General features: G+C 40.3%; 4 protein-coding genes across 5 annotated transcripts; 1 reads left to right on the top strand and 3 right to left on the bottom strand.

Moving 5' to 3' along the window:
- The first annotated feature begins 44,819 nt into the window (after positions 1-44,819).
- Positions 44,820-175,604, top strand: fbn2b (fibrillin 2b). The gene is made up of 65 exons (XM_036586043.1): positions 44,820-44,932; positions 49,321-49,593; positions 61,106-61,188; positions 62,278-62,382; positions 72,623-72,718; positions 74,296-74,391; positions 87,329-87,526; positions 93,557-93,682; positions 102,154-102,279; positions 111,689-111,841; positions 116,265-116,453; positions 117,850-117,996; positions 119,338-119,457; positions 121,010-121,135; positions 121,735-121,857; positions 123,870-124,145; positions 125,330-125,383; positions 125,570-125,695; positions 125,975-126,100; positions 127,015-127,134; positions 128,433-128,570; positions 128,747-128,797; positions 130,265-130,390; positions 130,866-131,093; positions 131,454-131,579; positions 132,560-132,688; positions 133,683-133,808; positions 134,097-134,222; positions 135,601-135,723; positions 136,668-136,793; positions 136,910-137,035; positions 138,140-138,262; positions 138,451-138,573; positions 138,854-138,979; positions 140,013-140,135; positions 141,340-141,462; positions 142,336-142,497; positions 143,060-143,128; positions 144,027-144,152; positions 144,813-144,938; positions 145,195-145,344; positions 146,343-146,414; positions 146,512-146,637; positions 148,911-149,036; positions 149,987-150,112; positions 150,268-150,384; positions 151,624-151,752; positions 151,975-152,094; positions 153,184-153,309; positions 154,618-154,770; positions 155,749-155,814; positions 155,992-156,117; positions 157,045-157,164; positions 157,919-158,041; positions 159,071-159,202; positions 160,369-160,494; positions 161,936-162,142; positions 163,876-164,001; positions 165,450-165,572; positions 167,010-167,126; positions 167,782-167,910; positions 169,516-169,635; positions 170,707-170,938; positions 171,824-171,980; positions 172,730-175,604. Exons 2-65 carry the CDS (start codon positions 49,418-49,420, stop codon positions 173,102-173,104), a joined length of 8,616 nt encoding a protein of 2,871 aa, XP_036441936.1. The 5' UTR covers positions 44,820-44,932; positions 49,321-49,417; the 3' UTR covers positions 173,105-175,604.
- Positions 175,605-181,905: 6,301 nt separating this feature from the next.
- On the bottom strand, positions 181,906-222,391 carry LOC118819527 (cortexin-1-like). Of its 2 annotated transcripts, XM_036587362.1 has the most exons (5): positions 222,292-222,391; positions 220,236-220,314; positions 188,978-189,080; positions 186,003-186,292; positions 181,906-183,272 (listed from the first exon to the last, which is right to left on the bottom strand). In XM_036587362.1, exon 5 carries the CDS (start codon positions 183,156-183,158, stop codon positions 182,895-182,897), a length of 264 nt encoding a protein of 87 aa, XP_036443255.1. In that variant the 5' UTR covers positions 183,159-183,272; positions 186,003-186,292; positions 188,978-189,080; positions 220,236-220,314; positions 222,292-222,391; the 3' UTR covers positions 181,906-182,894. The 2 variants fall into 2 exon arrangements, with proteins under 2 accessions (XP_036443255.1, XP_036443254.1); XM_036587361.1 differs by lacking the exon at positions 220,236-220,314 and having other exon boundaries at positions 222,292-222,387.
- A 33,105-nt stretch (positions 222,392-255,496) lies between these two features.
- On the bottom strand, positions 255,497-274,466 carry timm44 (translocase of inner mitochondrial membrane 44 homolog (yeast)). Its single transcript, XM_036586915.1, has 13 exons — positions 274,409-274,466; positions 273,456-273,563; positions 272,695-272,871; positions 271,155-271,235; positions 270,820-270,969; positions 269,402-269,538; positions 268,231-268,316; positions 262,309-262,401; positions 261,961-262,085; positions 261,552-261,602; positions 261,346-261,435; positions 260,003-260,113; positions 255,497-257,028 (listed from the first exon to the last, which is right to left on the bottom strand). The coding sequence occupies exons 1-13, from the start codon at positions 274,436-274,438 to the stop codon at positions 256,909-256,911; spliced, it is 1,359 nt and encodes a 452-aa protein (XP_036442808.1). The 5' UTR covers positions 274,439-274,466; the 3' UTR covers positions 255,497-256,908.
- A 2,324-nt stretch (positions 274,467-276,790) lies between these two features.
- Positions 276,791-286,259, bottom strand: ticam1 (toll-like receptor adaptor molecule 1). Its single transcript, XM_036586787.1, has 2 exons — positions 286,155-286,259; positions 276,791-282,689 (listed from the first exon to the last, which is right to left on the bottom strand). The coding sequence occupies exon 2, from the start codon at positions 282,582-282,584 to the stop codon at positions 280,740-280,742; it is 1,845 nt and encodes a 614-aa protein (XP_036442680.1). The 5' UTR covers positions 282,585-282,689; positions 286,155-286,259; the 3' UTR covers positions 276,791-280,739.
- Between the last annotated feature and the right edge of the window lie 2,099 nt (positions 286,260-288,358).

A 288,358-nucleotide genomic window follows, 5' to 3' on the forward strand; every position in this document is an offset into this window, starting at 1 on the left:
GCAAAACTTTTTTGCCTGTTTTGCATCGATTTTCCTCTATCTTTTGAAACCAGATGTAAATTTGCATTAGTGTCTCAAAAAATGTGATGTTGAGAGACTTCCTTAACACTGACAACAGACACAGCGGCTAGACAGAGGCACGAGAATCCAACATGTGAATGTTTACTATCACAATAACACTGTTTAACCCCTTAAAATCCCAGGCTTATTACATACTAAGGCTTATTATTCAGTAATTACATGGACTTCAGTGCAAACTGCTTGAGCTATTCTTAGGTTAAAGAAGTGTGTAATAAAACTTTGGGCCTGCCAGCCGGACATGGCCATTTAAGGGGCTGAACTCTAAAGTCCAAATGAGCATATGTGAGACGAAAAATGCGTCATGTTGCGACTTCAATATGCATGCGCAGTCCATGTTATCGTTTCACAAACTCTATTTTCTTAGTCGGAGTAAAAAAACACTCATGTCATGTTTTGGTGGGATATTTATTACCCCTGCTGTCTTTTCATCATTGAACTTTCATTATCTGTTTTGTTCTTGACCTTGTTGACAGCCACATAATTTCACTGCCTCTTTGAAAGTTAGCAGGCGAGTGATAAGCTGCAGTCTAAGTAAATCAAACATTAAAACTCCTTGAGACCACCGGTGGTTCCAAAACGCACTTCATCATGTTCTTCATAACTTTCATATTTCATAAGCTACATTCAAAAGCTGGGTGTCGTATGAGAGCTGTAACTACCTTCTTTCCAGTCAAATAGATGGGGAAAGTAATTTTAAACCCTTATAATAAAAGACGCTGAGCTCACAATTTTTTATGTCTACTGAAAGTCGACCCATTTTTCCACAAATCTGAGCTATAAACTATAAACAGATGGCGTCTCTTCAGTGATCTGCTCTGTACAAACTATTTTTATAAAATAATACAAAGAGCGTCTAAGATTTATGGCTTTCAGCAGTAAATTGTAAGCATATAGCAATATGTGTGATCATAAAACACATTTTCTGTTAATTAAAAAAATAAACAAATAAATAAAATAAAAAATGTACATTTATTTCATGCAGTTACTGAAAAATATGCCTTACGATTTGGTCATGTAAATTCAGATGGAAAAACCAAAATATACCCTGATGAGTAAGAGGTTAAAATCATTGTGGCCAATATTGCAGTCACATCAAGGCACATTTTGGGCTGTTCCAGAGGTACATACATTGGGCCCCCAGAGTTTCAAAGTGTACCTTTTACTCCATACAGTCACTATATGGACACTAAATTGTGAAAGCACCCGATCTTTAATTCATCATGGTTGTGATGTCACAACTACAAACAAATTTGCATATTTGTGTCCATTCAGGCTCTAGCAGAGTAGCCCTGCCTGCTCCAGCTGATGGGGAGTGTTGTTTCCTGCAGACAGTCTGTAGCATTAGAGTGTAAGATGTGGGAAAGCATTTAAACGTTGTGCGGTTCCTGGCTGTGAGTAAGCAAATGGATCACTGCAGCATTCCAAAGTACCATGGAGTGACTGAAGTCTATTTTTTCCACATCCTTAAGGATCTCAGACTAAATTAACAGTTTGTTCTGTACATTTCAGGCTGGACTGAACTTGTTCCTCATTTTACTAGTGAAGGGGCCAGCCAATCAGAACCGAGGACATTTACATATTAATCGTAAAGGTGCAATAACAAATACAAACTTTTTATGGGATAGAGAAGTTGAAAATTACAATGTAAATATGAATCTTGATTAAATTTGGTATGTAAAATAACATAAGTGGAGAAATATAAGAAACATGCAGAATTCTTAAAGAGAAGTGCATCATAACGAGAGGAAAACTATTCAGTGATGTGTCCACCCACAGTAATAGTAACGTCACTAAACACAGGAGAAAGCAGCCAAGCTTGCCTAGATGTTCACACGTTTGACCGAAGTCAGTTTCTGGTGCCAAATGAGACACGGTGAGTCAGTCTATGGCTCCCTGAAGGAAACGGCTCATCCCAGAACCAATCACTATCTGCCATATAAATCTGAAGGGTTGGAAAGTGCTGTACTGTAGAAAAAGCCTTTGACTTGGCCGTCGCCCGCTCCTTAGGGACCCCCTAGCTTTAGAATTGAGGTCATCTTGAATGATCTTTCCTTGGCCGAAGAGTCCCTGTTGAGATGAAACATTTCTGGGGGAAAGAGAAATGCTACTTTATTAGCATCAACAAATTGAGTGGTAATGGTGACAAATGCAATACTGCAAATAAGTGAGACTAATAGTGTGCAGGGAGGATTTTTTTTTTCATGCTTTTCCTCCATCCTGTGGTCAGTTCAACTGATTATACCTGGGTGTCCAGTCCAGGTCCTGGAGGGACCTTAATTCAGCATAGTTGAATCTTTATCCTGCTCAAACAAACCCAATTCATCTCAGCAGGGCTGCAGGCCATCAGTGTGCACTCTCTGGTTTCTGGGCTCAATTAGATGATCTGATCTCTAAGCTATTGTTCAGGCCATAAGTTTTCAGTATCAGCACTTGAGAAATAAAGGAAAATGATTTGTTTTCCTGTGGGCTTTCATGTTTTCTTGTGATAAATAGGTGTGCCTTGAGTTGTAAAAGGTGAAGCACCTGAACTAGAGCAGGGACATCAATAAACCATCCCGTCCTGGACTCTGAACCCACCTGTACCAAACATGTACTGTAGTTTGGTTAGAGTGACTGTACACTCGTCCTCTTGTAAAGTGTACACTTCCAGGCTGGACTATGCTGTTGTAGGTAACTCAGTGGTCAGCAACCCAAATATTAAGAAGAGCCATTTTGTCCTTTCAGAAAAAATCAGACCACCTTGGGAGCCACAACATTTTATATCCATTTTACCATCTTGGCTGTGTGCTTACGTGCTAGTATAGGCTAAAAATTATAATATTAATGGAAACGTAGACTTACTTCACTCTGCTTTAAGCTTTAGCTCAGCTCTAGCTACTTTTCTCCAGCAGGAAACTTTTCCTCAAAAGCAGAATAGTTTCTTGTAAAATGTCTCTCAACATTCATCTGTTCATAAAGCTGAAGTCAGATCCCATTTGCCAGCTTCTTGTTTGAATTTTCCCGTTCCACCTTAAATGCCGCCTGAGGTGCAAGAATGTCACTGCTGCACCAATTGAGGTGGAACTGGAAAAATCAAACAAGAAGCTGACGAATGACAAGTTGACATCAGCATTGCAATGTTTTAGTGTTTGACAGTTTCTCATTGCAGATTAAACGTATCAGGAAATCAGCTGGAGTGATTATAAATGCAAATAGGTCAGTTCATCCCCAAATCATCAATGTCCATCTTAAAACTCTCTCTTTGCTGTTTCATTAGCTGCTAGCTAGGCAAGATTGTTGTCTGCGTTGCAATGTGACCGCCAGTCTGCGTGCCAACCTTCAGGGTTAATTAGCAGTTCTACATTAACTCCAGTGTTTAAGTCCAGTGTTTATTGTTAAAACTGTGTTGAACGATCAGCAGAGCTTTATTTTACTGTAAAGGAGGATTATTTTATTTTTACATACAAATCTAATTCAGCTGTGGAGCCACAACAGGGCAGTATAGGAGCCACATGTTGCTGACCCCTGAGCTACTGAAAATAGGCAGTTGGGAACTACAACAACCAATTCTGGTAAACTACAAAATTTAAATTAATTTTAATAAACACTGAGCTGTGAAGAACAATTTGTATAGTTTTTTGCCAGCTTTCTGTGTAAAATCTAAAACAGTGGCCTTGATAGAACACATGTATAAGCAGAACATGGAGAAGTCAATTAGAGACCCCTGAATTAGAGCTACTTATTGAGACACCAAGAGCCTGAAAAAAAAAAAAAAACTTGGTGAAGTACAGCGAAGGCTGGATAAGTGCCAGCCTGTCTTTGGTGTATAGAAAACAGCCCAGGAAGCTGTATTTCAGCTGCTGAGGGACTGGACCATGCACCCATCCTGTCACAGTCCAGCCTGGCCTGGGGGATTAGCCTTTCCCATGGAATGTTCCTTGAAAGTCTCAAAACAACCCAGCTGCTTGACATTTGTGACAACTGGCAGTCTCTGTAATAGTTTGGCCAAAAATGTACACAATCCTCCCTTTACCTCAAATGTAGGCAATGAGCCAAGACCTGTTTGTCCCAACTTTACCTACTTAGCAGCTGGTTCAGCGCAGTGGGTAATACCAGGGCCCTCTACGCAGCAAACTGGGGTCGATTCTCTTCCTGACAAGGACACCACACTACACCAATACAAGTCCTTGGGCAAGACTCCTAATGCTGCATTTGCCTACATGTGTAATGTGATTAAATTGTAAGTAAGCTTTCTAGCCATCAGGTTAGCGTGGTGCTAATTGCGTGCCTAAATCATCACACACTCACCTCAAACCATGTGGAGGTGTTCAGTAATCGCTAATAGACGTTCTCTGTGGTTTCTGACGCACTTTAAACATGACAAAAGTACTTTAGCGTAGCTAAAAACAGTTGCAGCCTCCTTGAATCCTGAATTTTACTAACTGTACTTCTGCATATTTCTATAGATTTTTAGCACGTAATATAGTCACAGAAACCACATAAGCAAGTCTGTTTGAAGATATTTGATGTAGTTTGAAAGAAGCGCTTGCAGTTTTCACAGAGCTAAACTGCTAAATGCATATCGCTGCTGTCAGAACAAAACCTTGTACCTCCATTTTTGTCGGTTTTCGGTTTTTGACATAATCTGAAAATGCCTGTTGCTCTTTACATTGTGTGTTAATTTCAAGATGAATGGACCAAAAGAAACAGCACAAAATTACTTGGAAAAAAGTCTGGTTCCATTGACTTACATTAAAGTAAGGTATGTTTTTTCCTTCTCCTGTAAAGTTACCATTTTGGAGATACAAGGTTTTGTTCTGACAACAGCGATGTGTTGTGTTTTGGATGCTGTTATGCTGGTCGGCAGCTCAACCAACATATTACGCTGTCATGCAAAAATTCTTTATCTCCTTTTTTTTGCCATTTTGCATAATTTGAAAACTGCGTTTGCCCTTTGAATTGTGTTAAACTTTTATGATGAATGGATAAACAGAAGTGTTCAAAATTAGCTTGTTACATCAGTTTCCATTCAAATTTAATAGTGTCTTTTTCATTTTGGAGAAATGGAAGCTTTAGCGAAGGTTCTGCCAGGAAGTCTCTAATTCTACGTCATTCATTCAGTACTCCTGACCAATCACAGCCTACACCTGTCTTTAAAATGACTTGACTTAGGTACCTATTCTGCTGCTTTCAGGTGCCCACGTTTTGACGTTCTCCTCCTTTTTCCCCACCTCCACCAGTTGGGTCCCTGTCTGGTTGTCCAGGGGGGGTAGGCTCCAGCAGGATCAGTGAGGGTCTCGATGTTCCAAGACCTGGATGGGACCTATGCCAAGGATTTAATTTCTACTGAATTTTTTTCTTTCAACTTGTAAGGTTCCACTGAGGATATAAAATATTGTCCTCCTTCACTTTTGCCTCCTGAGTCTTTCTGGCAGAAATGAGATTTTGTTCTGGTGTGTTGTGTTTTGAAAGCTGGAATGCTGGTCCAGCTAAACCAGCAACAGACCAGCATAAATCAGCTCAGACTGGCATGGAGTTCATACTGGTCTGTGCTGTTTTAGAAAAGCTAGCTTAAATGAACCAGCTAAATTAGCCTCGTAGCACCAGTGCTAAACTAAATAGCCAAACTGCAGACAGTAGGCATATCATGGCTATGTTTATGGTTAGGGGAAAACTGTATAAAATTGATTTGGCCAAAGTGAAGCTTTAGGCACTGATCTGCTATGCAAATTGTTCCTAAAATGGCCCGGGACCAGCACGTGCAGCCGCCCACTCGTGCATGTGCACCATTACACTAAAGCAGGCCTGGTCCCGCTTCTCTCTGCCAGACAGCTGGCCTCTCTGTCGGACTCCCTGCACAATGGCTCCACTATTCCATGCTGGAAATAAAGCATTTCTGGGGAGCTCTTGAGCTCACCGAGGGAGAGAAATCTTGTTCGTTTTACCCACTGCTGCTGTCACCGCCAAACGCCCCTCCACCCACTGTTATTTCTCTTCCTGTTCTTTTTGGCAGGAGTTGGTTAAGCCCGACGGCAGAAAAAACCCTCCCCCCAAAACACCACCCGCACCCCACTTTAGCCAGTCTGAGTCGTGCAAAAATACATTGCTCTGGTTGTGGTTGTTGTTTTTAGTAGCGGATCGTAAGCTCCAGGCTGTCCACCCAGAAATTTCCCCGGGAACAACACTCTGGTGCTGATAAACTGTGTTAATAACATTTTGTTAATGAAAGGGGAAATCCACCAATTTTTCAAATTTAAAAAGTTAAAGTCATTCAGAGTGGTTTGGTGTGAAATGCTCCAGTCTAGGGAAACTTGAGAGTATAAGTTTTTCGCAGTGGAGGTGATAGGAACCAGACGTCCACCTCTAAAAGCTCCCTTACAGAATGTTAGTACATTAAATGGTTATGAATTCACTGCCTGATGCCTGAGACACTTTTACCACGGTTTTGAGAAGGTTTTGGCCTAAAACGTCTTTTTTAAAATTCATTCATGGTGGAGGGGCACATGTAGGGTGTTGTGAGGCAAAATAGTCCCCAAAGAAAACTTATTTTGCAGTCTTATACTGACAATTGTGCAACTGTGCCTATTTTATAATGAAAGTGTTAGTAGTGCAAAAGATCTATTTGCCACAACTTAATTCTCAAAGGTCCAGAAGATCTTCCAACAGCGGATGTCTCTGAATATAAGCCTGTGTTAAAAATACGGATATGTCATATCATTCCAGCTAAACTCTAAACTAGGGGTCCCCAATCGGTCATCAGATGGTATACATGAGACTGGAGCCAAACTGTGGACCATGTGGGGCTCCGTGAGAACCAGTTTGAGAAACTAGGTTGTGATCCTAATGAATTAAGCCCGCCATTCCAGATTACTACCACTAGAGGGTGCAGTGCTGCTTTCATTTGAGTCCAACTTCCCTTTTGGGGTCCAATGAAATGTACTTTCCCATAAATAACTAGTTTATGAATGCGCTTTGTTGCACATATCTCTCCATCTAACAGATCCAATCATCACTCATTTGTTGGAGCAACATGTTCCAGACTTATCCGAAGAAAACAATGTTTTCAATTGTTGGGGCTGTGAGTTTTATTGTGCCGTTAAAATTTAGGACAGTTTTATTGTGAAAGGACAGGAGGCCATGACTCGTTTTATAGCAAGTTGTTTTCTGCCTCCTCTTCCTTATTTTGGATTAGAGTCCTCACTCGACTGCATGGATGAATCACTGTGGAGCTTTGTGCAGCCTGCAAAACCACATTGCAAAGGTATCAATTACTCGGCGGAGCTGGGAGTTAACATTCAGTTTGATGTCGGTCGTATTAATCTCTGCTTTCTCAGACTATCTTGGCTCGGTTTTTACTTTCGAAGCATTGTACAGGCTGTGAGGGCTTAAAATCAGAGCACAATGCATCAGCGTGTAAAAATGAGCGTTTAAAGGCACACCTCCCTCATATCTCAGACTTTCACAGACACCATGTGCATGTAATTGGTGGCGACCAAGTTTACTAATGTGATTTCCTGTCAGGGTTTAATCATGCTGAATGATTTGTCTCTCAATGGAAGTGAACTGGGCCAAGACTTAGGCAGCGGTTTGGCTTGACGCACCACCATTATGTTACAGTACTGAAACTCATTCGGATCAAGGAACACAACGTTTCCACATTCTCCCACTGATTAGTCATAGAGCACAACAGCATATGTCGAAATTGCTGGACCATTTTAAGTTGAGCCAACGTTAGAAACTGAAACAAACAGAAACAAGGTTGGATTCAGATCAGCCTCGGACCTTGATCTCATTCATTATCTTAAAGGGCCCGTCCAAATCTTTCCTCACCCCCAGTCCATACAGGCCATGGATGGAAACTAAGCTGCAAATACAGCCCACCTTGAATTCATCATGGTTGTGAGGTCACAACCACAAACACATTTACATAGGACTGCCTATTCGGCCTCATTTTAGCCTCACCCATATCCCCACTGAAGCCCACACTGAGTTTGTATTGTCACAAAAATCAATGCATTTAAATATGTTTACAGCAGTTTAGCCTGTTCATATCAAAGTTACAAGGAGGGTTTTAGCCCAAACTGCTTTTGAATGAAGTGCAAATCAGAACAGATGTCATTTTTATACGTCAGTCCTTAAAGGCACACAAAGTCTTTTAAATACTGACTGTATTTTTAGAGATAAAAAAGAGGTTGGAAAATGAATTATGACTGTTTTTAGTACATAAGACAGCATAAAACATGACTTAAAAAGTATAAACTGGTGCTGTATTGTTTTTGGTTTAGTAAAATGACATTTTTCTGGTCTTTTATTTTTTTCCTTGAGGTGGTTTTATGTACAAAAATGGCTATAATTCATTTTTAAATGATCATTTTCCAACCTCTCTATCAAACAGACTGGTGTAGACTTTTTTCAGACTGGTGTATGTAAATGAGCTCTGTTCTGATTGGCTGCCCTCATTCAAAAAGCATTTAGAGCTGAAACACTCCTTACGGTGCATTTACTGTGCTCCGCCACATTGATGATATCCAATTCAGATGTAGTCTTGAAGTCGATTTTTTGTGTAAATAACGTTTTGGTTGTTCTTGAATAATCAGGAAGTCAATGTAGTACTAATAATTTCCCACAGCGTTAAAGGCTAAACTCAGAAAAACAAGAATTTTGATTACCACTTGCAGTCAGCGTCAGTCATTTTAGTTGATCATCATCCGACCAATCGTTTTCCCGCTTGGATTTAAAATTTTGGGGGTTAACAGTTGTCATTAAGCATATTAACATTCACCGCTGGTCTTCTGTGCCATGTGGGAGCATTTAAAAAGCGGAACCCATGTTTCATAACTTGAGCTACATACATGAATCACGCAAACACCAGCAGCCTCCTGACTGGGTAGTCGTATTTGGCTGGATTTATTTGCGTAAAGTTCGGCTCTGCTCAACTTTTTGCCAGAGCCAGTTTATGAGGAGCCTGGCCACTTCCTATTTCCCCCATTATATCAAAAACATGACTGCAAAACAGCAGAGGGAGCCTGCGAGTGAGTCCTCAACGAACGAGGGTGAATAAAGCTAAATGGCTAAAAACAAAAAGTTAAAATAGTTTCCAATCACTCGCCCAGAGCTTGTATTTCACCCAGAGATGTATTTCACTAAAAAAGCAAAGAAATCTCACCTGTATGTTTCCTTTTTTCTACATCAAATGGGTTTTGGGCAGCAGAACATTACTGCTGTTGATTGGTTGGCGAGCGGAGCAGCTTACATGAACGTACATGAGGTGCTGTTTTAAACTCCTATAACTCGAGTTTAAAAGCTCTTAAAAATATAACAGCAGTGTTAAAATGTTTTATGCTGCTCTGTGTTCAGGAAATGAATGAATTCTTTTATATTAAACATTTTTAAGCATTTATAAACTATGATTTTGCTCAAATGCTCCATCTTAACCCATTCATTTTGGACTCGCTCAGGAGCGCCCTCTAGTGTCTAAGAAACCTGGAAGACATTACAGAGTGGTAATTCTCCTCTCTACAAGTTCTCTGTTTTTGCCCAAACCCGACGCGCCGAACCCATCATGCACTGCGTGGCCACACCTGACGGAACCGGCACTTCCCGTTGAAAATGAATTAATATGCTGGAGCAGTATAAAGCATTAAAACTTCAGTGTGAATAGGCGGGGCTAAACTGCTATAGGCTGAATAGGTGGAAATATGTAAACTGTTCTTGTGACATCACAGAACACAGATCCTTTCATTTCATTTCAAAAAAGCAAAGAAAATGTTTGGTGTGGTGTGGGCCCTTTAAAAGTACATATCAGAGGGAGATGTGTAGGATATGGGCCCTTTAAGTCATACAGAGTTGGTTCTCAAACATGTCAGTAGGAGACTCTCATTTCCTATAGTTCAGTAGACGCCTCATAAAGGCTCACACTTCAAAAAGTGTCTAAGCTGATGGATTTTGAACGATATTTATTAGTTCTGAGGACCAACATTCCTCCGAGATGCCGTAGATTAAAAACGCTCATGTTTGTCCGACTAGAGAACCTGATGAACCTCTGCTAAATCATCTTCTGCATTACCCTCGAACCTCTTCGACCTGTGGTTCTAATTTATATCAGTTCACACTTCATTTTCATGACACTTTTTATCTCTTAACTTTCTTCCGCTGTCTCATCTGATCTCTTTCAGCAGTGTTGCCAAATCTCCACTAAATCCCCCCCAAATGCTCCATCATGTGGACACACCTAGCCCCGAATTCCAGGAGATACGGTTATTGCCTGGATCCACAGACCCACCGCTGTGGAAACGTCACTCCTGCTTCCACTTATTTTTCTTAAAGAATGGAGCAAGGATGCTAAACGGCTCCCACAGCTGACAGATCGAGCGTTTACTATAAATGTGTCGAGTGCACTTCACTTAGAAATCACCAAACCTTAAAAAAGGACACCTCAGAAAGGACAGACTCAAATTCATTCTTTAATATCCTTTGTTATTAGAAAATGGATTAATATATGCTGTGTCTCCTAAAGGTGTTGCTAGCTAGTTAATATCACTTGCTACACTGTGAGAAATGAAGGTTCTGTTCAGGTACATTTTTCATTCATCAAGGAACAAACAATGTAAATGTGCCCTCAAAGGTACAACAGTGGTTTTAAGGTCTGATTGTGAACCTTAAATAAGTTTTTCCAGGTGAAAAGTTCGTATTTGTACCTTTTCATAACCGAATGTTTTAAAACAGAACAGTAAAATAAAAGCCTGGAGACGAGACGGGGTGTGTGGAGTCAGTACAGCTTAGAACATATCATTTCAGTGGATTATGGTTCAGTTATGTTCCCTGACTAAAGGTACTGAGATGGACCCTTGAGGGTCCCACCCCAGTGACAAGAGGGGGACTGCCCCAGTGACAGTTCAGTATCTTTATTTCTGAGAGTGTACAGGGACTTATTTTAAGGAAACGGATTGACAAAACAAAGGTTTGGGGGTTTTTGCTGATAGATTATTGCAACCAATCAGCATCTTTTTCGTTGTTATTATACTCAGACAGTACAACAAAAACCTTTTTCTTCACATATCCCAGCTTGTAACAAAGTGTAAAGTGTAACAGCACACAGTGTTACAACAAAAACTCCTTAAGTAAACAATAAGAGAAGTCCATATTCAAGAATTCTGAAATTTTGAAAAATAGTGGAATTTCACTTTATGTTTACACTTACACAAAACTTTTTTTGCCCAGATTTAGGTGTTTAAGAGTGTGTCGTACGCAAAAGTTAGAACAGTCCTGGTCAAATGACCACTTACATCTCGCTACATAAACTTACATTAAAAGTTAAGAATATTTATCTTCTTCTGTCAAGTTACCATTTTGGAGATGCATGTTTTTTTATGAGACATATCATGATCACTTATAGCTAAATATCACCTATAGGTTGTTATTATTACTTATAGATACTTACATGTGTATCTATAATACATATGAGATATCTGAATGACCCCACGTCCTGACTCTGTATGAAAACAAAGCTGTGTGTGTGAATAGAGTGTGAACGTGAAGGAGGTCATGATGTGACTCTTTTTAAACTTGGCCTTTACTGAGGAGCCCCTCTCAGCCCTGTGTTTATGGCATTAATTAACAGGCAAACATTAGTTCATATGATGTTTACGTCATCCTCAAGGCCAGGACATTGTAAAGTAATGGAGAATCACTGTCATTGCTGTTATACTCGCACATTACAACAAAAATCTTTTCTTCACATATTTCAGCTTAGAAAGCATTACAACACACAGTGTTACAACAAAAACTCCTAACATAAACAATAAGAGAAGTCCATTTCACTGCCATCGGAAGAAAAACTCGTATCATTTTTTTCCGTTTTTCAGTTTTTGACATAATTTGAAACTGCCTGTTGCCCTTTATATTCAGTGTAAATTTCATGATGAATGGACCAAAAGAAACGGCTCAAAATGACTTGGAAAGATGTCTGGTTCCATTGACTTACATTATAAGTAAAGTAGGTTTTTTCCTTCTCCTGTAAAGTTACCATTTTGGAGATATGAGGTTTTCTTCTGACAGCAGCGATATTCTCCTGCCACTTCAAACCACTCTGAATTACTTTGCTTACATTTTAATGAACGAATTATGAAATTTCGAAAAATAGTGGAATTTCACTTTTTACAATTTTTTTGCCCTGATTTAGGTGTTTAAGAGTCGTACGCAAAAGTTAGAACAGTCCTGGTCAAATGACACGTTCTGTTTTCGAAGTTAAAATAAGTTCTCATCCTCTACAGAAAACACACTTAAATATGACTTTTTTCTGCTAAATTTTAGAGCACAATTTCTATTAATTTGCCGAGTTTAACATTAAAAAAATACCAACATATAAAATGCACTATAATTTTTGCCCAGGCCCCATTTTATGTTTAATACTTTTTCCCCAACATGTTAAATTCAGTACATAAACAGTAATTGTGCATTAAAATATGCCGAAGTGTCTCTACAGAGGATGTGTTCACTTATTATTTACTTAGAAAATCAACAAAACAGCTATGCAATTTGACCGGTGTGCCCAAACTTTCACGTATGACTGTATATGGGGAAATGGTGTGCGTGTGCACAGTGTGGGGACTGATGTACACATGTTGGGTGGGGGTCAGTATACCCACCTATCTGCACACCACTGCACCAGTGAGTGAAGTATTTTGGCATTTTTGCTGTGTGAACATTCGAAAGAAGCTGAATTTAGCATGAAATCATTCCAGGGCTTCCTGTCAGCCTCGTAAAGTGTCTGATCCGTTTTATAACATTCTCTAAAGTGCGCACAATTTACAAGAGAATGATTTCCATAACTCTGGAGGCTAATGTTTCCCAGCTGGGTTGGGTTTTGTGTGTTTCTGCTCTAACACACCTGATTCAGATCGAGAAAATCTTGAGCGCTAGCTAATGATGTGACTCTGGAGCTGGGATCCAGGTTAGCCCAGCACTGTAATAAATGGCATCTTGCCAAGTAAAATGATCTTAAATCTAGTCAAAATGTCTAATATTTCCCATTCATTTCTTAAAACAAGCTAAATTATCTGCCAACATAGTGAGATAATTTTACTTAATAAAATCACTTAAAACAAGTAGAAATGTTTAGAAATGAGGTAAATAATCTTAAATTAAGTTTACACCAATCCCAACAGGAGAAATATTAGATTTAATGACTATATTTAAGATAATTTTACTTGACAAGACACCATTTATGCAGTGAAAGCACCTTTGTTGATTAAAAATATGAGGTTTGATTGCAAACTGATCATACTGTGATATGTATGTTACACTATACACCGATCAGGCATAACACAAAGTGGATCAGACACAGCAGTGCTGCTGGAGTTTATAAACACCTCAGTGTCACTGCTGGACTGAGAATTGTCCACCAACCAAAAACATCCAGCCAGCAGCGTCCTGTGGGCAGCGTCCTGTGACCACTGATGAAGGACTAGAGGATGACCGACACAAACTGTGCAGCAGCAGATGAGCTATCGTCTCTGACTTTACATCTACAAGGTGGACTGACAAGGTAGGAGTGTCTAATAGAGTGGACAGTGAGTGGACACTGTGTTTAAAAACTCCAGCAGCACTGCTGTGTCTGATCCACTTGTACCAGCGCAACACACACTAACACACCACCACCACGTCAGTGTTACTGCAGTGCTGAGAATGATCCACCACCTGCTCTGTGAGGGTCCATGGGGGCCCTGACCACTGAAGAGCAGGGTAAAAGGGGGCTAACAAAGTATGCAGAGAAACAGATGGACTACAGTCTGTAACTGTAGAACTACAAAGTGCACCTATACAGTAAGTGGAGCTGATAAAATGGACAATGAGCGTAGAAACAAGGAGGTGGTCATAATGTTATGCCTGACCGGTGCATGTGATAATATTTAAATATACACCTTTATTTTTGGGTCTCGTCAGTACAGAAGTTTGTTCGCATTCTTTTCCTAATGGACAGTGAAATGAGATGCAGTGGCTAAAGGCAGCCAAGAGAGGGCGCCGATGGTGTGAGAGTTTCAGTGAGTTTTGTGAGGAGTACTGTTCCTAATAAACAGAAGTAAGCTAAGCAGGGACAGTCCAAGGCTTTGCAGAGTTCATTTCTATAAAATGCCAATTGGTGTCTACATTTGTGTTCCAGTGTATGAAAAACTAAAAACTAAAAAGACTTCTCATCTGTTTCTCCACTATCGAGAGTAAACAATGTATCAAAATGGCTTTGTTTTGTGTATTAATTATGCTCTCGTTAGTGGTTTGCACAACTTTTATTACTTCTACTTCAGATTTTTCACATGGAGAAAAATGCATTTTGCAAACAGGGCTGTAAATCAATAGAGAGGACCATTAAAATTTGACGAATTTGCGATTGAATGGCTGTGTTGTGTGTATATGTTAGAAATTTAGAGTTATTGCACTTTAATTCTCCAAATCTTGGCATAGAAAGTAACTGGCCTGAGGAAAAAGTGATGGACGCCCCCCTCCCCACCAACCCCCCCACAGCTCTTCTCCCTCTAGCTGTCTGGCTCAGGATGTGGGGGTGCAGCCTGTGTGTGTGTGTGTGTGTGTGTGTGTTTTCATACATGTTCAGGACATTTTTGACTAACCCACAGGACTAAATGAATGCTGACTTTATGATGTGCTTTTTACAAAAACTGTTCATTTCATTTGTTTAAAACTGAAAGAACAAAAACACAACCTATAGATTAAAATAACTTTTACCTATAGGTGTGTAGCTGGGTCATTCTACAGGAACGTCCACTTTTCTATCTCTCCATAGATTTTACTTTTAACCAGTGTCACTACAGAAAACAGCTGAATGTAGTGAACTCAAAGGGTTTCCATAGCAACCACATGCAGAATCAGCCTGTTTGAGTGTGGGAATTCTGCTTCTGTATCAGCTTTAATGTGCATCTCCTTTACATTATGTGGAGATTCCCTAAACTGTAAAAGGGTCATTCTACAGAAACTGGTGTCACTGGTGTTACTGATCCTCATTGGTGTTACACATAAGAAAGGGAACACCAGAGACATTTTAATGAACAATGCATTTTACAAAATGGCTGCTACAGAGCATCAAACCACATGTTGTCAATCATGGAACATCCACTAAAATATGAAATTTAATCCATTTGGATTCTATTTTCTCACATTGACCTCAGAATAAAGTCGGTCACACCAGTGACTTCAGCTAAAAGCTTCATATGAAATCATGAGCTAAATGAGAAAATCTCTGATAACTGAAAGACACAGTGGACTCACCATGTGCTTTTCTTCATAGATCCTCAGAAAACAGGTAAAAGGAAGTCAGGTGATGTCATCAGTGTGACTTTTATTTCAAAATAAGAGATTTTTTGTTACGCACCAGTGACGCGACTCCTGGGGAACTTTCATTATATATTTTATAATATTTATTTGGCATTTATTTCCTTTATGTCATTTAATTTATATTCCATAGTCATGTATAGATTATTGTAGTTAAAACTGCAGAAAAACATGTTTTTTTTCTTCAAAATATGGCCTCAGCCTTTACACATGACTGTGAGGACGAGCTCTTTTGTGGTGCTTAGATAATTGATTTAAAAACCAATATTGCTAAACTGAGGCTCAAGAAGGTGTAATTGTTAAAATAACTTATTTTATTTTAAAATATAAATAAATTGTAACCCTAATGTGTTTTTTTAAGTGTAATATATTTGTAAATGCTAGGGACACAAAAAAGGACATTTCTGTAAAATGACCCATATATAACACATATGAGATATGCTACTATTACCTATGGGTAATATATCTACAGAACATTAACTGTGAATTCATCACCATACCTGCGTGCAATATAATCAATACTCCATGTAATACTCCGTGTAAAATATCTTTATAGTTTAAGGAGTTTTTTAGCTTTTTCTATTTATAATGTTTATATTGTTCATTCATCTCTTTTCCCAAGTGCAATATAATCAGTACTTCATGTGCCAAACCTCATGTGCAATATTCCTTGTGCAATTCAGGGAAAATATCCTTACAATGTAAATATTTTTTTGCTTTTTTTTATTTATAATTGTTTATATTGTTAATGTGAAGGATATAGTTTATATGTTATATAGATTTTTTTTATCTTTTGTATTGTATCGATTTTCTATACAGCAGTAAGTAGTAATAAGAAAATACTAATAAAGGATTATTTTATCTTATCTTACATATTGTAGCTGTCATGTTAAAAAGATCAACTTTTCTGCATCATTTAAGCACAGCCACTGTCCTTTATATAGAAAAATACAGAGAAATCTATAGAGAAATGATCCAAAATTAAATTAAATTACATTAAAATTTAAATGTTGTTTGTGTTCTGTCAAGTTACCATTTTGGAGATGCATGTTTTTTTATGAGACATATCATTATCACTTATAGCTAAATATTACCTATAGGTTGTTATTATTACTTATAGATACTTACATGTGTATCTATAATACATATGAGATATCTGAAAGCTGTGTGTGTGAATGGAGCGTGAACGTGAAGGAGGTCATGATGTGACTCTTTAAACTCGGCCTTTACTGAGGAGCTCCTCTCAGCCCTGTGTTTATGGCATTAATTAACAGGCAAACATTAGTTCATATGATGTTTACGTCATCCTCAAGGCCAGGCCATTGTAAAGTAACGGAGGATCACCCACTTAAAAGCAGAGCTCACTTACCAGGCATTTAAAAGACTTCCCTTCTAAACGAGCGACTGCACACAACAGACGTTCGTTAATTACAAAGTGAGCAGCACAAAAGCAGAAGTGCTAAAGCTCTCAACTCCGGCCGTGAAGAGTTTGTTGAATCTACGTCTGGGACGTTCTTTATTGAAGACCCCCTCAAGCATTTAAAGTATGTTTCTAATGGGAAGAGAATGAAATGCAGCCATAAAGCTGAGATTAGTATTGATTGTTCTTCCTCAGGTCAGCTGAAAGGCTTGTTAGACAGATTTGTGCACATTAGAATCTTGTTTTCTTCTTTTGTTTAATCTTACTGGCCAGTTGGCTGTTTGTCTTTTAATTAATGAGTCAGTTTTGCTGTGTTGTTTCCTGAATGCTTCACTTGTAAGGCCTTTAATATGTGCATTTTTTTACTAACCTTGACCCTTATAGCTGTATATCATTGCTGGTGGAAGAAAACCTTGTGTCTCCGTTTTTGTCGTTTTTCAGTTTTTGACATAATTTGAAAATGCCTGTTGTTGTTTATATTGTGTGTAAATTTTATGAAGTATGGACCAAAAGAAACGGCCCAGATTGACTTGGTAAAAAGTCTGGTTCCATTGACTTACATTGAAAGTAAAGTATGTTTTTTCCTTCTCCTGTAAAGTTACCATTTTGGAGATACAACGTTTTCTTCCGACAACAGCGATATGCTTTTTAATCTTATATGTTTGTCAATTCCATGCTGGTCTAAGCTGGTTTATTTTGATCTAGCGCTGTCGTGGGCTGGAGGTTAGGGAATGAGCCTTGTGACCGGAAGGTCACCGGTTCAATCCCCTGAGCTGACATTATGTGACTGAAGTGCCTTTGAGCAAGGCACCTAACCCTAACTGCTCCCTGGGCACTGTGGGTAGGGCTGCCCACCTCTCTGGGCAAATGTGCTCACTGCCCCCTAGTGTGCGTGTTCACTAGTGTGTATGCGGGTGTTTCACTGCACAGATGGGTTAAATGCGGAGGTGAATTAATAAAGGATAACCTAACTCAGCATACCAGCATCCAAAACACGACGTGCTGGGGACCAGCCGTGTTGCTCTGTGCTGGTTTTCCTAGCAGGGGTTATTATGTGTGCTAAGTAATCTTCAGCATGTTTTATGACACCATTTAATATACTTTTAAAGGTGCATTTTAGCCCAATTTTGAGTTCATATGTTGTCATCCCTGCTTAAAACGACCATCACAAACCATTAAGACTGCTTTCTAATGGGAATTGCCTTAATGGTTTCCAAATAGAGACCGCTAGTTTCCTGTAGAGCAGCTTTAGATCCCATTAGGAAGCCATCAAATGCATTTAGAAGCAGCCATTGGTTACCTGTTAAATCATTAGGGTCCTTTATATTGTAATATCATCCCATTAAAAAAGCCAAAACACATTGCTAAACCATCAGCAACCATAAAAACACTTAATGGTTTCTATGGGTTTTTTAGCAGGGAGGTTATGCAGTATCCTGCAGCTCAGTATTGAATCCTTATTCACATCAGTTTGACCGAAATTTATGTTTTTATATTGTTTTTGTGTTCATCAATATTCTCTCACGTCAATACATCACACAAATACATCATACAGCAACTGGGAATCTCTGTGGTGTCAACCAATACTGTCAGCTAGCCTAGCCACTGAGCTATAGGCTAATAAATACGATGAAGCTAGTATCAGTGTAACCCTTATCTCGAACAAAAGCGTAAAGAAAACAACAATTCTATCTCTATTTACCGGGGAATGGACACTTTAGAAGTCTTTATGCTTTCAGACAGAGATAAGAAGCCATACTGAAGTATGATATCTAGATAGCCAGCTACACTGCTAACATTAGCATCTTTTAGCTTGGTTTTTCTCCTCGTCTGATGCATCGTTTCTGTCGTTTGGGTGATCCATTCTCTCCACTGTCATGAGGATTGCAAGACAACTAATAGAGTTAAACCGCTGCAATGAGATTTAGCTTCCTAGCAGTAATGCTAGCTATCCTTCTTCTTTCTGCACCCAGCTAAGAAAAAAAGGAGTCTGCTTCCAAAAAATTCACCCAAAAGCAGCTGTAGTTTTTCAAAGGTTTCCACCTTCAAGATACATCACCAGAAGGGCTTTTCCTACACTCCTAGAAAACCTGGTTCTTCAATTGTTCTATAGCATGGAAAATGATTCTATATAGAACTATAAACACTCAAAGAACCCTTTTCATGATTAAAGGGTTCTTTGCATCATGAAAGTGTTCTCCAGATTGATGGAGAATGTGTTGTCTATGGTTCTATAAAGAACCTTTTTTGAAAATGGTTATAAACAGCACCAAAAAGGGTTATTCTGTTGTTACGATGTCATGTTTACAATAGAAGAACACTTTTTGGTGCTTTATAGAACCCTTTTCAAAAGAGGTTCTATGTGGAACCATAGACAACACATTCTCCATCAATCTGAAGAACTCACTTGGGTTTTTTCAGTGTTGAGTGTTTTTTCTGTACAAAAAAACCCTTGAAGAACCATCTTTTTTAGGTGTTTAGGCTTTAAACCAAAAACAGCGCCACTGTAGGATGTGAATAAGCACATTTAAAGATATAGTGATGCTTAAATTTTTGATTTTGGCCAGAGTGTTCCTTTAAAAGCCATTTGCAGGCCAGTTTAGGGTGCCTTTTAACATCTGGCCAAGGACAAAGGCAAAAAATTAGCCTTTTGGGCTAAATTTGGTTCGTTTACGAGTAAATAAATAGGCCAACTTGTCCCTTAAACATGCCCTGTGATGGACTGGTGACATGTCCAGGGTGTATCCTGCCTTCCGCCCAATGACAGCTGGGATAGGCTCCAGCACCCCACCACGACCCAGAAGGATAAGCGGTTTAGATGCTCATTTCTTTAATCCTTAGGAGAAACGTATGGGCTTGGCATTATGGCTTTAAAAAGCTTTTTATCTGAAACAGTCTAACAACACAGAAGGAAAGACAGCTTTGAAGGCTAATTGAGCAATCTGCCAATAAGCCGGAGGCAATCCGCAGAAACAAGGGGGAAAAACTCCTCCAACAGTGGCTTTCATACATGTCTTACTTATCTTCTGCGGAGAAAAACCAGGTGAGCCTTGCAACCAAACGCTAATTAAGCTGTCATGTCGTCGTCCACACTGTTATCCACCTGGCTAATTGCTCCCAGAGGTAAATCAACACGTTTACAGAAGAGCATAAGCATTTTTTGCATGTTAATGTCTGCTGGCATGCTTGATTCATTTTCAATGGGATGTGCTTTAAAAGCATTCCAGAGGATGAGAACATCTCTACGTCTTCCTTTGGACACAAGATGTAAAAACATTCTAGAAAACAAGTCTTATTTTAGTGAAAGTGCTAGTCGCCTTGTTTTTTGCGCTGTAATATTGCAAAATGCCGTGAAATGTGACCCCTTAACCTCATAAATGGCCAATAGTCCGGGCTTCCATTCCTCACTCATATAACTTAACAAAACGGGGACAGTTTGCATCATTTTGCATGTAATACCAAATAATAATCCTTATAATATAACAGGATGTAATAAGGCTGATATTTTATGGGGTGTGCAGTGGTGGTCATTATGAAAAGTAATGAGATTAAGCTGTTCAGAAAGGAGAAGTTGTTCACTGATGTATGTGTTCCTCGAACAAGCTGTGGAAGCTGACCACCAGGGCTCTGTTTGGCATTAAGCTCCTCGCTGTTCTTTTTCAGAAACAGGCCCAAACGTGCCTTGCTTTGCTCTATAATTGTCCTTAGATGATCTCACTGTGTTGCTCTATGAGCTCATTTCTCTTTCATTGTCATTTGTTTAATTGTTACCATTATCAAGCTCTATTAAATATGCTTCCAGCTGCATCCGCTTGACCTAGACAGTGTACACGTGAGTACAAGTGCACAATATCTTGTACGGTTTAGTGGAATGTAGTTCAAGTCAACTGATTCGTCTAGTCCTGGGTGATATCTAAAATAATTACCATGATATTTTCTTGTTAGAAATCGGAATTATTGATTATATTGTGCCACCCCCCCAAAACAATACAGATTTTTACGGCAAATAATGCATTTGTGAGATTCTTTCTGGTGTGGGTTCATTGCAATTTGCATGCTGCTGGAGAAACCTCAGCCTGCTACACATGTGAGTAAATGAGTGAGTTCCACTAACGTCACACTGTGGCGATGCCTGAGCAGAGAGTTGTTTTAACAGTAAAAGAGAATACACTTAGCTTAGTTAGTGCCACATCCTGTATATGTCAGGGCTAACAAGGCCTTGAATGTCCAAAACGGAAATTTTAAAAAATCCTTTTCAACTTAAAAATGTCATTTTTTTGTTTCAATTAAAAAAAAAAAAACAGTTACAAAACCCATGTTACAAAATGTTCTGCATATTATGTGCACTCACACATTTCCAATAGAAAGGTCTCCAAATCCTTGAATCTTACATGGTGTAGCAAAACAAGTGTTGATATAAAAAGATTACCATCCAAGTAATTTTGTACTGTTTCTATTGGCTTATTTATCATGACATGCTCAAACCGTGTAAGGGCCAGCTGGTGTTTTCAAAAGCTGTATTTATTACATGTTATATGTAAGTATGTAAGTAATAAAAAGCCTATACATATATTGTTTAAGTCTATGGTCATGTACACAGCACACTCCGATCTAAAAATCCGATTAAGAAATCTGATAAAAAGCTCAGTAATCAGATTTCTCAGTGCATGTGAACTCTTACTCTGATTTCTTTCAGATTTCTCAGTCTGAGCATGTGCGAAACAGACGGCAGTACCGGAAATAAGCAAGCAGCGTCGTCGCGAGACGCAGCAGCGGAAACCAAACATGAAATAAAGGATTTAAATATTCTTCATCCTCTAGATGATGTATGTTCATATTTTCAAATAAAGTCACGCGATGTTTAAAAAAAAAAGTTACGGCATGAAGTTCAACTTTTGTGTTATGTTTATGTCACGTCGTCTTCTGTGAGCCTATTGGCTGTTGCAAAGCAAAAAACTGATTACTGTCTGACTCATATAGACCTGGAGTTTTCCCATTATCTGATTACTCAAGTGCCTGTAAATGTGTTGATCGGATTACTGACAAAATCTGATTTTCTGCAGTTATCAGATTATTTAGTGGATGTAAACACACTCAATGAAGCTAACAGGGATTAAAAGATTGTCCCTGAAGTCTGTACTGAGCTTCTCACACTCGAAGGTTGCCTTTTCATGTCGGTGTGACCACCATTACTTATCAGGTTATCATGATGAGTTAGCCACCCTGTAATGAGAGGCGTTAACCAATTTCTCATTAGCACTTAAATAAAACACTGGAGCACCTGGGGGTCCCAGGCTGCAGGACGCTTCACAACAAAAGGCCACTTTGTTAACTCCCTGGCTTGGAGGCAAACTTTTAGTTTGTTGATGTAACAGATGTAGACTAGATATGTATCCCATTCTATCCCACCCATCTCCCCTCTCCACTGACTGTGGAAATGGGGGAGGGGGTCACTAGGGCCTTGGCCTCTTTTTTGAAACATGGTCCACAAAACGTTTACTGGCCTCTGTCACTGTATAAAATTGTATCCAGATTTACCCACACATATAGTCATTTATTATTCTACCTCTTCTGTGGTATGAAGGTAGAGACACAGTGCTACTGGGTTTACCTTACAAGTCATTTCTTCAAAGTGACAGCTGTGACAACCAGCAATGAGGGACAAATAACTGTATATTTTATAGAAATTAAAGTAAGCAGTGTGTGTTTTAGGGCCGATCTCTGGTTCCACCTATCAAGAATGCCTCTAGGGTCCTTTAGGGCTGTGTAATACAGAGATGGGGACTGACTCATGATTTGACTCAGACTTAAGATTTAACTTGGAATTTCAGCCCAAGAAAAAAAAAACATAAACAAAACTGATTAAATTAATTAAATTAATACCATCAACCTTAATGCATTAAACAACAGTAAGAAAACATTTTGTTTTATGACTGTTTTTTTTTTTTTACTTTTCCTGTGCATTTTGCTACAGTCATGCGCAGTTATTACTGCAATGTTTATCTTCTGCAGCTTACAGCCAGTGTTGTGCCAGTTCACACCGAAAATGAACTAGTTCACATTCATAATTCATTTAAAAAAAAGTTCACAGTTTCAAAAATGAACGAGTTCATGTTAATTTATTTATTTTCTCAGTAAATAGGCCACTATTTCAGTAGAGCCTCTTTATACCCATCCATCTCCAGCCCAAATTCATTGCTACTCATTACCTAAATGAATTATTCTGTACCACTAAACAATCACATACATGAGTTACATTTAAAACATTGTTACCTTGGTTTTTAATGTTGAGATTGAGAACATCACTGGTGTCAGAACAAAACCTCGTATCTCCAAAATGGTAACTTTACATGAGAAGGAAAAAACCAACTTTACTTTTAATGTAAGTCAATGGAACCAGACGGTTTTCTAAGTCATTTTGGGTCATTTCTTTTAATCCATTCATCATGAAATTTACGTACAATGTAAAGGGCAATAGGTATTTTCAAATGATGTCAGAAACTGAAAATGTCAAAAATTGAGATGCGAGGTTTTCCTCCGACATCAGCGATATATTTTAACGCTTAAACAATGTGTCATATTATTCTGACAATGAAAAAGTATACAAAAGTATATAAAAATTTTATGTAGACAATATTAACTTATGCAGCAGTTCAAAACCACTAAATGGATTCATTCTGATTAATACATTCTGATAAAACAGGCTCTGCATTGGAATAAAAAACCTCCAGAATAACCTGTATGGCTGTTACCGTGACAACACCATACAAAAACTGCAATGTAAACAAAGGTACCGGCTCAAAGTGCAAAATTCAGCCAACATCATTTAATGACCTCTAAAAAAACCATAAAACTATTTTTAACAAACCGACTTTCGCAGTTACGTCTCTACTGCTAGCACCAGACATGCTTGGCTGTGTTTATGGAAGCATAATGTGGCATAAAACGCTCGCGTTCACGTTCATTATTCGTAAAATGATTCGTTCAGTTCAGCGTTCACAAAAAATATGAACACGTTCATGTGCAACACTGCTTACAGCACCATAAGGGCCAATGCAGCTTCAAATAACAAGCCTTTCATTGCAGAAATGCCTTCAGTCTGAAGGACAGAATGAAGTGCTACACACAGAGAATGAAGTGTTTAAAGAGGCAAAACAACTTGAAGCGGTTTGGATAGCAAGAATGCTAGCAAGCATGATAGCTAATTTAGCTGAGGTTGTCAGCTAACCTAGCTGTAGTTTTAGTAAGTTACAGATTACATTCCTTTAAAATCTACTAAAACTTTAGATGGATTAACTACCCAGAATGAGATCTCCTCTTGATCTCAGGTATTTCTCCTAGACACAGTGAAGTCCAGTTTGAAATCAGACTGAGACCATTTTCTCCAGTTTCTGAAATTTGGCTCCTGAGAAATAAAAACTCAGATTTTCTCACTTTGATCAAAATATTGTCACACATGTGGTTTAACTCTTTAGTGTCTGACTCGTCTCACCTCAGTCTCAGCTGAATAAGATTTCCATAAGAAAAGTGTGAGATCTCATCGTCATCGTCAGTGCGAAAGGAGAACTCATGCTCTTCTCCTTCCTCACCAGAGCTTCTCACAGTGAAATGCTGATGTTAATCTCCTCTTTTCTCCTACGGGGGTTTTAGGAGAAACAGTTCAGAAATCAGTGATCCTTCATTGATATAATATTGAGATCTGCTTTATTTCTCTGAGACAGTCTTAAGAAAGATTTTTTTCTTATGGGTATTATGCTAGCTAGCTAGCACACTTGCTACACAAACTACAGACTAGCCTACCATTTCAAGTTGCCACTTTCTTTTAAACACTGCATTTACTGTGTGTAGTGCTTCAGTTTTGGCCGTTGCACTGAAGACTTTTCTGTAATGAAAGGCTTCAAGCTGTGTAGAACCTGGCAGGTTTCTTGCAGGGGTTTGCTTTTCTACGATGTAATGCTTGCAGCTAATATTAAACCTAAACTAAACTTCTCTACTAAAGACTTGAGACCCACTCACTCGTCTCACATTATACAGCAAATTCGCAATTCATGAAAATCTTGCTGTACACGTGCATTTGTTGATGAGCTGAAGGATACAGAATCAGACTTGCCTTCGTGTGCCTGGACATCATGCAGGCATATTTACACTACACTCTCAATTTTTTTTTCTATGTGTAATGAACCAAAATCATGAGTGTAATCTGCAGCGTCCATATACCTGCGTGATGCACGTGCATGCAAAGAGGAGTCGGATTCTGTCGGGGAGTCGGAATTTGACACAACACCGGCAAAGACGACATCAGAAGAGAAGCATTATGTCAATTTACAAGGTAGAGTAATATTACAGGAATTTATTACAGGAGGTTGCAAACTTTCAAGGCTTATTTGGAGTGAGATTGACATAGACTGGGCAAACATTTTGGCGTGAGATTAATTTTTTTTTTTGCCTGTTAGCCTGAAACGGGACTGAGGTTAGATGACTTTTGGCAACCGGAAACACTACAAAAACTACAAAACTCTGTGAGACAGTGATGACACAGATAAGGCTACAGTCTACATCTCAATCTTTCATGAATAACATTGAGAGGGATGCACACTGCTGTCATATTTTTGTTATTAGCCATGAGACCATCTTGCAATTATCTCTTTCAGCTCTCGGCAATGATTAAAAGCCAGTCCGGGATTTACTCTTGTCCGGTTTCTTGCTCAGTCGTTATCTCCTTTTGTCTTCCTCGCTTCCTCCATCGATGTCTTACTCTTCGGCCTATTCGCAGCCTCTGCCATGATGTCCACACTGGGAATACCAAGCTAGCTTCTTATAGCTAGCTGAAGAACCATAGTTGTTTTTGTGTGACGTAGTGCCATAAAGCATTACACAGTTCTCGGGAGAGGTGTAGCACCCGCTCCTACAAAGTTACATAGGGCTATAGCAGGCGTTCCGGACCTGGATTGGCAATGACAGAGATTCCATTCTCCCCATTATAAGTCAGTGTACCATCCAAATGATTTTCAAGCTGTTATTTTAGGGTAAAATATCAACATATTTACCTCATCAGCTTCTCAATCAAGGCTTTCATGTGATCCAACGATGTTAAGTCATTTTGTTTAAAATAATGCAGACCAATGTTTGACCCTGTTAAAGCAAAGACTTTTATAATACATAGCAGGGCACATCACAATGTTATTTAGTGTTTATCATGTAGCCTTATGGGTCATGATCCTGTCTACAGGGCTTCCTCTGTTGCTGGAACTCTGGCCGATCCTAGTCAGGAATTTGCCCTATGTTGCTGGTAGAGCACATGACCGCCATGAGGGCCATAACTAAGACGAGCGGTCGGAGACGGAGTGGTGGCGGTGAGAACCACATTCCTCTGCAGCTGTGATACGAAGGTCCTGATCTAACCACCCTCACTGCTGGATTCCTGAAGGAGAAGGAGGAGGAGGGGCCGCTTTCAGAATGACTCCCTTTGAGCTGCTAGCGCTAGTTTTCCCACTGCACTCTCAGGACACAAATGAGGGCGTCAAAGGAAACACCCAGAGAGAGAAAAACCCTTAAGAGGTAAACACTGCATAGCCAGCACTGACCTCCAATCCTTTCTCAGCTAAGCTTACAGCCTGGCTCTGTATTTCACAGATATAACTCTCAGAAGTGTTGGTCGTTTGAGCGCAGGCCACACGCAAATGCGGTGGTCCCAGACGAGTATGTTTAGGCATGTGTTTGAAAAATGACCTCTTCTTACAGGCCACAGACTGCTTTCTCTGAGGAGAGTCACATTCCACTCTTGTCTGAAGTGGCCATGCCCTGCGCTGAGCTAGCTAGCCGTGGCTAAGTCAACTTGCGAAGCACGTTCGATAGCCAAGCCTTAACAGCTACCAGATGCCTGAGAACACATTTGAGAGAGATTCAGTGCAAAGCACTCAGGGACCCCACGCCTCCAACAAGAACACACTGTAACTCTCTATAAGGCACTACTGGGAACGCACACCTCAGTGAAGAATGATTCCTACCATGTCATATGAAGTCATTCCTATGCATGGTCATTAGGCTCTATAATGAGTCAAGCTATGGCCAAGACTGAATGGTTTTGAGTTATAATACGTAAATATTCACTTTCATTCACGCATTAATAACCCTGTGTGTTAAGTCTCTTGTCTCCAGCATCATTTGAAACTTATCAACAACAAATATCTATCTATTTGTCTGTCTGTTTGTCTGTCTATCTGTCTGTCTGTCTGTCTATCTATTTAGCCAGCTAGCTCTGAAATTATAAATACCCCACCATTCTAATTCATTTTAATGCTATCTATCTAACTATCTATCTATCTATCTATCTATCTATCTATCTATCTATCTATCTATCTATCTATCTATCTATCTATCTATCTGTCTGTCTGTCTGTATGTCTGTCTGTCAGTCTATCTATCTATTTAGCCAGCTAGCTCTGAAATTATAAATACTACATCATTCTAATTAATTTTAATGCAATCTATCTATCTATCTATCTATCTATCTATCTATCTATCTATCTATCTATCTGTCTGTCTGTCTGTCTGTCTGTCTGTCTATCTATCTATCTAGCTCTGAAGTTTTAAATACTGCACCATTTTAATTAATTTTAATGCTATCTATCTATCTATCTATCTATCTATCTATCTATCTATCTATCTATCTATCTATCTATCCATCTATTTGTCTGTCTGTTTGTCTGTCTATCTGTCTGTCTGTCTGTCTATCTATCTAGCTATCTAGCTCTGAAATTTTAAATACTGCACCATTTTAATTAATTTTAATGCTATCTATCTATCTATCTATCTATCTATCTATCTATCTAACTAGCTAGCTAGCTAGCTAGATACCTAACTAGCTAGCGAGCTCTGAAAATAAAAAATAACACAATGTTTTTAAAAGCTACATTTTTGATGTAATTCTGGTCATCCTCAGTGTGGGGTATCCCACAGCTGGTTAGCTTCACCCGTCAGTATTGTGCCCCACCCATCCCCCCATGCTGGGTCTGACCCCAGGCCTCACTTCAAAGCTTCCTGCTCCTGGGAGATCTGCAGAGGTGCCACTGCTCCACAGCCCTGCGGACAGGATCCCCCTTGCTAATGCTGTGTGAACAGATGCTTGGCTTTCAATGCGAAGAACCTCCTCTCGCTTTCAGCCTGCACTAATACCTGCCTACTTACCTGCACACGCAGCCAAGAACAAGTCTCCTGTGCACAGCGACTCTTTAGCGTGTGTAGTATTTGCTATAAGGGCGCTAACGTTAAAAGCCATTCCCAGACTTTTTGTGTTTTGCTATTGCAGTAGAACAGACTTTGTCTCAGTTGTGAAGCCTAAATGGCTGTATTCCTTGCTTGATGAGTGTTTGAGCAGCTATTTGTACATTTACAAGATGGTTTGTGCTGCTTTCTGCAGGCCAGAGTTTTTCATTCTGTGGAGTCAGCATTGCATATGGCAAAATGTGGGACTCCACAAGATGTTGCTTTTTTTTTTGATGGAAGATTTCCCAGTGAAACCAATAATCATTTAAAAGTCAGAGGTTTTGAGTTTGGACCTTTTTGGATCATCTTTATATATTAAGATCACATGCACAGGCTCAAAAAGAAGGTCTGTCTCAATGCTAAGGTCTCAAATTCAAAATCAACATTACTCTGATGAAGATATGATGACAAAATGTTGCAAATGCTCTTCAGCACTTTGTGAAATTACAGATTTCCACCATCGAGGTTCCCAGAACTTACATAATGTGGCTTTAAGATTTTACTTTTAACCAGTGTCACTACAGAAAACAGCTGAATGTAGTGAACTCAAAGGGTTTCCATAGCAACCACATGCAGAATCAGCCTGTTTGAGTGTGGGAATTCTGCTCCTGTATCAGCTTTAATGTGCATCTCCTTTACATTATGTGGAGATTCCCTAAACTGTAAAAGGGTCATTCTACAGAAACTGGTGTCACTGGTGTTACTGATCCTCATTGGTGTTACACATAAGAAAGGTAACACCGGAGACATTTTAATGAAAAATGCATTTTACAAATTTGCTGCTACAGAGCATCAAACCACATGTTGTCAATCATGGAACATCCACTAAAATACGTAATTTAATCCATTTGTATCCCATTTTCTCACAGTTACCTCAGAATAAGGTCGGTCACACCAGTGACTTCAGCTAAAAGCTTCATGTGAAATCATGAGCTAAATGAGAAAATCTCTGATAACTGAAAGACACAGTGGACTCACCATGTGCTTTTCTTCATAGATCCTCAGAAAATAGGTTAAAAAAAGTCAAGTGATGTCATCAGTGTGATTTTTATTCAAAATAAGAGATTTTTTGTTACGCAGTGACACGACTCCTGGGGACAAAAACTTTCATTATATATTTTATAATATTTATTTGCCATTTGTTTTCTTTATGTCACTTAATTCTTATATTCCATAGTCATGTATAGATTATTGTAGTTAAAATGGCAGAAAAACATGGTTTTTACCTCAAAATATGGCATCAGCCTTCACACATGACTGTGGGGACGAGCTCTTCTGTGGTGCTTGGAATTCTATATGACTGATTTAAAAACCAATATTGCTAAATTGAGGCTCAAGAAGGTGTAATTGTTAAAATAACTTATTGTTTTATTTTAAAATATAAATAAATTGTAACCCTAACATGTTTTTCCAAGTGTAATGTATCTGTAAACGCTAGGGACACAAAAATGGACGTTTCCATGGAATGACCCATAAAGGTTTGTCACTCTCACACATCTCATTCCTTAAAGAACCATCCATTGAAAAGTTCTTTGTTCCAAAGAACCTTTAATTTTAAGCTACTTTTGCTCCTCTGACCTTGATGGAGCTCATTACAGGCCTGTTTGTGGAAATGTGCTCTGCTGTCGCAGGACAAGACAAACACAGCTGGTCACCTAGTGCATTCGTTCCAAACTGATACTGCCACAAAACGATGTCAAACGCGACTACGCAAATGTAAGACGCAAGATAAGACTTACGTGGCTTCACTTACGTGGTAAAACACACGGGTGTGAGAGTGAGGCTGTGAAAACGTGGCTGTTTGGGTCGTCTAGATCTGAAGCCTTTCGTGTGATTTCGTCTGTTTGGTTACATTAAGGGCTTTGCTTGTACACTAGTTCAAAGACCACTGTCACGCATGGAACTTCTGGGTGGTCTGCTGATGCAATTAAACGTTGTTGAAGCATCTCCATATGTTGGAGGAACACAACTTCAAACAGATGCAGCCAAGACTGCATGGGGGGTGAGACAGGCCGCAGATAAGCTAATGAAGCTGTTTCACAAGAAAGGTGTAAATGTCTGACATCGCAATGAATCAGTCGGATTCTTTAGGAAACGATTCAGTGAATCATGTAATCTGAATAGATAGATGGATAGACACACACATGAGTGGAGGAACTATTTAAGATAATAAAAGATATTTAGATAATAAAACAATATGTGATCCATTTATTAATGACAAATTTAATTTTATGCATTATCATCCAAAAAAGAGTACATACTTTATTGAATATTTTATAATCAATTATAACAGATTCTATCATTCCAAAATTAATGCAGTCCAACTGGCATCTTCAGATCAGTGCATCATGATGCCTCAGTGCATGTTTACAGTAATAAACCCATTTCACATGCACTTTTTGCGCATTAATATCTGTGTTAGACTCCACAGTGTTTAAAACTCTAATCCACTCATACCAGTGCAACACACACTAACACACCACCCAAATAATACCTGCTCTGTGGTGGTCCTGACCATTGAAGGACAGGGTGAAAGGGGGCTCCACAGGCCTTCAAAACTTATAGCATGATGTCACACTGATGTTAGAACTCAATTATCAAGTGCCCATTTTGTTAGCTATGTAGGTATACACACACACACACACACGCACACACACACACACACACACACACACACACACACAGAAGATCCTCAGCTCCTCTGCTTCGAGGTGCTGTGTGAAACAGCTGCAGGGTGGTAGACAGGGGATGCAGGTACGCTGTGCTGGTTCTGAAGCCCAGCATCTGTTGCTGTAAGCTCTAATGAATGACCGTCCCACCATTTGGCCGAGGTACATCTGCTTCACCTGAGTTTCACACCCATAAAGAGCCTGTCTGAGGCCTGTAGCTGCAGTGGGGGGCTGTCATTACAGAGCAGTTAAGCATTTGTTATGAAGGGTGCCATTACAAATGAAAAACCATCCTGGACCTTCGCCTTATCCACTATGCTGTACACTCATTGTACACGCTACGCTCATTGCCCGTTTTATCAGCTCCACTGACCATATAGGTGCACTTTGTAGTTCTACAGTTACAGACTGTAGTCCATCTGTTTCTCTGCATACTTTGTAACCCTGTTCTTCAATGGTCAGGACCCCCATGGACCCTCACAGAGCTGGTACTATTTGGGTGGTGGATCATTCTCAGCACTGCAGTAACACTGACGTGGTGGTGGTGTGTTAGTGTGTGTTGTGCTGGTACGAGTGGATCAGACACAGCAGTGCTGCTGGAGTTTTGAAACACCTCAGTGTCACTGCTGGACTGAGAACCAAAAATATCCAGCCAACAGTGTCCTGTGGGCAGCGTCCTGTGACTACAGGTGAAGACTAGTGAATGACCAACACAAACTGTGCAGCAGCAGATGAGCTATCGTCTCTGACTTTACATCTACAAGGTGGATTGACAAGGTAGGAGTGTCTAATAGAGTGGACAGTGAGTGGACACAGTGTTTCAAAACTCCAGCAGCACTGCTGTGTCTGATCCACTCGTACCAGCACAACACACACTAACACACCACCACCACGTCAGTGTTACTGCAGTGCTGAGAATGATCCACCACACTAATAATACCTGTTCTGTGGGGGTTCTGAACATTGAAGAACAGATGGACTACAGTCTGTAACTACAGAACTACAAAGTGAACCTATATGGTAAGTGGGCCTGAAAAAATGAACAGTGAGTGTTTATATACATATATACTTGCTTTGCTGATGTTTTCTGTGGACTGTGGAGCCGTTCACACTTTGGCAGAGAGGGAGTCTCTCTTATCTGGGTCAGTTTCAGTATAAATAATTAGGCCTAGAGTGGGTGAGATTAGAGCCCATTGTGCAAATAATCAGGGCACTGGACAGAGACCAGGTTTATTATTACTGAGCAGGACATGTTCTCACTGAGCCATAGCTTTCTCTCTCTCTCACACACACACACTCTCTCTCTCTCTCAAAGGGGACAAAGAGCGAGAGAAAGAGATGCACAGAAAAAGAACAGATATTTGACCTTCACTTATCATCACTTTCACATCAAAACTGAGCTTTGTTCTCTTTTTATTTCACACTATTTGAAATGCTTTTTACACTGTGTGAACATTTCACGTTAAATGGTCCAACAGAAGTGCTCCAAAATAACTTGGAATAAAATGTTGCCTCATGATTGTACATAAATGTTAAAAACGTGTTTTCCTTCTCATGTGAAGTTACCTTTTGTTATTTTAACAGTTTTCAAAAAAATGTAACATCAGTCCTAACCCTGGCGTCAGTCTGAGAAAACCCAGTTACTCACTCACACACACACACACACACACACACACACACACACACGCACACACAGACACACACACACACAAACAGCGATGACTATGAGTTAGCGGTTGCTGAGCTCTGAATTAGTCTGAATTAAGGCCAGAGTGCATGGTCAGTATTACTGTCACCAAAAACCCAAAGCCAACACAAAAGCTCACATGCACCAACCCCCACCCAGCAGCTTACTGCTACAAAATGGCCATTAGGTACAAGTTACATATCAATGCTGTCAGAAGAAAACCTTGTACGTCCATTTTTGTCGTTTTCTAGTTTTTGACGTAATTTAAAAGTACCCGCTGCCCTTTACGGTGTGCGGAAATTTCATGATGAATGAACTAAAAGAAACGCGTCAAAATGACTTGGTCTGGTTACACTGACTTAAAACTGATCTCTGTTTTTTCCTTCTCCTGTAAAGTGTCTGTTTGGAGATATGAGGTCTTGTTCTGACAGCAGCGATATGCTTAACAGAAAATAACACAGAATATACTGTAAGGTCCATAAATATTTAATTTGAGGGCATTTGCAATCAAATTGGGTGAACTCCATAGGAATTACAATCATTTTCATATAAAGCCAACCCAGTTTTAGGGGCTTAAAAGTAATTCACCAGACAACTGGCTGCTCATCGGTTCCATGTGTGGTGTTCCCTCATTATTTCACGTACAAGCATGACTAAACACAACTAGACCCAATAGTTCTAGAATTCCTTCCCTGGTGAAGAACACCCCCTTCACAACAGATGGCCAGATCAAGAACACCCCTCAGGAGATTGACGTATTTGTGGCAAAGTCAACAATCAAGAGAAGTCCTCACCAGAGTAAACACAGAGTTTACCAGAAGACGTAAAGCATTGTTAAGCTTCAAAAAACAGGAAGACCAAAGCAGAGTTTACAAAAACCTTCTAACAGGCCTGTACAGTTCTGGAACAACATCTTATAGACACGTGAGGCAAAGATCAGTGTGTACCAGTATCATGGGAAGAGAAGAGTATGGAGAAGGGAAGGAACTGCTCATGATCCAAAGCATACCAGCTTATCTGAGAAGCATGGTGGAGGTAGTGTCATGGCGTGGGCATGTATGGCTGCCAATGGAACTAGTTCCCTCGTGTTTATTGGTGATTTGACTGAAGTGTATAGGGCCGATCATCTGCCCAGATTCAGGAAAATGCTTCAAAACTCATTGGAATGGCGTTTCACAGTGCAAAAGCATGCTGGGAAAGCAAATTAAGACTTTTTTACAGCATCTAGTAATGAGGGTTGCAGTCTTTAGCCAGTCATTGACTGTAAAGGATTTTCGAGCCAGTAAAAAGGGGATATAAAAATAGTTGTCATCATTCATCATTCATCCAAAAATCTGTACTTTGAGCTCCTATTCATTATTTCACCATAGCAATACTGTATTCTAAGACTGTGATTCTACTAACCGACATATTAATGCAGTATTTATGTTTATATGTACTTATTATAAAGTTATATAGTGTTTTTACTGTCACTTATTACTGAAATAGATAGCTTTTTCATAGTACTGTACATATATTTTCATAGGTTGCTGAGTGCTGACAGTGGGAAAATGCTATTAGCGTTTTCCTTAGCTCTCCACATTCCTCGTGCTATCGTAATTCCATGTTAGGGGTGGGGCTGAGGTTGTCAACCAATAAAGGGCACATACGGACAAAGTCTGCTTCATTGGAACCATGTGGTGCGGTAATGTATTTCAGCAACATGACAAAAAGAGAGTGAAGGAGGGGAAAAAATCCCGAGTATAAATTACATACTTTTCTGAATTAGTACTCAAACAAATGTACATGACAAGTTTACAGTCGAGCTAAAGTCAAAACATTTGCTGTGTATGAAGACAGGCTGTTACACTCACATGCTCCGAGCTGCAAATCATTCTTTTAGCGCGGCCTTCGTCCACTCGCACCGGGACAGAGGATTAGCTTTATCAAGATGAAGCATGAGCCTGAGCGGTAGGAGTGGAGATGAACTGCTTAAAATGAAGCACAGGTGCTGTAGGACAGAAGACATACAGCTCCATCAGACACATCCGATATGTTCAACAGGCCTGCATGATGTTATATGTAATATATAATATGTTATATACACCGATCAGGCATAACATTATGACCACCTCCTTGTTTCTACACTCATTGTCCATTTTATCAGCTCCACTTACTATATAGGTGCACTTTGTAGTTCTACAGTTACAGACTGTAGTCCGTCTGTTTCTCTGCATACTTTGTTAGCCCCCTTTTACCCTGTTCTTCAGTGGTAAGGACCCCCATGGACCCTCACAGAGCAGGTACTATTTGGGTGGTGGATCATACTCAGCACTGCAGTAACACTGACGTGGTGGTGGTGTGTTAGTGTGTGTTGTGCTGGTCTGAGTGGATCAGACACAGCAGTGCTGCTGGAGTTTTTAAACACTGTGTCCACTCACTGTCCACTCTATTAGACACTCCTACCTTGTCAGTCCACCTTGTAGATGTAAAGTCAGAGACGATAGCTCATCTGCTGCTGCACAGTTTGTGTTGGTCATCCTCCAGTCCTTCATCAGTGGTCACAGGACGCTGCCCACAGGACGCTGTTGGCGGGATATTTTTGGTTGGTGGACTATTCTCAGTCCAGCAGTGACACTGAGGTGTTTAAAAACTCCAGCAGCACTGCTGTGTCTGATCCACTCAGACCAGCACAACACACACTAACACACCACCACCACGTCAGTGTTACTGCAGTGCTGAGTATGATCCACCACCCAAATAGTACCTGCTCTGGGAGGGTCCATGGGGGTCCTGACCACTGAAGAACAGGGTAAAAGGGGGCTAACAAAGTATGCAGAGAAACAGATGGACTACAGTCTGTAACTGTAGAACTACAAAGTGCACCTATATAGTAAGTGGAGCTGATAAAATGGACAATGAGTGTAGAAACAAGGAGGTGGTCAGAATGTTATGCCTGATCGGTGTATATTGTTTGTTAATTGTTATCACAATGTTGACCTTTGTGATGCTGATATCACAGAAGGCTGCAATATGCAAAGAAGCTCCTTAATCAATCACAATGTTTTTACTCTTTGATTTGATTAAATAAGGAGTGAAAGGGGAAGTCCATCAATTTTTTAAAATTTCTGCTTAATTCAATGAGATGTAAACAGAGTCATTCAGAGTGGTTTGGTGTGAAATGGTTGATTGTAGAGACTCTGATTTCTTTACAGTGGTGGTGATAGGAACCAGGGGTCACCATGACTACAACACAAATATAGCCATTTATTTACTATCCAAAACCTCCAGTGAACCTAAAGGTGAGTTTATTATAGGTTTTATTTAATGTTGATGATGATAAAATAGTGGTTAATCTGAAAAAATAAGCTTTCTCTGGGACTATTTTGCCTCACCATGCACTGCATGTATCCCTCTACCTTGAACAGGTTTAAGAAAAATCTATTTTAGACCATCGCCTGATGTCAAAACTATCAAAAAACAGTGTCTCAGACACGAGGCAGTGCATTCATAAGCATTTCATGTAATAACTTTCTGTGAGGGAGCTTTTAGAGGTGGACGTCTGGTTCCTATCACCACCACTGTGAACAATGCTGACCATTTGACATCAAACCACTCTCAATGACTCAGTTTACATCTTAACCATTTAATTCTCCAGAACTTTTGAAGAAATCAGTGGAATTCACCTTCAATACGTTTCCCTCCTCATTCGTCTTTTATTCTGAATGAAACTGTAGCTTACATTTTTAAGTGGGCTGGAATTTTTACTATGAGTGAAAATAAGGGAAGAATGCATGTAGTCCACAGTCTGCAGCTGCTTATGGAGAGCAGTTAAGGTTGGGAGGATTGCTAATCAGGAGAGAATACTCAGTGACCTCACTCTCTCCATTCTATATCTTTCCCTCTCTATGTAAACAGAGCAAAGAGGAAAGAAAACAGGAAAAGAAGTAAGTGGGCTGACAGCTTTTAAGGAAATGAAAAGAAATCTTAGAAGAGCATTCACCAAAGCTGCACTGTGTTAGATTTTTTTTTTTTTAATTAAAACTGAAATAGGTATAATTATTATAATTACTGAATCAGGAGAATAAAAACAGGCTAAAATATGGTGAGTGTGCGCTGCTGCGAGTCGCCCTGTACAGCCTAAAATAATCATTTAAAACTCAGAGGTGCCAGGTCAGGAGTTTTTCACACCATGTCATATGTCTTTTCGTATTAATGTCACACTCACACACTCAAAAAGAAGAACCAGCTTGATATTTACGTCTGAAATGATCTCAAAATCAACATTTTGCTGATGAAGATATGACAATAGTAGATAATTCACTAATTCTCTTTCAATGCGCTCATAATCATCAGGTTCATCCACTTGGGGAAGGGGCCGGAAGCACAACCCACGTTACAGTGTTCTTCAGTACCTTGTGTTCAATTACACAACAAAAACATCTTGATTTCCACTTGCTTTTTCTTGTTTACTCAACAGACCGACATTCTGTTGTCAGCACTGAATATTTAGTTAGCTAACGTAAGAATGTTTGCTGTACAACTAGTAACAAATCTCTCCAGGGGGTTGTTGGACTAACTTTTCTTCTTTTACATTTGCATTGCACTTGCATTTATGCATTTGGCAGATGATCTTATCCAGAGCGGCGTGAAGTTTGATGATGTTACAGAGGTAGGTGAATGTCGTGTTACCCAAAGACTCGTTTTAATGTAGCGTGGTGTGATTACCTGGGCAGGGAATCGAACCCCAATCACTGTGGGTAAAATTTAATGTCCAATTTAATCTCATCTAAGCATGATGTTATTACCAACAGTTCATACAACTGACCCAACTCAGGATGATACATTTGGCAGAGGGATTTAAAATAATCTCATTAGATATTATTCACCAAATAAAAAAAAAATGCTCTGATTTTTTTAAAGACTTTCTTCTTAAATAAAAATATTTGTTTTTGTTAACTTTTGTTAAAGTTACAATATGTACGATTTGGGGATTTGGAGACCTCTCTGGTGAAAATGTGTAATTGCACGCAATGTGTGGAAGCACATTTTGTAAAGTGGACTGTGCTTCGGACCCCTTTCCTGAGTGGATGAATCTGATGATTGTAAGAGTATTCAAAGAGAACTCAGTGAAAACCTGGTGAAGGACGCATCTTCTGAGGATGTGAACGAATTATCTGCTATTATTGTTATTACTTCATTAATGCAACGTTGATTTTTACCGTGTTTTAGAAAAAAAGTTACCAGAACATTTACATTGTACGGAAGATTCTTCAAACTTTAAAAAGATTCAGACACTCCATTTACAAAAATAGTTCTATGCACTGAAAGGTTCTTTTGGGAGGTTTTTCTAAGAGATGTTCTTTAATTTTTAGAGCGAACATTTGGAGTGAATCCATCCATAGTTGGAGTAAATTCCAGTAAACTGTTTGGATTACTCATGGGATGTGGTGTAGGTTTGAAAACGATGTCATCCAACCAAAAAGCATTAGTCGTTGGTGGAGTCTGTGTGCAAAACCTTTCTTTCAGTTGCGGAATCCCATTTCATTGCTCCTTTTCCTCTTCGCCCCCTCTCTCTTTTCATTATCCCCTCTCTATTTTGTGTTTTTTTGCCTTTTAGCCATTATAAGGATCATGGAATTTCTGATTCCCCTTCCAGGAAGTCTTATTGCATGACCCAGTGATTCCGAAACTCCACAAACATCGGCTTGGGGACTCGCTCTCTCCTTCTCTCTCCCTCCCCTCTTCTGTCCTCATCTGGCTGTTTTTAGGAGGCTGTAAAGCATGCCCCAGAGATGACATACAATGCATTCAATCAACTCAGGAGCCTCTCGTACACACATGGGACAGTTCCCCCTGTATTCTGACACGCAAGGCCGCTGGGAATAAACGGACCGATGAGGTCTGCTGGACTGGGCTTTATGGGATAACTCTCAGAGCCTCAACACAACTCACTTTTGTCCCCCCCGCTCACGTTTGAAGTCCTGCATTCTTCCTGGGCTGCGTCACCAGCTGTGTACAGCTGCTGCTGGAGGGTAGGTGAGGTTAGAGTTACTGAGGGGTCATAAAAAAAAGAACAAGGTGTTTGAGATTTGAATTAACGGGCTGCGAAGGAATCAAAGTGTCATAAGATTAGTGTGATGCAAGAAGCTTCCTCAACAATAACCTCTGGAATGCCTTGATGTTTCTGAGAATGTGACTGAAATAAAGTTGAGCAAGTAAATTGTACTTTAAATCTATAAGTTTATATTAGCATTTTAAAGCAACATAATAATTTTGGTTGTGGCGTAACCGTCTAAGCATTAGCCCTATTTTCAGGAGATCGTAGGTCCAATTCCAGGTGATGTCACAGCCATTCAAGGCCACAGCTAACCTTCACCTTCCCACCTTGGTGCTGTGTGATGGGGTGAATTAGCTAAGGGGTGAATTTGGCCAAAAAACTGGGTACAAAACTAAAAAATGAAAATAAATAATGCAGGCCAGTCTTTAACCATAATATCAAAGGTTCATTAATGTGGTTTTAATATAGTACAAGACATACCAGCATTGCAATATGTAGCAATATAATCACGATAGCGTATTTTCTCCATATCGTACATACGTAAAGTAATGGTTCAGTGGGAAAATCTCATTTACACAACTTATCTCAGATGCCGTCGATCAGCCAAGACAAGTTTTGTGTCCAAATTTTACTTGGTGCTGGAGATACAAGGCTAATGTTGCTAACACTAGAAGTCAATAGTCACCCAAATCTATTCCAAAAATTCATACCTAAAATCTCAACCTGCTCAGATTATGTTTGCGATTTCTGTTGGTACTATTCATAAATAACTCTGAATCATTAAATTGAAGATGCATGTTTATAAATAAATAGAAATCGAGAATGTAATCTGTGGCGTCTACATGCCTGCGTGACGTGCATGCATGTGAAGAGGAATCAGACTGCGTTCAGCTATACAGTGAAGTTTTATTTATGTTTATATCTCAGATTACAGAAAGTTATATTGTCTCCTTAACCACATTGACATGTCTGCGTAACCTTAATGAAGACCAAGACCAGTGAAGACCAAGTTTTGCGAGATGTATTAACAGAAAAGATTTGGGTGACTATTGACTTCTAGTGTTTGTTAGCCTTGTAGCTCCAGAGCTAAACTAAAGAAGCAAAATTTGAACACCAAACATGTCTCGGCTGATTGACTACATCTAGGGTAAGTGGAAAACTGCGTATATCTGATTTTTTGCCAAATCGTTCCTCTAAGGCGATGCGGACGATAAAAGTGCTCTAAGATTAGCATGAAGCAAGAAGAGCCTCCTCAAAAATAACTTTACGCAGTTCTGAGCTGCCTCACTGTTTTTAAGGAAGCGATCAAAATAAAGTGTGGCAAGTAAATGCAGCCTCTTCAAAGCAAGATTGATGGTGAAGTCAGCCGTCGTTCTTTCTACCCGCCAACCACAAAGTGCACCCTTTCTGACCACAGCGGCATTTGACAGGCCTCAATTGATCCTGGCTTGGTCTAATGAGCTCCGACTGACCCCATGACGATATCTACTAAAAACACCACATCTCACACACGTCCTTCCCTCAGAGCGGAAGACGTTTTGCCATTTTTTTTCTCTTCCCTTATGCCAGGAGGATCCTTGTTGAGCATTTCTCTTCCTCAGGCCTAACCACAAGGCTGCAGGGTGTCCAGCTGGAAGCTTCTCCATGCTGGGTTAAGCTCCACCCAGACCTCATGGCCTCCACCGCAAACCCAACCCAGAGTCACATCCAAAACCTCCATTCAGCTTCATCTCACCACCCCCCTGACCGTGCGACTCGCCTTCTCTCCAAACAAGGCGGTTTGTTTATCCTCAGTGTATGTCAAGGCCGCAACGTCACGGTTAAAAGATATACATAACGCGAAAACCAGGCGCGCTTGGAACCTTAATGCATTTTAAACTTGATCGCTTTCCAGCCTAAACTCCTTCTGTAAACATGACCCTTTTACTCCAGAATCTACACACGTGCACGTGCAACTGCTCTCTTCAACTGCACCACCCGCCAAGGTTCTCCACATTCATGTAAATACAATATCCGAAGTCTTTCCTTGGCTCCATTACAGTGAAAGTCACTGATGGAGACTTATGGAGGCTTTCTAGACCTTCGCAATCTCTATAGAAGTTTCTCATTTCAAAGGACCTACAGCTTTTCTGAGATTCATATGATGAAGTCTAGGAACTATCTTGTATTTGGGCTATGAAGCCATGCCAGAAAATATATCAAACCACAAGACAAGCTCTCTCACCTGTCAGAAAACCTTCAAACTTTTCAGGCCCCTGATTCTGAAGTGAAAAAAAAGCTTGGAGCATGGGCTGTATCACGTTTGGACAGCGGAGACGTTCTGTTCCTGCTGTGTCCTGTCAGCAAGGTGGGTCATCTCTGTCAGCCACCTAATGAAAACAGTTTGCTTGGTGTGCTGGGGGGCCAGAAGTGGTCCAAATCGGTTTTGGCAAAGACACTGGGCTCGCATTCAGGAATCTACCCCCACTACACCACACAGAGCATCGAAAGTGACATTTGCCAAGCTCCTCACATGACGGAATTGAATCAGTGGTCTCGGAGGGACTGGGCCCATATGGGAACCAACTGCGTCCTCATCTGGTTGCTCTAGGATGTGTTATCCATGATCTACAAAACATTGCAGGCAGGGAAACTTCAGAAACGGCTGTTTTTCTGCTTTTTGAGGGCAGGCACGTATGGTCTTGGGTTTTGAGCTCTGGAGAACGGACAACAAACAGCAGATCTAATCAGTGTTGAAGTTCCTGCACTCTTAAAATGTTAAAGAAAGATGCCAAACAGGGTTTTTTGGAGCGATGCTATAGAAGAACTACTGTTGGTTTCCTATAAGACCTTTTCAATGGATCATTCTTTAATGAGCTTTTTGTAAAGAACATTGTTAAAGTTTTTAAAAAAACCTTTCTTGGGAGGAACTTGTGAAAAACTGCTTTGGGTTGGATTTTTGTGGATTGGCCGGTTTTGAAATGTTAGCTGGTGAATGCAGATGGAAAGCGGATCGCTAACGTTACTGCTAGCCCACTACTTCAGCTGTAAATCTGTGGTAACTCTCTTCAAGTCATCATTACAATGAAGAGAGTCAATTACTTGACCAAAATGACTCGTCAGATGAGGAGGACAACAAGCTAAAAGCTGAAGTTAGCTAGGTAGCTGGCTGTTTTCTTCAACAGGCAGCTGGAAATGCCTAGCCCAGCGCTAACCCCAAAACGAACCCAGGGAGGGGGTAATGTGGAAGGACATGACATATGAGGAAGGTAGACACCTTATCACTAGTTACACTACAAAGCCCGCAATCCTCAGACACAATTTCAACAAGTAACACAACTACGCTACAAAAAACCCAGCAACAACAACAACGACACACTGTCCGGGACCTGTAGCGGACGCCACCCTACTTCACCTCAGTTTGGCTTCTTTTTTTAATTCAAAGGATTAAAACTAGTCTATTTTGTGCTAAATAAAGATAGAATTGCTGTTTTCTTCACAATTTTGTTCAACGACCGAGGTAAAGGCTACACTAATGCTAGTTAGATTGTGTTTATTAGCCGGTAGCTCAGTAGCTAGTCTAGCAGTCAAGATTGGTTGACACCACAGGGATTCCCAGTGATTCTATGATGTATTTGGATCATTCATGTTGGGAATTGTATCGAGAAAGAAAGGTTTTTCCATGTCCAGGCCAAGGAACCTTTATTTCTAACAATGTGGAACCAGTTTGAGGGTAAATATTGAGTAATAGCAATAAGTACTGTGTGCAAACGAATGACATGTCAATGACCTAACATATGTCCAGTTCTGTAGACCTCGTCTGGAGATACAAACAGGTTAAAATAGACTCAAAATGGTTGTCTGATACTCCATCATGCCTTCATGAACCAGTCTAAGTGTGGAGAGTTAGTGAGAATAGGGAAAAAGGAAACCATTTTCTTGGGCTCCGCAGAAAATGTGGTTCTGTTTAGGAAGGAGGGGGGTGAACAGCATTGGCCTTGGGGGAAGGGGAGTTGAGCCAAAAATGTTGTTCCTATCCCATGTTCTGCAGCAGACACAGTATGGCCCAATGGGGGTTGGGAAACAGACTGCAAATCACTCTGCAACTCCACAGCACGTTGGACACAGTGATTAAACACTGGTACAGTATGTGACAGTGCAGCCGTGCTTAAAAGTGTAATAAAAACACAATTTTATACTAATTATACCCATCAGTTTGACAACGGACCAATCAGAACTTTAGTTTTGCCTTTCATTCGATTTACTTCTACCCCAAAAAAACTATTCAGTTATAAATTCCCTAAGAAATAAAAGAAATAAAAGAATTTTTGTTCGGATGAAAGTCCCAAAAGAGGCCCCGGTAACCTGAGAACAAAGATGGGAGCTATACTTGGAGCAGTTTAGGTAATAGAGCTTTCAGTGTTTTCCAAACCTGCTGTTTCACCTCATCAGTGCCTTCGGTGGTGCTGTGAGCATTTGGGCTGCTTTCAGCTGCTCGGCCACCCAGCCGGTCAGAGGTAGGAAGACGAGGTGCCCTGGGTGTTACAGAGGAAGTCAGACAGCAGTAAAGATTCAGGCAAACAAGCCTGAGACATGTCTCTGTTTTGTTTTCCTGACATTGTGAGATGTTCCCAGTGCTTTCTGTGTGAGCGTATCTCTCCAAACCAAACCCTAACATCACCCTCAGGAAGCAAAGCTAATCTCTAGCCTCTTTTGCTTCTTCTATAAAAGCTGAACTTGTTTTTCTTCCTTGTGGGGACCGGCCAAATCAAGCGGGTCACGTTTTTCTGTCATACTGAGGCCATCCGGTCCCCACAAAGAGCTCGAAACGAACATGCACACACAAACACGTAATTTACACACGCCCACACTTCTGCTCTTACAGTAACTATACCGTTTTTACTACTGAATTTCATCAAGGCTAAGATTTGAAGGTCTCAAATAGGACTAGATAATAATAGTAAATTTAGAGCCAAAAATAAATAAAGGCATGCAATTACAGTGTGGCATCCAAGCCTTAAAGGGCCCATATCCTGCTTTTTTCTTTTCTTATCTTTTTTCCTTTAAGGTCCACTGATAATGTTTGTGTGGGTTTTATGTACCAAAAACAACCATAATTAATTTTTCCAAGACTTTATTTTCCAACCTCGCTTTATCACTATGTAGATAATGGTAAACTAGTGGTAAAATACGTTTACTTTGGGGACCTCACAACACCCTGCATGCACATCTCAGGCATGAATGCATCTTTAAAAATATATTTTAGGCCAAAACTAACAAAAACTATGTCTAAAGCATCAGGCAGTTCCTCTATTCTGATTGGCTACTCTGTATTTAAAGGGGCTGAAACACCTCTTATAACTTTTGTGTAAATGGCTGGGGCTAAACTGCTGTATATATTAGTGAGTCGTTTTTTTTGTGACATCACAAAAACAGTGAACAATTTGGCAGCAGTTTCCATAAAGGAACTGTATGGTCTGAAAAGTTAAATATGTAATACATCAATCTGTTTCATTTACAAAAAAAAACTGAGTTCCATGAATATTTTAAATATTGGACCCAATTAAAATGTAAATAAAGTCATTCAGAGTGGTTTGATGTTTCTAGAGTAACTTATCGAGTCAGAATTGTTCACAGTGGTGGTGATAGGAACCAGACATCCACCTCTAAAAGCTCCCTCACAGAAGCTGCCTGATGCCTAAGACATAGTTTTTTTGGTGATTTTGGCCTAAAAGACACTTTTTAAGATGCATTCATGCCAAAGATGACCATCCAGGGTGTTGTGAAGTCCCCAAAGTAAACTTATTTTACCACTAGTTCACCATTATCAACATTACACAAGCCTATAAAAGCGCAAAAGATGTGTAGGTTCACTGGTGGTTTTGGATAGTAAACATATTTGCATTGTAGACTTCGTGACCCCTGGTTCCTATCACCACCACTGTAAAGAAAACTGATACTGCCAGATTCTCTACAGTGCACCATCTCACGTTAAACTGCTCTGAATGACCTCGTTCACATCTCAACCACTGAATTTTGTAGAATTGTGTTAAATTTGGTGGAAATTCCCTTTAACCTCCTTGTGTTCTACTCACTGATCATGCACAAAGGTAAAAAACAGAGACAAAGCAGCTCAGCATCCAATTGAAGACAATTAAGCGAACATGTAATGTGAGCCAGTGTTTGGAAGTGTTCTGATCTCCTGGCTGTTGGGGTATGTGGGTTTGGCCCACAGGTCGTCAGACACCCCCCCATCCCCCGCTCCTGCCCCTGCCTCCGCCCCTGCCCCTGCCCCCCTCCTCCAAGTCTCAGTCTTCAGAAAGCACCTCCCCTTCCTCAGCAGAGTAATTCAGCAACTTTTTCTTTTCTCACAAGGCTGCAGTGCAGTTTCCCATTCAGGGGGACGGATAACGGATCCCGGTGCAGGAGCAGAGTGGACAGGCTGGCTGGACAGACCACAACAGTTTGAAGGTAGAGCTATTTTCTTTTTGTATGTTATTTAAAATGCATTAGCCTGTTTTGTGCAAAACTTGGTAGATTTACAACAATGCAGAAAGTGAATCTAGCTCAGTGCCAGCATTTCATTCAAGAATTTTATGATTTTTTTTTTTTTTGCTTATTTTCCAGCTTCTAGACAAATGCAGTCGAAATTTTCTTATATTTAATGCATGTTTTCCTGCATCATTTTCAAAAGTTCCAGTCAAAAAAAAAGGACTAGATAATGTTTAATTAAGCAACTTTTACAAGTTATTTAGGAAAATCTGTTGTGCAAAAAGTTCATCAGTGTGAACCAAAATAATTAAACTATTATTATCTTTCCTAAAAGTTGTGCTTCTAAACTAGTTGTGTTTGTCAATGACAAAAGGAAAACACTCCACTGCCTTCATTTGCTAATGAAATGAGCACTTTGGGCTGATTAACTTCTCACCTGAGATTTGCAGAAACCATCCGCTACCTGCCTGTTACCTCTTTGATAGCATTAGTTGGTGTGGCTGGGGCTTCTTTCTTTGTCCGTGTTGATTTTCCACCCATACAAACCCTCCGGCTGCTCATCATGACTGGATTTATGAATTTCAGCTACTGTGTCTGTCAGCCAGCCCTAATTCACTTCACCTAATTTAATCACTGACTTGTCTAGCCATTGCAAACAGTCTTCTGAGGCTTGGCTTTGTGTGGAGAGGTTCATCAGGGCCATTACAGCTGAAATTATCATCCCACCAAGCTTCGAGGAGACTTTTGGCTGGTTTTTGCTCTCATACAAATGCATAGTGCTGAAAGGAAAATGATCAGTCTTTTGGCAGCCTGTTGTTTCGCAGCCCACTTGAAGTTGAGACTAAATTTCTACCAGTTATAAATCTTTGGGGGCCCATTATTTAGCTGCAACCCTGGCTTTAATGAGAGGACTGAGGAGTTGGCCATTTTTCAAGATCATGCAGCACTAATGCCGTCGACGTGGACTTGTAAAAGTGTACATGCTGGTGTTCAAGATTGCTTTGCTCAGGAAAGCTGCATGACTGGGCAGACATAATAGGCTATTGAACTATAGAAAGAAATGGCAACAGCTATGCCATAGATTACAGTGGGGCTGAGGCAGAGATTAAAGGGGAATTCCACCGAATTTTCAAAGTTTGTGCACAGTTCAGCAGTTCAGAAGTCAACAATGTTGTTGAGAGTGTTTAGTGTAAAGTGGTTCTTTGTAGAAAAGTACATCCACTTGTATTTTCTTTACAATGGTGGTGATAGGAACCAGGGGTCACAGTGCAAATATAGCCATTTTATTAACTATCCAAAATGACCAGTGAACTTCCGAGCTTTTATATATGGTAAAATGATGGTAAAAGTAGGTTTGCATGCACCTCTGTACCACGAATGCATTTTAAAAATGTGTTTTATGACAAATCTGTGTCTCAAAACTACTGTAAAACAGTGTCTCAGGCGTTAGGCAGTATATTCATAATCATTGCACGTAATAAGTTTCTGCGAGGGAGCTTTTAGAGGCATTAAACTCTTCAGACGTCTGGTTCCTATCACCACCACTGTGAATGATCCTGACTTGGTTTCTCTAGAACTGAGCATTTCACACCAAACTGCTGTGAATGATCTACATCTTCACCCTTTAATGATGCAAAACGCTTGAAAAATCTGTGGATTTCCATATTAAAGGCTCATGGAAAGCTGCATTCCTCTCACTTTTTAAAAAAATAAGACTGATGTGGTATATAAGTGTTCAGGTTTTCGCTCCCCAGTCTGTGTTATTTGTTATCCAAGATGACCAGTGAACCTACACCTATCTTCTGAGTATTTATATATAAGGTTTATAACAGAAAAATCATGGTAAATGTGAAAAAATACATTTTCTCTGGGGGCTATTTTGCCTTGCACTTACCTCTCAGCCATAAATGGATTTTAAAAGATAAGTTTGCAGCTAAAACCTTCTCAAAACTATTATAAAACAGTGTCTCAGGCATCAGGCAGCATGTGTTCTTGCCAAATAAATGCTTTGGCTGTCTGGTTCCAGTCAGCACTGTTGAACAGTTTTGACTTGTAAGTGTATCTAGAACATTGTATTTCATGTCAAACCACTCTGAAGCACTTTGTTTACATTTTAACTGAATTACACTACATTTACATTTACGGCATTTGGCAGAGGTGTTACCCACTATATACCAACCACTCTATTATTATCTATTATACACATTTTAAAAATTATGTGGAATTCCCCTTTAAGGATGAGAACTACCAGCTGATTGAACTTTGACCAAAGCTTTGGTCTTTGAAATAGGAAATGCAGAGGTGCAGAGGTGCTATCACAGCATTCTTGTGAGGTGATGTGTTGCTTCTGCGATTGAATAGACTGTGTGCTACAGATTTAAGTGGGTGTAGCTTTGAGGATTGCTGAGTGCCATCACGCCTGGAGCATTACCGATGCCTCTCTCAGACAGCACACCTGTGTCCAGTATAAACACATATCTTCTCACTTAGCCAGGAGTCAGAGTTCCCTCTCATCAGAGCAAGATTTGGAAAACAGCAGGCGGGCGTCACATCAGGGTTACATTGTAAATGCCACGTGATGTTGGATACTTGAGAGCAGATTGTTTGTTTTAGTGAGCTGGTGCTTCTAAGGCTATTTTTGCCTTTTATTATGAAAAACACAGCTCGTTCCATTCAAAGCGCTTCACATTCACGCAGGAACAGCTGCTACAGTATGACTTGCATGCTGTTGAATTGGCATGAGCTTTACACACAATTGGTGCTTTGATCCAATACGAAAAACATATCTTAAGTGACTGTTGTAGTTATGAAAAGTATGAGAAGTTAGCAAGGGAAATCAAAATCAGTCACGACACAGTTGCTGTGTCCAAAACCTGCCATGTTCACTACATAGGGCACTATGCAATTTTGTGGCAGTGTCCAAAACCGTGTGCTCTTTTAATCCAGCAATGCTCCTCAATCGGTACTGTTAAAACCAGGCGCCCTAAGAGACACAGAATATCCATAACGCAAAAAATGACTGTTTCCATCACAAATTCCGTTGTCTGTGATGGTGTTCAATTTAGTGCATCAATGTAGAGAATAGTGTTTAGAGACCGCTTGTGTATATATGATAGTGTTCTAGTGCTCCAATGTTGGGAATACTGATTAGGGGACCATTTCTGTTCCCTATTATAGTGTTCTATATAGTGGTCTAGTAGAAGGAATAGTAATTAGGAGGCCATTTCTGTTCCCCATAATAGTGTTCTAGTGCTCCAATGTTGGGAACAGTAATTAGGGGACCATTTCTGTTCCGTATAATAGTGTTTTAGTGCTCCAATGTTGGAAATACTGATTAGGAGAGCATTTCTGTTACCTATAGTAGTATTTTAGTGCTCCAATACAGGAAAGTGTTTGGGGAGCCACTTCTGTTCCTGATAATAGTGTTCTGGTGCTCCAATATTGAGAACAGTGATTAGGGGACCAATTCTGTTCCCTATAATAGTATTCTTGTGCACCAATGTTGGGAACAGTGATTAGGGGACGATTTCTGTTGCTTATAATAATGTTCTATATAGTGGTTTAGTATAGGGAATAGTGATTAGGGAACCATTTGTGTTCCCTATAATAGTGTTCTTGTGGACTAATGTTGGGAATAGTGATTAGTGGACCATTTGTGTTGCCTATAATAGTGTTCTTGTGGACTAATGTTGGGAATAGTGATTAGTGGACCATTTGTGTTCCCTATAATAGTGTGTTCTGGTGGACTAATGTTGGGAATAGTGATTAGTGGACCATTTGTGTTCCCTATAATAGTGTTCTTGTGGACTAATGTTGGGAATAGTGATTAGTGGACCATTTGTGTTCCCTATAATAGTGTTCTTGTGGACTAATGTTGGGAATAGTGATTAGTGGACCATTTGTGTTCCCTATAATAGTGTTCTTGTGGGCTAATGTTGGGAATAGTAATAAGGAGGCCATTTCTTTTTCCTATTATAGTGTTCTATATAGTGCTCCAATGTAGGGAACAGAGATTAGGGACCATTTCTGTTCCCATAATAGTGTTCTACCTAGAGCACAAATGTAGGGAGTAGTGATTAGGGGACCACTGGTGTTCCCTATAATAATGTTGTATATAGAGCTTCTATGTAGGGAGTAGTGATTAGTGGCCATATTTGTTTTCCATAGTAGTGTTCTATGGAGTGCTCCAACATACGGAATAGTGCTTAGGGGCCATTTCTGTTCCCTATAATAGTGTTCTATATAGTGCTCCAGCATAGAGAATAGTAATTAAGGGACCACAGCAAATGTCAAGTCAAAACTGCATAGTAAGCACTTAATGACCCACATTCTAATCATGGTCTTCCTCTTCCCTCTCTCACCCCCAGCCGTCACCCTGTAGTGGAACTGGACAGGACGTGTGGTGCTCGGGGCCGTCCAGGAGATCAGTGAGAGTGACTGTACGAGTGAGGACTGTACGGGCCAATGGGGGCTTGGACGCTGGCCAGGGTGGTGCTAGGATGGGCCGCCGTCTGCTGGGCGGCACTCCAGACGGTGCAGGGCCAGGGAGACGGAGGCCTGCAGGCCAGCCGCTTCAGTGGAAAACCGGAGGGGGAGGTCCAGCAGAGGGTCCGCAGGAGAGGACAGGAGACCCTGAGGGGGTAAGAAGCTTCCTGACTGAGATTGAACAGAACCATGTACAAAGTTCTCACAGAACTATGTGCATAACTTATTGCTATAAGCTATGAAGCTGGCTAGTGAGGAAATGCACTGAATGCCCTGATTGTACAAAACTCCAGTTAGGAATTGCTCAAAGTTCAGTTTTGTGTTGAGGCTTTTGAACAACATCATTTTATCATCATCCTTGTTATAACATTTTACAGCAGGGTAGATTAATCAGGAATGAGAAGGACAAGAGAAAAGAAACATTATAAAGTGATCTTGGTACAACAACAAAGCAATAATGGTGGCAAGCATTCACAAAAACATGAGGTTTAAGCATTTCACGTTTCTATTGTGTACTGAATTAGATTTTTATTTGCACTAGATAAGGATAGTATTCCTTCAAAGAGTTAAAACAGTATTTTCAGACACTTGTTGATATTGTTATTTTTATTACAGTTTTCCATTTTTCTGAAGATATGTCCCCAGAGGGACATTTTATTGCTCAAACATTGCTCTAAAAACCATAATAGTTACTCAGAGCCACTAAACTGAGAGGGCTCTTAGTGTTGATTGAGAAATAATTGAGTTCCTGTCTTTAGTTCAGCTGCAGATAAACATGAGGGTCATTATCTCCACAAATCAGAGCACATTGTGAGACCTCTGCTAAACCTAAAGAGAAACACATGTGAAATTACTGGGTGTTTCGAAGCAGAAATATGTGAGGAGCAGGAGAGACTTAAGTAAAAGTTTCCTTTGTCTTTCCATCTGATCTCATTAGCTACGTTTCCATCCAAAGAATTTTTTGCCAAATATGTTTTAATGCTTCAAAAGTTTGTCGATGTAGGCCAGGGGTGCCCAATCCTGGGGGTGGAGATCTACCACCCTGGAGAGTTCAGATCCAACTCACATGGCTCTATTGTTCAGATGTCCCTGAAGGTGGATGAGGTGTGTTAGACTGTAGTTGGAGCTAAACTCTGCAGGGTGGTAGATTTCCAGGAACAGGTTTGGGCACCTCTGTTGTAAGCCATAGAAACAGAAATTGACTGTAATAGTTTATGAATGGGGTGGTATGGTGGCGCAGTGGGTAGCACCAGGCCTGGGTTTGATTCCCCAGCCGGGTGACCAGGGTTCTTTCTGGGTGGAGTTTACATGTTCTGGTTCGGTTTCCTCTTACAGTCCAAAGACATGCAGTCAATTGGAGATACTAAATTGCCCCTGGGTGTAAGTGTGTGTGAGAATGTGTGTGTCTGCCCTGTGATAGACTGGCGATAGGCTCCAGCACCCCCTGCGACCCAGGAGGATAAGCGGGTTAGATGATGAATGTTAACAAAACTTTGGTGGACAAATTGTTTATCGATACCTAAAATGTTGTGAAAACTCCACTGGAATCATTTTAACAACACATTAATGCATAAATTTAGAGTCAAGTTAGGGAGCAACAGTTTTTTTGCAGAAAATGATGTCATTATATAACAAAAGCTTTTTATCGTTAAAAGACAGTCTGATAGAAACAAGCTGCTTCCACGCATTTTCATTTTGCAGAAAGCCGTAAATCATAGCCACTGCTTGTCCGGGGGACACAACAGAGATATTAAGATCTTAAGATTGATTGTTCTTTCCTTTGGGTCATCAGGTTAGACCAGAGGTCGGCAACCCAAATGTTAAGAGGAGCCATTTTGTCCTTTCAACAAAAATCAAACCATCTTGGGAGCCACAAAATTTAATGTCTTGGCTGTAAATATGTCTCAGTGTGTGCTAATGTACCGGTGTAGGCTAAAAAATATAATATAAGCGAAAACGCAGACTTACTTTGCTCTGCTTTAAGCTTTAGCTGAGCTATAATCACTTTTCTCGCATCTCCGGCAGGAAACTTTTCCGCAAAAGTAGAATAGTTTCTTGTAAAACGTCTCTCAGTGTTCGACTTCTTACGAGGCAGAATTCAGCTTCTCATTCGCCAGCTTCATGTTTGAATTTTCCTGTTCTACCTTAAATGGTGCCTGAGGCGGCAGAATGTAACTGCTGCACCATTTAAGGTGGAACGGAAAATTCGAACGAGAAGCGACTTCAGCTTCACAACTTTATAGTGTTTGACAGTCTCTCCTTGCAGATTAAACGTATCAGGAAACCAGCTGGAGTGATTATAAACGCAAATAAGTCAGTTCATCTCCAAATTACCGATATTCATCTTAAATCTTTCTCTTCGCTACTAGCTAGGTGAGGCTGTCTGCATTGCTAGGGTGACTAGCAGTCGGCGCACCAACCTTCAGGGCTACATTAACTCCAGCGTTTAGAACCAGTTATTGTTAAAACTGTGTTGAACGATCAGCAGAACTTTATTTTACTGTAAAGGAGGATTATTTTATTTTTACCTACAAATCTAATTCTGCTGTGGAGACACAACAGGGCAGTAAAAGAGGCATATGCGGTTCTGGAGCTGCATGTTGCCGACCCCTGGGTTGGTTCTACCATTATGTTATAGTTGCTACTTATTCACTGGTTTTGATGGCTATGGCAGATGTGTTTTCCAGTCGCCATAGACTTCCCTCCAGCCCTCAATACTTAAAGTCCCTAATACTGCACTGGTACAGCAATGTACAATACCATGTGGCTATAAGCAGGAAGCTTTAATGAGAGAATACTTCAAATTGTGCATGCGTTACAGTGCGCTGGTGACGGTGTGCTTCAAGTTTTCCATTACCTACTGCGACATACCTTTCAGACTTTTTGGAAAACTGCCAAACCAATGTGTAGGGTGACTGCATTTATTATAAATGCATTAAGGAGCCACGTATAGGTCTGTCTGTACCAAGGTTGTAGATCACAATATCTGAGTGCACGAGCATGGTGTTGACACAAGTGTTTACATTCTTACTTGGCTACCTTGAATGAATTCTACGCACGTTGCAGCGGAATGGTAAATACACCGTAGACTAACGTGAGGCGATAGACGATGATGGTGGTTTTCCAGACGTTCATGCAGTGCCCGTCTAGCTGTGGGGCTGCAGGGAGGGGACACGTGAGTCCATAAAGCTGCGCTTTGGCTGTATATTTTTCTAATTTTTGGAACAACAAGGGATGTTTTGTTCTCGCCGGTCTCATATGTCAGCATCGGTTATTGCAATCAGGCTCTCATCTGTCCCTGCTTACGTCCCCCCCCCACATACGGCCAGGAAATGAGGTATCCCCATCACTCGGGGGGCTTCTACAAAGGGCATTTGTTTTAAAGCCGCAGGTGAGAAAGAGTCTGAAAGCACGGCAAACAAAAATACACCTCCATTACGCAGAATCATCGATAATTACATCAAGCAGGGCCTTGCAGTTTATACAAAGCTCTGTTTTTTGTTCAAATAGTGTCTGAAAAGAGTCAGGCAGGTCCAAAGAAATAGTGGTGGCGGGGGTCCACTTTCTGAACATGGAATGATAGAGAGGTCTAAGGAAGAACATGTGCAGTGGAACCTTTTTGTCTGCAAATCCAAGAGGCAAGGCAAACCAAGCTTAACCTGCAGCCTTTTGAAACGATTAGATCTTTTGGCCAATTTTCCGTCTGTGAATATCTAATCTTGACAGTAATGCGGAACTGTGCTAATTTGTGCGGCACGGTTTAGAAATATGCAGCAGTTGTGCTGCAAACACTCGAACCATGGCCCAAAGGGACTTGCACAACTTCCACATTGTTCTTATCTTCACTATTCCCTTGTCATTGGCAAAAAAATGGGGGTATTTTTGCTTGTCATTAGCAAAATGACCCCCATTTTCATATGTTGTTGCTGTTGGCCCACCATCAAGCTCTTGTCTGGTTGAGACGATGTCTCGATTGCAAACACTCCTCTAAACACCATCTGTATTCCTTGCCGTGTGTGGACTAAACTAACAGGACGTACGTAAGACTTTTGAGAGGGAATTTATTCATCAGATTTGCGCTGGCCTTGGTGAAGGCTTCCTGTTGAAGGCCGCCCATACAGCATCCCCCCGTGTCAGACTGTTTAAGTAGGCTGCTGTAGGTGATTTGAAGTTTGCCTGATTTATTGGCTCTCTTGGTGAAGTGTGATTTGGCCCACACACTGGAGGAATCTGATCATGGTGTGGCCTCTGGACCTCCTAAATTAGGAGAAAGTCTGGGGAGGCTGTTGTAAAATGTCTTGGCTCATGGTGAGAAGAAAAAAATTGTGGTGTTGGTCCACCAATGCCAGGCTGGGTTTTTTTCTGACATCCCTAACAGCAAGAACTCAAAGACCTCTAAAGCAATGCTGAACGTTGGCCCTCAGAGGCCTCCGGGGAGATGTTTTTGAACATTTGCCGGCGTTCCTAAAAGTAGAGGATCATATTCAGCCGCTCGGGCTGCAGGCCAAGGGATTGTCAGTTTCCCCTCATCCAGTCAGGACGGCCTCCAGCTCTCCTCAAACGCCCGATGCTCATTTTCCCTGGAAGAGGGAGTTTGAATGTATACCTAAAACGCCCCTCAGACGGAAATTCCACTGCGGATTCCGAAGGTTCTGTGAATCACAGACAAAAGCTTTTATTTATGTAAACGTTTAAAATACATTCTTTCAAGAAAGATATGGCCACCATTTACATAAAATGGACAGGCCATCTGGCGATACAGTCTTCTGTTTTTAATCTGGATTTGTCACATTCTTTATCTTCTCTTTAAGTGAAAATGGAAAGTGTTGTTCAATATTGGCCATTTAGACCATTATCCCAGACAGCGAGCATATATCGGCCTGCTGGTTTGATAAGGTCGGCACCCCGCTGACTGTTTGCCACTTCTGGTCCACCCTCGGACCACCCAGATAATGGTCCTGCATACAAGCTCTAACTAGTTTTTAACCTAAACAGATTTTAAATGCACAGAATCTATTATTTTGGAAAATAAACTAAGACAAATATTACAAACAACTGAGAGATAAAAAAATAATGACTAGGCCTAAAATAAAATGTTGTTGCTGACACTGTGCTAAATTAAAATGATTTACTAAACTAATTTACAAAGTATAATTAAAGAAAGGAAGGATGGAAAAATAAGTAAATTGGACTGTGAGTGAAAAATGAGCAATGATAAGTGAAATTATGTCTATTACTCTGCCTTAACAGTGGTGGGCTGCCCAGAAAACGCAGAGCAAAATGCCAGTGAACCACCAGCTTTGCCATCAGTGAGCCAACAGTGGCTCACTATTCTCTTGCTATCAGGGATAATAATTGTATGTAATAATAAAAAAGCTTGATTTTGTTTTTGTAGCATAGTTTGTATTTATTAGGCGTTTGCACGGGTGCTCAAGCACTGCATTAACTGTTTGAGATGCTAGTATTCAATGTTAAGGATGTGACTGAGATGGTGCAGCAGGCTCGGGCATAGCTTTTCCGCTAACTAGGCTATCTACTCTAGCTTATTTGAGCTAGATCCAGAAACAATGAACAAAGATATTTCTCTGACGAACTAAGATGCTGGCACTTTGTCCACTAAGGAGAAAATGGCTTGTGTGCGTCAACATCCAGTGCTGTACTGGTTAGCTCTAGTGTTAGCTCATTAGCTCATCTGAAGAGGCAGCCTCTGTTGCTTATCAAATAGGAGAACCTACTGACTCCCTTAGCTATTTGTGCAATAACACATGCTTTATTCCTCTGTGTGCTGTTAATTTAGTTATGCTTATTATTTTTTAGCCTCCTATGTTAAGTTAGATTTTTTTGAAGTTTGATTTTTTTTATTAACATTTTTTCCTTTCCCTGTGATTGAGCAAATATCTGTTCATTAACTCTTATTTGAATATCAAAATTAGTCAGAATGCACATTCCTAGTATGTAGTTACATCATTATAAACATATTTTGGATGGAAACATAAGCATTCCCAAACTTCGTTGAGCCATAGTTAGAGGTAGTTTGTGCAATAACTTGAGGCACCTTGTTCAACCGCTTGAAGTAGTTTGTTTAATATCTTTAGGCAGCTTGTAAAATAGCTTAAAAACAGTTGGTGTACTCATTTGAGATGGTTTGTGTTGTATCTTGAAACAGATGACATCCATGCGATGCATGGATCTTGTCTAGACTTTAGGGTCACAAGAGGTCATCCATGTTAAGGGCATGGGAAAGACCAAGCAGGGCCTGAAAAGGCCTTAGAGAGATTTAAAGGGCTTGCAAATTGTTTACCATTAATGTCTGACATGACCATGCGGTACGCTCACTGGCTGTAAGCTACAGAAGACAATAAAGGGGCCTTAAGGCAGATACCAGCAACTCAACCTCTGACCTCTACAGGAACAGTAGCCCCTGGGTCAGCATTGCCCTGCATTTGCCTGTGGAACTCTGCCAAACACAGGTTCTCTGTGATCCCTGGTTTGTTATTCTTGTGACTTTAAAATCTAAGCTGGAGGCTTTTAAAGAAAGATCCTTATTTCCTGCCTTGGAGGTTCACAGAGAAAGTGTCTGGTTGTGAACTTATGAATTAACAATGCTGAGCATGTCTATTTAAGCTGGCCTACTAATGCAGCCTGTGGGGAAAATGGGCTGCTAGCTAGCTAATGTTAGAAATGTCATTCTTGGATGTGATCCATCTGTAGTGGGAGAGCAGTGGTTTCACTTCATGGCAACAAAAGATTATTTGGTGCTGAAGTATTCGTCCACTTTGTCCCGTGTGATAGTTGTAGCCATAGTAAACAAAGATTTACCTAATTGACCATTCTCAGGCATTGTCTTACAGATATTGGCTGTTCCTGGACATCAGCTTAAACTGGCCGCATACTTCAAATGCAAGTCATTTTAAAGCAACTTGATGTCTTTTGGACAAAATGATGCAGTGCTTTGGGTTTGTATGGTGTGATGTGCCAGCTGCTAAACAGACTGACCACTCTCAGGCACTGACTTATTGACATTGCCTATTCTCAGGCATTGGCTTAAGGGCATTGGTTATTCTTGGGCATTGGCTTATAGACGTTGACTGTTCTCTGACATTGACTCAAGGACATTGCCTATTTTCAGGCATTGGTCTAAGGATGATAAAGGGGCCTATTCACAGGAACTGACTTAAGGACATTGACTATTCTTAGGCATTGACTTAAGGACATTGACTCTTCTTAGGCACTGACTTAAGGACATTGACTGTTCTTGGGCATTGACTTAGGGACACTGACTCTTCTTGGGCATTGACTTAGGGACACTGACTCTTCTTGGGCATTGACTTAGGGACACTGACTCTTCTTGGGCATTGACTTAAGGACAATGACTCTTCTTGGGCATTGACTTAAGGACACTGACTTTTCTTGGGCATTGACTTAGGGACACTGACTCTTCTTGGGCATTGACTTAAGGACACTGACTCTTCTTGGGCACTGACTTAAGGACACTGACTCTTCTTGGACATTGACTTAAGGACACTGACTCTTCTTGGGCATTGACCTAGGGACACTGAGTCTTCTTGGGCATTGACTTAAGGGCACTGACTTTTCTTGGGCATTGTCTTAAGGACACTGACTCTTCTTGGGCATTGACTTAAGGACACTGACTCTTCTTGGGCATTGACTTAAGGACAATGACTCTTCTTGGGCACTGACCTAAGGACACTGACTCTTCTTGGGCACTGACTTAAGGACACTGACTTTTCTTGGGCAATGACTTAAGGACATCGACTGTTCTTGGACATTGAATTAAGGACACTGACTTTTCTTGGACATTGACTTAAGGACACTGACTCTTCTTGGACATTGACTTAAGGACACTGGCTCTTCTTGGGCATTGACTTAAGGGCACTGACTCTTCTTGGGCATTGACTTAAGGGCACTGACTCTTCTTAGGCATTGACTCTTCTTAGTACACTGACTCTTTTTGGGTCAGTCTCCAGAAAGTTTCATAGTCTTACAAATCCTGGGATCCTAGCAACTGTAAGGGTTAGAGGAAAAACAACAAACCCAGGAAGTAGAACAATTCAAACTCACAGACCCATCAGCCATGAGCACGGCGTCTCTGGATGTCTGTGAACTGCGGACAGAGGGGGTTGGAGAGAGGGTCTCCGGGGGGATCCGTCTTGGCAAGTTCTTCTCATTCTGTATGTGTGTGAGAGCTCATTTTTCAGGCTGAGCGTGTTGGGTTGAGAAATGTGACCCTCAGGTTTTTTGCCCCCGGTTGCTGGTGCTCCTTCACGGCCTGGCCTAATTTCCACGGCTTTGTTTTCCGCTCTCCCTCCCCTCCACTTAACTCGACTTGTTTTCTTTCTCTCCTGCCGATTCGTACCCCTTTCCCACCATTTCTCTTCCCACCCTCTAGCCTCTGCTCCTTTACCTCCTTCACTCTTTCACCTTCTTTTAATTGCTTTCTCACTTCTCTCTCTCTTCTCTCTACTTGTCTCTTTCTTTCTCTCCTTTCTGCTTCTCACTGTCTCTCTTTCTCCTCTTTCTCTGTTTCTCTCTCTTTCACGCATACTCACTGTCCTCTCTCTGTCTGCTTGTCTTTGTCTCTCTTCTTTATCTCTCTCTCTACCACTTTCTTTTCTTTCTTTTGCCATTCTCTCTCTCCTCACTCTCTCTGCTCCGCTCTCTCTCACTCACTCGCGTTCTCTCAGTCTGCTTTTCTTTGTCTCTGTTCACCTCTAGCTCTCTTTTTCTTTGATCATCCCTCTCTTTCCTCTCTCTGCTTATCTCGATCCCCCACTTTCTCTCTGCTTCTCTCACACTCTCTTTTTCTTTCTTTCCAAAGGGGGAGGAACAAAGAGGAACAGCTCTTTGTTCCTCTCCCTTTCTATCTCACTGCCTCTCTTTTCCCCTTGCTTCTCCCTCTATCTCACTTTCTCTTCTCATTCTCCCTGCTTCTCTCTCTTTTTTCTCTCTCTCTTTTCTGTCTGCTTTTCTTTGTCTCTCTTCACCTCTCTTACAACTTTTCTCTTGTCTCTACTTGTCTCTTTCTCTGTTCTCTCTACCTATCTCTTTTCCACCTCTCTCTCCCCTTTCTCTCTGCTTTTCTCTCTTTCACACACTGTCCTCTCTCTATCTGCTTGTCTCTTCTTCATCTTTCTTTGACCACTTTCTCTCCATTCCTTGCCATTCTCTCTCTCCTCACTCTCTCTGCTCCTCTCTCTCACTCACTCTTTGTGTCTCTTCGTCGCTAGCTCTCTTTCTCTTTGTTCTTCCCTCTCTTTCCTCTCTCTGCTCATCTTGTTCCTCCACTTTCTCTCTGCGTCTCTCTCTATATCTCGCTCTCTCTCGCTTTCTCTCTCTCTCACTCACTGCCGTCTGTCTATTTGCTTTCTTTGTTTCCCTTCATCTCTTTAGCTCTTTTACCTTTCTCTTTGATCATCCCTCACTCTCTCTCTCTCTCTCTGTCTCTCTCTCTCACTCTCTGCCCTCTGTCTGTTTGCTTTTCTATGTTTCTTTTACCTCTTTCTCTGTGATCCTCTCTCCCTCCCCCCTCTCTCTCTTCCTCTTTCTGTCTTTCTCTTTGTTCATTCCTCTTTTTCCTCTCTCTACTTATCTCAGTTCAGTCCCTTATTTTCTCTCTGCATCTCTCTCTCTCTCTCTCGCTCTCTCACTGCCCTCTCTCTGTTTGCTTTTCTTTGTTTCTCTTCACCTCTTTAGCTCTTTTACCTCTCTCTCTTTGATCCTCTCTCCCTCCCTCCCCCTCTCTCACTCTTTCTCTCTCTCGCTCTCTCTCACACTCTCTCACTCTCCGAGTGTCCGTTTCTCTGTTTTTCGTCTTGCAGCCTCTCTCTACATCCATCAGCTCCCCATTTACTGCTGGTGTTTCAATTTGGAACCCATTAAAAGGTCTAAACTATAAACCTACTTTCCCAGGCAGGGCTAAACATCCCGAATCGCGGAGGAAAAGAAAACGGGTTTGTGTGTTTGTTTATGGACACACAGATGTACCTTGTGGCTTATTTGGGGTCCAATCACAGCAGACGTAACCTGGTGCTGATAGAAATAAAGGTACATGGCAGCGAAAGGTCAGATTCACACGGACCTCGAGCTGTTTTTCTGTCATTCATCAAGCGTGAATTTCGCCGTAATAAAGGCAGAGCAGAGAAACAGCAGCTCTGCCACATCTGTAGGTGACTGGGTCCAAGCTGTCAGCGAGCAGTAGGAAACTATCACAGCCTGGAAATCCATCACAAAGCATTTGATCCTTCCAGTTGGGTCGGTTTGCAGTTTGTACTAAAACAGAACTGCTTCTAAAGATGGTGCTCTCCTTCCTCTCTGGAGAAATAAGGAGGCGTTACACAGCCAAAAATCTAATCTAAACAATTTTCCCCAATAACAAATAGTAGCTGATCAGCCACATATAAAAATGGACAAAGGTAGAGATGCCTGCTTCTACTGTCTTAGCTGTGAGATGTACTTCTGTCCATGTTTACAGATAACAGTGTGTCATACAGTGTCAGAAACCACATAAGAAAGCCTATTAGAGATAACTTAAAGGAATAGTTTGGCAAAAAATCAGATTAACACAACTTTCCACTTACCTCAGACGTAGATTAACCACAATGTGTTTATGTCCAAATTCTTTAGCTTTGCAGTGGAGCTACAAGGCTATCATTGCTAACAAACAGTAGAGGTCAATAGTCACCCAAATTGTTTTCATAAATACATCGGCAAGACTTCTCAAGCCACTTAAACTGCAAACAACTCTTTATTAATGTCACACAGACTTGTGCTTGTGGTTTGGGACACAGGATGTGCTATAAAAATGAACAGAATGCTAAATGCTAAATGTGAAGCTAAATGCTTCGGACGGCCATTTTATAAAACACGTGTTGTACCTTTCACGTCATGCAGGCATAAACACTAGACTATGTACACAATTTCTGTGGTTTGTGTTTCTAAATAACTGTTACCCCGTATTTCTAAATAACTGTGAGTCAGATTCTGTGGGGGAGGCACAATTTGGCACATCATCCTTTTTTTAAACACTAACACTTTTTTTATAATTCCCAGTAAGTCATACTGTGTCCTAAACCACTTCAAGAAGTCAGTGTGACCTTAGTGAAGACCTGCATGTGGTTTGAGTGGGTTTAGAGGAGTTTTGGGGATGTATTTACAGAAAAGATTTGGGTGACTATTGACTTATATTGTTTGTTAGCTTCATTAGCTTCAGCGCTTAACTAAATAAGCAAAATTTAGACCCCAAACATTTCTTGGCTGATCGACTACAAGGTGGGAAATGGTGTACATCAGATTTGTAGCTGAATGCTATTAGTGGTCAGACTATATCCATCCACATAGGCAGCTCTTTAAGTGGGCAGTAGAGCTGGAGCTGGGCCAAAAAAAGCTTTTGGATGAGTCGCTGAGGGAGCATGGTAAACATTTCTGTCTCCCGAAGTTTAGATATCCAGAACAAACTGCACCCTTTCTGTGCAGCCCCCTCCAAGTATGTGTCCTTTTAAGGAGCTTCATGTATCATACAGTCAGATTTGACCCAAAAGGCCAGAAAGGGCTTTAAGCCTGTATTTGGTTCACATCGTTGTATATTTTGTGGGGATTTTCATATATGACATGAGGCATGTTATGTTTGTGTGTGGTTTTCTGTTTTAGGCCTAATGTGTGTGGCTCCCGATTCCACTCGTATTGCTGTCCGGGATGGAAAACTTTGCCCGGGGGCAACCAGTGCATAGTCCGTAAGTATCACCACTGTATCTCATGATTTTTGTTTTGAAGACAGAGCGCTTACCAAGATGCCTAATTAAGGTTGTAAGACATTTTTAGCATAGTGTAGAGGCATTTAAATAGCATTAGCAATATCAAATATCATCTCATGCTGAGATATGATGATATATTTGGAAAATATCATGGTATTTAATTATATTAGTCACCTAGCACTAATTTTTAACACGCTGTTTGGTTTAAGAATGCTCTCTATAAAGCCCTGTAATGTTCATATGATCCACACAGTCATTCTGACAGACTGTAATACACTACAGGAAGTGTAGGGGGCGATATGGCTTCTACTGTTTCATTTAAAAAGTCTCTATAATGTTCATATGATCCACACAGTCACTCTGACAGACTGTAATACACTACAGGAAGCGTAGGGGGCGATATGGCTTCTACTGTTTCATTTAAAAAGCCTCTATAATGTTCATATGATCCACACAGTCATTCTGACAGACTGTAATACACTACAGGAAGGGTAGGGGGCGATATGACTTCTACTGTTTCATTTAAAAAGCGCTCTATAATGTTCATATGATCCACACAGTCATTCTGACAGACTGTAATACACTACAGGAAGGGTAGGGGGCGATATGACTTCTACTGTTTCATTTAAAAAGCGCTCTATAATGTTCATATGATCCACACAGTCATTCTGACAGACTGTAATACACTACAGGAAGGGTAGGGGGCGATATGACTTCTACTGTTTCATTTAAAAAGCGCTCTATAATGTTCATATGATCCACACAGTCATTCTGAAGCATGTAATGCTCTACAGGAAGTGTAGGGGGCGATATGGCTTCTATTGCTTTGTTTATCATAGAAGGGGACAAATGTTTGAATCTTTGATTGAGTGGAACTGAAGAAGGCACAACAGGCCAATCGATTAATCAAATAATAATTGGTTAATTAATTATAGACAGTCATTAGTTCAGCTCTAAATACAGAGCCCTACACACTCCACTGCATTTACAATTGCTTTTATTTTATATAATAATTGAGCTGTTTTTGATTATTCTCCTTTCTTTCTCGTTTCCTGTTTTTCCTCACAGCCATCTGCAGGAACTCCTGTGGAGATGGTTTCTGCTCCAGGCCCAACATGTGTACCTGCTCCAGTGGTCACCTCGCTCCCAGCTGTGGGGCAGCAGCTGCTGCAGGTACGGCCAGTGTACCTGTGCTAACCCACCACACTTAAACCCCCCTTACACTTTAGGGAAGTAACTGAAGTGTCTAAAGAGTCTCTCATTCACCGTTCAGTCGAGTGGGCAGGGAGGGGGCGGGGCTTACGCTACACATGCATACACTCAAATGACTGGACTTTTTTTCTGAAATCTCTTATAAATTCTGGAGCAGGCATTGAAAAAGTTATACTTCAGACATATTAAATCTAGAATCAAGTCTAGGACATACCTTTTTTTTTTTAATTAAATAAAAAAGCCACATAAAAAAATTGAAAATATAACCCAATTTTGATCTCACAAAGTTCTTCTAAAAGTTTTGATCTGTTGGAAACAACTTGTCCTCATGACACGGCACTCATTCTTGTTAATCTCCAAAGTAAACCCATAATTCTATACAAACTGGACCAAATTTCACAAACTCTACAGCAAAATAGCAGCTCTCACATTATCTGGAGGTAAACCTACTTCTGCTTCAATCCTGAGTACAGTGTCACTCCCCTATTACACACCAACCAAATAATCACCAACACACTGACATGTTGGGTGGGTGTGAACATCCTGCGTATGATTGCTGCGTTTGTGTCCCTAGAGTAAGTGTGATTTGAGCAGGGAAGTCAACAACGTGTGTTGGATTAAGAATTGCACACCACTGCTTTTTCTAGTTCTTTTGCATTTGCACTGGTTCATTCGGCTTTGTGGTTTTCTGGACATTAAAAAGAGCCATTGGCATTGCAGTGTTCGTATCTATCTCTGTTTGTTTGACAGATGTGGAAAGGCCTTCACTCAGTACACGTTCCCACTCAAATAGGCTGTTCCTTAATTGTGCTCATCAAGCTTTACTTGCCTATAAATATGGGGAGTAAATGCTCTAAATACACTACACCATGTGACAGAGACAGAAGGGGGTTGTGGCAGCAATTTGTCATTGGTTTCATCCAGGTGTGCGCTCATGTGTATGGGCAAAGGAAAGTTGCCTTTCCCTCGTAGTTTGCAGAACTCAAACGGCTCCCTAATCCCTATGTAGTGTGCTGCAAGCTATGGCTTCTACACCCAAATAGTGCACAATTTTACTGAAATAGTTAGACAGGGAGTCATACAGCTTATGACTGAATATAAATGGCTTTCTTTTTCAACATATAGTGCACTATTTGGGTGTAGAACACTGTTAAAAATGATCGTCAGCTCAACTTAAAATAAAAAGTAACTGAGTACACAGCTTTTCTTGAGTTAACTCAAACTTGAGTTGACCCAACTCAAACTACTTAGTTTAGTCAAAAGTTCTCGAGGCTTTGCATCTAAGTAAGGTAAACAATAGAGAGTTTGCTTTTTACTCAGTTTTCCCATCTGCCACTCTTTCCATCAGACATTTCTCCTTTAAGTGATCACTTATGAATGGCTGTAGCATTGCTGGGGTTCAAACTTACAGTCTCCTGTTGGGCTAATGGATTAGTCCAGGGGTCGCAACCCAAATGTTAAAAAGAGCCATTTTGCCCATTTAACAAAAATCAAACTAGCTTGGGAGCCTCAACATTTAATGTCCATTTTAACATATTGGCTATGAATATGTCTCAGTATGTGCTGATGTCCTAGTAAAGGCCAAAAATATAATATAAACGAAATGCAGACTCACTTTGTTCTGCTTTAAGCTTTAGCTCAGCTATAGCCGCTTTTCTCGCATCTCCGGCAGGAAACTTTACCACAGAAGTAGAAGTTTCTTGTAAAATGTCTCTCAACATTCGACTTTTTACGAGGCAGAAGTCAGCTTCTCATTCGCCAGCTTGTTGTACGAATTTTCCTGTTCTTTTCCCGTTCCTGTTTGTCAAGTTGAGTTAGCTTCAGAATAGCTGTGTAATCAGTTACTTTATCAATTTTTGGGGCAGGCGTGGGCTGGACGTTAGGGAACCAGCCTTGTGACCGGAAGGTTGCCAGCTCGATCCCCTGAGCTTACAGTGCATGACTGAAGTGCCCTTGAGCAACCCATCTGCTCTCCAGGAGCTGCAGATAGGGCTGCCCACCACTACGGTCAAGTGTGCTCACTGCCCCTAGTGTGTGTGTGTTCACTAGTGTATATGTGGTGTTTCTCTGCACGGATGGGTTAAAATGCAGTGGTGAAATTTCCCTGTTGTGGGACTAATAAGGGTCACTTAAGTTGAACTGACGCCTCGTTTTTACAGAGAAGCCATTATTTCATGGCCCACATAATGCACTTCATTGGAAATGGGGAGCCGTTTGAGATTAGATAAGTTCCCACCAAGTTTGTTTGCATTTGTTTTCTCTGCTCCACGTTAATAAATGAACGGGAGCAATAGCTGATGAATTAGTTAACTCTGAGGAAAATAACAGATTACTGTCATAATAACCGATTCTGAACTGACTTGATCGACACAGATACAGATGTACACTGTACGGTGGCTGACAAGACCCTAAACACAGTACAATTAAAACGCATTGCAAACTCAGAAATGTGCTGCAAACACAGAAAACACTTTTATCAAAATGACTAAACTTGAACTACATTTCACAAACGCGCTGCAGAAAACACTTCGGACTACATCGGAAGTACGTTTTACAAAAGCACTGGATAAAAAAAAGAAAACACAGTCAACTTCAGAAACGCTGCAAAGCCAGTCACAACACAGCGGAAATGTTTCTGGAAGACTCAAAGGGGATGGAATATCTATGTTGGAAAATCACTGACAGAAGCAGATAAGACCGCAGACACTCAGACACTCATATCCCAGCTTCATAACCTGGCTGGCTAGTTTGCTATCTGACATGTGGTAGCTGTGCTGTGGTAGTTAATCTGGACTACTAGTTTAACTTTTACAGTTAGACTCTACAGCTAATCCCCATTGCGATACAGTGATAGTCGTAATCTGCTCAAATAAAAGTTAACTTACTTTTACCGGTGAATGTTTGTGCTGCATATAATTAAAGGTCTGAATGGCTCCATCTTCTTTGAGTCCAGAAATATTTCCGTAGTGACTGGTTTATCAGCGTTTCTGAAGCTGCACGTGTTTCTGTCTTGGCAGCGTGTTCGTGAAATGTAGCGCCGTGTTGTAATTTTGATGAAAGTGCTTTCTGGGTTTTTTATTTGTAGTTTGTTGGGTCTTCTCAGCCACCGTAGTGCTATGTAAAAATCCTCTATTTGAGTTGTTGTGCTAAAGATAAAAGAAATCTCTGGCCAAATGCTAATGTGGCAAGGATTGAATGGTTATAGCACTGCCTTCAGGCCTTCTCATAAGCAAGGCATTCATTATTAGCCATAGTTTTTTACTAAACTATCCATTTAAAAAAAGGAGGATGTTTTGTGTTTTTCACTTCAAGGGAGTCACATCCTGTATTTCAGAGCAGTCCTGACCTCGTTTATGAGCTCCGATACACTGAAGGACGTCTCTGGAGTGAAAGGTTCAGCGCTGGGAGGTGAAATGTTGCACAAGTATCACAATCCAGCACCAGCATGAAATTGCTCTGACAGCCTATGGGCTTGGAGTTGAGATCAGATGTCGAACTGTGAGGATTTTTCTGTCGAGGCTTGGTGAATTTGAGACCACATGCTCCGCAGTAAACGCTGGCATTGGCCGTGTTTTATGAGCAGGCTTGAAAAAAGAGGGTTTGATTGATTTTGTTTATGCAGGACAGTTGAGTAAGAGACAGTTGAAGGTAATTAAAGGCTGGCATGTTTTAGCGCTGGCTATGTTTCCTCTGCTACTCATTTCCAGCGTAGTTTTGAAACTTGTGCCCGGAATATGTGGTCATAGACCAAGAAAAGTGTCATACGAAAAAGTCAAACACACCTACCTGAGGCCTATTCAGTCTCAGAAGTTGTAAAAAAAGTATGGTCGACTTACTTCATGCTGGGAAATTGGCCGTGTAATTTCTTTGGAATCTCGGTGTGCTGAGACATTATGAAAGTGCATGTGAAACAGCTCTTTTACCTTCACGAAACACATACGCGCGCTCCCGCTCTCTGGAGCGGCTGTGGAGATTTGAGAGATTAGTAATAGCGTCGTAAGGCCTAAGCGCCCGCACGTTGACTGCAGCGGTCGTGGAGGGAGCGGCCATGTTTATGACCCAACGATGAATCTGTAATTACTCCATAAATAACAAACCACAGCCGCGGCTGTTGGCTGCAGTAAATTTGTGTCCAAAGAATCACAGCTGCTCTCGCGGATAAAAAACCAATCCTCCCTCAACCTTCTCCTTCGCTGTAATTACAGGCTAATTGCCACAATCATACACTTTCCGTCACAGAATCAGCTGTCAGCCAACGGCTCTCAGAAAGGCCATGGCAGAGCTGCTGTTCACAGGCGGAGTTTCCGCTTGGGACTTTTTACAATCCAACTTTTAGCTCCTCTGCTTAACTAGAATTGGGGGAATTTGCTAAATAGTGCTGACCTACTCTTATTGTCCAGCTGTCATAATGCAGGTAATAGAAATAGAATTTTAACATGGGCTGATTGATAAAAATCAATCTACAACTACCTCTTTTATGTATTGATCAGTGGATTTCAACAATTTCCATGGTTACACTGGGTCTACATTCATTTGCATGGTCACACACAGCCCATTTCAGTGATTAGACTGCACCCGTTTCTATGGGCACGCTATGTCTACACTCATTTTAATGTTTACGATAGAACCATTTCCATGGTTACACTAGATCTACATCAGCTCCATGGTCACGCTGCATCCGTTTTCATGGTTGCTCTACATGCATCTCCATGGTAACACTAGGTCTAGGCTCATTTGCATGGTTACGCTGTACCCATTTCCATGCTTACACTAAGTTTACACCCATGATTATGCTGCACCCATTTCTATGGTTACACTAGATCTACATCTCTATGGTTAAGCTACACCAATTTCCATGGTTACACTGGATTCTTTACATAGTTACGCTAGGTCTACACATGTTTCCATGGTTATACTGCTGTCATCTCCATGTTACGCTAGGTCTACACCTGTTTCCGTGGTTACTCTGCACTCATTTCCATGGTTACACTAGGTCTACACCCATTTTCATGGTTAACACTGCAGTCATTTCCATAGATATGCTAGGTCTACACCCATTTCCATGATTACACTGCACTCATTTCCATGGTTACACTAGGTCTACACCCATTTCCATGGTTACACTAGGTCTACACCCATTTCCATGGTTACACTGCACTCATTTCCATGGTTACACTAGGTCTACACCCATTTCCATGATTACACTGCACCCAGTTCTATGGTTATGCTACAACCACATCCATGGTTATACTAGATCTACATCATCTCTATGGTTATTCTGCATCCATTTCCATGGTTACCCTACACCCATTTCCATGGTTACACTGTACTTATTTCCATAGTTACGCTAGGTCTACACTTATCTCCATGGTTACACTGCAGTCATTTCCATAGTTACGCTAAGTCTACACCCATTTCCATGGTTACACTGCACTCATTTCCATAGTTACATTAAGTCTACAATCATTCCCATGGTTACCCTGCACCCGTTTCCATGCTGACAGTAGGTTGATACTCATTTCCATTGGTAGACTAGTTGTGAGAAGACATAACCCATTACAGGCTGAGTGTTATCAGGGTGAAGATGAAGAGGTATAGAAATGTATTTGAAATATTCAAAAACACAGTTGAATATTTCATCCTGTCATTCAGTGACAGTTTGACTTCACTAACTTAAATAAGGTTGGTTTCCTAGCTATTTCCTAACAGATAAATAGTGGGGTGACGTAACGTTCACAGTAACGTTAGCTCACCCCAGTGGTAAGCCAGGGCCAATGGCTGGAGTAGTATGTACAAATATATAAAAAGCTTTCAGGGGAGTTTCGTTGGAGGGGCTGCTGCCTCTAACTTCACAGTGTTCCCCCACTTCTAAAACCAAAACTACGCCCTTGGCTAGGTTTGAGTGTTTGACTGAGATGAATGTAGAACAGTGGGAACTGTATAGAGCATGTAAGTCTCTTTTTCCTCATTGCCTTGTGAAAAAAAATGTGACAGACTGAGTGATGGCTGCACACAGAGGCACACTGTGGAGCTGGGGCTCTGTGTTAGCCCACATGTGTGTGTGTGTGTGTGTGTGTGTGTGTGTGTGTGTGTGTGTGCGCACGTGAGGCGTTCCCAGTGTGGGTCAGCTGAAACACTGACGTGTAGGGGGCTTTCAGCAGGTCTAGCCAGTGAGATCATTCTTGTCCTTGTCTGTTGAACTAGGGCTGGACACAAGAAAAATACACACAGACATGCACACTTTTTGGTTTTTGTACAGTATCGAGATATGCAGTCATACATGTGTCTCATTCGTATTAAATAAAATGCTGTGCAAAAGTCATTTATTTAATTTCCAGCCATTATTTGCAAGTTCTTCAGTTTTCTGCAACAAGGAAAAAGCAGAAAATATATATTTAACAGAAAATTATACAGAAGCCTCAACAACTAAATATAATACAACAGCTTCCATTCTTTTCAGGAGCCCCACTTTCAGTTCCTCAAAGAATCTGCAGACACACCTCCAAAGTTCAGTCATAGAAGCTGGTTGATCATTTTCTGAAGTAATCAAACACATTCAGTGATGCTGAGGTCTGGACTCTGGGGTGGTCAGTCCATTGTTCAGCTTCTTTGTTTGATGTGTCCGTCTCCTTTTCTCAGTGAGGTTCTTCTTGAACAGCTACACATCCTTTCAGATCCATAGCGCTGAGTCGTCTTCTCACAGTGGAAGGATGGACAGAAACACCTGTGGATGTTTTCAGATCTGAAGCAGCTTGATTTTCTCCTCTCTCTCAGAGATGAAAGCTTTAAGTGCTGTTTATCTGATGGGGGCAGTTTTGGTCTTTTGACTGGAAATCGAATAAATGAAGGGATGAAGGGTGGGCTTTAAGTACCTATATATAATTATCTGTCCCATATGCCCTAATTGTCTCTGGTTTTCCTACAAAATCAGGTCAAATTTTTGACCTGAAAGTGTGTAAAAACAAGTACATACACACTCACTATGGCCCCTTCATCCAAAGTCGAGCCTCACCAGACTCTAAACAGCAAAGCGTGAGAATAAGTCACGACTGATCTCCTTCCAGCTCCATGTAAGTTTCTCCATGTGATCTAAGTTCTAAGCAAAAGTGTTTTTCCCCTCTTTGGAAAGATAGATGACCGTAAACCTCCTGTCTTCTTGATGGAGATGAGGTCATGGCAGGCAAATCAGTCAATAAAACACACTTACATGTTTCTGTGTTTGACGTGAGAAAGCCTTGTTCCGAATTAGCTCTGGATCTGATGCTGTTATGGCTCGCTGCCTCTGTTTGGACAGAAAAAAGGCAGTCTGGCAGGAACAGCGCTGTTTTCACTACGGCACACAATGCACAGAGAATGAGGATAAATCTGTGTGCACACGCCATATGCCTCCCACTGTGGTCATTCACGTCACCTCACATTCACTCAATAACCCGAAAATGTCTCTGAAGAGCCATTGGTCTCAAGACATTTGGGATGCAAAAAGTCTTCCAAGTGTTCTTTTGAGGAGTTCTGCAATCCCCCGCAAGACGCTGTTGCAACACATTTGTTGTCTTTTAGCTGGCCTTGTTAAATAAAGTTTTAAGATGGAAATAAAATGCACTATTTAATAGATATTAGGAGCAAAGTCTCGTTGGTCTAGACCAGAGGTCGCAAACCAGATGTTAAGAAGAGCCATTTTGTCCTTTCAACAAAAATCAAACCACCTTGGGGGCCACAACATTTTATGTCCATTTTACCATCTTGGCTGTAAATATGTCTCAGTGTGTACTAATGAACTAGTATAGACTAAAAAATATTATGTAAATGAAAACTCAGACTTACTTGGCTTCGCCATAAGCTTTAGCTCAGCTATAGCCGCTTTTCTCGCATCTCCGGCAGGAAACTTTTCCACAAAAGTAGAAAAGTTTCTTGTAAAATGCCTCTCAGTGTTTTTGACTTTTTATGAGGCTGAAGTCGCTTCTTATTCGACAGCTTCTTATTCGACAGCTTCTTATTCGACAGCTTCTTTTTCGAATTTTCCTGTTCCACCTTAAATGGTGCCTGAGGTGCCAAAATGAAACTGCTGCACCATTTAAGGTGAAACGAGAAAATTTGTGTTTTTCAGTTTCTTTACCTTTTTGTTAGCTACTAGCTAGGCCAGATTGTTGTCTGCGTTGCTATGGTGACCAGCAGTCTGCGCTGATCTTCAGGGTTAAAGGGTGAATTAGCAGTTCTACATTAATTCCAGAGTTTAAGACCATTTATTGTTAAACTGTGTTGAACGATCAGCAGAGCTTTATTTTACTGTAAAGAAGGATTATTTTATTTTTATCTACAAATCTAATTCTGCTGTGGAGTCGCAACAGGGCAGTAAAAGAGCCGCATTTTCCTGACCCCTGGTCTAGAAGACTCCTACACTGGCTTCAATGCATGTGCGCCGAGGGGAGGGGTGGTTCTGTACTCCTTTATGCTGCGTAATGAATTCCGAGAAGCAGTGACCCTGAAAATTTGTCTTTTACAGGATGTTTCTAAGAAAACAGTGATGTGGCTATTCCAAATACACCCGTAATGCAATTTTAGTTTATATAAACACTCAGTGGTTTGGTACTTCATGAAAACTCACCCTCGTTTGCATTGAATGAATGTTCTGGACTTACCAGTGTCCAACGAACTAGATAGCTGATTATAAAATGGATAGAGCTGGTTCTAAAATCTAAGGCCTTGATTCTACTGCACAATAAGAACTGACCCACATGGGAACCACAAGATTTGGTTCATTTTATAATGTCATTTTATAATATAGTTCATAATAATGACCGCTGAATGCTAATAACATAAGCAGTAGCTACAAAAGTAGCTAGCATCACATTAGCTGATTCTTCTGAAAGTGATCACTCTCGAAATTTGAACTGCTCAAGCTCAGACAAATAAAGCTAAACTCAAATCTGCCCTCTAAACAGGTCATTGCATTCTTCGTTAAGTCTTATGATGTGTCTTATGGAGTATTTCCTGCTTTCTTTTATTATTTAATGCGTTATGTATTTACTTCAGTCTGAGTGCTGAACAAATTTTGTTTGTTGCAAAGTAAACACATGCTAAAAAGCAGTGGCGGCCATGGCTATTAGAGCTGGGCCTTCAAATCGAGCCATAAACATCAAACCTCTGTCAACAATATGAGGACAGCTAGCGCATCTATGGGTCTCCAGTGGTTTGTTAATGTTAAACTAACAGCAATGTAGGTCAACCTTTTTGGCTGTTTCAGATTAAACACAGACGTTGGAAGCTTCAAAAAGACATTCCATTTTTTACTTGAAGCTTGTGCACATGATTTTAGGCTTCGTTCACACAGCAGGTGAAAGTGACCCAAATCCGGCCTTTTCTTCATATGGGACACAGATGTATAATCTGTGTGGCGGTGTGAACAGCGAGAAACACCCTGAAACTGATATTTTCAATTCTGATTTGGGTCACTGTGTTGAGACTGCAGGCAAATCAGATTTGTTTCTCAAATCAGATCTTTTGAGACGACTGTCCGTGCCGTTATTTGCAAGTGATCAGATCAGATTTGCAGCCTATCTGCATGGATTGCTGTGGTAACGATGTAGGCGTCAGTAACAACTTAACTGTAGTAGATGGAGGAGCATCATCTCGCCCTCCAAACTCTCCAAAGTTCTCTGGCATAAGCAGAAATTTTTGGCACTCTATAAAAAACATAATAATAGAAAGGTATATATAATATATAATATACAATATATAATAGTGAAGGTATGAAATAAAACATAAAACTGCAACATCCTGCACTGAACTGGTGTACAATTGAATCTGGTGCCAGAGGTTCTGGATCATTGTAAAATGCTCAGTATGCACACACATCAGTTGAATTCTACATGTGCTCAATTCTCAGCCCAATGTTAACATACTACGTCATGCCTGTTATTGTGCTAACAACACTGCCTCCTGTCTTAAAATCACTGTAATGTAGTGACTTTTTGCTTGGCTAGTGCTCACGTCTCCTGTACTGGCTGTGGTTTTTCTCTCGATCGCTACAGGGACCATTTTAAAGGACAAGTCAAGCCAAAAACGCACCAGTTTCATGCCCTGCTGGCTTTTATTCCTTGTTATTTATGTTAGCATTGTGCTTTAGTCCCTTTAGGAGAAATAAATGTACTGTTACTGACCTTTTCTATCTCTCTCACCCCCCCCCGCCCTTTCTCTCTTGTAGTCCAGTCCTGTAGTGTCCGCTGTTTGAACGGAGGAGCCTGTAATGAGGAGTCTTGTGTATGTCAGAAGGGATACACAGGGAAACACTGCGGCCAGCGTAAGTAAACCTGTTTCTACCACTGTTCTCCCCACACAGACTCTCGTGCATTTTAGAGCTGTCATGATTACTCGATTAAGAAATCATCGATTAAAATATTTGCGCTCAAGGAATTGGCAATGATTAGTGTGATGATAATGCATGTTTTCAGTAAGAAACATGGACATTTATATGCATTTTTTACCATGTAATGTGTTTATTAGGACTCTCAAACTGTTAACATGTTATCCCGATAAATTATTAACAGCACTATTTATTTTAATGCATTTTACTAGTTTGACCCATTAAATCGGCCATAGCAGTTCAGGCTAAAGCTCAGCTGTTGTGTTATATATGTTGCTCTGATAGAACCCGTGATTGTAGCCCTCTTGTTCAAATACAGCTTTTAAATGGCTTTTAAAGCTATACCTTCAGCAGACCTATGGATAAAAACAATGAGCAGCAAACTAACAAAAGCAGCAGCAGAGTGGAGCTCTGGTTCCCCTCGAGAGCTTCCACTGTGTCAAGAACCTACAAGCTGTATGAGTGAGAATGAGAGGCTACAATCACAGAAAACCATCGACTCACTGCAAAAAATGGTACCTTGTTAAGTAAAACTATCTTAATTATGGTCAATAAATCTAATATTTCTCCTGTTGGGATTGTTGTAGGCTTAATTTAAGATTATTTACCTTATTACTAGACATTTTATACTTGTTTTAAGTGATTTTATTGAGTAAGATGATCTCACTACTATACTGGCAGATCATTTTGCTTGTTTTCAGAAATGTGCTTGAAACCAGCAAAATTATCTGCCAGTATAATAAGATAATTTCACTTGCCAAGATACCATTTTTGCAGTGCTGTATAAATGACATATATGATATTCACACTCATTGGTTGGAACGTGCAGCCACTGTTGCTCTCACTGGATGTCGGTTATTTCAATTGGAAACTCGCTTTATGAAAATCACATGATTTTCATGTACAGGTATTATGTTCATGCGATGAAAATACAGTTACTGAATTATGGAAAGTGCTTAACACGTTCTTGTCCACTCATATAGCTTATATAGCATTTTATTATATAGCTATAACAAAATGCACTGCTTTTCAAATAGAAAAAACCTCTCGTAAGCATCCAATCTGAGCAAATGAAACACGTGATTAATCGTGATTAACTGTACATAATGATGTGATTAATCGTGCTTAAATATTTTAAACATTTTATCCTTGTTTATCTTTTTCTTTTAAGTATTTTGGAATGTTTGAATGAATGTGCATGGTTTGTTATCGTTTAATTAAGTCTACCTTTACTGCTTGGCCATTTTTAAAACCCTGACTACTCGACCAATTGTCAAAATAATCAATATATTACCCGGTTATGATCATAACTGACAGAGAAAGCATTACACGCATGTACGCACTCAAAAACACAGCAGAATTTATAGATTATAAGTCATCTCTGTATGTAAGGGCTTGGTCCTGACCTTCAGCCTCTCTCAGACGTTCATGTAGAGTGTGTTATTAAGCATGTCATGCAGTGAGATATACAGTTTGCGTCGACTCTAAACTCTACTGCACTCTGTCGTCTCCAGCTGTGTGTGAGAGCGGCTGTCAGAACGGCGGCCGCTGCATCGGCCCCAACAGATGTGCGTGTGTGTACGGATTCACCGGGCCGCAGTGTGAGAGAGGTGAGCTGACGTTAGCACTAATGTTAGTGCATTTCATTGTGAAATGAACATTTTTTTGCTGTTTTTTGTCATCAGTGTCTCTCAGTGTTGGTTTGAGCTGGTTCCCACCCTGCTGTAGGTCTCCAATAACAGACAGTCACTCCCAGCCTGGGAATGAATGGGCTAATGTCACACAACAGTCATACGACAGCTTGCACTCCTCAACGCCCTTTGTTTTCTCAAGCCTCGTTTTCCTTTCTGACTTTTGCAACACTAAGTTTTTGAGCGTGTGAAAATCACCTCCCACCTTGGTCTCAGTCCAAGGCTGAAGCCTATATACAATCAAAGTTCAGGATTATTCTTCTGAAGTGTTCGGGACCATTTTACAAAGATTACATTGATTTTGGGGTGAATGATTATAACTGACTACATTCTTAAATATAATGGTTACCAAATCATTTTGACTTGGGTGTTTGGTTCCGGGGGTGGGGCTCGGTGAGCGCTGTCGCCTCACAGCAAGAAGGGCCTGGGTTCGATTCCCAGGCTGGGTGACCGGGGTCCTTTCTGTGTGGAGTTTGTATGTTCTCCCTGTGTCTGCGTGGGTTTCCTCCGGGTACTCTGGTTACTCCAGACAGGCTAATTGGACATGCTAAAATGCCCCTAGGTGTGTGTGTGTGTGTGTGTGTGTGTGTGTGTGTGTGTGTATGTATATGCCTGTCTGTCTGCCTACCCTGTGATGGACTGGTGACCTGTCCAGGGTGTATCCTGCCTTCCACCCAATAAACTGCTGGGATAGGCTCCAGCTCCCCCTGTGACCCAAAAGGATAAGCGGCTTAGAAGATGTGTGTGTGATTGGTTCCCGGAAAAAGCTTTTAATTGGTTTAGACCTTTTACATTATATGGAGGCTCTTTAAACTCTTAAATAGCCATTAGTGTCGGTCGTTCCAAATTTAAAGATAACTTAAAATAAGCCATGTTGTCTCTGAATAATAAGCCTTAAGTTGTAATAAACCTGAATTTGTAAGGGTTTAAACTTTAAAAAGGTTCTTTACACAAAATGGTTCTTTGATGTTCCACCCATTCAAAGGTTCTTTAGGACTCTGAATGTGGTTCTTCTATGACATCGCTCCAAAGAGCCCTTTCTGGCACCTTTAATTTTAACCGTACATAATAATGTTTTATATAAATGTATGATATAATAAAGTATGCGCTCCTTTTTGTGATTATTTGAGATTTCATGATGCGCTTAATTAGACTTTGTTAGTATGATGATATTTTATCATTATTGGAATAAATGTTATTATGATAAACAACACTTTCTGTACATACCATTGATATTTTTGCTACATCACCCAGGCCTACACTGAATGATTGCCTCTACAATCACATTCGAATAGAACAGTGATGCACCAAAATGAAAAGTCTTGGCCGAAACTGAAAACCAACAAAAGACAATAAGTAAAAATCTAAAATATGTAATGTAAGGTACTAAAGTTATTACAGTATGGCTGCAGATGTGCCATAGAATCCAACATACTCGACAACTGAGAATAGTCATCCACAGCAATGAAATGCAGTTTTTTTTCCATTCCTTAAATGGTGCAGCAGTTACATTCTGGTATGAAGAGAAAGTTTAAAGTAGAAGGTGGTGAATATTTATTATTATTTTTAGTTATACTTTGCACTTTGGCTGTCACTTGTAAATTGTAAAGGGTACAGATGGTGTCGGTGTGCTTGCAGGGACTTTCCTTTCTGCTTCTGTTGTTTTGCTGTGTTCTGCATGTCGTTATGTTTTCAAGTGGAATCAGACCTCTAGTGGAGAAGTTCTTGGTTGTTGTATCTTCTCTTGACATTTGTCAAAAGAGAAAAACGGGTGAAAATTTTGACCAATTTCCGCTGGGCAAAATTTTAGTGCACCCCCAGAATAGACTTATTGGGAGGCCTCAGATTTATATCTTTTACTGTAATTCAGATTTGAAGTGCTTTTGAGAAATGGGCCCACTCTTCTCACTGTTACGGGGTGCAGTGTACAGTGCGTCCATGTCTTTCAGCGCAGGGGTGGTGAGGTAATGCGAGCTAGAACACAGAATAACTTCCTGTGTGGGCGCTGGGCCGCTCCGTTAGGGGTGAAGTCCCGGGCTTGGCCTCAGTCGTGAGAAGACGACAAGCTTTGGAGGTCCCTGGGCCGAATCGAATTGTGGGAGAAGGCCTGAGGGCTTTCTGTATGCTGGGGAGAGGAGGACTGACCATATGACCCCCGCTTATACACCTCACCCTCCTCTTTCCTCCTCTCCCTCTCTCTCTCTCTCTCTCTCTCTCTCTCTCTGCTGTCCCTTCCCCCAGCTGCCTCTGCAACCATAGGCTTGTTTTTCTGGAAAACACAAAGGGGGGGAGGGGGGCTGCATCTGGCAATAAATAAGGCCAGGTTGGAATGAGAGGGGCGCCCGTTTCTTCATGGACATTTCCTGACGAGGAGTGGAGTAAAGAGGAGAGAGAGGGAGGGAATGAAGAAATGAAGTCCCCAGCTGTGTACACAAAGCCAGGCCTGGGCAGGCCAGCACAAACAGTCTGCTCTCTAGACTGCCATTGGTGGCCGCTGGTCCCCTGCAGGCCCCCCCCGAGTAGACTCTCTCTGAGTCGTAGGACCACGCAGGTACTCAGTGACCCTGCCATTAGAGCTGGGTTTACTCTGGGGTCTGGAGAGAGCTGTTAATGCTCAGTCATCAGCACTCACATGCGCAGTGTTTACACAACGAGCAGAACATTTCAATCTCACTCTCATAAAAAGTGTTGCTCATTTAATAAGAGTTTTCATAAATGTGTGCACCGCAGTAATATGGCTGTATGTGTGATTTGAGGCTGTATTTGTGTTTCCAGCTCTACCCATACATATGATTATATATTTAGCAGATGGTCTTTTCTACAGTAGGCCTGTGTTTCTGTAGTAACAGCCCCTGGTGACAGTAAAAACTACCACCAGTTTAAAAACTTTCAATTTCATTCAATCATTGATTGTTTCATACAAATCATAGTGAGATACTACTTTTAAACATGTTGGGTGATGTGATATCCTTCATTAACACTACATTTACTGTACATTGCATGGATGAGGTTGTTCCAGAAATGCAGCTGTTGAGCTGAGCTGGTTGAACACACTCGGGGGAGGTAGATATTGTGCCCACAAGCTGCCTACGTTACTGTACATTTTAGGACATGCTCAGATCACAGCGACAAGTTTCAGACATCAGACAAAACAGCTTCAGGTCTCAGGAAAGTAAAATCACGACATTAGGTTAGGTGCTAGCTACAGGGTATTCCCTTAGATTTCTGACAGCTCAAGAGCAAAAAAGTCATCAAAATTCAATGAAAATATTATAAAATTTGTCTAGCGGCTTTATAATACAAGATGAACCCAAAGATGCTGAGTTCTTGTTTGCTAGTGCCTTTATTTTCAACTTAAATTAAAGAGACAAAGCTCTTCAGATGTGACTTGCCAAAGCAGAACCCCCTGGGCCCGGCTTCACTAATTACCATAGTTATTTTCCACATGAATAAGAGGATTCTGTTACCAGCACAGGCCTAATCTAGAGCAACTGGAATGGCAAATGTAACGTCTGCCTGGATGCGGAATCCAACCTTTAACCCCTTAATCCCTTAACATTCCAGGCTTATTACATACTAAGGCTTATTATTCAGTAACTACAGGGACTCCAGTGCAAACTAATGGAGGTTTTCTTAGGTTATAAGAAGTGTGTAATAAAACTTGGCTTGGTAAGGAGTTAAATGGTGATGGTGTTATCCACTATGCTATCCAACCACTGATTAAAATGCTATTGTGATTCCCTGGAATTTCATTTGTTCATGTAGAGAGAGTGTACAAAAAATGGAAAAACAAGAAATACTCATTGGCCGTTCTATCAGAAACATCTACCACATTGGTGCATTTTGTGGGTTTACAGTTACTGACTGTGGCCCACGCAGTTTATCAGCCCCCCTCTAAACCACCCCTTAATGGAAAGAGGCCACCAAAAGACCACTGAACAGATATCGTTTTGGTGGTGGATCATTCTCTGCACAGTGCGTTACGCTGATTTCTGTGTATCAGGCACAGCAACATTGCCACCACCAAAACAGTATCTGCTCAGTGGTGGTCCTATGGAGGCCCCTTTACTTTGATAGATGGGGTTAAGTACAGCTGATAAGTTGCACAGCTACAGACTGTACCTATATCGGAGGTGTTTCTGATATAATGGCCAATAGGTATGAGTGTTTTATGTGGTGCTTTGATTATTTTGCACACTCTCTGTATGTGTCTCACCATGCCTCCCTGCCTCAGTGTGGATAACAAAGACCTACTGCTCACTTTGATCTTCACCACTTCACAAAGGTAAACCCCATTCAACTTGAAGCTTTCTCACCACTAATGAGTCATGAGAAAAGCTTAGAAGGCCTGTCCCCGTGTCCACCGTCTCGGTCCATTAACTCGGCTGTGGTCCAGCTATGTACGGCGTGGGCCAGGCACACATTTGTGGGTTAGCAGGAACAAACTCGTGCAGGAGAGTCTTGGCACTCGCGTCGGTGTTGAGGTGATGGAAAGCGAGGCGCGCCTGCTATTTCAGTCCCACACTCTGGAGCAGGGGTCTCTAGTGAAAGAAGGGAGTTGGAAAAAAACAAAACACTTTTTTCTTGTTTGGTGCCGTGCACTGAATTCAGTATCCTGTCTTCAGTTTAGCACTTTGTCTTTGCCTGTTTGTAAATCCTTTCATTATTGGGTTTTATTTCAAAGCTTAGTATATATACACACATCTCAGAAAGGTTTCTAGTGACGTTGTGGGCGATTAGTTTCAGAGAATCGTCTGCTTTGTCCTCAGTTCTTTGTTTATGCAGTGATTTGTCTAGCAAGAAACTTTTCAAGGATGAGCGCCGTTAGTAATAAGATTCTGAAGAGCAATAGAAAAGCTCATGCATGCAGTTCAATAGGTGGAATGTATTTGGGGCATCTGCTGAAGAGGTTCTTGGGGAGGATATCTTGCTCCTCTGTGCGTTGGGTTCAGTTTTATAAGAAGAGTTCAACAGGCTGGGATTAAGGCTGGTATAAGGAGCTCTGATCTAATTGATTTTCCTCACAGACATGTGTGAGCTCTGCATTACTACTTACAGTGGCCTCTGCTGAAGAATGCTGCCTGCTCATTTGCTGCAGGGAAACGTGATTGCACACTGCTCGAGACAGTTATCTGAAACGGAGGGCAATTTCATGGCCATCTGCAAGACTCCTAATAGTCCACTCTCATTGCAGTGGAATTGCAGAGCCATTGGGCGAGTCACTGGGCCAAAAAGATGCTATCATGTCGATATCTGCTGTTCTACATGTAGGCCTGAAAGAAGAAATCATAGCTTTCCAAGTCTGAGGATGTCGATAAGGATCGCAAAACCACAAGCGTGTACACGAGTGTGCTGAAGTTGAAACAGAAGCTTGTGGGCATAAAACTGCCATTGGTCAGAAAACCCCACGAAACATCTGGAGCTCTGGAAGTGTGAAAGAGAGATATAATCAGTGAGAAGATGGAGCCGACTGTCCTGTGTAGACATCCTCTAAATCACGGGGCCATAAAAGCTGTAGGCTGGTCCGTCCAGGAAACATTAAAGTCTTGACGGGAAGGACCGAGCCTCTAATATTTCCCTTCTTCTCACGAGAGGCCTCCCTCCTCAAGCCTGTGTGAATGGCTCCATTCTTCTCCCATGCACGATGCCTTACACATTATAGTCGCCAAGTGATCTAGAACTAGTATTCTGCAATTGTAGTGTTCTAGCGCACTAGCATGCTTCTATAATGGTACAAAGATTCTAGAGCTCTGGCATGGTAGTATTTTAGCATTCTAGAAGTCATCAAAGTTTATTTATGTAGCGCTTTTTACAACAGGTGTTGTCACGAAGCAGCTTTACAGAAAAATCTGGATCCAAGGCCCCATGAGCGCCGCCAATGGCGCCAGTAGCAAGAAAAACTCCCTAAGAGCAAGAGGAAGAAACCTTGAGAGGAACCAAGGCTCAAAAGGGGAAACAATCCTTCTCTGGTCAGCACCAGATAGCAAAACAGTAACGCAAGAACTATGTTATTCTAGTAATCTACACTTCTGGAACTCTGACGTTGTGTTACTTTAACATACTCAAACTCTGATGTTCTAGTAATCAATCGTTCTTGAATTTTAGTTTTCCAGAACTCTGATATTCTAGCGCTCGAACACCTCTGTTTACCTATTAAACACCTCTATTATTTACCTCTATTTGCATTTTAGTAATCTAGAACTCTGGAGCTCTCGTTTTGTACTTCTTAAGAATTGTAAAACTCCAGCATTTTTCTACTTTAGCATTCAAGAACTCTGAAATTCTAGTGCTTTAACTCCTCTATCTATTAAATTATGTATTAAACACCTCTATTGTTTACCTCTGATTATTTGTATTCTAGTAATATAGCATTCTAGAACGCTGGCTTTCTAGTAATCTAGCATTCTGGAGCTCTGATTTTGGACTACTTATGAATTCTACAACTCCAGCATTGGACTACTTTAGCATTCTAGAACTCTAACACTCAAGTGCTCTAACACTCTAGAATTATTGCAGCCTAGTAATTTAGCATTCCAGAACTTTGAAAATATAGCACTCCAACACATCTATTTATCTACTAAACACCTCTATCATTTACCAAATTACAATAATTATCGTTTTTTTGCATTCTATTAATTTAGCATTCTGGAGCTGTGAGTTTGTACTACTTTAGCATTCTAGAACTCTGACATTCTCATATTCTAACACTCTAGAATTATGGCATGCTAGTAATCTAGCATTTTGAATGCTGGCATTCCAGAAGTCTGATATTCTAGCGCTCTGACCGCTCTATCCATGAAGTGATCTGTTAAACACCTCTATTATTTACCTCTATTTATTTGGATTCTAGTAATATAGCATTCTAGAACTCTGGCATTCCAGTAATCAAGCAATATAGCGAATCTAGTCTGGACCGCTGTGCCTTGGGGCCTAGTTATGCTTTACTGAATTTTGACATTCTGGAGTTTATACTCCAGTACTAGAGCCATTCTAGAAGCTAGCAGCTCTAGTGTCCTTCCTTGACTGTTGACTCAATGTCTATCAGCAAGGCACTTAACTCTGAGCTGCTCTGGGTTTGTTTCTCCATGGATCCCCTTCCCCCAGACCAGCACTGCACCTCTACAAAAGAGCATGAAATGCGGAGCGGCCCCAAAGTGGATAAATAAAAAAAACGTTCATGTGTTAACACAGATTTTGAATCTTGTCTCATCAAAGCAGAGACGATTTCCCAGTCGTTCACTGTGAAGCACGTTTTTGGCAGCAGTTCAGCCTTTGCCTGAGTATTAATTGCAGAGCTAGCCTGGGCCCCAAGGCTCAGCGTTCCAGACTAGATTAGCCACCCATTCTTTCACTAGGCCGATTTTTCATTTCTCTGCAGTCTTTCATGACAGCTTATCATGTTCGGCCCATTAGCGCTGTGTATGATAAAGACGGTCTGAGTCACCGGAGCATGTAGTGAACTGGATTTCCCACCATTAGATCACACCGTACGCTGATAGCCTTATCTCGGCCTCATTACCAGCATGAATTCCATACATTAGGTGCCTTCAGAAGTTTTTTTTTTGCTGTTTTAAGCTATGCCTTGTGATCGTGAGAAGACCCAACAAGGACACTTCTGGCGAAGAATCTTTTCAGACTGGGAAAAGTTTGCAGCAGGGGCTGTAGGTGAATGGTTTTGATCAGTTGAGCACCTTGAACTGTAATCACTCGAAATTGCTTCCGAATGTCGTCGGCAGCACCCCCATGTACGCCCCCTTTCCTAAACTGTCTAGATTTTAGGTGGTGGGCTTATTATTTCTGGGAACGTGGTCTATACATTCCTTTTGCCAGCACAATTCGGCTGGGCCGGTCTGTTTTTGGCCAGACCCAAGGCCTGGTCTAGTCTGTTAAAATGAGGTCCAGTCTTTAGTTTGGCCTCACGATGCTTCTTGTGTTATTCTTCAGCTGTAAGCACACACAGACGGAACCGTGCTGAACTTGGCCTGGTGCGTTCTGAGCAGTTCTAACGGCTTCTGAGCGGTTTTTGGCCGCGGCCCTCAGTCCCTGGAGCTTTGCTTCTCCAGCAGATCAAAAGAAAAGATGGTGGGTAGGCTGGAGCGGGTCCCACCAACGCTCTTCAGCTGCCCAGATTCCTTCAGCGTGAACAAGGCCCACCACTGGATCTTCCTCGCTCCAAAAACGCCCGTCGAATCCAGCAAGATCTCCAAGTCTCCCAACATCTTCTGTTTTTGTTTATGGAGGATTTTTACACCAAAGTAATTGGTATCCATTTTCTTCGCTCCTCTATTTTTTCCTTTAGACGCACTCAGGCTCAGATGATTCAGTCTTGCTGGCCCAAATGCTTCTATCATGATGTGATGTTTACATTTGCTCTGAAGGTGATCGATCAAAGACATTGCCAATAGCGCAGCCAATAAGACGGCGGTGCAGAGAGACTGAGCCTGATATATTGAGACGAATTGGAGAGCGGGATATTGGGATATGAATGGATGCATCTGGGCTGGAGCTTGTTCCTCCATAGTCACAGGCAGGCATTATTAATCGAATCCAGATGTGAACAGGATGAGACCGGCAGGTCGCCCCAGCTAGAGGACGACTCACATTCCTGCACTCAAATCATCCAGGAAAGATTGTCAGGTCAAGGGTGCACACGAGAGTGGAGAGAAGAAGAGAAGAAGGGAGTGGAGAGGAGAGAGAAGGGACAGGAAAGAGAATGAAGACAGGGGAGGGGGGTTTTCTCCTGTTTCACTCTTGCTTTCTGTCTTCTTGACCTAGTTTCTTGTGAGCCATTTTTCCCCTCTGTGGAATGAATGTGATTTACCTTTCGTTTCACTCTAGAAGGCAATCATGCGCTCTTAAGGTCTGTTCACATCAAGTCTGAAAAGAAGTGCAGGTTAAGTTTGAAAACGAACGCACAAACATTAATGCAGTTTTTTGCATCAAGTGCAATACGCTGCGTAAAGATTTTCTGCGATTAAAATCAGACTGACCAATCAGAGCTCCACTGTTAAACAAATGACAGTGGGACAGCTTGTCTTAACCTATTCAACAAACAGTACAGGTTAAATAAAAAATAGAATGGAACATAGTTGAAAGGCTCGAGACTGATGGAGAGGACCTTAGTACAACACAGCGACTGTTTATAGCCCATTTTCTTGTTTATATAGGTCAAGGGTCGACTCTGGAGCCGCATGCGGCTCTTTTACTGCCCTGTTGTGGCTCCACAGCAGAATCAGATTAGTAGGTAAAAATAAAATAATCCTCCTTTACAGTAAAATAAAGCTCTGCTGATCGTTCAACACAGTTTAACAATAAATGGTCTTAAACGCTGGAGTTAATGTAGAACTGCTCATTCACCCTTTAACCCTGAAGGTTGGCACACAGACTGCTGGTTGCCATGGCAACACAGACAACACTCTCACCTAGCTAGTAGCTAACGAAAAGAAAAAGATTTAAGACGAACGTAGATAATTTGGAGATGAATGGACTTATTTGCATTTATAATCACTCCAGCTGGTTTCCTGATACGTTTAATCTGCAGTGAGAAACTGAAAACACTAAAAAGTCGCGAAGCTTCAAATTCTCGTTCGCCAGCGAAAAAGTTTCCTGCCGGAGATGCGAGAAAAGTGGCTACAGCTGAGCTAAAGCTTAAAGCAGAGCAAAGTAAGTCCGTGCTTTCGTTTATATTATATTTTAAGCCTATACTAGGACATCAGCACATAGGTCAGCCTTTAGGTGTATCTAAAGAAATATACCCAGTGCCTGCAGGTGACTTCCATAGAAAATTACAGAATGGCTGTATATAGAACGATAATGCGAAAGTAAGAAATCACCTGGTTTCGCAAGCCAGACTTCTGCCTATCATTCGAAAGCCTGGTGCATTTCATTGATTAACATGCCCAGCAACTATCTACTTTGACAGGAAGGGGCCATTTAAGAACGTTACCAACCACAGATCATTGTTTCTGCATGGCGTTTAAATGTAAATATATATGTGTCAGCAAACCTGCAAGCATGCCTCACTTAATATCTACAAAATGCTTCAACTAAACTCTCTAATAACTTTTAAAGATGTGCTGATGTGGCTTTTTCGGTCTGTAGGCTATATCTCGCTCTGGAAAGCTTGTTGTTGTCATGATAAGTCAGAGCATTTTAGGGAGGGTGCCTGGATTCAACTTTTTAACTTTACGTTGCTGGGTTAGCAATGGTCCACACTAAGAGCTATGTTTCCACAGTCTTCAGGAACAGCTGAGCAGGGTAATGCCATATTTACATACTTTACATCATTGCCTTATTACACACTTTTATTGGTTTAAAACTGTGGCCAGTGGTGGCATGCAGCCATGTAAACGTTGCCAGGGTGATTGCGGATTCTGAAAGACGTGCTGATGATCAAAAGAAAGCTTTGCCGGTCACTTTTATTTATTTAGGCTGGAACTAAAAAGCATGAGAATGCTGGAACTCAGCTTCTTTCGGGTTCATGCTGTATTATAAGACAAATTATATTTTGTGAAATTATCACTGGTATCCATCAGAGGACTTGCACGACGTATGTGTGGGCGGAGCGGCTAAGGCTGACACTAGGAACATATTAGCCCAATGCGTAACATATGTCATGTACACCCATTGATGTAATACATAACTGTAGGACTGCTGTCATTGTAGCATTAAATGCTTACAGATATTTGGGTGGACGCTGCTTTTGGACTCCTCAAATCACATTTTAGTTTTGTGACCTCACTCTTTTTTGTCATGTGTTCATTTGAATGTCAACAAATGGAAAAAAGTGAAGTTTGTACGTTCTGAGTTTGCTTCCTCAAGACTGGCCGGACGTCTCAGCACTCGAGTGATGCTTAATTCGGCAGTTTGTTTGATATGTGAAGCTTCGTTAATGAGATTAAACTCTTTCAGCTGCGGCCGGCGCGGGAACGAGGCTACTGAGCGAACCTCTACCTCGGACTTCACGCTCCATTTGTTCATTTCCTCACATCACATTCCTCCACGTCAAAATAGTCATGATACCTCCGCAGCTCCCAGTCTGTGTTTAAACCTCGGCCGTCACTGAGCATGTTTGTCATGGGTTATTGACAGTACCCAGCCACTTCTTAGCCATTATATAGTTATCCTATTATAGGAGCATCAAGGAGGCCCAGTGAGGGACTCATTCCAGGTTGAGGTCTAGAGTGGGAATCCACACATGCACAGAAAACACACAAAGAGGCAGTGTGGTAAAGAAGGCAATAAATCGCAGTCATTCACTTCTCCTTGTCACTTCATCTGGATCTCAGTGCTCGTCTGACATATATCACTGATGTATGATTGTGAATCATGGTATTCAATCACTGCGTCTTTTGTCAGTTGTGGATTTTGGTATGCAGTGGGAAAATGACGCTGGATCCTGGGCCAGTTTCTCTGGCTGATTCAAAGTTTCAAAGTCTTGTACTTATCCTGCGTTCACACCGGCAGCGACACGACAAAATGGCCAGAGGTCATTCGTTTTCAATGAGAGCTGGAGATTTCCGGCGTCAGGAGGCGGTGTGAACGTTGGCGATGCAAAGTGGGTGGAGTCGGTGCCGCGCCAAAGTTAAGTAGAGTTTAACTTCATGCAAATAAGGAGCGAAGTGACGTGGCGATTACCTATGGGAATTGAGCATTGAGCAGCGTAGTACGCGCTTTATCTCCGCCACTGAGAAACGGTTCACTCCTTTTTTTTGGATCCTAGATAATTGTTCCTACCACAGGTGGAATAATGGCGCTGGTGCTTTCGCCGGAAATAGACAGTAATCGCAAAGACCAGATATTGGGTGCTCGTCTAAGTGGTGGGCCTGTTGTTGGGAGGTCGCAAGTTTGATCAACAGTGATGCCACAGCCATCCGTCACCAGGTGTCCAAGAAAGCATAATTGAAATTCCATCCATTTTTCAAAATTATGGCATGATTCCATTGCTGAGGTGTAAACAAAGTCATTCAGAGCAGTTTGATATGTAACGGTTAATTGTAGAGAAACTTACTGAATCGGATTTCTTTATAGTGGTGGTGATAGGAACCAGGGGTCATGGTCTCTACAGTGCAGATACAGATGTTTTTTTTATCTACTTTCCCAAACGGCCAGTGAACCTACACACAGTTATTATATGTAATGCATATAATGGTAAAATAGTGATAAATCTGGAAAAAAGTTTTGCTTTGGGGACTATTTAGCCGTGCAACACCCAATATGTATCTCTATCCCATAGATATATTAAAAAATTAAGCCGAATCCTTATCTCGAAACCATCATAAGACATTGTACCGGGCATCGGTCAGGGTATTCATAAACATTTCTTGTAATATCTTTCTGTGAGGGAGCTTTTAGAGGTGGACGTCTGGTTCCTATCACCACCACTGTGAACATTTTTGTCTGTGTAAGCTTCTCTAGAACAGAGCGTTTCACATCAGACCTCTCTGAATGACTTTGTTTTCATTTTAAAGATTTAATTAGGAAAAATTTGGAAATCAATGGAATTCCCCTTCAACTGTGCTCACTCTCTCTGGGTAGGTAGGACGGTCCTCACTCTCCCCTCATTGTTTTTATGTGTTTCGGCATCTTCTCGCCTTCTAGCTTGGTAGTTTTATGTGATGGGGAAAACAAGCTGGCAGGTGGAACCAGCTATGACTAAATTGAAGGGAAAAACCGGGGTGAAAATTAAAAAATTCCCTTCATTATAAGACACATTAGCATTAGCATATTTCATAGAAGCTAATGAATATTCCTTAATAGTTAAGTTAGAATAAGCTTTAATATTAAGCCTGCAGTTTGAGTCGCTAACATGCACCCATTCCTGTCCTGATTTCCTCTTCCCTTCTCTCTGTCACAGACTATCGCACTGGACCGTGCTTCACTCAGGTCAATAACCAGATGTGCCAGGGCCAGCTGAGCGGCATCGTGTGCACCAAGACGCTGTGTTGTGCCACTATTGGCCGAGCCTGGGGTCACCCGTGTGAGATGTGTCCTGCCCAGCCGCATCCCTGCCGCCGAGGATTCATCCCCAACATCCGCAGCGGAGCCTGCCAAGGTCAGAGTCCTTAAAGCATGCAGGCCATCTGTCTGAAACCATTTTTGTTATTTTGAACATCCACATTGGTTGATTTAGTGATATATTTTATTTTTACTTGTTTAAAGTAATTTTATTGAGTAAAATTCTCTCACTATGGTGATAATTTGGCTTGTTTCAAGCACATTTCTTAAAATAAGCAAAATTGCCTAGAAATAAATTCCATAATCTTATAATAATCTCACAGCAGTCTCAGCATGAAGAATATTAGATAGATCCACTAGATTTGAGATCATTTCTCTTGCCAAGATATCACTCTTTGCAGTGTGTACCTCTTGCAGGATTTGCAGTCAGCGTAGTTATTTAAGTCGTGCATTAAATTGTAGCAGAATGCACAGTTTTCGACATGCCAGGCGAATGTGATGCACAGTTTTATCCATTCTGTTGTTGCATTTTGCAGCAACAGAACATTCTTCCACTGTCAGCCCATGTGAGCATCTACACATGAGTGTCACGCAGCGGAAAGTTGCTACAACAAACAACAGCAGTAGTCGATGTAGCGGCCAACAACACCTCATAAGGCGCACTATAAACAGCCTTAAAACCTCCAAATGAAAACTCTACGAAGCAGAAGAGGGTGTGAGATAAAGACACACAGACAGACAGAGAGAAAAAGATGTGAACTGAGTTTCACCTCGGCCACATCAACATTCCAGGCTGCGTCTGAGCAAATAGCTGTCTCTCTTCCTCGTCGTCTGGCCACATGACCAGCTAGACTAAGCAGTGCAGCAGTATCAATATATGACTCTCCACATTGCTGCGACCTCTCTAAGGTAAACAGCCACTCCTTGCCTGGCCTTATTCACACATACTGCTTCTGCGTGGCGTGAGTGACGCGGCAGTCTGAGCGCTACAGCTCGAACGCGCTGGCCTTTCACACGTGCTGCGTTTGTGCCGCGGAGTGGAGCAGCGAGAAAGATGGTCACATCAGTCACTCTGCTCAATAAAAATATCATTTATAAAAATGCACGGTATGTTTGTTTGTCCTCGACAGCATTCTGACTTGTGACCAGGCGAAAGTTTCAAGCCTGGTGGCCCAGCCGGGAAATCGTTTATGGTTTTATAGCATTTCATGATTTAAATATAGCATTTTGAGGTGTTTATACAGTTTTCTATTTAATTTTCACTCATTTTCATGGTTTATTTTAGTGAATTTCGCATGGCATGCGGAAAAATTCAGTGCCGGGTCTATTCACCAAACACTGCGAGACTTCAGCGCGGCCTCTGGGACGTTCTGCCGCTTCGCACGCCCAGCCTGTGTAAAAGCGCTGACCAGTTAACATGGGCGCCAAAATGAAAAGCAAGACTTCTCGCGTCGCTCACACCACACAGACGCAGTGTGAATCGGGCTTTATTTTCCCCTTGCTGAAGGTCTCTGATGCCGTGTCTTTAGTAGCAGTTGGCATGGTTATTTAAATACACCGGAATCTTTACTTAAAGGAATATGCCAACATTTTCCACCTGACCTCCATCTGCTGCATCTGTTACATGCTGATGCCCATAGACTTCTGTTATAAGTCAGTTTCAAGTCAGCAGTTTTTTTCTTTGTGCGAAGAAACTTGTCAAGAATACAAAAGTTGTAAAATCTTAAATTTTAAAACATCTAAAATTTTGTCAATACACCTAATATTTTCCACTATGATAATATAAGAATTATAAGATTTTACTTTACTACTTTACTTTACTTACTTTCTAGATGTTTTTTGCTTGTTTTGAGTCATTTTATCGAGTGAAAGTCTCATTCTCTTGGCAGATATAATAATATTTCTTGAAATATCCAAAGTTATATGCATTATATCTGGAAACGAGCCAGACAAAATGACTTAAAACATTGAGTAATAGGTTGAAGAATCTTATAATATTCTTGTTTTGAGTAATTTCATCGAGTGTCATTCTTCTTTTGGCAGATGTTATATTAGATTTTTTTTTAAATATCTAAAATTCTATGCATTATATCTTGAAACAAGCTAGACAAAATCACTTAAACATCTAGAAATAGGTTAAAAAATCTTATAATATTTGTAATGACTTTCTTAGAATCTTGTGATGATGTGCATATTGATTAGATTTAAGATGTATTGACTTAAATATATCATTTTCAGAGCTGTATACAGAAACAGATGATAAATTTTAGTGTAAGCTTTGTAGCTCCAAGTTGTCGTTCTGTAGGTCAGTAGGAATTGTATTCACTCACTTACACATAAAACACTAAATCAACCAGACAATCAGATACAGACCATCTCTTATGCAGCTGCACACAGTAAACAAATGTTAAACCTTCTAATCTTTCGTTTATTGCAATGTGAAATTTGTTCTCACTGGGAAAATCAAACGCTGTTTGTTTAAGACAGTGTGGATATTCGACATTCGACAGAAATGGCTGAACTGCCCATCTCCAGTGCTTAGATAACCTCTTTGAGGTGTCCAGCCTGAGGCTGGGAGATGTTAAGCTTTGTAACGTGCTGATCGGAACTGATAGGGAAGTGTTTGTATGGGCATGTTGGACTTGTGCCCTGAAGGCTAGCGTTTGGGCATAAATGACGCAGCACAAATGACAAAAGCCTCCATCACTTTGGGCTAATTTGGGGGATTTGGATGGAGATAAATGATCAAACGAGGAGATAACCTGCCATTCCTTTAGCTTCAGCTCCGAGAAAGCATCGCCCTGCCCTCAGAGCTTTTCTTCCACGTCACTGCTTTGGGCAGGCTTGGCCGATTTCCCAGCAGAGTTCATAAAAAACACGGCAAGGCTCCATGAGGTCCCCCTGCTCAGTGACGAGAAAAAATGCCTTTAAAGTCAGTCAGTTTCCACTGGCTTCGTTTTAACTCAAACCTGACCGCTCAATATCTGAGTTTAGAGAGGGATCTTAAAGGGATACTGCAGACTTTTTATCTGCTGTATCAGCTGATGGATGGGACAGATGGAGTAGAGTTAGCAAATGAGAAACTGACCTCAGCTTCATGACGTTTGTCAGTTTCTCGTTGCAGAGTAAACGTATCAGGAAACCAGCTGAGTGATTAAAAATGCAAATAAGTCTATTCGTCTCCAAATTATCGATTTACGTCTTAAATCTTTCTATTTACCGACTGTTGTCTGCGTTGCTATGGTGACCAGCAGTCTGCGCTGATCTTCAGGGTTAAAGGATGAATTAGCAGTTCTACATTAACTCCAGAGTTTAAGACCATTTATTGTTAAACTGTGTTGAACGATCAGCAGAGCTTTATTTTACTGTAAAGGAGGATTATTTTATTTTTACCTACTAATCTAATCCTGCTGTGGAGCCACAACAGGGCAGTAAAAGAGCCACATGCAGCTCCGGAGCCTCATGTTGCCGTCCCCTGGTGTAGGTAAACCCATTGAAATTGCTGTGTGTGGTAACTGACATTATGCTACAGATGTGGCAGATAGAGATTACACTGAAAAACACTGGAGTGCTCCTTTAAAGTCAGTCAGATTCCAGTGGCTTCTTTTTAACCCAAACACCCCGACCGCTCGGTATCAGACTTTAGAGACAGCGCTTAAAGTCTGGCCCGAAACCCAGGAGGAGTCTGTCTGGCCCGAGTACAAAGCACACAGACACGCACATGTGCTCTCGGAGCTGGAGGAGCGCTCAGTCAGGATCTGCCCAGTTGCTCTGTGTTGGGCACCGAGTTTAATGACTGCAGCTATTTTAGTAGATCTGTGTTAGAAAGAGAGAGAGAGAGAGAGAGGGAGAGAGACAGAGAGAGAGAGAGAGAGAGAGACAGAGAGACAGAGAGAGAGAGAGAGAGAGAGAGAGAGAGAGAGAGAGAGAGACAGAGAGAGAGAGAGAGAGAGACAGAGAGACAGAGAGAGAGAGAGAGAGAGAGAGAGAGAGAGAGAAAGAGAGGTTTGATTGGAAACAGCCTGAAAGACTGCAATCCTGGAGTTTACAGGAGAACAGAAAGCCAGCAATAAAAGAGTGAGTGAGAGAGGGACATAAAACAAGAATGAGAGAGGGAGACAGAAAAGATAAGAAAGAAAAAGATGAGTGAGAGAAAAATAAAATGATTGAGAGAGGGAAATTGAGTGAGAGAGAGAAGAGAGCGAGCGAGAGAGAGAGAGGAAATGAAAGAATGACAGAGGCAGTGAGAGAAGGAAAAAGAATTTGATAAAAGAGAGAGAAGGAGGAGATAAAGAGAATGCAGGTGTGTAAAAGGGAGGAAAGAGAGGGAGTCGAGAGACAGAGGAAGAGATGGAGGAAGGAGGGAGAGATACAGTATGAAGATGAAAGTAAGAGAGAGAAAGAGAAGCAAAGAAAGAAATATAGAGAGAGGCAGGGAGAAGATGAGCAAAAGACAGAGAGATATAATAAGAGGGAACGTGAGAGACAGAAAGGAGAATGAGTGAGACAGGAAGTGAGAAAAAAGAGATAGAATGAGAGCAAAAGAGTGAAAGTAAACTGAGGAAGCGAGAGATGGTTAGGACAAGAAGGTGAGAAAGTAAGTCAGAAAAAGAGTGAGGAAGAGAGAGAGCAAAAGAGAGAGAGAGAGACAAAGAAAGAGAACGGGAGGGAGAGAGAGAGACAGAGAGAGAGAAAGAGAGAGATGGAGGGTCACTGCTCCTCTCGGCTGGGCAGGCCGCTTCCCCCTGAGGGTAAATGGACGCCGCAGCAGCGGTGAGAGCATTTCCTCTCTGAACAAGCGCTCCACTCTTGTGAGAGTGAACCGGTGCCAGGATTTCCAGGCTTTTTTCCGTACTCGAGTCTTCGGATTTAAAAACGAAATCCAGGGAATTACAATTTAACATCTAATTCAAAACAAGGAAATCTTGTTTTGGCCGCAGCTGTTTTCTTTAGCTGACGGAAGATAAATGATAAACGCAGTTTATGAATGGAAACCTGTTTGTGAATTCTCTGTTCCACAGTGTAGAGCGCTGAGCTGACGTTTATCTCGAGATAAGATCTGCTCAGCCGACTAAGCACTTAACATTATGACACGCTGTACAATTATTTTTGCCTCACAACACCCTGCATGTACCCCTCCACTCAGAATGGCTTTTAGAAAATATGATTCAAGCTAAAATCTTCACTTAAAGTGATTCTAAAACAGTGTCTGAGGCATCAGGCAGCGCATTCGTAACCATTTTCTGTGATACGTTCATGTGAGGGAGCTTTTACACTGCAAAAAGTGGTATCTTATCAAGTGGAATGATCTTAAATCTAGTCGATATATCTAACAATTCCCATTTTGAGATGGTTGTGCACTTATTATGAGATTATCTAGTTTATTTCTAGATTTTTTGTACTTGTTTTAGTTAATTTAATCAAGTAAAACTATCTCGCTATACCGGCAGATAATTTTGCTGGCTTCAAGCTCGTTTCTGAAAACAAGCAAAATTATCTGCCAATATTGTAGTGAGATACATTTACTTAATAAAATCACTTAAAACAAGTAAAAATTGTCTAGAAATGAGTTAAATAATCTTAAATTAATCTTCAACAATCTCAGCAGGAGAAATATTAGATTTATTGACTATATTTGAGATAATTTTACTTGACAAGACACTGTTTTTTGCAGTGTAGAGGCATTAAACTCTTTTGAACGTGTCTGATTTCTGGTCCTGTCATCACTGCTGTGAATTAATCTGACTCGGTAAATCTAGAACATTTCACATTACATCAAAGTCAGCTAGAGGGGTATAAACGCCCCAGCATTGGGCTGTGGAGCAGTGCAACTGGGTTCTCTGGAGTGATGGAGCTCCATCCAATACCTTTATGATGAGTTTATGATCTAGAACTGACCATCCAACATCAGTACCTGACCTCACTAATGCTCAATCAAATCCTCACAGCAATGTTCCAACATCCAGTGTAAAGCCTTCCCAGAAGAGTAGAGGCTGTTACTGCAGCAAAGAAGGACAAACTCACTATTAATACCTTTCATTTCAGAAGAAACGCTGGATAAGCAGTTGTTGTGTACATACTCAGTGTATATACTCATGCTAAGCCTGTTTCTCTCTCTCTCTGTTAGATGTGGACGAGTGCCAGGCGATCCCCGGGCTGTGTGCTGGTGGGAATTGTATTAACACTGTGGGGTCGTATGAATGTAAGTGTCCTGCAGGCCATCGGCAGAGTGAGACCAACCAGAAATGTGAAGGTGAGCCACACATATGCACTCTTTCTCACACTAGGGCCTGACCGATATTTCATTTGGCTGACAAAATAAGTCGATATTAAGGTTTTATGATGGGTTTATCAGCACTAATGAAAATCCTGCCAATAGTGTATCAGCAATGTGAATTAAACTTGAGAATGAGCATTGTTTCTCATGTAGTTAGAGAATTATAAGGGGGTTTGAAGGGGTTAAAGTCTAACATTAAATACAATAAAATAACAAATAAAACAGTTTTTCAGAAAAGGATTTAAGTTACTATTATTAATAATCAACATAAGCAAGTATTCTGCCGAGAAATATAGTTTCTTTTGAGTATGGTATCGTTGCCAAGCAACCATGGACTGAATGAGGAGAACGTTCGGTCACCCATCGCTGTATGTTGCAGTCATTTCATGAATTCTTTCACTTTTTGTTGTCTAACAATGAACATATGATAACACAGCACTGTTTAATGCAGAAACTTCACTTTATTAGTACTTTTTAGTCACCAAATCACCACCGCGAGTCTTATTTAGCACCAATTCAGCGGCGCCCCACTTCTCATGCTGAGTGCTGAATCTTTAACGGCTCCCTGCTCCCTACATAGTGCACTACATAGGAATCTAAACTGGATCCTGCAGCCCAACAGTGAATAATATAGCTAAAAATAGCCATTTGGGACTCAGACACATCCACACTCGATAAATGATGCACTGTTTGGCTGTGGAGGCTAGAATTTCTGAATCTTACAGCTATCACACTGTTTAGGGAGTACAGGGCCGTTTGGGTTTCAGTCTGGGTTTGACGTGACGTCTGACTGAAACACGAATATTTGAAGTGTGTAAAACATTCATGTGACTTTTTTAGACTTTTATACTGCAGTTTTACAGTTAATCACACTGTAAGTGCTTTAATTCAAGCCTGTGATGATAATAATGATGGAGCTGTTTAGGCTGTTATCTCTCTTTTAGCCTGTTAGCTAGCTGACCAGCCTAGTTCTAGTTAAGAACATCAGTCGCCAGTCCCTTAAAAACGGGTTCTTACTTCATCAGTACACTCGGTGGTCCATGCAAGCAACGTGAGAGTCAAAGATTATTCCATTAAGGGGTTTTCGTGCTGTGGCGCAGTGATACACAATTCAGTTGTTGTGAAGCGGTCATAGTTGTGCGTATATCGTAGACAATGGCTTCAAACACGGCTCAGCCAATCAGATTTTAGGACCGGAACTAGCCGTTTTGTAACGTCAATTATTTCACACTGTGAGTTTTGATATAAATAACATTATTTATTCATTAATGCACAAAACTGGCATTTTAAACTCTTAAATGAAAAAATGAGGTTAAATAAAGTGCAAGATCAAAAGTAAGAGGCAACTGACTGTTCAGCAAAAGGAGTCTTGTATAATGATGCTAAACTGGCTGATTCTGATCCTGCACCCCTGTCTTTGACCATATATTGGTTTATATAACTGGTCATCAGACCAATAACATCTCCTTTTAAGATCTCCTTTAAACCAGTATCAGTAAAACCTTTTGAGATTGATCAGGTCCTACACAGCACAAACCAGCCAACAGACATCAGTGTGACTGTTAAAACTCCACCAGACACTCAACAGCATTCACACAAAAGCCTGAAGCAAATATCTGATTATTTTAGTGATAAAGTGTGCGTTCCGCTGATCTGGTCAGTGTATATACGCCAGAGAGAGTTTACATTTAGCAGAAAGGAGAAAGGCGTTTTTGCTGACGTGTTTAAGTTGCCACGGATTTTCTCCCAAGATTAAATTCAGTATTTACGAAATTGCGCACATGAAAAACAATGTGACACTGATTGTCTTTGATGCATAATGGGAAAAACGGAGTCATCTGCTTATCTTCAGCCTTTTCCAGAGCACCTTTGCCTTCCTGCTGATATGCACGAGTTTATCACATCTGGACATCTAGCAAAAAATGGTTTGTTTCTCTGGCCCTTGTGTGGCTGTGTGGTGCGGTCAGTCATTAGGCCTGGGGCTTTAGGATTTTTCCTCACTCTGGGTCTGATTGTGTTCTGTGATTTGGTGGAATTTAAACAATGAGGAGTGAAAACAAACAGGCAGGTTAATTTGCAGGAGAGCAAAGGATCATAACGTGGCCTTTTGGGAGAACCTGGCAGTCAGAAAGACATAAATAAAGACATATTAAGAAGCAGATGCACAATAGTGTGAAATATCTGTATATATGTCAGTGCAACTGTTTAATCACATGATTTTAAAGTTAGAATAACCTGCTGATAAAGGATTATTAGAAGCCATTAGGATTAAAACCTAATGATTTTGCTTTCAAATGGGAATTGGTCTTATGATTTCCAAATGAACACTACTGGTTTCCTAGAGAACACCTTTAGAACCCATTAGAAAACCATCACATGCATTTAGAACCAGCCATTGGTCATCTGTTATTCAATTAGTATCCTTTACATTGTAATATAAACGCTTTAAAAACCCTAAACACATTACAGAACCATGAGGAACCGACAGAAACATGTAAGGGTTTCCATGTGTTTTTTCAGTAGGGTATTAAGAATAAGTTTGATAATAAATCAAAATTTACCTCCTTCACTCAAATGTGTCAGCTAAGACATGTTTTGTGTCTAAAGTTTGCATCTTTAATTGTAGCTAAAGGAGCTACGAGGCTAATGTAGCTAACAAGGAATGGACATCCATCCATCATCTAAACCGCTTATCCTTCTGGGTCGCGGTGGGAATGGACATCCATTCATTAAATATTATATATATTAAATATTTTCTGGACTTTTTTTTTTATAGGTAACAGTATGTCATTCAGTATTAGACACCACTCTTTGGTTTTACACTACAAGGCTAATGTAGCTAACAATGTACAAAAATTATTTTCCATAGCTTAAAACAGCAGGAATTATCTCTTGTGTCATAAACCACGTAAGCAAATTATTTTATATTGAAATTATTTAATAACATGACAACAGTTTACAATGCTAATATAACTAACAATGCTAATGTAGCTAACAATGTGCCACAGTGTACAAAAATGATTTTCATTGGCTAAAAACAGCAGTAACTATCTTAAGGCCTGAATTTTGCTCCTACTTGTATCCATTTTATAGAGAACAGTATATTAAACAGTGTCACAAACCATGTAAGCAAGTCTATTTGTAATTATTTATTAACATGACAGCAGTTTGAGGCAAGTGTGTGATGAATTAGGCTTGCACTTAGCACTATGCTAGCCTAGTGGCTATAAGCAGAGATGTTATAAAGGAGGAAATGGTCAGTGGTTGTGAGTTCATAATGCTCAAAATGGCTTCTGTTTATGGGGAAAGCCCCGCCTTTCAAGAAAAAGAGCCAATCAGCTCTGGCTGATTATCCCACGTGCGAGGAATTTTTCCCTCTTTGAGATCTGTGCCAGTACAGTGGCCAGAACAACCCCAAAGAGTGTTATTGAGACAAACGCTACAAACTATTAATGTGTTTTTTGTCAGATTTCACCAGTGACGTTAAATATGTTTTTAAAATGGTAATTTGACCTTCATTTTTCAAGTATTTTGGTCTCTCTCCATTCAAAGGCAGGAGTCTGGTCTTGTATGGCTAGAAACAACTGCCTGGTGGCGTTGCAAAGCTGGCCGCCTTGTTAGCTGCATTAGCCTCGTAGCTCCAAATATGTTCCTGGCTAAACCTACACTATTCCAGTCAACAAGCTGCGGGAATCCCTCTGTCGTCAGTATCATTAGGTTAACCCTTATCAGCCCTAATCACTGTCCTGATTCCTGATGATTTGCTGCTGACTGACCGGAGGCTGCAGAAGAATCCAGCTCTTTGTCTTTTGACTTGGTAGAGTCAGCCATTTTATCAAGGTCAGGAGGAGGTTAAAGCCTGAGGGGTAAAGAGAGAGAGGAGAGAATGAAATAGAAGCCAAACAAACTGCTGCTTGCTTTAACCCCCTAAAATATATCGCTGTTGTCGGGACAAAACCTCATATCTCCATTTTTGTTGTTTTTCAGATTTTGACATAATTTGAAAATGCCTGTTATTCTTTACATTGTGTGTAAATTTCATCAAGAATGGTCCAAAAGAAACGGCCCAAAATCACTTGGTAAAAAGTCTGGTTCCATTGACTTACATTAAAAGTAAAGAATGTTTTTTCCTTCTCCTGTAAAGTTACCATTTTGGAGATACAAGGTTTTGTTCCGACAACAGTGATATGCTTATTATTCAGCGATTAGTCCTATGGTTTAATATAAATAACTATTATGAAACAAATATGTAAGTTATGCAGTTATGAGAGTGAGCTGAACTGAAGTGTGGATGCATATATCTCACTATTTTCAGTCATATTCTTTTTTCACAATGTATGTTAGGAGTGAGTTTTATACATGTAAGAAATATCAGGGCTATATAATAATTAATACCACCGTCATTAGAGAAATTAATGTGTTCTCTATTGTACGTCAGTTGTATTCTTTTCAAAATGACGTTATATCCAGAATAGTCACAAACGGATCGACAGCGCTTTGGAATGAAAATCTTGAAATATATTTATATATTTTTCAAAATAAGAGTCACATTTGTAATACGTTTGTGACATATATATGTAAATATTTATAATACAAAAAATGCTTTAATATTAACTAAAGTATTATCTGTCACTATCTATCACATATATTTAAAGTATACATTTACATATATGTGCATACATTGACTTTTAATTAAATATTTTAAAAATTTTATTTTGAAAATATACTTTGTAGGGTTAAAAGAAAGTTGGGCTGCATTTTGTCGAAAACCAGAAGGCCTTTTGGTTTGGGGTGAGAAAGCCCAGGTGGTTGTGCGGAGGTGGGGGGCCGTGCTTACGTGGAACAGCTGAGCTAATTACAAGACAATGGTGAACTGCTTGTGGCTTCAGGTTATGCCTCTTACCCCTTTTACTGCTTACAAGGGCACATTTTAGAGAGGAAACGCTGCTTTACTGCCAGTAGCAGCTAAAAAAAGCTGTATTTCACAGCCATTAATGAGCGTACTGCTTCAAGCCGCTCCGTAACAGAGCGTGTTGCATGCTAAACAAAATATATAGCAAGGAGTGCTGAAAGTTTAATGTGAGGACTGTTTAAGAGGAATTAGAAATAATTTAGAATGCATGAGCAGGGAGTCAGTTTATATCAGCCATATTTCACTAATATGGCACGAAAAGAAACACAGAAGTTGGCCTTGTGCACTTTAGTATTTTTTCTGTTTTTACTCTCATTCTCCTCACACAAATACAGGGTGCTGGCAACAAGCTAGCTGTTAGCATTTGAACAAAGAAGCAGTTACATACTTGCAGGGTTGACAACTTAAATGACAGTGTCAGCTGTGAAGTGAGGTGGACACATCGCAACACCTTGACAAAGCAACATGAGACAGCACGTTTACTCTGGAGCTACAAGGCTAATGTAGCTAACCCATAGGCAAAGAAAATATATTTCCATATATTTTTCAAAATACATATATGTCAAATTTGCAATATATTTCCATATATGGTTGACATATATGTAAATATTAAAAATTGCCAGTACTACATTTATTCATACTATATTTGTACAAATCACTGTCATCGGAAGAAACCTTGTATCTCCAAAATGGTAACTTTACAGGAGAAGGAAAAAACATACTTTACTTTTAATGTAAGTCAATGGAACCAGACCTTTTTCCAAGTCATTTTGGGTCGTTTCTTTTGGTCCATTCATCATGAAGTTTACACACAATGTAAAAGCCAACAGGCATTTTCAAAATATGTCAAAAACTACAAAACAACAAAAATGGAGATACAAGGTTTTCTTCAGACAGCAGTGATATACTTCAATATGTTGACTTATTAATTAGTAATTGACTTATTAATATATTTGCCTATATTTAAATAGTCAAAAATGGCACGGACAAATATATTTAGCACATATATTTTGAAACATCACATATATTGCACATATATTTTTAATATTTATATAATATATAATAGTGTTACTACAAAGAAGCTTATATTCTATTATTTAGCATCATGCTACGCACTGATCTATAATAGCCTTAAGTGGTTTCAGACACTGTATAACACACTGGGGGAGATGTGGTACAAGGTAATGCATTACTGTTGTAATTACTTTCCGCCTTCAGCAAAGTAGAATAACGCATCACAATGTGAGACACTAGAAATGCATTACAGTTACAGACTTAATAAGAATGTTATTTGTGTTCCTCCCAAGAAAATATTCATTGCGTGTGATGCATTTAAAACACACATTTCCTGTATGTAGATTATCAGCACTGGCTCTTGTATGTAATTTGTGAGTGAATGTGTGCAGCCTGCGATTGTGTATATGAGCAGCGCGAGTGCGTCAGCTCGGCAAGCGATCTGTGGCAGCATCTATTCACGCTAATATATAATTGAATAATGATCCCTGTGCTGAAGAAGAGTGGCCTAATCTAGCCAAGACTGGCCAGTGCAGATTTTCATTCAGAAGCAGCTCTGTAAACTTTACTTTGAATTCATAAAGTCTTTATTTTTGAGGCTGACATGTTTACTGTGGTTGGTTGTTTCTTTCTAATCCGTACAAAAAAGCAGTTCATTCAAGTGTGCTATTAGTATACTTCTTTTAAACTAAAAATAAATGTGTATGCTATCAGTATACTTTTATGTACTTATCAGAGATATACTAAACAAAATGATACTTAAGTATACTTACAAGTATACAGAAATGTTCAAGTATATTCAACCTATAACTTGTACTTAATTTTTGCTTATACTTTAACTTAAGTTTACTCAATAAACAAACTTTAAGTATACTTTTTTAATAAGGGAAGTCTGATTAGACTATTAAGTTTTCCATTGTACTTTCCAGTTGCTACAGATTGGTATGTATTTCAGAGAGTAACATACAAGTGAAGTAATGAGTAATGAGATTATTTTTTCCACGAAGTAATCCGTAATTTGTAATGCATTACTTCTTTTTGTGCCACTGCCTCAACACTGTTACCTATAAAGGTGGACAAAATTATGTAGAAAATTCAGGCATCCAGATGGCTGCTAGTACTGTCTTTCGCTAAGCAGTGTACTTTTGACATATTTTATATGTAACAGAAAGTCATACAGTATCACAAACAACATAAATAAGTTCATTGTAGATTACAACTCCTCACAGTTTGAGGCGGGTTTATCATAATTTATGTATGCAGATTGTGCAGCGTCAGTTAGTGCTACGTTAATCAGCTTCTGTTACTCCATTTGGCGTTCCATAAGATCTTGTTTGGCAGGGGCGTCTTTCCATACGTGTGGTGTCGAGGGTTCAAACTGAAAGAAAAGCACAGACACTCTTGTTACTTAGCACTAGCTGTTTGTCCAGCTGGCGGTCATTTCCTTTAGCATACACCGTCTTCTCTGGCTAGTTTAAAGTCTGGGCTAGTTCGCGGGAACGTGTTCCTACTGCGTTTGTTTAGCTGGACTTTTATCACTCCAGAACAGCCTTTTTAACCATCATTGTTTGACAATAGTCAGCGTGAGATGGAGTGATTCTGGGTTGGCTCACTTCTCACACAGGCATCAGCCAAAGGAGTACGTCAGCAACAGTTACACACAGTGCGGAGAATTTTTACAGCAGTTTTACGAAGTTTGGTTCTTTATTTTTGCCATGAAGACACCAGGCTAATGTATAAAGTAGTGGAAGCAAACTTTCTGCACGCAGTAGCAGTAATGCTAACCAATCAGCACTCAGTAGCAGTAATGCTAACCAATCAGCACTCAGTAGCAGTAATGCTAACCAATCAGCACTCAGTAGCAGTAATGCTAACCAATCAGCATTCAGTAGCAGTAATGCTAATTTGTCAGCACTCAGTAGCAGTAATGCTAATCAATCAGCATTCAGTAGCAGTAATGCTAACCAATCAGCATTCAGTAGCAGTTATGCTAACCAATCAGCACTCAGTAGCTGTAATGCTAACCTGTCAGCACTCAGTAACAGTTATGCTAACCAGTCAGCACTCAGTAGTAGTAATGCTAGAGTCCTACTGCCTGAAACCTGTTTCCTGGAGTAAAATGAGATACTGGTAAGTTTTCCTTTTTATTTTTTTATAGAATAAGCTCTTCTCCTTTCCAAAAATAACAGAAGTTCCCATTTAAATGGTTAGAAACATGTTTAATTTTAGCCGTTTAGCTTCATTCACTCCCATTCACTAAGGACACGCAGGCGCCCTTTGGCATTTTGGAGTACTGTTTTTGATGTAATGAGAGAAATAGGAAGGGGCCAGGCTCCCCTTAAACTGACTCTGATGGAAGACTGTGTCAACAAACATGGTCATAGCTCCAGTACAAATCTAAATAAGCAAACATCAGACACCAAATGTGTCCTGGCTGATGTACTACATTCGGGGTGAACTGTGTAAATTTGGCTTTTTATCCAACCTTCACTTTAAACCCTGTTTGCTTTGTGTGTTTCAGATATTGATGAGTGCTACACTATTCCTGGAGTGTGTAACGGTGGAGAATGCACTAACACTGCAGGCAGCTTCGTCTGCACGTGTCCCCGCGGCTACATCACCAGCGCAGATGGGTCCAGATGTGTAGGTAAGGCTCCAAACTCACACTCAGTCTCTCCCCGTGACCAGACACACCTGCTCTCGGGGCTACGTCAGCACAAAAGAGTCCAGATGTGTCATCTACATGTGTGAGACACAGTTTACACCTGGCTGTTCCCTGTGATTTGTATCTGGATTGTAAACTATATTTAACCACATGCATTTAGACTTCTCCGGTTAGGCCAGGCCCACACTACAGGATAACTGGGGCTATTTTGAGGCAGATTTGCCCCTCACGACAGTCGCAAAATGCGTCCCGATTTTAGGAGGGCCTTATTATCTTCCCAGATGATCCTGTGACTTACATATATCAGTCTTAAAGGCACAACAGCCTTTTTTATTCTAAGTAAAAAAGAGAGATTGGAAAATAGTCACGTAATAATCAGAGAGCACTTTTAGTACATAAAGCCGCTCAAATGTTAAGTTCACCTCAAGGAAACAAAAATAATTCTAATAAAAAGTAGGATTTGGGCCCTGCAGTATGGACCAGGCATTCATCAGATTAAAATGTGATTGCTCAATGGTGAATAATATGCAAATCAGCTCATATACAACAAACCAATCGCTTTGGTTCCTCCTTGTTTTTCTTGTCTTACTCAAAAGATTTTCGCAGCCTCAAAAATCACATTTCTATTAATTCATTATTAATTTCCTTATGACAACTGTGTTTACAAGAAAACGCACATTCTTTTAAACCATTTTTCCTGGCAATAAGTGTGTTATTGCCTATTAAAAAACATATTTCATTAGAATAAATGCAACATAAATACAGTGCAAAAACAATATTAAAAAAGAAGTTGATATCTTGTGAGCTAGTCTGAAGGACAAAGTTTAGTTCCAAATGTCTCCTGGACACCTCCAGCCTTCACATAGCTTTGTTAAAATCTGTCTCCTGAATTTACTGAAGAATTGATTAGCTAAACCAGCTAAACCACTGGATGATAACTACAAACGATGCTAAGCTTCCTTGAGGAGAAGTCTGGAAATGGTTAAACTCATTAACATACAGTCTTTACTTACTGCATTAATGTTATTTGTATTTATGCTAATGTTATTGTTTTTTTGGGGCAAAGAAGATAAATACCTTTCTTAAATATAATAATTTCTCATTATGGTTTGCCTAGTTCTGTATATTCACACACACTAACACACTCTACACGTGACCAAACACATCTGTAATGGAGCTACATCACCAGCACAGATGAGTTCAGATATGTAAGGTAAGCCTCTGTGTAAACACACACCTGTCTGACATCTGGGCATTTCTCTTTCTCTGCCCGGATGAGTCATTTGGCCTTTCGGCTTGTGGTCACCCTCAACCAGCTCAGGCACGTGTGTGAGTGTGTATGACTCAGCTCCACATCTGCTGTGAAACACTAACAGGTGTTATTGAACACCGGTGGCTCCTAAAAGATCCAAAAACATACGTTCATTGTTGGACCTGGCTCATTCATTTAAAGCAATAGTTTGGAAAAAATTACATTTACATTATCCCAAATGTGGCTAGTGGTTAGTTGGTGTTAGCTGATTGACTCCAGTTGGGAAAGGGTGAAAACTGTGTAAACATTATTTTTCAACAAATCTTTCCTGTGGCCTCTTTTTGCAGGCCCACTAGTGGCTGTTCTGCTCATGGAATGGAAATCAAATCAGTTTTAATGTAATCAAATAGTATTTTTCCCGTAATTCTGTTCAGATGAACTAGGACTCTGTTGTCTCTCTGTGTGTGAAATGTTGTGACTCTGTTGAGCTGTGAGCGAGCAATGAGATGTGAAAGGGGAGGGGTGAGACCCCCCTGCTGTGAAAACAATCCACGCCTCTCCAAAAAGACAGCCATGCTGAAATAATAAGGACAACTGCAGCTTTCTCAGTATCAGAAAATAAAGAATAGTTACGAAGATGAAAACCTAGTTCACTTCTGGTTTTGTAAGTGGTTCACATTTCCGTCAAAGTATATTCCATCAGCATTACTGAAGGAAAGAAATGCGTAGCTCAACTGATGTCTAAGCAGAAACTGCATTAGTGACCCTCATTTGGGGGGATATTTTTTCTAAAAAAAATTTTCCATTGTTTACTTTTAGCAACAGACAAACAGAATGTTCTGAAGTTGTAGGACGTTTTGGTGGAGCTGTAAAGTATTTTGTTGGCTCTGTAGAGTGTTCTGCTAAGGCTGTATAGTGGTTCTGGTGGAGCTGCAGAGTGTTCTGGTGGGATTGTGTTCTGGTGGGGCTGTAGAGTGTTCTGGTGGGGCTGTGGAGAGTTCAGATGGAGCTGTGGAGAGTTCTGCTGGGGCTGTAGAGTGTTCTGGTGGGGCTGTATAGTGTTCTGGTGGGGCTGCAGAGTGTTCTGGTGGGGCTGCAGAGTGTTCTGGTGGGGTTGTGTTCTGGTTGAGCTGTGGAGTGTTCTGGTGGGGCTGTGGAGAGCTCTGGTGGAGCTGTGGAGAGTTCGGATGGAGTTGTGGAGAGTTCTGGTAGGGCTGTAGAGTGTTCTGGTGGGGCTGTAGAGTGTTCTGCTAAGGCAGTAGAGTGTTCTGGTGGGGTTGTAGAGTGTTCTGGTGGGGTTGTAGAGTGTTCTGCTAAGGCAGTAGAGTGTTCTGGTGGGGTTGTAGAGAGTTCTGGTGGGGCTGTAGAGTGTTCTGGTGGGGTTGTAGAGTGTTCTGCTAAGGCAGTAGAGTGTTCTGGTGGGGTTGTAGAGAGTTCTGGTGGGGCTGTAGGGAGTTCTTGTGGGGCTGTACAGAGTTCTGGTGGGGCTGTAGGGAGTTCTGGTGGGGCTGTACAGAGTTCTGGTGGGGCTGTAGAGTGAAATCTCAGTGCGTTCCATCACTAAAAATAAAAAAGTCAAATATCTGTTCTATCATTACATTTACATTTACATTTACAGCATTTAGCAGACGCTCTTATCCAGAGCGACTTACAAAAAGTGCTTTGTCTATCCAGAGAAAGTATCTTTGCTAGTTACCAATAGGTTAGAGAGAAAGTCAGTCCTGAGCTCAGATACTGCTAGAATCAGAAAGTCATTATTGACACCTAAAAGGAACAGAGTTAAACACAGAGCAGTGCAGTACAATACAATACATAAGTGCTGTACAATACTTTACAATCAATACTGAATTCAGTGCTCATTTAAGTGCTGTATAAAGATAATTCTATCATAATTCTAACATCACCATTGTTAGAATTATGATGGAACGCACACATGAATTCAGCATTATGGCAAACACAGCCTTCACCAGGACTCCAAAAATGAGTGTCCAGCGGAATGAGGCCCAGCCGAGTCCTGCTTCTGGCAGCAGAAATGAATAAAGGCTTTTTGCCTGCTCCCAAATCCGGATCGAGGGATTACTGCGCTGGGAGAGGGAATTATTGTCCTCTGTATATCTTCATGCAGACGATGTAGATGAAATGGATGGATGAAATGGACTGATATGAGGACAGTGAGTGGATGACAAATGGCTGAGTTTGTTCACAGATTAGTCAGAGGACAGTGTGTGTGTGTGTGTGTGTGTGTGTGTGTGTGTGTGTGTATGCGTGTGTGTGTGTGTGTGTGTGTGTGTGTGTGTGTGTGTGTGTATGTGTGTCTTCTGCTCAACTCACACACAGCCAGAGTTGCTGTTTCCTCCTCAATAACATTCCAGCACAGACAGACTGCACACTGATCATGGCCTGGAGTTCTCACTGTCTCTCTCTTTATATTTCTCTCTTTCTTCTTCTCTTCCTCTCTCTCTTTATCTCTCTCTCTATCTCTCTCTTTTCCTCTCCCCCTCTCTCTCTCTCTTTCTCTTTCTCTCTGTCTCTCTTTTCCTCTCTCCTTCCCTCTCTTTCCCTTTCTCTCTCTCTCTCTCCCTCTCTCTCTCTCGCTTTCTCTTTCTCTCTTTTTTTTCCTCTCTCTCTCTTTCCCTTTCTCTCTCTCTTTCTCTTTATCTTTCTCTCATTCTCTCTCTCTCTCTCATTTCACTCTCTCGCTCTGTCTGTGCTGCTTGTGTCCTGCAGGTTCTCTGTTAGTGAATGTAGTCTGAGGTCCTGCGCTGCTGCTGCTGCCGTACCCTCTGTAATACATTCACAGTAACTCAGACTGATTACTGTACAGTGACGTCTCTTTTGGCAGAGACACTCTGAGCCCCTTTCTAACCCTCCTCTAACAGACCTGACCCACTTTTTGGATTAACCCCCTAAACTGCTGCCTTTTGTTCAGTTTTCAATCATAAGGCATATTACTTAGCATTACTTATCCAATAACTACATCTAACGTCTTCAATAACTGCTATGAAACTCATATAGACCCAAAGGTGCAAATGATCGGAGTGGATATTGGGCTGTAGAATGGGGTTATAGAATGTTCTGGTTGGACTGTACAGTGTTTCTTTAGCTTCTCGTTTGAATTATCCCGTTCCACCTCAAATGGAGCAGCAGTTCTGATGCCTAAGGTGCCAGAATGTAACCGCTGCACCATTTAAGGGGGAACGGGATATTTAACTAGCTAGTTACTAAGACATTAGCATACTATTAGAGCTATGTAGTGGGATGTAGAGCATTCTGGGGTTGTAGAATGTTCTGGTATGGTTGTAGAGTGTTTCTGGGTTGTAGAGTGTTCTGGTATGGCTGTAGAGTGTGTCTGGGTTGTAGAGTGTTCTGGTATGGCTGTAGAGTGTGTCTGGGTTGTAGAGTGTTCTGGTAGGGCTGTAGAGTGTTTCTGGGTTGTAGAGTGTTCTGGTATGGTTGTAGAGTGTTTCTGGGTTGTAGAGTGTTCTGGTATGGTTGTAGAGTGTTTCTGGGTTGTAGAATGTTCTGGTATGGCTGTAGAGTGTTTCTGGGTTGTAGAATGTTCTGGTAGGGCTGTAGAGTGTGTCTGGGTTGTAGAATGTTCTGGTATGGCTGTAGAGTGTGTCTGGGTTGTAGAGTGTTCTGGTATGGTTGTAGAGTGTTTCTGGGTTGTAGAATGTTCTGGTATGGCTGTAGAGTGTTTCTGGGTTGTAGAATGTTCTGGTATGGCTGTAGAGTGTTTCTGGGTTGTAGAATGTTCTGGTATGGTTGTAGAGTGTTTCTGGGTTGTAGAGTGTTCTGGTATGGCTGTAGAGTGTGTCTGGGTTGTAGAGTGTTCTGGTATGGCTGTAGACTGTTTCTGGGTTGTAGAATGTTCTGGTATGGTTGTAGAGTGTTTCTGGGTTGTAGAGTGTTCTGGTATGGCTGTAGACTGTTTCTGGGTTGTAGAATGTTCTGGTAGGGCTGTAGAGTGTTTCTGGGTTGTAGAGTGTTCTGGTATGGTTGTAGAGTGTTTCTGGGTTGTAGAGTGTTCTGGTATGGCTGTAGAGTGTTTCTGGGTTGTAGAATGTTCTGGTATGGCTGTAGACTGTTTCTGGGTTGTAGAATGTTCTGGTAGGGCTGTAGAGTGTTTCTGGGTTGTAGAGTGTTCTGGTATGGCTGTAGAGTGTGTCTGGGTTGTAGAGTGTTCTGGTATGGTTGTAGAGTGTTTCTGGGTTGTAGAATGTTCTGGTAGGGCTGTAGAGTGTGTCTGGGTTGTAGAATGTTCTGGTATGGCTGTAGAGTGTGTCTGGGTTGTAGAATGTTCTGGTAGGGCTGTAGAGTGTTTCTGGGTTGTAGAATGTTCTGGTATGGCTGTAGAGTGTGTCTGGGTTGTAGAGTGTTCTGGTATGGCTGTAGAGTGTTTCTGGGTTGTAGAATGTTCTGGTATGGCTGTAGAGTGTTTCTGGGTTGTAGAATGTTCTGGTATGGTTGTAGAGTGTTTCTGGGTTGTAGAGTGTTCTGGTATGGCTGTAGAGTGTTTCTGGGTTGTAGAATGTTCTGGTATGGCTGTAGAGTGTGTCTGGGTTGTAGAATGTTCTGGTATGGCTGTAGAGTGTTTCTGGGTTGTAGAATGTTCTGGTATGGCTGTAGAGTGTTTCTGGGTTGTAGAATGTTCTGGTAGGGCTGTAGAGTGTTTCTGGGTTGTAGAATGTTCTGGTAGGGCTGTAGAGTGTTTCTGGGTTGTAGATGTTCCGGTAGGGCTGTAGAGTGTTTCTGGGTTGTAGAGTGTTCTGGTGTGGCTGTAGAGTGTTTCTGGGTTGTAGATGTTCCGGTAGGGCTGTAGAGTGTTTCTGGGTTGTAGAGTGTTCTGGTATGGCTGTAGAGTGTTTCTGGGTTGTAGATGTTCCGGTAGGGCTGTAGAGTGTTTCTGGGTTGTAGAGTGTTCTGGTGTGGCTGTAGAGTGTTTCTGGGTTGTAGATGTTCCGGTAGGGCTGTAGAGTGTGTCTGGGTTGTAGAATGTTCTGATAGGGCTTTAGATTGATCTGGTGGGGCTGTAGAACATTCTGAGGCTGCAGAATATTTCGGTTGGTGCTCCGCTCAGAATGAAGAATCACACTGAAGCTGTTGAGGTCGACAGTAATAATGCTTAACGCCCCGTCACACCGTGAAAACCCAGTCTGGAGAAGGAAAAAAAAAAAGAAAGCCAGCATTTGTGTGCGAAGAAAAGTAAAGGTCTGGTTTCAATTATAGCCATCATCTCCTGCAGAAAAAATGCCCCACTCCTCCTGCGCTCCATTTTCCCCTTGTCTCTCTCTCTCCTTCTCTCCCCCAGTGTGTCCCCCTGTGGGCCGGCCGGTGGGGTTTAAAATGCGTAGTTTCAGCCTCCAGACGGGCGACTGCTTATGTCGAACGTAATTGGCCGGGATTGCTCCACATGGAACTGATTAATTCCAGAACGCTGCCTCATTAGCCAGGCTAATCGACACGCACCACCCCTCTGCTTTCACAGAGTTCTCTCTCTTTCTTTCTGTCTGTCCTTTTTGACCTTGAACAGGAGAAACTTTGTCACCGAGCCACTTTCAAACGTCTAATTAAATTCAGTTTCACTTTATTGTCATTATACCAGAACAGCAAAAGCTAATGCTTTCTTGCTGTTATCAACATGCACAGTGCACAATAACACAAACTCTAGATGGCTTGTAGAGTTAGCTTCTTTACTTTGCACTGGAGCTAAAAGGCTAATATTAGGGATTTTAGGTAACAAGGACTTCTGTTAGCTACATTAGCCTCTTCACTCCACAGCAAAAACTGTAACAAATCAAACCAGATGTGTCTTGGCTGATCAGGTATGTTCAGATTAAGGGGTAAAATGGGGGTGAATTTTATTTGTTGGTGAACTTTAAGGTTAGCTAGCTACCTAGCTGTTTTTAGTTATAGTAGCAAACATGTAGAGGTGAGAATTACCACTCTGTAATATCTTCTGGGTTTTTCAGACACTAGAGGGCGCTCCCGAGTGAGTCCAAAAATGAATGGGTTAATATGGAGCATTTGAGCAAAATCATAGTTTAGAAATAATTAAAACCTTTGTAATATAAAAGGATACAATCATTTCCTGAACAATGAACAGCATAAAACATTTTAACCCTGCTGGTATATTTTTAAGAGCTTTTAAACTCGAGTTATAGTAGTTTAAAACGGCGCCTCATATACGTTCATGACGTCAGTGAGCGCAAACAGCCAATGAGCTGCTCCGCTCACCAACCAATCAGCACGCAGTAGCAGTAATGCTAATGTCTACACCTGTTTGCTGTAGAAAAAAAGAAGCATACAGGTGAATTTTCTTTGCTTTTTTAGTGAAATCCATCCTCCTACTTTCAAAAGTTAAAGGAATTTTCTGAGCATGTGATTAGAAACTATTTTAGCTTTTCATTTTTAGCCGTTGAGCTCCATTTACTCCCTTTCATTGAGGACTCGCTCGTGTTTTGCAGTCATGTTTTTGATATAACGGGGGAAATAGGAAGTGGCCAGGCTCCTTATAAACCAGCTCTGGTTATAGTTAGATAACTACCTGTTTACTGAAATGTTTGGTCACTCTTTGTCATCTATTTCGGCCTATTTCACTACGTCTGACCAGTGGCTTAAATAAGGAGCTCTACAAATAAGCATGACTAGCGTTAGCTGTTCTAGCTAGCAGACTGCATACCATTAATGTGAGCTCTCTCTCTAACTGGGTTCCAGTCTTTAGCTAGCCAATTACCAAAATCATGAAATCATAAGACTGCCCATGTGAAGCTGTGTGGTTAATTACAGACATAAAGTGTTGAGGTATGAGAATGAAACACACTGACCTCACTACCTGCCGGTACCTTCAGGAGAAAAACAGTGCTTGGAAATCTGTTACCTGTAAACACATGAGCTCAGCATCCCGAAGCCGAACATGACTCATCACGCTTAGGGGAAATGTGAAAATGAGTCAGTCTGGCAGTGAATGAGTCACGTTACTGACTTACTGACTGCCTCTTTAGATCTGTGTATTTCACTTTTTGTTTCTGTCTGATTATTCACTATTTGGCTCCGTCTCTTTATTTCTCTTTCTGTCAGTTTACTTCAGTTTAGTTCAGTTCAGCTCAGTTTGATTCAGTTCTGTTTAGTTAAACCTCAGGGCCTAAAACGTCTATAACAGTTCAGTTCATATTAGTTCAATTAAGTTCTATTCAGCTCAATTCAGTTTTATTCGGTCCAGTTCGATTCTGTTCTGTTCGAATCAGTTGAGTTCTGTTCAGTTCATTTCAGTTCACTTGAGTTCAGTCCATTTTAGTTTAACTCAGTTCAGTTTAACTCAACACAATTCAATCCATTTTGTTTCAAATCAGTTCAGTTTTGTTCATTTCAGTTAAATTCAGTTCAGTTCTATTCGATTCAGTTCAATTCAGTTCAATAAAATTTATTTCAGATCAATTAAGTTATATTCTATTCAGTTCATTTCTATTCAGTTCAGCTCGATTCAGTTCCATTCAGATCAGTTGAGTTCTGTTCAATTCAGTTCAATTCACTCGAGTTCAGTCTATTTTAGTTTAATTCAGTTCAGTTTGACACAATTCAATTCATTTTGTTTCAAAATCTGTTCATTTCAGTTAAATGAAGTTAAATTCAGTTTAGTTCTTTTCAGTTCACTTCAGTTCACTTCAGTTCAGTTCAGTTCAATTTAGTTCAGTTTGATTCAGTTCGATTCAGTTAAGTTCAGTTAAGTTCAGGTTCATTCAATTTTATATTTTACATTTTGCAAATTTTTATTTGTATTGAAGCATATATACACATATAAAACAGTTAGGAGACATATATAAATATTAGAAATACATCTTTCTCTGATTCACTTAGTAACACGCTCACTCACTCACTCACACTCACACACACACACACACGCATACACACACACACACACACACACACACGCACACACATATACACACATATACACACATATGGCAGCACTAAATCAGCCCCGGAAGTGTGTTTTCCTCGCCACATTGTCCAGTGCCCAACTCTTGTGGGAAAATCCCCTCCATTAAGCTCTAGCTTTCTGAAAAGTTGCTGTTTGTGAAATTTATGACATCTCCCATTCCTCATTCCTCTCTCCGTTTCTCTCTCTCTCTCTCTTAGACCAGCGTGTTGGGACGTGTTTCTCCGCTCTGGCTAATGGCCGCTGTGCTGCGGAGCTGAGCGGTCAGTTCACTAAGATGCAGTGCTGCTGTGAAATGGGACGCTGCTGGGCTCTCGGCCACATTCCGGAGATGTGTCCCGTGCGCGGATCCGGTGAGTGTGATTAACATACACGAAAAGTCAAACTGCTGTGGACACTGCATCCAAGCAGTGACACGACATGTCCAAAAGTATCCAGACAGCCCTTCTAATGAGTGAGTTCAGCTACTTTAAGGTGTCCCCACTGCTGAGACAGGCATTTAACAGGCACACAGCTATAATCTCCATAGAGGAGCACTGAGTGATAGAATGGAGCAGCTGCACATGAGCCTAAGGTCACCATGCTCAATGCCAAGTGTGGGCTAGAGGGGTGTAAACCCCCCCAGCGTTGGGCTGTGGAGCAGTGGAACTGCGTTCTCTGGAGTGACGTAGCTCCATCCAATACCTTTGGGATGAGTTGGAGTGATCCAGAACTGACCATCAGTACCTGACCTCACTAAAGCTCAATCAAATCCTCACAGCAGTGTTCCAACATCTAGACACCTTTCTAGAAGAGTACTACTGCAGCAAAGGGGGACAAACTCCCTATTAACACCCTTCATTTCAAAAGAAACGCTACCTGTGATACAGTTTGGAATCGCTTATTGTAATAATTATTAATGTTGAACAGTGACTAATACAATATTGACATATTATAAATGTCTAGGTATAGTTATTTTTTATGAAGTCATTCGCCTCAAGAGTCAATCTTCAATTTTCCTATTCAAGTTATTCTGCATAATAATTTTATTATAACTTAATTCTTGATGCCATAAAGCCTTCTTAGTAATTTTAGAATCATCTACAGCATCTAAAGAGGAATTCTGATTCAAAAAGTCTCCATAATTCAGTCATTGAGATGTAAACAGAGTCATTCAGAGTGGTTTGACGTGAAATGGTTCAGATGTCTTTACAGTGGTGGTGATAGGAACCAGGGGTCACCATGACTACAACACAGATATAACCATTTTATTTACTATCCAAAACCACCAGTGAACCTACAGATGTTTTTAGATGTAGTGTTGATGATGGTAAAATAGTGATAAATCCGAAAAAGTATGTTTTCTTCTGGGACTATTATATCATATAACACACTGTATGTACCTTTTTTACCCTGTATCTGCTTAAAAATATGTTTTAGGCCAAAACCTTAGATCTTAAACCAACGTCTCAGATATCAGGCAGTGTATTCATAACCATTTCATGTAATAACTTTCTTTGAGGGAGCTTTTAGAGGCATTAAACTCTTCAGACGTCTGGTTCCTATCACCACTACTGTGAACAATGTGGAAAAGAGTGGAACATTTCACACCAAACCACTCTGAATGACCATTTAATTATGCAGATTTTGACATTTTGCTTTTAATAATATGATCTCTTAATGCTGTTATTGCATTTATTTTGATATGCAAGGAACATGATCTGAATTTCAGTTCACAAACTACCTACTAAGCAAGAAAAGGCATGAATAGGAAAAGGCAAGCAAATCAAAATGTCCAGTTCCACATGCTGATCCATTTTACTATGACCAGTGTGGACGTGCACGCTCACCAGCTACTCTTGGGGGAAGTTTTTAGTCAGTTAAAAAGTGGAGGAGACTTTGACTGGATCACAGATGAAACATTAGGTTTGCTAATGGAGAAATATAGAGTTATAAAGCCAGAGGTTTCCTGTCTTCTCAAAGCTCAGTGTCCTCAATCAGACTGAGATCCTCTCTCCTGCTCTCAGCACCTCCTCTCACTCACGTGCTAGCCATCTCTTTGGCCCTGAGTGTGAGAGAGTGTGTGTGTATGATCCACAGGAATGCAGGGTCTGAGTGTTTGCCAAAGCCTGTGATAGCCCTCAGTCTTCTGCTTCATCTCCATCTCCGCCAGAGCACTGCTGCTTTCCTATAGAGCTGAAAACACACACGCGGCCAGGCGGTCTGTGCTGCTGCTAATGGGCTTCTGCTTATACACACACATACTCTACTCTTCTAAACTATCATACACATATGTGAAGCCTCTGCCCACATGGTTTTAACCCTATCTTACCTAATAATACAGTCTTTTGCAGAGGTTTGGGCGCCCCTGGTAAAATGACATGGTTTGTTGATTTTCTAAGTGTAAAGAAGTGAACACATCCTCTACAGAGAACACACGTCTGCACATTTTAATGCACAGTTATGGATTATTTGCTGAATTTAATATATTGGGGAAAAAATTAGCCTCTGCACATTTTATATTTTGTTTTTTTCAACATGTTAAGTCCAGCAAATACATAGAAATTGTGCAGTTTACAGAAAAATGGAATGTTTAAATTCCCTGTAGAGGATGTGTTAACTAAAAATCAACAAAACATATCCGTATATGCATATTCAAACATTTGCATACAACTGTATGGCCAGTATGTATCCCCATTAAAGAGTTCAGCTCTTAAAGAGTTTCAGTTACTGTACTGTGCAAAAGTCAGAAACCACCCTCAAGTTATTTTATTTCTAGGCCATAAGTTATTCATTTTTCAGAGTCAGAAAAAAGTAGAACACATATATTTAACAGAAAATTACACAGCAGCCTCAACAACTAAATATAATATCAAATGTTTTCAGTATTTAGTTTGTCACTCTTTACCTTTATTCCAGCTTCCATTCTCTTCAGGAGACTCACTTTCAGTTCCTCAAAGAATCTGCAGACACACCTCCAAAGTTCAGTCTTAGAAGCTGGTTGATCATTTTCTGAAGTAATCAAACACATTCAGTGGTGTTGAAGTCTGGACTCTGGGGTGGTCAGTCCATTGTTCAGCTTCTTTGTTTGATGTGTCCGTCTCCTTTTCTCAGTGAGGTTCTTCTTGATCAGCTACACATCCTTTCAGACCCACAGCGCTGAGTCGTCTTCTCACAGTGGAAGGATGGACAGAAACACCTGTGGATGTTTTCAGATCTGAAGCAGCTTGATTTTCTCCTCTCTCTCAGAGATGAAAGCTTTAAGTGCTGTTTATCTGAAGGGGGCAGTTTTGGGGTCTACCATGTCTTCCAGGTGGTTGTTAGGAGTCACAGTTTCTTTTTAGCTTTTAGTCATTTTTTGAACTCCAGTTTTGGAAACTTTTTTTTCACTTATTTTCTTTGACCTTCTCCTTCCTTATACCAGTGTATTATCTTATATCCAGTCACCTCAGAAATATCTCCTAAATGAATAACTAGTACTTAAAGGCTGTTTTTACTGTAAATTAAACAAATTAAGGCTGCTTTCTGACCTTTGCACAGTGCGGTATGTGGGAAGGAGCACACATACAGACATACTTCCAAAGGGGAAGCAGATGTAAATCAGTTTAAAGCTAAAGATGGGACAGAAAATTTACTGTCCACTGTGCCTCTTAAATAAAAGTATAAGTAAATATTATGAACTTTATAGGTTGCCATATATAGTCCTTTTGAGTCTCTCTGCAGGGCAAGACCATTTCAGCTTGAGGGCTTTTATTTTAAATGTTTTGATTGGCTCTGGCTGCTGCTTTAATATCATTTCAGTCTGATGTGCTGCCCAAAGCAGCTTGAAATGTAGAACTAGGCCTTAAGTGCCAAAGAAATCTTGGGCACTGCAAAAGTCTGAACTCAAGTTTTTATTTTTTTTAAGAGCACTTGTGGAAGTGGTAGCATTTAGCCGTGAAAAATTGTTCATGTTTATAGATATCAGTGTGTCTAAAATAACACAAGTAAGTTTATTGGATTTTACTGAACAACTCCACACGCTTTGAAGCGAGTGTTTCTTGTGTGATGCTACTTGGTGCTAGGCTAAGCTACATACAGTAGGATGCAAATGTTTAAACACTCCCGGTCAAATGACATCTTTTGTTGATTAAATAATGTGAAAATATGTTAACACGTCCTCTACAGGGAAAACGTTAGTGCACAATTTCTGTTTATTTGCTGACATATTGGAAAAAAAACATACAGGATAAAGTGTGCCATAACTTTTGCACAGGGTACATTTATGTTCATTTTTCCCCTCAGTGTGTTAAATTCAGCAAATATACAGTCATTGTGCTTTGAAATGTGAATTGAAGTATGTTCTCTGTAGAGGATGTGAACTTATTTTCACATATTTTTTATTTCAAACCAACAAAATGCAATTTAACCGGTTTGACGTAATTGGGGTGCCTGCACTTTTGCCCAAGCTTCCTTTAGTTGTTAGCTATGTTAGCCTTGTAGCTTCAGTATAAAACTAAAAAAGGAGACTTTAGACACCAAACACATTGTGACAGGGTGCCTGCATTTGGAATAAGGGGAGAAACTGGAGTAAAAGTTCCCAAAAGAATCGCTTTAACCTTCAACATTCCAGGCTTATTACATATTAAGGCTTTTTATTCATTTATTACAGGGATTTCAATGCAAACTAATGGAGCTTTTTTTGTTATAGAAGTGTGTATACTTTGGGCCCATGGCTTGGTAAGAGGTCAAACCCAAAGCACACTGACCCGTCCGGCATTCTGCACAGGTGTAATGTTGTCCTCTGTCCGTGTACAGATGAATATCGGAGGCTGTGCATCGAGGGCATTCCGTTTGGAACTGGCAACGGAGGTGGTGGTAACGGTGACCGCTTCGGCTTCACAAAATGGCCCGGACAAAATGGGAACACCGACTACATCACTGGCATCGGCGGGGTCAGGCTTGATAGTGGGAATGGCGGCGGCGGTGGCGGCACCTCTCCCGTCGGTGAGTTTATGCCAAAGGGGTTAGACCTGAGCACTTCATTACACAGTTCTAGACGAATATTAAACAGAAACACGCTGGATGAAATACTGACCCTCCCTATTACACTTAAAAAAGATGATTCTTCGAGGGTTCTTTAGTAAAGAAAACTGTTCTATATAGAACCATGAACACTCAAAGAACCATTTGCAAGATTAAATGGTTCTTCTATCGTTATGATGTCAAGCTGTAACAATAGAAGAACCCTTTTGGTGCAATATAGAACCATTTTCAAAAAGGTTCTATATAGAACCATAAAAAACACTTTCTCCATCAATCTGAAGAACGCTTTTATGATGCTAAGAACCATTTAATCATGCTAAGGGTTCTTTGAGTATTCATGGTTCTATATAGAACCATTTTCTTTACTAAAGAACCCCCTTTTTTAAGTGTGCACAATGAAATAACAGAGCTATTTAAAACAGTATTCAGATTCAAAGTTGTTGTGGCAGAATAAGTGTATAGATAATCAGCTTCAAAATATGAACATGCATGGACTAAAACCTTTTATCTCCATTTTTGATGTTTTTCAGTTTTTTACATAATTTGAAAATGCCTGTTGCTCTTTACATTGTGTGTAAATTTCCAAAAGAAACGGCCCAAAATGACTTGGGAAAAAGTCTGGTTCCATTGACTTACATTAAAAGTAAATTAGGTTTTTTCCTTCTCCTGTAAAGTTACCATTTTGGAGATACAAGGTTTTCTTCCAAAAGCAGCGATATGCTGAAGTGTTAAAAGAAAAATATTCCTGTCTGAATATACATAAATATACATGCTGCAGACATTTGAACCATTGTTGGTCACTTATATGTTTACCTGCTGACCTACCAACAGTTATATGCAAAAGTTTGGGCGCCCCTGGTCACATTTTTGCTGATTTTCTAAGTGAAAATAAGTTAACAACTCCTCCACAGGGAACACACTTCTGCACATTTTATTACACAATGACTGTATATTGCTGAACGTATTGAAGGAAAAAACATAAAATGTTTTTTTTTTTTGTTATCATAAAATCATAGAACATCCCCGTTCCATCTAACCCCCACGGCCCCCGTTCGCCAATACTGTTAAACTCAACAAATAGAACTAAATTAAATTTGCACAGAAATGGCATATTCAAGTATGTTCCCTGTATTTTTACTTTACTTTAAATTGACACATCTTTTTAATTCATCCAGGGTGTTACATACTTTTGCATACACCTGTATTTTAAACGTGTATGAAAGGTAAACGGTAATGACTGCATGCTTTTCCTACAGGTTACTTAAATGAACACAGTTCCCATACCTTTGTGTTTTGCTCTTTGAATCATATCTCAGACATTTTGTATTCCTCACTCTCTCCGGTGTTTTGTTCTCAGGTCCTCTGTCTAAGAATGACAGCGCCATCGACGTGTGCAAACATTTCACTAATCTGTGTCTGAACGGCCGCTGCATCCCCACCACCTCCAGCTACCGCTGCGAATGTAATATGGGCTACAAACTGGACGTGCGCAGGGAATGTATAGGTAAAAAACGCGCTTATATACACACAAATCCTGAATGGAACCCACCATGATCTGACTGTGACACACTCAATACTGTCAGTCAAAAGTTTGGGAGGTTAAGTTTCAGTGTCACTTTTTAATGATCGTTAAGCAGCTCTGTGCTGATGCTGTAACACTCAGCTTCATGTTTATCAGAGTTTTTCACTTGGTACAGAGAGCAGGTTCTCATTAACGATTTGTTGAAAGCATATTTCAACAAATATGTTACATATTAAAAAGTGCTTTAAACACCTGGAAGGTGTGAGTGCTAAAGAGTGCTGACGTCACAACAAGGGGAGAAAATCGGTGGCCTTCTGTGTCATTCCGGAAAAAAAAGGCTTTTGCTAGTTATTTCGTCAATTTTGCAGAATTTTTGCAAAAGAAAATGACAGAACTCTAAACTGCTGTACATCTATTTTGGTAAGCTGTTATAATACAGCAAAGAAAACGTGCACATTTTATTAAAAACATTTGGAAAAGGGTGTCCCCAAACTTTTGACACGCAGTGTATATCGTAGTATAATGAGTGCTTTTATATGTTTACCATATGTTTCAGATTTTCACCCGTGATTGTTTATGTAAAATCAAAATTGCTTAAAGTGGAAATCCACCCAAAACTCCAAATTGGTTAGTGGCAGGCTGCCATCGTAGGCTGATTTGATTGACTAGCACTGATTTGTTTTAGAAGAAAAAACTTTCCAGATTTTTGTTAGCAGGGACAATACTAGATGATTAGAGAATATAAATATTTGTTTTTTTGGGGTTCAAGTTTCCTGGAAAGCTTTTCTGTGCTGAACAGAGCTGAATTGTCAGTGAAAGCAGCCTCTCCTCTGCTGCCATCTGTAGGCCACTCACGGTATTGTTTTGCCTCCCTGCTGAGCTGAAAGTGGCAGCCACGGCCCTGTTGGAGGGGGATTAGTTTACCTCTGTAATTTAGACACTGTAATTCCTGTTGAGATGTGTAATTTTAAATCAGTATCAATCTGCAATGCATAGTTTTTATAGTCAGACAGTGACAAATGTGCGGTGATTTTAATCCAGTATGAATCTGCAGTGTGTGTAGTTTTACAGTCTGACAGTAATAACTGTTGGTTGATTTTGATCCGGTATGAATCTGCAGTGGCTAATGGAATAACAAAACCTGCCAATAAACACGGCTGCATGGTGTGTTGTTATTATTAGTGAATGTGGGCTCAGCTAATGTATCCTGAACCAATAAGTCAATCATATCTCAAACATTACAACACACAGCCTCTTCTGGGAAGACTAACCCAGCTTGTATGGTGATTAATATGCTACTTCTTCCTGCTCTTCCTCTTCCAGATGTGGATGAATGTATCAGTAACCCCTGTGTGAACGGAGACTGTGTTAACACTCAGGGATCGTACCACTGCAAATGTCACGAGGGCTACCAGGGCACCGCCACCAAGCAGGCCTGCATTGGTATGAACTTTAAAACGTCCTGATATGTTTTAATTATGGGCGGCCTTAGCTCATCTATCATCACTGTCATATCAAACATCTGTTAAAAGTCAGCTGCTCCTCACAATTCATGATGGACTAATAGGAATTGTCCAGATGTACCATTTTACGGAACAATTGTTATTTCTTCCTCTCTTGTAAATTTACTATTTCACTAAACTTTACCGCGTTTGCAGGGGTCAGAGGCTATCGTTAATTACTCTTTCTTAACCATTAGAAGTCCAGAGTTATCATTGTCATCTAGCTGTACTGTTCAAATGACATTACGTGTTTAAATAATCAGTCACAACCAATTATGAATTACATTCACGCTTGATTCATGTTCAGGATTGAGCTCTGCTTTTTCTGTTTGTTTCAAAGTCAGAAAATGACAAAAAACATGGGAAAAAAAGTAAAGAATGTTTTTCTTTCCGCAAAACAGGATTGTGCACAGCAATAAGTCTATTCAATTTCAAATCATAATAAAATAGCTTCTCTTCTGCTTCTAGTCTTCTACAAATGTAGTATGGGTTAGAATCTGCACTTCTGACAGCGTTTCTCAGCTTGTTTCAGTGAGCCTTGTATGTGAAATAGTTCATATAAAAGTACAACATGCTTTTGTTATCACCAGTGATAACTGCCACTTTTATAAACTCACATACTTTCAACTGAACATGAAATGTCTACGTAAGGACACACATATAAAATGAAAACGGTTTGGCAGACAGTCATCCAATTTTAGACAGGGGACCACCAACACTGAACATGTCCTAATTTCTAAAACTGGATCACTGTCTGCCAAAAACTTTTCATTTCATATGGCTGTTTCCTTTCCTTTCCTTTCCTTTTGAGACACACACACACACACACACACACACACACACACATACATAGCGGAACAATACATTCGGGACAATACATTGTATCTCCAAAATGACAGCTTTACAAGAGAAGGAAAAAATGCTTTACCTTTAATGGAAGTCAATGGAACCAGACCTTTTTCCACGTATTATTGGGCTGTTTCTTTTGGTCCATTCTTCATGAAATTTACACATAATGTAAAAGTCAAAAGCCATTTTCAAATATATATATATATATATATATATATATATATTTGCTTTCATGATGCATGCACTAATAGCTATACTCCAAATACTCCACTTGGAATAAAATCTCTTTAACTTACATTAGAAGTAAAGAACATTTTTTCCTTCTCCTGAAAAGTTGCCATTTTGGAGACACTTGTTTTTTTCGACAGTGACAATATATTTATATATATATATATATATATATATATAAAATACAAACCTTGTTTAAAACCTTGCATCTCCATTTTTATCATTTTTATTCTTTGACAGAATTTGAAAATATCAGCACTATTTACATAGTATTCATATTTCGGGCCAATGAACAGGCCAATAGAAGAGCTCCAAAATTACTTCTGGTTCCATTAACTCCCGTTCAAAGATAAAAAGTTTTTTTTTGAGAAAGGTTTTGTTTTTGCTGTGACTGATTATTCCCACTGTTTTTTCAGATATTGATGAGTGTATTGTAAATGGAGTCATGTGTCGTAACGGCCGCTGCGTGAACACAGACGGAAGCTTCCAGTGTATCTGTAATGCTGGCTTTGAGATCAGTCCTGATGGGAAAAACTGCATAGGTGAGCATTCAGATTCCTGACTTTTCTTTAATGGGACTTCATTACAAACAAAAGCATAAATCATTGTACAAACGTAATTAAATCTCACCACGTTTCCATTTATCAAATGGAATCAGCACAAATGGACTTTACTTCATCATATAATGCGTTTTATTTAACATCAACATAATTTCAGCTCAGAAGTCAAACAACCCCTTTAGTTCAGTTTTTAGCATATAGTCATGTTTGCTGACACAGTAAATTCGTAATGCTTGAAATTAAAGTTAATTTTAAGTCTGCAAATTATAGAATGCCATTCTATAATTGGCATTCTATAATTTAATACCCGCATGTATTGCTATGCATTTAATACCCGCATGTATTGCTATGCAGCTGATTCATGAGTTTTTTTACACTGACGTTATTTTGCCTGCTTTTTTACACCTATAGAGAGCGTAGGACAAGTGGGAAGCATAAATTATACCCAAATTACTTCTACAGCAGTTAATTGAACACTATGCTTTTTAGTGAAATTAACATATATGAAACGTACAATGAACGCATAACATACATTAGTATCTGTGAGCTTTGTAATTCATAATGTATTCCTTTTTGTGTAGATCATGATGAATGTGCCACCACCAACATGTGCCTTAATGGCATGTGCATCAACGAAGACGGCAGCTTCAAGTGCATCTGTAAACATGGCTTTGCTCTGGCGCCAAACGGACGCTACTGTACCGGTGAGAACATATCTAGTATTACTGATAATAGGCTATTTCAGTTCAGCCCGTTCAGCCAGCGTAGTTAGTTCACACCTTCATTAACCCCTTAAAGCAACCCCAGTGTTAAGAAGAGCCAGTTTGACCTTTTAGCACTAATAATTAAACTACATTGGGAGCCACAACATTTTATATCCATTTTAACATCTTGGCTGTAAATATGACCCCGTATGTGCTGATGTCCTAGTATAGGCTAAAAATATAATATAAACCAAAAGCCGCTTTTCTCACATCTCCAGCAGGAAACTTTTCGGCAAAAGTAAACAGTTTCTTGTAAAATGTCTCTCAATGTTCGACTTTTTACGAGGCTGAAGTCGCTTCTCATTCACCAGCTTCTTGTTCAAATTTTCCCGTTCTACCTTAAATGGTGCCTGAGGCGCCTGAATGTAACTGCTCTACCATTTAAGGTGGAACGGAAAACTTTGAACAAGAAGCTGGCGAATGAGAAGCCGACTTCAGCTTTGTGACTTTTTAGTGTTTTAGTCATGTGATCTCCCAGAGGATTCTGGGAAATGGAGTCCATGGAGACCTCTGAGCCAGAGGGTGCATGGCTGTTTGTAAGAGGTTGGAAGGATGAATTCTGACTGTTTTTGGCATACAAACCTACACACACGTCATAAGTGGACCTCAGGCGAAAAAATAAAATGCAATAAAAATGCAGGATACGGGCCGTTTAATGCTAAAGGACAAAAAGACCGTTTTGGGAAGCACTACGTCAGGTTAGTGTTTGAGATAAACTCTGCGGGAACATTCGTGAACCTCCTAGTACTGCACATGCTGTGCTACTGTCAGAAATAATAACACAAACATCAGAAGCCGCTGTCATGCAGGATGTGTCTCTCCAGCACGTAGATCTCAATATGTGCAGCATCACATTGTAAACCGGCCTGTAAAGTGTGCAGTAACTGAGTCTGAGGTTTTTATGGAAAAGTGACTCATTTGAGCTGCTATAAAACGTTTATCTTGAACTGGATTTCTGAGTACAAGCTGCACACAGGCATGTGTAAAGTTGACACTGAGTGTGTTTACATGCAGTCAGTAATCTGATCATAATCAGATTTCTGCAGTTATCTGATTATTCAAATGGTCATGTAAACAGCACACTCTGATTTCTTAGATCAGAGTAAGGTCTAGAAATCTGATTAAAAAATTTGATAAAGAGGCTGGATTTTAGCTCAGTAATCAGATTTCTCAGTGCGTGTAAACTCTTACTCTGATTTCTTTCGGATTTCTCTGTCTGAGTATGTACAAAAACAGACAGCGATACCAGAAATAAGTGAGTAGCGGTGCCACGAGATGGCAGCAATTTTTTGGGTGGCACAACATATCATGTACATTATTGAACATTAAATATCAACAGATAAGGCAAACATAAGCTTTTTTACAAATGAAATCGGGGGAAATGTGATAAATTAAGCTAAATTTTTCACTCATGAGTGGACAATTGAAACTTTGGGCCAGTGTATTTTGTTTCTAGAGACAAGGGGCAAAAAATAAATGATTTGAGCACCATTGTTGTTATTGTGCATGACTTGTATTAATATTGTTCATCATTTGGGAGCATTTTATATTTCTTTGTTATTATTAAGTCAAATTCTTTCACTGGCTTTTATCACAAAGTACCACCACTGGCCCACTATGGACCACTGGCTCCTCCTCAGTACTGGCCCAAGGACCACTGGAGGGGGCCTTGTGGACCACTTGTGGTCCATGGCCTGGTGGTTGAGAAACCCTTCTCTACACGAAATGCACGTAAACATGTGCCATAAACTTTGCACAAGCCACATTTGATGTTAAATCCAGCAAATAGACAGTAATAGTATATTGAAGTGTTCTCTGTAAAGGGTGTGAACTAATTTTCATGTAGAAATGCATGTAATGTGACCAGAGGTGCCCAAACTTTTGCTTACAGCTGGGCTTTCCTCTGAAATGCACCAGCTCATTAACTCTACTTGCTTGTAATCCACCCTCAGACATTGACGAGTGCCAGACGCCGGGTATCTGCATGAATGGACGCTGCATTAACTCTGAGGGCTCTTTCCGCTGTGAGTGTCCACCGGGCCTGGCCATCGATGTGGACGGACGGGTATGTGTAGACACACACATGCGGACCACCTGCTACGGGGCCATTAAGATGGGCACCTGCTCACGGCCGTTTCCCGGAGCTGTGACAAAGTCAGAATGCTGCTGCGCCAACCCTGAACACGGCTTCGGCCAGCCGTGCCAACCGTGCCCCGCCCGCAACTCAGGTAACTTTTACTGTATATTCTATTATTTTCTGATTGTATATTATACACGCACACACAAAATCTTGTTTGTGTGAATTGTGGGGCCATTACATAGACTTCAGTTCATTTGTTAGAGACCCAAACCTTAACCAGAACTACTACCAGCCTAATCCTAACCTTAACCTTAACCTTAACCTAACCTCACCTTAAAATGATTTACGTCATGGGGACCAGCTTGTGGTCCCCGCAAGGAACAAAGGAGCCCACGACATGAGTGTATGAACATGTTTTGGTCCCCAAAATGCGGCATAAACCTGGTCCACACAGACAGACACACAAACACACATATTAATATAGATTATTAATTATATGTCTGTTACCTTCAGATGTGTGTTTCTTATATTAATTATTTTTAATTTTTAACTTTAATTTCTTATACAAACTGTAATGGTTTATAACGAAAATGAAAGATGCTAAGTAAATATTATAGAAATTATAACACATATTATTAGAACTCTTGACAAAAGTTAAAAAAAATTATAATATATAATAATAAACTAGACTCCGAAAGACATTTTTAGATGTTTTATACAATACATCAAGTTTTATGAGGACACAAAGAAGTTATTGAATGATAAGTAGTGTAGTGTATAGTACTATAATTTAATCATCTATAAATAATAATAATAATAATAATTTCTCCTTCTTCTTCTTCTTATTATTATTATATTGTTGTCGTTGTTGTTGTCATGTATCTTATTTGAACACGGCTTTTGTAATACAAGGTATTCTGGACAGCTGTATTTAATATTATCTGGAAGTTCATTCTCAATGTTATACAGCTTTCTCAGTAATTTTAGATTCATAATTCTGAGTACATTTAAAATCTCTTTTTTTTTTTACATTTTCTGACAAATTGTTCATAACTTTTGAAGTTGTAGAGCAGTACAATTGTGTTACAACCATCTTTACACATTTATACAACAAAATAGTTTTTATGTTGTCTGTGCAAATTGCTACATTTTATATTTTATGGTTTATTTTTTCCCAATATGAAAAACTCTCTGTAGTTTGTTCTCTGTAGAGGTTGTGTTAACTTATTCTGACATTGAAAATACATTTGACAAGGGGTGTTAAAACTTGTGAATATGGCTGTCATCGATCAGTAAAGGATTAAAGCTCAGAGTGATCTTTTTTCTCCTCAGCTGAGTTCCAGGCAGTGTGCAGCAGCGGAATTGGCATCACAACAGATGGAAGAGGTGAGCATTTACACACATACACACACATACACACACATACACACACACACATGCACACACACACACATACACACACACACACACACACACACACACACACAAACACCTGAAGTTTTACTGCTATTAGATTACATTCAGGTCAGTTTGTCCATTTCTGACTGTGTACCTTTGGGTTTTGGTTCTCAGACATTAACGAGTGTGCTCTGGACCCGGATATCTGTCAGAACGGGATGTGTGAGAACCTGCGGGGGAGTTACCGCTGCATCTGCAACATCGGCTATGAGTCCGACTCCAGCGGCAAGAACTGCGTGGGTGCGTACAGACAGGGCCGCAGGTTCCTTCAGTCTGTCAGACTGACACATGTTGAAACAGGATCAGTTCTATTACACTGAATGTGTTACACATAGAAGAAACTGCACACCTGTATAACGTAAAAAAGGAAACAGGGGAATTTGTGCAATGATACAATGACAGATTATAGTATTGATAATGTGCTTTGAGTTTAGTTTGTCTGAATGTTCTTTTCCGGTTCAGTAGTGAGACTTTATTTGTGCTGATTGATGATCATCTGTGGATTTCTGTCTGTTCCAGACATTAATGAGTGTTTGGTGAACCGGCTGCTGTGTGATAACGGCCTGTGCAGGAACACGCCGGGCAGCTTCACCTGCTCCTGCCCCAAAGGATTCGTCTTCAAGCCCGACTCAGAGACATGCGAAGGTGAATTTTCACTGCCACTTATCATTTCATAAGACAGCATTCTTTTAGACTGACTGAAGCCTTAACTGAGCTGGATTTCTTTTACAGTGGAAGGTGCTGTAATTCAAGTGATTACAAATGAAATCCAGTGTGAATCTGCAGTGTGTGTAGTTTTACAGTCTGACAGTAATAATTGTGGAGTGATTTTAATCCAGTATGAATCTGCAGTGTGTGTAGTTTTAGTCTGACGGTAATAATTGTGGAGCGATTTTAATCCAGTATGAATCTGCAGTGTGTGTAGTTTATACAGTCTGATGGTAATAATTGTGGAGTGATTTTAATCCAGTATGAATCTGCAGTGTGTGTAGTTTATACAGTCTGATGGTAATAATTGTGGAGTGATTTTAATCCGGTATGAATGCACAGTGTTTGTTGGTTTTACAGTAAGAGTAATAATTAAGTGATTTTTTCAAGCTGCTTTTAATCCAGTATGATTTTTGATTTTTTACAGTAATAATTGTGGAGTGAATGTGAATGGCTGAACTCTGAGCTCCCTCAGTAATAGTCATCTTGTTCTAATCCACATGCGTATAGAATAGCAAAACCTGCGAATAGTCTTGGCTGTGCAACGTGTTGTTTTTGTTATTAAATGTGTCCTGTAGAGTCCAGGCTGTGACCTTTCAGTCTGGGCTTATTAAATCCCACAATTTACAGCCAGCTTTAGTAGGATTTTACACATATTTGACACAGAAAAAAGACCAGAAATGCTACCACAAATGTACAGAGTTAAAGCCATACTACCTCATCAAAAGTCCTTGGATGTTCATTTTGGTCAGTTCAGACATGGGACTAGCCTTAATCTTCACTACATACTATGTCTACATTTTTAGTATGTCATAGACCCACATTTTCCTGACCGCTTCTCTGTCTTTCAGACATTAACGAGTGTGAGTCCAGTCCATGTGTTAATGGAATATGCAGAAACCAGGCCGGCTCCTTCACCTGTGAATGTTCTCATGGCAGCAAGCTGGACTCCACCAACACCATCTGTGTGGGTAAGCACCTGCCGCCCTGGCAAGCTGAACTTCATAATCATCAGGGCATTATGGAGATGAGTATTTGAGTTCCTGTACGATTTTACAAAGATTTGTTAAACTTCAGTCCTGGAGAGCTGCAGCACTGGAGAGCTTAGTGGTTTCCCTGAACTAACACATCTGATTTAACCAGCCAAATATCAGCTGAATGAGGGGTTATCAGAGCAAGGAAATAATTCAGTGGTTGAGATGTAAACAGAGTCCTTCGGGGTGGTTTGGTGTGAAATGGTTGATTGTGGAGACTCAGATTTCTTTACAGTGGTGGTGATAGGAACCAGGGGTCACCATGAAATACAGAAATACAGCCATTTTATTTACCATCCAAAACCACCAGTGAACCTACACGTATCTGAGTTTTTATAAGGAATGTTGATGATGGTAAAATAGTGGAAAATCTGAAAAAAATTAACTCTCTTTCGGGACTATTTTGCCTAACGACGCCCTGCATGTACCTCTCTGCCATGAATGGATTAAAAATGTATTTTTCACCTTTTCAAACTTTGGTAAAACAGTGGAAATTCTGCACTGTGTTTGTAATCATTTCATGTGAGGGAGCTTTTAGAGCTGTAAAACCCAACGTCTGGTTCCTATCACCACCATTGTGAACAATTCTGTCAAGTTTCCATTAAACATTTTATTTCAGTTCAAACATGTAACCTTAGTGACTGTTCACATCTTAATGATTGAATTATGCAGAAAATGTAAAAAAATGGCAGAAATTCTCTTTAAAAATATGAATTGTATCTATGCAGAATTTAGCTGCTCACCCACACACTATGCAGGCTCCTCTATAAGTGACTCCATTGCACTGACCTCATCGTATAGGGCACTCACACGGTGATGTGCATGGGGTTTTTATTTTGGCTTTGGTAAGTGATCGTTATTTTCTCATTTACCAACATTTGTGCGCACAGTGTAGCGTTGTGCAGCCGTATAGGAGTCAGTGTTAAAGTCAGTGGCATGTGCCTTATAATGCAATTTCCTGAATATTCAATGACTGAGTTGAATGGATTCCTGCTGTGTGCATCAACTCTGGAGTTGGAGTCGTATATCTGGAATTATTTTGAATGTACTGTGTTAATGTTGTGTCCTACTGCCTCTCAGTGAAGTTCAGTTTTCTTTCCAGGTCAGTGATAACTGACGATTGGCTTGCAAGCGATATTATTCAGCGTCTTCAACCATCACAAAACTGATATTTAACATATGAGCATCTGTGCAGTCGAACAGACACTTTCTCCCTCCCTCTCTCTCTCATACAGACAGTATGAAAGGCACCTGCTGGCTGAATATCCAGGACGGCCGCTGTGAGGTGAACATCAACGGCGCCACGCTCAAATCAGAGTGCTGCTCTACTCTGGGCGCTGCATGGGGCAGTCCGTGTGAACGCTGCGAACTTGGTGTGTTAGTTTTTATACCTGGGAGATGTAACTGTGTGTGTATATATATATATATATATATATAAATATATATATATTATATATTACTGTTTTATATAAAATGTCCCCTTTGCATTATATATATACACATATATAGTAGCATGTCCCTTTGTTACCGTTTACCACTCTCTCTCCAGACACTGCCTGTCCTCGTGGTCTCGCACGGATGAAGGGGCTTGTATGTGAAGGTACCACCCATACGTCTTTGTAAAGATATTGTTCCTGTCATAAAAACTGCATTTTCCATTTTATTATTAGCATTTTTTTAGACTAGTAGAAAGTTATATTCAAGTCAGACATTATTCAGACATTAGTTAGCCTTTTCTAGACCCCTGTACCAGCACTGCCACACTTCCATCAAAGCATTCACGTCCATTTTATACATCATTTTTATGCATCAAATTGTCCAGCAATGCGGTGATGCAATATACCATTAGAAAGCTTATAATCTCAGGATTCAATCTCTTAAACAATTTTGTAATCCATTATTCACAGCAGTGATGATTGTCTCGTTTGCAACATAAGCACAGAATGAGCAAACGCTAGCAAATTGGTGTGTCCTCACCTTCAAAGCCTCGCCATGCTCCTCAGAGACATCATAATCCAAAACATGTGGTCTGATAACACGGCAGGAGTCAGAGATCAGTTTAGAAATCTATGAGTCAGGAGGAAATACACTCCTCCATTCTAGACTCTGTTACTCTGTGTGAGTAATTCATACAGTTATTATGATGGTGGGGAATGTTGCCTTTCAGATGAGACCAAGATCATGACTGTAGCCCTAAGTATGTGGGAACAGGGCTCATTTTACTTTGGGTTTGCCGTTTCAGGCTAAAATGGTGCATTTTACAACAATTAAAGGGCTAAAAAATAGTTTCAGAGATATAGTGTTTTTTTCAGTAACACGACTGTAGAACAGCATTCTTAAGGCTGCATGACACCTACATAAGCTCTTCGTGAAAGCTGACCTAAAGCCACATAATGAACCCACATTTATGATTGCTTATTCCAAAAGTCATAAATTTGGGTTGCCCCTTAACAAGCCATGGGCCAAGGTTTTATTACACACTTCTATAACCTAAGAGTAGCTCCGGTGCATTCAAGTTCCTGTAGGTACTGAATAATACACCACTGTATGAAATACCCCTGGAATGTTAAGGGGTTAAATCTTACAAATGGTAAAATGAACCTCACTTTATCTGAAAGCCATGAAAAATACTCACTTTTGTTCAACCAGCCTGACTTTGTTATGTTATGAGCTACAAAGTCTGTCGTTTCACCTCAGAAAGTGTCATAACAACCTAACGTCAAAAAACCTGTCACCTGACATAGATGTTATGACATCAAAGCTGGCACATGCAACCTTTATTACAAATGACGCCTGTTGAAATAAGTGTTTATGAAGGTTTATGTACGTTTATGTCAGCTGTCATGAAGGCCTTACGTAGGTTTTATGTAGCCGTATGAACACTGTGCTACAGTAAAGTATTACCATTTTTTTCTTACATTAGTGACAATTATTAATACAAATAAACTGTCCACACCTAAACATACACAAATAATACTATTTATAAACGGTCCTTTATTAATCAGGCTGGACTGTGTTATTTTTTACGCCTCTCTCGGCTGATTGTGTGTTTTTTTTTGCTCCTCAGACATCAACGAGTGTGAGGTGTTCCCGGGTGTGTGTATCAACGGCGCCTGTGTGAACACACACGGCTCGTTCCGCTGCGAATGCCCTGAAGGACTCACGCTGGACGAGGGTGGACGCACCTGCGTAGGTGAGAAAGCTAGCATATTGAATTTAACCTTGAGGAGTCTCAAGCTTTTATTGTGTTGTTTTGTTATAGCTTTGCAGTGACGTTCCTCTAGTTACTGAATAATACACCATTGAATGAAATCCCAAGTCATTTTGCATGACGTCATTGTTCATGTCACACATACGCTGCCTAAACACCTTCCAACGTCCCCGTGCGTAGAGCTGCAGTGATACTTCTTAGTACATCCAGCATCTGTCAGCATTGCAGTTGAAATTTGATGGCTTCTGTTCTTCTCTTTCGGGGTCTTTTGGGTCTAAATTAAATAATAAAGCTTTTAAATTAAAGGTGTGACCAGTCGCAAAGCCATACAGATGCTGTCAGTGATGAAACAGTAAAAGTAAACCCAGAAAAGGAGCTAAATGTAAGTGATGCAAGTTAATGACCTCATTTGAAAATAGTTTTTCCAAATTGCAAATTCCTCTTGTTTCCCCCTCAGATGTGCGCAGCGAGCATTGTTATATGAAGTGGGATGAGGATGAGTGCGGAGAGCCGCTGCCGGGTCGTTACAGGGTGGATATGTGTTGTTGTTCGGTGGGAGCTGCTTGGGGGCTGGAGTGTGAGGCCTGTCCCAAACCTGGAACCCTGGAATACCGGACCATCTGTCCCAGGGGTCCTGGATTTGCCAACCGGGGCGATATCCTCACTGGCAGACCCTTCTACAAAGGTACACAACAAACTTAACCTATGATAATCTGTACAAAATTACAAAAAAACTGTTATTTACCATCATCTCCACACTGTCCGTATAAACGGAATTATGTAGGTACGTTTTGTGTTTATCATGGTGCAAACAGTGTAAGTATACATTTAAAGGTAAAACAAAGGTTTTAACCAAATTAAAAGACTCGAGACAAGAGTGTGTGGAGTTAATACATCTTAAAGTATGTTAAATATATTTTAGTAAAATATAATTGCAGTGGTACAATTATTTCAGAAAATGTTGAAATTGACGTGTTTCTCATATTTATCATGTAATTGTTTTGTAATGCATTTCTTAATGTATTTCTCCGTCTCTCCTGTTCAGATGTGAATGAATGTAAGGTGTTTAAGGGTCTGTGTACACACGGAACGTGCCGGAACACCATCGGCAGCTTCAAGTGTCGCTGCAACAGCGGCTTTGCCCTCACCATGGAGGAGAGGAACTGCACAGGTGGGCGGCAAAGCACCCACAGACACCCTTTCAGCTTACTGCGTTTAACACTTCAGTTAGTGTCAGAGGAAGAATCAAAATCAGAATCAGGTTTATTCACCAATTATGTAGCTCTGCAGTAGCTGATTTTCACCATACCGGCCTCTATTATTAAGGTCTGGTTACTTCTTTTATATGGAAATAGCTTTGATTATAGTAACCTTTGATGGTAAGTATGTAAAATAACATGTATTAGGAATTTGTCTTTACGTTTGTTCACTGGTGGGGAAAACTCAGGGCCTTCTAGACCTTCAGAGAAGGCCTAGTGATGTGTGTGAAATAAAAAAATACAGATCTGTAATTTTAATCATTTATAGTATTAATACATTTATATTAGTATTAGTTATTCATAGTAACTCTGACTGTGAATAAACCAGAAGGACCACAAAAAAGGGACAGAGGACTCAACCAATGATGTTTTCATTTACAATGGGTGGAAATAATTCAGTGAGACAAACATCAGTCTAGACCTTCTGGAAGTTCTAGATATGTCACTGAATGAGAACATGTGTGGTTCCTTGACTAATGCGTTTCAGTTAGATGAGAAGAATAGAAAACAGTGGCGACAGCTCTATGCCAGGACTCTTTACTGAAAGAGTCACTGTAAAACTACTGTAAGGTACAATATACAATAATGTGTTTTACAGGCTTCAAATGTTTGATATTTATTTAATCAAAAAAATGCAAATTGCTGTTTGCTTAGCACAAAACACTACTCGAATCCCATAGGGGTGCTAGCAGAAATTAACGCAGTTCGCCACCGTTGTTCACAGCATGCCCCATTCAACACAGTTTACATCCATACATCACACCTTTATTAAGAGAGTGAAAATCAGGTATAGTGTTGTGACTTAATTAAAAAGCCTCGCACGCTCTCTCTCTCTCTCTCTCTCTCTCTCTCTCTCTCTCTCTCTCTCTCTCTCTCTCTCTCTCTCTCTCAGATATTGATGAATGTGCTATTTCTCCGGACCTGTGTGGTCAGGGTACGTGTGTGAACACACCGGGCAGCTTTGAGTGTGAGTGCTTTGAAGGCTACGAGAGCGGCTTCATGATGATGAAGAACTGCATGGGTGAGTCTCACACACACTCACACGTACCTATATGTAATAATATGTCCCATATGTATTATATATTATATACAAGTAAGTTTGAATGTGTAGTAAGAATTGTCCCACAGTACTGGGACTACTTATGTATATGTAAGTATATTTATGTAATGTTAATATGTCTCATTTATTGTACATATCTATGTAGCTAGATGTAATAATAGGCTACGTTCACATTACCAGGTTGAAGTGGCACAAATCTGATTTTTTGCCCTAATGTGACTCAGATCTGATGTTTTCAGAGCTGTGTGTACACGTTGCACTGCCTGGTTGCCAGCACAGAAAAAAGTCTCGATGCTTGTCTTCCACGCGTCTTGATGGATGGCGGATCAAGCTGAGCTGTACTTGAAGCTCGTGGTTCATATGTGGTCCTAGATTGGATACGCATCCAATTCGTGGCCATGCGACCTTAATGTAACGTTCACATTCACGTGCGCCATCATTCAGCATAACCATGGCAGCAGCGCCGAACAGAAGTTAAAGCCTGTAAACGTGGAAAAGGAACACATCTCACCTTTTTCTCCTTCGTCTCGCTCTAATAATGAAGCTGAGAGCTGATCAGAGTTAATTATCTTCTCAGCGAAGCTCGTTCTGCTCCTTAGTTTGTGCTGATGATGCACGTGATTCATTCATGTGACATTACTGAGTAGGATGAGCTCATGAGGGTCATTTCAAGACGCCGGTTCGTCACTTTAATGACAGATTTGAATGTCTTACCTAAACGAGTGTGAATCATCGTGTCAGAGAGATCGGATTTGAGCAAAAAATCAGATTTGAGCAACAAGGCTTGTAATGTGAACGTAGCCATAATGTCTCATAGGTATTATAGGTGTATATGTATAATAGCTGTAATCTGAACTATATTGTTGAAATGCACACCACACTGTCTAAGTTGCCTTTGCCCCCCCCCTCCCTCTCTTTCTCTCTCTCTCTCTCTCTCTCTCTCTCTCTCTCTCAGACATTGACGAATGTGAGAGAGACCCCCTGCTGTGTCGTGGAGGAACCTGCCACAACACTGAGGGCAGTTATGAGTGTGAATGTCCGCGGGGTCACCAGCTCAGCCCTGACGGATCGTCCTGCGAAGGTACACACACCCTTAAAAAATCATTTTTTGGATGGGTCATTATTTTCGAATGCTTTGACCTCCAGAGACGGTCCAGCTTTAATATACCATGTAGGCATGAACCCCAGAAATGAACTTAATAAGTTTCCCCTCCCTTTTTAAAGGTGGAGTGTAGTGTTTGATGATGTAAACTCATCTGGTTTTATTGTAGAAATGAAACATTTGATCGTGTGGACGCCACTTCTTCACCGGGCTTTTGGTTAGGACGTGTCTCAGTCTTTGCTCTTTTATCTCTCCTTCCTTTTACAGATGTGAACGAGTGCGAGCTGAGTGATAACCTGTGTAGGAACGGTCAGTGCGTGAACACGGTGGGCTCCTATCAGTGCTCGTGTAACATAGGATATCAGGCCACTCCGGACAGACAGGGCTGCGTGGGTGAGTGACCGCACCGAACACAGTCATACAAAAGTAGCTTTCTTTTCTCTTCCTACCGTCTGTGAACCACTTTGAACTGCATTTTAGGTTTGAAAAGTGTCATGCAATTAACATTTTTTTATAATAATAATAATAATAATAATTATTATTATTATTATTATTGAATAATTTAAAATTTAACCCTTATAGTTATTTCTGCTATACCAGAGGTTGGCAACCCAAATGTTAAGAAGAGCCATTTTGTCCATTCAACAAAAATTAGGTCACAATATTTTATGTCCCTTTTTCGAAGTAACATTTTGCCATCTTGGCTGAAAATATGTCTTAATGTCCTAGTATGGACTAAAAAATATAACATAAAGGGAAACGCAGACTTACTTTGTTCTGCTTTAAGCTTTAGCTCAGCTATAGCCACTTTTCTCGCATCTCTGGCAGGAAACTTTTCCTCAAAAGTAGAACAGTTTCTTGTAAAATGTCTCTCATCGTTTGACTTTTTACAAAACTGAAGTCGCTTCTCATTCGCCAGCTTCTTGTTCGAATTTTTCTATTCTACCTTAAATGGTGCCTTAGGTGTCAGAATGTAACTGCTGCGCCATTTAAGGTGGAACGGGAAAATTCAAACGATAATCTGACTTCAGCTTCGTGACTTTTTAGTGTTTGGCAGTTTCTCTTTCCAGATTAAAAGTATCAGGAAACCAGATGGAGTGATTATAAATGCTTATAAATTATAAATTATCGATGTTTATCTTGAATCTTCCTATTTGCCTTTTCGTTAGCTACTAGCTAGGCGAGACTGTTGTCCGCGTTGCTATTGTGACCAGCGGTCTGCACTCCAACCTTCAGTGTTAAAGGATAAAGTAGCAGTTCTACATTAACTCCAGCGTTTAAGACCCTTTATTGTTAAAACTCTGAACGATCAGCAGAGCTTTATTTTACTGCAAAGCAGGATTTTTGTTTTTACCTAAAAATCTAACTCTGCTGTGGAGACTCAACAGGGCAGTAAAAGAGCTGCATGTGGCACCGGAGCCACATGTTGCCGACCCCTATGCTATACACATACTTTTTTAAATGTAATTGCATAATTAATTATGTGCATATTCAGTTATGTGGTGAATTAAAGTTTTGTTCTGTTTTGTTCATCAATGACTTTTTTTTCTGCAAGGCTGTTCACGCATCAATAACTTTATTAAATTAAAACCATAATAAAATATCTTCTCTTCTGCTTATAAGTGTGGTCGCCATTGAAAAGCAGTATTGTATGTGTTTACATACGCACTGTTCGTATAACTTGTCACTGAGCTTGTCTTATATAATATAGGTTGATGGCATGGCAGGTCTGTGTGAAATAGCGATGCTGTTTTTTGGTGTGTTTTATTAGATATTGATGAGTGTACCATCATGAACGGAGGCTGTGACACACACTGTACCAACTCTGAGGGCAGCTATGAGTGCAGCTGCAGTGAAGGATACGCTCTGATGCCGGACCTCCGCACCTGCGCTGGTACACGCTCACACATACACACACATTGCAGGCTTTATATATTGTAAGGATGTGGGGTCATACATATGTCCCATATGTATTACACATGTGCAAGAGTCTATATGTAACAATAATCATATGTCCCATATGAAATATATGTCTGTAAGTACCAATAACATGGATTATATATAAGCAGGTACCTTATTTTAACAATATGCCAGGTGTTTTTTATACATGTGAAATATCTCTGATATGTGTGTTATTGATATGTTTTTCATATATATTATATGTATAGTCATATACAAAAGTTTGCGCGCCCCTGGTCAAATAATGTGTGGAATGAACACGTCCTCTACAGAGAACACATTTTAATGCACAATTACTGTTTATTACTGTTCATTTAACATATTGGGCGAAAAAATACGATTTAAAATGTGGCAAAAGTTATGGCAGACTGTAGATTTTATTTTTTTCCAGAACATAAACTCAGCAAAAAACAGAAATTGTGCACTAAAATTTCCATTTTTTAAAAAGGTGTGTTCTCTGTAGAGGACGTCTTAGCTTACTTTCAAAAATCAACAAAGCATGTCATTTGACTGGATGTGCCCAAACTTTTGCATATGACTGTATATGTAAGTCTCTATATGCGTTAAGAATTTTCTAAATGGTTATATGTAGAATCATGAGCACTCAAAGAACGCTTTGCATGATTAAACGGTTCTTATAATAATGAAAGTGTTCTTTAGATTGATGGAGAACGTGCTGTATATGGTTCTATATAGAACCTATATAGCACCCAAAAAAGGGTTCTGCTATTGTTACGATATTAGCCTTGTAGCAAGAGAAGAACCCTTTCTGATGCTGCATAGAACCTTTTTCCAAAAGGTTTTTCTTTACTAAAGAAGAACATTTTTTATCTTAACAGGAATCACAAAGAAATGATTTTGTCTGTTTTGTTTCCTCAGATATTGATGAGTGTGAGGACACTCCTGATATCTGTGACGGTGGTCAGTGCACTAATATCCCGGGAGAGTATCGCTGCCTCTGCTTTGACGGCTTCATGGCCTCCATGGACATGCGCACCTGCGTGGGTCAGTAAACACTACTGCCCTTCACACACGCTGCATATGCTCCTCATCTCTTACTGCGACAGACTCACCTGTGTGTTTGTTTGTGTTTGTCTGTGTGTGTGTGTGTGATTCTCCAGATGTCAACGAGTGTGACCTGAACCCCAACATCTGTCTCCACGGTGACTGTGAGAACACCAAGGGCTCCTTCATCTGTCACTGCCAGCTGGGCTACTTTGTCAAGAAGGGCTCCACCGGCTGTACAGGTGTGTGTGTGTGGGGTGGGGAGTGAGGGGGGAGGGGTGTCTGGCCAGTCCGTGCCGAATACCATGAATCGGCTTTTTACAGCATAACAACTTAAGCATGTTTAAAGCTTTAAATACGTGAAGTTTTATTTGTCATTTTTTCTGCTCTTTTCAAGCAGAATTTTACAGTAACCAATAATGTAATTATGTGAAACGTGAAAATATGTCCTATATATTATATAAGAACCTGAATGTACTAATACTATGTCCCATATGTATTATATATAAGTGAGTACCTATAGGTAATTCTAATATGTCTCATATGTATTATATGTAATTAAGTACCTATATGTATTCATAATGTCTCATATGTATCATATATAAGTAAGTATCTATATGTAATTCTAATATGTCTCATATGTATTATATAGAATTAGGTACCTATATGTAATTATGTGTCCCATATGTATTATATATGATTAAGTACCTATATGTAATTCTAATATGTCTCATATGTATTATATATAAGTAAGTACCTGTATGTGTTTAACATGTAGCGTATGTATTATATACATGTAAAAATCTACATGTACTAATAATATGTCCTATAAGTATGAATATACTAGTAGGTCCTTAGAGTTGTATGCAAAATCGTGAAAACTCTCAGTCAAATGAGGTGAAATGAAGTGAAAATAAAGTGAAAACACATCCTTTACAGAGAAAATGTGACAATTTTCTTCAAATTTTAACTCACATATTTTCAGCATTTTTTTTTCCTGAGTTTAACAAATTGGAAACAAATAAAGCACAAAATATAAAACTTTTGCCCCAGCATCATTTTATGTATTTTTCTTCATTGTGTTAAATTCAACTAATCAACAGTAATTGTGCTTTAAAGGTGTGCAGAAGTGTGTTCTCTGTAGAGGATGTGTTCACTTATGTTCACTCAGAAAGTCAACAAACATGCAGTGTGACCAGGGGAGCCCAAGTTATTCATCCCATATGTATTATATTAGGCCCCATATGTATTATATTTATGATTTATGTAATAAGTATATATATGTTAACTTAATCACAGTTAAATGAATTCATTGTAAACGTGTGTGTGTGTTTTTTTCTGTGTAGATGTTGATGAGTGTGAGATTGGAGCTCATAACTGCGACATGCACGCCGCCTGCGTTAACGTTCCGGGAAGCTTCAAGTGCCGCTGCAGGGACGGCTGGGTGGGAGACGGCATCAACTGCGTGGGTGAGTGAGCTGCGGACCACCTACGACCCTTTCCTAACTTTAACTCATAATATCAGTTTATTAGTTTCTTTTCCAGACTCACTGGTCAGCATTTAAATGAAATAATAACATAATAACAGTTAGCTAGCTGCTTTTGTTCTGTACCTTCAGCCTCCTGTGACCTCTGACCTCATGCTCTGTTTGTCCAGATTTGGACGAGTGTTCCACAGAGGAGCACAACTGCAACCCCAACGCCGACTGTGTCAACACACCGGGGTCTTACCGCTGCGCCTGCAAGGAGGGCTTCAACGGAGACGGATTCTCATGCAGCGGTACATCAGCTCACCTTAACAGAGTGTGAATAGAGAATCACAAAGAGAGAGAGAGAGAGAGAGAGAGAGAGAGAGAGAGAGAGATAGGGAACTTTATTTGCTGTTGTCTATGTTTTATTTTTAGCACTAAAGCCGTTGTATTGTCTCCCATTTGCTGGTAACTAAAGTGGTCAGTTCAGTAAATCTCATTAAAATGGAAGATCAGAGAGAGAGAGAGAGAGAGAGAGAGAGAAATGGAGGAGAATATTGTATGTATATCCTATACCTTTTGTTCTATCAGACATGGACGAATGTGCGGAGAACGTGAACCTGTGTGAGAACGGTCAGTGTCTGAACTCACCGGGGGGCTATCGCTGCGAGTGTGAGATGGGTTTCACTCCCACTGAGGACAGCAAGGCCTGTCAAGGTACGCACACATATCTATGCATGCATAAATATTAGTGGTGTAAAAAGTCTTGGCGAAAGCCGAAATTTGAAAGGGCCGAAAAAAAACTAAAACCGAAAAAAGCTGATAATAATAAAAACAATTTACATATAAAAAGTAGCTTCAGTGTCCAACATCCAACAGCAAAGAATCGTTGGTCATCCAAGGCAATGAATTACGTTATTTTTTAGCTATATTTTGGACTTTTGTTTAGGTTTTTTCAACATTTCATAAACAAAGTGCACAAATGGCGCCAGCAAAGCTGAAGGCTTATTTGTCGTTTTCATTACCATTAAAATTAATTTCAGCTGATTTTCTTTTTGACCATTATCAGTCTTTGACCATTTTGGGCAAATGCAAAAAAAAAAAATCAGTGGCCAAATTTTTGGTGTATCCCTGATAAACACAAACAGACTTGAACTACCATTCAAATGCGTGGAATCACGTGTTATATTAATAACTTAAATAAATAATAATGACATACTGAATGATATTTTTGTAAATGTTTTAGTCAGTACAGGTATTTAGTAGGCTTCACAATTTTATTTGTCTTTTCATCCATCTCACTACAATACCCAGCATGCATTACACAAATACATCATAAAACCATTGGGAATCCCCCTGCAGCAATATAGAAATGCTTTAATGTAGAGGTTAATAAATGCAGACGTGATATTCTGCTTCCTTGCAGTATCAATGGCTTCTCTCTGCGCTAGCCAGCAAAAAAATAAGCATAAAAAAATGTATTATTATTATTAAGATGGTTGGGTTTTAAATTATGGCCACAGTGCCCCTTTAAATGATGTGTCATATAAATAATGTATAGATGTATAATTAATATACATATCATGTAAATAAAATATAAAATAAATAATGAATTATCAGTTTAAAATGTTTTTGTCAGATTATCTGCCTTTGAGATTTCAACTTTTGAAATGTGATACATTCTGAGCATCATTAATGACAGTTTTCCAACATTTTATCCTCACTGTTCTTTGTCTTTGTTCACACACAGACATCGACGAGTGTAACTTCCAGAACATCTGCGTGTTCGGAACGTGCCAGAATCTGCCCGGAATGTTCCGGTGCGTGTGTGATGACGGATATGAGCTGGACCGCAGTGGAGGAAACTGCACAGGTGAGGAAAGCTGCTGCAGGTGGACCTCTTTGCAGAAGAGTGGACACTACTGGAGATCTGGAGACTTCAAGATGAAAGAGAAATATTCGTGCAACACCAAACAACACAACACCCACGGCTTATTAGGGGTGCCAAAAATGTATCGTAATGCATGGATCTGAAGGTGGAGATGCAAGTTTACACGTTAATAATGTTTCGCGTGATAAATAAATTATTAATTATTAATTTTCCTAGTTCGAGCAGGCTGAAGCCCGGCTGCAGCGCACTGTGTGTTGCTATGATAAGATGCACGATTGTAGTAGATTGTAGATTTTTAAAGTGACACATTCAGCACCTTAAGCAGATTACACAGGACAACTATGGATAAATCAACAAGCAGCAAACTAACAAAAGCATCAGCTCTAGTTCCGCTCAAGAACCTCCACTGTAACAAGAATTCAGGAGCTGTATAAATGAGAGCCAGAGGCTACAGTCATGAAGGAGCTGAACCGATGACTATAGTCTGTAAAAAAATTTATGGTATTAACTGAAAGAAATTTGTGTCCTAGTGGCCTGAAAATTTTAGGTATTAGAACTTCAAAAAATAAGTTGACAGGGCATAAAACACCTTAACCTGCTATTCAAAATTCAATTTAAAAACGTTAGAACAACAATTTATTCACAGTATATATATATATATATATATATATATATATATATATATATATATATATGTATATATACAAACACCCACATACTCATTGGTTTTAACATGCAGACACCGTTGCTCTCACTGGACGTCAGTGATGATGAAGACTAAAACTGTGTTCACTCTGTGGAAATCACTTATATAGCAATAACAAAAACACTGCTTTATAAACGAAAAAATAAATCAAGTTTAACGATTAAGACAAATGTGCGTAATCATGATTAATTACCGAATCTAGAACAATTATTCACAATTAGTTATATTAATCATCCCAGATATAATGCATTATAATATTCAGTGCAGTGTGCACTCTTTTTTCAAATAAAAAAATCAGAAATTCTTGGACTGTTTTCAAATATTTTGTTTTTGTATACGTATATTCTTGTGTATTTTTATTGTATGTTTACAAAACATTTTTTTTTTTTTGTGTATATTGCTCTTAGGTCTTAAATTGCCAGTCTTATTGAATGCTTATTCTTTCTCTCTCTCTCTCTCTCTCTCTCCCGTGTCTCTCAGACATAAACGAGTGCGCAGACCCAGTGAACTGCATTAACGGCCTGTGTGTGAACATGCCGGGCAGCTACCTGTGTAACTGTCCTGCGGACTTTGAGCTCAACCCCACAGGAGTAGGCTGTGTGGGTGAGTGTGGGCCTCATCATCACCTCATTGTCACAACACTGAGCTTGAAAGGAGCTTATATAGGGTGTTTTTGATTGATTATCCAGGAAGAAACAAGAATCATATGTCTGTTTTCTGCTGATGTTTGCAAAAGGTCTGTATTCAGAGAGGTTTGGTTTAAAATAGTTCCTTGTAGAGAAACTTACAGACTCAGATGTCTTTACAGTGGTGGTGATAGGAACCAGGGGTCACCATGACTACAGCACAAATAAAGACATTTTATTTACTATCCAAAACCACCAGTGAACCTACACACATTTTTTTAAATATAGAATGTTGTGATGGTTAAAAGGTAATGCATGTACCCCTCCACCATGAGTAGATTTTAGAAAATATGCTTCAGGCCAAAACATTTTCAATACTATCTTAAAATAAAGCAATGACTTGGATAATATTCTCAGTATTCATAACCACTTTGTGTAATAACTTTCTGCGAGGGAGATTTTAAAGGCATTAAACTATTCAGACGTCTGGTTCCTATCACCACCACTGTGAATGGTTCCGATTCGGTAAGTTTAGAATGGAGAATTTCACACCAAACCACTCTGAATGACTTTGTTTGCATTTAACCAACTTTTGAAAGATCAGTGGACTTTCCCTTTAACCTGTAGAGTATGGTCAGGAAACAGAGCCATTAGGACTGTTTATTACTTAAAAAACTATTTTTCAACTGTTTAGATGTGGACAGTCATTGTGGGTACAAATGGAAAAAACAGTCGAAGATGATTTGCAACAGCATGTTTTACTTTGTCCTTTACACATCAAGACTGTGAAGCTAACTGAACTGAAATAAACGGTGTATGTATCTCTCTCTCCCTCTCTCTCTCTCTGCAGACACTCGGGTGGGTAACTGCTTCCTGGACACGCTGGACCGTGGTGATGGAGGAATTTCCTGTAGCGCTGAAATCGGAGTGGGCGTGACCCGGGCGTCCTGCTGCTGCTCTCTGGGTGGAGCCTGGGGGAACCCCTGTGAACTTTGCCCCCCTGTCAACTCCAGTATGTCCTTTACACCTCAGAGTGACCTCTAGATACTGACCTGACCTGTCTTACAGGTTTTCCAAACGCTAGAGGGCGCTCCCGAGTGAGTCCAAAATGAATGGGTTAAGATGGAGCATTTGATCATAGTTTATAAATGTTTAAACATTTTTAATCTAAAAGAATACATTAATTTCCTGGGACAGTCCCCCTCTTATCACTGGGGTGGGGCCCTCAAGGGTCCATCTCAGTACCTTTAGTCAGGGAACATAACTGAACCATAATCCACTGAAATGATGTGTTCTAAGCTGTACTGACTCCACACACCCCGTCTCGTCTCCAGGACGTTTATTTTACTGTTCTGTTTAAAACATTCGGTTATGAAAAGTACAAATACGAACTTTTCACCTGGAAAAACCTATTTAAGGTTCACAATCAGACCTTAAAACCACTGTTGTACCTTTAAGGGTACATTTACATTGTTTGTACCTTGATGCTTGAAGAATGTACCTGAACAGAACCTTCGTTTGTGACAGTGTATGCATTAAAGAATAACTGATAATCTGAGTTTCTCTGTTTGTAGCGGAGTATAAAACTCTGTGTCCCGGAGGAGAGGGCTTCAGACCCAACCCCATCACAGTCATCCTGGAGGGTAAGAAACCCACCGCCAGCGTGTGTGTGTGTGCGTGCGCTCTTGTTGTCCTTGCCACATTAGCGCATTTGTGTGTGTGTGTGTGTGTGTGTGTGTGTGTGTGTGTGTGTGTGTGTGTGTGTGTGTGGTGCCCTTGCCGTTGCTGGGACTGTTGTTGATGTCTGATGGCTTTGCAGTTTATGCTTCAATGTGTGCATTAATGACCTCCCTCTCTCTCCCTCTCTCTCTCTCTCTCTCTCTATCTCTCTCCCTCTCTGCCAATCAATTCTCTCCCCCTTGTCCTTCGTTTTCTTTTCTCTATTTTCTTTTCATACTCTTACTCTCTCTGTCTCTCTCTATCTCCTTACTTTTTTCTCTCCATCTGTTTTTCTTTCTCTCTCACTATTTTCTATTTCTCTCATTCTTTACTTCTCCTCATCTTTCTCTCACCTCTTCCTTCTTTCTCCATCTCCTTTCATCTCTGTCTTTTTTCTCTCTTTCTTGTCCTGTTTTTTCCCTTTCTCTCTTTCTCTCTATCTCTCTCCCTCTCTCCCCTCTCTGACAATCAATTCTCTCCCCTTCTCTTTCCTTTTCTCTTTTTTCTCTTTATCTTTTCATTCTCTTACTCTCTCTATCTCTCTCTTACTTTTATTTTTTCCTCTCCATCCCTTTTTGTTTCTGTTTCTCTCTCTCACTCTCTATTTCTCTCATTCTTCACTTTGCCTTTTTCTTTCTCTCACTTTTTTCCTTTCTTTCACATCTCCTTCCCTCTCTTTCTCCTTCTCTTTTTCTTTCTCTCTTTCTTGTTCTGTATTTTCCCTCTCTCTTTCTCTCTCTTCCACACGCTCTTTCCCTTTCTGTTTCTCTCTCTCTCTCTCTCTCTCTCTCTCTCTCTCTCTCTCTCTCTCCCTCTGAGCAGATATTGACGAGTGTCAGGAGTTGCCGGGTTTGTGTCAGGGAGGTAACTGCGTGAACACCTTTGGCAGTTTTCAGTGCGAGTGTCCGGCGGGTTATTACCTGAACGAGGAGACGCGCATCTGTGAAGGTGAGAGAACACCAGCCAACTGGCAGAGTGACGCCTCACCAAGCTCACAATGTTACCTTCATTTAAAGGAGACAGACCTGAAATTCGCAGCGGAGTCCTTCTTTCTTAATTTTAGCCCAGTTCAGAATCACATCCTACATCTTTACGTATAAATGTCACAGACTAAAAAAAAGAAGGTCCGGCTCAATGTTTAGGCCTCGAATGCAAAATCAACGTACACTGATGAAGATACGATGACAACAGTAGATAATTGACTCGCATCCTTGGAAGACACGTCCATCACCAAGTTCTCTTTTAACTCTCTTTCAACACACTCAAAATCATCAGATTCATCCTCTCGGTAAAGGTGTCCGAAGCACAACCCATGCTACAATGTGTTCTTCCACATGTTGCATGCAATTACACATTTCCACCAGTGGGTTCTCCAAATTCCTAAAACTTAAATAAGTTTAGGCATAAGCCCAAGTTCCAGGGATGTTATGCCCCTCAGTCAGTTCTTGGCAGAATCCATGGATTCCACTAAAAAAATTAAATAAAAACTAAAATTGAAAATCTTTTCTGACACTTATGACACTTTTGTAGTGACTCTGAGCACAACTGCCCTCCTATTTAGACCTCTTTGTGCTTAAAATGTTTTTCTTTGCTGCTCTGCTCCTCCAGATATTGACGAGTGCACGGCCCACATTGGTATCTGTGGCCCGGGAACCTGCTACAACACCCTGGGCAACTACACCTGCGTCTGCCCTCCGGAGTACATGCAGGTCAATGGAGGAAACAACTGCATGGGTAAAATACATCTACTGTAAAATACGTACACCAACATCTACAGCAGCTAATGGTACATAGCAATATAACGAGTAACTAAAAATATCTTCAGACGTAGAACAGGGTTGTTTTAGTGTGTACATTACGTGACCTATTTTTGGTACCACATCTGTGGTACAAATCGCATCCATACATTGGACATTCAGTAAAAATCCAAGGCACACATACACATGTATGTAATTTCTTACCACTTCTTTAACCTGTTTGTCTTTTCCAGACATGAGGAAGAGCGTGTGCTACCGTAACTTTAACGACACGTGTGAGAACGAGCTGTCCTTCAACATGACGAAGAAAATGTGCTGCTGTTCTTATAACGTGGGAAAAGCCTGGAACAAGCCGTGTGAAGCCTGTCCAACTCCAGCTACCTGTGAGTAGCCTCACTTACCTGCAGCCTGATAATCCGTTAATAATCCGACTGATAGCTCAATCGGAATAGAATTCGTCCATGTATACAACACAGAGAATTTCATCAGATTGTTGAGTAGAGTGAGCATATAAACACCTCAGTCTATATTAGGCTTGAATTAAAACGACTGAGAAAGCTGCAGAAAGTAGAGAATGAAGTTCTAATAAAAGTGATACCCAGAATGCCTCATATTTCAAACACGATCAGATCTAGAGGTAGATAATTTAATTCAAAATTATAGTAATTTGTTCCCGAAGTGCTTGAAATATTGAATAAAACGTTCATCCCTTGTGTGTGTTGATGTGTTTGTTACTCAGTGGTCTGCTGGACCCACCACATTATTGTTTATTTTAAATCAATACAGTCATAACAATTTATGTAAAAATACCAGATGTTTAAAATATCACAAGTGTCCAGCGTAGGGTTCTCCTTTATCAGCTGTAGCCAGTCAGCAGCCTGTCCATGTTGTCCACCCTCACACACACACACACACACACACACACACACACACACAGATACACACTAACAGCAGGCCATGTAGGAGGAGAACAGAGTGAAGGACACAGCACCTCCACACTTTTACTCCCCGCGGGTTCACCCAACACCACATGTGTGATATAAATGTGTGGGGGGTGAACAGAGTGAAGACATTGTAAATGGGTTATTTTATATGTTCTTCACAGAAAATGAGCAAAGACCAAGAATCTGAGGCTGAAATAATAATAAAATCACATCATTTTTTCTTTTGGTAAACACTGAAAATGGGTCCCACAGACCTGAACACCACACAAGGGTTAACAGTTCATTTTGGTGTCTAGTCTATAAAATTGAAATCTATACTGTGCAACTTATTACTGTGTAATACAAATTGCTAATCTGACTCTTGAACAGTGATGTGAACATGTGATTCTTTGCTGGGTGGCTGTGTTAAGACTAATGGCTGTTTGTGTTTTGTTCAGCTGAGTATCTGCTCCTGTGTGGAAATCAGGCTCCAGGCTTCATCATTGACATTCACACTGGAAAACCCATCGGTAAGACGTTTCTCACTCTGCATTGATCTGAGCTTCTGTACAGGCGTGATTTCTCTTCTTTGGGTGAGTGAACTGAAGTGTGCCTGTGATGATTCAGATATCGACGAGTGCCGGGAGATCCCTGGAATCTGCGCCAACGGAGTGTGTATCAATCAGATCGGCAGCTTCCGCTGCGAGTGTCCCATGGGCTTCAGCTACAACAACATCCTGCTCATCTGCGAAGGTACGGCACAAACGCAGTAATGTTTATACAGTCAGTTAGCTCCCACTAAACCAGGGGTGTCCAAAGTCCGGCCCCAGGGCCAAACGCGGCCCACGGAGAGATTTTAATTGGCCCATGGCTTCTGTTTTGCAGTGTATTATAAGTGACCCGCCAGCCAGTATGTTGCAGTTCTCCCTGTCACCTGATGGTGGCAGCTGACCAGACCTGCAGCTTCACTTAGTGGATGACATTTAGTCAAGACTACAGACCTAAAGCTAAAACTAAACACTGAGAACAGCAGATTTTGGCGAGATGGAAAACTTCTCTTAGAACAAATTCAGTAGTTCAGTAAATATTAACCCTTTAAGGTCGAACAAAAACGTGGCTACACTGCGTTTATTTGATATGTAAAGAACATCACCTAACAAAACCAAAAATGTATAGATTTTTGTTTAGTTTGTCTCACAAATTATATTTTTCAACAAATAAGAATCATTTGAATAGGAATATGATATTAATAGGAGCATTAGACATGGTGTATTGTTACACTTAAACAGTTTAATTATTTATTATAAGCGCTTATCGATCCAAACTGTTCAGAACAAACAATCCAACAATAAAAGAAGCCTCATGCATCCTTTATACTAGATATATTATATCCATTATATAATATATAAATAATATTTTGAATCATTTGTGAATTATAGTTCGGCCCTCAGGTATTTTAACACAGTACAATCTGGACCTCTTTGAAAAAAGTTTGGACACCTCTTCACTAAACAATCTGAAAAATGGAAAAATGTTCTAGTCGTGTGTTTATATCTGATAACAGCGTAATTCTTCACCGTATCATTCCGCTGACAGAAGATCACTGAGCAGCAACAATGGTAGCTTGGCTCCAAACTGCTGGAACTACTTTTTCGGCATAAGAACTGCATGTTCAGAGTAGAGCTGGGCGATGTCACAAAAATGTTATATCATGATACTTCAGGAAGTTTCCACGATACATGATAAGTAACTATTTTTATTTTTTCTGACATCTGGTGAGCTGGAACTGACAAAGTAGTGCCATATTTAAAAAATACAGTAAAAAACAACAAACTTAATTATTTATATCTACGATTTCACACTGCACTGCACTAAATCCAGGTAAACAGGGTTAATTATGCACTCATTGTAATCAAACACACAGTTGGAAAGTGTTTTTAAGTACTGACGATATCCATGATATGCTCGGGAAAGCGTATTGTGACATATTGTGATTTAAATTATCATGATAACACTAAATATTGTCACATTGCCCGGAGTTTCTTTGCTTTATACAAGCATACTTACTTGTATGGTACACTGATCACTCTTCCAAACTGGTTCAAAGTCTTTTGACTTTTAACTGAATTGGACTTTGGACTAAAATCCCTTTGAGTGATCCTGTACCTTAATTATGTTTATTTTATTAAAATAATTGATTGAACATTCCTTTTTGTCTTCACCAAAACAATCATAGCATCACCGAAACCTTGCCAAATGTTTCAGTAGTGATGATTTTAGCTAATATTTAGCATAATTAAAAAAAGCACTAGCTGGTCCATGACTGATGACACATAAAATCATAATATTATCATATTTTCATATTTTAAAATCATCCAAACACAAAAAAAGTTTGCTTAATTGCAGAAAATATGCTTCGGTAGTGACAGTTCCTAAAGTTCCACACTGATTTTCAGACTTTGGGACACATTTATTTTAAAACAAAGGGATCTAACTGCTCACCAAATGAGCAGTTAAATGGCACCCCAATTATGGAATCACCCAAATAATGATTTAATGGTTTCCAGACTGTTGTTATAAGAGCACATTGAAATCTTGAGTGCTGTCGAGTGCTGATATCAGAACAAGGTGGTAAAATGGGCGTGTCCTCTGGCTTTATTCCTAATATTGCACTGTCAATGTTGCTTATAATTACACGTGTGATTTAGTTTCCCTATTTAAATAAACTTGATTAGTCTTTAATATGGTACGTTATTGCAAACCAACATGAAAAGCATCTTAAACAGCTGGATTGCTTCAAACTTTTTGAACCGGCAGTGTTTACACACACACAGGTCTTATCAGACGCTGCAGTGGCAGCCAGACTCCTTTAAGCTCCGGGCTGCTGTTGGATTAGACTGCTGCAGCTGATCTATTACCTCTCAGTGCTTTTTCACTGGACATTTACAGCTCAATTGACTGATTACAGCACTTTGTGTGTTTCTTTCTTTCTTTCATTCCCTCTCTGTTCTTTCTTCTTCTTCCAGATATCGATGAGTGTAACAGTGGGGATAACCTGTGTCAGCGGAACGCCAACTGCATCAACATCCCCGGGAGCTACCGCTGCGAGTGTTCTCCGGGCTATAAGCTCTCCCCCAGCGGAGCCTGCGTGGGTGAGTCCAGCCTTCTAAACCTGCCTGGGATGGACCATCTCAGACAAATAGAGGGGGAGGCCAAACATTTCGTCACTATTCTGCTGAGATAGCAAAAGTGTTTTTGTGCTTTATTTAAGTTTTTGAAACGGCTGCTGCTAATTTTCCCTCTTATTTGTTTGTTTTAGAATCTTACCTGTTTGACTACGTTAAAGGGGAATTCTACTGATTTTTCAAAATTTCTGGATAATGAAATCATTAAGCTCATTCACAGAAGGTTGTTACATGAAATGGTTACAAGTAGAATACCTGATGTCTGAGATGCGAGCCCAATGAAAGCCTTTTCAGATTTCCCACTATTTAATCATAATCAATATTACCGCTCAAAATATATCGCTGCCGTTGGAACAAAACCTCATATCTCCATTTTTTCAGTGTTTTACATAATCTGAAAATACCTGTTGGTCTTTACATTTTCTGTAAATTTTGTGATGAACGGGTCAAAAGAAATGACCCAAAATGACTTGGAAAAAAGTCTGGTTCCATTGACTTACATTAAAAGTGAAGTATGTCTTTTCCTTCTCCTGTAAAGTTACCATTTTGGAGATACGAGCGTTTCAGCAGCGATGTAGAAAATGGCTATATCCGCCTTGTAGACATGGTGCCCCCTGGTTCAGATCTCCACCACTGTAAATAAATCTGCCTCTGTAAGATTCTCTGCAATAAACCATTTCACGTCAAATCATCTTGAATTACCTTTTTTTTACATTTCAACAATTGAATTTTACAGAGATGTTGAAAACTTGGTGGAATTCCCCTTTAACTGATGAAAATCTGTCGTCTGAGTAGTTGGTGAGCTCTTCGTAGGTCATACTAAAATGGATCTGCATGTGGAATTGGAGCTCAGGCTTTAAAGCTGAATGTTTGTTATGCTGTAGATGGAACGTTAATGGTATGACTCTTTTTCGTAGATCGTAATGAATGTATAGAAAAACCCAACGTGTGCAGCCACGGAGAGTGCATCGACACACAGGGCAGCTACCGCTGTCTCTGCCACAACGGCTTCAAGGCCACGGCCGATCAGACCATGTGCATGGGTGAGTTTGTGTCCATGTCTCCAAAAAACAGCGTGGTCCTAAAAAGAACAGTTAATCGCTGTCTTTCTTTCTCTCTGCTGCTCTCTGTGTGTCCGTCTGTCTCATTCTTTACTTCTACCCTACCACCCCCCCACTTCTATCCCTCTCTCTGACAGATATCGATGAGTGTGAGAGGCAGCCATGTGGTAACGGGACGTGTAAGAACACTGTGGGCTCCTATAACTGTCTCTGCTTCCCCGGCTTCGAGCTCACACACAACAACGACTGCATGGGTGAGTCGCCAGGTCTTTACGGCCTTAGCAATTCAACAACAACATAGAGGAAACGGTCTCGCTGTTCACTCACAGCAGCACATGGTGTGAAAGTAAGTGCCATGAGTTTGAGGAAAACATCTCAGAAGATTATTTACTTTTTTTTCCTTCAGAGCTCAGAAGTAAAGTAGAGAATTAGAAAATGCGTGTAATAATAAACAGTAATTATCCATATAATATAATATGGAAAAACATAGTTAGCAAGTCCAGAAAAATATTTGTATTTCCAAAGTGGTAAATCTACCATAAGATAATAAATAAATACATACATACATAAATATGTAAATGTCGGATTGTTTTTATCAAAGTTACCAAACTTTTTGCCACATTTCCAACTCTTTGGTCTCCTTTTTAGCAAAAGAGCATAAAAGATTGCCAGATGAAGGTCGTAGAGGCTGAAACGTTGCACAAATGCATGAATAAATAAGAGAGCTTTAATAAGAAAACAGTGTGGTGACATTTGTTGTTGCTTTTTAGTGCTCTTTTGTGTCCCGAACCTTTGGAGAAGGCAAAAATGATAAAGGGCATTAATATAAAGAAATCTTTATTCCAAGTAATTTAGCCTGTTTCTATTGGTTCATTCATCATGAAATTTTATTTGCAATAAGGGTGGCGCAGTGGGTAGCACTGTCGCCACACAGCAAGGAAGGCCTGGCTTTGATCCCCGGCTGGGCGATCAGGGTCCTTTCTGTGTGGAGTTTGCATGTTCTCCCCGTGTCAATTGGAGATGCTGAATTGCCCCTAGGTGTGAGTGTGTGTGATTGTATACCTCTGTCTGTTTGCCCTGTGATGGACTGGCGACCTGTCCAGGGTGTTTCCTGCCTTCTGCCCAATGACCGCTGGGATAGGCTCCAGCGACCCAGAAGGATAAGCGACTTAGAAAGTGTGTGTGTGTATTTGCAATAAAAAATTAAAAATAACAAGCTTTAAAATGACCTTATGATGGACACAAAATAATCATAAAATGAAAAGAAAGATTTAAAAATGACAAACTGTTCATCAAAATTAAGTTACCTCCACTTCTGGATGTGGTTAGAACATCACATCATAACTGTGAATAAGTTATAGCCTGTGTGGTTGCACTGGACCAGCGTAGAATTGTTTTATACACTCAACAACTTTTCCAACATAGCAAAGCATTGCTGTCTGTGTCTGAGCTGTGTATCTGTGTGTCTCACATTGCTGTTTGTGTTTGTGTAGATGTGGATGAGTGCAGTACGCTGGTCGGTCAGGTTTGTAGGCATGGTCAGTGCATCAACAGCCTGGGCTCCTTCCAGTGCCTGTGCCAGGAGGGCTATGAGCTCACCCCCGATAACAAGAACTGCGTGGGTAAGACTTAACGCTGTTACACCTCCACAGCCTGCGATACTGTATTTACTCACACAGCCTCAGCAAAAAGACACCCTGCTCTCTGTATCTCACCCTGAAATGCATGACTGATGCTTTAGTACTGCTGCTTTTTTATTATGTGTTTTTCATGTCAGTTACTTTTGTACAAAAAATTTACAAAAAAACACTTTTGTAACACTAATTAACTCACCTTTTCTTCAGACATAAACGAGTGCGTGACATTCCCTGGCACCTGCTCTCCGGGCACCTGTCAGAATCTGGATGGCTCATTCCGCTGTATCTGTCCTCCTGGTTATGCTGTGCAGAATGACCAGTGCATCGGTGAGTCTGCTCCGCCCCTGCTGCTTAAAGGACTCATATTATTAAACAAAAAAATCAGATGTTTGTTTGGGCTGATATGATCAGAAAACACTGCTATTTGATGGTGGTTTGGGCTGATATGAGCAGAAGACGCTGCTGTCAGATATTGTTTTGGGCCAATATAAGCAGAAAACGCTGCTATCAGATACTGGTTTGGGCCGATGTGAACAGAAAATGCTGCTATCAAATACTTGTTCGGGCCAAGATGAGCAAAAAACACTGTTATCAGATACTGGTTTGGGCCAATATGAGCATGAAACACTGTTCTCAGATGTTGGTTTGAGCAAATATGAGCAAAAAATGCTGCTATTAGATATTGGTTTGGGCCGATATTACACAGGTTACAACAAATTACAAATTACGCAACAGCTTGCTAAAGAAAGAAAAGAAAGACAGAAGTAGCAAAGGCTTTAAACAGGAAGAGGCTGGAAACAGCGAGAGCTCGAACCAGAGTGAACATCGGTCCGGCTTTCCAACTGTGGCAAAACCTGAGGGAGCTGAAAGGTCTTGAAAGTGACACCAAGTTTGCTGTTTTTCTGTTGGACTGGTAATTATCTGGTTTGTTTTGCTTTTGGAGGAATTTATTTTCCTGTATTATGTAGCCAACCTCACTAGCTACTGATGTAGCTACATTATGTATTAGTCCACAGTGTAATCTGTGTGTGTAAATGTTCAACAATGTCTGCATTGTAGTTTTGAACACGTGTCGTTTGATGGTGTTTATTGTACGTTAGTCTATATTGGCTTTGAACAGGATGTTTTACAGATGAAGTGATGTAGGTGATGAAATCATGACTAGTCAGTTAAGGGAAGTGCTTCAGTTAAAATAGCTTAATTTAAAAACATTCATTTTTTAAGAAGAAACATCAGAATAGCTGTGCCACCTCACGCACCGTTGACCATCTCGTGTGCTCGGCCCACAGTGACAGTGACCATCTGTTACTGGGCTTCTGTGGGTTACCTTCCTGACCTTTACCCTCAGACTGCCTCTAACAGGAAGACTGCCCTCTCTCTCACTCCCTCTCTCGCTCTCTCTCTCTCTGTTTGCAGACATTAACGAGTGTGAAGTTGAGCCCAACATCTGTCAGTTTGGCACCTGTATTAACACCCCGGGGAGTTTCCAGTGTATCTGCCAGCCTGGGTTTGTTCTGTCTGATAACGGCCGCCGCTGCTTCGGTGAGTTCAGCCTGCCACTCGCAACAGAGGTGCACAGATACAGACGCTGGTATCAGTTCTGTTGCAGTGCTAAAGTGTTCGGTAACACTTTATTTGGAGTGGACCTTTGTAGATAATTCATAAACTCATAACAGATTATCAGTGAAACATCAACAACACCAGTGAAGTAGCAGTAGTGAAGCATCTGATTACACTGAAGTAAATATCTTGTAGATGTTCTGTTGATACATTACTTACATTAAGTAGATGTAGTGTTAATGTTTTACTTCCATGATGCAAAAGCTAACCTTACCAGCCTCACCCTGGCCCTAATCCTCACCCTAACCTTAACCTCAACCCAAATCCTAATCCTAACCTTCGTATGTTTTTGACATGTTACTGAGAGTCTGTTGAGTGTTTGTTTCATCTAAAAGGACCACTCAAAATAAGGTGTCACCAAGAGCTCTATCAGTGCTGGTAATAGTTCCTATAAAACTGATACTGTTATTGTTTTAATTTCACTTTCACTTTTCACATTTTTGCTGCCCTTATTGTATTTAAATATGCAATGATTACAAAAAAAAAGTTGGCGTCTGTATCAGTAACCAGATTATAACCAGATACCTCAAATAAGGTACATGAATTGGTACCAGTAGTGTGAGTCAATGAGTGCGTTTACATGCACTCAATAATCTGATAACTACAGAAAATCAGATTTTGTCAGTAATCCGATCAACGCATTTATATGCACTTGAGTAATCAGATAATGGAGAAACTCCAGGTCTACATGTGTCAGACAGTAATCAGATTTCTGCTTTGCAACCAGCCAATAAACTCACAGAAGAAGACGTGACGTAAATGTAATGTAAAACTCGTAAATCTTGTAAAACTTGCGCCACTTTACCTGAGAATATGAACATACATCATCTAGAAGATAAAGAATATTTAAATCCTTTATTTCGTCAAGCATGTAGTCTGGTTCAGTGTCGCTCCAAAAGTGTTTTGCTGCATCGCGCGGTGACGCTGCTCGCTTATTTCCGGTGCCGCCGTTTGTTTTCTCACACGCACAGACTGAGAAATCCGACAGAAATCAGAGTAAGAGTTTACATGCACTGAGAAATCTAATTACTGAGCTAAAATCCAGCTCTCTTTATTGGATTTCTTAATCAGATTTCTATATCGGAGTACGGTGTTTACATGACCATTTAAATAATCAGATAACTGCAGAAATCGGAATATGATCAGATTATTAAATGCATGTAAACGCACTCTGTTTCTGTCTATGCGCTGATCACTGAACACATTTTTCCCTGTTGTCTCTCCGTTAAGACACACGGAAGAGTTTCTGCTTCACACGTTTCGAGAATGGTAAATGCACAGTGCCCAAAGCTCTGAACACAACCAAGGCCAAGTGCTGCTGCAGTAAGATGCCAGGCGAAGGCTGGGGAGACCCCTGTGAACTCTGCCCCCGCGAGAATGAGGGTGAGACTCATTACACACACAGAGATCTGCTGGATTTGTGAAGTAAATGATGTATGTATATGTTACAGATGTATCAATACTGATACACACTACTGTTTACAATCATAAAACCATCAAGCTAAAGAGCAGCATCACTTGCAATAATACTGTTTAAATTATATTCAAGTATTATAAATTAAACACCAAAAATATATTTTTAGATGTTTTATTATTTGAAACCTGTGAAGTCACGGCTTATTAGAATCTTTTATTTTTTCATTTTTCTGCAAATAATTTTGATTTATATCATGGGGTTTTCAAAGAGGACTCATTACTTAGCCCCCAGTTTATGTTCAGTAAATCATTTAAACTGCAGGTTTATTATTCTGTTAATAAGCTTGAGGAATTGCTATAGATTATTTAGTAACTACTATGAATTATTAACTAATTAGTCTGAATTATTCATTAGCGATTATGAAATTTTCGTAACATAATCATTCAGTAACTACTATGTTGATAAACCGCTGAATTCAGTATCTACTATGACTATTCAGTAACTGCTATGAATTTTTCAGTAACTATTTTAAATTATTCGGTAGCTAGTATGAATATTTAGTAGCTTCTATGAATTATCCTGCATCCATTTTGAATTATTCAGTAACTGCTAAAAATTGTTAAGTATCTACTTTGAATATTCAGTAACTTCCATAAATTATTCACTAACTACTATGAATTATTTTGTAATTAGTCTGAATTATTCATTCGTTATTATGAAAAATTTAGTAACTACCATAATTATTCAGTAACTACTGCAAATTATTCAATAGCTACTATGAATTATTCAGTAACGTCCATGAATTATTCAGTACCTACTATGAAATCTGTAAGTTATGTAGAGAATGAGAAATTAAAGTGAGGGCCCACATACAGACCATTACAGTTTAAAGGGAGGTGTGATATCTGTGTCCTCATCATGTGTGTCCTCCTGTCCTCCTGCAGCTGCGTTTGACAGTCTGTGTCCCTACGGTCACGGAGCCCTGCCTGGACCAGGAGAGGGCCGAGAGGGTGAGAATCCAGCACAACACACAACCTGCTGTTCAAATACAATACAAACACACACAAACACGTACATATACACTCACTGGTCACACACACACACTCACACTGGCCGCTGTGGAGGAAGATGATCTTTTTAAGCCCCAGAGTGTCCAGTTTGATGAATATCCTCTCTATGCTGTGCAGATATGAACGAGTGTCTGGATAACCCCGGTATCTGTGTGAACGGAGTGTGCATCAACACAGACGGCTCCTTCCGTTGCGAGTGTCCATTCGGCTACAACCTGGACTACACTGGGGTCAACTGTGTCGGTAAGTCCACAGACATTCACATCCAAACAGAGTCAGGAAATGTCTATATGTTCCAGGACTGCACAGTTATATTCATACAAGTTGCGAATGCGATCCTACCTCACAGTATTTTAAAACACATGGAGACATAGTTAAAGACTAGCCTACATCATGTTGACTCACGTTACTTACAGTTGTTGAAATTTGCCTCAATTTCTGAAAATGTTGCCCTCATTTATTGAATCATATTGCAGCCTTTTGAGAAATCAGTGTATTTGCAAGAACAAACATGTATAATATGGAATATATATATATATATATATATCTCCCCTGTGTACCCTGCATGTCATTTATCTAGACTCACATATTGCATATATGGAAATGTGTACAACTGTACATATTATAGCTTTTATTTCATAACTTATATTACTGTACAAAAACAGTACATTGGAAATGGTGCAACACAATATATACACATATATACATATACACAATGTACAATGTGTACATTGTGTATATGTGTATATATTTAGAGACTAGTGTGTGTGTGTATATGTATATATATATATATATATATATATATAGTTTCTTTTCTTATTTATGTATATTTAAGTACTACTAGGGGGCTACGGAGCTGTGTAAATGTGATGTGACAAACGTGATTTAATTTGATTTGATGTAAGACAACCTCTCATATCTGAAATGGTATCTATTCACTTCTGTTGAGTGAAAGAATAACTTAAGCTAAGTTAGATAACTGAACTCTTTCCAAAAGAAAAAAAGCAATGAAATGAATGAAATGTTCACAATATAAAGAGTAGTTTGTGTTTCTAAATATAAAAGAAAAAGGAAGTGCTTAAAAATTGTGCTTAAAAAAAACAAACCCACACATATGCACTCATGAAGGACTGTTGTGAACCTTCTTTCTTTTTGTCTTCCCGCTCTCAGATACAGACGAGTGTTCGATCGGAAACCCGTGCGGTAACGGCACCTGCACCAACGTGGTGGGAGGATTCGAGTGCTCCTGTCAGGAGGGATTCGAACCTGGACCCATGATGACCTGCGAAGGTACGTAAACCCTTAGTGTAGCGCAAAGTTGAGGAACTGAGGGTCCAGCTCAGTTTGGTGATTTTCCTGCTCTGGCACACCAGCTAAACCTGCTAGTCAACAAATGAGTTGAATCAGGTGTGCTTGAGTAGGAAAATCACCAAACTGTGCAGGAATCCGACCCTCCAGGACTGAAATTCCCTGCCTGTGTATAGAGATTTAACCTTACAATGACTCTTTGGTAAAAGATTCAGTGCACTGGATTCATTTGATTCAGTTGGATCATTTTGTTTAGTTCAGTATTATTTTTATAAATGTGATACACTAAATAAACAGATATGACAGGAGGAATTATTTACACAGTAATGGAATGTAGACAATAAAAATAATGCACCAAGCTTTTTTCAGATTTGTATGTTTTAGTTAAAAAAATGAACGTCCTTTATTGAATATGATTGTATTTGATTATAATTGATCGTAATGTTCCAGCGTCAGTGCAGTTGGATCACTGCATTCAGATCAGTGCATCAGAGTGCATTTTACAGCCTTAGTGTGAACGCAACACTTTTAATTTTTTAACCACCCGAATCTGGCCCCACATTTCAGTGCCTCAGTGCCTCAGTGCCTCAGCAGTAGTCATTCTAAAGTCAGAACAGTCCAAGTATTGCATATGATTTGAGACCATATGAAAAAATACTGCTGTTGTTTTTCTCTCTGACTGTGTATTCATCTCTCTCTCTCTCTCTCTCTCTCTCTCTCTCTCTCTCTGTCTCAGATATTAACGAGTGTGCGCTGAACCCGCTGCTGTGTGCGTTCCGCTGTGTGAACACGTTCGGCTCCTATGAGTGTATGTGTCCTGCAGGATACGTGCTGAGGGACGACCAAAGGATGTGTCGAGGTGAGAAACGACCACATACAGCTCCGTTTCTTACAGCTGAGAAACTCTCTGTTATCAACATCAGGGTTAACACAACATCCCCATGTATTAGTAGAATGTTTACTGAAGTGAGAATACTGTTTTTAATCATTTTCTAATTTATATTTTAATGTTTTATTCTATTAAACTGAGAGAATGATTTCCCTGTAATAACCTGATATACATACTTTAGTTATTTACAAGGATTATGTTATGATCTCTTTAAACCCAAGGCAGAGATCGTAATAAGCTACATATATACAAAAGCATTTATTGAGTACTTTTTATTTGGAGGTAGCTGTCCCAAACGCTAACCTCTAACCCTTTGTATTTTTTTTTATTTAGAATTAGGTTTGTCAGGAGTTTAATTTGCAAATAATAATAAAAAAAAAAATAAGAAAAATGCTGTCCTGCGTTTTCATGTCACTACCGAAGTACAGAGTTTTAGTCCATAGGCGAAGACTTATTTTAGCCATGCCCCTACATTTTAGAGCAGGAAGTGAGACTGCATCCCTGTCCCTCATGGCCACATGATGAGCTGTTGGAATCCCTTTTTTTTATAAATGTGTCCCAAAGTTAGAAAGTCAGTGTGGAACATTAAGAACTGTCACTAATGTCAGTACTGAAAGACATATTACTGATTCAATGGGTGTATATACTCCTATCGCTATATTGCATATCTCCAAAATGGTAACTTTACAGAAGAAGGAAAAAACATACTTTACATTTAATGTAAGTCAATGGAACCAGAATTTTTACCAAGTCATTTTGGCCGTTTCTTTTGATCTATGTATTATAAAATTTACACACAATGTAAAGAGCAACAGGCATTTTCAAATTATGTCAAAAACTGGAAAACAATAAAAAAGGACTTCCGACAGTAGCAATATATATATATATATATATGTATACATGCATATGTATAACAGTTTTACAAAGCAAAAATAAAATATATAAATCTCTCTCTCTCTCTCTCTCTCTCTCTCTCTCTCTCTCTCTCTCTCTCTGCAGATCAGGACGAGTGTGAAGAAGGTTTAGATGATTGTGCCAGTAGAGAAATGGTCTGTAAGAACCTCATCGGCACCTTCATGTGTATCTGCCCACCTGGCATGACCCGCCGACCTGATGGAGATGGCTGCATGGGTGAGTCTTACAGTCATAAGGAAAAGTTTGAAAACTTCCAGCTTCCAGTAAAATTACATGTTTTGTGAAAACAAGTTAACACATCTTCTATATGTGACAAACTTAACGTGATTAAAAGAACCTGTCCTCACTTTTGCACATTCCATTTTATGTTTATGTCAAATAAACAGTGATTGTGTATTAAAATGTGCCGAAGTGTGTCTCTGTAGAGGACGTGTTCACTTACTTACACTTAGAAATACACTTAAATACGGCAAAAAGTCATTAGAGACAGTCTGTGTGTATTAGTAGTGTGTTGAATGGAAAAGTACAGTGACGTTATCCTCAGTGTGAATGTCGTTTCAGTAAAGGAGCCTCAGAGCTCACTGTGTTCACAACTGCCAGCTGAAGAGTTTAAAGCTGCTATTAATAGAGAATGTATTGCATAAGATTCACCTCTCTCTGTTTTTCCCTTTCTTTATTCCTCTCTTCTTCTCTCACTCCTGCTTTCATCAACACTCTGCTTTTCTTTATTCCTCCATTGTGCCTTTTTTACCCACCTACTCACTTTCCCTTCTCTATTTACCCCCTTCTACCTCTTTCTCTCTCTTTTTCCTCTTGCTCTCTTTGCCTATCTCTCTCTTTCTCACCCACTCACACTCTCTGACACTCTCTCTTGCTTTCTCTCTCTCTCCCTTTCTTGTCACTTGCTTTTTTTTTTGCCTCTCTTTCTCACCCACTCACTCTTTCTCTCGCTTTCTCTCTCTCCGTCTCTCTTTATATCTCTTTTTCTCTTTCTGCCTCTATCTCCTTTTCTCCCTCGCGCTCTCCCTTTTCTTGTCACTTGCTTTTTCTTTGCCTCTTTTTCTCACCCACTCACTCTCTCTCTCTCTCTCTTTCTTTCTCTCTCTCTCCCGATTGTTTTGTCTTGCTTTCTCTTTTTCTTCTTTTCTCTCCTCCTTGATTTCTGTCACTTGGTCTTTCTTTTCTTTCTTTCTTTCTTTCTTTCTTGCATTTCACATTTTCTCACCCACTACCTCTTACTTTCTGTCACTTGCGCTGGCTGCCTTTTTCTTTCTTAATTTCGCTCATTCTCACCCACTCTCTCTCTCTCGCTCTCTCTCTCTCGCTCTCTCTCTCTCTCTCTCTCTCCCTCGTTCTCCTCCTCTGCATGTCTCCTTTGGCAGACCTGAACGAGTGCCGCACTAAGCCGGGTATTTGTAAGAACGGCCGCTGTGTGAACACTGTGGGCAGTTACCGCTGCGAGTGCAATGAAGGTTTTGAGCAGAGCCTCTCCGGCACAGAATGCTTGGGTAAGCCTGCAGGACACACCTGAAGGACTTGGAGAACATTGACGCACACAGAGCTGCACATATGCTTCCACTGTAACACACACACAAAACCACCGTACACTCACACATGAGGCAGCGATACACTGTGGTTAGTGTAAAAAGACTCCTTAAAGACAAACTCACAAATACGACCAACAACACTGCAGCGTCATCGGCATCATCTAACGCCATACATCATATACGACATATCAGTTGGCCCGTTTATGACCCACTGTTTTAAAATATATCCAAAACCCAGCCTTCTTTGAAAAAGACAGAAATGCTCACCACTAATTACTACTTGCATTTGTGAACACTAGTTATTGTAGCTTTAATTTCTGTATTTGATTAGTAATAACAATGTTTCCATTTATTGGCAAATAATATCGACCACCGGTGTATCCTACACTCCTACTTTTAAATGAAAAATTGAGAATATTCCAGCTGATATATCACTAGTCCTCCGATCTATGTTCCTTAGAATGTTGCGAACCGTTACTGTCCATTTCTGGACATTTTTATTCCATATTTGAATTTGTATTTTAGTTTTTGGAGGACTTCTGTTGCTCCATTTATCTTGAAATTTTCACACAAAGGCTACTTTCGTATACAAACCTCATTGTTCAAATCTGATCTCTCTGACACGATGGTTCATAGTCATTTACGTAAGTGATTCAAATCTGTCATTAAGGTGAACGAACCGGCATCCTGAAATGACCCTCATGAGCACATCCTACTCAGTAACGTCACGTGAATGAATCACGTTCATCATCAGCACAAACTAACGAGCAGAACGAGCTTCGCTGAGAAGATAATTAACTCTGATCAGCTCTCAGCTTCATTATTAGAGCGAGACTAGGGACAAAAAGGTGAAACGTGTTGCTTTTCCATCGTTTACAGGCTTTAACTTCTGTTCGGCGCTGCTGCCATGGTAACGCTGAATGATGGCGCAGCGCAGTGGAAAAAAAGCACATGAATTCCGATCTGAGCGTCACATTAAGGTCGCATGGCCACGAATCGGATACGTATCCGATCTAGGACCACATATGAAAGTGGCTCAGGTTGAATTTAAAAAAGATCAGATTTGTGTCCACACAGCCCTGAAAACATCAGATCTGAGTCACATTAGGCCAAAAAATCGGATTTGTGCCACTTCAACCTGGTAATGTGAACGCAGCCTAAGTAAAGGAGAGCTGCTGAGCTCAGATGTTCAAATGGTTTTGTCACTTATCGTTAAATAAATAAAATGTTTTGGTCACATGGCACTACTGATTTTATCAAAACAATAGAAAATCCAAATCTTATTGTGAATAAATAGCGTGCAGTAGATACTCCTCCACATATTGACCTTTTTCTGACCATCCTGCATTTGCACCCCATCCTTAGACCTCTGTTTAACTCTTGTCCGTCTCTCCTTCTTCAGATAATCGTCAGGGTTTCTGTTTCACTGAGGTTCTGCAGACAATGTGCCAGCAGAGCTCCACCAACCGCAACAGCGTCACCAAGTCCGAGTGCTGCTGTAACGGGGGCCGCGGCTGGGGCCCGCAGTGCGAGCTGTGTCCGCTACCCGGCACCGTCCAGTACAAGAAGATGTGTCCACACGGTCCAGGATACAACACCGACGGCAGGGGTGAGCCGTTTTGTCTTTCAGAGGGACTTTTGCTGTACAGTATGACCAAAAAGCAGAGGTTTAAATTAGAACTGCAGCAATTTACTGACAATGTAGATCAGTCGGTTATGACTGTGATTATAAAAAATGATGCCAAGTCAGAAGCGCTTTGTGGTGCTCTATACATTTCATATGATGCATATCATTGTCATCAGAACAAAACCAGTAAAACTCAGTAAAAACATCTTAGCTTATGATGGAAGTTTATACAGCAAGTAATTTATATTGGCAAATTCATCATGAACTTTTGACCTTATCCTTATGTCAAGGATAACTAGAGTTTCCAAATCAAGCAAAAAAGAAAAAAAACAGCAAAAATGGAGATAGAAGGTTTTATGCGACAGTGACGATATAGTCTTCATGACAGATTGTAATACACTACCGGAAGCCTAGGGGGCGCTGTGACTTCTATTGATTTGTTGCATTAAAAAAACAGACATCTTTTATCTTTTGTACAGACAGAACTTTCAATAATTGTGATGATAAAGTAAGAGGAACCAAAATATGGTTAGATTTTTTTGTAATTTAAAACATTATATGTATATAAACATATAGTCTATCAGGTGCATTGAGCAAATTGCTAACCATACACTAGAAGACATTGAAAAGACTTTTAAAAGACTGAAGTCTGAAGACTAAAATGTGCAGTTACTTTTTTATTTAACATAAAGATTTACTTAACAACAAAACATGCGGCAATTCAGCACTGTTGATTGGGTGTTATGAACTAAACCATAAAAAACAAACAATCAAAATAAGACACTGCTGTAGCAGAAACCAAAAAAAGGAAAAAAAAACACTGATGCTTCTTCAATAACACCGTTCCTAAAGTCCTCTGTACATTTCCTTACATCACTGTTACACTCAGTGAACCTGAAATATTTAAACAGGCTGTTTACATTTTTAAGTTAATATGATTATTGTTTTAAAGTGGAGCAGATTTGCCATTTTAACAGAGATTTCAGGCTCTCACACATGCATCTCTCTCTCTCTCTCTCTCTCTCTCTCTCTGTCTATCACGCCGCGCACATGCGCTCGCTCGCCCACTCTCTCCCGCTCCTCTGGGTTGTCACTATTTGCATGAGCCAAGACTAAAACTAAAGATGATATTCAACACAGTCGATTTTATCGCAGCGTCAAGATGAGAAAAAGACTGGCCTGAGACGGCCGTCCTGACCACCTTACACTAAACGATCGAGATGACGCGAGTACCCAACTCTAGCAAGACTCTCATGATCTTATTCCAACAAAATTAAGACGGAAAGATGGATCTGGATCTGGATCACTGACTAATTTTACATAACCAGGACAAAGACTAATTCAGACACGACAGTATTTACAAGGACTCTTATTGTGGCATTCCTGCCTGGACAAAGAATCACTCCTTTGATCTGTTTGTGTTTCCTTCTGCAGTATGAATGATCAGTTACAATTAACAGCTCCCATTTGCATTAATGTCAAGACTCTTCGGGCCGGTTTCCTGGACACGGATTAAGTCTAGTCTTGGACTAAATTGCAATGTCAATGGTGGTTCATTATTGGAAATGCTTTTTAGTCTAGGTTTAGATTTAATCTGGATCTGGAAAACTGGCGCTAAGCTACCTAATTGTAGTTTACCTGCATATTTAATGCACTTTTATATTTTGATCACTTTTGCTTTTGAAATTGAACTAAAGTGACACCTGATTCCCCAGATATCAACGAATGTGAGGTGCTGCCCAACCTGTGTAAGAACGGTCATTGCATCAACAGCGTGGGCTCATTCCGCTGCCACTGCAACGTGGGCTACACCAACGACTTCAGTGGAACATCCTGCGTCGGTACGGCTTCACTTTTATTTCATCATGCCTCAGTAAATAATCGCTAGAAAAAATAATAATGAATATATGACAATCACTCTGTATTTTGCCAATTTTTATTGGCGAGTAGCTAACTAGGTGGTCAAGTTCACTGGACATTAAGGCTGTGTGTTTACTTATCCTTACCTACTTACTGCACTATGACAAACACAAAAGGGAAAGGTGTGTAAAATTGCCATTGGATATAGCACATGTACTCTATTATTGAAACAATAAGCCACGAGAGGCCATGCGTTACTGACAATTTATCATGGGAAGGGTTCTTGCATGACACGAAGCGGGGTGCCTAAAACCTCCTTCCCTGTGATAAAATCACAGTTATGCATGGCCTCAAGTGGCTTATTGATTTTATAAAACGGTGGGCAACATAAAATTAATAAAATACACAATTTTTCAAAAATTAATTTAAGTTACTATTAATAATAATCAACAAAAACAAGTATTTTGCCAAGAAATGTAATTCCTTTAGAATATGGTATTGTTGCCAAGCAACCATGGACCGCTGAATGAGGAGAATGTTCAGTCGCCCATCGCTGTAACTTTAACTTCTATGTCCTATAATAATGAACATATGATAACACAACACTGTTTAATGCAAATACCTTTGCTTTATGAGAACTTTTTGGTCACCAAATTACCACCGCAGGTCTTATTTAGCACCAGTCCAGCAGTGCCCCTCTTCTCAAATGACTCCCTGCTCCCTACATAGTGCACTACATAGGAATTTAAATACTGGATCCTGCAGCCCAAAGGTGAATAATACAGCTAAGAAACAGTCATTTGGGACTCAGACACATCCACACTCCATAAATGATGATCTATTTGGCTGTGGAGGCTAGAATTTCTAAACTTTCATTGCTAGCACACTATTTAGGGAGTACAGAGCCGTTTGGGATTCAGCCTGGGTTTGACGCTACTTCTGGCTGAAACACGAACATTTGAAGTGTGTAATCTATTCAAGTGACATTTTTTACATTGAATCATACTGTAAGTGCTTTAATTCAAGCCTGTGATATTAATGATGAAGATGTTTAGGTTGTTGGCTCTTTTAGCCTGTTAGCTAGCTGACGAGCCTAGTTCTAGTTAAGAACATAAGTTGTTGGCCCCTCAGTTTAAACAAAAACCGGGTTTTTACTTCATCAATATACTCTGTGCTCCAAGAAAGCAGCATTAGAGTCAAAGATTATTCCATTAAGAGCACACGGCTCAGCCAATCAGATTTTAGGACTGGAACCATGCATTTTATAATTTATATAATACCACAGATTTCCATATAAATTGAGTGAGACTACATGTAATGCCAATGCAATTAACATTGACATATTTTAAGTTTGGTCAATGTTTTGTGTGATCGTGATTGATATCAATGTTGATATTATGTCTCATCCATGTTTTCCTATGTGCCTCAGATCTGGACGAGTGTTCTCAGTCTCCTAAGCCATGTAACTTCCTGTGTAAGAACACAGAGGGCAGTTACCTGTGCTCTTGCCCGCGAGGATACATCCTGCAGCCGGACGGAAAGACCTGCAAAGGTGAGTCTTACACTGACACCTCAGTTAGAGCAATGGAAGAATACATGCAGTTATCGTCCACTCTCCTATCCACTCACCACTAAGAGCACGCCTACACCCTTAGCAAAATGGGTTCTATATAGTGCCAAAAAAGGGTTCTTTGGCTTGTAACAATAGTGGAACCTTTTTGGTGCTATATAGAACCCTTTTCAAAAAGGTTCTATATAGAACCATCTACAGCACATTCTCCGTCAATCTGAAGAACGCCTTCACAATGCAGAGAACCCTGTAATCATGCAAAGGGTTCTTTGAGTGTTCATGGTGCTATATGGAACCATTTTTTTGCTTAAGAGCCCTTGAAGAACCACCTTTTTTTAAGTATGTACCTTATAGCTCCACTATATAAGTATACAGTTTATGAGTCGCCTTCTTTACTCTTCATCATTGGTCAGTTTCTGGCCACAGGGCCGCTGTTGTCCAGATATTATGTGGGTGTTGGTCCACAGTGACACTGACATGGTAGTGTATGTGGTGCTGGTGCGGGTGTATCAGCAGTGCTGCTGGGTTTTTTACACACGTCAGTGTCACTGCTAGGTTGGGAGTGGACCAAAACTCAATACTCTGATAAAGGGCAATGCCAGGGGTCGCAACCCAAATGTTAATAAGAGCCATTTTGTCCTTTCAACAAAACTCAAACCACCTTGGGAGCCACAACATTTTATGTTCATTTTGCCTTCTTGGCTGTAAACATGTCTCAGTATGTGCTGATGTACTAATATAGGCGTTCCACCTTAAATGGTGCCTGAGGTGCTGGAATGTAACCGCTTCATCATTTAAGGTGGAACGGGACAATTCGAACAAGAAGCTTCTGAATGAGCAGATTGAACGCTGCAGATTAAACATATCAGGAAACCAGCTGGAGTGATTATAAATGCAAATAAGTTCATTCATCTCCAAATTATCGATGCTCATCTTAAATCTCTCTCTTTGCCTTTTCGTTAGCTGCTAGTTAGGCGAGATTTTTGTCTGCGTTGTTATGGTGACCAGCAGTCTGTGCGCCAACCTTTGGTATATTAGTAGTTATAGGCTAAATCAACTCCAGAGTTTAAGAGCATTTATTGTTAAACTGTGTTGAACGATCAGCAGAGCTTTATTTTACTGTAAAGGAGGATAATTTTATTTTCACCTAAATCTAATTCTGCTGTGGACCTGCAACAGGGCAGTAAAAGAGCTGTGTGTTGCCGACCCCTGGGCTAGAGGATGACTAACACAAACTGTGCAACAGATGGGCTACAGTCTGTAACTGTACACCAGCAAAGTGGAGCTACAAGAGAGGGGTTTCTGATAAAGTGGCCAGTCAGTGTATATGTGATGATTCCACAGGATTCTGTGTGTTGGTGTTTCTTCTGTATTCTGGATGGTTGATATTTACGTACATACGCGTATTTGTAATCTCAGACTTGGACGAATGTTCTACCAAGCAACATAACTGCCAGTTCCTCTGTGTGAACACCATCGGAGGCTTCACCTGCAAGTGTCCCGCTGGGTTCACCCAACACCAGACAGCCTGCATCGGTAAGTGTGCACACATATAAAGCTTCAGCTGAACACTTCTAGCAAGCATCCTGTAAAAGGATAAAAGGATCCAAGATCAGCTCCCTTTCTTTAGAATCTACAGTACTATGCAAAACTCTTACTATTATTGAAACCGTTTATCTTGGTAGGTGTGATTTTGCTTGTAAAGTCACCATAATTCATTACAATAAGTACAAATAAACACAAATACAGTAAAAATTAACAAGAATTCAGTCTGAAGAACAGAGTTTGGTTCCAGATCACATAGATTTATTAGAACCCATCAGCAGCACACTTGATTTAATTTAATGAAGTATTGATTAGACAAACCAGGTTTTGGATTTACACATAATAGATGGCTTCCAAGAAGAAAGGTTTGGAAATGGTTAAACAAATTGTATGCATTGTAAATTAACATACATACAATTATTTCTATTAATGTTATTTGGATTTTAGTGTTTTCTGAGTCAATAAATGCTGACTTACCAGTTAAATTTCCTTTTAAATATTAATTTTCTGCCTAAACTTTGGCACAAAACCTGATCCTACATTACTCTGAACAGCCTTATAAACGTGTATCTATGAGTAAATCTGAGTAAATGTGTGTTTGTGAGGTTTCTATAGTTCTGATCAAGTGTTTTTTTCAACCTGTTAGATAACAACGAGTGTACGAACCAGCCGAGTGTGTGTGGGTCGCGGGCGTCCTGCCTCAACACCCCCGGCAGCTTCAACTGCGAATGTCAGAAGGGCTTTTCTCTGGACACCACCGGACTGGAGTGTGAAGGTGATGCTAACGGCTGGGGTCAGGGAAAGGGCAGCTGAAAAAAACTCATTATTCGGCAGTGCGAGAGCAGCCATCTGGGTGTTTTTGTTTGTTTGTTTGTCTGGATTTTTTTTCCCCTGATTAACTCTTTGCATTCAAACTTCAGCAATACGAGTTAAGAATGTAATGTATGGTATTCTAGGTAGTGCTTAAATTGCTTTAAAAATGAAATTAATCATACATGTCATGTATCATATGTCTTATACAGTACATTTTGATGTACATTTTTCTTTGGGGTCAGAAAACAGGCTTAAAACTGATTATTCATCAGTACTGGAGTAGTTATCGGTTGTTTAAATATATCTTATATAAGTTGAGTCATCTCTTTATATCGCTGCTGTCGGAACAAAACATTTTATCTCCATTTTTCAGTTTTTGACATAATTTGAAAATGCCTGTTGCTTTTTACATTGTGTATAAATTTCATGATGAATAGACCAAAAGAAATGGCCCAAAATGACCTGGAAAAAGTCTGGTTCCATTGACTTACATTTAAAGTAAAGTATGTTTTTTCCTTCTCCTGTAAAGTTACCATTTTGGAGATACAAGGTTTTGTTCTGACAGCAGGGATATTTAAAATTAGTTAAAAGTTTAAAAGTTAATGCCGAAAATACTAGTTGTAGTAGATGTTTTGAATCTAGTAGATGTTTTGAATTGTTTAAATGGCCTTTAAATTAAGCTAGTGTGCCCCAGCCAATGTTTCCATACATCTTATCAAACTTTACCATTCAAAAGTTTGGAATCGTTTGCTGTATTAACTTCTTTTTATTTTATACACAATAATAACATATACATTCTGACTTGAAATATAAGAAACTGTTCTTCAGAGGTATTTTGCTATCTCTTTACTGAAGAGCAGCATTCATAAGGCTACACAACACCTACAACTGACAAAACTACACATAAACTGATGCTTGTTGGAATAAACCTTTATAAATGTTTATGTAGGTTTTTGTCAGTTGTTTTTCAAAGGCTTATATACATGTCAGCCTTATGAACACAAACATAAGTGGCATTTTTAGATGTTTTATTCAAGATTTCAAGAATATTGTGACCAGGATGACTGTATCTGCCTGATCTCCACTTTTGAAATATGATGCACATGGATGTTCATTTTATTATACCTCGATTCTTAACATTCTACATCTTTCTCAGTCAATTTAGAATCTTCTGCAGCTCTGTTCATCATTCTGGACACATTCATTTTTCATTTACAGCTTTCTAGTGTCCCAAAAATGATTTGAAACTTGTGAGGTTGCGCAGGATGAACATTCAAATCATTTTATACATGTATCTGCAACCAACCTGCTTTTTATTATTGAAAGTATTGATTATATGTTTGAAAAGCAACTTCACTTTTAAATGGTAGTGTATATACAGTACAATTTAATGTGAGATTAAGATGGTCTTCGGTAATTGTGCCCTACTGATGTTGCTTATGGAGATAAGGCTGAAAAATACTGTAGCATACAAATTTTGGGTCTGGAGATGAATTTTTTGGACACTGGCTAAAAGTGGACCCTATTGAAATGAACTGAACTGAACTGAGTTGTGTTTTTCGTGCAGATGTGGACGAGTGCGTTGGTAACCACCGCTGCCAGCATGGCTGCCAGAACATGCTGGGTGGATTCCGCTGCGGCTGCCCACAAGGTTACGTCCAGCACTACCAGTGGAACCAGTGTGTGGGTGAGTTTCACTTGATACTCCTCCTCAAAAACGGCCTCCTCCACAGCCAAAAACGCCTCGCAGACTCAAAACTAAAGCTGCAGTAAGGAGGCAGAGTTACAAATACAAGCCACTGCATCGTTAATCTACAAAGACCTCAGTCTAAAGAATTATTTTACACCATCAAGCTTTAATGTATCTCTCCAAATAAATGGCGCTGCTTTTTAGACATGCATACGATTCTTTAGACTGACTTATTTGCATTCTGTATTGGATACATTGCGTTTCTTCTGACTGTACAGTCTCTTGTCTTTGGATGATTTTGTGTATTTACTGTTTTTGTTTTTTTTTTAATTAACTGTACTACTAATAATAGTAATCATGTACACACAGTACTGTGAAAAAGTTTAAGGCTCTCCAAAAAATTGCTTAAAACTCTTTACCTCAGCACTGAGTGTATTTTTGTATGTAATAACACTATATAGCATTAGCATAAATACAAATAAACATAAATACATTTAAAAATATTTTGTTTTATTTTCAAACCATTTAGTTAAGCTTGTTAGAGGAACACAGATTTGGGTCTATTTACCCTTTACACCTCCACCCATTACATGAATTTGTTAATTTAATGAAATATTATTGATTATTATACTTTTTATTGAATTAGTCAAACCAGGTATTGGATTATATCTACAAATAATACTGGACTTCCTCGAAGAGAGGTTTAGTCGTGGCTAAATGAACACATCGACATACACAAAATCACTACTTATTGTATTAACATTATTCATATTTATATTTTTCTAAACAAATAAACACCTACTGTCCAGATAAACAGCTTAAATAACATTTTCTCAGGAGCCTAAAACATTGCATAGTACTGTATATATTAAAAATGAATGATTAGTTGATTAGATGATTAGTAATGATTCATATAAATGTTTAATAATGGGCAGAATATGTTTACAGTAAATATGTTTTTTGATGGGAAATACTGTATTTATTGCCTGTATTGAAGATATTCTCACTTGTTAACAATGATCAAACTCATTTACTTCCTTCCTTTCTTCCCTCTGTCCACCTCTCTAGATGAGAACGAGTGTGCGGGCAACCAGGTGTGCGGTTCGGCCTCGTGCTATAACACTCTGGGCAGCTATAAGTGCGTGTGTCCGTCAGGGTTTGATTTCCAGGCCGGTGCGGGTGGGTGTCAGGACGTTAATGAGTGCGCTATGGGCAGCAACCCGTGCAGCTACGGCTGCTCCAACACGGACGGAGGATACCTGTGTGGCTGTCCAGGAGGCTTTTACAGAGCGGGACAGGGGTGAGCTTACAGTACTAAGACTAAGACACAACAGGCCTGCTGATTACAGCCAGAACTGGTCAGTTGTTTAGCTGTTTTACTGTTTCAGAGGGAACAGACCACATAGTGTGATTGATTATTAGTAAACAGGAGACAAAACCCCATTTTTGGTTTAAACTCCAAGCTTATTATTCAGATATTAATCTTAAGACTTTATTTAGTTATTGCTATGAATGGTTTGCTAACTTCTATGAATTATTCACTACTATGAATTATTCAGTATCTATGATTTATTAATTAACCACTATAAATTAGTAACTATTATTAATTTATTCAGTAGCTACTATGAACTATTCAGTATCTGCTATGTATTATTCAGTATCTACTATGAATTATTCAGTTTCTGCTACTGATTTATTCATTAACCACTATGAATTATTCAGTTTCTACTATGAAATATTTATCATTTACTATAAATCCTTCAGTAACTATTACGTATTAATGAATACTATGAATTAATCAGTAACTACTATAAATAATTTGCTAATCTCTATGAATTAATCAGTAAAAACTATGAATTATTTAGTAACTACTTTTAAACTAATTTGTAGCTTGTGTAGTTATGTGAGTACAGAATTGAATTTGGGATTCAATCCATTAATTTATAATTTTTTTATTTATTTAAAAGTTGTTAATGGGGGAGAAGTAGCTGATGTCACTGCTTCATTTGCTGAGGGCTCTCCAAACACCATGTAGAAATAAAACACAAAAACTGCTTAATCTCAGCTGTAAAGCAGATAGATGGGAAAACATTCCCTCTGATGGTTTAGGGAATTAAAATCAGTATTTAATAATGAAATCCGTCTGTGAGATTCAGTGTGTAATGTGTTGTGTGCTGGGCCGTAGGCACTGTATTACAGGAGTGGGCTTCCAGGGCCAGTTCAGCTCTGAGGGAGACGAGGAGAGCGCTCTGTCACCAGAAACCTGCTACGAGTGCAAGATCAACGGAGGCGCCGGCCAGAGCGGCCGCCGCAGGCGCAACGCTGCAGACAATGAGCTCAAGGTGAGTTTGAAATATGTGGGAATGTCATTAGGACAGGACATCCTGCTGATCCTGGATTCTGATTGGTCTTCTCAGTCTTATCTTTCTCTGTACTCTGCCTGACTTTTTCAGCTGAGGTTGGAAAGATAAGCTCGACTTATATAACTGTGCCATCGTTAGTATATGTTGTATAAACATCAGTTGTATAATCTTAGGCTGGCTTTACACAGTGAAACTTTCATGCAACTAGTTGCATGTGTAAAATTAGGGGCCGTCAAGAGAGGAGAAATCTCGCTACATAAATCATAATAACAAACAGCTGTTAGCTCTAGCCGGCTAGTTAACTTTACAGAGCTGCGTTAACTGTTTTATTCTTGTCCATTGATCCGGAGACATCAGTCATTTGAAATGATGTCGTTTGATGTGATCACGTGATTTGTCATCACATGTTCTATGAAACTCAGACACTGTTGCGGCTGAGTTTCAAATGAGTTGCGGGACACTACATTGTGCAATTCAAGCGCAATTTAGTTTCATGTAGGTTTCAAGCAACTAAAGTTGCATGAGACTTTTACTGTATAAAGCCGGCCTTTAGGCTCAGTATCTGGTAACTACTGTGAAGGTCATAGGTGTGTAGTTATGAGGGCGAAGGATTGAAGTCAGGACCCCCTGGCGGCTTCTTAGAGTTTAAAGGGTTTATATAGTATCAATGAATGTTCATTTTCCCTCCACTGGAACACCATTTAACCCTTGTGTTTTCCATCCTGTAGGAGTCAGTGAGTCTGGCCAGTGTGGACACTCAGAGCTCCATCCCCATGAACATGTCTCTGGCGTCGCTGCAGAATAAAGAGCCGCTGCTGGAGCTGCTCCCGGCCCTCGAGCCGCTGGAGCACCACGTCCGCTACGTCATCACCCACGGCAACCAGGGCGAGCACTTCCGCCTGCTGGAGCGCCGGGACGGTAAGAGCGTCCTGCGTCTGGGCCGAAAGCCCCCTCCCCCGGGCTCTTACCGGCTGGAGATCGCCTCGCTGCCGCTGTTTGGCCCGCGCAAGCTCAAGGAGCTGGAGGACCAACACGACAGCGATTACCTGCTGGGGGAGATCGGAGACGCGCTGCGCATCAAACTGCACATTCACCTGCACTGAGCGTCAGCCGCAGAGACTGCCCAACCTTTGACCCCAGATTTTATGACCCCAGTCCCAAACCTATAGCGCAGGGGTCACCAACCAGGCTCCTGGAGATGTACCGTCCTGCAGACTTCAGCTTTAATCCTTATCCACCACACCTGATCCAGCTAATTAGTAGGGAAGTTAAGCCTCAGTGGCTTTAGGGACTGTGCTGTTTTGTGCATGTGCCAAAAGCTGCTTCCTGCTGCTGAGTCGGTTGGCGCACTACAGCAAAAACCGCCTTGGTACAATATAACTGGTACGTTTTTGATGCGTAGAGTTCTATCCTAGAACACAAGGTCTTCCAAAACACTAGCTAATTTAGACGAATTTCCCATAATTTTCCCATTTTTCCAAGTACAGCTGAGATCAATTCCTCCTGTAATGGATCAAGCTGCCCGTGCTTTTTGAAATGACATTTTCCTTAGCCAGCATAAACATACTTCATTCTGAGCTGTTGCTCTAAGACTTTTATTGCTGCTGCTACGGAATTAACGTAGATTTATTTCCAGAATCCCTACAGACTCAGTTCTCGGGAATGTCCTTGATTAGCTGGATCAGGTAAATCAGATTGGAGATTGAAGGTGAAACCTGCAGGAAGGTAGATTGGTGACCGTGTCTATAGCGCTTTATACTGAGGAACTCTTTATTCATTCACAACAAACACTGTTTTCATCCTTCCTCAGAGTTTCCTGGTTCCAATCCTGGAAAATAACCCCCCACCTTCATACCAAAGCTTTACAGTCAAGCTAGGAGGCTTCTGTTCACCTTCCTAATTAGAAAGGCATGGAGAGAGAAGCTCATTAGCAGCAACTGCTGCCGGAGCGACAATCTGAGACATTAGCGACATTAGCCGCTAAGCAGTCAAACCACTAGTGACGGCTGTAAACGACCCAAAAAGGACTTAACGTGATGCCAAATCTTCGATGCTTCGACTCTAACCTGGGACAATCCAGTACTTCTTTCAGAATCTAATGTAGTGCCTATATCAGCCTTACAGTGCACATACGTGTCTCATGTAATACTAAGAAATATATTGATTTTTACTTTTCAGAGATAGCCCAAACAACCACTGACCTTTCTGTAGCCTAATCTCAGTGACCACTGGGGTCAAAGGGTGTTCCATTCAGTATTCAGTCACTTGTAATGGATTGTACTGTTTTAAAAAAAAAAAAAAGTCACACGAAGGACTGCAACAACAATCACAACGTTTCAGGTGAAAATGGGAGCTGAACAGGCATTAAGCCGGGGGTGACCGACCCTGCTGTAGGACACTTACCTAAACCGCCGAGTCTGTTTCCAATAATGTAGCATGTGAACATCGGAATATTCAGTGTGGTGCATCAGGGTTTGAACTGAACTCCTCAGGGTTGATCATCCCTGAATGAAGTCATACACAGCTTTTACCTCTTACAGGAATAGTTCAGCAAAATATCAAATTTGCACAATTTTCTCCTCATCCCAAACGTGCGCAGTCAGCCGTTTGGTGTTTAAGGCTAAAACATTTACAGCTGCCATCTTACATTTTGAAATGTATGCAAAATTCAATCGAGATGTAAACAAAGTAATTCCAAGTGGTGGTGATGGTGATGGGAGCCACGGCACAAATATAGCCATTATATTTACTATCAAAACCACCAGTGAACCTGCACTTCTGAGTTTGTATAGTTAAAGGCTTTCAGACGTCTGGTTCCTATCACCACTACTGTGAACAGTTCTCTCTAAATTCACATTTCATTTCATATCAAACCACTCTGAATGACTTTGTCTACCTTCTTAACTGTTTATATGACAATTTTGAAAAATTGGTTTAATTCGGCTTTAAATCCTAAAAATTGTCTGTACTTTTGTACACGTTTAAAGATAACAGCACTGGAACTTAAAATGATACAGTAACTGATTGCATGGCTTTTCTTGAGTTGACTCAACTGGAGGACACCAGAGTTCACACAACTCAAACTTCTTAGCTGAGTCAAAAGTTCTCCCAGCTACTGTTTCTAGGTCTGAATCTCAGTTAGATAAACACATTTTTTACTGTTTCTCCACCAGCTGACGCTCCTTCTATCACACAGTCCCATCTGGCATGTTATCCTCTTGGGCTTCTGGAAATGGACAGTTAAAGTATTGCTGGGATTCAAACTCACAACCTCCTGATGTTGGAATGAAATATCAGACAGTTGCAGCACGTGAGACGATGCCTTGCTTTAAAGTTAGAACAACAAATATTTTCTCCAGTGTATTAAACTTTTGTAGACACAAAATCTGAGCTGCGTCATGTGTTCCTGAGTGGCGCAGTGGACTAAGCCGTCACCCCGACAGGAGGTTGTGAGTTTGAGCCCCAGCGATGCCACAGCCATCCGCAAGTTCATACCCAAGAGGAGAAATGTCCAGCAGGATTGTGTGATGGAAAGAGTCCTGGCTAGTGGGGAAGTCCTTTTTTATTTACCAAACTGAGATACAGAACAAAAAAAATTGAGAACTTTTGACTCAACTAAGAAGTTCGAGTTGTGTGAACTCGTGTCCTCAAGTTGAGTCAACTCAAGAAAAGCCGTGTAATCAGTTATTGTCATTTTGAGTTGAGCTGACCTCTCATTTTTAACAGTGAGTGTGTGACACAGTGTCAGAAACCTCATAAACAAGTTTATTTAAGATTTCTTATTTAAGGTTTCAGGCAAATGTATGATAATACAGGCGCACACTTTGAGCAGTGCTAATTATGCACTTTTTTATTGGCCATGTTACCTTTTTCCATTGCAAAGCTAAAGAATCAAACCTCACACACCAAACCTGTCTTAGCTGATTGGCCACGTTTGAGGTAAAGGAGGAAACTGTGTCAATTATATTCGCCAGTCTATTCCTTTAACCCAGTGATCCAGTCCCAGTTCAGACTCTGCACATTTGCTGTCATTTCTCTGCACGAACATGTCTGACTCAGCACATTCAGGAACTTATTAAGCTCCAAACGAGCTGAATCATGAAAATGAGCAGTGCACACAGTCTGATACTGAGCAGCAACATCCTCTCACTTCATCAGATGTGCTGCCGCGTCCTGATACCTCGTAACCGATCACGCACACAGCTGTTAACACAAAGGCCTGGTTGCTGTAGTAGTGCTGTGGAGTCACACTGAACCTGATCTTCATGTCTAATCAGGGAGATCTACAGTGTGTGATACGGTCAGTGTGTTGTGCAGTTTAAGCTCCCTGTGTGATGGTGGACACACGCTGCCCATCAATAGTTTAAGTACTTTTCGGGCAGTTTTTGTAGCAGGGAGCATGTTTTCTTTGTACGTTTGTAATGACTTACAATATTGAAGATTAAGCAAGTAAGAGGAAGATCAATATCATGCGTAGATAACTAAAAATGACTGTAACTATAAGTACATTCATCCAAAACCTCCGTGAGCAGCTGTATCGGCTGCACCCAGCCATCTGGTACCACTTCACAATAAGACTGAGTTATGAAGGGTTCACAACTGGTTTAAAATGAGTTTATTATTGGTAATTAAAGTCATAAACATCTTAAAAATCATAAACAAGCAACATAACATAAGCAAAAAGGGCAAAAGTGAGTTGTTATATCTGATTAACATAAATATTGATGCTGTCAGAACAAAACCTCGCATCTCCAAAAGAGTAACTTTACAGGAGAAGGAAAAAACGCAGTTTATTTTGTATGCAAGTCAATGGAACCAGACATTTCTCTATGTTAATTTAGGCAGTTTCTTTTAGTCCATTCATCGTAGAATTTACACACAATGTAAAGGGCGACTGGTATTTTCAAATGATGTCAAAAAATGAAAAACAAACAAAAAAAAAAAATGGAGGTACGTGGTTTTGTTCCGACAGCAGCGATATGTGCAGAAGCTGACAGGTTTGATGGAGAAGACAAAGATCAGTAACCAGCAAGATCTGAGCTTCACTCACTGTTGCCTTTTTATTTGTTTTAACTGCTCATTTATTATTTTTAAGGTGTTCAAGGTCTAATCAACTGTCGATAAGCTCATTTTGAACCACATTTTGAATGAGCGTGTAGTTTTTTCATTAATCTTAAAATGTTTTACAATTATTTTTTACTTTTATGTTGTTTTTAATAACAATTTTTTACAAATATATTTTATTTTACATTTAGAATTAATTTTTTACTTTTAATGCAATTTTATCTTATTTTTTTGCTCAAATAATTTAATTATTTTACGTTATCTTGTTTTCCTCAAAAAAAAGGTTTTTTTTTCTTAGTCTTTAATATGTGAAGTTACTGCAGTCTGACGAAGAAAAACGTGCTCATTTATGGTTAAAACTGGCGCACAGTGCACGTCCCCGCAGCTGTAAACGGACCGAAGGCCCACGGTAACCTTAGCGGTGCAGTAACAGATTCCTCAGGCCTCAAACAGACTCCACACACCAACAAACACTCAACCTCGACGATGTCGGTCAGTTCAGCTCCCATTCTACTCTCTTTTTTTCTCTCAAGGAAAAAAAAGGTGCTAAACGACTCCAACACTAACGCTGTACTTCAGATCATGCAGTCTTGATGCACGGATTGCAATCGTGACATTTTTTTAAGGTTTTGTTTTATGTTTGTCTGTGTTTTGTACTGTCTCAATGCTGAAAACCAATATTACCAAACATGCTTTTGAAATTAAATTGTATATTTTTAAGTGAAATGTAATTTTTTTTCTGTTGTTAAGAGCGTCCAGGCTGTCGAACCAAATCCAACACAAGATAGAAAGACTTCAAAGGTGCTGTTGACTTTGTATTCCTGTCGAATGGCCGCCAGACAGTGAGCGACGTCCATCACTGTTTACAGGACGCTGTCCCCCCACGAAATAACGCGGGAGCTGCACGTTCAGCCGTTTCTCTGAGAGAGTTTTTGTTTTCTAGATGCAAAACTGACTTGATCCCGTCACCCTGCAGTGTCTGCTCTTGTATCTCTGGTGCTAAAACGACGCTAATGCTTCCTGAACATCAAGGTTACTGCACTGTACAAACAGCCTGAGCTATATTTATGCATAACCTTTTGTCTAACATGGGAACTTTGTATACTTTTGTATCTTTTTTTAAAAATGTTTTTAATCATAATTTTATTTGCCACTACATGTAAAAGAACGAATGTGCGTGTGCGTACTGTATCTCATCATCGGCAAACTTGAAATAGCATCAACTCTAATGTGGGGGAGGAAAAAAAAAGGTCATGATTGTTTGTAGAGCCATAAGAGATCCTCGGAAAGGGGCCAGGTGTGGACCGTCCACCACACTTTTAACTAAGAATTAGTGGAACAATGTACAATTTCACATCACGCAAAATTGTTTTTGTACTTCTGTAAGAAACACCAAACGGCAATAAATCAATGTGGGTAATGTTTTTAAACTGTTTCGTCTTTGGTTTCATTACCAGCCGCGTCTCGCTGCCATCCTTAAAGCGCCTTTCTGTGGTGAAATGGTTTATTGATCGCGTGGGAGGATCTTCAGAGTGAGGATATTGGAAACGTCAAAGTGCATAAAACCCTGTTTTATTTCACAGAATTGGCCCAGCTTAGCAAAAGTTAGGAAAAATATCCAATCTACTTACAGTACAGTACAAATCTCAAAAACACACAGAAAGCAACACGGCCCCCCACCCCAACCCCCATACCCACCCCCCCAAGCCACTTCAGCACACGTCGGTCACAAATTGGGTCCAGTGAGAAGACAGTGAGCTAAGAATCTCAAACACTTACAGTAGAATATTGTAGAATATTAGCAAAAAGGAGACTCCAAATCTGAGTCCGAATACAAAAATAAAGCACTTTCAGTGGTTCTAAAACAGTAATTCACGACAGAGCTTGGCAAGATCGGCTAAGACTAACGACCAGACGACACAGCAACGTCCAAGACAGAAATAGATACATATGGCTTGTTCATTTATGCAAGTACACAACATACAGGACGAGGCAGAGGCCTGCGCTAACATCATGAAGGGCGAAAGAAGATGCATCTTAAAGGGGACTCTGCTCATGTAAACACCAAGAGAACAGCACAGACACACCCTTCATAAAGGAAAAACAAGGCAGCAGATCTGCAGGACGTCCATGTAGCGCTAGCGGTGCAGAAGCATGTGGGCGTGTATTTGGTGTCTATGCGAAAGTACCTAAACGAAGAGGGCGCTTCTAATTTAGTACGGCTATATAAAGCGTGTCTCTGGGTAAGTAGGCTTAGTGATCACTGTGAACAGTTAGTGTCACACACAGTACAGCATCTTTACGTGATCTATGGCTGCAGTTCAAGGTAGTTTGTATACTTCTTGTACTCTAAAACAGGGGTTGCCCAAATGTTTTGGCTGGATTAACTGAAATATGATCCAAACGGTGTGGAAAGGGAACAGAATATAAAAGAAATCTCCTCCTGTTAGAGTACTACTCACACTGTATTTCGATGGTCCTCTATAGCTCGTCTGCAGCTGCTTAAGTTGTTAGCAAACTATGAAACTCTCAGTAACATCAGGATTAGGTTTTTGGCTTGAGGTTGTAGTTTTACGATGGCGGTTTAGGGTCACTGTTAATAAAAATAAAAACAGTAGACTTCGAGAATAAAGTCATAATATTTCGAGAAAAAAGTTGTAATATTTTGAGAAAAAAAGTTGTAATATTTGGAGGATAAAGTGGGCTAACTGTAGGGGGGCAGCCATAACGCGTTGGGGTCTCGGTTGCTGTACTGGCGCCTTGCTGTACTGGCGCACTCACTCCTGTCTCTTTGTGGATCATTTTGATCATCATTCTCACTGTCTGTGAAACTTCATGCCCTCTTTGAATGGGGGGAGATGTAGCCCCCGATAGCCGTGTAGACGACCCTGCCTGAGATTCTCCTTCAACAACGCAGACAGACAGTTTCCTCCGAGTCCGTCTGGCTCTTTATTCTAGATAAACACAGTTTCCTGCTCCGCCATTTCAGCCGGTTCTTATACTAATAACAGGCTGGTGCTGATGTGCAGGAGAGACAGGGAGACTGAGTGTTTCTTTATGGGTGAATCGATATGAAAGTAGAACTCCACCAACTCACCGCCCCTCATTTAACACCAGGAGGTGCTGCCTTCACTTCACAAAGTCTTTGTCCACAATATTTGACCTTTCCTGGTATTAATGCCACTTTAATGTCGGAATTCTACGACATTTTTTCTCGAAATATTACAACTTTATTCTCAAAGTCTACTGTTTTTATTTTTATTAACAGTGGCCCTGAAATGCCATCGTAGTAGTTAAAGTTAATGTTGGGGAAAAATCGAGTCGTTCAGAGTGGTTTGGTGCGAAACGCTCCGTTCTAGAGAAACTTTTCAGTTTTCAGAGTCAGAATTGTTCACAGTGGTGGTGATAGGAACCAGACGTCCGAAACTTCTAAAATCTCCCTTCCAGAAAGTTATTAAACACTTCAAACTTCGAAATGGTAACAAACACACTGTGTGACGCCTGAGACGTTGTTTTAGGATAGTTTTGAACTATGATTTTTAAAATGTAAACATTTATTTTTAAAATCCAGTCACGGTGGAGAGGTACGTGTAGGGTGTTGTGAGGCTAAACAGTCCCCAAATTAAAACTTTTCACATTTACCATTGTTCTACAATAATCAGCATTATATATATAAAACACATGTATGTTCACTTGTCATTTTGTACGGTAAATAAAATGGCTATATTTGTGTTGTTGTCATGGCGACCCCTGGTTCCTATCACCACCACTGTAAAGAAATCTGAACCATTTCACACCAAACCACTCAGAATGACTTTGTTTACATCTCAATTAGGGCTGGGCTATATGGCAAAAATGTAATATCATGGTACTTGAAAACATATTTATGATAGTATGAATCATAATATTAGGTTTCTGAGGTTTGATAAGTGGGAACTGAAAAACAAACAGCCCTGTACTGCCACAATTAAAAATACTAACCAACATCTCTGCTGGCCAGATAAACAGGACTGATCATGCTCTCTTCGTATTGAATCATGAGGTTGGTCTGTGTTCTTCAAGTGCTGAAGATATCCATGATATGCTCAGGAAAGTGGATTTTGACATAATTCATCATGATAACGATAAATCATCATATCGCCCACCACTAATCTTAACAACTGAATTACGCAGAATTTTGGATTTCCCCTTTTTTCACGAAAATTAAAGGTATATAGTCAAAAAGTCAGATATAAGCTGCGTCCCAGTTCACAGGCTGCATCCTTCGGAGGCTGCATTTGAAGGCCGAGTGCACCACAGCGGTGCGACTAGGCTGCTCCACTTCGAAGGCTCCTTCATATGCGGCCGAGAAATGTGTCCTTCTTTTCCATGGCAACGAAGAGATTCACTTAAGATTATAACTTATTACTAGACATTTTATACTTGTTTTAAGTCATTTTAAGTGAAATTATCTCACTATCGGAGAATTTTGCTTGTTTTAAAAAAGTGCTTGAAACAAGCAAAATTATCTGCTAGTATAATGAGATGATTTTACTCAATAAAATGACACAAAATAAGTAAATAATGTCTAGATAGTGTCTAATAAGTTACATTATCCTAATTTAAGCTTGCAATAATCTCAACAGGAGAAATATTAGATTTATTGACTATATTTAAGATAATTATACTTGACAAGACACCATTTTTGCAGTGTGAATGGTCCTTTGCACGGTGAAACACTCTTCAGATTGATGGACAATGTGTCGTATATGATTCTATACAGAACCTTTTTGGAAATGATTCAGTATAGCACCAAAAATGGTTCTTCTGTTGTTACAAGCTTGACATCATAACAATAGCAGAACTCTTTTGCTGCTATAGAGAACCATATAGAACGTATTCTCCATCAATCTGAAGGACAATTTTATCAGTGTTCAACATAGAACTCACAGTTCTAAAGAAACACTGCCTTTACTAAAGAACCCTCGAAGAACCATCTTAAGTGTGTAGATAATGGAGTTTCCCACAAAGGCTAGCTAAGCTAACGATGTGAGCTCTGGGCTCTGAGGGGGCTGAAAGGCATGAAGCTAGCTGCTAGCTAGGCGATTATTTTGTATCAAACTTTTCTGAAGTGTGCAGCCGATGTAGCTAAGTAGCTAACGTAATTAGCTTCAGATATTAGCTAGCTTCTGCAGTTGCCTACAGAAGCTAACCAACATCTGAAGCTAACAAAACGAGCTCTGGGCTTTGGGGGACTGAATGATAACATTAGCCACCTAGCTAGCTAGCTAACTTTGGTGTTAGCTAACAAATCAGCTGCAATGATGTCATTTTATTGTGTGAATCAATCTAAACTAAATTAGCATCAGCGTTCAGGTGCTCTGGGCAGGACACAAGCATGTTTTTGGGATTGAGGCTTTGCATTAAACACTGAAAGGAGGGCTGCACTTGTTTGTTGAGTTTCAGAGCAGCTACCGTCAGCTAACTTCCACTTTATGAGTGTTTTTAATTGATATTTAAAGAACTGAGAGTAAAAGATATGGAGAGCATCTACTTAGCAACTATAGTGGACCATCAAAATGAAGTGTTGCCATATTTCATCAACCATTTCTCCACAGATGCCCTCTGGTTGGGCAAAAGAAAGGACTTTTTGTGGTTAATGGTTTGGGCAGCCCTGCTGTAAGGAGAACCCTGTAGCCCTGAGGAGTAACTACAGTATAACTCTGACCAAAAAAAGGACGCGAGGCGGAGGGCAACTCCAGCCAGGGCTGGCCACAGAGAGAGCTAAGGCAGAGGCAGGGTGCAGGGTGTGGAGGCTCGGGGGCCTGTCCACCATCGCTGAGCGATGTTTTACACCAGCGCATAGTCAAACTGGCCCCTCTCCAGGCCCTCTTTGTGGTCGGTCCAGGAGGAGGCGGGCATGCGGCTGTAGGGATCCAGAAGGATCCGGAAGCAGCGCACCAGCAGGAACAGCAGGAAGAGCATCAGCAGGCCCACGAAGGCGAAGGCCGTCCGCTGCTCCGCGTCCCCTGCCAGCGGGGGGGCGCTGGGGGCCCCGGCCAGCAGGGGCCCCGGAGAGAGCAGCTCGTAGTCCAGCGTGGAGACATCGCTCATCCTCCACGGGCCGCGGCGGCAGAACTTGCAGACGGTCTGGACGGTCGGGTGCAAAGGGAGGTCAGCCAGATTGGAATCCGCGACCTCCACGGACTGAGAGGGGCCGAAACGAGCCTGAGACACATGGGAAAATAACGCAGACACCCTTAAGAAAAGAAAACACAACGCCCCTTTAGCTGATCTCAATTTTCTTCATGCTCCGCCCACAAATGCGTTCTTTTTTAGCTGCATTTGCTACAGTTGTGTGCAAAAGTTTAGGCACCCCTGGTCAAATTCCATGTTTAGTTGATTTTTTTATATGGAAAAAAGTTAAAACACCCTCTACAGAAAACACACTTAAATATTGCATTTATCTACAAATTTAAGAGCATAATTTTATTTGCTGAACTGAACATATTGTAAAAAATAAATAAATAAATAAAATTTCAAGAATAAATCAAATGTGCCATAACTTTTTTGCACAGGCTATAATTTATGTTTTATTTTAAATTCAACATGTAAACAGTAATTGTGCATTAAAACGTGCAGAGGTGTGTTCTCTGTAGAGGATGTGCTTAATTCGACTTAAAAGAAACAACAAAACATGGAATTTGACCAAACTTTTGCACACGACTGTAGGTTAAACATGCTTTACAAAATAGTAGCAAAAAATTATTCAACCTAATTGGAAACTGTATAAAAAAGTGTTTTTTTTTGGTCAAAAATACCTCCATTTAGAGTGCATTATTGATTTCAAATATTTCATTTGTATGCAAACATGTAGCTTATGCAATAAAGTAAAACTGTTCAATCACAGATGACTGAATAATCTCCCCAAAGATCATTTGAAATTAAGAATATCATTAGGTTGTTCGCTATTCTCATAAGAAATAGGATTTTTACCAGCATTCTGTAAAGCTCTTCACAGTAGGAGTATAGATAGACCAGCTGGGTCCAGTGAGCAAGGAATATCAAACTTCAGCAAAAATTAACAAAAGGAGACTCCAAGTCTGAGTCTGAATACAAAAATAAAGCGCTTTTAGTGGTTCTAAAACAGTAATTCATGACAGAGCTTGGCAAGATTGGCTAAGACTAACGACCAGACGACACAGCAACGTCCAAGAAATAGGTACATATGGCTTGTTCATTACACAGGTACAAAGCATTCAGGACGAGGCAGAAGCCTGTGGTAACATCATGACGGGTGAAAGAAACTCTGACACTAAGAACACTAAGAAAATAACACTGACAAACCCAACATTTACTAATTTGCTGTAGGTCTTTACAGCTACACTCTGTAAGTTTTGTGGATTTGGAGACCTCTCTGGTGAGAATGTGTAATTGCACTGTTGTCATCATATCTTCATCAGTATAATGTTGATTTTATATCTGAGACCTAAAGATCGAGCTGGACCTTCTTTTTGAGCCTGTGTGTGTGACGATAATACATAAAGACGTATAACGTGGTATAAAAAACAAAATTATTAAATAATTATTTCAGGCCTTAGAGGGCGATTCATAGCAGCGCATGCTCACCATATTTTAGCATGGTTTTATTCTTCTGACTCAGTGATGGTAATTCTTTCTTCACATAGTGCAGCTTTAAACAAGATAAGGATTTGTAGAGTTAGGTTTAGGCTTTGGGTTGAGATTAAGGTTAGGATCAGAAAGAGTGATTTGGGTTTAGATTTATGAGGTCAAGGTTAGAGTTAAGAGTGAGTGTTAGGTTTATGATTATGGTTGAGGTTAATGTGAGGGTTAGAGGGAGGCCTAGAGGTTAGGATTAGGTTAAGGTTAGGGTTGAAGTGAGTGTTAGGTTCAGGATTAGAGGAAATTTAAGCTGAATCTAATAGATGTTTGGTTGAATGTGAATTTAAGACGAAGTGAGCATCTATAGTGGACCATCAAACAATGCTTAGGTCCAAAGTGCATGAGATGACTGAATGATTAGTGTCATATGCAGTAGAGTTTAGAAATGCAATCTAATCTATTGTTAGGTTTGAGTGAGGATTATATATCTGAAAAAGGGGTACTTAAATATTTTATAATTTATAATTGTATAGTTTTTTTGTTTTTTCATTGAAAGATCAAACCCCATTTCCAGAAAGGTTGGGACATGTAAAATGCAATAAAAACAAGAACTGTCTTGGGAGTAAGGCATCAAGAAATGCAACCTGAAACTCTATTATGCAAGGAGAAAGCCATACATCAGTTCTAAGCAGAAACGCTGCCGAATTCTTTGGGCCCGAGTTCATCTCAGACAGTATAAATGTGTGCTGTGGTCAGATGTGTCCAGGTTTCAGCTTGTTTTTGGTAAAAACTGACGTCGAGTTCTCCATGTCAAAGATGAAAGGGACCATCCAGAAAGGTGCAAAAGCCAATATGGTACAATATGTCATGGTATGAGGGGTGATGTGTAACACGTGCATATGTGTGAAGGTAGCAATGTCGTGGATTGTATTGAGATTTTAGAGAGACATATGCTGCCACCAAGATGACATCTTTTCCCAGGACATCCCTGCATGTTACAATTAGTATCCCGATTAAAAAGTGTGAGTAAAAGGAAGTTAGTTAAATAAAGGTTGAAGAGAAATAACAAATCCCAGATTCTTGTTTTACAAAATATCCCAACTTTTTCTAGAAATGGTGTTTGTAATAATGGTATAAGAGGCCTGTTCCATTTTCTCGCACTCTGTCCTATAAGATCCTACTCATGCCACTGGACAAGACATGAGACACCAAAGGGACAAAAGAGAATGGAGGGAGTTTGGCCAGATTAGAAACCGCAACCCCAGTGGACAGGAAGTGGGCGGCTGAAGTGAGACTCAGAGACTCTTTCTCCCTGACAGAGTGATAGACACACACCTGCACGCACACTGACACAAGTGGAGCAGTCTGGACTTCGTGCTCGTCCTTGAGGAGGGAAAACGACAGCTCTGCTTATTTCAGCCCTGTCACATCCGATCCGGTCAGTGGCAGCCGTGGCACGAGGAAAGCCGACATGACACAACAAGCTGCCAGGATGGATAAAAACAGCGATCACCGCGGCCAGGGACTCGGCCCGCAACGCCTGGCTGGACACCGGCTAATTGGATCCAGATGGGACTCGGGTGTCCAGGTGTTGCTGGACGCTGCTCTTCTGGGTGACAGCAAAACTGCAACGAAAATACACACACTCTCAACAATGACGTGTTAACTAGAAAAAACAATGCACAATTTGTGTTGTCACTGACCTTCTTGTGTTAAAACATCACAGTGTGTGAACTAGGCAACAAATCAAACAACAGCACACTTTTAAAATGTATGATTATTTTAACACAATTTGCACCATTAACTTTTATATCAAATTAACAAAAAATAAATTAAACAAGTGAATTTATACATTGCGAGTTTATCTACTTTCTGAGCATTGTGCATTGCCTGTTACCAAAAATAATGCACTATTTAAAGGGCCCATATTCTACATTTTTCCTGTCTTATTTCCTGGCGCCCACTTGTGATATTTGTGTGCGTTTGTGTACCAAAAACAGTTATATATGTAAGCTCCCCAGACAAAAAATGTGTTGCCTTGCATGTTTAAGGAAGTAGTAACTTCAGGCTCCTGCAGATGGTGCTGCATAATGACGATCATGCTATAAGAACCTGCGAGGTGTGCAACAGGATTCATAGAGTGAGAAAAGGTGGCACAGTGCAGTGAATGTCTCATTCAATGTGTGGAAAATGGGTCACAAAGCAGATGTTAATGACTGGCAAAAAGGAGCGATTGCATTTGGGCGTGTCAAAGGCCACAGTGTGAAGGAAGTAGCTGAATTTGCAGGTGTATCGAAGCGTATGGTCATACGGGTCTAGCAGCAGTGGCAAAATGCCAGTCTACAGGAAATTCTCGTCAGAATTGTGGCAGAAAGACAAAACTGACAGACAGGGACCGCCGGCATGTTTCACGGCATGTGAATAGAAATTCACTTCCAGGCAAGAACTGCTTCTAGAAGTCAACGCAGATCTTTCACAACCAATTTCTGAAAGAACACTCCACAGGAAACTGCATACCATGAACATATGGAGTGCCCACTTTGCCGGTTGCAGTGGACGAAGAGACACCAAAACTGGTTCAACTGTTCATGACTGGAAACATGTTATCCGGTCAGAGGAATCTCATTTCTGCCTGTATGTGAATGATGCTGGGCATCATGTCCACTGTAGACCTCAGGAAGCCTTCAATGAGAACTGCATGTAGGTGTGGTTCAAGCTGGAGGAGCTCTGTGATGTTCTGGGGGTGTTTTAATTATGCAGAAATGGGTCCTTTGGTTGAGGTGACAGTAAATTTGAATCACAGTGCTGACATTGAGCTGCTGGACAACCAGGTTTTGCCTTTTGCTAATTATCTTACATTCCAATCCCCGTTTTCCAAGATGACAACTGTCACATTCACAGGACTGCCGATGTGACTGATTGGCATGCTGAACATTCAGGAACATTCACACATCTGGACTTGCCCGCAAAATCGGCAGATTTGAATCCTCTTGGAAATCGGTGGGACTATCCGAACAACACCAGGAAAGGCCTCCACGAAATCTGGCCAAACTGCGCAAATCTTTGATGCAAGAGTGGCTGAACACTGATGTCACCTACATCCAGAAACTTGTCCAGTCCATGCTAAATCGAATCGCAGCTGTTATTCACACTCGTGGAGGCATTACACGCTATTAGGTACGTTTCAGTCACAGGTGACTAATTTTTTGTCCGGTGAGCTTATAATTATGACCTCTGATCTGATTGGCTGCCCTGCATTGCACCTCATTAAAAACTATGAATGCATTTTTCTGACATCACAAAAGTAACAAATTCAAAACAGCCCATTTTTGCATGGACTGGGGAGTGAATGGACTGTTTCGAATGTTTACATACTACATCACTCCGTTACTTTAAAGCAAGCAAGGAAAATTCAGGTTTCCATGGTACAGGCTCTTTAAGACTTCCAGGCAAAGTATTATGAATTACTCATGATCTACTGAGAAACAAATGTATACGCTCTGCTCTTATGAGAGAGTGAAATTCTTCTACAGGAGAATAAAGGGTTCAAAGGGTTAACACATCTGTTTTGAGAGCGCAGACACCCATCCTATTTCCAGCCTGGCGCCGAGAGCGGCCGAACGTGTCCGGGCTTTAGCAGACAGGACGCAGGAGGGCTAATCAGATCAGCAGGACAGCGGATCAATGCGTGAAAGCCAGAGACAGCTGCTAAATAAGCCGTCTGGCCGGCTGGAGAGGAGACGGACTTTGATATGTGAGCCTCTGGCTGTGCAACACCACCGTATTAACACGGAGAAATAAAGATGACCTGACCGCCACACAATGTGTATATACACTCCGACTGGACCTACAGATCTTAGCGCATCTTAATATTGACCTTCGCAATGCTGATATCTCAGAATATGTGTGCTGTGAGCATCCTGACCAGATCTGTGGGTGATTCGATAAATTAAGGTATTAATGTAGTTTAACAAAACAATTATTTTGTTCAAAATGATGCAGGATGATCTTTAAGATTCATTTTATTGATTCACTAATGCTTTTTAACCCCTTAACAAGCCAAACTATTATTACACACTTCTATAACATAAGAATAGCTCCATTAGTTTGCATTGAAGTCCCTGTAGCTACTGAATAATAAGCCTTAGTATGTAAAGCCTGGACTGTTCAGGGGTCAATGTACTGCATAGTGCAATTGCAACATATAACAATATAATCGCAATATTAGCATTCTGTAATATTAGCCCTACTCGAAACAAATACAGTCTAGATTTCCAATAATATCTCAATTCAGAAATACAGTCAGTTACAGAGGGTAAATGGATGTCTGGGGGTCTTCACTCCATGTTTTTGTGATCCACAGCAGACACAGTGGTCTCAGGTGGTCTTCTGTTCCTCCTCACCCCACAAGTCCTGAAAACACACCAAAAAAACATACATCTGACATACAGTATCAGTCGAAAGTTTGAACACATCTGATTGTTTATAATAAATTTTGATCTAAAGGTTTATGCTTGTATGCTTGAAATTGAACATCTAATTATAGCCATTTTATTTACCATCCAAAACCAACAGTGAAACTACACGTGTCTCAGTTTTATATGGAATGTTGTTGATGGGAAAATAATAGGAAATCTAAAAGAAAAATTTTTGGGGGGGACAATTTCCACCATGAATGGATTTTTAAAAATACTTTTTTAGGCCAAAAAAATCTCTCAAAACTACTAAACAAAGTCATCAGACAGTGTGTTTATCAATTCATTCAGCAACATACACAGCAATAAACTGACTGTATTTCACTTTGGATAAAGTTGAAAAGAAGGTAAAATGCACAGTTTGTAAAATAATGAACTTCGCCAGTGATGAAACATCTGCTCACCTGCAGTGGGTGGCTGAGAAGAATCAGGTACAGTATATTCAGCCCCTGACAGCTGGCTAAGCTAATTTTAATTTTTAATTTCCTTGCTAAGGTCAGTAATAATTACCATATTACTCTGTATGTTTTGTCTTTCTCCATATCTTAGTTTTTGGAACCAAGATGAGTGGAGTTAAATTTCTGAAATGGAGAAGTCCAAACAGAAACTATTAGTTTTCTGGTTCCTGGTGGTCTTGAAGTGATGTCTAACAGCTTGTAATGGTATTCTGTGTTTTCCTGATAAGTTTATAACAACAATAAAGGATCCTAATGGTTCATCAGGTGACCTGAGGCTGATTCTAGATGGATTCGATCATATAAAAAAGTGTTGTTCTACAACACTTTTACATAATGCAACTCAAGTGCAATTTAGTTTCATGTAGGTTTCAAGCAACTAAAGTTGCATGAACATTCTAAGAAGTTCTGGAGATAAAAGAGAAGAAAATGAGGTCTCCTATTCTACTGGCAGACTGCTGAAAGATGTCTGAGGTGTAGAAAAGAGCTATAAAAGAAATAATAAGGTCTTGGACTTTTCTTACACAATTATTATTCAGATCCACAAGTCTTCAATATTTCTGACTGAAACTGTAAGTTGGAATTTAGAACTATTTTTGCAGAGGTTTTTAATCCTCTAGAGCTGTGAGCAATCCAGATGGTTTTGATGGTTTTCTAATGGGATCTAAAGGTGTTTCATAGGTAACTAGTGTTCTTTAACCATTAAGCCAATTCCCATTAGGAAGCAAAACCACTTGGTTTTAACACTAATGCCTCTACTGATCGTTTTTCAGCAAACATTCACTCTATCAAAGTAAAAACTTTCCTTGAAACATACATTCATTTATTGATAATACAAGGAAACTTGGTAATAACGACTTCCTGATCTTCCCATCAGGCGATGTTTGAATTTTGCAACCACAGAACATTATTTACAAATAAAACCCAGTTAATTCATCATGGAGAGATCAATTAGATCCTCAACTGGCAGCAAACAGAGTTTATTTAAACATGTAGCTAAGGATGATATTCAATAACGATAGAAGATGTCAAATTTCAGCGATTTCAGACACACTCGGCTGGTCTCGAGAACAATTCCTGAGTCCACCTTACCAAGAGAAAGACAAGACCGAGCCCAAATGATGTCGAGACCAAGACAAGACAGAGAGCTTACGCTTACGAACTTACGCTCTCAACACCCAGAACAGACTCGAGTACTACAACACTACATTAAGATGCAACTCAAGTGCAATTTGGTTTCAGGATTCAAGCAACTAAAGTTGCATAAAAGTTTCACCATGGCAACGCTGTAGTTCACACTTATGCTGGGAGTTTTAACTCGAGAAGGACTGAGGTCTCAAGTCACTAACTCGAGAGAGTAAGAGATCCCAAAGATTACCGGCTTTGCGGCATAAACTCAAAACTGAGCAGAGAACAGCGTGAGCACCCTTTAAATAGGGTGTCCGCAGCTGTAGCCGCTCAGCCCTTATTACCCCTTTGTGGTGCCTTGTCTCCCCCTAGTGGCTGGAGGTGGCCTAAGGCTGGGACATTACACCCTTTATTCTGTGTAAATTTTTCATCATATTTTATTAGATTTATTTTACGCATTTGCACTTCGTGTATGAACATGTGCTATACAGCTAAACTCTTCTTGCTTAAACTTTGGTCATATGTGAGACAGATATTCAGATGGATCACTGCAGTAGAAATGCTTAAGCAGGGCTCATCATCAATATATCAGCCAGATCAGAACCACGTACACCACTAATGGAATCGCCTCCGTCCCGTCCCCTCAGCAACAGTACCAGTAAGCGCCGTAAAGCCGTCCCCTTCACTTACAGCAATGCGTTACAGTGACGTCCCGACAGGCCCAGCAGTGCCTAAAGTATGACTCTGACATTCAGCGTGATTACTGGGCTTCACTCACTGATTACTGTCATATTACAGCACCATTAGCACTCAGGAACAAAAGCACGTAAACATTGATACTGTAAATGCCGTCTCCATCCATCAGGGCTGAGTTTCAGGATGACATTAGCGCAGCGCTCTGAGGAGACGCAATCTGGAATCAAACAGCTACTCATGAATAATAAGTATCACATCTTCTAGAGTAGAGATCGCAGATCGCAAAGCACAACATGACACTGGCCTATTATCACCAGCCCATGAACATCATTAACATAATTAAAGTCATATGAGAGAGAGAGAGAGAGAGAGAGAGAGAGAGAGCGCAAGAGCAAGTAAGCAAATAGAGAAACAGAGAGCAAGAAAAAAGAACAAAAATAGAAAGAAGAGAGAGCAAGAAGAGAAATAGAGCAAGAAAAGAGAAGTGGTGATGAAAAGAAAGAGACAGAGAGAGAAAGACAGAGAGAGACAGCAAGAAAAAAACTAGGAGTGAGAGAAGAAGAACAATGAATGAGAGGGAAGAGGGGAGGAAAGAAAAGAAAGAGCCAGAGAATGAAGGGACAGAGATCAACAGAGAGAAAAAGAGAGAAAGCAACAGAGAGAGCAATAAGAAACAGAAAGAGCAAGAAAAGACAAAGAGAGAGAGAGGGGAGATGAGAAGAGAGAGAGAGAGAGAGAGAGGGGAGATGAGAAGAGAGAGAGAGAGGGAGAGAGGGAGAAGAAGAATGAATGAGAAGGACAAGGGAGAGGAAAGAATAAAACGAAATGAAGGTAGAAAAAAGGGAGAGATAGATGAACAGATGGATAAAGAGAAAGGAACAGTCAATGAGAGAGAGAGAAAGAAGAAGAAGAAGAGGGAGGAAGAGAGAAGAGTGCAAGAAAAAGTAAAAGTGAAGTAGTGGGGAGAGACGGAGAAGGAGAAAGAGAGAAGGAAGAAACAGAGAAAGAGACAGCGAGGGAGACAGAGCTCAAGTAAAGAGACAGAGCAAGAAAAAATAGAGCAATAAGCCAGAAAGAGCAAGAAAAGACAGAGGGAGAGACAAAGAGAGAGAGAAAGCAAGGGAGAGCAAGAAGAGAGAGAGAGAGAAAGAGAGGAGAATGAATGAAAAGGAAAATGGAGAAAGAAGAGAAAGAAACAGAGGGAGAAAAAAGGAAGATAGACAGATGAACAGATGAAAAAATAGAAAGGAACAGTCAACGAGAGAGAGAGGAAGAGGGAGGCAGAGAGAAAGAAAAAAAATGGAAAAGTAAAGTAGTGGTGGAGACAGAGAGAGGGAAGAGATAAAGAAAGAGAGAGAGAGAGAGAGAGAGAGAGAGAGAGAGAGAGAGAGAGAGAGAGAAAGACAGAGAGAGAGAAAGAGAGAATAAAAAGTATGAGACAGATGAGGACCAGAAAATGAGACAGAGGGAGATAGAGAGAGCTCTCTTTTTCCTTCTATCTCCCTCCGTCTCATTTTCTGGTCCTCGTCTGTCAGAGAATGGGAGGGAAGAGAGGGAGTAAATAGAATGAGAGGGAAGAGTGGGAGTAAAATAGGGGAAAGAAGAGAAAAGAAAGAAAGAAAAAAAGGAAACTGGTTTTCATGACAACGGCCCTTTAAAAAGTTTGCAGCAATTACTGAATGAGCAAAAACAGTAGAGCAGTAAAGACAACAGTGACGAGACGCAGCGTTCCTTAAAAACAAGAACATCACTGACTAATTGGCTCACTGTTGACTACGGCACCAGCCAGAGCTGCTGAGTGTATCATTACCCTGTATCATCCAGGACTAATAGCAGGGAACACTGAGAGCAGAGAGACAGAGAGAGAGAGAGAGAGAGAGAGAGAGGTGGACAGATGAAGCTCTGGTAAAGTTACGGAACACTAAGTTCTGGTCCGTCTACTGGACGGACGTATGACAGCACGGAGGCGGCTGAGAGAGAAACAGGAGGACGAACAGCACAGCTGAGCACACACTGACAACTAACCGTGCACACACACACACACACACACACACACACACACACACGCCACACTTAATCAATGAAACCTAATCGATCGGCTGTTCTTGGAGACACAGCGTTTTCCAAGAACTGCTATTAGACAGACAAGATTAAATAAGTCCAGGTTGAAGGAACAGAGCTCACAGCTAACGCTAAATCCCAGATGAGGTTACACAGGAGAGCTCAACAGGGCTGCCTGACCCGCTCCTGCTGATCTACTCACCTGCAGAGCTCAGCTCCAACTCTGATCTAACACACCTGATCTGCCTGACCAGAGAGCTCAGGAACACATGGACACTAGAGGGAGGTGAACCATAAGGGTCCGAATGTGGGTCCAAACTTCAATTCTTCACTCGTATAACTACTGAACTCTTATAACTACCTTCAGAGTAGATACTGAATAATTCATAGTAGATACTTAATATTTCATAGCAGATAAAAAAGTAGTAGATACCAAATAATTCATAGCAGATACTGAATAATACGTAGTAGTTACTAAATATTTAACACTATACACTGAATAATATAGTAGACACTACATCATTTACAGTAGATATTGAATAATCCATAGTAGCTATTGAATAATCCATAGTGGATCCTGGATAATTCATAGAGAATACTGAATAATTTATAGTAAATACTGAATAATACATAGTAGATACTGAATAATATATTGCGGATACTGAATAATTCATAGTAGTTACTAAACGATGAAAGAAAATTCAACTCGATTCAAATCAGTTATTGAAAAAAAAAATGTTCAAAACAATCTATGAAAATAAACAATATGCCTCTCGGTCTTTTCTGAGCGCTTTGCATCTGGTGTTTTCGTGACCCTCAATTATCAACTGATCAATCAATTCAGTAACGCAGCTATAGCCAAGGCTTAGCGTCAGACTCGGCACACATTAGTGCAGATGTGGCGATGCTGACGTTTCAGCTTTGGGGGCTGAAAACAGCGGCGTGCTGTATACGGTCTGACATGGGTTAGTTCAGGTTTCTGTATTGTTTATCAGCTCAGTAACACTGATCAACACGTCACTGTTTTCCACAAGGATGCTTTTGTTTTGAAATAACATTTTTCAGAGATGATCCAGTCAATGCTAAAGGCTGTGACTGTGTGATTGTGATTGCACATCATTTTAAAATGAGTTTGATTTTTATTTCCTCATATTCCAGTTGAGAGTTGAGTCTGTAGGTTCAGGTAAAGCTCTACTGTACAAGACCCTGTCGTGGTTGTTTGTCCTCCAGGCCGTGTGGTATGTGAGGGTGTCGATGATCGGGGCAGTGCCAGTCTCTGGCTGCTGGACAGGGCAGTGCCCGAGTGTCCAGAGAGTGAAGCAGATGGCCTCCCAGCATGAGCCTCCATACGGTTACATCACAGACTACAGCATCACAGGGAGGACACAGAGAGGTTACAGCTACCTACTACACACTCTCCCTCTTACTCTCTTTTCTGTTTCACTTCATACTTTTTTTACTGTTTTCTGTATTTTTCTCTCCTTCACTCTCTATTTCTCTTTCTCTCTTACATGCTCACTCATTCCACCTCTTTCTCTCTCTTTTTAACTAAATGTAATCTCTCTCTCTCTGTCTTTCTCTTTTTTTATTTTCTATCTCTCTCTCCCCCTCACTTTCTCCGTCTCTCTTTCTCTCTCTCCCTTTCTTTCTGTGCGCCTCTCTGTCTTTGTCTATTTCCTCTTCTCTCTTCCCCTCACTATGTCCATCTTCCTCTCTCTACCTCACTCACTCTCCCTGTCTTCCCGTTTTTTACTCTCCCTCTCTCCTTCTTTCTCTCCATTTCTCTTTCTTCTCTATCTCTCCCTCTTCCCCTCTCCCTCACTTTCTTTCTTCTTTTTTCTTTTTCTCCCCCTCTTTTCCTCTTTCTGCAAATGCCAGCATGAGTTTACTACTCCAACGCACAAACAAACACACACACTTCCTATGCGCGCACACACACACACACACACACACACACACACACACGCACAGAAGTGCGCTCGTCCCACACAGCAGAGGCAGAGAGAGGAGTGCTGAGGTACTGAGTGCTGTTTATCTGCTTATCTGAGTGGAGAACTAAAACAAGGCTGATGAGAAAAACCCTCTAAAATCTTTGTGCCTGGACCTCCGCGGTGCCCTGGGGCTCCAGGCTATAAAAAGCAGCTTCATTCACTTTTTAACAGAGCTGAATTCACCTGGAAACAAACACTCACTAATCACCGGTCAGAGTTTCCCACTGAGCGCCCGAGACCACCCTGCAAATGATGGAAACCATCACACATCACACAGCTTCAATCAGCCGCTACTCACACTACTAGTGCCAAACATACACTGTTAGTGTTTTTCATTCTGAATGCAGCTGCCTAACTAGTCTTTGCCTTCAAAGGACACCTCTCTTGTTGGGCAGCATTTTAACTGAAAAGGAACCTTATTAGGCATCACTTTTCACCATTTTTGTTTGTTTACTAGCTGTTTTTCTTCTTTCGCGCTCTGTTTTCATTGGCTGTTGCAGGAATCCGTTCAGATTGAGTCGTTGACCAGTTTACACTAGATTTACACTCAGAGTCGGGCTGAAAAACTGAAACAATTATAAACACTGACCGCTCTGAAACTAAAATCGGGGTAAAAGTTGTGTAGTGTAACCCCGGCTACACACACACACACACACCAAACTCTGAAAAGCCAAACGCTGGGTTGGTATGCCATCTCCACAGGCCATTTTATTTCATGCATGTGCATATAAACACATTCGCGTGTGTGCGTGATCATCTTTTCCGAGCTGCAGTTTGTAAACACAGTTGCCGTTCTTCAGACTAGAGAGAGACGCGCTGCCCACCTGGCACAGCCTTATTTGTTAAACAGTACTGTAATTTGCTGACATCAAACTAGAGGAGAGTTTACCTGATTGCTGTTCAATTCACTCTCATTCAATTTTTTTCCTTGATAGTTTTGCTTCAATCATCAAAGTTGTAACTAATAAGCAGCTGTGGCACGAGGGGCAGGTGGGGCCTGTAATTTGCGGGGTCCTACACAACCCAATGGAAAAAATGTCTTTCTTAAAACCGTCTCAGAGTAAAACCGACTTTCTAGTAATCAGATTTCTCAGTGCATGTAAACTCTTACTCTTTCGGATTTCTCAGTCAGCGCATACGTGAGAACAGGTGGCGGTACCAGTAGCGTCGCCACGAGATGCAGCAAAACACATTGGTAGAAACCAAACATGACATGAAGGATTTAAATATTCTTCATCTTCTAGATGATTTATGTTCATATTTTCAGGTAAAGTGACTCAATGTTTTAAAAAAAAGTAAAACCACATTACATTTGTCACGTCTTTTTCTGTGAGTTTATTGGCTGGTTGCAAAGCAGAAATCTGATTACTGTCTGACTCATGTAGTCCTGGAGTTTCCCCATTATCTGATTACTCAAGTGCATGTAAACATGTTGATCGGATTACTGACAAAATCTGATTTTCTGCCGTTATCGGATTATTGAGTGCACGTAAACACACTGATTTCTGAAACGCCTCTTAGGAGAAAAGAGGAAATTAACGTAAGCATTTCACTGTGAGAAGTTCTGGTGATGAATGAGAAAAGCCCGAGTTCTTCTTCTACACTGGACTCTCTCAGCAGTCTGTCAGTGCAGAAGGAGAACTTACGCTTTTCTCCTTCATCACCAGAACTTCTCACAGTGAAATGCTGATGATCCTGAGGAGAAAGACTTCAGAAATCAGTGGTGCTTTGCTAATATTGAGCTCTGCCTTATTTCTCTGAGACACTATTTCTCTTAAGACATTTCTTCCACTGGGAAATGTTAAAGCCTCCAATCCAAAATCACCAGACTGACTCCACAGGGCTGTGACTTCCCTCTCTGGGCTTCTGACGGATCCACTGACACGTCAACGTAACACTCATCTCGTCTAAGTTTCCATTACCATAACTGCTAATGTGGCCGGATGCCTCATCTTCTGTCCATCAAATCTTCTTTCAACATCCGTCAGCAGATCAGTTCACGGGTGAACATAGCGCCGATGCTTCTCCGGTTCCATTAATAAAACCAGGATCTCCTGCTCGTATAGCCAAACTCCTGATAGTAATCTGACACCTAATATGTGCTCCGGGGCTCGGAACGCCAAACAAATCATCACAGAGTAATCAGCCTCCCCCCAACGCAGGTCCAGAGAGACTCGGCCTGGACTGCAGCTCTGGAACACTGTGTGGAAATGAGACTGATACAGTGGAGGCTTTTTTTGGGGAGCCAATCAAGCGTTCCTGTTCAGGCCTTCTGTGAAGAACTTCCTGCTGATATCTGATATTGCCTGATTGTTTTTTTTTTGTTTTTTTTTTAACAATTCTTATTAAGTACAACAATGTACAGGGAGATTCACTCGAAAGAGGCCCTGAATTTTCTGTAATAACTCTCACTAGGACGAAGCGATCTGAACGAAACAACATGCAATGTGCTCCTCAGTATATGGAGCTTCGAACAAGCCAGGATGCCCTTGCGTCGGAGCGATGAGGTAGGCGCCGGACAGCCGATGCAACTTCCAGATGCATACCCCAGTAAATGAGTGAAAGGGAGTGAAATATGGTGTTTCTGCTGTACCCTCAAAGAGTGTTATTCAGAAGATGGTATGGAAACTGGAAACGCCGGGATCATTGATCCCTTCTCATCGCAGAGGCCGTCCGAAAATGTTACTGATTACACATACGTCAAGGTATGTAGCGTATTTTTTGGTTCAGATTGCTTCATCCTAACAGGAGTTACAACAGCATATTCAGGGCCTCTTTCAAGTGAATCTCCCTGGATAAAATGTATACAATGCTCCAGTCAGCTGAAAGGGGCACATAAAAACAAACTTGTGGGGGAAGTCTTTAGAGGTTCGTTTGGGTTCTTTGACCTCCTGGGTGAGTCGTCGATGTACTCTTGGTTAAATTTTTGTAGGCCGGCCACTCCTGGGAAGGTTCTCCACTGTTCTAAGGCTTCTCCATTGTGGATAATGACTCTTACTGTGGTTCTCTGGAGTCCCAGAGCCTCAGCAATGGCTTCGTGACCCTTTCCAAAGTGGCATATTTCAGTGACTTTATTTCGCATTTGTATTTGAATCTTTTTGGAACGTGGCATCATGTGCTGCTTTTTGAGACGTTCTAGCTTGCTTCACATTCCCAAACAGGTTCTATTTAAGTGATGTTTAGATTCAACAGGCCTGGCAGTATACAGGCCTGAGTGTGGATAGTGAAATTGAACCCAACAGTTCATTTAATGTGGTTGATTTAGTAGCTAAGGGGGCAATTACTTTTTCACATAGGGACAGTTAGGGCTGTGCAGCATTTTTCCTTCAATAGAAGAAATCATCATTAAAAAACAGCATTTTGTGTTTACTTGGGTTATCACTGAGTGTGTTTACATGCGCTCAATAATCCCATCATAATCAGATTTCTGAAGTTATCTGATTATTCAAATGGCCATGTAAACAGCACACTCTGATTTCTTAGATCAGAGTAATGTCTAGAAATCTGATTATGAAATCTGATAAAGAGGCTGGATTTTAGCTCAGTAATCAGATTTCTCAGTGCTGTAGACTCTTACTCTGATTTCTTTCGGATTTCTCAGTCGGTGCATGCGTAAAAACAGACAGCGGAACCGGAAATAAACAAGCACCGTCACCGCGAGACGCAGCAAAACACCTTTGGAGCGACATTGAAACCAAATACATGCGTAACGGAATGAAGGATTTAAATATTCTTCATCTTCTAGATGATGTATGTTCATATTTTCAGATAAAGTGATACAATGTTTTAAAAAAAAGCCGCAGCATGAAGTTTGAGTTTACATTATGTTTACGTCGCGTCGTCTTCTGTGAGTTTATTGGCTGTTTGCAAAGCAGAAATCGGATTAGTGTCTGACTCATGTAGACCTTTCACATTATCTGATTACTCAAGTGCATGTAAACGCGTTGGTCGGATTACTGACAAAATCTGATTTTCTGCAGTTATCGGATTATCCCATAAGTCCATGTAAACACACTCAGTGTCTAATATTAAAAGTAGTCTGATGATCTGAAACATTCAAGTGTGACAAATATGCAAAAGTAGAAGAAATTGGGAAGGGGCAAACACTTTTTCATGGCATTCCATCCATCCATCCATCCATCCATCTATCTATCCATTTATCCCCTCAGATATGCATAAGGTGAGGGGGTTCTTGCAAATCTTAAATTCCTGATTCTTACTCAGCATCCCATAATGCTTCAGTCCAGCTCCACAACACTGAAAGAAGCATCCAGAATCTGTACAGACCAGCTGCTGGACTCATCTGGACATCAGAATGGTCAGAAAGCAAAGAGAGGTCCTTTACAGCAGGGCTGTGCCAAACTGAAGGCAGCTGCCCTGCTGCCCTACTCATCACTGAGTGTCCTGATATCTCTCTCTCTCCCTCTCTTTCATACTCGTCCTTTAGTCCTTTTAGTCTTTTTCTTTCTTTCAGTCTCTTCTTCCATTTCACTTTTAGTTGTTTATTTTTTCTCCCCATTTCATTCTCTCCCTTCCTTCAGCATCTCTCATCTTTCCTTTTCTTTGTCTTTTATCGATTATTTTTTTCATTTTTCACCCTTGTTTCTCTTTCATTCTCTTCTTTCATTTCTCTCATTCTCTCTCTGTGTTTCTTTTTCCTCACTTCATTCTTTTTCCCTTACATCATTTCACTTTCATCGTCTATATGCAATTTTTTCTCTCTCATTCATTTTCATTTTCTCTTCTTTCTCTCAATTTTTCATTTTTATTGTATTGTTTATATATATTTTTCTGTTTCTTTCTGTCTCTTTCCCTCTCTCCCTCATTCATTTTCTTTCACTCTCATATTTATATTTCTTTTAATTATTTATTTACTCTCTCGTTCTCTCGTTTATTCTGTACATTCCTTGTAATTTTGTCTTTCTCTTGATTTCTTTCTCTGTTTTCTTTCTTTTTTCATTAACACACCCCTGTCTTGTCCACTGTAAGCTGCTGGCCTCACGTCCCTGGAGGCAGAGTGACTGACCAAATCTGACCATTAGGACCCCCGCAGGGCCGCTGAGCACTGCTGAAGCTATTACTCAGCAGCTCCAGTGCGATGGTAACGGGAGAGACGCCTGTATTTGTCATTATTTGCAACTTGTCTCAGATCCCTCTCCAAAATGAATTAGAGGCCGTGATCAAATGACAAATGCCCCTCACAAGGCAGACCCCCCCACCCTCGGCCCCCCGCCAATGGCAGCAGTCAGCTAATTCTCATGGCCTGCAGTTGAATGTAGAGTCAGCTTAACTCTCTCCAACTCACCGCTTATAAAGATGAAGTGTGTTTGGGAGGAAAGAGCAGAGAGGAAGCAGTTATAAACCTCTCGCAGCGTCTGATCAGAACAAATGCTGCTGTGGGAAGCGCCTGTGGGAAGCACACATGGCGGCCAACAGGAGATATTTATGCCATCCATCATGGTGGTTACTGATTTTTTTAAAGGGCCCATATCGTGGAAAACCAAACTAAACTCACTTTTTTGAGCTAAAAGGGTTTAATGTACAACCCCATTCCCCCAAAAAAAAAAAAATGCAATGATGTGCAAATCATTTATACCATATATTTCACTGAAAATAGTACAAAGACAACATATCAAATGTTGAAACTGAGAAATTTGATTGTTTTTTTTTTAAATATTAGCCCATTTTGAATTTGATGGCAACAACACATTCCAAAAAAGTTGGGACGGGGGCAACAAAAGGCTGGTAAAGTTGTGTAATGCTACAAAAACACCTGGTGGTTAATTGGCAACAGGTCAATAACATGACTGGGTAAAAAATGCGCATCACAGAGATGCTGAGTCTTTCAGAAGTAAAGATGAGGAGGGGTTCACCACTCTGTGAAAGACTGCATGAGCAAATAGTGCAACAATTCAAGAATAAAGTTTCTCAACGTAAAACAGCAAAGAACTTTTGCTTTTCATCATCTACAGCACATAATAACATTATAACATTCAGAGAATCTGGAGAAATCTCTGTATGCAAGGGTAACGGCCAAAAAGCAGTATTTGCTGGCCGTGATCTTTGGGCCCTCAGGCGGCACTGCATTAAAAACAGACATGATTCTGTAGTGGAAATCACTGCATGGGCTCAGAAACACTTCTGAAAACCACTGTCTGTGAATACAGTGCATTGCTGCATCCACAAATGCAAGTTTAAATTCTAAAATGCAAAGAAGAAATCATATGTAAACAGGATCCAGAAATGCTGCCACCTTCTCTGGGCCCAAGCTCATTTAAAATGGACTGAGGTGAAGTGGAAAAGTGTCCTGTGGTCAGACGAATCAACATTTGAAATTGTTTTTGGAAATCATGGACACTGTGTTCTCCGGAATAAAGACCACTCGGCTTGTTATCAGTGCACAGTTCAAAAGCCAGTATTCATGATGTTATAGGGGTGCATTAGTGCACATGGCATGGGTGACATATACATCTGTGGAGGCACCATTAACGCTGAACGATATATACATGTTTTGGCAACATATGCTGCCATCCAGATGACGTCTTTTTCAGGGAAGGCCTTGATTATTTCAGCAAGAATGTGTCAAACCACATTCTACATGTATTACAGCAGCATTGCTCTGTAGTAAAAGAGGGTACTAAACTGACCTGCCTGCAGTTCAGACCTGTCACTACTGAAAAAAAAAAGAGAGAGAAATGAAAAATATGTCAATGGAGACCCCAAACTGTTGAGCAGCTGAAATCCTATAATCAAACCAGAATGGGAAAACATTTCACTTTCAAAATTACAGCAGTGTCTCCTCAGCTCCCAAACACATACAGAGTGTTGTTAAAAGAAGAGGTGATGAAACACAGTGGTAAATATTCCCCCGTCCCAACTTGTTGTTGGCATCAAATTCAAAATGGGCATATATTTTTCAAAAAACAATCAAATTTCTTAGTTTCAACATTTGTTATCTTTGTAGTGTTTTATTTTATTTATTTACATTCTACTACATGGGGTTGTAGTTTGTAACAAGGTATTCATTTTCAATGAGAGCTGGTGATTTCCAGTGACAGAAGGCTGCGCGAACGTTGGCAACATGAAGTGGGCGGAGACAGCGACGCTACAAAGTTGAGCGGAGTTTAACTTTATGCAAATAAGGAGCGAAGCAATGTCCAGCCACCTTGTCGCATCACCGGTGTGAATGCAGGCCAATCAGCCTGTTTAACTGTAAGGGATAAACAAAGGCCAGAAAATGGTCACAGTCAATTAAGCATGACTGGTTTTGGTATATAAACTCAAACAAATGTCATAAGCAGAGAAAATAAAATACAACAAAAATGCAGGATGTGGACCTTTAATTCTGCTGCCATAATAAAGTCCTGTTTGTGTGTATGAGAGAGTAAAAGATACAAAGACAAAGTGCGGGAGAATGAGAGAGAGAGAAATAAAGAAAAAGCAAGAGAGAGGAAGAGCGAGAGAGGAGAGGGAAAGATTTAAACAAGGAAAGAGAGAGATAGAAAGACAGCGAGAGGGAGAGAAGGATAGAGACAAAGAGAGAGAAAGCGAGAGAGAAGGAGAAAAAAGGTTAAGAGAGACAGAGAAATGGACAGGGAGAGTAAGAGAGAGAGGGAGAGAGAGAGAGAGAAAATGCAAGAGACAGAAAGTGTGGGAGAGAGACAGAGAGAAGAAAGAGCAGACAGACAGAGGGTTAGAAAAAGAGTGAGAGACAGAAAGTTACAGAGAGAGAGAAAAACAGGAAGGAGAGAGAAAGAGATAAAAAAGAGAAAAAGGGAAGAAGGGAGAAAAAGAGAGAGGGAGAGAAAAGAACACAAAGAGAGACAAAAAGGAAAGTGAAAAAATGACAGAGAGAGAGAGACAGGAAAGAAAGAGAAAGAGATCAAAAATGAGAAAAAAGAAAGAAAGAAAGAAAGAAAGGGGAGAAAAAGAGGGATAGAAAAAAGGATAGAGAGAGAGAGTGAGCGAGAGATTGAGAGTGATGATCTGTTAGAACAGTGAGACACAGAGAGAGAGAGAGAGAGAGAGTGAGTGAGAGAGAGTGATGATCCGTTAGAACAGTGAGACAGAGAGCGAGAGAGAGAGAGAGCGAGAGAGAGAGAGTGATGATCCGTTAGAACAGTGAGACAGAGAGCGAGAGAGAGAGAGAGAGAGACAGTGAGAGACAGTGAGAGAGAGAGTGATGATTCTTTAGAACAGTGAGACAGAGAGCGAGAGAGAGAGAGAGCGAGAGAGAGAGTGATGATCCGTTAGAACAGTGAGACAGAGAGCGAGAGAGAGAGAGAGAGAGAGACAGCGAGAGAGAGAGAGTGATGATCCGTTAGAACAGTGAGACAGAGAGCGAGCATCTGTATATTCCTCTCTCACTGCTCATCCTCTCGCATATATAATTCTCCCCTCCCGAGTGAAGAATCGCTCTCAGAGGATTTGGACGGAGGGAACAGAGAGAGATGGCGGCCGTTAAGGATTATGAATTGTCTGCTGGCTCTGTGAGGCAGACAGATCACTGTATATCTCTCTGATAGAGGCCAGAATAGAGTGAATGATCCGTCTCAGACAGGAACACAAAGACCCCCTAAAAAAACCCTGTAAAACTCTCCGTCCAGCCTCAGAAGAAATGCAGCGCTGCATATATAAATGATCAGCATCAGGAAAACTTCACAGTAATCACTTTAAAAACCTTTTCATTCTAAAGAGAGGCAGAAATAATAAGGACAGAAATCGCGCGGCGGGATTCTTGGACGCGGCCCAGCTGGCTGTGCTCGAAAATGGTCGAGTAATTTTCTCCTGAGAGTTTGGGCCACCAATATCTGTCGTAACGAGGGAACTGAGCCGCCCTCCAGAAAAGACCCCGCACTGCTGGCGGGCACTCTGGGCTTTTAAGCACTCCATGCTCTGTCAAACACAACTGCCTGCCCTTCTATTAGAGGGTAACAGGGCATTTCAATAAGAACAGCTCCACTGCCAAGGACAGATGGGGGAAAACAAAAGCTCTCTGTTCTTAACGCAATCTGGAACAAAAGGCACAAAATGTCACAGCACACTCAGACCTCATATATATACACACACACACACACACACACACACACACACACACACACACCGCTCTTAGAACAAAACTTTGCATCTCCATTTTTGTCATTTTTCATTTTTTGACATAGATTAAAAATGCCTGTTGCCCTTTAAACTGTGAAAAAAAGTAAGGTATGTTTTTTCCTTCTCCTGAGAAGTTATCATTTTGGAAATACAAGGTTTTGTTCCATCAACAACAAATATATATATATATATATACACACACACTTCAACTGTCCATTTTATCAGCTCCACTTACTATATAGGTGCACTTTGTAGTTCTACAGTTACAGACTGTAGCCCACCTGTTTCTCTGCCACCTTTTACCCTGTTCTTCAGTGGTCAGGACTCCCATGGACCCTCACAGAGCAGGTGCTATTTGGGTGGTGGATCATTCTCAGCACTGCAGTAACACTGATGTGGTGGTGGTGTGTTAGTGTGTGTTGTGCTGGTCTGAGTGGATCAGACACAGCAGTGCTGCTGGAGTTTTTAAACAGTGTCCACTCACTGTCCACTCTATTAGACACTCCTACCTTGTCAGTCCACCTTGTAGATGTAAAGTCAAAGACGATAGCTCATCTGCTGCTCTGCTGCTGCACAGTTTTTGTTGGTCATCCTCTAGTCCTTCATCAGTGGTCACAAGACGCTGCCCACAGGACGCTGGATATTTGGTTGGTGGACTATTCTCAGTCCAGCGGTGAAACTGAGGTGTTTAAAAACTATACATATACATATATATATATATATATATATATATATATATATATATATATATATATATATATATATATATATTAATTTTTTTTTATCACCGGCGACTGAAAAAAAGTGATGATGGAGGGCTGCAAAACATGGTTTGTTTGACTTGACGCAGGCTGGCATAATTTAATATCTCGCAACGATTCAGAAACTGATTACTGCCAAAAAATAAAAGCTTTAAAAAGCGGAAAAACTACCGCTTGCTGCCGTGGGGCTGTTTACATTGCTGCGACAACACCGACGTCTCTGAAACACCGACACAGATCTGATCAGGCAGAAGTCAGAGACCAACCTTCATTTATTTAATTTCCTGTCAAATTCAACACTCAACTCAGCGCTACGAGTCTGAAAGGATGTGTAGCTGTTGAAAAGCCCTCACTGAGAAAAGGAAACAAAAAAAAAGACAAATCAGAGAACAAAAGTCTCCAAACTGGCTACAAAAAGTGCTTTATTTGTGAATGGCATTTTTTTTTTCAGTTCATCAAATGTAAAGTAACTGTGCATTATAATTTGCAGCTGCTGTGCAGAAAGTTAAGGACTTTTTAGTTTTGTTAAGGTCTTAAAATTTGGAGCTGACTTATTATGTGTAGTTTGTAATATAAAAGTGAGATTGCATAATTTTTAAGTGAGCTATTTAATGTAAGATACTAAATATGAAAATATTTCAGAGAAAAAAAACAGGCAAGTCTGTAGGAGTGCCAGTCAGTTGGCTCTGTAAGTCAGTTTTTTCTAAAAATGTGATGGCGGCGTGTTGCAAACACAACAGGTTTGCCTGACTTAATGCAGGCTGGCAGACCTCCGTAATTTATCTTGCACCGACTCAAAGTCTGATTATTGTCAGAAAGTCTGATTACTGCCAGTGTGTGCAAACGCACGCATCTAAAACACAAAGATAAATTAATACATCAACCAAATCAGCAGGTACACACCACCTGCTAGCTGCTGATCTTCAAATGCTATTCGCTAAAAAACAGATATTCAAAGAGCAAGAATGGTTAAATTGCCCAGCAGTGGCATCATGCCCACTAGCTTTGACCTGGCATCTGTAAAACAGTTTTATTCTGTCTGCTACTAACTGACATGGATATATTATGAAATTGTATAATGAATATTTGAATATTCTTTAAATAAAAAAGTTGCTAATTAAGACAACTAACTAAGTAGCTAAAGGTACAGTACCATAAAAAAGCATTGGTCCCCACCCGATTTATTTTTATTTGTCACACTTGTTTCAGATCTTCAAAACAAAATTTAATGCAAGACAAAAACAAGCTGAACACAGTTTTTAAAATGATCGTCTCGTATTATGGAGGGAAAAAAGTTATCCAATTCCAATAAGCTGTGGGACTCCAGCGAACCACAGTGACCGTTATCATCTCCAAATGGAGAAAACCTGAAACAGTCTTTCAGTCTGTCTTGGCTGGCCAACCAAAATCCTTCCCTCAGTCACCACAGATAGAAAGAGACTGGGCAAAAGACACTCTGATGACCCCCAAGCCTTTTGGAACAACTTTCTGTGGACTAAGGAGTCAAAAGTGGAACTTACTGGGGGAACCATTATTATTAACATTCCACAATTAGATTATCATACCAACAGTGAAACATGGTGGTGGTAGTGTGATGGTGTGGGGATGCTTTGTCGCTTCAAGGCCTGGACAACTTGTCATAACTGACAGAACCGTGAATTCTCCTCTCTATCAGGCAATCCTACAGGAGAATGTCCAGTCATTAGTTTGTAATCCAAAGCGCAAGCACAGTTTGGTTATGCAGCAGGACAATTATCCAAAGCACAAGAGCAAGTCCACCTCTGAATGGCTCAAAAGAAACAGGGTTTTGGAGTGGTCTACTCAAAGTCCTGACCTGAGTTCTGAAAGAAGAGTGGGCCAAAATTCCTCCACAGCAATGTGAAAGGCTGACCTCTAGTTATAAGCGTTCAGTTGCTGTTGTTGCTGCTAAAAGAACCAGAATCAGGTACTAAAATTAGAGAGGCAAAACTTTGTTCCTTCAATAAATGAAATGATCAACCAAAAACATGAAAGAAATAGCAGAAATCTGGAGGAAAACTGTTCAAATACTTTTTTTCACAGCACTGAAAAATCACTAGTCAGGTTCATTTGATCAGTAGTCAGGCTTTTTCCCAATAAAAATGAGCTAAAATAACCTCCTCCAGGTTTTTCTGCGCTGCTCTTCCTGGCTCAGTGTAAACGGGACCCACCTGCAACTAATCTGAGGAGAACAAGACAGCGCTCCGTCAAAACTCACCTCATCCGCACATCTTTAATTCACAACTCAAATCACAGCATGAAATATTAAACCGGAGGGGCCGGTGCTGAAGACAGTGAGTGACTGAATGTGTCCGACAGCGTCTGCCCTCAGTGGGGTCTCCCCTTCAAATGGACCCTCACCTGCATCAGCGAGCACAAACGTAGGACCAACAGAGACGCGACGGTGATGACACGCTAACGGAGAGGATACACTAAAGGGATCAAATCGCACTCTTTCCGAATCAGTGCACACGCCGACGTCCATCAGAAGGATCCCATCAAGGTTCCGGCAGATATGAGGAAGTCAGCACTTCCAAAGTCTAAATTCAGATGACAGCACTTTCTCCACACTACAGTGACCCACTATGGGGACAGCGCAGAGACCCAGTCAGAAACATCCTGACCTGGACGGGTCACCTCCTTCCGGACCTCTGACTGCTTAGGGCAGCCTGTCAAACTCAGCAAATGTCAAAAGTCAAATGAGTGACAATAGTGAGGGAGAGCTGAAAAGTTAAAGACTCAAAAACTTTTAGGTTCTACACTTCAATTTCTCCCTCATAACTGCACCACTTACACATGAGCTTCATAGCAGTTAATGCATACATTAACATGTAATAGTTACTAAATTATAAAGTTCATCCCCTTGAATCCTATTATTCAGTTATTAACCTTCAATAATCACTATGAATCATTCAGAAAAAAACACCCACTGCAGCTAGATGAGCTTACCTGGCGTTCTTGAACTGAAATAACTAGACAAGATTGCTGTCCTGTGTGTAGTTTTACAGTCTGACGGTAATAATTGTGGAGTGATTTTAATCCAGTATGAATCTGCAGTGTGTGTAGTTTTACAGTCTGACGGTAATAATTGTGGAGTGATTTTAATCCAGTATGAATCTGCAGTGTGTGTAGTTTTACAGTCTGATGACATCACTTGACTTCCTTTCACCTGTTTTCTGAGGATCTATGAAGAAAAGCTCATGGTGAGTCCACTGTGTCTTTCAGTTATCAGAGATTTTCTCATTTAGCTCATGATTTCATATGAAGCTTTTAGCTGAAGTCACCGGTGTGACCGACTTTATTCTGAGGTAATTGTGAAAAAGTAGAATACAAATGGATTAAATTTAATATTTTAGTGGATATTCCATGACTGACAACATGTGGTCTGATGCTCTGTAGCAGTTATTTTGTAAAATGCATTGTTCATTAAAAATGTCTCTGGTGTTACCTTTCTTATGTGTAACACTAATGGGGATTGGTAACACCAGTGACTCCTATGGATAGATGAAAAAAGTGGACGTTTCTGTAGAATGACCCATCTGCTTGATTTGCCAAGCAGCCATCGCACTTACAAAGACGGGGAACATAGAGAAACATTTTCGAACTATACACAGAAACTCCGATGACGAATTCCCAGCTAAAAGTAAACTCAGGAAGAAAAAGGTGGCCCACACTACACAAACTGGCTGACACCATTCAGTGCAAATCATCAGAATAAGATTAGTGTGATTTGCCCTGTAATGCTGACTATCAATGTAGACCACAGAAGTGGATTAAAAAGTTTAAAAGGATGAAGCAAACCTTTTTTTGTACATCACAATGACCTGTCCACTGGAAAAAGTAGATCTCAAGCCACAAAAGTATGGGCACCCCAGAGTTAGACAACCCTCACTGGGAAAACTACTTCAATTCCAACAGTATATTAATCTGTGGGTTAGGCAGTAATGAGAGCAAGGAATGGACATGTGGGCCCACAGACAAGCCCGTAGAGGTTAAGGGGTTAAACTGTTCCCTGCTGAAAAAGGTTTTTTTGCTTTCTAATGGGAATTGACCTAATGATGGCCCAAGAAACCACTAGTTTCCTGTAGAACACCTTTAGATCCCTTTAGGAAACCATTAAATGCATTTAGAATCAGCCAATGGTCACCTGTTAAACCATTAGGGTCATTTACATTGTAATATATACCAATCAAAAAGGCCAAAACACATTACAAAACCTTCAGGAACCAACAGAAACATGTTTTTTTAAGTAGGCTTGTTATAAAAAACAGAACTCGGTGTTGAACTTTTAACCGTGTCCTATCTCACATTCGGCCGCACCGGCGGATTCCAGCAGCAGGATGAAAGTAGGTTATTAAATCTTTACACAAGAACAGGAAAAATGCTGATGCAGAGTGAGAGGACTAATCAAAAGGGCAGGTGTGCATACAAAGCTTCAGCTTTTACCAGCAGGAACTGAGCTTAAGCCTGGATTTAATAGAAAAAAAAAAAGTGAAAAATCCTTCCAAACACAGAGGCTGAAGGGCAGATGTGAAGGTACAACGATGGTAAGAATGCCATCCAGGTACTGAAATCCTAACGGCCTTGTGGAATAACATTTGAGAAAAAGCACACTAAACAAGTTTAGGGGAGAGAAGGGGGAGAATGCCGACGCCCTTTTGCTGTCAGCAGAATTCCAGTCCAAAAAAGCCGTTTGCCAATCTCCACAAAGACAAGTTAACAGCCGTCGGGCCGGGGGCAGAGCTAGCATTAGCGTTAGCGGCGCGCTACACTCCAAGATGAAGCGGAAAGATAATAAAAACCCAGCCGCGGTGTCAATTATCAAATGGCTCCAGATTATGGGCATGATGAATATTTCAGGAGAGATCTTTGGGAGGAAATCGAATCCCCTCATTCACTCCCACTCTCCTGATTCAGGAAGAGCCATCATGATTACTCCACCTCCGCTCAAATCAGCCGTTTCTGTTTACCTCGCAAACCTCTGACACCCATCTTCTGCCCCTGCAGACAGACACAGGAGGAGTGGGAAACCAGGGCATCTTAGATATCAAGCCCTAAAGGCCCACGCTATAAAAGCTCAATCTCATATCCACAGAACTTACACAGTTTCTGTTATGTTAATATTTTAAAAGGCCCTTTACATTGTCTGAACATTTCATGGTCAATGGGCTACTAGAGATGGTCTGAACTTACTTTAACGGGGATTTAAAAAAAAAAGTGGTTAAGATGTTAACAAAGTCATTCAGTGTGGTTTGATGTGAAATGCTCCATTCTAGACCAAGTCCAGATTGTGATAGGATAGTGGTGGTCATAGGTCCGAAGCCTTCAATGGCTCTAAAAGCTCCTTCACAAATGTTATTACATGAAATGGTTACAAATACAAGGTCTGATGCCTGAGACATTGTTTTATAATACTTTAGAGAAAAGGTTCGGCCTATAATTGGCCTATATTACTTTGGGGGTGAGGTACCAGCAGATTGTTGTAAGGAAATATATTCCCTAAAGAAAACTATTACCACTATTTTATCACAATCACCATTTCATATAAAACTCGTGTAGGTTCGCTGGTGGTTTTGGAGAGTAAATAAAATGTCTATATTTGTGCTGTAGTCATGGCAACTCCTGGTTCCTATCACCACCACTGTAAAGAAATCTGAGTGTCTACAATCAACCATCTCACAACAAACCACTCTGAATGACTCTGTTTACAGTTCAAACACTAAAAATTCCGGATTTTTGGAAAATTAGTGGAATTCCCCAACTAAAGTTAAAGCTACACTATGTACATTTTGGAGATTTGGAGACCTCTCTGGCGGAAATGTGTAATTGCATGCCACACGTGGGAAAACACTTTAGTACGTGGGTTGCGATTCGGCCCCCTGCCCTGAGCGGATAAATCTGATGACTGGAAGATAATTCAAAGAGAACTCAGTCAAAATTCTTTGAAGGACACATTTCCCGAAGATTTGAGTGAATTATCTACTATCATTATCATATCTTCATCAGTATAATGTTGGTTTTGCATTTGAGACCTAAACATCGAGCTGGACCTTCTTTGTGAGCCTGTGCACGTGATGTTAATACGTGAAGACGTACAACGTAGCCTGAAAAACTCCTCCCCCGATACTGCTGATCGTTTCAGGCTTTATAGGGCGAAGCTCCATATCTTAGTCTGTTTTTTCTTCCTAACTCGATACGATAAAAACGCACATACTGCAGTTTTAAGATCGTTTTTTCCCGTCTCCATTGTGGAGATACAAGATGTTATGACAACAACATTATTGGCTTCATTAGTTCATGAAAAATGTTTCAAGAGTTACTGAATTGGTTGCTGAAAATTAAGTAGTTTAAGAGGTTTAAACACATGGAATAGCCAGAATGGTCTTGCATGGTGTTGATTGTTTTCTATATGGTTCAGATTTTAACTGTAACAGTATTGCTTGAGATGTTTTATGTAGTCGAATTGAAAAGACTCTGAATATGACAAGGTAATATAATAGTCTATTACAAACCACCTGAAATATTCACAGTCTATTCTTTCTACTTGCACTGCAAGTTTGGGGACACTTTTACTTTCATCAAATGAGAAAAAATCCCTACAAAGCTTTTGTTAGCAAAAAGCACATCCTTTGTATTTATCTCGAACACTCAGCTTTCTGTTCTTCAGAGTGTCTTCTCTAAATGGTGATTTGACAGTTTTCTTTTCCAAACTGTCATTAAAAGCACATACCGAATATTTTTTGGCCCAAAGGTGGAAACATCTGAGTGCTGATGAGTGCTGACGTCACAACAAGAGGAAAGATGTGTGGCCTTTGGCTTCATTAAAGAATTAATATTCCATAATACAGAAGCTGAGAGGTGAACAAAGTCATTCAGAGTGGTTTGGTGAGAAATGGTTCATTGCAGAGAAGCTAACAGACAGAGTTCTTTACAATGGTGGTGATAGGAACCAGACATCACAATGACTACAACACAAATATACACATTTTATTTACTATCCAAAACCACCTGTGAACCTACACGAGTCTTCTAAGGTTTATATGGAATGTTGATGATGGTGAAATAGTGATAAATCTGAAAAATGAAGCTTTCTTTGGAGACTATTTTGCCTTACAACACCCTCCGTGTACCTCTACACCATGAATTATTCTTAAAAGCTGAGGTTTAAGACCTGAAACTTTCCATAACGCGTTTTCATGTTACAACTTTGTGTGAAGGAGCTTTTTGAGGCATATCTTTAGACATACAGGGCTGGATTCACAAAAGCTTTAAGAAAACTTGCAAAGCTTCTTTAGACAAACACTAAGAAGTTCATAAGAATGTTCTTGAATGCAATTCTCAAAAAAACTTAAGAGGTTCTCATATATTCCCTTAAGGTAATCTTGATTATTTTCTTAAGATTTTTTTTAAGAAAATCTTCATTGTTTTCTTATGTTGGCTACGTTGCATTTTACCACATACCATAAATGAAGGCAGATACATTTTGAATTTGTATTAACTGTTATTTCCGTTATTTAGTTTAATCTGCTCAGAAGAGCAAAATAAAGGAAAAACATCAAACGAGGTGCTGAAAAAAATTCAGTAAACAAGAACAAGAGGTGACGGTGGAAGAAACAGCCAACAGGAAAAAATCCTCCTTAGAAAATACAATAATTGTGAGGTGACGGTGGAAGTTTGATTAATTTAGATGCTGACCTCGTCAACTCTCACAGCCGAGAGACGAGCGTAAGGCTGTCGCAAGGTTAAGAAAACATATGAACATAATATTTTTGAGAAGACCACTTGTTCTTAAATTTAAATTATTCATAAGAAAATAGCTAAGAAAAGAAAATGAGGTCATTCTTAAGAAGTTATTTGAAGAACAACAATTTCTCCTAACTTTTTTCTTAAGAATGAAGTTAAGAAAAAACACAATTTAACAAGATCTTCTTTCCTAAGACACTTTTGTGAATCTGGCCCCTGGTTCCTATCACCACCACTGTGAAGAACTCAAAGTTTCTCTGAAATGGAACATTTCAAATCAATCCACCCTGAACAACATTTCCAAACCGTTTAATTACACAAATGTTGAAAAATCACTGGAATTCTCCTTTGTGCCAAAATATGGCAATGTTGCCCCAATATACCACTTTCATATGGTTAGTTTTTGCCAACTGACATAGAAAACCTGCACATGAATATTTACAAAAGCAGATGAAAAGCCTACACTGCAAAAAATCGTATCTTGTCAAGTAAAACTTGAATATAGTCATAATGTATTTAAATCTTAAATATAGTCAATAAATCTTATATTTCTCCTGTTGAGATTGTCGTAAGCTTAATTGAAGATTATTTACCTTATTACTAGACATTTTGTACTTGTTTTAGATCATTTTATTTAGTAAAATTCTCACTATACTGGCAGATAGTTTTGCTTGCTGTAAGAAATGAGCTTGAAACCAGCAAAATTATCTGCCAGCATAGTGAGAAAATTTTACTTGATAAAATTACTTACAACAAGTAAAAACTGTCCAGAAATACTATCTTATAATCTATAAGTGCATATAATAAGGGCATAACCATCTCAAAATGGGAAATATTAGATATATTGACTAGATTTAAGATGATTTCACTCGGCAAGATACCAGTTTTTGCAGTGTAAACAGGCAGGACATTTACATTTTCTCTGTTCTTCAGGCTCCTGTGCTGCTGATAGATTCTCAGGGTTAATAAATCCAGCTCCAGCAGGAGAAACACCCAGTCCAGGTGTGAGTGATCCTGTTTCAGCCTGGACACTAAAGCACTCAGTCAGTAGGCCTCTGAATCAGTGCACAGTGTCAGCTGGGCCATTTGCTCTCAATAACATGCTGTCATCATTAATTCATGACCGGTGCTAACTATGACAAGTAACTGGAGTTTTTCTTTGTCCAATTAGATGTAGTACTAGCAATCCTGAGGCACTGAGGCCTCTACAAATAACATGAGCAGTGATACGAGCACAGAAAACGACACTGGATCCAGGGACGGAGCGATACGACGATACTGTATCGTTATCGTGATACATTACATCACTGTACACTTTAATGATGATATGATGGGTAAAGTCAGTAAAACATGAATATCCAATCATTGAACATCCCTATGCAAAATAAAGATACAGACCAATTACAGACAGCCTGTAAAAACGACCAGAACACAGAAGCTGTGTTCCAAAGCCTAGGCCAGGGGTCGGCAACATGCGGCTCTTTTACTGCCCTGTTGCGGCTCCACAGCAGAATTAGATTAGTAGGTAAAAATAAAATAATCCTCCTTTACAGTAAAATAAAGCTCTGCTGATCGTTCAACACAGTTTAACAATAAATGGTCTTAAACTCTGGAGTTAATGTAGAACTGCTAATTCACCCTTTAACCCTGAAGGTTGGCGTGAAAACTGCTGGTCACCATAGCAACACAGACAACAATCTCGCCTAGCTAGTAACTAACGAAAAGGCAAAGAGAAAGATTTAAGAAGAACATCGATGATTCGGAGATGAATGAACTTGTTTACATTAATAATCACTCCAGTTGGTTTCCTGATACGTTTAATCTGCAACAAATAACTGAAACACTAAAAAGTCACGAGGCTGAAGTCGCTTCTCATTCGCCAGCTTCTCATTTCCGTTCCATCTTAAATCGTGCAGCCGTTACATTCTGGCGTCTCAGGCACCATTTAAGGAGGAACAGGAAAATTCGAACAAGAAGCTGGCGAATGAGAAGCGACTTCAGTCTTGTGGAAAGTCGAACACTGAGAGACATTTTACAAGAAACTATTCTACTTTTGGAAATTTCCTGTTGGAGATGCGAGAAAATGGTTATAGCTGAGCTAAAGATGAAAGCAGAGCAAAGTAAGTCTCCATTTTCATTTGTATTTTTAGCCTTTACTAGTACTTTAGCACATACTGAGACATATTTACAGCCATGATGGTAAAAAAAAATAATGTTGTGGCTCGCAAGGTGGTTTGATTTTTGTTGAAAGGACAAAATGGCTCTTGTTAACATTTGGGTTGCGACCCCTGGACTACGCTGCATTTGTATGTATATAGTTTATCGTACTGCATCAGAACATCTCCTCCATTACCGTGAAGAAGTGAAAAAGCAACAAACACAATGCAACAGGCTCCATTTTCTCTCACGCTGCAATTGCAAGAGGCGGGACCTTTCTGGTGACGTCACCACGCAGCCTCGTTTAGGACTGTTCCATTTGTGTGACCGATAGGCTACTAAGGAGGAGTCTTCATAGGACAGTCCTACAGAGGACCCGCCCTACCCCGGCTGCAGCCTAGGCTTTCGAACGCAGCTAGTAACTGTATAAACTGCATATTATACAACAGTTACTTCCAACAGCACAACCTGATTCTGATTGGTTAAGAAGTGATATTTGTGATAACAGCACAGTTTTTCATAAGCAACGACTCACTTTATCCTGCAGCTGACCGTTACTGAGTTTCTACTTTAGCACATATAAAAACAGAAAACTCGTATGTTCTATACTTCTATCTATCTTTACTAAGTTAAGGTTTGACCTGCAGCCCACTTGGTCAGATTCTGAAGAAGACTGTGATCGCAGGCCTATATCAAATTCCAAACCTGTCACTGATCCTAAGTGAGCTTTTCAGTCAGCAGCTGTAAACAACTACACAAACTGAAATTAACCAGAAACAAACAGAAACAAAATCCCTATTCAGCTTCATCTGGCAAACACTGAAAAAGCAAAGCTGAACCTGATATTGCGACAGTTTTATGGCTCTATCTATAACACAAAAGGCACTACTGATAACATTAAAGCACATTTGATTTAATGCCTGAGGTTTCTTTGCTTATTTTGCAGAACCGTTAGAACTATTAAAGCAATAGAACCCTCACGGCTGTGATGATCTGCTGTGCTTGCCTTCAGCTTTGTGCCTGCGACCGAATCACAACATTACTTGCAATAACACTCTCCCTCTCGTGTTCTGCAAGCAGCCGATTGGGCGTCCATCCGCTATGACATCATCTTATTTCATTAATTCATTTTTTTCCCTTCTAAAATAGTTTTGAAAAATCTCTCCAAACTTGACACAAATGTACTCACATTTAAACACCCAGAACTTTTTCTTGACATAAACGTGCAAAAAGTCAGTCAGGTGTAAATGAAGTCAAAAGAAACACCAGCAATGTTTACAGTCGTAAAAGTGCAGAGGTTTGAACACCCCTGGTCAAACAACGTTTTGTTGATTTTCTAAGCAATAATAAGTTTACACATCCTCTCCAGTGAACACACTTAAAAATGGCATTTATACCCCTTAAATTTTAGTGCTCATGTATTTATTTGAGTTATCTGACTTTAACACATTGGAAAAAAATAAAGCATGCAATATAAAATGTGCCATAACTTTTGCACAGGCCACACTTCATGTGTTATATATTTTCCAGTATGTTAAATTCAGCAAATTTCTAAATAAATAAATTCAGGATGTGTTAACTTATTATGCATTTACCAGGGGCGCCCAAACTTTTGCATATGACTGTACAAGCAAATATGCTTCTCAGCTTGTGCAGTTCAGTTCACTCACGGGTTCACAGATATTTGCTCGTGTATCAGCACATCGTTCAGCCTCCCACTGCCGCAGGGACCTGCTGATTTGGAGTGAATTACTAATGCACAATGAGCAGAACACTGTCTGAGTTTACACGCAAAGATTTTTGCCGATCTGATTGAATTCATTCCGATTATAGATTAAGACTGAGGTGTTTATTCTCACTCTACTCAACAATCTGATGAAAAATCTCTGTTTACATGCTCACTCCAAGTAATCCGATCCAAAATTCCATGCATGTGTAGAGAACTACAGTGTGGATGTTACCATGACAACCAGCATCACGTGAGTCCAGTCAGAGTGAGATGAGCAGCAGTGAGCAGCGCTTGTGTTTTTAATCACTTTAAAATGATGTCAGACTCAGGAAAACGTCCTTCACATGTCCTTATTAAAGAAGGCCGAGAGGAAGACGTCGTGTTCTGAGACACATAAGCTGGACGTCCGTCCCACCGCCGTCTTTTAAAGATCAGAGCGTAAACTTCGTCTCCTCTGCAGACCAGTTTCTGCTCCGCCATGTTGAACGGTATAAACTTTCACTATGACGCGACGAACATGATCAGAACGGACTTAAACTTTCCGATAGGGAATGTAATCAGATACAGGCGTTTACACGGTTATTATTCTTCTATTTAACAAATTATTTACAGGATTACCCACCTCGATCAGTCAGATAGAAATTGTATTCCAAATGGCCTCAACTGGACTAGTCGATTCCGATTGAGGTGTTTACATGGACGTATTCTATTCCCATTGAGCTATTAGTCGGATCATTAACAGATTATCAGGCTGCACGTAAACATGGCTAATGTTTCTGAACGGGGTACAGTGCATTACTTCATTAGCAAAAACACTGCAGCGGAGTGAGAAATATTAGAATCACTGTTCTCAACTGAGCAGTTATTTATTTATTTAAATAATCACCTTTAATTCTGCGTCTAACCTGGAATAATTGGCTCAGCACTGTAAATACCAGCTGCGCTTCAGATGACATTTTGTTTGTCATATTAAGACCTTTCTGTAAGCAACAGTGTTAAAGGAACTAAAGGGGAGTGCTGCTGGAGTTTTAAACACCTCAGTGTCACTGCTGGACTGAGAATAGTCCACCAACCAAAATATCCAGCCAACAGCGTCCTGTGGGCAGCGTCCTGTGAGCACTGATGAAGGACTAGAGGATGACCAACACAAACTGTGCAGCAGCAGATGAGCTATCGTCTCTGACTTTGGAGTGTCTAATAGAGTGGACAGTGAGTGGACACAGTGTTTAAAAACTCCAGCAGCACTGCTGTGTCTGATCCACTCTGACCAGCGCAACACACACTAACACACCACCACCACGTCAGCGTTACTGCAGTGCTGAGAATGATCCACCACCCAAATAGTACCTGCTCTGTGAGGGTCCATGGGGGTCCTGACCACTGAAGAACAGGGTAAAAGGGGGCTGACAAAGTATGCAGAGAAACAGATGGACTACAGTCTGTAACTGTAGAACTACAAAGTGCACCTATATAGTAAGTGGAGCTGATAAAATGGACAATGAGTGTAGAAACAAGGTCATAATGTTATGCCTGATCGGTGTATAAGCTTTTAAAGTTTCTGGATAATTCAACTGTTAAGATGTAAACAAAGTCATTCAGAGTGGTTTGATACTGAGGTAGGCGATATGGCAAGAATGTAATATCTTGATACAAGACGTTTTCCTAATACACGATATGAAACAATGTTTATTTTTATAACATCTGATAAGTTGGAACAGACACAGTAGTGCCACATTTAACTATTGTGTGGTGTTGATGTGTTTGTTACTCAGTGGTTTTACAATACAGCCATAACAATTTATGTAAAAACACCAGATGTTTAAAATATCACAAGTGTCCAGCGTAGGGTTCTCCTTTAGCAGCTGTAGCCAGTCAGCAGCCTGTCCATGTTGTCCACCCTCACACACACACACACACACACACACACATATATACAAACACACACAGACACACACACACACACACTAACAGTAAGCCATGTAGGAGTTGAACAGAGTGAAGGACACAGCGCCTCCACACTTTTACTCCCCGCGGGTTCACCCAACACCACGTGTGTAATATAAATGTGTGGGGGGTGAACAGAGTGAAGACACTGAAAATGGGTTATTTTATATGTTCTTCACAGAAAATGAGCAAAGACCAAGAATCTGAGGCTGAAATAATAATAAATCACTTAATTTTTTCTTTTGGTAAACACTGAAAATGGGCCCCACAGACCCAACACTATGAATCCAATGGTTTACATCCAACACTTCACACACAGTGCTGCATCTAATCCAATTAAACAGGACTAAATATGCTCGATTTTAAAATCAAATAAGCAGATGGGCAGCGTTTCTTAAGTTGTGACGATATTCACGATACGCTCAGAAAAGCCCATTGTGACACGTCTTGACATAATTTATCACAACAATGATAAATATTGTCATATTGCCCAGCTCTAGTATGATGTGAAATGCTTGAATTGTTCACAGTGGCGGTGATGGGAACCAGACGTCTGAAGAGTTTAATGCCTCTAAAAGCTCCTTCACAGAAAGTGATTACATGCAATGGTTAGGAACTCACTGCCGGATGGAAAAAACGTATTTTATGAAACTCATTCATGGTGTAGAGGTACAGGCAGGGCGTTGTGAGGCAAAACAGTCCCTAAAGAAACATATTCAGATTTATCACCATTTTATCATCAACATCCCATATAAAACTCAGACTCGTGTAAGTTCACTGGTGGTTTTGGATAGTAAATAAAATGTCTATATTTGTGTTGTAGTCATGGCAACCCCTGGTTCCTATCACCACCACTGTAAGGAGACCTGAACCATTTCAGACCAAACCACTCTGAATCTCTCTGTTTACATCTCATGATTGAATAAGGCAAAAATTTTGAATGTCCCTTTAAAAACAATAAATATGAACTTTGCACACAGTCTGTCTTATTATTATTATTATTATTATTATTAAAATATAAAATCATGTATTTTTTTTTTATTTTATTTTATTATTCCAACTGTTTTATTTGATGTTAATTCTTTTACTGTTCTATTCTAGTAAATTATATGATTTTTCTAAAATTGTAATTTTTTTATTGCTTACTATCTTTTTGAAGTTCTTTTACTTAATTTTTTTCATTATATATTTTACAGATATTTCATGCCTGTTTTTGATTTTAGCTGTTTTGTATACATATATACATATACATATACATATATACAATTACAGGACAAATCTGGGATACAATGCAGTCTGAGCAATAATACATACTAAGCTGTTTGTAGGAAGTCAAAGCTGAAGCTTTTTCTCAGTTTGATCCAGAGAAACAGCTGTGTAGGTCCATCAGCAGCTAAGACGACAAAGAAAAGACCAGATAACCCCAAATTGCAGCATTTAAGCTTAATAATTCACTGTTTTTCACAGCACTGTGTCTGCTCACATAACACAATGAAACCAGCCCTGCTAACTTAATAACTCCTGCAGTCAGACTCCTCTGAAGGTGAATGTGTTTACCTCACTTCAGTGCAGCATCATACAGTAACAGCAATAACAGCAGCATCAAAGACATCACCAACATACAAGAGAGACAGACGCTAAAAACATGCATATTAAAGGGAAATTCCACTAATTTCTCAAAATTTCTGCATCCAATTCAATCACTGTGAGCAAAGTCATTCAGAGTGGTATGAAATAAAGTAGTTAACTGTAGAGAAGCTGACTGACTCAGATTTTTTACAGTGGTGCTAAAAGGAAGCTGGGGTCATGCAAATATAGCCATTTCTTATACTATCCAAAAACACCAGCAAACCTCAATACATTTTTAATATGTACTTTTTATATACAATGTTGATGGTAACTGGTACATTTTCTTTGGGGACTATTTTGCCTCACAACACCCTGCATGACTAGTAGATTATAAAATACATTTTAGGCCAAAACTTCTCAAAACTATCGTAATACAATGTCTCAGACGTCAGGCATCGAACTCATAACCATTTTGTGTAGTATCTTTCTGTGAGGGAGCTTTTAGAGGTGGACGTCTGGTTCCTATCACCACCACTGTGAACAGTTCTGACTCTGTAAGTTTCTCTAGAACAGAGCATTTCACATCAAACCACTCTGAATGACTCTGATTACTTCTTAACCACTGAATTATACAGGAATTTTGAAAATTTATTGGAATTCCCCTTTAAAAGCAGCAAATATGAACTTGCAGAGTGTGTCATGGTAAAAATTGACCAATTTTAAGAACAATTAGGCTGATCAACAATAGATACACTTAGAAATAAAGGTTCTGTTCAGGTACATTTCTCATTCATCAACGTACAAACAATGTAAATGTTCCCTCAAAGGTTCAACAGTGGTTTTAAGGTCTGACTGTGAACCTTAAATAAGTTTTTCCAGGTGAAAAGTTCGTATTTGTACCTTTTCATAACCGAATGTTTTAAAACAGAACAGTAAAATAAAAGCCTGGAGACGAGACGGGGTGTGTGGAGTCAGTACAGCTTAGAAAATATCATTTCAGTGGATTATAGTACAGTTATGTTCCCTGACTAAAGGTACTGCGAGGTACCTTTGAGGGTACCACCGCAGTGACAAGAGGGGAACTGCCCCAGTGACAGTTTACTACCTTTACTTCTGAGAGTGTAAGAAAATGCTATGAGAGGTTTAAAACTGTCCCAGAAAGAAACAGCATTGTAAATCCAACAGTATCTTACGGATTTCATTTAGCAGAAATTCTGAAAAATGGGTGGAATTCCCCTTTAAACACATACATGCACTACGTAGGCAGGTCCGAACTTCTAACAGACTGAAAAAAAAACGATGGATTCAGTTTACTTGATTCAAATGTGTATCATTTCCACATGCATACAATATATTACACAAACACAGTTACTGTCTATCACTTTGTTTACTTTTGGCGCGTGGAAACGATCAATTAAATTCAATGCATCACTTTTTTCAGTGCATAACGCGACTGCTATTCCCTTCCAAAGGTCTGAGGGAGTCCGGCTACTTCTGACTGTTTGGCAGACATGACACAGCACTCTGGAGGGCTGACAGTAAAGTCGAGAGTGAGCTGCGAGCTCGTGAACGCACTTTTTTGCTGAGTTGCGCGAGGAGAGCCGAATCTTTTACGTCACGCGTCCAGCCTGGTAGACTATCACTGGCTTTTCTGTTTGTTTTATCACCGCGGCGCGTGCAGTTACTGCAGTTTCCAGCGTGCAGGCGTAAAAACCAGAACTCGAGGCTGAAAATCACGCGCAAACGGTCTCAGCCTCTGAGGGTGAAAGACGGAGAAATCTTGCGAAAAAACAAATCTTACCGCCAATAAGTGAGAATGAAGGAGCTGCTCAACACCAGAGATGTGAAAGTTCACTCAGACCAGCTGAGCTGCTGCGGCTGTTCCTCCAGTAAAGCGCAGCTACAGACAGACAGCAGCGCTGCTGAGCTTCTCTTAAAGAACCTCCACCCTCCACCCCCACTGCAGCTCAGCCAATCACAGCCCGAGCCTCAGTTTTCGGTTTAATTTGCATATCCGTTTCACATGTCAGTATATTTGGTGCAAAATTGTTATAGCAAACAATACAAAGCTAATAGCAGTAATAATGCAATATATAGCAACTAAATAATAATAATAATAATAATAATAATATGTTACATAACAATTGCCTAATAAGTAATAAATATAATATATAAAAATTAATAAATGACATTATTTCAAAAATAAGTTCACCACCCAAATAGTACCTGCTCTGTGAGGGTCCATGGGGGTCCTGACCACTAAAGAACAGGGTAAAAGGGGGCTAACAAAGTATCAGAGAAACAGATGGACTACAGTCTGTAACTGTAGAACTACAAAGTGCACCTATATAGTAAGTGGAGCTGATAAAATGGACAATGAGCGTAGAAACAAGGAGGTGGTCATAATGCTATGCCCGATTGGTGTATTATGTAATTTTCCTAAAATCTGATTGGCTGAGCTGCGTTTGAAGCCTCCATACGGGCACACCTATGAACCCCTCATAGAAATTGAACTCTGTATTACTGACCCAAATCACAAAAAATCCTTGAGCTGTTGATGGAATAATCATTGACAGTAATGCTGCACGCATGAACCACCAAATGTACTAATAAGAGGAAGAACCAGGCCTCAGTTTAAACTGAGGGGCTGACAACTTATTTGTTAACTAGAACTATGCTGGTCAGCTAGCAAACAGGCTAAAAGATAGCAACCAGGCCAAATAACCCCTCCATTAATGTCACAGGATTTGAATTAAAGTACATATGATATGATTCAGCTTAAAACTGCAAAATAGAAGTCTGAAGAATGTGCCACATGGATGTCCTTACATGCTTCAGATGTCCATGTTTAGGTCAGATCTGTGTTCTGAGACTGATTTCAAATTATCTAAAGGTGCTCTACAGGAAACTAGTGGTCTCTAATGGTAACAATTAAGTCAATTCCCATTAGCAAGAAAAAACATCAGATTTTAACTCTGATGGTTCTAATGGTCTTTTTTTCAGCAGTGTTATGGATTGTTTGGGTGCAGGGGCCAAATTCAGGCCCTGTGACTGGCAGAATGGATTATCAGTTCATTAAATTACTTACACCTTCTTCATTTTTCTGCTTGATAGTTTTCAATATTACAACAAAGCTTTGCCATCTTTGCTATGAAGAAGCAAAGCATATGCATAGAAATGAGAGCAGTAGTAGCCATGGAAAGCATAACCGTGGTGATGGGTGTGGTGTAATGATGGAATGAATGTAGGGTAACCATGGAAATGGGTGTGATAATCATGGAAATGGTTCATGGATAACCATGGGTGTAGGGTAACCATGGAAATGGGTGTAGGGTAACCATGGAAAAGGGTCTAGTATAACCATGGAAATGAGTGTAATGGGTGTAGTGTAACCATGGAAATAGGTGTAGTGTAACCATGGAAATGGGTGTAGTGTGACCATGGAAATAGGTGTAATGGGTGTAGTGTAACCATGGAAATGGGTGTAATGGGTGTAGTGTAACCATGGAAATGTGTGTAATAGGTGAAGTGTAACCATGGAACTGGGTGTAGTGTAACCATGGAAATGTGTAAGGGGTTTAGTGTAACCATGGAAATGGCTAAGGTGTAACCATGGAAATGGGTGTAGTGTAACCATGGAAATGGGTGTAATGGGTGTAGTGTAACCATGGAAATGACTATAATGTAACCATGGAATTGGGTGTAGTGTAACCATGGAAATGTGTAATGGGTTTAGTGTAACCATGGAAATGGCTATAATGTAACCATGGAATTGGGTGTAGTGTAATCATGGAAATAGGTGTAACGTAACCATGGAAATGGGTGTAGTGTAACCATGGAAATGGGTGTAGTGTAACCATGGAAATGGGTGTAACGGGTGTAGTGTAACCATGGAAATGACTATAATGTAACCATGGAATTGGGTGTAGTGTAATCATGGAAATAGGTGTAACGTAACCATGGAAATGGGTGTAGTGTAACCATGGAAATGGGTGCAGTGTAACTATGGAAATGGGTGTAATGTAACCATGGAATTGGGTGTAATGGGTGTAGTGTAGCTATGGAAATGGGTGTAATGTAACCACTGAAAAGAGTGTTGTGGAAGTATGGAAATGGGTACAGCGTAACCATTGACATCGGTGTGGTGTTACTGTGGAAATGTGTGTAGTGTAATTATGGAAATTGATGTAATGTAACTATGAAAATGAGTTTAGCCTAAGTTCGGTAATGGCTGCAACATAACCACAAAAGTGGGTGTGGTATATCCATGGAAATGCATGCAGCCTGTTGATTCATGGATCAGTGGTAAATTCTACTTCAGAAGGATATTTATCAGTTAACCTGTATTATAACTTATCTAAAAATCTAATAGATTTCTCTGGGTGCTCACAACTAGCAAAACTAGCACAACTGATCTTTTCTGACCTGGAAGTTTGCTGAATCTTGACACTTGCCTCCTTTTTCAAGATCATTTTCAGCACATCAAAGGAAAAACTGTGGATTTTGTGCTCCAGTAAATGAACAGGGCCCATATGAAAGTCTCTACTTTGCTAATAGATATTATGTTTAGTGCAACAATGTCTTACGCTCTCACCTTCTGATTCGAACACTCTCAGTCCACCAGTGTCCCTTTGACTCCACCAAGACAGACTCCACCTAACCTCCGCAGCCCAAACACAGAGCCCCAGGCAAGGGCAGGTGGCCATTCGGCCATCTGTGCCACCTGCTGCTACTTCCTCCACATTCTGCCAGTCTTCAGCTGTGCCAGTCATGGACGCCACCCTCTCCACGGGGGCAGAGCGTACGACTGATCCATCTCCAGCCGCACGGTCACACACAAACACACGTGTCCGTAATTAGAGTTACATAACTGTCTGCTGGGGAGCGGCGTTACAGCAGGGCATGGAAATGCATCGATGTGTGGAAATAATAGTTTATTAAAGTCTCTTAAAAAGCTACTTTCAAATGTAAAATTAAATTAAAAAACTTGCTGTATTGTTTTGATTGTCTATATTTATCTACAGTGTAAACAGCTTCATCAGTCATATCTGTATATTTTAAAAATGATTCTGAACCAGGCCAAAATAATCACAATCTAATGGGCTTGTGGTAAAATTTTAATTTCATGGTGCACTGAATCGCTAACAGAGCACATATCTTAACAATGGCAGTAATGTTTGTTTAAAAAGTGAGATTTCAGACTTATATATTAATAAATAGCAAGTCTTATTAACAAAATTATTTTGGATAGCAGTGAAAATAAAAAAATATTTCAAAATGGTCAAAAAAAAGGCAAAATTGATCCCCCTTGTAGCACCCAAACATTATATTACACTACATTACCTTATATTAACCCTTGTGTGGTGTTCATGTCAGTGGGACTCATTTTCAATGTTTACCAAAATAAAAATGATGCGATCCTTGGTCTTTTCAGTGCCTTCACTCTGTTCACCCCCCACACATTTAAATTACACAGGTGGTGTTGGGCTAAAAGTGTGGAGGACGCCTTACTAAGTCGTAACCACACGTTAGGATCTCATTCCCACACCTTACTAAGTCGTGGCCACACGTTAGGATCTCGTTCCCACACCTTACCAAGTCATGGCCACACATTAGGATCTCGTTTCCACACCTTACTAAGTCGTGGCCACACATTAGGATCTCGTTCCCACACTTTACTAAGTCGTGGCCATGCATTAGGATTTCGTTCCCATGCCTTACTAAGTCGTGGCCACACATTAGGATCTCATTCCCATGCCTTACTAAGCCGTGGCCACACATTAGGATCTCGTTCCCACACTTTACTAAGTCGTGGCCATGCATTAGGATCTCGTTCCCATGCCTTACTAAGCCGTGGCCACACATGAGGATCTCGTTCCCACACCTTACTAAGTCGTGGCCACACATTAGGATCTAATTCCCATAGCTTACTAGGTCGTGGCCACACATGAGGATCTCGTTCCCACACCTTACTAAGTTGTGGCCACACATTAGGATCTCGTTCCCATGCCTTACTAAGTTGTGGCCACACTTTCGGATCTCGTTCCCACACCTTACTAAGTCGTGGCCACACATTAGGATCTCATTGCCACGCCTTTGAAACTAAAACACACGTTTCGTGTGTTTCGTTTTACTTCCGCGAGCGTCTGGTTCGTCTGCCGAGTGCGACAGAGATCAGTGTTAACCAGGTCATTATCATTATATAAAGCTGATTCACACAATCTAACGAGAGTGTAAAAAATAAACCGTAGATTCTTCCTGAGCTGATGTGATGATGGGTTTCAAGGCAATTTATTGCGCACATTCGTTTCTGCTTTTTTCCACACGCATGAAACAGGTGACAATAACAAACAGTGATGACAGCCAGAGAGCTGGAGAGGATTTGTCAGCAGAGGAGCCGGTATTAATAGATACTGAGTCACTCTTACCTGCTGAGATTGTTCAAAATCTGTCCAGTGGATGATTCAGGGTGCAACTTAGATTTGAGTTAGACCTCCATCCACCTTCTGTAATGGACAAGCCATGATTAATCATATGGTCTGTCGTTACCCTTCTGTTTGGGTCCATCTGTCACAGTCTATCCCTCTGCTGACCAATGCTCAGGCCTGGAGATCGCCATCGTCTTTTTGTGATGTCCTCCACCACTCGCCATACATATGGAAAAAAGAAACAAGCAGAGAAACTGTCTGTTTCTGAATGTTTTGGGGGAAATGTTATTATTGTTTGCTTGTGTGCAGTTCAGTGTAGTCCTGGTAGTACAGCACAAACATGCAGCACCGACGAAGGCTAAACAGGTTCAAACTGAAACCTCTGTTTGTGTATTTTTGTTGTTTAGTGAGTGATTGAAGGGCTTTACTCTCCTGACTGTAAGCAGTTTCTGGTAGAGCAATTTGCTTTTGTGGGGTGTGTGCACTGTTTTGTGGAGGTTTGACCATTTTCTTAAGAAAATGTGTTATTTTGTCCAGCTAGTTTCTGTCTGGTGTCATGTGTCAACTATTTAGAGAACATTCTGAGTGGACAGTGTTCAAGCAACTGAGATTACTTGCTTTATGAGCAGAAGACAACACTGACATTCCATATTCCATAATGACAAATGTAGGGTGTCGGTATGTTTGACTGGTTTAACAGACATGAAAAAATATTGGGACAGTTTAACCAGTTTAATCAGCAAAATTACAGAGCTCAATCCCAGTTCTCAATCTGTAACAGCAGGAGAGAGAGAGAGAGAGAGAGAGAGAGAGAGAGAGAGAGAGAGAGAGAGACGGAGAGAAACAGAGAGGAGAGAGAGAGAGAGAGAGAGAGAGAGAGAGAGAGACGGAGAGAAACAGAGAGGAGAGAGGGAGAGAGAGAGAGAGAGAGAGAGAGAGACGGAGAGAAACAGAGAGGAGAGAGAGAGAGAGAGAGAGAAACAGAGAGGAGAGAGAGAGAGAGAGATAGATAGATAGATAGATAGATAGATAGATAGATAGATAGATAGAGACTGAGAGAACCTGAGAGGATAGATAGATAGATAGATAGATAGATAGATAGATAGATAGATAGATAGATAGATAGAGACTGAGAGAACCTGAGAGGATAGATAGATAGATAGATAGATAGATAGATAGATAGATAGATAGATAGATAGATAGAGAGACTGAGAGAACCTGAGAGGATAGATAGATAGATAGATAGATAGATAGATAGATAGATAGATAGTGGAGAGAGAGAGAGAGAGAGAGAGAGAGAAAGAGACTGAGAGAACCTGAGAGGAGAGATAGATAGAGACAGAGAGAGAGAGAGAAGGAGAGAGAGAAACAGAGAAACACAGAAAGACAGAGAGGCATAGCAGGCGGTCTGATCGAATCAATAACCTTAATAATGAGATCAGGGGGGTGTCATAAGTGCCCCCCAGGCTCTTCATGCCCCTTCGTCCATAAAGAACACCACCTTCCTCAGCAAGTGCACAGTACGCCTCATTAACCTTCCGAGGGCTTCAAACGACTTTGCTTTCGTTTGGCTGAAGATGCACTGCTGTGTTGTTTTTCTGCTCTGTGAGGGAGAACATGGGTTCCTCTGCTGAACTAGACCCCCCAAAACCTCCACACGGTCCATCCAGAAAGACAGAAGGCACCAGGGTCAGTAAATGCTTTTAGCATTTTACACAGGAGTGTGGCTCAAGCACACCTGAGGTCTATCTGTCTGACCGCTGTATAAAACTCTCCAACTTAACCACTTTATTAACAAACACTGAGTAAACAAACGTCACTCGCCATCGCCCTCTAAAGGAGTTATTAACAAACACTGAGTAAACAAACGTTACTCACCGTCGCCCTCTAAAGGAGTTATTAACAAACACTGAGTAAACAAACGTTACTCACCGTCGCCCTCTAAAGGAGTTATTAACAAACACTGAGTAAACAAACGTTACTCCCCGTCGCCCTCTAAAGGAGTTATTAACAAACACTGAGTAAACAAACGTTACTCCCCGTCGCCCTCTAAAGGAGTTATTAACAAACGCCGAATAAACAAACGTCACTCACCGTCGCCCTCTAAAGGAGTTATTAACAAACGCCGAATAAACAAACGTCACTCGCCGCCGCCCTCTAAAGGAGTTATTAACAAACGCCGAATAAACAAACGTTACTCGCCGCCGCCCTCTAAAGGAGTTATTAACAAACGCCGAATAAACAAACGTTACTCGCCGCCGCCCTCTAAAGGAGTTATTAACAAACACTGAGTAAACAAACGTCACTCGCCGCCGCCCTCTAAAGGCGTTATGGCATCAAGTACAATGTCCGAACTTTTGTTGTTTTCATAAGACCATTAAATGCATCTTAATAAATGTGTTTTTTGCTTAGCCTACTATTATTATAATCTAGTATGAATAACAATTGCGATGAGACTAATCACGGTACAATTGAAATATATGTTTTGATTCGTGATTTGCATAGACTTTACTTGTTGAACGGTACTACACCTGAGAAGAACAGCAGTATTCCTATGAAGCTGTGCTAAGTGTTGATCTGATCAGGTCAGTAACCAGGGAGAGCTGAATTTGTCCTTGTACAAAAATGCTGACTTCAGTATAACAAACAAATAATGTGGTAACATCAAAGAAAATAGTAAATTAAAGAGAAATGCTGAGTAATAGAAAGAGAACACCTGAGTAAATCACCCCCTCCCCTTTCAGACCAGACAACCTTGAAAGCCCCATTCAATAGACACTGACTCTGCTTGACTGAGTGCTGTATTACATACACTGTCACTTTTCCCCATCAAATGAAAGTCATCTTACACTTCGTCATCCTCCACTCTTCATCCCTTTAAAGGGCAATTTTGGCATCGTCAAGATGTAAACAAAGTCATATAGAGTGGTTTGATGTGAAATGCTCGGTTCTCGAGGAGCTAATTCAAGAAACTTACTGAGATTTATTCAGTGTTTAATGCCCCATAAAGATACCACATAAAACGTTATTATATAAAAGGGTTATGAATACTCTGCCTGATGTCTGAGACATGTTTTATGATATTTTAGAGGAGGTCTTGGCCTAAAACAGGGATTCCTCTGCACATCCTATGTACATTGTGTTTTCCCTACTCTACACACTTGAACCAGCCCATGAGGAGCTTGGTAGTCAGTTAATGAGTTGATTCAGGTGTGTTAGACAAGTTAAAGTACAAAAATGTGCATATTGCAGGTTTCCCATCACTGGCATTGGGAACTCATGCCTAAAATGTATTATCTAAACATATGCAGAGCATCATAAAGCAGAATAGTATTGAAAGCAAACTAATTTTTTTCAAATTTACCACTGTTTTACTGTTATAAACATTACATATAAGACATATAAAGAACTTTTGGTCTAAAACATATTATTCATTTCTTGGTGGAGGGGTAGATGCAGGGTGTTTTCAGGCAAAATAGTCCCCAAAGAAAACATATTTCTTAAGATTTACCACTATCTAACCGTCATCAGCATTACTTATAAAACTCAGAAGACTCGTGTAGGTTCTCTGGTGGTTTTGGACAGTAAATAAAATGGCTATGTTTGTGTTGTAGACATGGCGACCCCTGGTTCCTATCACCACCACTGTGAAGAAATCTGAGTCTGTAAGTTTCTCTACAATTAACTATTTCATTTCAAACTACTCTGAATGACTTTGCTTACATCTCAACCTCTGAATTACGCAAACATTTTAGAATTTCCTGGTGGATCTGTTAGTGGACCCATAATTCAATTGTTCACTCTCCCAACTACAGAACTTACAGATTAGTTTCATAGTTTGTACCGAATAATTTATAGTACGTCCTTCATAATGTATAGTAGTTCGTAGTAGTTACTGAATAATTCATAGTAGTTAATGAATAATTAACAGTAGATACTGAAAAATTCATATTAGTTACTAAATAATTTATAGCAATTATTGAATTTATAGTAGTTGCATGATTAATTCATAGTAATTACTGCATAATAATAGTGGTTAATAAATAATTCATAGCAGATAATGAATAATTAATTCTGGTTACTGAATGCTTCATAGTAGTTACAGAGTAATTCATAGTAGATACTGATTAATTAATAGTGGTTAATGAATAATTTGTTGTTGATACTGAATAATTCATAGTAGATACTGAATAATTGATATTAGATATTGAATAATTCATAGCAGGTAATGAATAATTCATTCTGGTTTCTGAATACTTCATAGTAGTTACTGAATAATTCATAGTAGATGTTGAATAATGCATAGTAGATACTGTATAATTCATAGCAGATAATGAATAATTAATTGTAGGTACTGAATAATTCATAGTAGATACTGAATAAGTCATAGCAAATAATTAATAATTTATTGTAGGTACTGAATAATTCATAGTAGATACTGAATAGTTCATAGCAAATAATTAATAATTCATAGTAGATACTGAGGACTTTATAACTGCAGTTTAAGTGGTTAATAGAGAATAAGTGCAGTTTTATAGTTGGCCAGTAAAAACATCCAACAGTATTTCATCCAGTTATTCCTCCTATTTTTCATTTCTACTCAAGTACAGTGGTTTTAGCAGCCAAATCCTGCCTTTGTATCCAATACACCTCCCCACACATGGTGCTAAAGAGTGTGGGCAAATGACATCATTTACTCTGCCAAACGGGCTGTAAGAGGATAAATAAGGACGCTGATGTTTTTGTCCATCGCGCTGTTATACAGTGGCTTTATGATGGTTTCACAGAGATCAGAAATGTAATCGTATTACTGCTGTTTCTGAAGGAGAGGACACTAGCTGAATGCTTTTCTGCTGTCCATGCTACTTTTAAGAAAGCAGCCTTCAAACAAACTGACGACAGTGCCTGTCCACATGCGGTTTAAGCACAGCAGGCTATTGTGACCTTTAACCTCAACGCTGGATTAAATTTTCAACATGTACTTAAATATCAAAGCAGTGGAGGATCATATTCTACTGTAAAACTTGGCAATTATATCCAGCTCTCCAGAGCTAAATTCCACTGCCCTCATACGTCCTCCTTTAGTGCCATGAAGCAATATGACCTGTTAGCAAAACCCTGGGCATTAGCATGTAGCCTATCAGCAAACCACTGACTGGCATAACACATGAAATGAAGGGTGTTAATGGTGAGTTTGTCCCCCTTTGCTGCAGTAACAGCCTCTACACTTCTGGGAAGGCTTTACACTAGATGCTGGACCATTGCTGTGAGGATTTGGTTGAGCATTACTGAGGTCAGGTACTGAAATCTGAACGGTTGAACGGTTTTGGATCACTCCAGCTCATCATAAAGGTATTAGACGGAGCTCCATCACTCCAGAGAACGCAGCTCCACTGCTCCACAGCCAGGTTTGGTGACTTTAAGCTTATGTGTCCCATTTCCTTGGCAGTGCTTTTCTATGGAGATTATAGAAACTGGAAAAGCACCCAAAAATGTTGATGGCTAACTTTTCTTAGGTGGCTTATTATGAAATGTGTTCATATTTTTCCACTGAAAACACTTTTTTTCAGTACTTCCATAAAAAAACACGAATGAGCTGCTACATCACGTCTTAGTTTTGTATATGAATACATTTGAACCTATCATGGTCTTGAAAGGGGGTGTTTACAGTTTGCATAGTTGTGCAAATTAATGTCTTAACATTAATGAGCATGACAATCATGCATAAAATTATGTATAATTAACAATTTACCATTTAACACAGTTTTAATGGTTTTATTTATGACTTTATGTGTACTTTAATGTCTGTGTCAGCACCTTGAAGTAGCTTTAATAGCTCTTTAGAAGGGCTGTCTGGATACTTCTGGACATTTAGTGTATCACACATAAGCATTATGTGCTATAAAGGTCAAGTGCTTGCTGCTCAGAGTGCTAGCCGGTTAGATAAGTGGAGTTGGGCTGGACTGTTTTTCTTCCCCTGCTATTTCCTGTCCAGAGCTATGGGAAAACAGAATGAGAGGCTTGATGGCTGTGCTGTCACCACCTCTTTATTTCCACCACACCCACCCACACCAACCCAACCTGCCTCGAAAACCTGCTCTCTGCTTCATAGGACATTAAGCACCCTATTTATGGAGTAATTATCCCAGAATGGCTGGTTTACATTCTAAACTATCTCTGGTCTTTGTGTTTGAATGTGGTCATGCTTTTCTTCTCATTTTCATCTGTATCACATTTAAAGTGAATCGTTTGGTCAAAAATCTAATTACACAAATGTAATCAATCAGCTAAGACATATTTGGAATCTGTAGTTTGCTTTTTAGTTTTCTCTTGTCTACCATCTTAACAAAGATGGTTCTTCAAAGGTTCTTTAGTAAAAAAAAAAAAAACAGTTCTATATAGAACCATGAACACTCAAGGAACCCTTTGCATGATTGAAGGTTTCCTTGAATTGTAAAAGTGTTCTTCAGATTGATGGAGAATGTGTTGTTGATGGTTCTGCACTGTCTCCAACAGTGGTTTTAAGGTCTGATTGTGAACCTTAAATAAGTTTTTCCAGGTGAAAAGTTGGTATTTGTACCTTTTCATAACCGAATGTTTTAAAACAGAACAGTAAAATAAAAGCCTGGAGACGAGACGGGGTGTGTGGAGTCAGTACAGCTTAGAACATATCATTTCAGTGGATTATGGTTCAGTTATGTTCCCTGACTAAAGGTACTGAGATGTACCCTTGAGGGTTCCACCCCAGTGACAAGAGGGGTCCTGACTGCCCCAGTGATAGTTTCATACCTTTACTTCTGAGACCATATAAAGAACTCTTTTTGAAAAGGGTTCTATATATGCAACCCTTTTTGCTAAGAGTGTACTTTGGTGCTGCAAAGATATTATACAACGCCAAGATAACCGAAAATCTCATCTAATCACTGGTGTCGTTGCTTTACAGTGAATGAGTGAATGATCTTGTCCATCTTTACTCAACACGGTGGTTCTTTGATTATGTCAAGAAGAGTTTGGGGCTTAAATGCCCCTTTAAGTGTTTTCTGACATTGGAAAACATACTGTGATCTATAAAAATGGACAAAAAAAGGAATCCTGAGTGGTGCAACCACCTAAACAGCCATATCTTTAGGAGATCTTGAGTTTCATCCCTGGTGATGCCATAGCCATCTGCAGAAGGGAGTCCAGGAGAGCATAATTGGCCTCACTCTCTCTAGGTGGGTAGGATGGTCCTCCATCTCTCCCCAGATCACTTGGTGCAATGCTAGCCAATGGATTGCCACATGGACAGTGTTGCTTGTTAGGTTTTTTGAAGCTGGAACTCAGAAACTCAGAACGTTAAATCTGAGTGCTCACACTTGGATTAGTCACAGCTAACTAAAGAAAAAGTCTTATAGGTCCACACCAAAAAGGTGGGTATGAAAGTGCCCCGAGAAAACTCTCTATCTCTGGCTAACTGTCTGCATCGCGCGCCCCACGGCTACGTTGTCTCAAACTGATGACGATTGTTTAGCCAATTCCTACGTTTTTATTTGTACGTATATTGGTTATAATTTGAAAACATTTGTTTCTTTGATTCCTAATCATTGAGTTAATCTTTTTTCCACTGTTTTCACTACATTTTTATGACTTAAAGTGATGCACCTGCCCACCACAAACTACTGCCTTCCCAGAGTTCAGGCCTGCGGACCACTACAGGGTGCGTTGCAGCCCACTGGTGGGCCATGGACAACATAATGGTAAAACAATAACCCAGACATTGTTAGGGCCCCTTGGTGGTCATGGGGCCCTTAGCAGCTGCTTATGTCGCACATTAGGTAGAGCTGGCACTGTGTGTCTCAAAGCTGTCTTCACAAGCCTCCCGGCTTGGTTGGATTGTGTGATGAGGATAGCTAGGTAACAGATGGAATTAGCAATGACCAAACTAGAGGATACATTGGTCAAAAAAAAGAGTATTAGCTAAGTTGAAGCTTCAGCTTTGTCCATACTTTAAGTGGACACAGTTTAAAGAAAGCGTGCATGATGCTAATAGGTGGGCTACAAGCTTCCATTGCTTGTTAGCTACATTAGTCTTGTAGCTCCAGTGTGAAACTAAAGAAACTTCAGACATCAAACATGAAGTGTAAATTAGATTTTTCATCAAATTGTTCTTTTATTGTCTGTATTTTCTATGCACTCAACACACACAGCCTTAGCACCTGCAGAGAAAAGTACCTGCTTGAAGGCTTTCATTCACAGCTTATCAGTGCCCTTAGCTAGCTGGGTCAACTAAGACTGATAGCCATTCATTTGTTCCTTCTCCTCAAGGCCTACAGGGATCGATCAATATCCTGTGGACATCTATCATTGCCAATAATCCAATGGGAATGGTTTTATTATGCATGAGGAAGCCGGGGCAGTTCTCCTCATGAACACATTATGAACGCATTACGCCCCTCAGTGACCTTGGCTATTGAGTTTGGACGATTTATGCTTATCTAGTACAAAACAATTCACTCAGTCCCATAGGCTGAGTATCGGATATGCATAAGGCCCTGAAAATGCAAGGATCCGTAATGGAAGCAAACAGTCCACACCTACATTAACAGCTACTGGACTGGAATCCAGCTCTGTTTCTATTTTTTTCTTCTGCCTTTTCTTCTATGAAGATTATTTTTATGAAGAACAAATTGTTTAGATGCAGTCAGACGTGTGCATTTATTAAAAAAGTCTCTAATTTTAAAGGAGAATTCCTCAAGTTTTTCAAATTTTATGTATAATTTAGTCATTGAGATGTACACAAAGCCATTCAGGGTGGTTTGGTGTGAAATGGTTCAGATGTCTTTACAGTGGTGGTGATAGGAACCAGGGGTCGCCATGACTACAGCACAAATATAGACATTTTATTTACTATCCAAAACCACCAGTGAACCTATATGGGTCTTCTGATTTTTTACATGTATGTTGATGATGGTAAAATAGTGAAAAAATAAGTTTTCTCTGGGGACTATTTTGCCTCACTACACCCTGCATGTAGCCCTCCGCCATAAATGGTTGTTACAAAACACATTTTAGGTCCAAATCTTTACAAAAATATCGTAAAACAGTGTCTCAGACATCAGGCAGTGAATTCACAACCATTTTATGTAGTAACTTTCTGTGAGGGAGTTTTTAGAGGTGGACGTCTGGTTCCTATCACCACCACTGTGAACAATTCTGACTCAGTAAGTTTCTCTATAATGAAGCATTTCACATCAAGCCCCTCGGAATGACTTTGTTTACATCATGATGGGTTAATTATGCAGAAATATTGAAGGATCAGTGGAATTCCTCTTTAATCAGACTATGTACCAAAATTAGCATATATTAAAGGAGAAGTTCAGCCATACATGCTTACATTGCTAACGATGAATGGAAGCTGATAGCTATCTATTACCATGCTATCATTTGAATAATGCTAATCGGTTACTATTTGCTTTCATTCATTGTTAGCAACATTTGCATTATTGACTGAACCATTCTTTTGAGAAAGATGTTTCTTTTTAAAACTATCAGAACATAAAAAGTGAAATTTTGTTTCCATTTTTAATTTTTTACACCATTTGTAATCACCAGCTGCTCTTTACATTGAGTGAACATTACATAATGACCAATAAAACTATTTGGAATAAAATCTTGTATTAAAGTTGAGGTAAGAAATTTCATTTCGTAATTGTAAAAGTATTTGAGGAAGATATTTTTGCATGAAATCAAGCAAGCAAAGTTTATTTATGTAGCGCTTTTTACAACAGGTGTTGTCACAAAGCAGCTTTACAAAGAAATCAGCATTACAGAAAGAAATCCGGGTCCGAGCCCCCATGAGCGTCGCCAGTGGCGACAGTGGCAAGGAAAAACTCCCGAGAGATAGCAAACATTTGTAGTAGAGGTCTTTCTGGTCTTTCTGCTGCTGTTGTGCTTCAAGATGAATGTGGAATGGAGAACTGAAATACAGAAAGTGATTAAAAACAGTTACGAATGCTTGGCTACACCTGACAACCTACCTGTGACAAACTATAGCCAGAAACGCGGACCGTGTCCTGAACTGGCTCGGAGTGACCTGAGGTGAACTGTGAGCATCTTCACTGACTGACTCGACCCACCATGTAATGATGTCCAGTTTAGTTTCATCCTTTGATTTTAATCTTCAGAAGATTAGTTTTAAAATGACTGTCAATTTTCATAACTCAAGAAAATGATAATGAACACACTGATAAGAAAGAATTTTAGCCCCATAGAATCATGATCAGCTTTTCATTTTTACTGTAAATCTTTAAGGCCTTGTTTTGAATTGGGAAAAAATGTGGAGAGTCTGACTGCAGATGGGACTCGACACAGTCGCTTATTTTTATGCGAATGGATTCATTTCCTGCTGTAAATTAAATAAACAGCAACGTTGTCAAATGAAAAATGTGTTATTGTGTTTATTTTTGGTTTATTTTATTTCGGACGACAAGAGAAGCGTTAAAGCTGAAGTTCACCTCCATAAGCTGGAAACAAGCAAAGCATAACGGTAAAGTAACAATAATAATAAAATTTAATATACATCCATACACTACTAACATGCTGTCATTGAAAGGCTACAGTACTGTTACCATTATTCTGTGTTATGGCCTTAAATTTGCTGAATGATGCAGACTGACTAGTTTAGGACTCGAAGATTAGGGCTATTGACTTGGGACTCGACTTGAGACTCGCCTGCACTGACTCGGGATTAGAATCAAGTCTTGACTACCTTGACTCAGGACTTGAGTGTGGAGACTTGAGACTAATTGTTACTTGGTGACTTGTTCCCACCTCTGATAATAACCTAGCTGTCAATTACCTCAATCATAATAATAACAACAATAATGTAAAATAATAACATTATTATTATTATTATTGTTGTTGTTGTTGTTGTTGTTGTTGTTATTATTATTATTATTACAGTACTATGCAAAAATCAGACACCACCCTTCATTTATTTAAATTGGTTTAGTTTTCTGTGAGGAGCTTTTACAGATATTAAATACTTTGCATGTCTGGTTCTGTTCACCACCACTGTGAACAATTCTTTAAGTGTAAGTTTCTCTAGAATGTCGTATTTCACATCAAGCTACTCAGAAAGACTTTGCTTACATATTAGGCATTTTATTATGCAGCAATTTTATAAAAATTGGTGGGTTTCCCCTTTAATATAATCACATGCCATTTAAACGGTGAAAAAGTGAAAATTATCTGAAGCATTTATGTCCAATTTAATTGGAAGTGCTTGAAATTGATCAAACTGAGGCCCAAAACTGACCTGTGGACAGAATCTTACAGTTGTAAGTAAAAGCTTGGCCCCCTTGGCCAAATGACACATTTTTGTTGATTTCTAAATGTAAATAAGTGAACACATTCTCTACAGAAACACACTTCTGCACATTTTAATGCACAGTTGCTGTTTATTTGCTGAATTTAATATATTGAGAGGAAAAAAAATTATGGCCTGCGCAAAAGCACATTTTATATTTTATGTTTTATTTTTTTTTCCAATATGTTAAACTCGGCAAATTGTGAACTAAATTTTGCAGAAAATTCCCATATTTAAGGATTTAGGATAAGGATTTATTTTGCGTACGACTGTAGAGAGATTATTTTCGGTATAATGACTGGAGGTACTGGCTGATTAAATGGAGACCACAAATGAATTCAATAAGTGCTGCCTTGGCCTCCATTGGCCAAGCAAAACATCCCTGAGCAAAGTGAACTAACCCAAAAACGTTCAGTAATACTGAAGTTGCCATGGCAACGCTTGAAAAACCAAATCACAAAAGTGATGTTTCAAGGTTATATTGGAACAGGCTAATTTATTCTCCAAGCCAAAAACGACAGTTAACTAATTAAATGACATTTCAGTGTAATTACTGCTAGTTGGAAATGAAGCGTTACAGACACCGAGCACATCAATAATAGAGGGTGTTGCAGGATAACCGGGGCAGCCAAACGGACTTGGCACAAACTGAGCAATGTTTCTAATTGATGATGCCTCATTTAGTCTCATGGGAGTCACTGATTCATCCACGATATGAATGACGTCTCTTACAGATGAGTTTAAAGGCCAAAGAATCAACCTTGTGATGGAGTTGCACATATTGTGCATATTTTCGAGATTGTAATGGAATCTAGGATGAATGTAATGTTGTACTGGGTGGCTGGTGGCTTAGAGAGCCATTGGCTTGAAGCCCAGGACTAGTACTCCTTTGCAGACCACCCAACTTTAGCAGACCCTTAACAGACCCTTGGTAGACCCCCCAAATTTAGCAGACCTTTAACAGACCCTTAGCAGAACCCCAAACTTGAGCAGACCCTTAACAGACCCCTAGCAGACCTCCCAACTTCAGCAGACCCTTAGCAGACCCCCCAACTTTAGCAGACCCTTAATAGACCCTTAGCAGAACCCTCAAACTTAACACCGTGTCAAATTCTCATAATAACCCTATTTTCTTAGAACTCCACAATTCCAACTCTTTGCTGAGCTGTCATCACAGGAAAGCAGCACAGTGTGAATATGAATATATAAGACACATAACAGCATCAACATACAGTATTCAACTGGCCCAAATTGCCATCTTGAATGCTGAAGCAAAACTTTTGACTAGTATAAGACAGATACATAATTCAGCACCTACTAATATCTCTATAAACAGACTCGCTTATCCAGTTACATGAAATTCAGTGGTGGAATAAAGGCTGGCTGAGAGATAGAGGGGGTTTCTAGAGAGGATCCTCAGCATACATAGTGACACCGGACCACCGTCCTACTTCACCACCTTTAGATTTTGGTAGTCGCGAGGTCATCTTAACAACAGAGGGTGTGCTGTGCTATTATTTGATGGAAAAACTTGAAAACAGTAAATTTACAGGAAGACATGGGAGTTTTTCAGTTGCCTCATTATTTAATCAGTTACTGCAGTTACTGTAGAATGAGCTTACCTTCTTTTCAAAGCCCATAACCCACTTTTACCTCCAAAAACCTGGGTGACACCGTCTTATCTATTTTTACTGTTCTGCTTTGCTGTTGGCATTTTTGAAAGCCTGACACGCAAATTTGGTGGCATCTTCAATGGAATCAAAAACGAAACTGTTTTCTTCTTACAGATAGAGACCAAGCTAAACTGGTCACTATCTAAAATATCCATCTTTGTGGGTCCCTGATGACCAGCCTGTTGCTGTTCCCTTGGACAAGTAAGTTAACTCCAACTAGACAAGACCCAACCTATCACGTTGCCTTGGGCAAAGCAGGAGCAAACTGTCCCAGGTGGCACTGTGCTGCTTCCAATTGGGCCATTATTAGGCAATAAAATATGAATTTCCACTGTAAAATGGACTGATAAAGTATAACTTAACATGGTACCACTTTAAAATAATATAAAGCATATATAAACCATTTGTGAATGGGTTAAAATGAGTTTATTACTGGTTATTAATTAGGCCATAAAGAGCTTAAAATCATTAATAAGCAGTTAGAACACATAAATAAAAAGGGCAACTGTGAACTGTTGTCTGCCTAATGATGAACCCTCATTTATTTTGATGTTGACTGATCTTACTTTGTCTTCTTCATCAGTCTGCATTAAACTCATCAGCTGCATTGCATATTCACATTCATCAGATATAACAGCTCACATTTACCCTTTTTTAATGTAACTTATTAAAACTATGTATTATAAATAACCATTTATTACTGATTTTAGAGTGTTTATGTCCTTACTAATAACCATTAACAAACTAATTCTAAACTAATTCTAAGGCCCAGAAAGCCAGGATGATTTAAAGATGGAGTTATGGACTAACTGATGTTTGGGGGGAGGCACATGCCTGAAACCCCTCCTCTTTCCAATCTAGTGCCCTATAAATTCACATCCTTACCTTCCACTCTTTGTGACAAAGCTCTCGCAATCAGGGGTCCGGCCTTCTGTCGACAGGCAGAAGTCATCCAGAACTCTAGCCCAAGTTCTCAGAGTCCCCCACCTCCCTCAATCAGTCTTTCCTCATACTACCACCACCATGTTGAAGGCACAGTCTGAACTTGCAAACAGACAACTGGCAGTGGGTTAAGTCTGTCCCAAAATATCTCCAATAACTCTGTGTCATGTATCCTTCCGGCTCTGACTCACCCAAGGACTCCATTTCCCAGAATCCCCTGGGAGATCATGTGACTGTAGAACCTCCACAATCACCATTCACAATAACCTCAATACTGATCTGTTTCACCTGCTTTGTGTATCATGTGACTAGCCTTAGTTTAGTTTTTAAGCCCAGGCTTTAGACTAGACTCTTTGTGAGGTATTGCCTCTCACTGTAGAGCCACTGAGGGTTTCCTGTGCGCTTCTTTCTCTTATTGTGTTCTGACTGAGTTTCTGGATTTTCTAACTTCGCCTTTTTGCCTTTCCTCTTTTTGGATCTGGTTGCCTGATTACTTCCACGTTATGTTCTTTTCTGTATTTTGTCTTGACCTACACCTGTTCACCGACTACGATTCTTGTCGAACCCTTTACAAGTAAAGCCTCATTACTTGTTTTACCGCAAGCATCTGGCTGGTTCTGTCATGTTACACTCTGAGTACAGTCATCAATTTCCCCGAGTCACGATCTCCCAAGGTGACCTTTTCATTTAAAAAACTTACACATTTTTCTCATAAAAAACTTGGAGTGACCCCCTGCAAGTCCACCACCTGGTTGCTCAGGCCAAGAAAAGATGATCAACTTGCAGCGCACCAAAGTTAGCATGCGATGTGTGAGTTGGGACTTTGACCCTTTAGTGATTGTTGTGGAAAACCACAGCCGCGTTGTCCAACCGTGTTAGAACATGGCAGTGCCGCAGGACCGCCAGAGACTGTTTCAGTGCCAGCTGAACATCATACAACTCCAGCTGGTTTATGTGTTCTAAAGACATTGATCCAGGCCTCTTTCCACTGATAGCATTCTGGTGCCCAACAGCCCCCAACCTGCCAGAGATGCATCTGTCTTGACCAGCTCCCTGCTGGAGTTCCTGTGTGCCCCAGGCAGCCTGCAGTGCCTTAATGGGGGAATCATTCAAGTGTCTGGAGTGAAGGCACTCATCAGAGATGCCATGCAGGTATCTATAGGTGGCATGATGTCCAAGCTATAAAGACTCTGTAGTACTTATAACAGCAAGTAACAGGGAATTAAGTTACAAGAGCTGTCATTGTCCATGATAGGAGTCAAGGCACCATCTGGAAGGTACAACACAGACATATCCACAGGCTAAGGAAGGCTAATGGCTAAACAGGATACATAACAAACAAGATGAAGGACATCAAGACAAAGCAGGGCTTAGAATTAAAAATTATACACGTTCAACTATATTTACCCAAAAATACAAATCAAATGCAACACAGATTACCTAGATGACAAGTCCTTGGAGACAAGGATAAGCTTGAAAGGATTTCATGATGAAGCTCTTTCTACCTCAGTAGGCTCCAGATGCAAAAACAAGGCTCCATAGTCATCAAAGGAATGGTTGAGCGAAAAATCAAAAGTACACAATTGAGCTGTCAATGTTAACACGTCAACGCTCAAAATTAATTTGGAAACCTTTACGTGTTAATTTTTTTAACGCAAATTAATCATATTTCCAAGTTTGACACCAACTTCCTCCCGTAATTCCCGCACGGATTTACTGAAAGGCAGAAACATAGATAACATGATGACTGAGGAAGCATCCCCTGGTGTGCTAAACGGCAAGCTTCGTTTTAAAAAGCTTCATCTGGAACTGGACGACTAAAGGTCACCACTGTAGGAACAGATAGTGCTCACAATATGACCGCGGCAGCAAGGAAGCTACCATTAGAGCGTATATACGCCCTGTGCAGCCACGTTATACAGAGGGTCATCACAGTGGCTCTCTGTGACAGCAGGTTTGTCGATGCTTTAGCCAAGTGCCGTAAAATAGTCAGACATTTCAAACACAGTTCTGCAGAGCTGAAAGTTCAGCCTCTCATGGTCAAGAAGAGGAGACACTCATCCAGGATGTACCCACACGCTAGAATTCAACTCTCAGAATGAGAAAATGGGTCCAACACAACAACGACACACTGAAGGCAACACTGACACAGCAGAAGCTCAATTTAGCCCTGCCTTTTCACTGGGATTCAACTCATGAATTCTTTTGTTTGTTTTATCTCCCCTCAAAAATACAAGAAAATACTATTTAATCTTCATGATTAATCATAATTAACCACAATATATTATTGTGATTGACTCAATTAAGTTTTTTAATCAATTGACACCACTAGTACACAATTTTCCTCCCATCCCAGATTTAGTCGATCACAATAGAGCTACAAGGCTAATGTTGCTAACAAACACTAGAAGTCAATAGTCACCCAGATCGTTTCTGTAAATACATCCCCAAAACTTCTCTCAACCCTCTTAAAATGCCTCCAGGTCTTCATGTAGGTCGCACAGATTTGTTGACGTGGTTTAGGACGCAGTATGACGTCCTGTGAGTTCACGGTGAGTCTTGGCTGCAGTTCCTTTAGGCTTCCTCGCAAAGGCATCATAGGTAGGAATTGCAAGCTAGCAAAACATGCTAGGCTCAGATGCTAAGGAAGGAAGGGAATCCAGGCCGAAATGAATGAATGTTTAATAGTGCTTGGCACAGGAACAGCTCTGCCAGGCAAAGAAGAAGATGAATTGATAGATGAGTCCATGGACACGAGGCAAAGGCAGACAACCTCTGGGGGACTCTAAAAAGCATCTAAAAAGTCCACTGCAGATGAGACACTGATTCTGGAAGAGGACCAAGTTCCATCTAGCAGATGTAGCAATTCTGAGGACCCGTCCATGTAGCCGTAGAAGGGTTGCAGTCTGTGATTAGTTTTACTTTATGGCCCCCATCAATGATAACTCGTCCACATTACAGCGATTTCTTAATCTTTTTTTTGTAGGCTTGTTTGATTCTGGATTCTATGCATTTCCTGGGTAGCATGCATTCAAGGCCCATCAGGAAGATCAGGTAGAAACATCAACATCATGCTACATAATCCATGTACAGGTTGTTCAGGGCCTAAACCGGAGCTCAAAGGGCAAAGCTAGTGGCTGTGACTCTAACAGCATCAGGGGTAAAGCAGAAGTAGATAATTTAGGTCCAGAAGGTAAAAATTCTCCCCTGGATTTTGTTTTAAATCCATTTGTTGCTGGTTTGAGCTAATTAGAGAAACCAGGAAGTTGGAACAGAATCCTAGGGAACTTTCTGGACCTGAACTACTCACCTCTCTTAATTAGCTACCAAGTTATGGCACAGAAGCTGTGGAGCGACTGCTTATAGCTCTGCAGGACTGAGTAGCAGCTCCAAGGTGGAGGACAGAGGTCTTCCAAACTGGACCTTAATTGCATCCAACACTAGGTAGTTAATCAGCTATGTTAAAAGACATCAATGTGAAAAATGCAGCAAGCATTTATGTAGTAACCTAGCAGAATTTATTTCTTCAATATTCACCCAGCAGTAGAGTTAGTAAATACCAGTGTTGCCTAATCCTGGTCCTGTCCGGCATGTTTTGGTGTTTTTCCTGAACTAACGCACTTGATCCAACCAATCGGCTAATTAACAAGCCTCTTTTGAGCTCACATGGGAGTGTCAGGCCTTGCTCAGTCTGCCAGTCCAAATACAATTTTTGGCATATCCAGACTGATTTTTGATATGTCCAGTCTGGACAGCTAAAAAACAATGAAAACCAATTTTTGCAAATTGGATGAAAAATCAAGTTTACACAGTTTTCCTTCCAGATTTAGTCAATCAGCTAGACATGTTTGGTATTTAGTTTCCTCAGTTTAGCACTGGAGCTACAAGACTAATGTTGCTACAAACACTAGAAGTCAATAGTCACCCAGATCTTTTCTGTAAATACGTCCCCAAAGCTTCTCTCAATCTGCTCAAAATGCATCCAGGTCTTTGTGAAGGTCGCACAGATGTGTTAATGTGGTTTAGGACACAGTATGACTTTCTGTGAGCTAGTTCCCTTAGGCTTCCTTGCAAAGCTGTCATAGGTAGGAATAGTAAACTGGCAAAATTTATTTCTTCAATATTCACCCAGCAGTAGAGTTAGTAAATACCAGTGTTGCCCAATCCTGGTCCTGTCCAGCATGTTTTGGTGTTTTTCCTGAACTAACGCACTTGATCCAACCAATCAGCTAATTAACAAGCCTCTTTTGAGCTCACGTGGGAGTGTCAGGCCTTGCTCAGTCTGCCAGTCCAAATATAATTTTTGGCATATCCAGACTGATTTTTGTTAGTCTGCACAGCTAAAAACCAATAAAACCAATGATCTTTGCAAATTGGATCCAAGCCAAATTTGGAGGTGCTTTGAAATGCGATTTCAATTTGAATCTAATTTTCACAGATGTGTCTCAGTCTGGATGCTCTGGCCACTCAAATCACATTTCAAAGTGTCTTTTGCACTTCTGTCTTTCTGGATCTGACATCGTCACTGTTTGTCACGCGACAAACAATGACGATGTCAGATCCTGGTCCTGGGACGAAGTGCTGTGATTCAAGAAGAGCGCCAAAGATTCCTGCTTTTGCCAGAGAATTTTGAAGAGTTTGGAGGGTGAGATGATGCACTTCCATCTCTACTGGATCCGTGTTTGAAATCTGTGTCACCAGCATCCACTGATGAAGAGGGCCCGGACTGGTGTATGCTGGCACAGCTGGCTTTCGTTACAGTTATAAGGACAGCAGTCCTGGCACCCAGGTGGTGGGAAGGACTTCCACTGTCTGATGGAACAGCAGACTCAGACGTCAGCTGAAGACTAATATCTCTTCGAAATACATTTAAGTGTATAGTGAATATCTAACACTTATCAAAATATCCTGTTTTTTTTTTTTCATTTTCATTTCATTTCATTTTTCTGTATTATGTATCTTTCTATTTAGGTATCAGCACTGACTCTTGTTTCTGGAAGTATCTTAACTGAAGGGTATTTTAGGACCATGTTAGCTAAGGCTACATTCTCTCAGTGGACACCAAGCTGCTCTGGATAAAGGAGTCTCCTAAATGCCATGAATTCAAATAGAACATAACTGTAAAGTAATAAAGAAGGAATAACAGTCTACACCCCCAGAAATAAAGGTACTGAACTGTCACTGGGGCGGTACCCCTCTTGTCACTGGGGTGGTACCCTCAAGGGTCCATCTCAGTACCTTTAGTCATAACTGAACCATAATCCACTGAAATGATATGTTCTAAGCTGTACTGACTCCACACACCCCGTCTCGTCTCCAGGCTTTTATTTTACTGTTCTGTTTTAAAACATTCAGTTATGAAAAGGTACAAATATGAACTTTTCACCTGGAAAAACTTATTTAAGGTCCACAATCAGACCTTAAAACCACTGTTGTACCTTTGAGGGAACATTTACATTGTTTGTACCTTGATGATTGAAAAATGTACCTGCACAGAACCTTTATTTCTGATAGTGTAGAGAACCAGCAGTAGCAGCCAAATCTAGTAGCTGGGGAAACCAGTGCTGTGAGACTTCGTTGGTGTAACATCTCGCTCAGGCATGCTTGCTTTGCCCCGGCAGTTGGCTGGAAAAGAACGGAACCTAGTGTACCACACCCTTCTTCTCATTTTGGCACCAACCTGGTCTGCGGCATTAAAAATTCAAATTGAGTCTGGCCTCCTAATCAGTCTTCGGTGCGGGAAAAAAAGAGTCTAACGAAGGGTGATTTTTATATTTTTGTCTAGGATTTAATTTCCTCCCTATTCATATTTTATCAAAAGCGTCACCCGTTTCCTAAATCTCTCCATCTCCACCCCCTCCTCTTCCTCCCCGCCCTGCCATCCATCACACGATCTGACTTTAATATGCTTAACGGAGGAGTATAACCCATTCATCACGGCGCAGGACCCCTGTTCCGCCATCCTGCAAATTTCATAGCCCAGTAAGCGACGCTCAGACCAGCTGCAACACGGCTAATGCGGCTATTTATTCTGCCAGACAGCCCATGGACAATCTGCCACTCCACCAGCTAACGAGTTACTTTCTCAACGTGGCGCTTTCCACAGCACTGCCTTCAGATAGCCTTTCAGAGAACGTGCTACAAACTCTCGTGCTTACACGGATCAGGCATAACGTTATGACCACCTTTCTATGCTCATTGTCCATTTTATCAGCTCCACTTACTATATAGGGTCATAGGGGTTTCTCTGCATACTTTGTTAGCCCCCTTTTACCCTGTTCTTCAGTGGTCAGGACCCCCATGGACCCTCACAGAGCAGGTACTATTTGGGTGGTGGATCATTCTCAGCACTGCAGTAACACTGACGTGGTGGTGGTGTGTTAGTGTGTGTTGTGCTGGTACGAGTGGATCAGACACAGCAGTGCTGCTGGAGGTTTTAAACACTGTGTCCACTCACTGTCCACTCTACTAGACACTCCTACCTTGTCAGTCCACCTTGTAGATGTAAAGTCAGAGACGATAGCTCATCTGCTGCTGCACAGTTTGTGTTGGTCATCCTCTAGTCCTTCATCAGTGGTCACAGGACGCTGCCCACAGGACGCTGCCCACAGGACGATGTAAGCTGGATATTTTTGTTTGGTGGACTATTCTCAGTCCAGCAGTGACACTGAGGTGTTTAAAAACTCCAGCAGCACTGAAACTATTTTTGTAGTGTGAAAAGTGTGAATGACCTTTATAAAGTTTAAAGATCCCCCATATAATGTAAAGGTTCTAGGAAGAATCCCTAAATTGACAAACATCCTTTATAATACGTGAAGGTTCTTAAACATTTAAAAGGTTCTTGATGGTTTGTGATGTTATTGGCGATAACACACTCCGAGTGTTCTATCGCTTTTATACAACAGTTAAATAAATCAAGTAATAAATTAATAAACTGGGCCGTGAACGCGGCGTTTAATATGTTTTAATGTTCGCAGTTCCTTCACCAAATTATAGTTCCTTAACAAGCAGCTCGTTGCTACATCAGAGTAACGAACTCCGCCCACTCGCTGCACAGCCGGCAGTTCGTTCTCCAGCTCCTTACACTAAATTCTCAAACTGTCATCACCACTGAGCAGCTTTTCAGTCGGCAGCTGAGACAGAACAACAGCTAAACAACCTGGAATCAGCCAGAAATGAACCCAATACCATTCACCAAACGTGTAGTCTGATCTTCAGGGTCGAACCAAATCAGACTGAGCCATAAAACTGCCGCAATATCAAGTTCAGCTCAGTTTTGTCAGTTTTTGCCAGATCAGTATTAATGTTGTTTTGTTCCAGCCAGTCTGTAAAGCATCTTACAGCCCATTTAGTTTGGCGAATGGTGTTGAGTTCATTTCTGGCTGATTCCAGGTTGTTCAGCTGTTCTTCTGTCACAGCTGCCGACTGAAAAGCTGCTCAGTGGTGATGACAGTTTGGGAATTTAGTGTCGTCTCATCTTCAGAGTCTGACCAAATCGGCTGTTGGTCAAATGTGATCTTAAAAGTGTCCATTTTCTGTTTGTGGCAAAGTAAGAAGTAAAAACGTTCAAACGGCTGTCAAAGTCGTTGCTTAGCAACTGCGTCTCAGCAGAGTGATACAGTGTTTGTGAGAAACCCGTGATGTTATGTTGAAATAACAACACGGTTGGAACGCTTCTTAACCAATCAGCTTGCGTGGCCGAAACTAACTGTTGTCCTCCTCCATCCTGTCCAGGCTGCCTGACTGTACAGCAGTGTTGATGTAACTTTGTCTGTTGTAAAGAGTTCATCAGTGTTAGTGTTGAGCTGGTGTCCTTTGTGTGATGAAGCTTTTGGGAAAATTCCGCCCAGATAACTGAAGTGATGATGGTCCAGTTAAAGAGAATCGGCTCAGACTCGTCTGCTCCGACGGCTTTTCTCACCCAGTAATTCTTCACTAATCATGTCAGAGGATCACAGCACTGAGGATAAACAAGGCCTCAGAATAGAACCTCTAATTCATTTACTGTCAGACGGAACAGCGAGAACGTGCCGCATCTACATTTGAACAAACCAGATTAAGAATGAATTTTGATCTTATTTCTCCTAAAAGTGGCTCTAATTCCTAACAGCTTGTTTTGCATGTTAAGTGATGCGGTTCATTCTGAGTGTTGATTGATTTTGTGGTCCTCTTTGTGGTTTGAGTCACAGTGTGAAGAGGACTCTGGCCTTCTTTAGCTGCTGGACTCTTTTCCAGAGGTGGCAACAGAGGTGCACAAAGGTGCTCTCTGAGTTTTGGGAATCACATATGCAAGCGCTGAATAACTGTGAACTATAATTCTGCTTCAATAATTCAAAAAATGGATCTGAGGGATCCATACAAGAGTAAAAAATCATTTCAAAATCTAAAAGAATGGAGGAAAACTTAGAATTTAGGTGTGATTTTAACAATTTAAATTTTGAATCTTTTGAAATTTGGGGTAATTTTATGGAATTTTGGCTATGCTTCTTTGGAATTTAACATCTTTCTTTTGGAATTTGGGAGTGTTTTTTTGCAATTTGAGATCTTTTGGAATTTGGGGTCATTTAACAGAATTTTGATTATACTTTTTTGGAATTTGACATCTTTCTTTTTGAATTTGGGAGTGTTTTTTTTTAAAATATCTATTTTGGAATTTGGGATCTTTTAGAATTTGGGATCATTTTACATTTTGGTTATGCTTTTTTGGAATTTGCGATTTTCTTTTGGAACCTGGGGTGATTTTATTAAATTTTGGCAATGCTTTTTTGGAATTTGACATCTTTCTTTTTGAATTTGGGAGTGTTTTTTTGGGATTTGGGATCTTTCTTTTGGAATCTGGGGCGATTTTATGGAATCTTGGGTATTTTTTTTTTTGGAATTTGACATTTTTCTTTTGGAAGTCTGGCATTTGGGAGTGTTCTTGGGAATTTGGGAGGATTTTTTGTAATTCTCAAAAAGGTCTTGAAAGCAGGAAACAACATACAAAACACAGGCATTGTATTAGATATGATTCCTTATATAACACCTCTGCAGGCAATTCCGACCAAATACTTTCCACACATGAGATTCCTCAGCATCTTTCTGCACCTTTCATCTCACTTCAGGTGATCCTCAGTGAAAGTGATCTAATGGCTCTTCCTCTAATGCACACATATGGATGAACTGTCACTGCAGCAGAGAGAACCAGCAAACCAGCAGGAAAGGACGAAAACCATCGGTCACCGCACGTCCCCTGAGGAGGAAGGAAACACACACATACACACCCACGCATGCTGCATGTTCCCTGAGGCCTTCACCCCGGTCACTGCCCTCCAGAGCCCGGCTGAGCAGAGCTGGAGGGTACGCCACCCTGACTGACCTCTCTTACATAATGACCTAAATATTTACACAAATATAAATCGGTGCATTTTGTGTGGTTTTTACAGAGTGTGGGCATTATTATCAGTGTGCCATCCTCTAGCTCAGGGGCTCTTAACCTGGTGGTTACGAAATGTCTTCCTGTGTCTCATAGTGGTTTATAACCATTGGCAGCATGCAGCCATAGAAACGTTGCCATGGTGACCGCATCACAGATGAAAATGGATGATTATCAGTGGAGAGCTTGAGCAGCGCCGATTCTTTCACTGCAAAAATTGATACCTTGTCAAGTAAAATGATCCTAAATCTACTCAATATGTCTAATATTTCCCATTTTGAGATGGTTGTGTTATTATAAGATTATTTAGCCTTTTTCTAGACATTATTTACTCGTTTTAAGTGATTTTATTAAGTAAAATTATCTCACTATACTAGCAGATACTTTTGTTGGCTTCAAGCTCATTTCAGAATACAAGCAATATAATCTGCCTGTATAGTGAGAAAAATTAACTTCACTTAAAAAAATCACTTAAAACAAGTACAAAATGTCTAGAAATGAGTTAAATAATCATTAATTAAATTAAATTTACAATAATCTCAACAGGAGTATATTCTATTTTTGTGCTGTATATGGTTCTATATAACACCTTTTTTGAAAAGGGTTCTATATAGCACCAAATAGGGTTCTTCTACTGTTACAACCTTGACATCATAAAACTCTTGTTTGGTGCTCTATAGAACCATTTTCAAAAAGATTCTATATAGAATCATATACAGCAGATTCTCCATCAACCTGAAGAACGCTTTTATCATGCAAAGACCCTTTAAAGCATGCAAATGGCTCTTTGAGTGTTCATGGTTCTATATAGAACCATAATCTTTACTAAGAAACCCTGGAAGAACCATCATTTTTCAGTGTGTATATGGTTCTATATAGCACCAAACCAAAAAAGGTTTCCGCTATTGTTACAATCCTCACATCATCATAATAGCAGAACCCCTTTTGGGTGCTATACAGAACACTTTTCAAAAATGTTCTAAATAGAACGTCCATCTGAAGAACCATTTCACCATGCAAAGTACTTTGTTTCTTTACTAAAGAACCCTTGAAGAGCCATCATTTTTGAGCGTGTAGCTGTACTGCACTGTAGCATGTTCTAGAAATGTTTCTGACATGTTAGTTTTAGGCTGCGTGTTCTTTAGTGTTCATTCACCAGTTCATCTGGAGAAGGACTCTTATTTGAGAGGGCGGTGCTAGAACCACCCAGGGGAGGGTGTGAACGGACCAATAGAAATGCTCTAAAATCACTTGGAATAAAATGTCTTTACATTAACTTGTGTTTTTGCCGTGAAGTTACTATTTTGGAGATACTTGTTTTTCTTTGGACAGTAACGATAAATAATAGCGTCAATTTTTACATATATGTGAAAAATTTATGGGATTATGTTTTACACACACACACACAGACACACACACACACACACACACACACACACATCATCTAAACCGCTTATCCTTCTGGGTGGTGGGGTACTGGAGCCTATTCCAGCTGTCATTGGGCGGAAGGCAGGATACACCCTGGACAGGTCGCCAGTCCATCGCAGGGCAGACAGACAGACATACACATTCACACACTCACTCACACCTAGGGGCAATTTAGCACGTCCAATCAGCCTGAGTGCATGTTTTTGGACTGTGGGAGGAAACCGGAGTACCCGGAGGAAACCCACGCAGACACGGGGAGAACATGCAAACTCCACACAGTAATGACCCTGGTCGCCCGGCCGGGAGTCGAACCCAGGCCCTTCTTGCTGTGAATCGACAGCGCTGGATTATGTTACAATCTTTTAAAATTTAATCCGCAATTTCTGTTTATTTGCTGAATTTAACAAACTGAGGAAGAAACGTCACATAAAATGTGGTCTGTGAAAAAGTTTTATTTTCTTTTTAATTTTTTTTCTCAGCAAATAAACAGTAGTTGTACATTACAATGTGCAGAAGTGTGTTCCCTGTAGAGGACACACAAATAGGCAATTTGACCGGTGCCGTTCAAACTTTCTCACGACTGTATCTATAACTTTCTCCGTTATCGCTGACAGATGATGTCATCAGTTTCAGTCTTCTGAGTCGAGAAACCTTTCGAGATCATGACGTACTGTTCAGTCGTTATCACTTCAGACGTTTATGAAGGTGTTCCCTTGACTGGTGACACCCTCGGACGACTTATGGAGCCATTTGCGGGGTTTCGAGACAGGGAGTTAGATATACAGCCACAGGGGTTTAGGCCTTCCCAGTCTGAGAGCCTGACCCCGGCGCTTTAAATCCGGTGACAAAGTGTTCGCCACAAACCGAGGGAGGGGGGTGGCCAAGCTGGCAGCAGGAACACTGATCAATAGAAAGCAGATTTGCCATTGTTTCCATCCAGAACAGAATTAGAGGTTCTCGTAAAGAATCCGCCCTCGTGGCTAAGGGCTAGCAGACGCGTCTGGGATGAGCCGAGATTTAATTTTGAAATCGAGCTTGTCTGTGCATGTTTTTCTAGATGAAGACATGAAGGCCCTGCATGCAGCCACACACACGGCCTCCAGCAGGAGTGTGTAAATAGCTAAGAATGTGCCTCTAATTGGCTTTCTGAAAGTTAACGCACGGCTCTTTGCTCAGTTTGGCCCCTCATGAATATGTCAAAGCTGTGCTATTTCTCTCTCTCTCTCTCTCTCTCTCTCTCAGCACGTCTCCAAGCGTGAAGCACTCAAACACCCCCCCATATCTGCCAAAGCTTCACTTAGAATTCAGGGGTGACCTTATCACATGCAGTTAGCGGGGAATTATTCACGGCACATGCAAATCTTAGACGCTTCTTCTGCTTCATCAGCAAAACACTCTTATTCCGAAGGAGCCGCTTTAATGCAGCTGAGCTCAAAACTCTGCATACGAAAGGAATTCAACTTTACATTTGCAAAATAAATTAAAAAATAGAGCCGATTTGTAGTTGTAAGTAATGCATGCTGGTATTAATATAGTCAGAAATGTGATGCTCATAAATGAGTCATTGCAGCTCAGTGACACATTATGGCAGGTCAGATTAAGTCATCATAACACTCAAACACATTTTTCACAATACGCGATGTTTAGTTTTTCTAAAGGTTGTGAACAAATTAGACAAAAACAGTGAAACTGTAATGCCACATTTAACCTTTGTGTGGTGTTGGGGGTCTGTGGGACCCATTTTCAGTGTTTACCAAAAGAAAAAAATGAAAAAGTTATTTATTATTATTTCAACCTCAGATTCTTCATTTTCTGTGAAGAACATACTCAGCACTGCAGTAACACTGACGTGGTGGTGGTGTGTTAGTGTGTGTTGTGCTGGTACGAGTGGATCAGACACAGCAGTGCTGCTGGAGGTTTTAAACACTGTGTCCACTCACTGTCCACTCTATTAGACACTCCTACCTTGTCAGTCCACCTTGTAGATGTAAAGTCAGAGACGATAGCTCATCTGCTGCTGCACAGTTTGTGTTGGTCATCCTCTAGTCCTTCATCAGTGGTCACAGGACGCTGCCCACAGGACGCTGTTGGCTGGATATTTTTGTTTGGTGGACTATTCTCAGTCCAGCAGTGACACTCAGGTGTTTAAAAGCTCCAGCAGTACTGCTGTGTCTGATCCACTCAGACCGGCGCAACACACACTAACACACCACCACCACGTCAGTGTTACTGCAGTGCTGAGAATGGTCCACCACCCAAATAGTACCTGCTCTGTGAGGGTCCATGGGGGTCCTGACCACTGAAGAACAGGGTAAAAGGGGGCTGACAAAGTATCAGAGAAACAGATGGACTACAGTCTGTAACTGTAGAACTACAAAGTGCACCTATATAGTAAGTGGAGCTGATAAAATGGACAATGAGTGTAGAAACAAGGAGGTGGTCAGAATGTTATGCCTGATCGGTGTTTAAAATAATCCATTTTCAGTGCCTTCACTGAAACCCACGGGGAGTAAAAGTGTGGAGGTGCTGTGTCCTTCACTCTGTTCTCCTCCTACATGGCCTGCTGTTAGTGTGAGGGTGGACAACATGGACAGGCTGCTGACTGGCTACAGCTGCTAAAGGAGAACCCTACGCTGGACACTTGTGATATTTTAAACATCTGGTATTTTTACATAAATTGTTATGACTGTATTGTAAAAAACAATAATGTGGTGGGTCCAGCAGACCGCTGAGTAACACACACATCAACACCACACAAGGGTTAAGATACAATTAAACTGTTTTAACTCTTTCATTTCCTAATATGTGTAAGCAGATATATCAAATTCAGAAATGAAGATGTTGATTACAGTAATATACTTCTGTTAGTATATAGTCTTGAAAAAATATATTTCTGCATTTATAAATACAGTACATGGTCATTATTGTTAACCAACATAACATTATGATGGCTGAAAATATTATTTACAGTAAGTGACTATTAACTCTGCTTGTTACCAGCAAAACTAGCGCATGTTGTGTTTACGGATGCTGGCATGCTGGTTACCTCGGCCAATTACCGAACACCGTAGCGTTCCCAGTACAGCAGTGTCAGGCTGTGGAGGTGCTGGGTGAGCTCGGGCGCTGCTGAGAAAGTTTTGGCGGCAGTGCTGAGGGATGGGGGCGGCGGAGCTGCAGGGGGATTCATCACCACAGACAGGCCTGAAATAGCCTCAGCTCAACGATGGATGAATGCATGGGCTTGTTCATCAGGCTTCCCCCATATTTCCACTGCTGGAAGCTATAAATCTGACTATGTCCCACCCCCCCAGCCCCCCATTCTCACGCTTAATACACTATACACTGCATACAGCAAGTTGCTGCACTTTTTCTGCCTTGTGTCAGGTGAGCGTCATCTTGCTGATTTTTTTTGGCAACACTTCATAACAACAGAGACTTAAAAAATGGTTTGTCAATTATAGTTAACAATTATATGATTGTTAGTTATTAATTAAGTGCCAATTGAATCATTAACTATTTAATTGACGACATGCAAATGATTAATAATTATTTTGAATTATAAAATAAAATAGACCATTTATTGTTAAACTGTGTTGAACGATCAGCAGAGCTTTATTTTACTGTAAAGGAGGGTTATTTTATTTTTACCTACAAATCGAATTCTGCTGTGGAGCCACAACAGGGCAGTCAAAGAGCCGCGGACATTCTCCGTAAATAGGAGGGAACGTCTTGGAATGTGATGTGTCCTTAAAAAGACTGAGACGGACACACGATTTCAGCCCCACATAACCGAGGCTTTATTGAACTGGAAAAACACAATACAGTACACCTTTATACTCCGTTCAGATCACTACTCCTCTAGGAGAGAATGTTAAGGCAGGCCTTGAAAGACAAATCCCACGTTTTGGCCAATAACTTCATGTTTTTGTGCAATAAATACATTAAAATACTTTCAGTATTCCATATTTGCTGCTGGGTTGGTTCTTTAGAAGATATTCTAAATCAGATGTGAGCTTTGCTGTTGTTCTTCTAGCGTTTAAAGGAATAGTTTTCCAAAAAAATAATAAAATTACAGTTTCCCCAAATCCAGTCAATGAGCCAGGACATGTCCTAAATCTGACGTTTGCTGCTTTAGCTTTGCACTGGAGCTACGAGGCTAGATTTTCGATTTTGGGTGACACAGACTTGCATTACTTGTAAGCGACATTAGCCTTGTAGCTTCAGTCTAAAAATAAAGAAGCACATTTCAGACACAGAACACGTCTTGGCTGATTGACTGAATTTGGGTCAAGGTGACAAATGTGTGAATTAGATTTATTTGGCTAAACATTCCTTTAAGATAAGAAGGGGGGCTGGTTCTCTTGGCTGCTATTAAAATATGAAGTGAGGACAGTATGTATTTCTCAAAATTTGCCGAGAAAATCTCCAAATCAAGGTTTCTGCACACAAATACTGCATGACAAATTAAACAAGAGATTCTCTGTCAAAGTGTTGGCACGTTCCTTTAAATCTGATTAAAAGCTCGGGACATAATCAATAGGATATTACAACTGCAATCGTAAATCTGATAAACGTTAGGCCACTTTATTTCATATTAAACCTAGGGACTGATTACTTTATGCAAATATAAAAACCATTTTGAGCAGGTCTTTAAAGAGACAGCTCAGGAAAAAATTGTTAATAGCTAACGATGAATGGAAGCTACCACCACGCTTAGTGCTGGCCCTGCTAGCATCCACAGATCATTAGCTAAGGTCAGCTAGGATATCTGGCTATCCTTTTAAGCTTACGACTCAGTGCTTTTACCACTTGTTTTCCCTACTGGGTGGAGAGAAAGCCAACAGACAAACGCAGAGTTTCTCACTCTCTATTTTTGGGCAGCCAGCGAGCGGAAAATACAAGAGAATCAGCCGAGAGTCACATGAGCATCCAACCGTGTGACATCACTATCAATCCAGTGACAGAGCAGGTCAATGGGCTGCACTTATGTTCAGCATGGTCAATCAAGCCTTGTAGTCCAGTCAGTCTTCTCTGGAAAGCTCCAGACTGCAGGTCAGGGGCTGCTGGATGGCTAGTAAAAGCCTCAGGGCCGAGCCCCCCCGCTACTCTGGCTGAGTGTGTGTGTCGGTGTGTGTGCACTGCCCGATTCTCCCTCCCCAGCCCTGAGCGTGAGTGCTGAAGCTCCTCATAGGATCTGCTCAGTGCTGGACGCTGAAATGTCCAGAAGTCTCCAGGCAGCGTAAGGATTAAACTCCTCCTGGTCCCGACATAAAGCCCAGACATACATCATCCTGAGGACCTTGTCCTAAAAACCAGCAGACAGACGAACACACCAGTTTTTGTACAATGGTAAGAAAATGGAGTCATACGTATTTCGCTGCTGTCGGAAGAAAACCTTATATCTCCATTTGTCATTTTTCAGTTTCCAGTAAAGTCTGGTTCCATTGACTTACATTAAAAGTACAGTATGTTTTTTCCTTCTCCTGTGAAGTTACCATTTTGGAGATACAAGGTTTCTTCCGAGAACAGCGATATGCAATAAGTATCTATTTGTAATGGGGTGGGCAATATGGCAAAATTATATCAAGATACTTCAACATTTTCATGATATACAAAATGCATCACGACATTCAGTTTTATGCTTATTTATGCTTTTAAGCATTTCCCGTAGCTCCACAAATAGAATTAGAGATGCACTAATACCACTTTTTCCCTTCCGATACTGATAACTGATCCTTTAGTATCGGCCGATACAGAGTACTGATACCCATACTAACTCTATCTGACCTAACTCACCTGTAAGTCCTGATATTTATACAATTACATTTTTAAAATGTTTTATTTTGGTAAAATCTTCGCTCTGCATCACAAATAAAGCACACTCAGCTTGGCTAGATGGCATTTACTTGTTGGATTATATTTATTAGATGCATAAGGAAACTTATTTTTGTTTATTTACTGTATATATTTAACATTTACTATTAAATAATTAGTAAAAAGAGCCATACTAATACTGTATCTGTATCGATGCTGATACCTCGTCTGCCGCCGTGTGGTCACGTACAGTCTGAGTTAATGTTATTGGGAGAGCGGAAGTAGCCGCCGGACTTTTGGCATAATGAAAGCCCTTAGCTTCAATTTAGCCTTTGGCATAGCAGCCCGCTAGCCCCACCTACAGTGTGCCTCCGTCACAGCTCCGTCAGCTGTATCAGCAGCGAGGTCTCACGGCCCGTCGCCTCAGCCAAGCCAGAAAAAACACTGAAAGTCGCTGATACTGACAGTCGTGGTGCAACACTAAGTATTAGAATAGTAATAAACCTGCAGCTACAATGATTTTTATTCAAATATTTTACAATCTGCATTGCACTGAATCCAATTAAACAGGCCTAATTATGCTCAACGTAGTTGGTCAGTGTTCTTTCAGTTCTGATAATACCCATGATATACTCAGAAAAGCATATTCTGATATAAATTATTACAATAACGATAAATTACTGTCACACTGCCCACCCCTAATTTGTAATAATTATTATAATAATAAAAAAGTTAACACATCCTTTACAGAGAACGCATTTCGGCACATTTTAATGCATAATTACTGTTTATTGGCTGAAGTTAACATATTGACGATACATAAAAGCCTGTTCAAAAGTTATGGCATGTTTTATATTTTGTTCTCAGTATGTTAAACTCATTAAAGAAATAGAAATTGTGCACTACAATGAGCTGAAAAATATCATATTAAAGCATCTTCTCTTCTCTAGAGCATGTGTTAACCTATTTTCACTTAGAAAATCAACAAAACATGTAATTTGACTGGAGGTGTCCAAACTTTTGCATACGACTGTACATGTGTTCTATATAAATGCACAAGCAACATTTCCATCACTAAGGTTTGACATTAGAACAAAAATAACTTGACCAGATAGAACAATGTGTGGTTTTATTCTTGGCTATTTTTACAGAGGTCTAAAAATGTGTCCACTGACGACCTCATGGTCAGCGCCCTGCTCTATGAAACAGAACTGTCTCCATTCAAAAGCCCCTCAGGGTGCTGTCAGACCACTCTAGCGTCAGATTTATAACCCGGACAGTGCTCACAGGCTTCTGAAGCAGAGCTCAGTCAAAGCAGCTCCACAGTGAGGCATGAGCTGTTTGCAATGTGCAGTGAGAAGCATAAACACTGATCAAGTAAAATAAAACTGATTATTTTTAGTTGCTGGTTCATTAATTTTTTTCAGTAAATATGAGTCTAATGGACAAAATGTAAGCTTTTACATCTGGGTAATATTTTTCACTTATCAATGCACACCAGTATCACCAACGTCTCAACCATGTTGGACCAAACACTGGCAACCTCACCAAAATACCCCACACAAACCTGCAAGCTTTCTCAAACGTAGTTAAGTACATTTGGCAGTGGATCAGACACAGCAGTGCTGCTGGAGTTTTTAAACACTGTGTCCACTCACTGTCCACTCTATTAGACACTCCTACCTTGTCGGTCCACCTTGTAGATGTAAAGTCAGAGACGATAGCTCATCTGCTGCTGCACAGTTTGTGTTGGTCATCCTCTAGTCCTTCATCAGTGCTCACAGGACGCTGCCCACAGGACGCTGTTGGCTGGATATTTTTGTTTGGTGGACGATTCTCAGTCCAGCAGTGACACTGAGGTGTTTATAAACTCCAGCAGCACTGCTGTGTCTGATCCACTCCTACCAGCACAACACACACTAACACACCACCACCACGTCAGTGTTACTGCAGTGCTGAGAATGATCCACCACCCAAATAGTACCTGCTCTGTGAGGGTCCATGGGGGTCCTGACCACTGAAGAACAGGGTAAAAGGGGGCTAACAAAGTATGCAGAGAAACAGATGGACTACAGTCTGTAACTGTAGAACTACAAAGTGCACCTATATAGTAAGTGGAGCTGATAAAATGGACAATGAGCGTCGAAACAAGGAGGTGGTCAGAATGTTATGCCTGATCGGTGTATATGCGATGTCATTTCAGTGTGCAGGAGCGCTAGAGTGCTGGTCCAGGATCCAGTAACATTTAGTTGGAAAAATGGCCAAAAATGGCTTAAACCTTTTCTTCCCTTGTTTTAAACAATGCAGTTCCTCCCTATAGGATGGTAATCAGGTGGTGACAGCTTTGGATAAAAAAAGCGAAGTGTGAAGGCCCCCTAAAGGGCCAGTAGTGCTAACAGCTAACATCTTATAATTACACCCTACTGTGCTGGACTCGGCACCCTTCAGGTTGCATCAGCACTCACCGGGTCGCCCTCCACCACTTCACCCTTTGTGTTACGGATCACCATCACCAGCTGAGCCTGGAAGGTGATGATGAGCACGGGGCCTTGCTCCATCATCTTCCCCATAGCAAGCTGCAGAGAAGAGAAGATAAATGGATGTAAATGTGGCTAAACACTGAACAGTAGTGGGCAGTCTAGTCCAGGGGTCGGCAACCCAAATGTGTAGAAGAGCCATTTTGTCCTTTCAACAAAAATCAAACCACCTTAGGAGCCACAACATTTTATGCCCATTTACTGAAGTAACGTTTTACCACATTGGCTGTAAATATGTCTCAGTATGTGCTGATGTCCTAATGTAGACTAAAAAATATAACATAAACGAAAACACAGACTGCTCTGCTTTAAGCTTTACCTCAGCTACAGCTGCTTTTAAGTAACCCTTAAGCCTGTTAAGTAATTAACAAGGTTTCTTCTCTTCTTGTTACTTCTTTCTTGAGTGCCTTGCTGTCCCTTTGCTGCTGTAGCACTGTGAATTTCCCCATTGTGGGACTAATAAAGGATTATCTTATCTTTTCTCGCATCTCCGGCAGGAAACTTTTTCATAGAAGTAGAACAGTTTTTTGTAAAATGTCTCTCAACGTTTGATTTTTTATGAGGCTGAAGTCGCTTCTCATTCGCCAGCTTCTTGTTCAAATTCCCTCGTTCCACCTTAAATGGTTCCTGAGGCGTCAGAATGTAACTGCTACACCATTTAAGGTGGAACGAGAAAATTCGAACTAGAAGCTGGCGAATGAGAAACTGACTTCAGCCTTGTGACTTTTTAGCGTTTGACAGTTTCTCGTTGCAGATTAAACGTATCAGGAAACCAGCTGGAGTGATTATTAATGTAAATAAGTCCATTCATCTCCAAATTATCGATGTTCGCCTTAAATCTTTCTCTTTGCCTTTTCGTTAGTTACTAGCTAGGCGAGATCGTTGTCTCTGTTGCTATGGTGACCAGCAGTCTGCGTGCCAACCTTCAGGGTTAAAGTTCTACATTAACTCCAGCATTTAAGAACATTTACTGTTAAACTGTGTTGAACGATCAGCAGAGCTTTATTTTACTGTAAAGGAGGATTATTTTATTTTTACCTAAATCTCTAATTCTGCTGTGGAGCAGCAACAGGGCAGTAAAAGAGCCACATGTTGCCGACCCCTGAAGTAGTCTGTTGCATCTGAAGTAGTCCACTTTGTTTTGAGGTGGCAGACATGAAAAAATGGCCACACTTTTTTGGGTTAGCCTTGGCATCCTATTCAAATTTCCCATTCCACCTTAAATGGCCTTAAATCTGCATAACTATTTCAGAAGTTTGAGTAACACTCACATCTATGTTGTCAATGTCAAGAATCTTGGAGTGAAACTGCAGCCCCATGGCTTTGGCTTGCTGGATCGGATGGGCCAGCTGACTGTAGGTCTACAAAACGAAGAGGAAAATAACAGTCAGCTCAGTTCACATATTCTCAGCATCCATCACAACAATCATGCACGCTTAATTCAGAGTGTTAATCAAATCACTGCATGTCCACATACAGCTTCATAGCACCAGTCCTTCAGAACCTCCAGCTCTCCTTGAATCATGGCCTGTAAACAGACAGAGGAACAGAAAGACGTGATTTCAGTGAAACAGACAGTATTGTATTATATCGCTGCTGTCGGATCAAAACCTCGTTACTCCAAAATGACAACTTTACAGGAGAAGGAAAAAAATATCTCTTACTTTTAATGTAAGTCTATGTAACTAGACCTTTTTTCAGGTCATTTTAGGTCATTTCTGTTAGTCTATTCATCATGAAATTTACACACAATGTAAAGGGCAAGAGGCATTTTCAAAATATGACCAAAAATGGAGATATGAGGTTTTGCTCCGACAGCAGCGATATATTAGCCCATGCGGTCCCAACATATCTTTTAGCAGTGGTAAAAGTGTGAGGTCACTCACCTCTAAGATGTTGGGGATGATGTCCTTCTCACACTGTTTCAGGAAAGAATCTTTATCGAAGCTGGGGTCCACCTTCAGGATCTCCGTGAGGACCTCGGACATCTCGGTCTTGGAGAAGAGCCCACCTGATCAGAAACAGGTGAGATGAAAATGAACTTTAATCAAAGAGATGAAGATACATAAGACAGAAGCTGCCTCTAGTTCAATGCACAGAGACACTGAAACTAGGGGTCAAATAATCTACCCATCTTTTTTCGATTTAACAAACTGAACAAAGCCTTCCAAATTACTTTACTGGAAAAGGATAAACTAAGACGCTCATGTTTTTTTCAGTACCGGGACCTTTACCTATGAGGTCCGTCATCTTGTCTGTGACGGCGCGGGACGCTCTGATGAAGGCGTTGTCGCTCTCGTCATATTTCATCTTCATTTCGAAGAATCCTGTGGATTGTAACAGAAGATCAGTATCAGATCAGTAATTTTTCCAAATATTCAACATGCAAACCTCATATAAAACCATCTGATTGCCCTGCAAAATCTCAGCAGCAAGGACAGAAAGACCACAACAGTGCAGCAAAATAATCTAATAAAAGTTCATCATTTAAAATATGAGCAAAAAACACAGAAATTCACTTGGGATTTTCTCTAACATTTAGGGATGCTGACTATTTCAAAGTGGACTGTTCCAAGTGGCAGAAATTTGGAATATAAATCTATAAATATTTTTAAACAACTAAATTCTCCTTTAATTCCAACCATAATCAAACCCCCAGCAGTTGCTTCAGGAGGAAATGTGACTTAAGGAATACATTTTATTCTAAAACTGGGCAAAATGACAATATTTGCCGTTATCATATTATATAACACTCACAACACGCATTTCTGAGCATATTCTGGATATTAGCAGTACTTTAAGCACACTGACCAACTGCATGCTCCATTACAAATTGAGCATAATTAGCAGGGGTGTAACAATACATCGTGACATTGTGATCGCAATACAAAGCTGTGACAGTGTGCATGGTGGAGAGGGAAGAATCTGTCAGCATCCATGAATTACGCCATTTAATGCAATCGCATTGTGTGAACAGCAATGTTAGCAAACAATCAGCACCGATCAGCAGCTCAAGCCAGCACTCCTCCCAGCTCTAGTGCCATCGTCACGATTCGTCATCATTTTTATATCCAGGTTTTGTTTGAAATATCATGAGAATATTCAATCATAAACCCAGCATCAGGAAACTAATCAAATCATGGGCTAAACGTACAGTTACGAGACCTGGACGATATCAAAAAATAATTAGCATGATATTTTCTAGTTTAACAAAATCACAATTATTGATTATATGAGTTGTTTTGTATTGTTATATTGGAATCACGCTGGAATTCATCCATAGATGCCTTCGGAAAAGCACGCAGTACTACATATTCTTTTAATTACTTACTAATTAACTTTACTAATTTAATTCATCTGATCCACTGGGACACTTTAGCTGTAAGTAAAATACCAAAATGTTTCTCACACTCAGTGGGGAATTTACTCTACGTAGCCAAACTGCTTCAAAAAAGGCCCCATAATAACACAGTGTTTTGACAATAAATATGAATAAAACATGCGTATATATTATTTAATATTACTTTGCAAGCTGTTTAAAGTTATACAACCGTCAGTTTTAGCCATGCAAGCTGATTGGTTGAGAAGTGTTCTCACTGTGCTGATATTTCGCCATAACATCACAGGTTTTTCACAAATGCTGTATCACTGAGACGCTGTTGCTATGCAACGACTTAGACAGCTGTAGGAGACGCTAAGGACATTTAAACGTTTTTACTTTTTACTTTGCCACAAACAGAAAATGGATACTTTTAAGATCACATTTGACCGACAGCCAATTTGGTCAGACTCTGAAGATGAGACGACACTAAATTCCCAAACTGTCATCACCACTGAGCAGCTTTTCAGTCGGCAGCTGAGACAGAAGAACAGCTAAACAACCTGGAATCAGCCAGAAATGAACCGAATACCATTTGCCAAACTAAATGGGCTGTAAGATGCTTTACAGACTGGCTGGAACAAAACAACATTAATACTGATCTGGCAAAAAATGACAAAACTGAGCTAAACTTGATATTGCAGCAGTTTTATGGCTCAGTCTGAACTTCAGAAGGCGAGGCTTACAGCAGACTGAGCAGCGAGTGGGTGGAGTTCGTTACTCTGACGTTGCAACAAGCTGCTTGTTAAGGAACTATAATTTGGTGAAGGAACTGCGAACATTAAAACATATTAAACGCCGCGTTCACGGCCCAGTTTATTAATTTATTACTTTATTTATTTGACTGTTGTATAAAAGCGATAGAACACTCAAGGAGTGTGTGATCGCCAATAACATCACGGCTGTGATGATCTACGGCGACCAAATCACAGCCGTGATGTTATTTCACGATAACACACTCCCTCTCGGGTTCTACTGCTTAAGTAAGTTAGTACTCTCTAGCTCTCCATCAGTTCTTTTTCCCAACATGGTGATTATGACGTCTTTTAAGGATCATTACTGAGTTACTTGTCAATCATTGACTATATCTGATGATGTCACCCTATTGCCCCAGCCTAACAGTCACACCCCCAAATAATTAGTCCTGCATTACCAAATTTAGTGCAGTGCGTGAAATACTGAATAAACATCACTGTAAACTGTTCTCATGGTTCTACATGGCCTTTTTACATGTGGCACTATGTTCCCTTTTTGTCTAACCCAACTGATCAAAAGAATTAGGGGTGGGAAAATGGCAAAAATACAGACTAATATCATTCTACATTTTCATGTTACATGATAGTTTTTCTGAGGTTTGGATCAGACAAAATGACCCAGCAAAACAGTAAAGCAGTTAGTTCTGAAAAGCGATGAGTACAAAGACATGCTGCACTAAATCCAATTGAACAGGACTAATGATGCTCTCTCTATAACGAAACATGTAGTTGGCTGGTGTTTAAATACAGACTATATCCACAATATGCTTGGAAAAGCATTCTGTGAAGTAGCTTATCATAATAATGCTGCTGTATCGTCATACTGTCCAGCTCTACTTCAGACTGGATGGTTTTACACGTTTTGGCTGTCTTCTGATTATCACTGGAACCACTGAGACGCTGGTGCTCATCAAAGAAAGCTCCTTGGTTGGATCTCATTAGAATTAAGGTGAATGATTCAGGCCACCTGAGACATTCTCATTCTCTTCTAACGTTAATGAGCGGCTGAGTCTTTCAGACAGAACACAGCGGCTTTTACTGAGGCTGCAGCGCCATCTGTTGAAAATACCTATCAAATTTTAAAAGGCACTCACTGCTTTTTTCAAGAGGCACCCCATTACGGAGCATTTTTCTGATGAATAAACAGATGTCATATTAGCAGCCCTAATGGCTTTTTGGCTCTGCAGGAAATGACTGCATTAGTTACTGCTGGTGTACAAATGCACACATAATGAGATGAAAACAGTGCAGAGGAGCTCCACAATGATTTACAATGCCAAAGTGTACATCAAAGCCAAAGCTCATTTTTATGATGAGTGTTATTTAGCCGCCATAGATCCTGTTTACATAGGCTAATGTGGGCTTTTACACTGACGCTATAGCCAAGACTCTTCTGTGCAAAACAGACCACCGTTCATTTATTCAATTTTCAGTCAAAAGGCTATTAAGTACAAGTGATTTGTTTTTCAGGAGAGATTAGATGTAAAATAAGGAAAGAGAAAGTCTAGAAAAACAAGTGGAAAAAAGAGTTTCAAAAATGATTAAAAGCTGCAGAGAAACTGTGACTCCTAACAACCACCTGGAAGACCTGGTGGACACCAAAACTGCCCCATCAGATAAACAGCACTTAAAGCCTTCATCTCTGAGAGAGAGGAGAAAATCAAGCTGCTTCAGATCTGAAAACATCCACAGGTGTTTCTGTCCATCCTTCCACTGTGAGAAGACGACTCAGCGCTGTGGGTCTGAAAGGATGTGTAGCTGATCAAGAAGAACCTCACTGAGAAAAGGAGACGGACACATCAAACAAAGAAGCTGAACAATGGACTGACCGCCCCAGAGTCCAGACCTCAACACCACTGAATGTGTTTGATTACTTCAGAAAATGATCAACCAGCTTCTAAGACTGAACTTTGGAGGTGTGTCAGCAGATTCTTTGAGGAACTGAAAGTGAGTCTCCTAAAAAGAATGGAAGCTGGAATAAAGGGAAAGAGTGACTCACTAAATACTGAAAAATATGATATTATATTTAGTTGTTGAGGCTTCTGTGTAATTTTCTTATGTTTTCTACCTTTTGTCCTGATGCTTAAACATAAATAATTTTGAAAAGGCCATTTTAACTGGAAATCAAATAAATGAAGGGTGGTCTCTGAACAGTATTTTGGCCTCTTCTTGGTGAAATGAAAGTATTTTTATATGTTCTACAAGCTCTAAAAAGGGAGCCACAACTCTGGGCTGAGAAGAATCTGACTGCAGAGCTGCAGAGCCACAGATTTACACCCACAGTTTCACTCCAGCAATTTCAGGCCAGTGGAAATCCTGCGCAGTAGGACAGCGCGATTGTGCCATGTAAACAAAGTCCTTATAGGAAAGTTGAGCGTTGCAAGCGTCACATTCGTATTTCAACCAGTGGCTGGTCTCCTCATTTATAACGTCTTTGATGTAAATAGAGACTGTTTGTAATGATTGTATGTGTCGCCATACATATTAGCATTCAGGAAGGGAGACCGCTGCCAATATACGAATCAACCATCAGTAACCGGTTAAACCATAATCCAAAACACATTACAAAACTATTAGAAACCAAAGCAAACACTTAATGGCTTCTGTGGGTTTTTTCAGCAGGGATATGTTTAAAAAAAAAAAGTTTATTTTAGCCTAAAGCTTTATATTACACTCAGTTTAAGCTGCTTAGGGTAATGGTTTATTCCTAGACATGTAGTGTAAGTGTACACATAAAGCCCTCATACTAAGGGTAAGTTAATTGAACTGTATGTCTACATAATGACAGAGATTTTGAATAAATATTCCCTTAATCAGTAATCAAATAGATTAGACAATGTAATCAATAACCAAATACTAAGTGTTGGCTAATAGAGAATATTAATTCTCTCACAGAGGGAAGGCCTTAGTCTGTCTGCATAGGAGATTCTAGACACTGGGAGCCCCTGGGTTCACAGATAGGTTGGTATGTACTTACTGACCCAGTGAAGAGAGGGGCAAGTTGACCTTGAAAGGTAGAGCAGACTGGTAAAAACCAGTTGAAACCAGTTTTTAGGAGTGAGCACAACATGTAACGGCCAAAGTGATGGTCAAATAGATGCACCTATTAGAGAATGAGCTAATATCAAAATTTGAGAAGTAAGGTGGGGGGATATCAAACCACCCCAGATAAATGGTATAAACTGTTGTTTGGAACACTGTTTTTGTGCAGTTGGGGTCTCTCGAGACCCTGTGCCACTTGATGCTGAAATAAAGAAGAAGCCTTTTTCGCTCTTCCACAAACTCAGCAACTGAAGACACTTTCCTTTTTGACATGTTTTGAAAACTTAAAACAGTTATTAGTGAAAGTGCTTATGTTGGAGACCTGGGGTTGAAGGGGCCTTTGGTCCCATCAATAACCCATTAGTTTACCCAGACAACATAAATCTTAAAATATAACGTTAGCCTAACACAAATTTATCACATATTTATTGGAAACCCACACAGAACGACTGAAATGGTGATTAACGTTAACCTAAACCTCACTAAGAAAAACCAAAACGAGTGTCGGCGCATGCGCTGAATGCCACTGGCTTGAACCTGCTGGTGTGAAACTGTGGCTCTGCTGCGCTGCAGACAGATATTATTGTTAGTTGTGGCTCAGCTTACAAAAACAAACATTAAATTAAAAATAAAGCTATTTGGAAAAATTGCACGAACTGTGTGTCCATCAGGCTCTGTGCCTGACCGTAAAAGAGAGAGCAGTAGAAGAATTTAAAATATGCATTATCATCATGCAAACTAATCACTGGCAATTCTTCCAGATGATTTTTTTACAGAGTAATTAAGTTAGTCACCACATCACTAGAGGAACAGATGGAAGAGCAGTCAGAAGAAGAGAGAGTTTAATAGCTGAAGCCTGAACGGCAAAGACTGACGGACAATGCTGTACATATAAACACACACAATCTAGTCCATGTTGCCTTCATTACAGAGCAGTTCACCAAAAAGAGCAAGGAAAACACGTCAGAACAGAGCCTTACTGTTAAAAACGACATTGTTGTCCTTGAAGTCCTTCCACTGCTGGTACCACTTTGAGTCTTTGTGAAGCACAACACCCATCGCCTCCCTGAAAATAAACACAGACAGACAGTCAGTCAGACAGAATGACAGACAGGTCATATACTTCACAAGCAAAGAATCTGAGCAATTTACTTACATGTAATTACATAAAAATGGAGCTTTACAACTAATAACAATGTTCTATAGAACTACATAACTATGTAATATATTTAAGCAATAGAACCCGAGAGGGAGTGTGTTATCATGAAATAACATCACGGCTGTGATTTGTTCGCCGTAGATCATCACAGCCATGATGTTTAATATGTTTTAATGTTCGCAGTTCCTTCACCAAATTACAGTTCCTTAACAAGCAGCTTGTTGCTGCGTCAGAGTAATGAGCTCCTCCCACTCGCTGCTCAGTCTGCTGTAAGCCTCGCCTTTTGAAATACAGACTGAGCCATAAAACTGCCGCAATATCAAGTTCAGCTCAGTTTTGTCAGTTTTTGCCAGATCAGTATTAATGTTGTTTTGTTCCAGCCAGTCTGTAAAGCATCTTACAGCCCATTTAGTTTGGCGAATGGTATTGGGTTCATTTCTGGCTGATTCCAGGTTGTTTAGCTGTTCTTCTGTCACAGCTGCCAACTGAAAAGCTGCTCAGTGGTGATGACAGTTTGGGAATTCAGTGTAGTCTCATCTTCAGAGTCTGACCAAATCGGCTGTCGGTCAAATGTGATCTTAAAAGTGTCCGTTTTCTGTTTGTGGCAAAGTAAAAAGTAAAAACGTTCAAATGGCCTGAGCGTCTCCTACAGCTGTCACAGTCGTTGCTTAGCAACGTCGTCTCAGTGGAGTGATACAGTGTTTGTGAAAAAACAGTGATGTTATGGTGAAATAATGGTTAGAGCACTTCTCAACCAATCAGCTTGCATGGCTGGAACTAACTGTGGTATAAAACTACATAATTATGTAATTTTAAAAAAATGGCCGCTATATTTAACCTGAATATCAAAATGAGAATAACAATTCTAGACTTCTAAGGATTATCACAACACCAGACATTTGTAGATTCCTAGAAATGTGACTAAATTTGCTGTATAATTCTCTATAAAAGAGGAAAAAAAACAGGAGTAAGATGTTAACACTGAAACATACTCGTTGGCGTCAAAGACCTTGGCTTCAGCCTCTGCTGCTTTGGATGAGAAGTCGCTTCTCTTCCTTAATCTGGTGGGTGGTCTGTAGGGTCCACTGTGGCCAATGTCCCCGATCTCCTTCTTCACGCTCTCCATACCCTGAGCAGCACAGATCACACACGCTTCACATATACAGCATGTTTCACAGAGCTTCACACAGTAATGATAAGAGCAAAATACAGGGACATACAAAGAATACAGAGATATGAACATGTGTCTGATACCAAGACCGATTTTAAGGGGTTAAAAAATCTGACAACAAATAATATTTACTGATACAATTTTATTTTTAATTTTTAGATTTTAATTTTTTGCTAAAATAGTTTTAGTTAAACTTTTATTACTTTACTGGCTGATATTGTTGCCAATTCTCAATCGTCACACTTCCTAAACTCAATAGGAATCCGATTTTCCCCCCTCGCCCCTACCACTTAGCCCTACCTCTCCGTTTTGCATGTTTATGTCTAGGGGTAGGGTGTCCCGATTCTTGTTGGGATAGAGGGGTGGGGCGAAGTGTTAGGGCTACATGGCCCTATAAACGGAGGTTTGACAGAGACTCCAAACAGAGAGTTATGAGTAAAAAAAAGAAAAAGCGGTAAGATGGCTGAACAAGAGACCAAAGAAACCCACAAATGTGAGAATTTTATGTTAAAAATTATGATAACCATTGTATTATCTTAGTTCAATGCCTTTTCAATGTATTATGATCCTTTTCTTCATAACAAGCATAAGAATTGCTACTAGTATGCTGATGTCTCGGTGGCTAGCTAGCTAAATTTCCCGTTCCACCTTAAATGATGGCTCCATTTAAGGTGGAACGGGAAAATTTGAATGAGAAGCTGACAAATACCTGACTTCAGCGTCATATCACCGAAGAATTAGGGGTGGGTGATAATAAATAACTGCCCCCCTTTTTGAAGTCATATGATGCCCTAAATGTACCTAAAGCCCAGCAGTGAGGAGCTGAACTTTACCCTCCTCTGCTGTCACTGCAGACTGGCAGGGTCGCCTACATTTATTTGAGGGTCCCATTTCATAGAGAAAGATTTCAACCACTACCCTGTAACTCAGTTCCAAGGGGCAAAGTGACACTCGAAAACAAGGGGTAGGGGTAAAAATAAGAAATGGGATTGGGCCAAAGTCTTAAATACAATATTGTAGCTGGAGCTACTCAGAATGCTTTGTGCTTCTGGTTTGTTTATCACTAATAACCAATAACTGACTGGTATTTATTATACTGGTAACTTTGGTAACAATCAATCAATCACTTTGTGAGGCATGATTTGTATGGTGGTTGGCTAATTAATGGCCTGCACTGAGGCTGAAGCAGAGATCTTCTGCATGTCAGGAGGCTATAAGACGGTCTTTTTGGGTTCTCACCTGTGAGATCGCTCGAAAGGCTCCGGTCTTCCCCAGCTTCTCTCCGCTCTTGGAGACGCTCTCCGCCGACTGCTTGGCTGTTTTCGCCGCCTCTTCCACTCCTTCCTTTATTTTCTTCCCGATATCTGAACGACCGACCTCTTCCAACCCCTGCACAAGGAGACGTGTGCAAACATATGGAAAGTTATTCTGTGCGGCAAACAGTGAACACTAATGTGGGAGTCGGAGTAGCATTACATTCTCCAAACTTTGTAGGAAATGTAAGATATGTTATGTTTACCTCTGAAAACACAGTATATAAAGCCTCAGTATCTGCTCTGTGTCAATATACTCACCTCCTTCACAGTCTCTGATAGTGTACCCAGCTTCTTCTTCAGCACCTCAGAAGTCTTGACTGTTTCAGACTCTATGTTTTTCTGTGAGAGATGATTCAATGCAGATCACAGCACAGAGATGGTCAGTTTTGGTAATGAAATGCTGCCAGAATAAGTACACTATGCCTTTTTAGACAGTACAAATAATCAGTGAGATAACAAAGCTGTCCTTCTGTTTTTGCAGAAAGTGTTTGTGAAAGGGAGACATTCATGGCTCTGGCTGACACTTTGGCAATCTGGACATATTCAGAGCAAAAGGCACTCTCTGGTTTTCTGTATTACAATATTTGACTATATTTACAGTCAACAGCAGAGTGAAGGTGGGTGATATGACAAAAATGACATCAGAATACTTCGACATTTTCACAAAAAAAAAAAATCACAGTATTTAGTTGTTTCAAAAACCAGAAGTGCTATTTTTTCAGAATTTCTCATACTGTGTTGCACTAAATTTAATCCAACAAGACTAATTATGCTCTCATTGTAATGAAACATGCAGTTGGTCAGTGTTCTATGAGCACTGGCGATATTCATGTTCAAGCTCAGAAAAGCAGACTCACATAGTGTGACATAAATGATCACCATGATAAATATTGCCATAATGACTCTCACTAAAAGCAGCGAACTTTATCGTAAATTATAAATTAGGGGTCAGCAGTGTTATCCATAAAGTGCCAGTGTGGCTGCAGGCTTTCAGTCCAAGCCAGTAAGAGCTCACCTCATAAAACTAGTCATTTGTTTTAAGCCTGAGATGAAACAAATGGAATCAGGGTTTTTTCTGTTTAATTGGAAGGAAAACCTGCATCCACACTTTTATAAAACAATCAATTAAAAAACACTGGCTGTCTAGTCAGTGTATCAAAGCAAAAGTCGTAGTTTAAAGGAGGCTTTCTATTTCTAAAGTGGACGAGAAGAAGTTTGCAGGCAGATTTTTGCCAATGCAAGGAACAGTTTTGCAATTGGGACACATTCAAAGCCATTTTGTATGCATAAACAATTGCATAGTTTTGATGTAAACAAGGCCATTCAGTGAAATGCTCTGTTCAAGACAAACTTACTGAGACAGAATTGTTCAAAGTGGTGGTGATAGGAACCAGACGTCTGAAGTTTAATGCCTCTAAAAGCTCCCTCACAGAAAGTTATTACTTGAAATGGTAACAATACATCATACAATGCCTTGTTTTATGATAAGCTTGAATAGGACTGTGTCACAGGCCTGACGTGGTTCGCAGGCCTTATGTTTGACACATGGGTCCTACACTACATGTTTTAATTGGGCTAAGCTCAGGTTCTCAGCCTAACCTTGACAACCAGACTGTGCTGTTTACATGATCACAGCTTAACTAGACCAGCATTCTCAGCCAGGCTAGTATCAAACCATTGGTGTGTATGTAAACGCAGCTGCTGACACTGTTAGGTTCTTTGGCTCTGTCAAAAACAGAGACTAACAGCCTAAATGCTTCATTTTCAAAGGTCTAATGATTTAAGCAGATACTCTTACATATTTCCGTCTAGCTTGCTGGAGAGCATCTGATTCCTCTAGCTTTTTGGCCTCCTCACGAAATTTCTTGATGTTCTCCTTCATCTCCTTGTTCTTGCTCAGCTCCTGCTTCAGGCTGTCCAAAAACTCCCCCAGGAAGCCTTTTCTCCCCCCTCTGCCTTCTGACGAATACCGTACCTGCACAGCAATCAGAACAGAAGTACAGTGTGACTTGATTCAATTACAGTTCTTCAGGAAATGATTTAGCGCCTCATGAAATAAACAAATAAACAAATCATGAGTATTTGATTATTTTAGTAACACAGAGCCTAACAGATCCAGCGTTATTATACTCTTAAAATGTTCATTAGTTTTTATTTTCATAGTTTTCATGTTTTTTTTATTTTAGTTTAGTTCCAGTTAGTTTTAAGGGTGCTTAATAGTTTTAGTTTAATTTTTATTTAGTTTCAGTTTTAGTTTTCAGTATTACGCTGAATGCTGTGATAGCAGGTATCTGATAAGGGTAAAATAAATTTTACAAAACAGTAGACGGAGCTCAACTTGAGCTTTACTTAAAGAAGTCAACTTCAAAACTCTATAAAAAAAGAAGGTAAAAAAAATTGAAAACTAAAGTTTGATAAGCTTATCAGACAAAAGGCCAGTGACCGCATTTTTCTTTTATTTTTATGGTTAACAAGCATTTTTCACTGCTAGTTTTCATTAATAGTTTTACTATAGTAGTTTAACTGTAATAACCCTAAATAGATCCGAAAAACTCTTACCTGCGAAGAACTTGTGACTGAGCCACATATCCTGTGCACAGGTGATCTGTCATATACAGAAAAACAGGAACGCGTTGCCAAGAGCATAAAACTACTCCTGACATATTGCTAGAAATAAAGAGATTGAGAACAGTTAGACTTCAGGCATTACACTGCGTAGTCAAAGAACACAATAAGGATGAAAAACGTAATGTCTAATGTTGGGCCACTTTCTTAGCTTCAAGTAAACATTAACAACAAACAGCAGCAAAAACAACAACATATTTTACTTTAAAGCACATTTCACAGCACAAAAGACACTGTAGAGGACTAAAGAGTTCAGTAAATAGTAAAAGAAACATTTAAAAATCAAGGTTAGAAATCCAGCACAAGGTCCATTAAACCTAAATCAACACCAAAAGGACTTTATAACCTTTATAACAGAAAAACAGAGAGACAGATATATAGACAGACACATACATACGTGGATCATTTGAACATGGGGGCGAACACCTAAAGCTTTTTAAAAGTCTACACAGCACCAAAAAGGGTTCTGCTATCCTAAGGTCAAGCTTGTAACATTAGAAGAACCTTGTTGGTTCTATATAGAACCATATACAACACATCCTCCATCAGTGAGAAGAACCATTTCACCATGCAAAGAACATTTTAGACATGGTTATAAACAGAACCATTCACTTCACTACAGAACCCCTAAATACCCATCTTTTTAAGGGTGTCCAGTGAAGTGGCAATCAGCGCTGCAGTGTCTGAGTTTCTGCTGCAGGACCAGTAAACCAGTAAAGGCCCAGAGAAACACAGTGAACAGAGTAAAGCCGCCCCGCGCGCTGCTCTCCGCCCCTGCTGAGGAGTATCACCGCTGCAGACCAGCAGTCCGAGACGTTTCTGAGCTGGACAGACTGTCAGCGAAGCCGCTCTCTGTCTTTATTCTCCGTTTTCTGTTTGAGTCTCACCTGTCTCCACCGACACACGGTCGCCGCCATCTTGCCGCGCTGACCTTCTGACGCACTTCCCGGGGGCGGGGCTACCGGCGCGGTTCATTTACATAAACGGTCATAAACGGTCATAAACATTTACATAAACGGTCAGAACTAAATCAGTTTATATATATATATATATTATATATATATATTAAACTATTAAAGTATATATATGTGTTAAAGTAAAAAATATTTACATATTGTTTTTAACTTTAATACATATTTAAACAGCACTGTTAAGCACTGTTAAGCAGTTTTTGTCCTGATTTAACATGCTTTTACTTGTTTAAGAGCATTTTGTATAATGTCTTCTTCATACACACACACACACACACACACACACACACATATATATATACATATATATATATATATATATCGCTGCTGTTTTTCAGTTTTTGACATGATTTGAAAATGTCTATTGCCCTTTACATTGTGTGTAAATGTCATAATGAATGGACCAAAATAAATGACCTTAAATGACTTTCTTATTTGTTCCGACAGCAGGGGTATATATATATATAGATATATATATATATATATATAGATATATATGACTGTTGTCAGAACAAAACCTTGTATCTCCAAAATGATAACTTTACAGGAGAAGGAAAAAACAGACTGTACTTTTAATGTAAGTCAATAGAACCAGGATTTTTTCCAGGTCATTTTGGGCCATTTATTTTTGTCCATTCATCTTGAAATTTACGCAAAATGTAAAAGGCAATAGGTATTTTCAAATTAAGGTTTTCTTCCGACAACAGCGATATACATTATACACACACACATATATATATATACACATATATATATAATGTTTATTAGTTATAAAAAATCGAATATTTAAATTGATATATACACACTGTTTAGAATCACTGTTTTCATTGTTGTCAATTCTGTAAAACCAATTTTAGCTCCAGGTATATTCCATTCTAACATGACACTAATATTCTAGAGTTCAAACAATTCTTAGGAAGCGGTAAAAATTAAGACATTTTCAGTAATAAACTGAGCTCTTTCTGATTCCATAATAATTGAGAAAGCTGTTCAGCTCTGCAAATGAATATAATGAAACGAATGATCAATCACTAATCAAATAGCAATTCATAGCAATGTTGTGACTAGAAATGACCATAGATACAGTTGTAGGCAAATAAAATTTAGATACCCCTGGTCAAATGACGTTTTGTTGATTTTCTTAGTGTATATAAGTGAACACGTCCGCTACAGAGACACACTTCTGCACATTTTAATGCGCCATTACTGGTTATTTGCTGAGTTTAACGTATTGAGGGGAAAAAAAAAACATAAAACATGTGTCCTGTGCAAATGTTATGGCACATTTTATACCTTATGTTTTATTTCTTTCCCTGTATGTTAAACTCAGCAAATAAACAGAAATTGTGCACTAAAAGTGGCAGAAAAGGCTAGATTTTCTTCCCTGTAGTGATGTCTAAGTCATTTGACCAGGGGTGCTCAAACTTTTGCATACGTCATATTTTCCTGTTATGCACTGCAGTAAAGCTGCACCAAATGTAGTAAGAGAAATTCCACGTAGATGACAAATAAACCTGTTCTGATTAATCGGAACAGAGCAGAAGTGACTGACTGTAACAGGGTGGAAGTTGACCTGGTTCATCTGACGAAGATGACAGAAACCTATTAGGTAACTGCTGCTGTATTACATAAGCCTTCCCAAATAACAATACAGGGCATGTACGGCATATAATAACTTGTGGTAACACAAAAGAGCAGACAGAGCAGGTCAGTGAAGTCCAGTGTAATCATTTTATTCATAATTTACCGCATACCACAACCGCCCCATCGTCCATATACTGATTCAGTGATCATTGCACATTTTAAAGCCCATAAGCACCTCATGCATATATAGTGATATGACAATTTGCAGTCTTGTTTGTGTGCTTCGTGTGTTTCTGTTGGAAAGTAGTAAAATTACTTAATATTCTATTTACCCTCTCCATATATGAGCACATAGATTTGTCTCAAATGCCCTGTATTACTGTATTATTCTCAGTGCCTTATTATCACTGGTATGTAACCTTGAGTGTGTTTACATGCACCCAATAATCCGATCATTATCGGATTTCTGCAGTTATCTGATTATTCAAATGCTCGTGTAAACAGCATACACTGATTTCTTAGATCGGCGTAAGGTCTAGAAATCGGATAAAGAAATCCGATAAAGAGAGCTGGATTTTAGCTCAGTAATCAGATTTCTCAGTGCATGTAGACTCTTACTCTTACGTACCGGAAATAAGCGAGCAGCGTCGCCGCAAGACACAGCAAAACACTGTTGGAGCGACGCTGAAACCAAATACATGCTCGACGAAATGAAAGATTTAAATATTCTTCATCTTCTAGATGATGTGTGTTCATATTTTCAGGTAAAGTGGCGCAATGCTTAAAAAAAAGGCATGAAGTTTGAGTTTTACGTTAGATTTACGTCACGTCTTCTTCTGTGAGTTTATTGGCTGGTTGCAAAGCAGAAATCGGATTAGTGTCTGACTCACGTAGACCTGGAGTTTTCCCATTATCTGATTACTCAAGTGCATGTAAATGCGTTGATCGGATTACTGACAAAATCTGATTTACTGCAGTTATCAGATTATTAAGCGCATGTAAACACAGTGCTTGACTAGATTCAGAATTTGGGGGAACCAGTCTGGGCCAGCAAAGAGAGATAATGAGCTTTTTTCCAGACAAACAATAGTGTGCAGAAGTCTTAGTCAGCCATGAAACTGTAACATAAGATATCCCAGAGGAAAGAAAGAGTCTACAGGAGGTCTCCTCGTGATCTCGTTCACTCCTCCTAAACGTAGTTCAGTCCTATTTGAAATCAGGGCGAGACTTCAGTGTTTTGTTTCTGAAATGTGGCCCCTTGAGAAACAACCAATGTTCAAACTTTGATCAAAACAATCGCCTCGCAAACTCTTTAGTGTCTGACTCGTCTCCGCTCAGTCTTACCGGAATAATATTTACATACGAAAACTAAAAGATCTCATTTTCTTACACATCTCAGAAATCCTTCAGAAGTCTATCAGTGCAGAAGGAGACCTCAAGCTTTCTCATTTGTGTGTTCATCTTTAGAAAGACATTTTTCCTTTGGGATAACTTTACAACAAATACAAATAAACAAACGGTTAAAAGTAAGAAGAATGTGTTGTTTGTCAGTAACAGTATCAATGTGTAGGTTAGAAGAATATAGTGAAAAGAACTCGGCCCTTATTCATCAAATCTGAGCGCAAATTTCACCTACAGTTTGTTATTCATCAGTTTCGTCTTTGGCGTATGCATACGATCAAACTCGCGTCTGGTAGGAGCGCGTAAATCTGAGCGTAATAGTGTAACAACCTGAAACAAATGCTAGATTTGCGGTTGGGTGTACTTATTTTACATGCACGTTGGTATAAATGCTTGAACGCTCCCATTAATAGACGTATTAAACTGTGCTTCTGTTTTATACTCACAAAATAATAAAAAAAAACCACAGCTAGTGTAGTAGCATCTTGTCCCCTGCAATAATACAGCGTTTTAATGTTATTTTAGGAAAATAATCACTCTACACAATCACATCATTCTACCATCTTAAAATACCTAAAACGTTTTATGCATTTTACATTTTCTTCTTTCCAGCTGTGGTAAATTTAACACATAACACATATAAAGTTTGGTCAGTAGGGGGAGTAGTGCACTCATTGTTCGACCTCAAACTCCACCAAAAAACACAGCCATTGGCTCGCAAGATGCTTAATGCTGTCGTCTTTCCGGCTCCCTACCGAAACATGCTTCCTATGAATGATATGTAAGTGAGGTGCTGTTAGGCCGGCGCTTGATTTCACGCACCGAAGCTGATTTCATCATTTGCGCTCAAATCTCTGCTCGTTTCTACATTGTATGAAAGTTTCATGACTCAGACGCAGAGCAGTTCATCCGATGTTAAAGATGGGCAAATCTGAGCTCTTTGATGAACAAGGTCCAATGTGCTTTTTTTGTAACAAATAAACAGTATCTTTTGTAGCTTTGGCTGCTCACAAAAAACGTTATAACATTTATCAATATTTCATTCATCCTAATCATTTGCCTTCCCAGCTGTCTGAACTCAATGTACCGTGCCATTAGTGATGTCATTTGTAAAAATCGTCACATAACATCAACCTACATAGCAGATCATAATGTTTGTCATGGTCACTTACTTGCCCAGTACGTACTGGCTTGATTTGGGCTATTGAGAATACAAATAAATCGTCGCCGTCCAACGAAAAGCAAGTATCTCCGAAATAGTAACTTTACAGGAGAGGGCAAAACGTTCTTTACTTTCAGTGTAAGTTAATGGAAAAAGTTTTTATTCTAAGCAATTTTGGAGCATTTCTATTGGTCCATTACAAAACTTTCACACAATGTGAGGGACAGCTGCTGAGCTCAAATGATGCTGAAAAGTAAAAATCACAAAAAATGGAGATACATGTTTATCATTGGACAGCGATGAAATGCTTGTTTCAGTGCCTGAACATGAACACTTCTTTCCCACAGGATATGATGGAATACGTCAAATTGCACAGGACTGAAATAACCTGGGGTTACTTCTACAGTTCATTTTACAGCAGGTAAAAACTGCTGTGGATCTTTACATCTGCAGGAATATGCAGTCAATTAAAGTTCTGATTGGACAAAACTCACAAACTCAAAATTACATTACAGCACCTCCTAATATAAAACTAATCCAGACAGTAAAAAAATAAAAGTTTCAATACAGTATCAAAAAAAGAAAGAAATGAGCATCTCTCAGTTACCATTATTCATTGAAACCATTGTCAACAATCAAACTAGGCACGTGGGTGCATCCTATCAGAGTAGGTGGAGAGTGGGCGGGGCTTATGCAATGGACACACCCTCTCCCAAACAGCTGCCTGTGTTCAAAATAGCATACTGTGTACTGTATACTGCACACTGCACCAGTACATACTGTACATTGAATACTACTCTTCATCAGTAGCACATATATCCAGTATTGAATCTAGTATATAACAGCAGCCGTGTGCCGTACTACAAAGCAGGGACACGACCAGACCGCTAACATGAGGAACTGAGCCAATCAGACCCGTCTCCAGACCCGCCCCATTTTCCTTAGCCCTCCAATCACTGCTTAGCAACCGTTGCTGGCTGCTTTTCAGCTGCTTAGCAGGGCATGTGGATATATGTTGGTCTAAAGATGTGCCAGGGTGGCTTTTAAAAGACAGCATGACAGAGTGGAGGGTGTTGTTTTCTACCCAATGTCCCCTTTGAGTGGCAAATCTGTGGAATCCAGAGACACCAGTGTTTACAACATTTGCTAAAAGGTCAGTTATTTTATCTTCAGATGCTGCGCAGATTGTTCAACTGAGAACTTAAGCTACTGTTTCAACCACATTAGTTTAGTTTAGTTTAGAACCACCGGCCAACTGTGCTCGCACACAGAGGAATTTGACCTCCGCATTTGACCCATCTGTGCAGTGAAACACCCACACACTAGGGGGCAGTGAGCACACTTGCCCGGAGCAGTGGGCACCACTATCCATGATGCCCGGGGAGCAGTTGGGGGTTAAGTGTCTTGCTCAAGGGCACTTCAGTCATGTCGGCTCAGGGGATCGAACCAGTGGCTTACTGGTCACAAGGCTGGCTCCCCAACCTGCAGCCCACGATCGGCCCCGCATTATCTATGCAGCAAGTTAGCAAGACCAGCACAGAAAACTGATGGGGCTTAAACTTTGCTCTGAGTGTAGTAGAATTTGGAAAAATTAGCCTTTTTTAACATTTATGTATCCATTTAAGGCTGAATTTTGGGCTACTAAAATGCTTGGGGGCTAAACATTGGGGTTACATCAGTGGTTATGCCCTCGTGAAATGACCGTGTTTTCTGGCCTGAGCAGTACGTCATCTGGGTATCTTTGGCGTACTGGAGAAATGTTGGCCATAAACTGCATTTTTCTTACTATTTTGTGGGGAAATCAGTACATGAGCAGTATGCAGTAGGCTATTTCGAACCCAGCCACTGGCTTTTTGTCTGAAGAGCTTATAAATTCTAAGGTTGCAATTTTTTGTGGCCTATTTTAGTATTTTGCGGCATAGCAGGCACATAAAAAGATCTGAGAACCATTTAATAACTAGAAATTTAGACATTAGCATATGAAATATCAAAAACCATGTTGAATCTTGACCTCATAATCAGAAACCCGACAATATGTGTATCGTTACACCGCTACCAAACAGAACACAAGAAAACCTCTGCAATTTTCCTCTCAATATTTCATGAACTGTCCTCGTCTCCAGAGCTGTCTCCTCTGACAGTCATGGTGGAGTCGTTGCCAATCATGATGTACTTTGCGTTCTGGATGTGGATGCTTGATGGTGGCTGAGGTGTTGGTTCCGGCCATTGTTGAGGCACTGGACCAAAAGGCTGAGCTCCTCCAGGAAATGCTGGGTACCACTGTGGCTGTGGAGCGTAAGGATGTAAAAGACGCTGCTGTTGCATTAGTAGGTGCATCCTCTGGTTTTCTAGCTCTCTGACCTTTTCAGACTCTCGAATGAAGTCTTTATGGCGTCTGTTTTCATCCTGTAGCTGTTGTTGCTTTTCTTGCTGCTTCCTGACTAGCAGTTCCTGCTTCCATATCTTCTTCTGGTTCCGGATCTTTTCTGGATCCAGAACCCTCCTAGCCATGATCTCGAAAGCTCTGTCCCTTTCTCTCATTGGGAATTTGGTTCTCAATACCATAGGTAGCTCAGCGGACGTCAGGCTGTTGTCGCGGGGCAGCAGTGGGATGACCGTGTTGTACTTATGAGGCTTCTCGATGGAGTTTATGAGGGCAGAATCTGTGTTCATCTCATTCAAGCGAGTGTTGAAGTTGGCCGTTAGCAGCAGCATGATGTAGGCTGAGTTGTTTATGGCGTCCTCCACGCACCGGAACGGGGATCGTCCCGGTTCGGCAAAATCTTCAGCAAAAGTGGCTCCGGTTGTTGATGATGCTCTCTCCAGCCTGGCCTTCAGCCGTGCCGCTTCTTCAGCGTCTTCTGGAGCGTGCAGGATCACAAAGGCATAAAACATCTCCTCCTCATCTTCTGCACTTTTCCTTTCAAAGCTAAAGCTGTCCATCCGTTCAGTGCTTTGCACCGAGGCAGATTTCGGGGGCTGGCTTGCTAATTTGCTAAACGGCTGCGCTCCCAGCTTACCATTGCCGCTAGTTATGGATGAAAAAGCATTCTCCGCACTAGAAACTGAATTTTTGGATGTTACAATCTGACAGTTTCCCAGCATATCTGTGCACCTAGTGACCTTACCAGCCACTGACTCTGCAGGTTGGGCACTTTGATGCGGAGGCCCAGGAGCAGAAGCTCTAGAAAAGTTTGTTACGGCTAGTTTTGTTTCTTCAGGCGGGATTAACGGATTTATCTGTTTATTCCGGTCATTTCTACTTTCTGGAGGAGTCTGCAAAGGCAGTGGTTGTGATTCCTTCTCATTACTGGCTGTGGACAGGCTAATTTCAAGGCTATAAGAAGAGCAGGTAGAGGTGGAGTGCAGAGAAGATGGGTTGCTATCGTCCATATCAGCCGGGTTGGTTCCAGCTTTTAACGTACTAGCATTCCCGCTAAACGGCTGATCGGAGCTAGCCGTGTTCTGATGTCCAGCACCAACCGAGGCTCCTACATTATTTTTCTCAGCGTTTCCAGGCACAGAGAATGTTCTTTCAGCCGAACTGTCAGAGGAAATTTTAAACCTATTAGCACTGCCATTAGCACCGCTGCTAAGCGGCTGGTTGGAGCTAGTCACGTTCTGAGGTTCAGCAGTAACTCCAGCACCTCCAAATACTCCCTCAGTCTTTCTCGAGCCTGAGATCGTCCTTCCAGACAAACTGTCACGAGCTTCGGCTCCAGACGTATTAGCAGTCATGCTAATCGGCTGGTTGGAACTACCCATGATGTGATGCTCAGCAGCAGCACCGGCTCCTTCTAAGGTATCTTCAGTGCGTCCAGAACCCGAGAGTGGTCTTTCAGACGGACTGTCAGAGGAAAGCGTAGACCCAGTGTTAGCGTTTGTTCTAGCCTTTGTTCCTAGCGTTAGCTTCTTCTCCTCCAGAGGCCTGCTCTCCTCTGCCATGCTGTTCCGAGTGTAATTAGAAGGTCCCCCAAATTTCAGAAGTAATATCTGCCATCTTAACTCAACTAGCAGCCCTGGGACATCGATTTATCCATGCCGATGAATCTGAAACAGAAAAAGATCACTTTCAATTTCTTTATTGCCTTTATCCTCCCATTCTTAGCATGACTGCTGTCAAAAAGGCCTCCTGTAATACTGCGAGAAAGTCAGAGACGACCCTTTGTTTATTAAATACAAAGACAAAATGTCCAAAAAAGATTTCTGAGATGTAAAATAATCCACTTGCATAAGGAAGGAGAGAAAGAAAATGAGTGAAAAATGATTTTTCAAAATTGGAGTTCAAAAAATGTGAAAAGCTACCGAGAATATATGCCTCCCAACAACCACCTGGAAGACCTTCTAGACACCAAAACTGCCCCATCAGATAAACAGCACTTAAAGCTTTCATCTCTGAGAGAGAGGAGAAAATCAAACTGCTTCAGATCTAAAAACATCCACAGGTGTTTCTGTCCATCCTTCCACTGTGAGAAGACGACTCAGCGCTGTGGGTCTGAAAGGATGTGTAGCTGATCAAGAAGAACCTCACTGAGAAAAGGAGACGGACACATCAAACACAGAAGCTGAACAATGGACTGACCACCCCAGAGTCCAGACCTCAACATCACTGAATGTGTTTGATTACTTCAGAAGCTGGTTGATCATTTTCTAAGACTGAACTTTGCAGGTGTGTCTGCAGATTCTTTGAGGAACTGAAAGTGAGTCCCCTGAAAAGACTGGAAGCTGTTGGACTAAATACTGCAAATTTGATATTATATATTTAGTTGTTGGGGCTTTTGTGTAATGTTGCAAAATGTATGTTTTCTGGTCTCTTAATGCTGAAAAATGAACAACCTGTACTTAATGACCATTTTGACTTAAATGAATAAGTGTTGAAGTTGGGCAGCAGCAGAACGTAGGCCGAGTTGTTTATGGCGTCCTCCACGCACCGGAACGGGGATCGTCCCGGTTCGGCAAAATCTTCAGCAAAAGTGGCTCCGGTTGTTGATGATGTTCTCTCCAGCCTGGCCTTCAGCCGTGCTGCTTCTTCAGCGTCTTCTGGAGCATGCAGGATCACAAAGGCATAAAACATCTCCTCCTCATCTTCTGCACTTTTATTTTCAAAGCTAAAACTGTCCATCTGGTCGTCTCTGACTTTGGCACAGTACTGCATATTCAAGTCTATTCATAGTCCAGCAATTCTAAAATGAATCATCTCTGTATAAAAGTGGGGAAATCTGCATGTCCTGTATGGTTTTCTTTCATTCAGTCCTTTGACAGAGCGCAAATTCAGGTTCATTTATTTATATCTTTTATAGACTGGAGGGAAATAAAATTTATAATAACTGTCTGAAAGTCTAAAACACAAAATGCTGACATAATAATTAACATATTTTAATGCATGCCAAATATACAGTTGCCTTCAATGATACTGAGACAGCAAAATCAATTGAAAACACACAAAAACGTTAAAATCTCCCGAAATAAAAGGTGACATTCTGCATTTGTTGATTACAGGTCCCATGGGTCTCTGCAATGCCTGCAATGAAAAAGCCATTATTTCATTCATTTTCTCACTAAAGGTTACTTTAGTAGTTAATTTAGCACATTTTGTGGTAAATTAGAAAGAACACGCAAGCAAGCATCAGCTGATACTGGACAGAACAAGACTTTCTTAATGTGTTTCCTGTTACCTGATGGCCCAGAACACCTGGACGTGCCCTGTATCTTTTTTTAATCCTCAACTGTAAACAGCCAAGTAAAGAGAAACAGAGTAATTTTTGAATGGAAGGAATTTAGATGAACTAAAGTGATTCCAGTCAGAGATAAAGAGGAAGAGGGGAACAACCTAAATTACACCATTTTATTCACTTTTAGACACTTAGGAACCTGTGTTCTTACAAAAGCTTTTGATTTAAAGGGGAACTCCACCAATTTTTCAAAAGTTCTGCATAGTTCAATGGCAGAGATGTAAACAGTCATCCAGAGTGGTTTGGTGTGAAATGCTCTTGTTGTAGAGACTCGTCACGTTGTAGAGAAACTTGACGAGTCTGCAGTTCTGAGAGTTTAATGCTTCTAAAAGCTGCCTCACTGAAATTTATTACTAGAAATAGTTAGGTCTATGCTGCCCGATGCCTGAAACATTGTTTTACGATAGTTTTGTGACAATCTTTTGGCTCAAAACTCTAAACACACTCATGGCAGAGAGATACATGCAGTATGAGGTAAAATAGTGAGGTAAAATAGTCCCTCATGTTTTTTTTTTCAGATTTAGCTCTATTTAATAATCATCATTATTACATTTACATACTCAAAAGACTTAAGTAGGTTAATTATAATAATACATTATACTTCTATAGTGCTTTTCAAAGACTCAAAAACACAAAACAACAGAGACAGACATGAAGACAAGAAACATAAAACCGTTTGGTAATCATTATACCCTGCTGAAAAAAACAGAACAGACCAGCAATCACTTCATGCTGGTGTAAGATGGTTTAGTGTGGACTGGTTCTGGTTTAGCTGGTCACCCCAGCATGTAAAACACAACGTATCGCTGTCATCGGAACAAAACCTGATATCCCTGAAGTGATAACTTTACAGGAGAAGGAAAAAACATACATTACTTTTAATGGAAGTCAATGGAGCCAGACTTTTTTTCCAAGTCATTTTGGGCCATTTCTTTTGGTCCATTCATTATGAAATTTACACGTAACGTAAATAGCAACATGCACTTTCAGATTATGTCAAAAACGGAGATATGAGGTTTTGTTCTGACAGCAGCGATATGCTGGAGACCTGCCATGCTGGTTTTTCTAGTACGGTATTTGCTCCACACACATTGCTTCTCAAGTCAGTAAGATTCTCTGAGACATTTCCAGCCAAACCACTCTGAATGGCTTGGTTAACGTTTTGACGACTGTACTATACAGAGGTCTTCAAAAATTGGTGGAACTCCTCTTTAATATATAAGGAATAAGATTATAGCCCAATTCCCTCTAATCTGCTTTACATACTGAGATTTGCTGTGTGATCAAATGAGTTATTATGAGTTCTGTTTATTTATATTGCCTATTCTGATACATTATACATCAGATTTGATTTCTTTTTTCTATACAGAACTGATATCATATTAATGCTCTATGAATTTCTACCTAGTACTAAGTTTATACTGACTTCCATTTAGCTGGTCAGCCGGCATGGTCATACTGGTTGACCAGCATACCAGCACCCAAAACACTTCATATGCTGGTTTTGCTAGTGACCAGTATAATAACTTCGAATGCTGCTGACCAGCATGCCAGCATCCGAAACACAACCTGTTCTGGTTTTGCTGGTGACCAGCCATGCAGCTCTGTGCTGGTTTACCTAACTACCTGGGTGAACCGCCAGGAAAATAAACAGCATTTCAGAGTCAGACGACACTGAATATCACACACGACCAACACTGTCAGCACTCAAACTCTACATCAGACCCCAACACAAAACGACAATGAAACAAAGACATGAATCTCTCAGTGTAATTAAACGTACCTTTGATTAAAAACGCTGCTGAGCTTTAACTTCTGTGCAGAAACAGGAAGAGGAAAACAGTCTGACATCACAGGGTCAGAGAGCGAGTGGGCAGAGAAATTTCCCCCCAAATAACCCTAAAAACTCAATAACAAAAACTCAAAAACAGTGTTTTATCCGTCTGAGAGCTGCTTATTGTAAAGAGACCCACCAAAAACATTAATTCACGAGATTTCACGTGAAGAAACAGGCTTGTTTTTACAGACTGAACGTTTCAGTGTGACCACAAGGTGGCAGCAAGTAGCCATGAACTAAAAGCAGAACAACTACAGTTCAACCATTATCAGCTCCACTGACCACTTAAGAGCATTTTGTAGTCCTACAGTTACAGACTGTAGTCCATCTGTTTCTCTGCATACTTTGTTACCCTGTTCTTCAGTGGTCAGGACCCCCACAGGACCCCCACAGAGCAGGTACAATTTGGGTGGTGGATCATTCTCAGCACTGCAGTAACACTGACGTGGTGGTGGTGTGTTAGTGTGTGTTGTGCTGGTACAAGTGGATCAGACACAGCAGTGCTGCTGGAGTTTTTAAACACTGTGTCCACTCACTGTCCACTCTATTAGACACTCCTACCTTGTCGGTCCACCTTGTAGATGTAAAGTCAGAGACGATAGCTCATCTGCTGCTGCACAGTTTGTGTTGGTCATCCTCTAGTCCTTCATCAGTGGTCACAGGACGCTGCCCACAGGACGCTGTTGGACTATTCTCAGTCCAGCAGTGACACTGAGGTGTTTAAAAACTCCAGCAGCACTGCTGATCCACCACCCAAATACTACCTGCTCTGTGTGGATCCTGTGGGGTCCTGACCACTGAAGAACAGGGTAACAAAGTATACAGAGAAACAGATGAAGTACAGTCTGTAACTGTAGAACTACAAAGTGCTCCTATGTGGTCAGTGGAGCTGATAAGATGGACTATGAGTGTAGATACAAAGATGTGGTTTTAATAGCTGATCAGTGTAAATGTGATATTATATTTCTTTATTAATTTTTGTGCACAGAGAAATGAGTCTGTGGTTCCGTCTTTGCAGCATCGGCAAAGAAAGAAACAGTGGCCTCTTACCCATATGAGAAGGACCTACAGCAGTGGTCACCAACCCTCCTCCTGGAGTCCTTTACTACAGAGTTTAGTTCCAGCCTTTATCTAATATGCTGCCTTCCCTCTTAGCTAACTTCAGTGCATCAAATCCAGCCAATCAAGAACTTCCTACTGGAGCAGGTGAGGCAGATTGTGGTTGGAACTAGACTCCACAGAAAGGTAGATCTCCAGGACCTTAACTTACTGTAAGCATCTTATATAATCCAGACAATTACTTCAGTTTACTACAGGGTACTACGTAAGTATTATAGATCACTAGACAATGTTTCAGTTATATCATAAACAGTGAAAATACAGGTATATGATATCGTTAAAGAAATATAGTTTCTTATAGTGTTACTATTTTACTTGTTGTGTTTGATGAAAATAGAAAAGCACTGACCTGCTGAAAAGGCCAAGCATTATTAGGATTAAGACCTGTTGGTTTTGATTCCTAATATGAATTGGCTTAATGGTAAATATTGACCACTAGTTCCCTCTAGGACCCATGTGTCAAACACAAGGCCAGATCAAAAGTATTTTAATTTTCTATTAATATTAGCCTGTTTCACAATGCGCTGTACTACAGTCCCCAGCATGCAGTGCAACGTAATGTGCTCTCCAACTCTCCTACCCTAAAAGCTATCTATAGGACAGCGGCAGAGAACTTGTGGAGAGGGGAATTACCACTCTGTAATGTCTTTCTGGGTTTCTGAACCACTAGAGGGCACTCCTGAGCGAGTCCAAAATGAATGGGTTAAGATGGAGCATTTGAGCAAAATCATAGTTTATAAATGATTAAACATTTTTAAGATAAAAGAATGAATTCAATCATTTCCTGAACACAGAATAGCATAAAGTTTTTAACACTGCTGTTATATTTTTAAGAGCTTTTAAACTCGAGTTGTGGGAGTTTAAAACGGCGTCTCATGTACGTTCATGACGTCAGTGAGCGCGAACAGCCAATGAGCTGCTCTGATCGCCAACCAATCAGCACTCAGTAGCGGTAATGTTGGCGCCCTGCTGCCCAAAAACCTGTTTGCTGTAGAAAAAAGGAAACAGACGGGTAAGATTTCTTTGCTTTT

Source organism: Colossoma macropomum, unplaced genomic scaffold (genome assembly GCF_904425465.1).
Source record: "Colossoma macropomum unplaced genomic scaffold, Colossoma_macropomum, whole genome shotgun sequence".
Lineage (NCBI taxonomy): Eukaryota > Metazoa > Chordata > Actinopteri > Characiformes > Serrasalmidae > Colossoma > Colossoma macropomum.

Coding starts and splice junctions, on each gene's coding strand:
- fbn2b (XM_036586043.1), top strand. CDS start 49,418: ATGGGGGCTTGGACGCTGGCCAGGGTGGTGCTAGGATGGGCCGCCGTC. Junction 137,036..138,139: donor GGGCTCCACCGGCTGTACAG/GTGTGTGTGTGT, acceptor TTTTCTGTGTAG/ATGTTGATGAGTGTGAGATT. Junction 169,636..170,706: donor CCAGTGGAACCAGTGTGTGG/GTGAGTTTCACT, acceptor CCACCTCTCTAG/ATGAGAACGAGTGTGCGGGC.
- LOC118819527 (XM_036587362.1), bottom strand. CDS start 183,158: ATGAGCGATGTCTCCACGCTGGACTACGAGCTGCTCTCTCCGGGGCCC.
- timm44 (XM_036586915.1), bottom strand. CDS start 274,438: ATGGCGGCGACCGTGTGTCGGTGGAGACAG. Junction 262,402..268,230: donor CAACAATGTCGTTTTTAACA/GTAAGGCTCTGT, acceptor TACAATCCACAG/GATTCTTCGAAATGAAGATG. Junction 257,029..260,002: donor AAGTGGTGGAGGGCGACCCG/GTGAGTGCTGAT, acceptor GCTGGTTTTTAG/GACAAGGTCCTCAGGATGAT.
- ticam1 (XM_036586787.1), bottom strand. CDS start 282,584: ATGGCAGAGGAGAGCAGGCCTCTGGAGGAGAAGAAGCTAACGCTAGGA.